Genomic DNA, 288,358 nt, shown 5'->3' with positions numbered 1-288,358 from the left:
GTAACTTTACATTGCCCCTTAAGAAACCTGTGCTAGGTGTTTCCTTGACATGGATTTTGCTTAGCTTCCAGTAAAGATTAATGTTCTCATATCTGTTAGGAAACAAGAGTTTGCACATCCATAGACTTGAACCATTCCTATTAGAGCATTAGTAATATTGGATTATCCAGGTGAAGAATCATCGAGGTGACAAGTTGTGAATGTATGGGACACAGATGGGACACAGGTGTGCATTCTGTAAAATCGTAATGAATACAACTATACAGTGTAATTACTTTCATAACAAATTATCCATTTTTTATCAGATCCGTTGTTCACATCCTTCGGTGAAATTCAGATTTATTTCTGAATGTTTTTCAACCAAAGACTCAAATGTATGCCGTACATTTGAGTCTTTTACATTTACCTGAACAAAATATATTTTTTAAGAGAAAGAGCTTGTTTTATTGACAATATGCAGTGGGAATAGACAAGGTGTACAGCAGTACTTGATGAACAGCTCAAAGAATTGTTACATGAGTCTCCAAGCATAAAAACACAAACGTATTTCAATAACTAGCTTCTGCTACTGCTGTAAGGACAAAGTGGGCTATTAAATCCAACCAAGAGAGAAGGGAATAGATATCAATGTCTTAAATTTGCCAAGTGAAAGATATTAGCACTGTTTGTAATGTTTGACACAATTCATCCTACCATTAACAGTTAAGTTAATTTGGCAGTCTTCGAAAAAGGCAGAAATTTGAAATGTCTGAAGGCTGACATTTCAAAGAGCACATGTGAATTTAATTGACAAAGATATGTACTGGACTGAGCTGCCATGTAATTCACTGATTGGTGAATGGCACATTTTTGTTTTGAATAGTACATTGCGCATGGGGATGATGAAGAATAAATGCTTTGCAATAATAATATCTTGCAATAATGTGCCATTTATTTGAAAAAAAATAAAAAGTCTTTATATTTGTAAAATACTAATTAAGGTACTGTACCTGTACATACTGGTTTAAAAAATATTATTTGTTAAAGGTTAACTCTTCTGTAATTTTTTAAATGTTCAAATTTAGTAACTAATAGCTAGCCTTAAGTATTGTGTATTTTCTCTAAGGAGATTTTATACATGGGGTGCACTGTAGTGCAGCGATTAACATTGTAGCCATGAGTTCAATTCTAGACCTGGGGTGCTATCTACATGTACTTTATCTCCCCATGTTTGTGTGGGTTGTGTCCTTTGGTTGCTCTGATTTTCTCCCACTGTCCAAAGACATACTGGTAAGCTAATTGACTTCTGGAAGAATTGGCCCTCTTGTGAATGCGTGTCTGTGTCTGTGCCTGTGTGTGTGTCCTGTGATGAACTGGAGTGCTGTTCTGGGGGGAACTCTCCTTGTGCCCGTTGCTTGCTGAGGTAGGGTTCGGCTTCCCCACAGCACTGAATCAGAAGTAGTTAGAAAATGAATGGATAGGTGTATTCTACTAGATAAACAACTGAATAGCCTCAATTTGTTTTTTTCAGAGGATTTGTAGTTAACATCAGTTTAATGCATGCATACCTTAAGGTAATTCAATCGAGCAGATAGAAAAAGTGAGATAGTGTTCCTAAAAAGAATGTACTGTATATAGTGTATAAATGTCCTTCCAAATGTGAAAGGATTTTAAACAACCCTATTTTGTATAACAATGTTAATTTAACATGTTGCATTCACACTGTCAGTCCAAATATACATTTTTTCCTCTTCCGTGCTTTTCAGATGAGCCCGGAGTATCATTAAGCTCCAGCAGCCAACTGCTTGTGCTTCGGAAACTGTTAAGCATGTAAGTTTGACAGCTCCATATGTCTCTGCTGCTCACTCAACTATTAAAAAATATGTTGCTTTGACAGGTCAAGAAAAAACAAAAGCACCTTATGAGTTGTTTGACTTCCGTTCAGTCCCTACTTTCTACCTGTCTCACCTAGAACAACGTCAGCAGCTTAAGCCCTGAAGAATCATCTATCAGCTTATAAGCAACGTTTTCTTCCAATGACAAGTGTTTATTCTCCCAGAAGGCAATAAGAACATCCCTGCACTTTCTCTGTCAAGGTACTCATCAATAGACCATCCATCCATTTCAAACCGCTTCTTCTAATTCGGGTTTGTGAGGAAGCCAGAACCCATCTCAGCAAGCAACTGGCACAAAGCAGGGATACACCCTGGATGGGATGACAGCACATCGCAGGGCATGCAGAGACACACACACAAACTCACACCTAGGGACATTGTTTCCAGAAGTCAATTAACCAACCAGCATGTCTTTGGACTTTGGGATGCAACCTGAGAATTCAGAGAAAACCCACTCAAATACAGGGAGAACCTACAAATTCCATGCAGAGAGCACCCAAGCTCTTGAATTGAACCCAGGGCCCCACCTCTGTAAGGCAGCAATGCTAATCAGTGCTAATCAGTGCCATCTGGTCCCCATTAAATGTTTCTCTGAATGTTTTTCCTTCTATTGCTTCATTATCAATCCACTGCTCATTCAGTCTAGAGGTGTGGCAAGATAAGCTATCCTGGAATCACAGGGGCTCAACTAACTGCTACAGCCCTGAAGGCTTTTCCTCTTCAACTGGTATTAAGGTAAAATTCTTTGATAAATAAGAGGTTTTAATAAAAAAAAACACAATAGTCATAATACACGTTTCCTTTCATTAATGTTTCTTTGTTTTACAACTTCAATAAAGTGTATGAAAAGGGATACACACATGTAAGGTAAATAAAACATGTCAACCCATGGAGCTCCAGACTTCAAGACCATCGGAAGATTCCATGACAGGCCATTTTGAACCTCTATCTTTTTAAAATCCTACCATTGTAAGAGAAGAGAAGATTTGAAGAACAAATCAGTGACATTTTAAGCAGAACAGCAATACTGTTGACCTGCTGCTACTCAAAGAAAGGCAGGTTCGTGCTGTCTTCTTCAACAGTACAGAACTGTCCACTCTTACAGAGAAGAAAATATCAACCTTGAGTGGGAGCCCAGAGGGAATGAGGACACAGCATTTCACAATTTCAACTTAGCAGACCAAATAGCGGTTTGAATGTAAGAAAGCTTACTAATGAGCAGAGGACATTCAGCCTATCTAACCCATTTTTAATTGATCCCCAGCCTTATATTAAAGTAAGGCAAGGTAATGGTTTCATCAATGTGGCTGAGTAGGTTTTTTCATATTCCAGCAACCCAAACATTGTTACAGTGAATATTTCAAACCTTTCAACATTGGTTTGTCAGGTCCTAAATAGCTTTGATGTTAATTATACTTTGATTCAGTGGTTAGAACAGAATGGATGCTGGACAAAGTTTAACATCTAGCTGTGAACAAAATTTGGACGGTAGAAAATAATTTGAACATGCATTTGGAAATTTTCTTTGCAAAAGTGAGACTTACTTAAAGACACCATAAAGAAAGTTTTTCTGGTTAATATGTTCAAAATGTATTATGAAATATATATTATTGCCAGTTCAATCCATCTCAGAAAACACAATAATGAAAAACCTGATAAATGTTATTGAACTTGCCTGCTGGTATACTACAGAACAACCTAAGAAAGCCACAGAGCATATAAAATACTCTCAAACTCCTGAGACCTAGACAGTGTTTGCAATAAATTAACTTCATACTTTCAACCAAGAAACATCACTTTCATTTTGCCTCATTTGAAAATGTATTGTTGCTTCCATGGTAGATTAAATTCATGCTTTTTTTTTCTTTGTATTTATCAGCTAGCTCCAGGGAAGGAAACCTACAGTGCTTGCATTTAAAAAATTGCCTTTTCCCAAGTTTGCAATAAATTGCAAAAATGTAGGTAAAAGCCAAAATAATTTATTTATTATGTGATACCAGAAGCCCTACAATAGAAGGGTTTCAAAGAACCAAAGCTGCCGGCCCCTAACTTGAAGTTGCTTTGCTAAAAATTGTTAAGTATGCTGATTGCTTTGCAGGCATACAAAACAGCATGGAGTAACAAATTAGTGACACAAGGATAACTAAGGGGGAAAGCTATAAATTTACTTTTTAAACCATTTCTTACCTAAAATGCAATATTACCCTCTATCTCCAGGCTTACATTACATAAATGAAATAATATATAGAAACATAAGAAGAGTGATGAATGAGAGGAGGCAACTGAGTCATCACATTTCATAACAACTAGTATATATAATTGATCAAAGACAGATATTGAAGCTCCTTCCAATGCTGGGATTTCAGTTAAGAGCAGCTGTTCCAACATATTATATTAACTCTTAATATTGTTCAATCACAGTGATCCAGGAAACGGCACTGTCTATAACTAACTTTAAGTGTGCAAAAAGGTGGAATGGAACTTTCTCACCCACTTTGGACAGATATAATTCATTTCTCTCATTATTCCTCCTTTCACCCTCTAACCTCACCTTCTGCTGGCTAATTGATGGTTTCTTGATTTCCTTCCTCAGTGTCCTTCTCATCCACCTCATTTGAACCTCTTACGGTAGAACTAATATACTGATGGAAAAAATAAACACAATATTTTCTGGAATTAGAATACTATAGTTATAGCTTATGTACTTTCACAAAAAGCCCTCTGATTTAAGCCCTCTGACCAGCAATACAGGTAAACCAAGGTAAATTTTATGATTGCTTTGATCACAGAATTTGAAACCCTCTCACGCCTTAAAGCTGGAAATGTTAACATTAGCCAGGTGTTATTCATTGCATCATTATCCTTATTGTATCACTTCGTAGGGAATTGGCTTAACCAGCTTGGTTAATTGTTAGACTCTTGGCCACAATATGAAGAAGCTCAACCACCAAAAAAAAACAAGTGAACCCCAAACACACCAATGGAGAAACAGAGATTTAAAGAGCATACAGTCTGGTTTTATTCATCCCTCCATGTCACCTGTGTGCACTGGGGTTTTTTTTGTTAAGAAGAAGGATGGCTCCTTATGCCCCTGCATTGACTACAGAGACCTTAATAAAATCACTATTAAGAACCGCTACCCCCTGCCTCTTATACCAGCAGCCTTAGAATCTCTACGCGGTGTCTCCATTTTTACTAAATTGGATCTCAGGGGGGCTTTGATTCGGATTCAAAAGGGCGATGAATGGAAGACTGCTGTTATGACCACCCATGGGCACTACGAGCATCTTGTGATACCCTTTGGGCTTGTCAATGCTCCATCTGTCTTCCAGGCATTTATGAATGACATCTTCAGGGACCTCATCCACAGATCTGTTTTGGTCTACTTAGATGACATCCTAATTTTGTCCTCTTATATTCAGGATCATATAGCACACGTCCGTGAGGTTCTCTCTCGTCTCATTCAAACTAATCTCTATGCTAAGCTGGAAAAAATGCTCCTTTCAGGTGCCCAAGATCCATTTCTTCAGCTATGTCATCTCTTCCGGGGGTGTAGAGAGAGATCCATCTAAGGTCTCTGCAATTTAGGACTGGCCTGCTCCTCATAATCTTAAGCAGATTCGACACTTTCTTGGCCAACTTCTACAGGTGTTTTATCAGGAACTTCAGCTCCATCGCAGCTTCCATTACTGCCCTTACCTGCAAGGGTTCTAACATTGGCAGATAGACCCCAGAGGCCAATTAGGTTTTTCTTAGACTTAAACATCTCTTTACCACAGCCCCCTTGTTGCATCACCCGGATCCCTCTCTCCTGTTTGTAGTGGAAGTTGACGCATCTGCATACGGAGTTGGAGCTGTCCACTCTCAACGCCATGGTGAGAAAAATCTTCCTCATCCCTGTGCTTTCTTTTCTAGGTAACTATCCCCTGCCGAGGTCAACTACGATGTGGGTAATAAAGAGCTCCTAGCCATTAAATTGGCCCTAGAGGAGTGGAGACACTGGCTTGAGGGAGCTCAACACCCCTTTGTGATTATTACTGACCATAAGAATCTAGCCTATATCCAGTCTTGCCTCAACCCTAAACAGGCAAGGTGGGCCCTGTTCTTTTCCAGATTCGAATTTCCTCATCACTTACACACCTGGCTCGAAGAACCTGAAGGCCGATGCCCTCTCCTGCCTGCACGACCCTTGTCAAGATTCCCGAATCCATCGTCCCTCCTAACAAGATCCTCGCTGTTGCCCAGACCTCCATCGATCATCAGGTCAGACGTGCCCTCACCAATACAACCATTCCCCCACGATGTCCATCAGATAGGCTTGTTGTCCCCAATTCGTTGCGTTCCTCCATCCTGCAATGGGGGCACGATTCCCACTCAGCAGGCCACCCTGATTGCAAACGAACCCTGGACCTTATCGGCCGAGAGTTCTGGTGGCCCTCTATGAAACAGGACATCCCTGGTTATGTCCGGGCATGCCCTGTGTTCACTAGGTCCAAGACCCCACGATGTAAGAGGACCGGTCTCCTCCACCCCCTCCCCATTCCGGATCGCGCCTGGCCCCATTTGTCTTTGGATTTCATTACTGACCTTCCCAAGAGTGGTGATAACACCACCACCATGGTTGTGATAGATCAGTTCTCTAAGGTGGCACATTTCATCCCCCTACCTGCTTTACCCTCGGCCAATGTAATGGCAGACCTATTTGTCCAGCACATCTTCCGCCTCCATTGTATACCTAGGGATATTGTTTCCAACAGATTTCCAGATTCTGGAAGGCCTTTTGCAAGGCCTTTCGGCTTGATGGATTCTCCACCTGTCGTATGGATCGGTCTGGTTTGGCTGGTACAAAAAAAGGCGGTGGTGTATGTCTTATGGTAAATAACTCTTGGTCTTTGGATGTGAAAGTTTTGAAGTGATTTTGGCCTCCAGACATGGAATATCTGACTGTAAAATCCCATTCTTTCTATCTACAGAGAGAATTTTCATCTGTTACTACGTCTGCGGTGTCAATTCCACCCCAAGCAAACGAAAAAAGGCAATATCTTAACAAATTAGAAATACAAGCAGCCTCTTCAGATATGTGCCAATTGTGGCAGGATATCAGATAATAACAAAACCTAAAACTAAGTGTTACATCCACTGTTACCAATTTCTCTCTGAGCTGAATTACATTCGGTTTGATAATGGAATCACGGAACCACCGGCTCCAGTGTTCCCAGCAGCTGATGATACAGCTGTGCCTGTCACTGAAGTCAGGGCAACTTTAAGACAGGCGAACATACTGAAGGCAATGACCACACGACGGCATTCCTGAGCAAGTCTTGTGCAGACCATTGGTTTTATGGATATTTTTAATCTTTCACTTTTACAATCTTCAAGTCCAAGATTTTAAGAAAATCACCATGATACCAGTGCCAAAGAATAATACTGCAACCTATTTTAATGATTACAGGCCAGTAGTGCTCACACCTACCATAATGAAAAGCTTGAGAAGGCATATTAACACAAAAGGAGTTCAAGTATTGTAGAAAGAAGAAATGATCAGTTGACACCCCAGGTAGGGTTAGAGTTAGCATCCACACACTACTTTGACAATTTTTAAGCTCAGGACTGGATTTTGGGTGGTTTTTACCTCGTATCTGAAATTGTTTTTTTCCTAAACTCCAAAGGGCATGGATCTCAAGGTGCACCAAATGGCACTTCTATGCAAAAACCGAGTCGGTCGGATCAAAAGTTGTAACCTAGCATTATTGAATCTCATTCAAATGCAAGGGCTTCTATCAGTGGTCTTGATTGTTTCCCACTCATGCTTTTTGGTTTTGGGAACATATCAAAATTCTATGCCCAGAGACATTCAGATATCAAAGCAGAAATGCTCAGTTGATACCCGAGGTAGGGTTAGGGTTAGCATACATACACTACTTAGACAATTTTTAAGCACAGTCCTGGATTTTGGGTCCCAAGACAAGCTTAGGACAGGTGGTTGTTACCTCGTATCTGATTTTTTTTTTTCAGAAACTCCAAGGGGCATGGATCTCAAGGTGCAGCAAATGGCACTTATATCCAAAAACCGAGTCGGTCAGAAAAAAAGTTGTATCCTAGCATTATTGAATCTCATTCAAATGCAAGGGCTTCTATCAGTGGTCTTGATTGTTTCCCACTCATTCTTTTTGGTTTTGGGAACATGTCAAAATCCTATGCCCAGAGAAGTTCAGATATCAAAGCAGAAATGCTCAGTTGTCACCCAAGGTAGGGTTAGGGTTAGCATAAAGACACTACTTAGACAATTTTTAAGCAACGTCTTGGATTTTGGGTCCTAAAACAATGTTAGGACAAGTGATTCTTACCTTGTATCTGAATTTTTTTTTTCCTAAACTCCCAGGGGCACAGATCTCACGTTGCACCGCACGGCAGTTGTGTCTCATAACTGAGTCGGTCGAATAAAAGTTGTAACCTAGCATTATTGATTCTCATTCAAATGCAAGGGCTTCTCTCAGTGGTCTTGATTGTTTCCCACTCGTTCTTTTTGGTTTGGGGAAAATGTCAAAATCCTATGCCCAGAGACGTTCAGATATCAAAGCAGAAATGCTCAGTTGACACCCGAGATAGGGTTAGGGTTAGCATACACACACTACTTAGACAATTTTTAAGTTCAGTCCCAGATTTTGGGTCCTAAGACAAGGTTAGGACAAGTAGTTTTTGCCTCCTATCTGAATTTTTTTTTTCTGAAACTCCAAGGGGCATGGATCTCAAGGTGCATCACACTGCACTTATATCCAAAAACTGAATCAGTCAGATCAAAAGATGTAACCTAGTATTATTGAATCTCATTTAAATGCAAGGGCTTCTATCAGTGGTCTTGGTTGTTTCCCACTCATTCTTTTTGTATTGGGGAACATGTCAAAATCCTATGCCCAGAGACTTTCGGATATCAAAGCAGAAATGCTCAGTTGACACCCGAGGTAGGGTTAGGGTTAGCATACACACACTACTTACACAATTTTTAAGCAAAGTCCTGGATTTTGGGTCCCAAGACAAGTTTAGGACAGGTGGTTGTTACCTCGTATCTGATTTTTTTTTTTCAGAAACTCCAAGGGGCATGGATCTCAAGGTGCACCAAATGGCACTTATATCCAAAAACCGAGTCGGTCAGAAAAAAAGTTGTATCCTAGCATTATTGAATCTCATTCAAATGCAAGGGCTTCTATCAGTGGTCTTGATTGTTTCCCACTCATTCTTTTTGGTTTTGGGAACATGTCAAAATCCTATGCCCAGAGAAGTTCAGATATCAAAGCAGAAATGCTCAGTTGTCACCCAAGGTAGGGTTAGGGTTAGCATAAAGACACTACTTAGACAATTTTTAAGCAACGTCTTGGATTTTGGGTCCTAAAACAATGTTAGGACAAGTGATTCTTACCTTGTATCTGAATTTTTTTTTTCCTAAACTCCCAGGGGCACAGATCTCACGTTGCACCGCACGGCAGTTGTGTCTCATAACTGAGTCGGTCGAATAAAAGTTGTAACCTAGCATTATTGATTCTCATTCAAATGCAAGGGCTTCTCTCAGTGGTCTTGATTGTTTCCCACTCGTTCTTTTTGGTTTGGGGAAAATGTCAAAATCCTATGCCCAGAGACGTTCAGATATCAAAGCAGAAATGCTCAGTTGACACCCGAGATAGGGTTAGGGTTAGCATACACACACTACTTAGACAATTTTTAAGTTCAGTCCCAGATTTTGGGTCCTAAGACAAGGTTAGGACAAGTAGTTTTTGCCTCCTATCTGAATTTTTTTTTTCTGAAACTCCAAGGGGCATGAATCTCAAGGTGCATCACACTGCACTTATATCCAAAAACTGAATCAGTCAGATCAAAAGATGTAACCTAGTATTATTGAATCTCATTTAAATGCAAGGGCTTCTATCAGTGGTCTTGGTTGTTTCCCACTCATTCTTTTTGTATTGGGGAACATGTCAAAATCCTATGCCCAGAGACTTTCGGATATCAAAGCAGAAATGCTCAGTTGACACCCGAGGTAGGGTTAGGGTTAGCATACACACACTACTTACACAATTTTTAAGCAAAGTCCTGGATTTTGGGTCCCAACACAAGTTTAGGACAAGTGGTTTTTACCTCGTATCTGAATTTTTTTTTCCCCTAAACTCCAAGGGGCATGGATCTCAAGGTGCACCAAATGGCACTTCTATGCAAAAACCGAGTCGGTCGGATCAAAAGTTGTAACCTAGCATTATTGAATCTCATTCAAATGCAAGGGCTTCTATCAGTGGTCTTGATTGTTTCCCACTCATGCTTTTTGGTTTTGGGAACATATCAAAATTCTATGCCCAGAGACATTCAGATATCAAAGCAGAAATGCTCAGTTGATACCCGAGGTAGGGTTAGGGTTAGCATACATACACTACTTAGACAATTTTTAAGCACAGTCCTGGATTTTGGGTCCCAAGACAAGCTTAGGACAGGTGGTTGTTACCTCGTATCTGATTTTTTTTTTTCAGAAACTCCAAGGGGCATGGATCTCAAGGTGCACCAAATGGCACTTATATCCAAAAACCGAGTCGGTCAGAAAAAAAGTTGTATCCTAGCATTATTGAATCTCATTCAAATGCAAGGGCTTCTATCAGTGGTCTTGATTGTTTCCCACTCATTCTTTTTGGTTTTGGGAACATGTCAAAATCCTATGCCCAGAGAAGTTCAGATATCAAAGCAGAAATGCTCAGTTGTCACCCAAGGTAGGGTTAGGGTTAGCATAAAGACACTACTTAGACAATTTTTAAGCAACGTCTTGGATTTTGGGTCCTAAAACAATGTTAGGACAAGTGATTCTTACCTTGTATCTGAATTTTTTTTTTCCTAAACTCCCAGGGGCACAGATCTCACGTTGCACCGCACGGCAGTTGTGTCTCATAACTGAGTCGGTCGAATAAAAGTTGTAACCTAGCATTATTGATTCTCATTCAAATGCAAGGGCTTCTCTCAGTGGTCTTGATTGTTTCCCACTCGTTCTTTTTGGTTTGGGGAAAATGTCGAAATCCTATGCCCAGAGACGTTCAGATATCAAAGCAGAAATGCTCAGTTGACACCCGAGATAGGGTTAGGGTTAGCATACACACACTACTTAGACAATTTTTAAGTTCAGTCCCAGATTTTGGGTCCTAAGACAAGGTTAGGACAAGTAGTTTTTGCCTCCTATCTGAATTTTTTTTTTCTGAAACTCCAAGGGGCATGAATCTCAAGGTGCATCACACTGCACTTATATCCAAAAACTGAATCAGTCAGATCAAAAGATGTAACCTAGTATTATTGAATCTCATTTAAATGCAAGGGCTTCTATCAGTGGTCTTGGTTGTTTCCCACTCATTCTTTTTGTATTGGGGAACATGTCAAAATCCTATGCCCAGAGACTTTCGGATATCAAAGCAGAAATGCTCAGTTGACACCCGAGGTAGGGTTAGGGTTAGCATACACACACTACTTACACAATTTTTAAGCAAAGTCCTGGATTTTGGGTCCCAAGACAAGTTTAGGACAAGTGGTTTTTACCTCGTATCTGAATTTTTTTTTCCCCTAAACTCCAAAGGGCATGGATCTCAAGGTGCACCAAATGGCACTTATATCCAAAAACCGAGTCTGTCGGATCAAAAGTTGTAACCTAGCAATATTGAATCTCATTCAAATACAAAGGCTTCTATCAGTGGTCTAGATTGTTTCCCACTCATTCTTTTTGGTTTGGGGAACATATCAAAATCCGATGCCCAGAGAAGTTCAGATATCAAAGCAGAAATGCTCAGTTGACACCCGAGGTAGGGTTAGGGTTAGCATACACACACTACTTAGACAATTTTTAAGATCATTCCTGGATTTTGGGTACGTGTCAAAATACTATGCCGGGAGAAGTTGAGATATACTGTACGTAGCTGCATCAATGTGTTGCCTGCAATGGAGCAAGTAAAGGTTTATTCCATAATGAAAAGAGAAGAAATGAAATAGGTTTTCGGCTGTGGAGCCTTCAACCGAAGAATAAACTTTTCCTTATTCCCTTGCACCCTAACAAGGCTCCACAGCCTAAATGTTTTTCTTTTCTTCTCTCTTCAGCATGGAACCTCAACTTGTTCCATATTAACACAATGGTACCTGAGTGGTAAGACCCCATGCAGTTTGCATAGTGTAGTAACAGGTCAACTGTCAATGTTATTTCCCTGGCTCTTCACACTGCCCTTGCTTTTTTGGTGATAAAGACACATATGTCAGAATGCTATTCATTGCTAATAGCTCTGCCTTTAATGTAGTTGATGTAGTTCCATCCAGACCTATTAGCAAGCTTAACAATCTGGGTATCTGCACCTCTTTATGCTGCTGGATTCTGGATTTCCTGACCGGACACCACAGACTGTGAGGGTCGATTGAAAGCCTTCTTCCACACTGACCATTAATATCCTTGTAAACCCACAATTGTGTGGCCACACACACTTGCAACTCTATCTATAAATCTATTAATATACTGTATATATAAATATGCTGATGATACTACCATCATTGTCCAAATCACCACTAATGATGAGATGGCCTATAGGGATGAGGTCAATAACCTGGTTGAGTGGGACCTTGACAATAATCTCTCCCTCAATGTCAGGAAAACCAAAGATCTGTCACAGGAGCCGAATCCAACTCCAGTGGAATGCATTGGTAAAGACCGTATGCAAGACGGTATAATCAGACAGACAGGGGGCGGTGACTGAAGTGATCCGGTGCATGGGGGGAGCGCAGGCAAGTTAGTCCAAAGGAGGTCCAATAGGGTTGCCAGGTCACAGTCCAGAATCCAAGAAGCCAGGAGATCCATCCAAGATGAACAATTAAAAACATGGGAAGAGGGAACTGGTATCAGGAACATGGAGGATTAAAAGCATAATGGGGCTAGGCGCTCTGAGCCCTGGACCTAGAGATCAGGATGCCATGCTCAAATCTATGTCCTCGGGCCACTCCTGGTAGTGGTAGGCGGGCTTCCAAGCATCTGTCTTCCAAAGCTGAGCCCAGAACCACGGAGACAACAAACTTATATAATAAGAGCGGAACAAGGGACAGGTGCACGTAAAGAAAGTAAATAATACAAGAAACTTGGGAGCACCCTCTAGAGGAGAGATGATGACCGTGACAGGATCTGGTTGTCAATTTTAGAAAGCAGGGTGGGAACCACACCCCTATTCACATCAATGGGATAGTTGTAGAGATGGTTAGCAGCTTCCGGGTTATCTTCATTACTAATGATTGAACATGGTCCCAAGAAAGCGCAACAGCGCCTGTACTTCCTAAGACAGTTGAAGAAATCTATGTCTTAGCTATGTCTTATATGTCCCCAGATCCTCACTAACTTTTACAGATGCACTACAGAAAGCACACTGACAGGTTGCGTCACAGTGTGGTATGGCAACTGCAGTATTGCTGACCGCAAAGCCCTACGGCGGGTGGTGAAAACTGCCCAGTCCATCATTGCGGTTGCCCTCCCATCCATACAGGACATTTATGACAGACGGTGCTTGAGGAAACCTCTAAGCATCATCAAAGACCCCACACACCCCAGCTACAGACTGTATGACCCTCTACCATCTGGATAACGGTACCAGAGCATCCGGGCCCGGACTACCAGACTCAGAGACAGTGTCTACCCCCACATTATCAAACTATTAAACTCCCAGCCTATCTCAAATTTGATCTGAACCTCACAGTACCTACTTTCTTACCAAAAACTCAAACACACATTGAAATCTACCTCTACCTCACATGTCAAAAAGCTCACTCCCCATAATTGTCTATCCTTTATTTCATCACATCTGATGTTGTTTTGCACATTACCTGTTACCTTTTGTTGTTTTGCACACTGCCTGTTGTCTCTGTCTTTCTTTTATTATACAATTGTATTGTTGTTTTTTTGTACTACTTATCGTCTGAGAGCTACTGTAGCTAAATAGCATTTCATTATACCATATACCTGTATATGAGTATAATGACAATAAACCGAACTTGACTTGAACTTGACTTGACTTGAGCATGTAACTGGAGCAAAAAAAATCCCGAACAGCACCTTTTTATAGGTGCGCTATTGGAAGTATGGTCACGTGGTATTACAATGTGGTTTGGCTGCAGGTCATTGTCTGACCGGAAGGTGATATGGGGTCAACCCAGTCCATTATTGGAGTACAACCCCCCTTTATCTTGGACATTTTTACAACTCACTGTCTTGGGATGGCTGGATGTATTGTTAAGGATTACCAATCATCCTGGTTTCTCACTTTTCTCTCCCCTTCCCCGTAGTAAGCGCTATAGGAACATAAAGGCCCGAACCTCAGATTACTGGACTCTAGCAGTGACTCACACCGATGTGTTTTTTTTTCTTCTCACACTGCTTGTCTGTCTTTTATTTATTAAGTTGTATGTTATTTAACTTGCTGTTGTTGCTGCTACTGTTCGGTGTTTATGTTTTGGTGATTCCTTAATGTTGGAACACACATGCAAATAATTATTTCATTGCACTTGTGCATATGACAAATAGACTGAACTGAACTGATTTTAAATTCTGATTTCTGAACACAACAAATTAAAGTTATGAGCTTAATCATTACCAGTGGAAAAATAATAGAAAGATAAAACAAAAAAACAATATAACATTACATTTTGTTATCTACCCTGGGAATATAGTGTTCTGCAAAAGTATTCTGACCATTCCAATGGTTTCCCATTTTGTGAAATTACTAAATGATGCCTACACTATTTTTTTTTAATTAGGGAAAGCCTAAACTACACAGTGTCTGGGTGCCTTCAACTTCCTAGTGATGGACTTTCAATGTGCTCTAAGAAAGTCTTTTAAATGTTTAACACCTTTCTTCTGATCTGTGGCTTAATACATTTGTATCCCTGCATTAAAGCAAGTCTTCATGACTGAATCTTTGCTTGAAGTTTACTACTGATTATGTGACTGAGTGTAATGATTTTGAAATTATGTGAACCACTATTATTGCACACAGAAAGATGATGATAATAATTAATACTTGCTTACACTTATATAGCACTTTTCTGGACACTCCACTCAAAGCGCTTTACAGGTAATGGGGACTGCCCTCCACCACCACTGTGCAGCACCCACCTGGATGATGCGACGGCAGCCATGGTGCGCCAGAACACTATCAGTGGGGAGGAGAGCAGAGTAATGTAGCCATCAGCTATCAGTGGGGAGGAGAGCAGAGTAATGTAGCCAATTCATAGAGGGGGACTATTAGGAGGCCATGATTGGTAAGGGCCAATGGGAAATTTGGCCAGGACACTGGGGTTACACCCCTACTCTTTTCGAGGATTTTTAATGACCACAGAGAGTCAGGACCTCGGTTTTACATCTCATCCGAAGGATGGCGCCTGTTTACAGTATAGTGTCCCCGTCACTATACTGGGGCATTAGGACCCACATGGACCGCAGGGTGAGCACCCCCTGCTGACCCCACTAACACCTCTTCCAGCAGCAACCTTAGTTTTTCCCAGGAGGTCTCCCATCCAGGTACTGACCAGGCTCACACCTGCTTAGCTTCAGTGGGTTACCAGTTGTGAGTTGCAGGGTTCTGGTGGTATGGCTGCTGGATAGATGCCACTCAACTAAATGTGTGACTTGTTACAATAATTTTGTGCACTTAAAATTCAATTAGGTTTGCTACATTGGGCTTGAATACTTTTTTTCTTTCATATTAGTTATTTCCAGTACTTCTTTCTTTTTATTATTTGCCTTGGTATAGGCTATGCATATAACAAACATTACTTCCTACTACTGCAAGTTTTAAAAAACAAAATGTAAAAGATTTTTTATTCTTTTTTATTCTGAATACATGTTGTATTCACAGCTGAAGACATATTCATTAATGGAAGCATTATTGAAACTTTGAAACCAATAATACATTCATCTTGGAGTAAGTATATCAAGTGTTTATTATTATAGTATGGTGTAATTCATGAATATTTGGAATGTCATATCAATGCAGCCATGTGAAATAAACAGAGAATAAATTTTTCATGCATAGCCCTCAAATAAACACATGCCATTAATACAAGTGTTTTGATTGTGTTAGGCTATTTTGGATTGTTTAATATTTACAGTATCTCATTCAGCCTGAGTTCACAAAGTTCCTTCCTTCATTCTTTGAGCTCAGTGTTTGGAATAGAGTTTGAATTTTGAATTATTTCCAATGTTGGTTCAATACTCAATTCATCTCAACAAGCCAAAAGATTTCGTGAGTCAAATGAATGAATCACCGTGGGACACATGAGTTGAGTCGTTTGATTAAAAAAGGATGAATCACTCAGGAACTGTACTTCTGTTTGCCAGCATGATCTTAAATGGAGCTATTATTTCCTAAACTGTTGTGCAGCTTTTTACAGTTTGGTCGCGGAACATCCAAGGTTACGACCCACACAAACAGCTTAGAGGGAACACAGGACAAAATAAACATGAAATAAGAGGAAAATGGGAGGCAAAGGTTTAAACAGATTCTATTTAAAGCACAGACTAAGTTTATCCCAGACGTTAGTAAACAAAAATATATATATATAACAGTAACTCAAATGGTTCAGCAAATCAGTTAGGAAAAATTAAAGGGAAAAGAAGTACTTAATAAAATTAATGAAGATAACAGGAAATGTCATAGTTTTACCATGATAGTCTTCATCAATCAATTGCAGTCTTTATGTAAAAATCCAATAAGATAACCAATACTGTGTCTCTTGAACCAAAATGATGCATGAATTTAACAAATGAATAATTAAAGTTATATGGCATGTGAAAAAGTACTTTTTTAAAAATAGAAACAGTGTTTTTATTAGCTCAATTAAGGAAATAATTAGAAATATGTGTTTATATAATTCTATAGATCCTGGGGGTTGAGCTTAGAAGGCCCCACCCTATATTAAGATCAAGAAAGTTGTGGGTTTGATCTTCACAATACAGGCAAGGGGAAACAAGTCATGCCACGATGTAAGGATATCACTAAGGATCTCAGAAAAAGAGTTATTGATTACCATCAGCCCAGAAAGGGTTATAAACCCTTTTTTTAAGGATTCTGAGGTCCACTAATCCACTGTCAGACATATTCTACAAATGCAGAGACTTTAAGACCATGGTCATTTTGTCCAGGAGCATTTGTCACACCAAAAACAAATTCGAAAATCATCAAGGAAGTTACAAAGAACACAAGAGCGACATCCCAGAAACTCCAGGCCACTCTCATCTTGGCTAATGTGATTGTTCATGACTCAACTATCTGAAAACTACTGAACAACAATGGTGCTGCTCTCCAAAAAAAAAAACATTTCCGCCCTTCTGAATTTTGCCAAAGAGCACAAAGATGATCCACAAGGCTTCTGGAACAATGTTTTCTGGACAGATGATTCAAAGCTCTTTGGACTCAATGAGAAATCTAATCTTTGGTGAAAACCAAACAATGCTTTCGAACAGAAGAACCTCATGCCAACCATCAAGAATGGTGGAGGGAATGTGATAGTTTTGGGCTGGTTTACTGCCTCAGGACCTGGACGGCTTGTCATCTGGCACCATCCTTCAGATGAGACATAAAACCGAGGTCCTGACTCTCTGTGGTCATTAAAAATCCCAGGGCATTTCTCGCAAAGAGTAGTGATGTAACCCCTGCATCCTGGCCAAATTTCCCATTGGCCCATACCAATCATGGCCTCCTAATAATCCCCATCTATAAATTGGCTTCATCACTCTGCTCTCCTCTACCACTGATAGCTAATCTGTAGTCAGTGTTCTGGCGCAATATGGCTGCCTTCGCATCATCCAGGTGGATGCTGCATATTGGTCGTGGTGGAGTGGAGCCCCATTACCTATAAAGTGCTTTGAGTGGAGTATCCAGAAAACGCTATATAAGTGTAAGCAATTGTTGTTGTTGTTGTTGTTGTTGTTGTTGTTGTTGTTGTTGTTGTTGTTGTTGTTGTTGTTGTTGTTGTTGTTGTTGTATAGTATAGTAGTCAAGTCTGTAGGTGATGCCAAATTACGAAGATGAGCAAACACTGAAGAAACAGCCAATTAAATTAAAAAAGATTTAGCTAAAATTCAAGACAGGACAGAGATGGCTGTTTTTGCAACAAGTTGGTCGCAAAAACAAACTATAAAGAAAACATATTTCTTTCATAAGAAAACAACGAGATACATTCCAGGACTAATGTGAATGTCCCACACTGACAGGCTGAATGAACTAAACTTTTTTAGTCTTGAATAAAGTAGACTAAGACGGGGTCTTATACAAGTATCAACATTCTCACAGACACATTGGGCAAAGTCAACCAAGACTTCTTCAAAATAAAGACTGAAACACAAAACAGAGGACACAAGTAGAAACTACATGGAAGTGCATTTAAAACAGAGAACAGGATAAATTGTTGTGGGAGTATGGATCAAGCTAGGCTAGGCATGTTGCTGAAGCCAATTTCCTGGCTTTTTGCATGAAATGGCTGGATAACGTGCAAGGATTAATCATCTATTTATCTACTAACTAACAAATGGGTAAGATGCACCGAAAAGCCGACTTGTTTTGTAACCTTTTTGTGTTCTTATTATATACATAGACATATGTATATGATATATATACTTATCTCTTATCTTATCTTATATGTGTATACATAATATACATATACATCATGTACAGTATATGGAATAAAAGTATCATGGATATTCCATCATCAACAGAAACAATTTTTACCTGGTTCTGTTTCATCACTGTCTTTTTAAGGTTTTATTGTGCGATGACTGCAGGAGAAAGGAATATATGGAAGAAACAGCCATCTCTCTGCCTTTCGGCGCATCGCATATAGTACATGTCATCTCATAAATCTGAACAAAACGAAAATTGAACTCCTAGACCTTTTCTACCCGCTGCTTTCTCTGAAGCAACCTATTGACTGAATGCCAACCAGACAGGAATGCATTCATTAATCTCTTAGTCCATAGAATCATTCAATTATTCCCAGCAGACAGACTCAATTTGAGCTTGGAGGTTTACTTCATGGCTTACAGCAAGCTAAAAACAAAACATAAGAAATCCACGTGGACCAAAAGTTAATTCTATTTGTATGAATCTCATAATGCACCTAGAACTCTTCATATAAAGAAGGGGACTTACCGGTGAAATACCCATTCATAATAGCAAAAACTGAACCAAGAAACGGCAACTTGTTCTGCCCTACGTTACATAAAAAGATATGGTTATGAAGTAAATCTACAAACAATGGGTAACACCTGGCAAATCTCAGCATTTCCAACTTCAAAGTAAAGGGTTTGCTGAGATGCAGGGTCCCAGTTTCAGTGATCAACGCAATTGTAAAGTTTACCTTGTTTACCTTGGTTAATTAAGTTCTGGATAAATGGTTAGGTGTCAATCAAAAGTCCAGGAAAAGGGCAAAAAACAGGGAGCCATAAGGGAGAAAAAGAGGAAGAGAAAAAGAAAGGGAGACACCTATAGGGGAGAGGAAGAGGAAAAAAGAAGACAACCGGCAAAAGAAGAAGGAAAGTGAGAGCAACTTGTCCCAGACACCCTGAAAGATCAGATTGGAAATAAGTATCTGGACTTCATTAAGAGAGCTTGCTATTCTGTGATTTGGGGAACTCTGATTTTCTGTGTAAAGAATCACTTGGTTAAAAACAACCTCTTTTAGTTAGTTAGTGAGTTCATTTTAGAAAAGCGAGATAGGTTACCACTAATTTTGCAGCATCCGGGGGTTGCAGAGAGAGTGATTTAACTGAAGGTTGTACTGTATTTAGTTTAGAAGGAAATTGTCTCTTCTTTTAGCTTTTGTAGGTGTTACATAAGAGTTTAAATGCTTAGTAGCTGTCTGGGATTTTTCTGGGTGGTTAGGATGTTAGGCCTCTGGGATGCCTTGTACTGTGAGTAGTGTAACTTTTGTGATTTATCCAGTGTGCTTGAATTATTACTCTCTTCACCAATGCTATGACAGAGAACAAAGAACTCATGCACATCAAATTATACCAATCACTCAGGTATAATCTTGGCAAAACCTTTAGGAGTTAGAGGGTGTGATTATTTCATTTACTTATTGATTAATTCACTCAGTCATTCCTGATATTTATATTTTCATAATCCCTATTTGCAACAGTATGTATAAAATAGACTTAAATAGACTTAACACACCCAAAGAAGGCCCCACAGGTGAAATGCTGTGTTTCCTTTCGTCTCTTTTCAGCATGGAATACACCTTTACTTGTTCCTTTGCAGCCTATGCAAGCTGATGTAGTACCTACTTGAACTAAAATAGACTTAATCCAGTAATACTAATATTAATATGAATACTAACAAAATTTATTTTATAAAACACCTTTAAAGGTTGCATCTCAAAGTGCTTTTCAGTAGGTGTAAAAAAAGTTTAAACAAAAGAAAAAACTAACAAAAAGAAAACAAAAGAAAAACTACAAAATAAACATACTGTATAAGAGGTGCAGCAGAAGATACATGATCAGAAAATGGTTAGAAATAGAGCAGACAGACACAGAGACTAAAGAAAAGCCTTTCTGAAAATAAAGGTTTTGAGTCTAGATTTAAATGCACTCAGGGTAGGTGATTGACTGTTTTGGTGCACCTGGTTCTACTCTTAATTGAGATAGTAGAACTTACTATTTCACACAAAGATATTTAACGCTGGCTGATTTTTGTTAAATAATGGGAAATTTGATTTTTTGTGTGTTATTTGTCAAATGAAGTTAGTTTTATCTAGTGTTAGGACTTGGTGAGGACTAAGTGAAGGTCAAATATGTTTGAATATGTGGGCCTTGTGTTCAATGGTCCCAGGGTGCTATATGTATGGAGTTTGTATGTTCTCCCTGTGTTTGTGTGGGTTTCCTCCAGGTCCTCTGTTTTCCATCCATAGTCCAAAAACAAAGTGAGAAGCTAAATGGCTTTCTAGTAACACAAGGTTTTCCAGTTTTCCTTTAACGGGTAGAATATCAAAACAGTTTAGAAACAGAAAATGTGAATATCTGATAGAATTTAAGCAAGAATGAAAGAGTGAACTTAAATCTCTTTCAAAATACAAGGCATAGCGAGGAACCTTTTAGATTAATAGAACTGATAAGGTTACATGTTTATTTCTTCTGACTAGAATGCAAATCCCAAAAGGTCAACTAAATTAGTCTTGCTAAAAACTACTGAATATCTTATTTTTGATCAAAAGCCTATTTCGATTACCACATCATTCTGTAACATAAAAAACAGCAAATGGAAAAATAAAGCTGTAAATTGCTGTTATAAATACCTCAGTAACATGCATTTAGCTTTTTAAACGCATACTAGAATGTATATTTTTCTAACTGTAGCTGAATATAATCTAGAGAAAACTAACAAATATACATCACATATTTCAATTTTAAAAGGTAAATTTTAGAACTTTAGGAATTGTAATCAAAATAATGTGTCACCACAATACATAATTAGACAAATATTGCTGATGTTTTGACAGGATCAAAAATATGCCTGTTTTTTAAAGAACTTCTTCCTTAATATTTCCCTGCCTCTACAGAATACACAGAATATGCTTTTTTATTTAAATCAAGGAATGTGTCCGCTAATAATATAATATTTGGAACATTGTGCACAATTCTGGTCACCAGCAAAAATGTATTACTACTCTTGAATCAGAAGGCAGAGAAGAGCAGCAAGAATCATTTTCAGGTTTAAGAGTGAATACAACAAGGGGATTTGATTCAGTATTCAGAATCCTTACAAAATCAGAATAAACAGAACCTTCAAAATTTCTTCAGAATCAACAGTGAAAAACAAACCCAAAAACACAAGTGGAAACTATTTGGAAGAGAATTTAAAAACTGAGAATACCAGGGGTTTGTAACACAAAAACAGGAAATCTAGCCATGTTGAAGCTAATATTCTGGCGTCTTTCAAGAAACAGCTGAATGGGATCTTCAGATCAACTACATACTAAAAATACTTAACATTAGTTTTTGCCTCTGTGACAATATTCTTTTCTCTCTCCCTCCGGGCAATTCTAATGTATTCTTCAGCTGCACCTGTCAATTCGCATCATCCTCTTCCGTCTTTAAATTGTGGGCCCTTTCACACAGTCCGCATTGCGCTCTCTTCTGATTTCATCTTATATAACAGGTAAAAGCCTCTTGCTACGACTGTATGTGGATTGCATGATGACTCAGAGGGCTTGTCTTGTTTGATGGTGGCCAAGTATGAGGTGGTTTTTTCTTCCTCCAGCTTTTTAATTTCTCTCTGTCTCTCATTTCCGGGCCTGGTCCACACCCCAAAAGTCATCATACCCCTGCTGTGCTAATATATCTACAGTACATCCGATATATCTGCCCTAACTCTGTGGATGAGCAGCTGTAGGGAACCAACCAGTAACATGGGCTACCACTGGGCTTATTAAATAAGAGGATTCATGCTCCTAAATAAAAGGAGGATACATTTTAATCCATTTTTGATATCTTTTCCAGGAGTCTATTTTAAAACTCTTTCTACATTTAGGTACTTTCTACATTTATGACAACATTGGTCATGTCTGCTTTTATGAACCCAATGAATAAAGAAAAATAAATCTTTAACTTTCTTTGAAATTTGTGTTAAATGCATATCAAAGATTGCTCTGCTTGTCTTCAGACAGAATTATCCTGTGAAGAAAAAAAGCGATAGAAAAAGAAGCAAAATAGTCCAATGGGATCTATAAAAATGAGCAATGTGTTTGCTTATGCTTGTAATTCAGTTTTTCGATCTCATCTCTGCCAAAAGTCACAAAATGAGATTCTCTCTGACAGAAAGCATTTTTTATCAGGGTGCTTCTTTAGGAATTAAACTATGAAAGCTGTCGCCAGTGTGAGTCACTCAATGAATATTAGTGTCTTGTGTATCATCAGGAAAGTGCAGTGTTATTTGTAACAGCAGTCTAATTTAGCAATGATAAATAATCTACCTTGTTATTCTGTGAGCCAGTCAGAAAAATGTATTTATTAAAATAGGTGGACTACTGGGACTGCACAGGCACTCGTAAAATAAAATCTAAGCCTCATTTATTTTATTCTGTCTTCCACTTCGATGCATAGTGTCATGAGAGTCTGCTCATGTCTGCGCCTAAATGATAGGCACTAAAACAGTGAAGCACAGCCTCAGATACCTTTTGGCAGCTCCAAAGTTCAAATCACGTAGGCTTAATCATGAATCATTGGACCCAATTCCCACAACCTCATGTCAGTTATTTTCTGAAATTCTTATTTTAACATTTTTTTTTCTAAAACTACGTCTTACTGGAGATTCAGAAATACAAACAGTATCATGGGAATTTTAAAGCACATTTTATGTCAAATGCATACTTTTTAGATTATACCAGTGCCTTAATTTATTAATCCCCTACCATCAAGTACATTTTTCAGTAATTACACATTTAGAGACATTCATCAACACCAAGAAATATGGATAAACACATTTTCATATTTTTAAAGTGAGAACTTTACAATATATGGCTAATTGGTGAATAACTGAGAATGTAATTAACCATCTGTAAAACCTATAAGTAATTTAAGAACAGAAAAAAACACTTTTTGCCCATCTAGCTCATTTCATTAGTAGTAGCTAATTGATCAGTGGATCTCAGCCAATCCTTTTGTGGAAGAAGTCTGGGTATCAGCTTCAACAGCAAGACAACTATAGAGGAACAGCTGAAGAGCATGCTTAATCTTCAAACTGCAATTAACTTCAGTTCATGAAATGGGTCTCTCTGTGTTTGCACGGCTTTTCTCCAGATACTACAGTTTACCCCCAACTACCGAAGACATCCTGGTTATGTTAATTGGAGTCTCTAAACTGCCTTTGAGTTGCCGTAACAAATCCCAGGATTAAGATGATGGATAGATGGACATATTAAATATAAATGGCCCTTTTCCTTGCAACACTCAACTATCCTCACTCAGTATAGAAAATTACAGCTATGTAAATGTAGCACAGCTTGGGTAATATTTTAAGACGGTGTACTTCCCACACAAAAGGATTTTTTTACATATCTTTCTTTATATAATGTTGTTTCAAAGAGCACTTTGACAAAAAGTGGAGATGCTTACAGTTTCAGACAAGGTAATTTATCACTATCACTAAGTGTAAAAAGGAAAGTCAACAGTTAAAATTCTGCCATAAATGTTCTGACACGTGATAAGCATGTTATTGTCTCAGAATGTTTTTAGAGTTGAATTCTGTCCAACTACTCTATGAATCATCCCTTATGTCAAAATCATATGTACTGCAATATTTTTCATTAAATCGGGTTAATCTCATTGGTGTGAATTGCCTTCATGCCTTTGTCGACCACATGGTGAACACCTGTAGACTTTAATTAAGTCTGGGAACTCTGTCATAGCCTCAATGTTCAACTGTACAATCTGTGGAATAGAATGAAAAATAGAAAAATGTTCACTGCCTTTCTGTTACACTAAGATCCTAACTAACAACCACAGGGAAGATAAAAAAAAAACCTCATTGCTTGCTGAGTGCCTTTCGTTTTCTTAAAGTACCAAATTACTATTTAATCAATATCATAAAATGAAGAACTAGACATGTTCACCTTCCCTTTAATGTAACTAAGTATTTCACTTCCCTGCATTATTTTTTCACAAATATCAAATAAACAACTCTGCAATTATATGTAGATTGTAGTGGTACTGTTGGGAAGGCATTCCTTCCCAACACCGCCCTTCCCTGTGAATAGCAGGGACTTTAGCCGCCAGGCTGACAGGAGATTTCCCTTCAGCTCAGCTGGCTGGGTCCCTGTTGAGTGATGCCGGAGGCCCGGGTTTGAGTCCCTAGACGTGGGGGACTGACCTAAGGCAGCAGCCATGAGGGTCCATACCCACATGAACCAGAGAGCGCTACAGTACGTTATGATGTTACCATTTTGTAAAATGTGAGCATCATATTCTTGTGTATAAGTTATTTATTGTGTGTTCTTCAAAGTTGGTTAATTGAATATTTTCAAGTTATATCATTAATTTATTTTATTGTTCCAAGTAGTAAAATAAGGTTGTGTTGGGAGCTGATAATAATAGTATCTGCGTAATTGTGCAATGTTTTGTCATTTTCATAATCATATTAACTGATCATCCTTCTTTTTTATGAAATAACCCTGACCAGTCATGAAAAACGTCTTTAATGTTTTAAATTCAAAACTTGTCAAGAAACATATACTCTCACCCTTTGGGTGGAAGCATGAAATAAATCACAGGTCTCACTCATGTTTTATGATGAAATGGTTGTCCTTCCTGGTGTTTTAGACCAGTCTTTTGGGAAAGAGGTATCTGATAACCAGCTATGATTTATTCCTCACTGAAGCAATTTTGCTGAAGATATTGAATTCCCCTTGCATTATCCCCTGTCCCTGCCACAAGGAAAAGGTGAATGTAAAGCCCATGCCAGTGCCACAGCAGCTCTGCAGACCAGAATTCAGTCTGGTTAAGCATTATGTGGACAGGAGGCTTCTGCTAAAAGAATACACTAATATCGGGAGACTTTTTGAAAGACAGTACATCTCAATCATGTACAGTATGTGTTTCTTTAGACTTACATCAGTGACTTTCAGCACATAGTGACATGTTGGTTAGGGCTACTGGCTCTCGGCTTTGGGTTCTGGGTTTGACTGCTGCCTGTGCCTCTTTATGTCGATTCTGTCTGGGTTTTCCCAGTTGGACTAGTGCGCTCAACCTGCTTCCACTTGTTTGACTTTTCTAAATTGTCCATTTCTCCATGGTCCTGGGATGACTGCTGTCCTTTCAAGGCTGAGAGCAGCCATGTGCCCTCACTCCTGCCTGCCACACTATGTTCCTGGTTGTCGCTACCTTTACATACAGCTTTCCAATAATGTCTGAATGGAGTATCAGAAAACATGCATGTTGTTATGAAAATAAATTTGAATAGTATATAGATGTAAAAAATAACAAATAACAAATGTGAAAGCTAAAGAACTACATATGCAAAATAAAAACATAGTGATAGACGTTTATGCATATTAAATACAGTGGATTGGGGAAAACCTGGGGAGATCTCCTCTGCGCTTCCTTATGAACCAGTAATAAGGGACTAAGAGCTAAGAAAGTCCCCAGGGCAATTCCAGGTTCATGGTAAGAATTATTTTGCCTAACACAATTAATCCAATTTTTAACTCATTTTTTTAATTGTACAGAATAAAATTAACACATTATTGAATAATTCTAACAGGTAATGAACATGCTCGATTATGGCAGAATAGTTTTTAGGTATAATACTTTTTGCTCTGGAGTAAAATCAATGTTATTGTAATTTTAAGAGTTGAAATGTGCAAATCTATTAATAGACACTGCAGATATGCAAAAGTATTCTGAAATATAGTTTATGAACTTTAGGCTCTATCGGGTGACAGAAAGGGGAACACATTATGCAGAGCTGGAAACAATGATTTGAGATATCCTGTCGTGTAAATCATCTAACACATGGAGGATAATGTGCCACCTGCTGTTGCATCTTGCATTACAATAAATGGGCACGCCCCAGGTGTTCCTTTTTAATTGAAGAAGATTATGGGCTACTTTCTTTGTGTAAACACATTCAAAAGCTCTGGAATAAGCTGTTTCAGTTTTGCAAGTTACTGTTTTAGGAAGTAAAATTAAGGATGGAAACAAGCTAAGTGAGCGGAACTATAACACAGAGAGATTAAATCAGCTTCTTTTCATGACCATGTGCTTCAGCTGACAGATGCAAAATAACAAACTTGTATTTTAGACAGAACTAAAAGTCCCACCAGCACCTGTCACCTGGATCACAAAGGTACTTTTATTTGGGAAACGCCCTTCAGGGGGATGCTGGTGGATACAGCAGCAAACACTGGGAAATAAAATTACTGCTGCAAAAAGAAAAGAAGTGAAGTAAAACAACAGGAACAATGAAAACAAACAAATGTAATTCGATGGAAAATTTCCCTATGGAAAATTATGAGGAAAGCTCTATGACAGGGGGTCTCTAACTCTGTTCCGGGAGAATTCCAATCAAGTAAGCCACCCTATATCACCTGTTTCTAAAGACTGGAAATAATTGCAAGCTATTGATTAATTCCAGAAGATACCTGATTGTTGACAGCTGATGGATATCCAGATCTTTTTTCCAAACGATCTCTTGATTGTTTTGGGTGGTTTGGTATCATTGTGGTTTTAGTCTGATAGCTCTTCTTTGCTGGGTTTGATTTGTAGTTGGGGGCATTTTTGTACAAACATCTTTCAAACATCATAAAGTTTAATGGAATTGATTCTGGCTACATGAAACAAGCAAACATACTGTAGTTCATGTATGAGTATTGTGCCAAATATCCACAAAAAATTCAATTCCTAGGGTGTGAAGATACTAGATGGGCTATACTCACCACTTGAAGAAACTCTTTCTTCCACACTCAATCTTCAATCATCCACTCCGTGCGAATACATCAACAGGACTTGGCAGAGGGGGCTGAATCTCTTTAATATGCTCTTTAATATACTGCCATCTTGTGGATTAACCTGCACAAAACAATGAGTTACATTTGAGAAGAGTTTACACATCTACCCCCCCATGGCCCTGCTGAACCTGGAACTGAGCCCAGAGAAGAGCCCCTCATTCACGTGTTCCTGAAGCTCACCGACTCAAACCAGCCTCAGGACAGCACAGCTAAAACAACACAAATGTTTAGTTTGTGTTGTTTTATTATTGAATTATTTTGTTTAAAATTGTTTGTATTGGAAACCAACTTTATACCTTTCTATATTTTCTTTTTTGAATATTTTTGACTATATTTTTCTGAAATATAGTCACAAGTATCACGTAACTGCTGTATAATGCATGCTTATTAACAGAATCAGTGTACAATACACACATGATTTTGCATTATACTCATCTACATGAAAATCAAATGAAAGATGACAGAAAGTGGACACAGGTCAGGCAGTTCATCTGCTTTATCCGGGAAGGAACAACTCTCAAAAGGAAGAATGGTGCGTAATCACAATTAATTGCAATCAAATTTTACTTTCAATTCCAGACGATCTGAAAGGCTTTGTAACATAACAGCTTAACTATCTTCTACCAGTGAGGTACAGAACCACGAGAATGCCACATGGCAGCCATTGTACACCAGTCTGTGAGAAAGTGTTTTCACAAGTGGAATCCAGGGGGGAACTTATGTTGACCAGATTCTACAAACCCAGAGTGTGTTTAAGCCAGGACACTCTTACTTACAATCACTGTCTCATTCCCAAGTCATGATACTACCATTTAATTTTGTGTCTAATGGGAGTCCAGACAGAAGCATGCCATTTACCAGTTCACAGTTCTTACAACACTAGTGTAAATGGTTAATAATAATAAAATAATAATAATAATAATAATAATAATAATAATAATAATGATTATGATATTTTATAGCTATGCTATGTTTTATAGCTATATGCACTATAGCTAGTGCGTATATCAAGGTCAGGGGGACATGAGCTACTATGACATTCTCCTTGCTAAATCCAAGTTTGATATTAGTACTGTGTGCTTGCTCTCACATCTGTGAAAACAAATAGTCTAGAACCACAAGCACTTAGCCATTATGCTATTTTTGATTTGCCTTTTCTCACATACAGTACATTCTAGAAAGGGAGAGTGACATCTCAATTATTAAACTCAACTTGCATCTACTGAACAGCTTGAACCCTTTCAGATGGGGCTTAGAAAATGACACTGTTTTAGTTTTTACTGAAGCACTTTGTGTTAAGGGGGTAAATGATGTGTTCAGTTGTGCTACCTGACTTTAAATGCAGGTTTTGAAACCGTCAAACACTGTATCCTAGCGAACCACATGGAATATTATCTATGGATTGTTATGCCCGGGTGAGCTGGAGCTCGTAGCCCTCTGTCTCCATGGTAACCAGACACATTTGCAAACGGAGTCGAACTCCTCCTTGTGCCGTGATGACTTGTTCAGGGCAGCTGTCCAAGCCACCAGCCCCAACTTAACAGGTAATCATCTCATTAGCTGTAAGGGACATTTAAACCCTTACAGTATCTGCCTGCCAGTGCTCTGTCATTGAGCTTCCTTCCGTGCCAGTTAAGCACTCTCAGCACAACTAGCCTGCCCAGAGAACCTGCCAGATTCATCCTGTCTTTCTGATCCAGATTCAGATACGCGCTACCAGATGACTCCCCATTTGTCACCTCCGGCGACTCCAGCTCAGCATTATACCAGACCAGCAACAATGTGCAGTATCCAGGCCCTCTCTTGGCCAAGCAGCTCGCCTGTCCTCTTCAGCTGCACTGTGCCTTCACTGTCTGTTGAGCCTGGCCGCACAGCACATTCCCCATTTGGCAATCTCCACAGCGACCTTCACTATTCTGCAGTCTCTGTCATCCTACACAGTGACTCCCTCAGCGCTTGCCTCTTGCCTTCACTGAGACTAAACACTTGGATTCCTAAACCTGTCCAACAGATTCAGCTTTTTCACCTCGTCGCGGCTCTGTAATACGGATCACTTGGAGTTCCTATTGTGAGAAGCCAGTTCATTAATCCCGTCTCTTAAATCTTTAATCCTTAAATCCTTAAATCTGAAGGTGTTCCACTTGCCCAATGTGCTCCACACGGTTCTGTGCTAAGACCTTTAATATTGACATGTTGCCTCTTGTTCAGATAATACAACTATGATCTTGGGCGTGGCCGCTGTGTTGATGACATCAGATACTACTACAACAGTTTCTGCAGTTTACAACTATCTGTCTGATATTAAGGTACATTGACAATAATGAGGTTATAGGATACCAACATCCAGGTTATACAGGTTAGAGGCTACCAATACCAGCTTTGAAAATGGCTGCCTTAATTCCTTTTGTTGATGCTGCTGAAATAAAAGGTTTGATGATACTTAAAGACCTTGGTGTTACTTTTGACCCTGTCCTTTCATTTGAAGTTCATCTTACCTCCTGCCTTCTGTGAACTGTCCTTGCTCTCTATGAAGTTTACAGTGGACTACATGATTCTTCTGCTCATTTATAAGACACTAAATAGTCTAGCTGATCATATTAAGGATTCAATGCATGAGTGTAGTTCATCTCTTAGCATTAGATCTGCTGATTCTGGGCTTCTTACTGTGCTGAAAGCCAGGTTCAAAGACAATGGGTGTTAGAGCCTTCTCATATGGAGCACCATGTCTGAGCACTAACATTGATAGATACAGAACTCTTTGGAGTAGTACTATCTTCTCTTTCTACTGTCTAATGTGTCTTTCCCTAACAACGGCAACTGCTATCCTGAATATATGTAGTTTGTAACAGTTTTAAGGGAATTAAAATAATTCATTATTCATTAGGTATAAAGTGGACCTTCTGTTCTGCATATCAAATAAAGAAAACCCCTTGTATACATGTAGTCCTGCATTTCACATTATCAAGTGTACCATCAAATATCCTTAACTCTGGTGAGGAATAGGTGGACAGAGAAAGGACCAAGATGACATGTGAAGTCTAAAGGAAAATAGTATGCTTATCTATACAGTACCCTTCAGTATGAAGTAAAACCCTGTCCTGCCATTGTGCTTTTCTTCGTCTTCTAGATTTGTTGCAGACGATGGTGTTTGTAAAACAGTTTTCTTGCATTTTATTTAGTGCAGTTAAAATAATAATCAGATAAGATGTAATATATACAATAAAAGAAGATAAGTAAGATACAGAACAAACTATCTTCACTCACATAGACACTCATTTGGATTTTGTTGTTTTTTTAGTCCTGTTGGCTTGTATCCTGTCAAAGGAACGTGTATACCCTATGAAAAGAGTTCTGCCAATTCGAATTCACCATGTATTGTGCCGTCAGTGCTGGGGTACAGCTAGATTTGTAGGCATGAAGTCATGTACCATCTGTCTTGCAGTTTCACGAAAAATTATTGTCATAATGAAAATGTCCTCAGGAGACAAGCATCCATTCCTGCAGACCTCAATGATGCGGCACAACATAAAGATTAAATCCCTTAATGGCTTGTGCCAGATGATAATAAACTTGATCATTTTCAGAGTCTTGGTACTGTAAGGATGAATACAGCATCAGTGAAATGGATGCATTTATGGTTTTCTAAATTTATTTTTTTTTAAAGTCAGATCCCATTTCTAAATTCAGATGGAGGCATTCTGCATATTTAATTCTCACAGGTCTCTTATTTTGTATGAACCCCTAAGAATGCAGTACAGAAAAGCTTTTCTTCAAGCAATCAAAAACTAATCTGGGAAAGTAATGTGTTTTTTAATTATATTATTGTTTCTGATATGATATTCTTTTTCCTAGGAGGGAGGGGTGATTTCTGCTTTTTTATGAGTTATGAATCACAAGATATATCTATCCATTGAGTACTCTTTTATAAAGCTCTCCTTTGGTGGCAAAAACGATCTTAAACCACTTTCCAAACACAGGTCATAATAGAACATAAACCTATACACTACAACAGTAAGATATAACATTAAGTTTCAAACGGATTAGTAAAAATTAGAACAAAATAGTGAAACGTTTTCCCATTAGGGCTCTGTTAGTAAAGATCCACTGGAGTTCTTGATTAATAACAAATGCCAGTGAACTGGTGAGATGATCAGAGTGTCTCCAGCTAGCCCTGCCACAGTGACTCCTGAACCTTGCTGGGAAGCTCCAAAGTTTCCAGCTTTCAATCCTCTAATTAGCCTATCACCCTCCATCAAGGCACAGTTGAGCTCACAGTGTGTGCGATGTGGAGACAACTCAACAATGGGCATGTCAGTAAGAGAAGAAGGGACCCAACACGCCCTTCAAGTGCAGACCGACCTGGGTTGTACACAGCAGTCATTCTGCCCAAGCAGCTGGACTACACAGTAGATCAATCGAGAAGTGATATAAATTGTTGTCGTGACAATTAGGTGCTTTCAGTCAGACTTAGACCTTAGCACCCAGCTCTTGGTCTCTCTTCACTAGCCATAGCATGGCGTAATGCTCATGATTCAGTCCATGAGGTTTACACGTCTCTTAATTTTCCCAGGACTGCCCATCTGTCTGCAGCAGTTTGGACACTTCGGTATGATTTTCTCTATTGTCTAAACTGTTGCTCTCTCATCTGTGCACAGATTACATTACATTACATGGAATATTATACACTACCACCCCTCCTGTCAGCCCTGGCGCAGTAATCCTTCCCTGTTTCTTTAGCACAGGACCTGGCAAGTTACTATGCAACCTGCCATTCAGGACTGTAACACTTCAGTACAGCATTTTCTATGCCTTCTTAAGTTACTTCATAGCTTGCTTAGTCCCATAGGTCTGTTAGCCAGCACACGACTCGTCTCAGATGAACCACTACAAGGCCCTAACTCTCTCGATTTCACAGACAATCCTCCACAACAAACACCAGCCTCCTTTGACAAGGCTTTAGAGACATGGCATTGCTGGCCACCAGGGGGTGTCTAGGAGCTTTTAGATCACGAGTTTACAGATCACATTCTGTCATTAACAAAATGCCACATATTCTAAATGGGTCAAAATAAAAGCTTAGGGGAACTTGTCATATGCAATATATCATGAATTAAACTTGTTAATCTGGAAAGGTTTACCAATAAACTTAATATAACTAAATATTTGATATAGCACCTTTAAAAGCAATAATCACAATGCTCAATGTAGCTTGGCAGGGATTACTGAATATATTGCTTTAAGAAAAACATAAAAAGGCACTGGACTCATCTGTTGTTCAGATCTGTAAGAGATTAAATGTGTTTAGTTTTTAGTGTTTTATTGTAAACATATAGCATACAGTATGTTTACTGCAAGGGATGCAAGTATTAAACATTTCTTTCTCTTTCTCTAATTTAAGAACTTTTGAATTGAATTTCATGTGGAAACAAGTGAATGCCCTGTAGAAGAAGGAGCAAAGTTCTCCAGCAGCTTGAGGCTTAGAATTACCATCTGACACAAAGTCAGAATGGCTTTTGGGTAACTTTTTGAAAGCTGGAATAACTAGGAGGAGTTTTTTTTTTTACTTTCCATCATACAAAAAGAAACAGAATTCGATGTGCAAGCTTTAGAACTACAGCCACTAAAGTTCATATCTGTAGTACAACGGTACAGAAGTTGACTCCTGAGTACTGTCTTAAGACGTGCAAGAGATTTTGACTAAATCCTACACATTTAAACCTTAACTTTTTAACCACCTGCAAAAAGGCTGATTTAATGCTGTGAATTGTTGTTCAGATATTTAAGTACTGATTTGTTTTAAGTGGTTTAATCAAATGTGAGACAAATATTCCGTTTTGAATTTTCTTTGCTTTTAGTTGCTTTGCTTTAACCACTATTGTGGTTAACTGTGACAAAATAAAAGTGTTAAAACATGTTGAAATAGAAGTAGAGTTGTAACTGTAAAACCTTGTTCAGAAATAGATGCCTTTATAGATCCAAATACTGGTATAGCAAGTTTTATAGATTATTAGAGATTGGTGCAGGCAGTAGGCCAAATTTCAGCTAAACATTTGATTTATACTCCTCCATTAGATAGATAACACTTTATTGATCCCAAAGTGAAATTGATGACAGACATGTCAGGTTTGTTATTTAATCACCTGCTCCTTTAATCCCTTTCCTAAATTTGGTGAGGCACTCCTCCACAGGCTGTCAGCTACTGCCTTAATAAATTGTTTATATCAAAGTAGGTTTGTGATTAATATCTTGCCACCATAGTCTGAAAACTTAGAAAAACCAGCCAGCATTATCGTCAAGTACACAAAGATAAATTGCGTTTTAATTGCCTCCAGTTCTATCAACTTATTCTGTAAAAGTCCTGCCAAAGTCCACATTGTTATGCCACCTCATTATGCCTTAGTAGGACCTACAGGAAGGAGATCATTAAAAAATCCAGTTCCCATAGTGGTATAACCTATCCGTCAACATAGGTAGGAAAACTAGATAATTCTGTGATGAGAAAATCATCTTGAAACAGCTTGTTCTTTGTCTTTGCAGTGATTAATAAAAACACGTTTAACATCTCTGCCCTGGAAGTTGGTTTAATTGCTTTGCTTAACTGAGGTTTCAAAAAAGTTTAACATACATTACCAAACCTTGCATGAAGCTGTGACCTTTTGCCAACAGGAAAGGTTTGGACTGTGCAAGTCTTCTCCTGCCATTTCCACACTGCAGACCCTACAGCAGATTTAGTACCAAATGGCGGAATAATGGCATATGGCCCATCTGGCTCATTGGGTAACAGTAAATTGAGCAGAGGATCTCATCCAGCTGTTTCTTGAAAGGAGACAGCGTTTTACATTTTACAACATAGTTGAGTACAGTATCTCACTCCATACTACCACATCCCTTTATGTAAAGAACTGCCTCCTATTCTCTTCCAGATACAGTGAAAAGTGTTATTGGGACAAATTACACTTCACTGTCATTGCTGCTGTGCACTAATGGAATCTGTATTTCAGTTTAAAAGATCACTATGGGGCAAATGTACAGACTTTCTGTCATAATCCATTGATGGATGTAAGCACAGATTTAAGATGAACACACATGCTGGGCGAGAGAGAGTCAGCACAGGGAAACTGCAGGCAGAGTGGTGACACAGGTAGAGCAATGGTCATCATTCAGGTAGAGGATGATGCAGGCAAACACTGTCCAGGGTCTGTGGTCCGGGACCAAGGAAGACACTAGCAAAGCACAAAGTGAATGTCCAGAGACTAGATCAAAGCAAGACAGGGTCCAAATCAAGATAAACACCACAGAGAGCAACCAGCACAGCCAGTGATCAGAGATGTGGTCGAGAACAAAGCAAGGTCAGGAATCCAAATAAGCACAAGACAGGAGACACAGAAATTACAGATTCGAAGGTCTCCAAGCAAAATTCATAAAGCAGACTCAATCACAAAGCTTAACTCTACCCAAAACCTTGAGTGTTGGTCGAACTGACCTGAAAATGAACACGCATATATTACACACTTAAGTATTCTGCACTACCAGATGCAGAAATGGATGTAAATTGCCTGCAGGCGATACAGATTTCTTGTGAGAGGAACAGGTGAGTAGAGGTGGGGCCAGCTACTATGGCAAACCCCAGCTCTCGCCACAGCATTCCAGCAGGAATGAGCCTGACAATTTTATCTTCTGTTACAGGGTATTATTATTTGGAGACATGTTTAGCACACGTTAGAACAATGTCATTTGTTGTGTTCATTTCCCCCATTTCAGGTGAGCATAAGTATTGGGACAAACATCTGACAGGTGTTTCTGATTGCTCAGGCATTGTATGTTGCACTAATTGTGAAAACATAAAAGAGCTGCGAATGTGCAGCCTTGCACTTTACATTTTGGGCCTGCCTCTTGAGTGAGGAGGTATAAAGGAAGATAAAGACAATCTCCTGTGAGCAGAGGTGAAAGTATCTCATTATCACAAGGGCTACACTTCTTATTAGCTCTAAAAACAGAAAGGCCAGATTAGAAACTGAAAATAAGTACAACGGTGGAGGTAACGTCTTGGCTTGGGCGTGCACGACTGCCTCTAGAACCGTCTCACTGGCCTTTATCGATAATGTAACTGATGATGGCAGCAGAATGTATTCTGAAGGGTACAGAAATATCTTGTACGACCAGTTCCAAAAAATAGCTCCAAACTTGATGAGCAGCAATTCACCCTGCAGCAAGATAATGACCCAAAACAAACTTATCAAAGGAGTTCATCAGGAGGAAGAAGTGGAAACTGGACAAGCCAGTCTCCTGATATTGAGTGTGCATTTTACTTGTGGAAGACTAAACTAAGTCAGAAAAACAGAAAAAGGCAACAACTGAAAGTGGTCCAGAGCATCACAAATTAATATACTGTATTAATTGTCTGGTGATATCAGTGAGTCACAGACATGAAGCAGTCATTGCATGTAAGGGGTACAATATATAACCAAATACTACATTTACACTAGTTCATTTTTTTAAGTCAATTTGTCATGATTCTCCTGAAAGTGGCGGGAATTGACAGAACATTTTTGGTTCTATCATGGCTTAACATGTATGCATATAAATATACAAAAATAAAACCTTCTGGTACCTTCGCCTCTAATTTAACTTTTGATCTGAAATACAAATTCTACTAGTACACTGCAAAAATGACCAATTTCACTTCACTGTCCCAACAGAAATACTTTTCACTGTAGCTGCCACTCATGTCCCCCCACTTAATCAGCTCACAACATTGCCCAGGCTCAAGCCTCTGACACCTGCACTGTAGGTCCCACCCTAACTCCTTGTGAGCAGCCTGCTGGTTAAAACCTTCAGGAATTTCACCAATTCTTATTTTTTGGCTCCCAAAAGAACCTCCCTGCTGTGAAGAAAAACTAATCCAACAAAATCACCATCCACAATTTAAACTTTGTTTTAAGAATGTAAGAAAGTTTACTTAAAAGGGGAGGCCACATTAAACATGCTGGTTAAAAAATCAATAGGGGACCCAAAATATTTTTATTGTAGAGGGCCTGTAATAACTCCCATTTGGAAAAAAATTAATCTGTCCCCATTTAAAAAACCCTGTCTACTTTGATACAATAAAGAAGTTGACTAAGATTATGCTCTTAATTCCACGGAACAATCTTATCTACTCGTAATGGTGGTAGGTGGAGGGCTCTCAGGAAAAGGACAATTCTTCCCACCTGTTTTTGGAATTCACTAACTTGTACCAGTCACTTGATATCAGAACAGCAAAATTTAGGGTGCCACGGTACTCTGTTCTCTTCTGGTCAGATCTTTTCTGCAAACATCTCTTCGTCCTGCAAAGAGTCATTTAATCTTCTCTGTATAATAATTTGTGTACTTCATAATTTATTGATTTCTGCATTACAGTAAAACTACTAGGCACAGGAAGACTTTTTAGAGATTCACCTTCTTAAGATCAAGATATGCCCTGGCATCTTTACAGATTTCTTTTAAACAAACTGTGGTTTTTTAACAAAACTTGACTTGAGCTTAAAACAATTCTTGCTTTGTGGACATCCTATATGTGCTTTTTTGAACAATTGCACTTAAAAGATTTAATGTAAAATATTCTTTGAATACTTCATATTCTGCATTTTCACTGCCTGGTGTTTGAAAAGGATATTCAGTTCATATACAGGATTTTTCAAGACACAAACCCCATCTCCTTCCAAGAAAGAAAGCAATAAACTCACACTCCCTTAACAGACTAAAGAAATTCACTTATCTGAAATACTCTTTCCTACCCTACACTTGACAGCATTCTCTGTACCTGGCAATGGGGAAAAAATAAAATAAAAATATTTAGAAGCAAAATAAGAAACATTACAAGAAAAGGTAGGCGGCACAGTGGCACTTTGGTCAGTATTTCTGCCTCGCAGTGCGGAGGCCCTGCGTTCAGTTCTGGACCTAGGGTGCTGTCTCCATGGAGATATGGACATGTGGCTTCCTCCCACAGTCCAGCACAGTCCACTCCTGGTGCGAGTGTGTGCCTTGTGATGGGACTGGCATCCCATCCAGGGTGTATCCCGCCTTGCGCCCAATGCTTCCCAAGATAGGCTCCAAGCCACAGTTAACCTGAATTGGATAAGTGGTTATTAAAAATAATGAGACGATGAAAAGAAAAGGCTCGACACCACAGCAGGATACATAGAATGCTTGCATTGGCCGGTTTCTGCAGAGGTCTTGCAATAGAAGAAAACAGAAACAATGAACAATCAACATGGATTTCAAGATGCTGAAAGACTGGAAAGATGGGGAGGGGTAAAATGACCTTTTGGAAGGAATCTTCCGGGAACAGACACTTTAATTGTTGACGCAATTCTGCTCTCTGATCATTCCAAGGGTCACTTTTCAGAGGTAATTACCTGTGTTTCTTAATCACAAAAACATGCTTTAAAATGAAAACAACATGCATAAGAAGAACATCCACACTTAGAGACTGCTAGAAACCTATCAATATTGTATACAATGCCTTATTTTACCTGTCAGGATCCCCAAATGACTTAACCTGATTAGCAAACATGATGTGTTTGTTGATACAACAGTGAAGCAAACAGTAGATAAACAAACTACAGTCCATCTAGTTGTCTGTACACCGTTGTCACTTGATTTAATGAACACATACATTTTCTAAATGGCTGTATAATTAGATCTGTGGCATCTGCACTAGACATCACAAGGCCACATTCTATGATGTATTTGGCCATTTCAGAAAGCACTCAATAGCTTTCTCAATAGAAATAGAAATAGCAGGGATGTTCACATTTATGATGTTCAACATGTCTGAATCATTCACAATTGCACACAACAAAAAAAATTTTGGGAAAATTATTAATCGTTTGGGATCCTGCAAGTTAACACAGGTGTATATTATTATATTAATAGGTTTGTAACAACCCTTTGAATGATGGAATAGGCAGGTTACAATAAGGAGGAGCCTTTCAAAGAAGCCTTATTCAGAATGTGTGCATCTTCACCATCTCATATCCTTGCTACCTTCTAAAAGGTGGAAGGCATAGTGAAGGCCTTATCTAACACTGTGATGACCAAAGTATTTGTCACTGCTGTGAAGATTAATTCACAGTAAAGTGATAAAACATGACAAAATCCATCATTTATATAAAATTATAGCCATCATTTGCTCGTGACCCCCTTAGCATCTTCACAACTCTGGCTATCGAAAGACTCTTCAGATGTTCAGTCACTGTCATCAGGGCCACAACCTGGCTTCAGAAAAAAATGTTTAAATTGATCTTCCACAACCCCACAACCAACTGGGGTGAGGCCAAGCGTTCCTTATGGTTGCACTGAAAAGTGACGTTTGAGGAAAGAAAAGGCTTCACAGTTGCCAAATACAATACATAAACGAAAATGCAAAGAAAACAAACTAGACCCCTGTATTGCACTACCTGAATCCGGTTCACAAATTAATAAAAAACAGATAAAAGTTCTTCACATGATATGGGAACTATTTCATCAATTGAATAAAACTCTAACGGCCCGAGTGTCTTTTCTGGTCATATCTGAAGCACCAGGCCAGCTGCCGATATATTGTCCCCTCCCCCGGCGGTCTGGTAGACCTCCGTGCAGACCAGCACCGGCGCCACGCAGATCTCGTAGTCCGCCTCGTCCCAGCAGGACACAGGCTTGGTCTCCTGGAAGGGCATCCTCTGGCTGCCTTCCTTCCGGCTGATGGAGAACGAGTCGTCCATGATGAGCTTGGCCTTGCTGGGGTTGATGTCGGGGGAGCCGCATACGTGGCGGTTGGCGGTGAGCGAGGCCTTGGCCGTGGCGGACATGGTGTTCTTCCAGGAGGAGCCCTTGGTGACGATGATGGCCTGGAAGGCCAGTGTGTGCACGTGCAGCCGGGTGAGCGCACGCCCCCTGCCCTGCCGGGAGTGCCGGGCATTCACCAGCCGGTACAGCTCCCTCATCTGGTCCAGCACCGTGGCCACGCGGGGGTTGGGGTCCGAGAGCACGGTGACGTTGCCCCCCTTCATCAGGCTCAGCAGGTTGGGCAGCTCCTGCTCGTTCATGCCCAGAGAGTCCGCGTAGGGCAGCACCCTGTCCAGCAGCTCCTCCAGCAATCCCTTGTCCACGAAGGAGGCCATCTCGAAGTGGACGCCCGTCCCGAGGTCGGCCGACTCCATCAGCCTCTGTAGCCGCTGGAGCCTGGCTTCCCGCTCTCCTGTCAAGAGAGAGGCACATCCTTGTCACACCGAGGCAGGACACTAAAAATGTTAAGGATAGCTAATGACCAAAAACTCGATACACACTAAATCTGAAAAAAGCAGATGCTCTAAAGCTGCGATTGTTGCTTTTTTGGAATTTATCAGCTACACCTTGTGCTTCTTGGTGTCCATCGATGTGCGCAGGTCCTGAAACATGGAAAATAAGGTACTTCTACGGCTCACATGGAGTACTAAAATGATCAAACCAAACCCCCAATTACGCACGTATGTCCATTTACTGCCAGCAATTTATAGAACAATTATCCTGCTGTATCCTGTCCACAGTTCCTTCTCATGGAGACTGGAAACATGGCCTTAATCCAGCAACCCCACCAGGTCAAAAACCCATCCTAACACATTACTGCTGCTATTTTGAGGGAGATGACTCCTTGCAGGGTTATTTGTTCATTAGGGTGATCATATCTCTTACTGAAATTAAGAGATAAGGTAAACCTGTTTTTGTTTGTGAAGTTGTCATGGAAATGTGACTCATTCATCATTAGTTTGGTCCCATTTCAAATTTATAACTGGCGAATTACAGGCTCCTGGAAGCAGATAAATTAGACACACTCACATATGTGGAGTGCTAATTATGTCAGTCAAGACAAACTTTCAACATATAAAACATAGGAACAAACTAATGTAAACTATCCAGTTTTTAGCTTAATAAAAAGATTTACCTAGCTCGCTATAAAAATATCCATAAGAGCAACATTTCCAACACAATATTCAGAACAACTCCGGAACTTGTAGTGTAATTTAGATGAATGCTGTGGTGGCCACAGTCCATAAGACAGGCTGAAGATCAGTTATTGTCTGGAAATGTGGAGGTAAACAGCATCCGCATTTCAGTATAATGTGAACAAGAGTCTGTGATCAGCCACGTTCTCCAGCCCTCTAGCCTCAGAGAGAGAGTGGGTCAACAGGAACACTTATGATTCAAGTAAGAAATAAAAAAGCTACAAAAAAGTACATTTTAGGATGTATAGTTAAAAGTGAGGAACTGCAACCAAGGGATGTTATGTTAAAATAAAAATAAACTCCACCTACTATACAATTCTATAGTCACAATACAGTGGGGAATCAGTTCAGAGAAGAACCACTAAACATATTACTAGTTTCAAAGAAATGCCCTACACTGACAGGCAAAAAGGAGTTTTTGTCATTGGGCTTCTTTAAACCTGACTGTGATATAAAAACCAGAGGGCAACACTACAAGGAAATACATTTAAAACTGAGAACAGGAGGCACGTTTTTAGACAAAGAATTGTGGAAGTGTCAAACAAGCTATCTAGTCACGTTGCTGAAGTTGATATCCTGGCTTCTATCAAAGAATGGATAAGATGCTCAGATCAATTAGCTATTAAAATAAAATAATGACATGGATGTATCAAATAACACCCTCTTGTTGCTTATGGTTTTGATGTTTCTGGACTGAAAGAGAATTTTGAACAGTCCCAGGCACCAAAAGTAAAGCAAAGACCATCAAACAATCAATAAAGATGGTTTAATGATGAAATGCCTAGTAAGGACTTCTAAATCAAAGTTGACTTGATGTGCCTTGATTTGTTGCACTTTCATCTGTGGACTAAAAATGACAAAAAAACAACATTAAACATGTATAGAATTGTACCTATTCTCATCCCTTTTCTGTTCTCTATATGACTGGCTTTGTAGTCAGATCTGAAGATTAAAATCTATCTATTCTGTCTGATTTTGATGTGCTCTGCCAAACTCGGTCTTGAAAGCGGACACTGTTGAAACACTAGCAGCTTAGATAAGCAATAGCTCAGCTGACTTTAAAAATCAGTGGCTTCACTGGTTTTCTTTCAAGCCAAGCTGACAGAGCACATCAGTGTAACAATCTGTATATCAAGAACTACCAGACTGGGTTTGTTCCCATGAAGTGCTTGTAGACGCGTCATTTATTTCTAAGTCATCAACGCTGCCAGGAACACTTCTTAACACTCTTGAAGTGCTTGTGAAACTTAACAGATAGAATACAAGTAGCATTCACTTGTTTTCTGTTACATAGAATTAGATAAACAAAGATATTTCAGATACAATATAAAAGCAATTGGACATATTATATATTAAACTGAAACTACAATGACAAACCTTATAGCTCACTGACATTAAACTAACATGCCTCCGCTGAAGTTACTGAAAATGAGGGTCTTTATAAGAAGTGTAAGAGTAAAAGTTATAAAGCTTTTGAAAGACTTTCAAAACAAAGTTGACTAATTTGATCATACTGATGAAACTATTCTCGTGTTTTTCGCTCAGCTTTTTCAGCTTACTTTGGCTGTGAATGCAGCCTCCAATGATATGCGGCCAGTTTATGGCTCCAGGCAGACCGATACTTCATATAACCTCAAAAGGGAAACTATTCTTTAAACTGCCCGTTAGTCGCAATAAAGCTTCTTTTTTCTTGAGTGCATGTGGGATTTATTTGCAGCAAATGGTTTTGTGTGAAAAAGAACAACAACAAGCCTCCAAGTTTAGAAGACTGAATAGTGCCAACCTTGAGAGGAGCTAATTTAACAACATTCCACCCATCTTTAGAACAATTAGAAATGTACATTTTCTTTCTTATTGAACTGCAAATGTCCCACAAATAAAAAGTGTGTGCAACATATAGTTCTGCAGTGTTTTTGCCAGGAGTCTCGTCTAAGAGTTTTGTCTAAATAAAATGTATTTGGGTGAAATTAAATAATGCTTTTTAATAGCCATTTTAAAAGACTCACAGCAGCAAAACCTAAATCCTAAAAAAAAGTGAAGTCTCTAAGACAGGGGTGTAAGCAGTTAACTTCTCCAACGGCTGCAGTCTTGCTTGTTGAGAAAAATGGGCTGACATCTGATGTTGATAAAGCTTATAGTGTCCCTGGTTTCCCATGACCCAGTGTAACAAGACAGTATGTGCACTGGTTTAAAAAACACGTCATAAAATCATGGACACCTTCAAGTATGAGCGGCAGAGAACTTTCATGCAGCCAGTCATCTACATAATCTGTGAATCATTACTCTTCCCTTAGTGGTTTAGCATAATTCAAATTAATACATCATAATCACAGAAATATATCTATTACTTTACTTCCAGTTAAACAGCCTTGTTGAACAACAGCAATGAAATAACTACAAGGTCCTCTCATCATATACTGAGCACAGAATTAAAAAAATTAAAGCTAAGACTCTCTCAGGGTTACACAGAGAGAGGCCTTTTTTGCTAGACAGAAAAGCAAACCTGACAGGAAATCATATCAGACTAAATAAGACCCAACACCAGTCCTAACTCCCTGACCTAGTTTATGTTGCAAATATTTTGAAAGCAAAGGCTTCCATACAGATGTGGCTCATGTGTTAATTTAGCAAATACCATCTCAGCATGCGCAGGGCCATGTACGAACATGCTGGACAGGTTGGACACTTATGATTAAGGCTGACCTCAGTGACTTTGAAAGAGGGGAGATTGTTGGGCTGCAGTGGTGCCAAAGGTGATGTCAGCATAGAAATCCAAGACAAAGACATCATCAATAAAGGACAACAGGTGAAAGTCCCCAGTCGAGGATCAGGATATCCCTTAAGTCATTCAAAGAACAAGGCAGAATAGGCGAGCAACTGCAGATCTTCCACTTTCTAACCTTTTCATCCGACAGGATCGTAGGGCAGCCAAAGCCGGAGCTAGGCAAACAATGAGTACAAGGCAGGATAACCCTGGATGGGATGTCAGTCCATCTCAGGGCACACACAAATACAAACATACATGCACGCAATCGCATGTCTTTGGACTGTGGGAGGAAGCCCATGAGAACATGGGAAGAACAAACAAAATCCACACTGATAGCACCACAGGTCCATAATCGAACCCAGCGCTCCAGAGCTGCGAGGCAGCAATGCTAACCACTTTGCCACTGTACTGCCCCCAACTGCAGATCAGTCGATTGGAAATTTAAACCTGGGGTGCAAACAAGCAGGTTAATGCCAGCAGCCATATCACCCTGCAACTCACAACTGGCAACCCACTGAAGCTAAGCAGGTGTGAGCCTGGTCAGTACCTGGATGGGAGACCTCCTGGGAAAAACTAAGGTTGCTGCTGGAAGAGGTGTTAGTGGGGCCAGCAGGGGGCGCTCACCCTGCGGTCCATGTGGGTCCTAATGCCCCAGTATAGTGATGGGGACACTATACTGTAAACAGGCGCCGTCTTTCGGATGAGATGTAAAACCGAGGTCCTGACTCTCTGTGGTCATTAAAAATCCAAGGGCGTTTCTCGAAAAGAGTAGGGGTGTAACCCCAGCGTCCTGGCCAAATTTCCCATTGGCCCTTACCAATCATGGCCTCCTAATAATCCCCATCTATGAATTGGCTTCATTACTCTGCTCTCCTCCCCACTGATAGCTGATGTGTGGTGAGCGTTCTGGCGCACTATGGCTGCCGTCGGTGGTGGAGGGGAGTCCTTATTACCTGTAAAAGAGCTTTGAGTGGAGTGTCCAGAAAAGCGCTATATAAGTGTAATAATTATTATTATTATTAATCAAAAATGATACTCTGAGAACTCCACAGAGCAGGATGCGTCAGGCTGCACAAACTGCTCATTACACCAGGCAGTGCCCGTTTGCAAGTCCAGTGATGCAAAGATCACAGGTAATTGACTACCAAGCTGTTAAGAAGGGTGATATGCATATCCTTTACCAGATGCTGGTATACTCTAAGCCATGGTGCCAGGCTATGCTTGCTACACATGGTGGCCCAGTAACCTATTAAGTGAATTTACATTGCATTCCCATTTTCTATCTACTACCTGAATGTCTCCAATTTTAAAACAGTCAAATCAACAATATCAACTCATTATGAAATCTCATCTGATTGAAATATGTTAAGTTTGCTGACACTTTCAATATCTACAAATCTATTTCTGACTTTGTGGTTGGAGGGAAAAAAAAAGTTAATGTGGTCAACTTTAAATTTGAAAAGGAACAGTAAAGGTGTGTGTGCCTGAGCACATCAGAACTCAAAATGGACAATGAATGCCAAGGAAAAGAAATCTTTACTCTCACAAAAATCTGCTCTCCTACAACCCAACACCAACAACCACCACGAGTCCCTCTTTATCCCAAACACACTCAATTATCTCCATGTGACAACGTGGCTCCCAGCCCTCCACCAATGCACCTCGTGAGACTGACAAACACCACAGAGGTCTTAAGAGTCTGTAGTGGCACGCAAGGTGTCATCACCACCCTCATGACAGCTGGCCTGCCACAAGGTGGTTATAAGACGTTCATCTGAATTTCATATACGTAGCTCAAATGATAAAAATATGACAGAATCTGACAATCTACACCTGCGTATTATATCATTAGTGAGAATCGAAAGCAATGAAAATGTCATAAATGAAGCAGACCTGAAGATTTTTTCTGGACATTGCATTCCAAACAGTGATTATGGCAAACACAAAGAGTGGCAACATGCTTGTTAAAGGGGCCACATAAACCTGTCAAAGAAATATTACATAGCTTTACTATGTTCTTCAGAAATCTGTTTTTGGGAGGGCAGATTTTAAAAGATTTATAAATGTAATCTTGTGCCTGTTATTTGAGGCCACAAACAGATGCTTTTCCTGGAAGAACCAAGCACAGACAGACACAGGATGTGTCTGTTTGTTCAAAGATCAAGCAAATACAAGAGAAAGAAAGCAAACAATTCTATTTCAGTCTATTTAGTTGTGTGTACAGATACAGTTTTTTGTTGTTGCTTGCTTTCTTTATTGAGAATGAACATTTCTATAAATGGCTGCAGATGGTTGCATCTGTGCTAGAGGTAACTGGGTTGTGTTCTTGAACACAGTTTAGGCCTATTAGGAAAAACCAAATTACGGGCCTGCAGGCTCCAAAATGACAACAGCGAGTCAACATTTAGAAATATCTTTCAAAACTCCCTTGTGGAATGCAAAATAAAGGGAAATAAGCAAATTTGGGATCTTTTTACATAGGAAAAGGTATGTAATATTGTGCTGACAGGTGTACATGTACAAGTATATTTACAGTACTTAAAACCACTTGTGTTAATAAATAACCTCAACAGGTGACGGCGCTTGTCAAGTTAAAATTCATTCCAAATGTCCTGTTTCTTTTAGTATCAGTGAATGATCTTCACAGGCTGAAACAGTCCACTCCATTAGCATGCAGTGATGTGAAGAGCTATAAGCCTTCTGTGAACAGGTACTGACAAGTGCAGTTAAATAATATGTAAAAGTTGATATTCAATGAAAGTTAAGAAAGAAAAATAATATTTCAGTCTTCTTCAGCCTCCAGTCAAATTCCTTGTCCACTTTTCTAATGGAATGAACCTTTGTGTGCTCTCCTGCTGCTCACACCTTTGACACAGCTCCAGATTTTAACCTCTTAAGCACCAACCTCATGTAAGACAAATACTGTCATCATGCATCTGGGTAAAATTATACTGAATTACACTCGTGTGTCACTAGGTCACTCCTCTTCCTGTTACACTGCCACCAAACACTGTGACTATAACTAACATTATTCGGAATGTTTCTCAGGTAAGCTTTTAAGTTTTTTTTAAAGTAACCTGGAAAGCTGTCAACCCTGCTAGGTCAGGTTTAAAATCTCGCTCGAGGTTTCCTTGGGCTCTACAGTCTCTTTGTACTTTACATTTTCTTTTCATGGCTGCATATTTCAACACAGTAGTATTGTTTTCCTACATCTTTGAACACACAATCACCCAATCTGCAGGAAGGTCTGGGAACTTAGGAAGCAACACGTTTCAAACTGGTCTTGTGTGTGGCAGGAGTGACAGTGCCTCCTACTTTAGCTTTCCCAAATGCTGAGTGTCACAGCGTAGACGTTAAGGGAAGAAGTTCTAAAAACCCAACAAGCACAAATGAGCAAACATCTATGAGAAACAATGTGATGACCCTATAAATCAGGGGTTGTTACTGCACACCTCTGTGATTCCACACATGGTATTACTTACAAGAAAATCACGGCTGACTGATAGGGATGTTTCAGAGGTTCAACATCGGTAACTGCATTAAAACAGTGTTCATATTTGAAGCCATGCACAAACTCAGCTGTGAAGAAAACTCCATGCCCTCGTCGAAAAACCCAAGCAACACCTGATCACGCCAGGGGTTCCTGTTTAGTATCTTAAGCAAGCAGTCAGAGCTGCACAACAACAAAAACACATGCGTTGGAGGTAAAAACATTGCTTAGGACAAAGCAATGTGAGAAAAAAAACCCTCACCGAGGCGAAGGGCATCAGGTACAAAAGTCTTATTTCTGAGGAAAAAAACAGGAAACCGTAATGACAAACTGGTCGAGGGATGTGTGTTACATAAAGAAGGCTCAGGAAGGAGAAAGCTGGTTCTGCTACTTACCTTTCTGAAATGGGAAGTTATCCATCATCTGAAGGCCACCCAGCACCAGCAGGTCTGGTGTGAATCTCTGGAGCTGCTCCTCAAAGTCCTCCATGGAGTCCAGAAGAGGATTGTGATTGTCACTATGGATAATGTACCTGAAAAACAAACATTTAAGAAGGTGGGCACAGAGCAAATAATTATTCAGTGAACCCCAGCTTGTGCCTTTGTTTTTAGCCTGAGCTGGGGTACAACATACTAAAGACACAGGGCTATGGTGCCTAAGACTGACAGGCTGAAAGGACAGAATGTTTTAGTTTTTGAAATGAAAAAAAAGACTTGATTCAAGTACTCAAAATCCTCAAATCCTTCTTTCAAGAATCGGCTGGATTCAAACCTTTGCTCAGTTTGCTACTAGCAACCAAACGGGCTTGATGGTCCAAAAGCCATCTTCCATGTTTGTAACCTTTCTTGTGTTCTTAAAAATTATGACAACAACCTGCAACAGTGGACTTAAGAAATCATAATTGCCAATTATTTAACTTGGAACTGCCAAAGCTCCATCAATAAGCATTTACAGCTACGACTCCTCTACGACACAGGGAGAATAAAGACCTGCAGCTGTGGACCTTTCAGAACAGTTCAAGCTGTGATCTCACCAGTGCCTTACTTAAAAGTCAGATAGCACCTGCTGGAAATGGGCAGCACACTTCCCTCGTATGTTCCCATTTCTCATCACTGCACCAAAAATTGAGGGAGTCAAATAAAGTCAAAGCCCACTGAACTGCAAATGAAAGTTGGCTAATTGTGCCACACCACCTGAGGAATCATGATCACTACTAACATGACACTCAAACTGCTTATCTTGGAAGCTGAGCAAGCTCTACCAGTGTAGCCACTTAGGAGCCTAAAACAAGAATTCTATAGAGATGAGTTCTGGGTTCAAATACTCACAAAAAAGAACAGATATTTTTCAGCATTTGAGGATTTATAATGTCAGGAAAGAGGCGAAAGAGACAAATTTCTTGCTCGATCTAGGTGATTTAGACATCGGAAATAAAAGGAAAAAAATGGCAAACCTATTTGCTCTCCTAGAGGTATACTGTCCCCATTTAGCTCCAGATGGATACTCCAGAATCAAGTGGATGTCAGGTTCCTCCAATGTCTTACCTGCCACTAGAAGAGAAACAATGCAATTTAGGTTACGGTACATAAATCAAGAGTCATTAAAAACAAAACAGATGCTATGTGCTCTAACACTTAAATGTTGGATTTTTAATGCCTCTCACCAGCCTAGAACATTTTTATGTTCAATGAGAAAAAACAAAAGTAGATCTGTTTGAGATTAATAGTTAAAGTTACTTAACGACTGGTCCAGAGATATCAGGGTTCTCGATGCTTAAGAAAGTTGGGCACCTAAAGCTCTAAACAGACCACACTGCTGCATGCTGTATCTCCTATAACTGCCACTTCACAGAGCATGGAGTTCAGAAAGAGGCGCCTTTAGAATTGGGCGGAGGGGTGGCACTGTGGCTAAGGATCTGGGCCTGTGGCTGAAAGGTTACTGGTTTAAATCCCGCGACCGGCAGAGGACTCCTACTCCGTTGGGTCCCTGAGCAAGGCCCTTAACCCCAGCTGCTCCAGGGGTGCCATATAAATGGCTGACCCTGCGCTCTGACCCCAAGCTTCTCTCTCCCTGTCTGTGTGCCTGTGTGTCTCATGGAGAGCAAGCTGGGGTATGAAAAGACAAAATTCCTAAAACAACAAATTGTATATGGCTAAAAAAGTGATCTTATCTTATCTAATCATCTTGCAGTCATGTACCTTTTTCTGTTGCCTCTGAGGTAGCTAATGGGGTCACTGTAAATTTCAAGTGACATGACAAAGACATTGTCTCTGGACATAAATGGGAACCTGTTATATGTGGAGGAAGGACATCTGTGAACTCTGGGCTGAAGCTGCCCCCCAGGAGAACTTCGCTGCCCTCGTTGGCGAGTCTGGTCGCCATGACGGCGGCGTTCCCTCCAACTGCCCAGCGGTTCCCCGGAAGTTCCCTGGAGGCTTCCACAAGCTCACTGAACAGAGTTTCATTGACCACAAACCGCCTGAAACAAACAACACACAGGGAGGCAAGAAAAAAGAGCTCGTCATTTCAAAAACAAAATCGTAACCAGAAGAGTTGTGGGAGTAGGAAATGAGCCATCCAGCCACGAAGCCATGGGGTTGTTGAAGGCTCTGTTCAAGAAAAAGTCTTCGATTAATTAACTACCAACAACCAAAGGGGCTGGATGGGCCTAATGGATTCCTCTCCTTTGTACCCTTTCTTAGCTTAGTACTATTTTAGGAAGCTAATCTCTTTAGCCTTTCTGATACTCACACCTGCCAGGGCTGGGTTGGCCGGAGCAATCTGATTAAGCTTCTTCTTCACAAATGGAACAGAAATACCAACACTGAAGGCTTGATGACAATTACAGACTTCATATAGCACCTAACCTCCCAAAGGATCCCAAAGCACATTACACAAGGGTGTAGATGTACTTCATCCACAGAGCAGGGCCACGGAGCAGAAAATGTTCTTCTTGAGACCTTAGGTCCACTAATTAACAGATCCTTGAATCTCAATGCAATAGGGTAAAATAGCCTAATCTATTGTATAAATCAATCATACTTTAAATTAGAAAACTTGTAGAGTAGAGACCTCTAAGCCATCTGAGGTCAAAAAGCACACCACAGGATAGACAGCAAACCAGACTAACCAGATGTTAGCACATCCAGACTGGAAAGTTGAAGCTGAAATTAAGAACTACATACATACAGTAGCAAAGTGGAGGCCATTAACAGATGTTTAAAATGTCTACCTGCACATGAAGTAAAAAAGCTGAATATTTTGGTAGTATCTTAAAGGCTGGAATTAAAGTAAATCATATCCACATCTTTTCATTAGAAAATGAAAAATGCAAATTCAATTCTTTGCATAACAAAGATATTGGTGGCTTTTAACAGAACCAGGAAGTTTGGTGATCTCAGCGTCTCGCAGAAGCTGTTTTACCATTGTATGGTAACTGCATCTTTAACAGCATATTGACGGGCTCTTTTCAAACAGATTTACTAGAAACTACGGTATTGTAGGGTCGCACAAAATCCCAGAACAGCAAAGTGAACTTTTGAAATATGTTTATTTCAAAAAGGGCCCTTTGGTAAGGATATCAGGCACAGATACAAATGTATCTTCACTTACTGTGCTCTAAATCCAGCCAATCTCAGAAGCCTTCTATAATATGAGTACAAACTCTTGTTACCACACGTTAAGATACAGACATAACCTATATATCCACACAATGTAAAACAGTGAACATACCAGTCACAGAATCAGAATATACATTCTGCTGACCAGCTGTCTGAGAAAATCACAAAGTTAGCTGAACTGCTAAACTGGTTCCAGTATGGGACTGAGGGTATGTGACAAATAGAGGGTAAAAAGCAACAACAGAGGAAGTGAAAGAGTGGGGTAGGGAACAGGGTGCACTCAGCTGGGTTCTTGAGATATGAGGATGGTCAATGGAAAACAACTGTTTATCTTAATAGCGTTTTGTGATGCAAATAAGGTGTAGATAAGCAGCTATTCCTGTTGCGGAATTTTGAGAATTGTTGGTGAACCAGGGGAGTCTGTAACTGGGATTCACCCACTCTGTAGAGTGGATGCCTCTGGCTCTGCTGAACTCCTTCTCTCAAGTCTCTGCTTTCTGGTTTGGTTTTTAACAGGTGCTAGGTGCATTTACTCGTTCCATTCTCCTCTGTCCGTGTAATTTCCCTAGAATTGAGCATGTATTCAAATATCTCCTCTCAGTCCTAGGTGGCACTGTACTCATCCAATGGATTTGTACTGTATTTGTGCTTTTAGTTTCACATCACTGAGCCAATCAGATGTTCCTAAACAAAGTTGCAGGTTCACCAAAAGAGACAGGATGAGAGAAAGATAGAAAGCAAAGGCAGACAGTTGTAGAAGTGAGTAACTATAGGTGCATAAATAACATTTTTGAGAGAATCTACAATTGATTTACTAGTTAGTTATAACCCAGTTGATATAACCCAGAACCTATCCTGGAAGCATAGGGCACAAGGTAGGTTTTTCTGCTGTTTACTGGGTTAATGTTTTTTCATATTATGAATGTTTTATCACTGTTCATAAGTTACAACTGACTAACAGAAGCCTTACATATAACCATAACAACACACCAGGCCTCAAAACATGACAAGGTTCTACAACCAGAAGTAACACTATGTGGTTCTGGAATCAGACAAAGGCTGAGTGTGCTCTAGTGACACTCCAACACAACCTCAACTTCTTGCTTTCTACATGTACCCAGCCAACTTTTTCTGTTGCCATGTCATTAATACTCTTTTATAAGCCTTACAGGAATGTGTTCCATTAAATTTAACTACTGGAATTAAATTCAGCTAAAAAACCTTACGGTTTTGCTCAAATATGGGAATTTACAGATATAATATTCAGGGTGCAGCCAGATTTGGTGTGTAAAGAGCCAGTTAAGGTGGTGTCTCTTTCCTGGGTCTCTCAAAAGAATTCATTCAATATAGCATCTGACAGGTTTCAGGAGATCTTGTTTCTGATGTCTGGCAGCATGACAGTGAGCACAGAGCAGCCTGTCTGAGGTGTTTACTTTGCCCGGGTTCAAACCCAGGGAGTGGCCACCTGTTATTTCACTGACAAAACCAGGAAATGCCATTTATTCTCCTGCAACTTTACCTATTGACCCATTACAACATACACATAATACATCTAAAAATAAACACAAATTAAATAACATCTACCTATCCATTTTCTAACAGTCTTATCCAATTCAGGGTCACTGGAGAGCCTGAGCCTATCCCAGCAAGCAATGGGCACAAGGCAGGTCACACACACCATCACAGGGCACACACAGACACAAACACACTCACACCAGGGCTAATTTTACCTGAAACCAATAAACCTACCAGTATGTCTTTGTACTGTGGGAGGAAACCAGAGCCCCTGGTTGAAACCCAAATGAACACAGGAAGAACATACAAACACCATGCAGATAGCACCCCAGGAACTGAACTCAGAACCCCAGCGCTGCTAGGCAGTAATGATAACCACTACACCACCGTGTAGTGTAGAATTAATTACATAATTCAAAATATAACAAACATTACATTAATGATGACTATCACAATATTTATGCAAAGAGTATATAAAATATAGTTCGCTAAAATTGACATTAGATATGGGTTGATTTCTCATGATACAATAAAACAAGCAACTACTATTTATAAAAGATAAGAGATACGATAAGATCACTTTATTTGCCATATATAATTTCTTGCATTAGGAATTTGTCTTTTCGCATACCCCAGCTTACTTTCCATGAGACACACAGGCACATAGACAGGGAGAGAGAAGCTTGGGGTCAGAGCGCAGGGTCAGCCATTTTTTTGGCACCCCTGGAGCAGCTGGGGTTAAGGGCCTTACTCAGGGGCCCAACGGAGTAGAATTCCTCGGTTGGCCAAGGGATTTGTACCGGCAACCTTTCAGGTTCTAAATCTGCGAGCATTTCAGAATGCTCCCCTTTTTAAAATTAATTTCACCATCTGTCCTAGAAATGTGGACTTTGGGAAAAACAAAAACTTGCTAAGGCACCTATCAAGCAATCTGTTGGTTTGATTTAGGAAAAACTGTAAGTAAAGAGCTTACTGAATGGGAACCTCTGCTCTTTACTGTGTAGCGTAGCTACAGTTAGCTGTGAAATTATGGCAGAAGTTCATAATATAAATCGTGCTATTATGCAAGTCATCCTGGATACATTTCCCAACTACATCAATTAATAGTAACTGCCACTGCATTGTAAAAACAGTGTTTTTAGACAGTTTCCAGTGTCACTCAAAGCAAAGATTGACCTTATTCTCTGGACTGGTATATTTGCACAAATTGCGTAAGACTTTAAAACAGTCAGGAAAAACAGAGAAATTACATTTATGATTTGGGTATTAGGAAGACTTTTTAAGTATAAAGTAGAAAAATAAAAGCTGTAGACCACCACCAGCGCCATCTAAAAAACACATTTTACTTACTCTGAGGCGGCACCAGGAGGGAAGAAATATGAAAAGCTCCGAGATAACTGCTCCACATTCTCAATGAAGTTATAATGAAGAGGAGTGCTGCTGGGCTGGATTCCCACTTTGTTTAGCAATGCGACGCCGTCCACAATGATATCCACACACCCTCCAAAACCTAAAAGACAAGGCAATCTTCATGTCAAAGTGAAACAAACTCCCTTGGATCTGGACAGAACTGGCTAGATGAGAAGCACCATTATTTACTAGAACCTAAATGAGCACAACCTCCATTTGCAACCATCTGCATGTGCACCCCAAAGAAGCAGACACTCTATTAGCAAAGAAGTTTCATTTTAATTAGATCTGTTTAGAATTGTTTTTCATTATCAAACTCTGCAAGTAAGGATATTAAAATGCTCATGAGAAAATCCACACATTATTTTTCTCATTTGAAATGCAAAAGCAAGGACATCTACAAGGAAAAAAAAAAACAAGCAGCTTCAGTAGAGACTACTTCTGGTTAATCATTTGTCTCTACCCTTTACACCAAATTCCTAGGCTAACAATGCAATTGTTAAAAATTGTTAAAACTTTAATTTGTGGATATTCAAAATCAAAGCTGAATCCAGCAAATTACTCCAAAGGAACGTGTAACTGAATGTGTGTGGTATTTTATAACAGCATCTGGCTGACATGTTTCTTCATATACTGTAGGATGCTCTTGAGAGACGCAAAAGATCCCATTGAAGTTGGTTCACTGCCTTCCAATTAAGGTTGTAACAGAACAAAGTTTTTTTTTAATAAGTGAAAAAATATGAAGTACAAAGTACAATTAGCAAGTCTTATTGAGATACACAAGTATTTAATAAGTAGCAAAACACATGAACTTCAAACATACTGCTGCTGGACAGTATTTACAGTATACACCTGGAGACCGGTCTCAGTCTCCCTCTACAGAGGATGTGGGCTTATAACCTTTTAAACAGGAGTGAAGACTAAAAATGACTACGATTTTTCCCCCTCAAACTCCATTTTAACTACTATAAAGAATTTTTCATTTTAAATACCTTGGCTAAAGAAAACTTCTGATATATGGGATCTCTATGATTCAATTTCATTTATCAAATAAAACCATTCTTTGCTCTGTACATTTGGCAAACACAATGTGTGTTCTTTTTTGGAACTGAATATTATACCAACCCTGTGGAAAAGCTTAACTAAAAGTCACCTTGAGGGACCACTGGTTGACATTTACCTTAGAAAAATTTGCACTTTGAATAGCAAATTTAAGTAAACGTTTGCAAACTAGCAGGTCGTAACCACTGAACTACTATAGCTGCCTGTACCTCTCTCTTAGAAAGCTTTTGCTGCAACCCCTTTATACATAAGAAATGTACTAAGTAAAAATATCCTTACAAAACTCATTTGCAATGAAGTACAATGATACACTGAAATCAGCAACTTGTGCATATCAATTGATCAAAGTCAAACTGCATAGTTTTGTTTTGGAATTTGATTACATTTTACATCCTCTTCTCGCCTCTACGTGTACTATATCCATTACTCTGCAAAAAAAAAAGTTTGCATTTTTTAGCACACCAAGAGTAATGATAATAAAAATTGTATTATTTTATTTTATCAGCAGAACACTTGTAAATAACTGTATACGTCTCTTCAAATGCTTCTGGAATGTTTAAACAATTATCTAGGAGTTAAAAAAGCAGAACATTCATAATAATGAGTGGTAGTTTTAGATTGCTGGTATTGACTTACATCAATTTAAAGCTCATACCCAATAAGAACAACTTGTAAAGTAGCAAAGAACTTAGTCTGAGTCATAGCTATAAAGGCTAATGATCAATATCTCAATAATAAGTAATACTAATGATGCTTCACTCCATTAAAGGTCAACAAGAGATTCATTTATTTTAAAACTTTCAAAATCATGAACAAGATATTTCTGGAGTTTTAAAGTTAATTTCTTTTAAAATATTTATTGTGCTATAACGATGCATTTATAAATTATATCATTTTTTTGTATTCATGTGATCAAAAGCTAATTGAATATTACAATTATCACCTTTGATAATTTGCATTTTAGTTTTGCAAATATTTGCATTTCATTTCCAACTATTTTAATCAGGTACTACATATTTATCAGGACTGATCATTACTTCAAAATTTGGCACACATGACAACTATGGTGTAGAAACACAGAAGACCATCAATACAACACATTTAGCTGAAAAACAAATGGTAAATTAAGTATTTAATTCTGTTCTGAAGCTCTGAAAAATACTCATACCCACCACCACAGGACGTTTTGTTTTGGTTCCAAATATAAATAACTGAAATTACTTTTCTAAGCACTTTTAAATATCAAAAGAAACTGTTTTGTTTTCAGGGTACTTCCTGTATGGCAAAAAACAAATACTTGCCTTTTTTCTTAAGCACAAAGAGTCTCTTTTGTGATGCAAGACCTCTGAAGAAGTCATTTGCCATGTTTATTTTGTTCTGTTAATCCCATTTTGCAGCTTTTTGAGATAGGTAGTTTTAACAGCCTCCTTTGTAGGTGTGCTCATTCATAATTTCAAGTTAATCTTTCCCCTGAAGGCCATTAAATGTGTCCCTCCACTATATTTCTTCAGGTGTTGGAACAGGATTGACCTGTTAGTTATATATACTGTATATACAGATTTCGAAAGGCATGCAAACAACCAAACCTCTTAAGGGCAAATGCTTGGTCAAAAGTCTGATTAAGGGCAAATATATGTTCTATGTACAGATATTAATGTGGACATTAGGAAAACTGGAAACACACATGTAAGTGTCAGACTGTGACCTACAACTGTGAATTGCCTAGTGCAGTGTTCCTTTTTCCAGTTTCAGAATTACAGTATCAGAGCATTCTTCAAGGGAATACGAAAATGCATGAAGCAGAACATTCCCTTTTAAGTCCTTCTAGCTGGAATCAGTTTGAATGAAATTAGTAAAAATGTGAGAAAGGATAAAATTCCTTTAAAACAATTCTCTGGGGCAAGTATAGGTTACTCAAATTAGCAAACCCGTTCTCCAAAAGTTCACAATGCATTATTGGTCCAGCAGTAGTACATGACATGACCCCTTGATTGTTACACCTGGTTGCACCAGGATGCAGTAAAAAAAGGGACTTTTTAAAACAAAACCTTTGCAGCAAGAAAAGGGGAAGAATTAAGACCTAGTATTTAACTGCTCACACGCGTTGATTTAAATTACTGAAAGATAATGTTATATGTGTTTTAATTGTCAAAAAACTTGTCAAACAATGATGATACGCGATAACATTTTTTTTAAAATATCATCAGGCCAGGTAAATCGATTTTAGACACAAATTCAGTATTCCAGTTACTCATCGTCTTTACTTCTTCCACACAGTTCGCTCGCACGGACATAATTTCCTTCGTGTATTATCGCTTTAGAAAGCATGCCTTCAAACTTCTATAACGCTGAATCGGTTTATACTTTAAATTGTAGTTATTAACAATGTTAATAACATTACAGAATGGACAGAGTCCGCTTACCTATTGCCACTCTGGGTCTTCGGATGTTATCAATGCCCACTTTGCTTTCAGCTCTCAGAAGCGACGATAAAACAGTGTCGAGCCTCTCGTCCAGCGTGTCCTGTACGGGCGATCGGTACCAGAAAGCTAAAAGGACTACAGTCAATGACACAATTGTGCCAAATTTCACTACTGAAAGGCTGCTGCCTGTGTCAGTCGCCATTGTGAACACGAGTGCGGCAGACTCGCAACACAAACCGACGAAAAAGTAGCACCACACCGATCAAACACTCAAGGACCCAGGGGGAGTGACAACAAAGCGGAAGTAGATTTGAACAGTCGTATCAATATCCTACAGACTGCAGTTTGCGTAAAAAATATAAAGGTATGGAAAATGTTTGTAGGTTAGGAAATCCAAATTATAACTCGTCATAAACCAATTACCTATCTAGATCTTAACGATTCAGTTATTCTCACATTCGGTTAATATTTTACCTTTGTGACTAACGCAACAGCAAGCTCTTATTATTTGTTTTTTTATATATATATAATTAAGTCCAACACTTAGCTACGTCTAAAATTTTACGACATTTTATTATAGTTCAATTATTTATTTAAGTGCGTTTAATGAATACGCTTTTAATTAAAACGTACTATATTTAATTTACTATATTTCAAGTCAAAACGCAATTTAACCAGGAACTGTCGCCTTATTGCCCGGCTGCTCCATTGAATGGTAAGCGCAATGAGGTCTTGTCCGGCCTCTAGGCTAGATTGACGCAATGAGAGGGTTTTGCCAGCTCAGTCACACATTTGTGTGTTTGTGCTTCCTACGTTGTGCGTCAAGCGATAAAATATGTCACGAAAGAAACGTTTTTAAAGAATATAATGTTTGTCAAAAAGATCATTATCGATGAGTTATGTAAATCCTTCTTATTCAAAGCTAGGTCAATAGCGACCTCTGCACAAGATATTGGTAGATGTGTACTAGTCTATCACGAATTGGTGCCGGAATACGAATGGCCAAAACCACTCATTATCCACGTATTTAATGAGCACGTAGTCCGAACCTCAGTCCAACGTCTCATCTACAGTATAAACCATACCGGAACAATGGGTTGGAAATTCTGGTCTAGAGGAAAGAGTGCCGCCCCTGGCCAGATCTAACTCTCCATTTTCTAACCGTTTCTTCCAGTTCAGGGTCGCGGGGGAGCCAGAGCCGATCCTGGCAAACAATACACCCTGAATGAGATGCCAGTCCATCACAGGGCACACAGAGGCACAAACACTTAACATTTTTAATAATCATTTTGTTCCATGAATTAACTCTACTTTGTCTTACTACAGTATATAAAGTACTTTATCTTTACTCAGCATGTTTTACCATGTTTTCAGTCTGTTACTGTTGCTTTGCATTTACAATGGTTTACCACAGTAAAACCTAGAGTAATTATCACGATATCACTAAAACACTTAAATCAACCCTTGGTCTACAGCAAATTAATAAAATAATAGGGCCACAGCAATATCTCTCTATTCACCGCCTTCGCTAATCTGAGTCGATCTGAGATCTGGGAAAATCTGCTGGATTCTCGTCTTGGGTAACTGGAATTGTGCATCACGAATATACAGAATTACGATACATAGATCTATCTCTGAAATATACACAAATGAGCAGGTGTAATACATTTTTTAATACGATGTTAGTTCTTTAATAATAATACATTTACAGGTTTCTGAATTTCTTCCTAGAACAGCAGATATTTTCAAAATATAAATCACGCCCAATAAAATTTATCAAATGGTTTCACTCTGGTGTGTGAATATGATGTACAAAACAGTACTGATTAAATTTTCATGTAAATACTGTATATTGTATTGCATTCCATTTTAATATGCTGATACTTCATTCTTATAACCATTGTGTGCTGCCCTCATGTGGCGACTTCACAGCACGTCTTGTTCGTCATTCTTTCTAGAATAATCCACTGTACATTTCAAGCATTCATTTACACCCCTGTAAGAATTTATTTTGAATCCATTTTCCAGTTTCAGTAATTAACAGCTTCCCAACAAAGTGTAGATCAAAAGCATAATTTCCTAGTCTTGAAAATGCTGATAATATTGATAATAAAATAGCATTTCCTTGCCACATGCATACTACTGTGTTAATAAGAAAAACCTTGAGAATCATTCAGAAAAGGAGCTAGGTAAGATTAAGGCGCTGATCCACACTTGTTTAATTAAATTAAATAACTTTTTTGGAAGGCAGAACAGTTATGTCTACAGTGCTTATACCGAGCACAGTTGGGGATTAATACATTGTAAGCCATAATTTTTAACATAATATATGGAGATTCACTTCTGGCCACATAGATCAACATTTTCTGAGTTCTACCTGAGCTCTTAATGTTATAATCCAAATAGTTGTTGACTTCACAGCAACTGTTCTAGGTGTGTATGGATCGCTCTGTAACACAACAGTGGTGTTAAAACTTTTAAATTAAAAAAGATCAGTATGTGGGTTCTGAAGATGTGATATTTTGAGCATGTTCACAGTTCTACCTGGCTTGCACAGAACACGGTGTTGTGGTACTAGGACACTATTGCCAAGACAATGCAGATGTATTTTTATTCAGTTTCATTGTGAAAGTTTTTAGTGATCTGTGTAGTTTTTAAGATCAGGCAGATTAACCTACCTGTGACAACAAAAGCACTTTAGTGCAACAGTTTGCTATGTGATTCTCAAGTAACAAATGCAACTCTTTTATCTCTGATGACAGACATTTACCTTTCCACTTTATGATGAACAGTTTCATTGATCTGGAAATGTGCAAATATTTTGATTAAAAGATGATTTACTGCTCCAACCATTTCTTAGATTACAGCAGTCTCCAAATACTAGGAATAAACCATATTAGAAGTATGCAAGAATTTGGGGTTCTGAATAATCTTGTTTGGTGTTCACTTTCAAAATGCTATCTTTCCATAAGTAGTTTAGGCTTCCTGCTAACTTCACTTCTCACAAAACAAGAATCAGCACACTTGAGAAGTGTCAAAATAACGTGATCAGTTAACGCTGGTTCCTATTCATAATTTACTTCCATTTAAGAGGTTACATTGTATAACAGGCATCAAAAAGGTAACCCAACTGAGCTACACAGTCCTAGACCCAAAGAGGTCAACTTCCCCAATGGGTCTTTAAAAATAGCTCCTGTAAGGGAAGCATTATTCTAGTACAGTGCATTTGTCTATTATAGCGATGAATTTCTAGTGTTAAAACTATTTTGCAGACTTCTCATTTCCCTCAGTAGGTAAGGAGTTATGTTTAAAATGCCTCAGCCTATTTGGAAAAGTTCACTCTGCTTGCAAATACTTCAAGGAAGTCAGTTAGCAGATACGACAATCTGTTTAATCATATAGGAAGCCTTCTTCATTAGAAATATTAAGCAAGTTAATTAACACCTAGATATAAGTAATTGCAAGCTTTATAATGGATAATGATAAACAGTATACAGCACTAAATCTGAGTTCAGGCAGATTCGTCAAGGAATGCAAGAATCATTTTATGCTTAGCTTTTACAACTTATTGGAGATTAAAAATGGCAGCCATATCTTTTAATGAAAGCAAAAAGGTAAGCATATCATAGTGAAAATCAGGAGATGGTTTCGTGTTGAAATGACTTCATGAATCTTCAAAATGTCCTTTTTAAACAGATGAGCACTATGAAGTCCAGTCTACAGAAAGATTGCAATGGAGGCCCTTCTCAAACACATGGCTACTAACCACCAAATCTGTTTATTTAACGTAGTTTATAGATCCTTTCATATGTGTAAAATAAATAAAATTATTTGGTCAGCTTATTTTTTTAATTTGTCATAGTAAAATACAAAACATAGCAAGGTATATAAAAAAAATCGGTCTATTTTACAAAATTAGAACAGTTCCCCAGTACGATAAGTAGTAACACCTGACCAAATACTTCAACTGTGTACATCCACAAACACTAACACAAGCAAACTTTACCTGAAATAAGCTGTAAATTTTACAGCGCATGCCATATTCTTTACAAAACATTTCAAATCAAGATATAAAGCATTTACTTTAGAAATCACTTTACATTTTTAAATTAGAAAAGGGAAAGTTATTTTTTGCATCAGGTCTCTTTGTGAATGCTACAACGGAAAAGTTTTCAGTTTAGCCAGGCATTGCAGAATGAGAGCACAATTGATGTTGAAAGCCATACAAGATTTTTAAAAAGCAGGAAAAATAGATCGGGAACCCTTTACAACTTGTTAAAATAGACTTTTCCCACATTCCAAAAATATTAATTAGCTCAGTATTTAATGTTTGCATCAAGAAACCAGTTTTGGAGAACTCGGGGAGAAAAAGTCGAAGCTTTTCTGTTTCCAAAAAGCAAATCAACTTTCACTTTGCTACAGTGACTCACAGGGGTTCACAGAAAAAGTGTACAAAAATATGCAATTAAGTATTGCACAGAAATTATCCCCAAGATCTCAATTGTATTGGAGGGGGAAAATAAAGTCTTAAAACAGCCCTGAAGAACTGCAGCGCACAATGAGAAAATGTTCAAAAATATCCTTAAAAGGATAGATTAATGTACAAAAGTCTCAAGACGACTTAATATTTTTTCATAAAAACTCATGTTAAGATGAACAGTTTAGAATGAAAGGTGGATTTCCAACTTCTGCATTCTAGTTTTGAGTTAGTTGAAAGATTCATGTGCACCCAAGGTCATCTTTCTTCAAACGGAAAGATCTTATCTTCCACGTTTAATCTTAAACTTAATCTATATGCAGGTTTGGCACACAGGCCACATGGTGAGAAGTAGTACTTCTGGCATTACTATAGAAAAAGCTTAATAACTGTAAAACTAAAATTATATCCCTATGAAGTTTTATAATTTGTAGGGTGTCTTTCATTCTGCTACCACACCTGTAAACTATTCAATCAAAAGTAAGAATTTTAAAATACCCATACACTTCCATACTCTAAAATTAATATGCAATGCATAAATCATTCTATAGTCCTAATGTGGTAACCAAAGTCTTGTTAGTTGCAAAAGGGATCATGATATCCACAAACAGCTCAGCTGGATGTTAATGCTTTGAGAATTGTGTGTGAATGGGGTTGGTTAAGTCGTGCAATTTTTCCCAAAGAAAGTCCACTCTGGAAAGTGAACTCACAAAAAGCACTGATGCAATTTCACTATTTGAAAAGAGTAAAAAAATTACTTCAGTAGCCCAGATTTAAAAAAAATCTCCCAAAAGGAACCATTTTATATCTAACCTACACTTCTCAAAACACTTGTGTGCCTTATTCTGTGGTAGAAATGGTATACCTTCAACTTAAAATATTTACAGAGCACAACAGACACCAATTAGTGTCCTAAATAGCTAGTCTTTAAAGTGTGACTATACTGGAGGGATTGGTAGTACTTGAACTTTAACACTGAAATCTTCCTTTTTGCACAAAGCTAGAGGTGAAAGACTGCTTTCCACCCAATCTCTTTGACTTCCCAAAGTTACTGGTTCTTGGGAAGTAAACTGGTAAAGAGATGACCTCAAAACATTACAGAAGTTGCATATTTTTCTGCCCACATGAAGTGTAATAGAATTTATGCGTCAGGGCAGAATTTCTGCAACAAAAGGCTTTCCAGTGTTTTTCAAAGGTCATTTTACACCTTTGAAATAAATTATGAAAAACACACATAAACAATACAAGTAAAAAAAGCAAAGAACCCATTTATTGTAAACCTAAGTTTAGCTTTTACATGTTGAATTATCATTTTTACCAACAAATGAAGCCTTTTTAAAAAAAACACACAACTTTTAACCGTCACAGCTTCACTTATTAGTTTAGAAACTTTTGTTGCTGCGGGACTACTGGTACAATAACTCACATAATGTCTACATGCTTCTAAAAGGAGTGTTTTTCCTCCCAATTGTGTGAAAGTTTAACACTAGAATAAGGACAACTGGTACTATGCAAAAAACACAAAAGTCAATTTACTTCTTAGTAAAAATCACATTTTACAGATAAAATGCAGAACCCTGAATTACGGAAACATCCCATCCTGCACAATGCTTGAGGTTCCTGACATTAACATTAAAGCATGGGAATTTAAAAAAAAATGTACAAAAATAAAAGTAAAATTAACCCATAAAGCTTCTAAGAGAACCCGCAGGCACTTTTCCTCAGATGTGGAATGTTTTTTTTTGTGTTTTTTAAATTTTTCTTTTCTTTTAAAAGTGTGACTAAAAAAACAAAAAGGGTAGATTTGTGAAGGTTTGCAGAGCAAGATGTCTGTGCATCACCAGTCCATTATCCCAGCTCAGTAATATCCTCCTGGGTGATACTGCTGGCTCCAGGGCTTCTGATTCCAGAACTGTGAAAGACAAAATCACCAGGATTAAACTGCAGTTACAACAGACAAGCTGCCACTAATCACAGTTCCTCAAAACAACCCGAGTGCAAGTTGCAGTGTCTGAAAGTTTAAGAAAAACTATCAGTAAGTAATTTATGAAAAGAGACCTAAACCACTTGGATTTCATTTTTTCCATTTGGGCTAGAACCACACAACAGAGGAAGCATGAGGCAGTTAAACAATCGGTATCTAGCTCATTATAGGACCTTTCAATTATAAACTCTGCATTTTGGAAGACCCAAAGATCAGAGAAATGCTTACCCCTTGCTGCCAGCTCTGGTTGAAGGCCTGAGCCTTGTTCATCCCGAAACTGCCGTTCTTGAAGCCACGGTTATTGTTTCCGCCTCTGCCCCGGAATTTCTGCAACCAAAACAAAGCAGGTTATGACCTGAAATAACGCACGGGGGGGGAAAGAGGGATGTGCACTTCAATTGTCACATTGTTAAGGACCTAGCAGAGGAAATATAATTTTATAAAGGCACACAAACCTGGAAAGGTTTACCCAGAACTGGATATTTAACACCTACATTTGGAATATTTTGGTATGATTTTTAACAGTCAGAAATGAAGGCTATAAGCTTTCCAAAAGCTGAAGGCAGGACGTCTTTACAATGGGCAATTGCTGTTCCTACTGAATCATCAGGTATTACTGCGGAATAGTGACAATTGTCACACTACCCCTTTATGGGATTTATCTTGAAGTCATCAGCAGGTTCTGATCTTAAACTACAAAGTTTCAAAAGCAAAGACCACCACCCAACAGATTTAGTCCTCCATCACACTTAGTGTAATATACTGCAGTGGGCACCAATCTTCCAATAGTTAAATCACACCAGTACACTTGTGTTCAATGAAAGATTCCACTACATCCTATTAAAAGAGCAGTACTAAAAATTCCCATAATCAAGTACTTATCTAAAGTAGTTTAGAGAATACATCATGCATCATTTTTAAGTTGCCTTTCTACTAAGGGGTACAGCCACAATGCATTGATTAGCAATGCTTCTTCTGGGACCAGTGTTGGCTTTCAGGTGAATGACTGCCATAAAAAAAACGTATGTGAAAATGGCATTGAGATGCTGTAACTCATGAACATCCTACCATCCATCCCTATAAAATCACCACAAAGCCTTTCAAGGCCTTTCCTAGAAAACTCTACCTGGTTGAAGTTCCCCCGGTTTGCTCCGCCACCACGGTTGAGGCTGCCCCTGTTCATCGAGCCTCCCCGGGCCATATTGCCCCTGCCTGGTCCTCCCCTGGGAGCCCCTCCCCGGTTGGGCATCCCTCCACCCCGGTTGAAGTTCCCTCGGTTAGAAAAGCCCCCTCTGAAAGCCGGGGGTGGAAGGAAGCCTCGGGGGGGTCTGTTAAATCCACCACGGGGTCCCGGTCCTACAGAACAAGTAAAAGTTACCAAGTTGCCTCCACATTACTTCACTCTGAAGTGGAAGCAGGGGTATTCACTCTGAATTACATGCGGTATATTTTTATACAATCGTGCAGTCATACTCGCCTCCTCTGAAATTGCCCCGGTTCTGAAACCCTCCACGGCCTCCTCGCTGCCCCTGTCCACCACCCCTGTTGAACTGGTTCTTCCCACCCCTCCCTCGGTTGCCCTTTTTGGGGGCTGCTCCTCCTTGATTTGGCTTCTTCTCGGGTGGAAGCACAGTCTTGCTCTCTTCCTTGTACTGCTCCAGGAGCTTTGCAGCTTCCTCCTTCTGAAGTTCAACGTATGTCACCTCGTCAAAGCACTCGCCCTCCTCAGGCAATGCGAAGATTCCTGAGCAGAAAAGGTCAAGGAGAGACCATTCAACTTCACAGCACACAACTTTTCACTAAAAGTGTATATTTAAGCAAAGTGTGAAGTACAAAAAAATTGACATATCAAAAACAATTATCCAGGATTGTGATGGGGAAAGGGGGCTTATCTTTTCTTGAAAGGAAGACACGGTATCATCTTCAGGGAAGCTAGTTCCATACTCCCACAACAATGTGCTAAAAAGGGCATAGTCTTTGCAGTTTCAGCCAATATGACCAAACATAAGTGCAAAACTGAATTGCTAAGTAAGGGATTTGTCTGAAAAGTATAAGTTGAACAAACAACTCCAAATTACTTTTCACCCATACCACATCCTACAGAAGCTGAGACTTACAAGTGCACATACCTTTCATTTTCAGGATTGCGTGCTCAGGTAAGTCTTTGCCATCTGTTTCTGCCTTCTTCTGCGTCCTCTGCTTGTAATCCTCATCTGATGGGCAGACCACTACTGCCTTGCGCTGGAAACCAGCAAACAGGCACATTTTCCTCCTCTGAGCTGGAGCAGACACATTAGTCTAGGTTCAAAGAAAACAAAAAGATTGTTAAATCTACAGCACACAGGGCATTAATCCTGCTCATTGCAGTAAAAATTCCAGATTATGCAAGTACCCCCATACATACCTGATCCAGAATGTAGTTACGCTTCTTACGGGCAGCAATCTCAATGAATTTGCCCAGAAACAAGGGGGCGCGTTGAGAAATGGCAGTCAGTTTTCCAGTGTCCTTCATCTGTCGCTTAAGGCTTGCAATCTGCAAACACAAGGCAGATTTACAAATGTACCAAGAACAAAGATAGGATATGACTGTGCTTAGAGCATCTTAATCAAAATATAAGCAACTGGTAATGGCTATATAATGTAGAACATTCAGACTTTCACTCTGACTACAATGGGTAAAAAGTGCTATGACATTTCTCCTACTCAGTCATACCATCATTTTCTCCAGAATTGTATTGGTCCCCAGGATGTTGTATTTCCCAGGATTCTCTTCTATATGTTTCATAACCCAAGTGGTCTTTCCTGCTCCTGGAAGGCCAACCATCACGATGACCTGAGGAGGAAAAGGTTAAAAAATATTCAAGCATACAGGCAGGTAAGACAACACTTCATCAGCCCCTGCTGTTCTCAGCCGAACCAAAAACTACATGTAAATGGTTAAATAGTGACAATTTAATGGTATAATTGGAAAGAAATTAAAAAGGACAACAGAACTTACCATAAATGTGAAAAATGACTTTAAAGCCTCTTATATGGAATTACTACTATGCCATATTTCTTTACATTAGTTTTACTTCAAACTAGTCAATAATTCCAAAACATTAATATTAAGTTTTATTCCAATGGGAATGCAAGTTAAAAGACGTTCCCATGATAATTTTTTATTATAGCAATTATAGCTTAAGAAGTAAAACTTATGTAAACCAGCTAATTTCTTCATAAACAGAACATAATGGAATTCGTTTGTATTAATTTGTTACCACAAACTGCCCAATATCCCCAATTAGCAAAAATATAGAACAATGACTCAATATCAGTTAGGTACTGTTCATTTTTCCACAACAGTGGGAAAAGTTAAATTTCACCTCTTTGTATTCAACATGAGGAAAAGGGAGACAAAAGGATATGCATGGCAAGAGCATTATTTTGGACCCTCCCCACCCAAAGATTGTTCTATTCAAATCCTAGGAATGTCAATTCAAAGTGCAGGAAAAGAAAAAGACTTAAAATACAAACACAAACTTCAAGGACTCATAAACTGAGCCATCCTCATGCGTTTAAGCAAAAAAAAAAACATGCAGGTCGCCTATTCAGACGTTTGTGCACAAGGAGACCCACCTCGCAATCCTTTTTCGTCTCAGGCCCTTTCGGCCCTCGGACCCGGTCTTCAACGGGTATCTGCTGGAGGAAGGTGTACCCCTCCGGAACAGGGAAATAGGGTGTATCCCTCTGGCCAAAGTTGAACTCCACAGCACAGTTATGACAGAGCACGTGGGGGAACAGGGCTATGTCAGCCAGAGCTTCTTTGCCGACTTTAAAAGCAACTCCAAGGTCTTGGCCATTTTTAGAATAGGACAGCTCCACCTCCTCACCTTCAAAATTCTGATAAACACCAAAAGTTCTTGTGTTAGAGATGGCATTGACAATGAAATTCACAAGGCACACGGGCAAAAATCATTTCAAAGCTATGCTATTCTGAAAAGCAAAACCAGACCACCCTGCCCGATATGGAAATATGGAAAGGGTATGGTAGCAGTTTCACCAAATTTCAAACTGCACAGAAATAGACATTTCCAGTATACTGTAATTTTTAGTACATGAGTTTTTTAGGGATGCAGGACACCACTACTAGAAGAAAACAGACCACAGAACACCTTTCAAGCAAATACCTATATTTTGGTGAAAAACCAAATAGAAATGTTGGGATCAAACATCTTAGAAAAAGTTACATTTAAATGGTCTTAAGATGCATAAACCAAGGCTAACATTACATTTCTCATTTTATGGCAAGAGAAGAAAATTATGAAGACTTACTATGAAGCATCCAATTACATCATTCTCATCATAGGCCTCTCCATAGTCTCCCGTCACACAGTTAGTGGTTTTCTTCCCTTTGACTGAATAGGCAAAGGACAGCTCCTCTTCCCCTAAAATTCAAGTGAATTCACCCTTATTTCCTTTAAATCCTTTACAATGAAAGCTATGTAAGGTATACAAGTGTATAGGTTCTGCTTATCTGCACCCATAGGAAGGCGTGTGAACAGGGCCAATTTAAAATCTACTGTGGTTTAAACTGGTGGATCAGTACACTGCATGCTTAAGGAGACTTTTAAGCAACATCTGTCAGGTGACTGATATTACATGTCATTCGAAGTGAACACCTACCAAGAAGCAGATTCCCATTTGCCAAAGACCAGCCAACCTGCACTTCATGGATCTCAATGCCTTTGCTCGAAACATGCTTCACTGGGATCTTCTCAATAATCTACAACAAAGTTTTGTATGTAAAGTTTTGCCCGCTTTGTAACTGTTTTGTATGTACATATTCCTGGCTTTTACATGACATTTGTTATATTAAAATTAATCACTAGACCATACTATACTTAACATCTCTTAAAACACTTATTGTAGTTTTAAAACAGGTAATGCTGTCAAGTTTACCATTTTTATAAATTGTATCAGAATAAACTTCTAGTTCTATTTTGTCGCAATCCAGTACTTTAAGATATTAACAGTGATGAAAAGGATGTTTTGATTAAATCAAGAAAGTCAAATGACTCAAATACGTATACAAATTCTGATCCATTCAGCATATACTAAGTTGTTGAATATCTTAAATAAGTGAATAAAAGGTATAAGAAACTCAAGATGCTTCCGCACAATTTCATGTTCTATACAGGCCAGCCTAAACCCAGTGAATATCAAATAATGCAGGAACTTAGGCCTTTCATTTAAAAAAGACGAAAACAGGAGAGAATTCAAGATATGCACCTTCATTTCAAAGCAGGCCTTTCCTTTTGCAACTCCATAAGAAGCTCTTCCACCAGCCCAGAGATAGGCAAAACTCTCCATAGTCAAAGAGGAAGCACTGTAACGATCCCTGGAGATTTTGAAGTGAAGATCACTGTTGTCTAAAACAAAGAAAATTCACATTAAACATTGAGACCAATATTTGGTTATAAAACAAATCATTCATTTTATGTTTGACAACTGAAATATTAACTTTAAATGCATCTGCATAAAACCTAACTACTAGAAAAATGAGAACCAGTCTCAACCTAGAAATACCCAACAGTGTGGTTAAGCATTCACTAAAACAAATGGACTAAAGGGAAACTTATCACCACTAATAAAAACCTTCACTTTACAAAACATTACAAAGTACAGGACAAACCTCAATTCACAAAGACTACATAAGCAACAAGCTGTATAAATATTTCACCTAATTAAAATTTAAGTTACATGAAATGGTCTCTAAGATGACCGTGTAAAGCGATACCCATTTACTCTTAGAGGTTTCCTAAAAGATTTCAGAGGTATCAGCTGCCGAGTCGTGTTGCTGAAGCCGACACCCAGGGTTCTCTCAAGAAAAAGCTAGATGAGATCTTTGGATGCATTAGCTATTGAAAACTGAAATGAGCTAAAGGATCTTTACATCCCTTCTCCTTTTTAACACTTGCATTCCTTCTTTTAAAAAAGGAAACATTGGTAACAGCCACCACATAGCTTTAGCTTGGCTGGAAAACATTAAAACAATACCTAGAACCTAAAAATAATTTTAAAAGACAGCTGCAATTTCAATATTATTTACCAATGCAATTAACTGGACAAATAGCACTTCCCCTGTCACGCATAACCTAAGAGTGCATAAAACTAGCTTATATATTTGTGTCGATGTTTAAATATTGGCAAACATTTGAAACCTTGAATTCTTTTAAATATCACTACCTGCTTTCCTAGCACTTGCAGGTTCTCTCCAGAAACCAAGCAAAGCTGCTCAGATTTCCCCTATGAAGGTAAAAACCACTGGTGTCCACCAGACAAAGCCAGAATAACCTCCTCAGGCTAGCAACAACTACCAACGTGGTGCCAAAAACAGCATGAAGGAGTGCATACTTTAAAAGAAAGTCTTAGAGCTAAAATCAAATCTCTTCCAGTCCCCCCACCACTGTTGGTTTGAACACAAACCCGGAGCTTTACAGCATATTACACATCAATGCGAGACAACTTCAGCAGCCAATGTTGAATAACCCTCCCGTTTCTAGCTGGCAGATTTTGCTCGTTGAATGCACAGTAAGAAAAATAAGATTTAGCCTCCAAGTCATCTAATAAGTTATTATTCAGTTGTGTGTTAGGGTGTTCTTATAATGCTCACTGAAGTCAGTCTGATATGTTAGTTAAGATAGTTTAATAGTTAAGATTTGTAACAATCTTGAACTTATCTTCACATATGAAGGAGGTATGTTTTTTGTATCTTCATTCCATTGGGCTTTAAAACACTACTGAAAAACAATTTCTTGGTAAATTTAGCCTAACACGACACTACTACCATTGAATACTTACGAGTATCAAGACAAACAGTTGTGTCATCAAATTCTTCATCTTCCTCCTCAAGAGGTGGCTGGGGTGACTTAGCCCTGTAAAACAAGACACATCCAGCCTAATTTTCTCCATTCACAGTATAGTCGTTGGATCCCGGGTGTGAAAGATGCATCTTACCTCAAAATGTTTAAATAAGAGTATTCCATTTATATTTTCAGCAAAGACCATACCAAACAGCTAAATACTTAAAAATAAAAACTAAATGACTGAAATTGGAAGAGCTTTACTCACAAGCGCTATGCATAGACTGCTCTATGCAGTCTTGACATCTAAATACCTAGTGTCTGTATAATTGGTAATGTTAGCATTTTCACCAATTACATATGAAAAATGCATTTTAGACCTCTAATAGCCCCATTGTGAGACAGGTAAACATTCTAAAACACTACAAAATTCTGATGTGCATGCTTCTCAATCAGGCATTGCATAAATGAGAATATAAATGAGTATAAAAATACTCAACATGGCTTGCTTTTCATGCCACAGTTAAAATCTCTTGTGATCTGAAATTAAAATTAACCCCAATTTTAAAGAAACAGACACATTTATCAAATGGGATAGAAATACAAAATGAATTACCCTACCTTTGAATTACTGACCCCTACATTAAGACAGTTAAATGAAGATGTTTTAAGACGTAGGCTTCCACATCGCAAAGAACACGAAGGATTAAAACGAAGACAGCCACATAATTAAATGCATGTTTAAGAAAAGTTGATTGTTAGTTCCGCACTTCCACAAACATGCGCCCATCAAAGAAAAGCAAAGACGTTCTGGTTAAGCAACCTAATCTGCACCAAAGACGACAAAATCGACATTTCGAGTTTAAAAAAACTTCTCAAATTTGTAAACGATCGAAACGTCTCATCCCCATTCCTCTTTAAAGCGACAAATTCAATTTCTAACGATGCGCAGGAATTGGACGGTGACGCTGAAACTGTAATGAACTGCGTTCTCGAAAGGGGTTGCATGTCAAAACTCAAGGTCCGTCAGAAATGCCTAGATGAAAAGCATGGATAAGCGCGCCATTTTAGTCGCCTGCATCCTCAAGAACAGATCGATATTCTTAAAGCAAAAAATAAACCCTTCGCTCCCCACTACTTAATCTGCAGATGACTCTCAATGTAAGTGAAACTGTTTAGATAAGACTATTACCCCCCAAATACACTAACCGAAGACCCAAAGGGCAGACGTCCTTCTAGCAGAAACCCTACATTATGCGAGCTGAGCCCCCGCCCCCACCCTGCCCAGCTGCTCTGGTCTCCTCGGCTTTTCTTTGTTACCCCTTTTACAGAGGAGACCCAGGGGCATCCGTGAATCCGTGAGCCATTCACATACGCGGTGGCACTTCAGATTTAGCGAAGGCCACCATGGTCCTTACCGGCTGTATTTGCTTTCTTCGATAAATTCAAAGTAGCCCCTTCCATGTTCTTCACGGCGTCTCTTTACACCCTTCTTATTCTTCTGTTCACCTTTCTTGTCTTTATCAGCGTCTCCTTTGAAAAATAAAACACAACATGAAGAGGGATACCTCAGCGTTTGAGCCGAATTGTTAAATGGCGGCCACAAACTGCTGCATGTTTTTGTTAAGACTACAGCGCGTTTGGTCTTTTTTTGTGACAGAGAAGACCAAAATTGTAAAGACATTTTTTTTCCAAGCTTTATGAACATTCCTCCTCCCCCCCACACCATCGTTGCTTTCCATGCCGGTCAGTGTACACGGCATTTACTACAAACAACGCATTTCAAGTTTACTTTCTCCCAGGAAATATTTGCAAATTGAGACCTTTCACGCCGTTAAAAGCTCCAGCCTAGTTTTCCCAATAAATAAACCCGATTCCCACTTCAGACTGCGTCTGAAATACGTGGGCAATAAGCGCTGTACACGTTGATAAAATCGGATTTTAACCTTTCCTGGCATTTTTCAAAACCGCTACTGCCCACTAACCGTTCAAAGGCCCAGATTTAAAAATAAAAAAAAAATCAGTCCGGCGGGAATATGACGCCTCAAACCAGTCTAAATCTCTCAAACAAATCGTCCAAAACAACAAAAAAAAAAGCCTCCGAAAACTTACAGCCGACAAAACAAAAACGAAAGTACAGTTAAGTCCTGCCACTACAGGAAGGCACGGAACGGAAGGACTAGGCCCGACACGGCTTGAGCAATGTCAGATTGAAGCGCACACGACAGGCAACCGCGGGGAAGAGAGCTGGAGGAGCATCGAGACGTCGCGGGGGGACACAGCTAAAGCCGAGACAGATACACATCCGCAGGCCCGGCCCGTCGCCCACAGAACAATGGAGGCGAGGCGAGTCGCCGCCGCCTCCGACCAGGGCCACCATTTCATCTCGCCTGGCAGCACCATGTGGATCTTTGTCTGGAAAGCGCCAACAAAACCACAAATAGCACCACGCGTCATTCGCGTCTGACCTCCAAAACGCGTTTGCAGAAAAAGAAAAAAAAAACGAACGCCCAAACTGCGCCTTCATGTCCGAAAACAAGGCCCCTATCGAAGCACGTCTAACAATTGTTTGGCCCGTATTGTTAAGTAACAGCCATCAATTGCGCCTTCTGCTCCGACCGGCAGGGCTGGCGTAAACACGTGATGTTTCGGGTCTTAGTTAAGATGGGGACTAACCTTCAGCGGGCTGCGATCCTGGTGCCCCATCCTCCTCTTCGAATTTGTCCATTTCTATCCCGGCATCTTCATCATCCTCGGATTTATCCATTTCGACTCCCGCGTCTTCCTCCTCTTCCTCCCCCATCTCATCATCCTGCCCGCCGACATCTGCGCCCCCGCCCGGAGCAGCAGGAGCAGCAGCAGCAGCTGTGGCGGTGGCGGCGGCGGTGGTGGTGGTTTCGGCTTCGGCTTCAGCTTCGACTTCTGCTGCGTCCGCTTCGCCCCCGTCTTCCTCCTCCTCGGCCTCCATGCTCTCACCGGCCAGATCGTCCTCCAGCTCGTCGCCCATCTCATCGAAGCCGCCCGCCCCATCCGATCCCCCCTCGGCCCCGTTCTCCTCGCCTCCGGGCCCGGTGAAAGCGCCACCGGCTTTGGCCTCCTCGTCGAGTGCGGCCTGCAGCCGGTCCATCAGCTCGGCCTTCAGCCCCTTGTCAGAGAGCCGGCGCTTTTTCAGCTCGTCCTTCAATTCGTTTACCTTTAGCTTCTTTACGTTGATTGCACTCATTTTTCCCGTTGGATTTCCGCTCGAAGCTCGGGGATATACAAATATTTTTTTTAAAAGAAAGCCCTGTAGACAAAGTGATACAGAGAAAGCAAAGCCGCCTAGAATTTCTACTGCGCCAAACAACGCTCGTCCCTCTCTGTGCGTCTCTCCCACTGGCAGCTGCGCGGCTATCTAGCGCCAGTTGTACGTAATACACTCTTACCGTATTCATGCGAAAGGAGGGAGAAATTGGGCGGTGACTACCGTAATTAGCCGACAACGGCGACGACAGTTTCATTTGGTACAGTGTTATGCCTGCATATTTTTAGCTTTTGTTAGAAATGTATTAAAAGTTAAGAAACAAATCTGTTGTGCTTAGTAAAACAGCAAACCAGAGTTTATTAGCGTTTTAATTCTGAGGCTTTTCTAATATCAGTGCATGGTCCAGTAAGAATGCACGATCGTGTGCAAAGTGATCCAAGATAAAAAGCCGAAAGTATTTTAAATTCTACATTTTTTTTGCAGAGCTAAAGCCGAGATATTAGGAAAGTGCGATTGTTCCTTGATGTTTCTGTGAAGCACAGCATTTTCTAAGCGAATTTCACCAAGGGCCACATGTATTTCGCAATGTACAGAAAAGAAAGAAATAGTGCAATGTTGTAGCTATGCAATATAAAGTTACTAAATTAAAAAAAAAACACGAGAAGGCCATTTGCGCGTGTTATTCTGCATAATGCAGCCTAATTGTTTCGGAGGAATAAGCAGTGCTCCCCCAATCCTCCGCTTGTCTGCATTTTAGTGGTCCATATATACTTCATCAGATGAGGTAAAGAAACATTGTCAAATTATGTTGACAGATAACAACGTGCTTACAAGAAGATGATATTTTCTATTATTTTCACTCACATACATAACATGGTGGTTAGCAGTACTGCTTCGTTACTCCAAGGTTCTGAGTTGAATTCCATTTGGGAGCATCTGTCTGTGTGGAGTTTGCATGGTTCCTCTGTGTGCACTTGGAGTTTTGCAGAGTGTTCTTGTTTCCTCCCACCTTCCACCATTCAGGTTGGGTTTCTTTGGCTGCACTGAATTATCTCTGTACAGGGACTGGGCTCAAGGGGATTTCATACTTGAGAGGTTTGTTCTTAGTATTGCCAATGGGCTTTTAGAGAAACACAGACAACCAAACACTTCATCAACTTCAGGGTTGTGTGTGGGGGGGGGGCTGGAGCCCATCCTGACAAGCAACAGGGAAAGGTAGGGTACACCCTGGACTGGACAGAAGTCAATTATAGGATGAATCATAGATACAAACAAACACACACTTACAACAACAGAGTCCATTCTCCCTGAAGCCAATTAACCTCCCAGTATGTCTTTGGACTGTGGGATGAAACTGGAGAACTTAAAGGAAACTCATTTGAACACAGGGAGAACATACAAACTCCACACAGATAGCACCCAAGGAACTGAACCAATGGCCCCAGCACCACCTCAACACACTATACAACTGTTTCACTCCAAACATTGAATAATGGAATACTACCATGAACATTTTCATATGAAAGTGTACAGACATTATACAGTATTTGCTAACATATCCAAATCCCTTCAAAGTCAACTAAAAGAAGTTTAGTTACTGAAGTGAAAAACGTCTTGAGTAGAACAGAAAAGTATTTGATTTACACAATGTGTGGGTTAGTGTTGCACATTTCATTAAACTAGAATGCAAATTTATCAGAAACTTTAATGTTTGTGTAGTTTCTGTTTGATGCATTCAAAGAGACAAACCAATACTGGTAACTGGAAACTGGTAAATTTTCACAACAGACAAGTGTTTATGTAACATTTCAAGTATAAATAAGTATTAGAAAATCAATATATTGCCACACAAGGCAGCTTAAAATATGAATTAAAAAGTATTTGTGAATTTTGTCCTACAGTTGTCATTCAATATTCCATATTCTAACAACATAAGCCCAAATGTACATCCAAAAACGATTTAACTGAATTTATGAATGTATCTTAAAATATCAATTGCTAACATATTTAAATAAGTGATTATTTTATTTACATAGTTCAATTAATTTGTCCTCATAAATTTGAACAGCAGACATGTTTTCTTTCGAAGAAATATACTGTTTAGAATTAATTTCCTTTACTAAAACGTCGCGTTGGAAATGATAAATACCTTTGTTGGTATCATTGTTTAAATTTCTCATTTTTGAAGAAATCAGTTGTGCACCATATTTACATTCGTATTGATACATTATTTTAACTTTCAGTAGAACGTATTTAGATACATAACCTGGAAAACTTTTTTTATTGTTATTGCAGATGCCAATGTACCGTACAGTTTACTAATTGCATAGAGCATGTTTTAAGGATCCAAAAGTAAAGTTGCTACAACTGAATTCTTGAGGGGAGTTGGGATAGCATTAGGTCTCCTAGCAACTGGAAGAGCAGTGAAACATGGCGGAAGACAAGGATACCGCAGGTATTGTAGCACCACCACCGATCTTTAGTGTTTTGTTATAAAATACTTTCAAGCATGTAGCATGTTTGACCTTCTCCGAAAAATACATTTTTGATTAATTTTATAAATGTACAAATAAGTGTCTGCGAAAGACATGATAACGTAGGTCATGTAAATTCACATAAACGTTACCTGCAAACTTCACTAAGTAAAATCTTGTTTAGTAGTGTACTTATTTTTACTAAGCAAACCGTACTGAGTACTGTACCTATTTTAGGTATTTATTTATTTTAGGCACATTAGAAGGAACGTAAAAACGATTATGTTTTATCGTCTACCCCACACTCAACTTTCAAACTGTTGAGGGTCTATCAGTAGAAAGCAGTAGCAATAATTAGTCACATGTACAGTGTTGTTAATTTAATAGAAAGTTCGATTAGGTTCTATTTCGCGATGAAATGAGATGAACAACCAGCCATATGATTAAACCATATGATTACAGACATAAATCTTACGATTCCTTCAGTCGTTTTGCTTTTTGACTACTGTAGTCTGCATTGTTTAAACAAAAGTAGTTTATTATTTAAAATTACTCCTCTTCATATAACTGTAGTCATTTTGGTATGTATTATTGGACTTTGAAGGTTCTGTACTGCAGGTAGAACTGAAGACTACTTCAAATTAAAGCTTGTTGGCACATTTTATTTTTGCCTTTTAGACGCAATACTTGCTGCTGTTCAGAAAAAGATCAGCGGCGCTTTTGACGTGTTTGACCACGAGTCCAACAAGACGGTGGATGTGAGGTTTGGGCAACAAATAAACGATGCATTTTGCGAATTGCTTTTCTAATTTTTCAATGGAAAGAACCCATAGATCTCAGAGCGACAAAGGCAGATACAACATAGGTTTTATCTTTAAACGTTATGTTTACGTTTAGTTAAACGTGATGAATATTTGTTATAAAACAAAGTATTTTGTAATGACAAATGGGTATCGCCACACCAAGCTTTTTCCAAAGCAGGGGGTTACAGAGCTTCAGCCTTTCGGGGAAGTTCGCTCTAACATAAATTTAGTCTGTTTTATTAAATAATGTTATGAAACAGTCAGCCTGCTCGTGGGAATAGAACAGGCTTTAAACCACATACATCTTTTGCTGTTAGTTAACATTTTTGGTGCATATAAATTTCATTAACAAGCAAATGATTTGAGCTTTTTTTTTACATAAAGCTTTCACATACAGTATGCACATTTGTAAGAGGTGGGGGACATACCGTATCTATGATGGAAATGTCACAAAGCACGGGAGCGTTTTAGGTGCAGTATTCAACGCTCAATCGATTTTAACTAGACGTAAATAAATCGGTATCAACGTACTGTAGTACCTCACTTGTTACTCACCTGCGCTTTTCAACCAATGGGTGATTTAACACCGGCAAGGTTGTTAATTTATATAGTATAAGGATACGTTTTCAGTATCGTTATCACTCGTAATTATACACATTGTGACATTTTGTTTGATGTCATTTTAAATGAAATATGTTGGTGTTCATTTTATAAGAATAATTGAACAGGTACAGTATACTTCATTGCATTGGTGTATGATACATTTTAATCAGAATGCAGGTAGTAAAATCGCAATGTATCCTGTTTTTTGTAGTAAATATAATTCAGAGATTTGTAATATTTTGTTTACGTAGAGCAGATGTAGAGGTTTAAACAGATCTAATGTTTTTCATGAATTAATTCAGCATAATCTAAATGCAATATAATTTTAAAATGAGTGTTTTTGGAAACCTCATATGTTAACCAGTACTTAACCAATCTTGTGTGAAATTCTTATTCAAAATGCTTTGGAGAACACCCATTTTGTGTAACAAAACTAACAAATAATGTGTGTTAGTATTTAATATTTTCTTAAAATATTGTTTCTTTAAAAATAAATGTATTGTCTGCTTTGCATCCATTGCACATTTTAAATTATTCCATTGTTTTTGAAATTATACTGAGTTTTTTATATGTATGAACAGTAGGGCAATTCAGAAGTGATCTTGCAACCACTGTTACATTATGTCTTCCCACTGCTGGTATTGGTTAGTAAAGATAAAACAATTATTTTCACTCACATACACAGCATGGTGGTTAGCAGTACTGCTTTGTTGCTCCAAGGTTCTGAGTTGAATTTAATTTGGGAGCATCTGTCTGTGTGGAGTTTGCATGGTTCCTCCGTGTGCACTTTTTTGCAGAGTGTTCTGGTTTCCTCCCACCTTCCACCGTTCAGGTTGGGTTTCTCTGTCTGCACTATCTTGCAACTCCTGTTACAGTACAGTATGTCTTTCCACTGTTTGTGTTGGTTAGTAAAGATAAAACAACACATTTCCCCGCATATTGTAACATCCAAGCACTTAATAGCTGAATTGTTTCGATAACTAAAGTTCATTAAAACTTAGCAGTCATGCATATACTGTATGATTTAGCCGCAGGCTGTTTCCATAGAATGACGCCTCATGGGTTTGGTGCCTTCTCCATTTGAAGGCTGTATAGAAGTGATTCCCTTGCTGATTCTATTTTTTTTTTAGAATAACAGACAGTATGTTTCACATTTTTATGGTTCTGCATTCCTTTCTCGTGCATTTGCACTCTGCAGTTTCGTAGCCTCTGTTCGATTCTTGCAGTCTTATGTGCATGTCTCTGTTATTCCTTATAAAGGGAGGTTGGTACGATTATACGCTCACTTGGCTGCTTTCCTACAGAAGGGGAACTGCATGATATAATAGCAGAAGTAAGACGGTTTTCATGTTATTCAACAGTTTATCCCATTAACTATCAAGATGCTCCAGATAAATTGGAATTTTCACCACAACCTAAAGTAATGCCTGATCAGAGACATAAAAAACACTGTTAAAAAACTGCTACATTTTATGAATAGACGTAACTGTTGTAATAGTTAATGGTCTTTGTATTTCATTTTTACCCTTGGTCTCTATGTACACTATTCACACAGTGAAGAATCTTTAGTTTTATTATGCTTGTTGGATATTCTTATATTAAAATGTCATATAATTCTATTATGCTATTGCCTAAACCTTGTATTTATTACTGGTATGCCTGAAATATGCATTTTTCTTAGTATTCAGACATTAATTTCCCTTATTCATTACCATGTTGTTTTTTATCCAGATTTAATTTCCTTTTTTAGAAAACTCAGAAAACTTTAAAAGATATTCTGGAAGTATAAGGACAACATGCAGAAATTCATTAACTCATAAGTCACAAAATAGTCTCATGTCCATAGCTCTAACAACTATAACAAAGCAGGTCTTCAGTGAAAACAAAAGCAAGTAAAAAAAGCACTGACAAACAGTCTTAACATCTTCCTTGGTTCATAGAACCTGCTTACGTAACTAAAGCATCCATGATCCCTTAATTTTAAAGATTGCCTTCCACCCCTTCAGTCGTGAGTGACTAGAATAGACTGGGAATATAAAGTCTTTTATATTTTCTATAGGTAGAGGAGGAAGAACCTACAGGATACATTCGGTTTGAGAAATTCCTGCCAACGATGACAAAAGTGCTAATGGAGCGGAGGTGAGCAAATATATGGTTGTTGTTTGTCACGTTTTGCTAGATTGTTTTCCCTTGTTATGCAATACTGCCTTTCTATTTGCTTTTTAAAATTGGATATAGTAATATGGAATTGGATGTGGGTAATAATTGTATGAGATTTGTATGGGGGTAATTCATAAAACAGTAACAACATGTTCACAACCTCTCTTGGAGTCCCAGGAGCAGGTTTAAAGAGATGCTTCTACAGCGGGGCTCCTGAAGATTTTGCACAGATTTGCTTCCTTGTTGTCATCTTTGGAAGTCTTTTCAGGAGCTGCTCATTTCACAAAACAGCAAAAGAAGTATTATACAGAACACATACTCAAATGAAAGGCATAAGGGGTGAAACAATAGCAGTTTATACACCCAGAATGAGCCGATGCCTGAAGTTCACCATACAAATTATTGGAAGCTTTGTCCAGTTTTCTATGGGATTGGGTGGGGTCCTTTCAGTTAAAAGATCTTGGCAGGGCATCCAGGCAACTGTGTGGTGCATACTGTAGGTGTCGACTTCTTTGATGCTCCTGTTTTCAAGCACCCAGAAAAAAATGCTTTTTTAGGATGCTCAGATACAGTACTCATGCACCACACTAGGGTATCCACAGTGTTACAGTATTAAACCAATTATAATTGTATAAACATAAAGGGATGTTTTGTCCACTAGATCAGGTTGTGTGTCAGGTTACCACTAGGTTGCTTTGGGGTGGCTTTGGGAAAAAGACACCTATTAAGGTAAATGAAGCACAACTGGTATAGCTGAATAATTGGCATCCAGAAAGAGTGAGAGTCGAGAGAAGAGCAGAAGGAAAAACAGACTCCTTTAGCAGAAAGACTCCTTTAGCAGATCTTGCTTCTTGGTTGTTTGAAAAGGCAGCATCCTCTGGAATCTGATGTAGTCAGTTTAGGGATCCACCTAGTGGTGATAGACCAGCACAGGAGCATCTCTGGTGGACTCTCTCAGCAACTAGTGGGATGCAAATGTTATGGACAGGCCAAGCCCACTTTATTGTAGTCAGAATCCAGAGGAAGGATTAAGGCTTAACCTAAAGCGCTATCTGCTCAAGTGATCGCATTCTTGTTTTCTGGGGACTGTCATTTTACACACACTTGATCTTGATGATGAGAGCACCAGAAGGAGTTCCCAGTAGCAGCGGCTGAGCTCTGTAACAGTCTTGTGGCAGCAAAGCATTCTTGTTGACAGTACAGCTTAGACTATACTGAGGGACATCATAAGTGGTGGACAGGCGTTTGCCAGGTTCAGTGGAGTTGAAGTGTGCTGTCGAGAAGCAGGCCTGACCAGCTGATCCAGGGCTTATGGGAGGCGTTAGCAACTGAAGGAGAAGGGCAGTGCCTGGCAAGGCAGCAGCATATCATTTCCCTACAGATAAGATCATTTAGGTAGCAGAGCTGGAGCTTTGGGCACTTATGGATAGGGATGAAGTATGATGGGGAGTTGTGAATAGCATGAAATTGGGAATACAAATAATGGAGAGTTGAGGGTGCAAAGGAATAGTGACTTTGTGACTAGATTAAGTTTCTTTTAAGAAATAATGATTAGTGAAGTGTTGAAATGACTATGATTGGGCACCAAAGTGTAAACCTGTTTGAAAACTCCAGTGCCTAAAAAGAAGTGAATGATGAGTATAATGAGTGGGTCAAAACCTAAGAGAAGAAAACAGAAACAGAAGACCATGCAGACTTCCCTGAGAGGGGACCATTGAAAGATCTTAGAATCCCTAAGGGATTCTGCCCATGAGGTTTAATGATAGACCACTAAAAACACACTACATTAAGGTGACACATTTGCAGGGCTGCGATTATTGTTAATGTGCCATCTATTAAGTAGTTACATTGGGTCAAAGGCAGTTTGATTCGTTTAGTAATTCAGTAAGTCATTCAATTGACATCACAATTCACTTAATTGATTTAAAAGACTTTGTTCACCTGATTCATTTGAATCAAATATTTCTGTAGACAGGAGACTGGGGCAGTGAATTCACCTACACCGCTAGGGAATTGCTTCAATATATATAAATACTGGGCACAAAATATAAATATAGGCACAACCGTTACATACTGTAGTACACAGCATGCATTTATATAGGGTTTTGCATTTTTTACAACATCAACCTTAAAAATGCAATAGGCAGTCATTTTCTATACTAGTGCCAATTTCACTAAATTTACTCATTGCCCTCTAAATAAGGAATGTTTAAAACCATTATTAAGATGAATTATATTAATATATCTGTAATTATATACAATATATGTAATTATATGTAATTTCTATACATAAATACTGAATTTTACAAAACATTTTAGCAGAATTTAAAGTGTTACAAAAGCAAAGAGAGCAAAAAGCAAAAAAATAGGTTCCGAATCCAGAATCCTGGCTGTAAAATATAAAGTGATGGGAAGAATTAAGTATGAGTGGTTATCAGACATTTGCATTCCCTCGATCATTGCTGTGCTGTGCATAAAGTTAAACATTTTTCAGCTTTAGGATTTTGTCATTTTACCTAATGTACAAAGTTAAGTGGGCTATTATCATAAATACGTAATAGCATCTTCATTTGACAGATTAGTACTCTTAAGGTAACAATGCATAATACTGAGCGATTTTGTGACATTGGGAAAGAGTAGTAAGCTTTTACATGTAAAGAAATGGGAATAAAGTTAAAATAATGATAATTAAAGTATGTTTTGAATAGATGATTATGAATTAGTATTGAATAGTATAATTTGTATCTAGTATAACTGAATAGTAATTAATTTGAATAGTATATTTCTCCATTGAACCACCTCAATGTTACGGCACATTATTGCCAGTGGCATAAACAAAGTCACAGAGTCATCAGGTGGAAACTCTACCCTGCTATTTTCATTTGGAGCTGAAAATAATCTCAGTTTTTTAGGTGGTACAGTATATGCGCCTGACTCCAGAGCATTGCAACCAGAGCACTCCGTGTAAAAAAGAGATGACCTTAAATGTACTTTAAAAAAATGGAAACAGACAAATTGATGAAAGATTTGACAGAACCCAGTGGGAGGTGCACTTTAATTAGTGTTGCCTGTGGAAAAAATAATTTTGGGTTATTACACAGAAGTGAGTACTATCACAAAATATCACAATACAGTATACAGTATGTAAGTAAATCTATGGTAAAGTTATTTAAGAAGTTTCCTTCCTGTGAATTTAGATAGAAAACAAAACTTTGGACTACTAGAATTGGTGGATCACTTTTTTATTTGATTTTCATGTCTTAGATTTAACTTATTGAAAAATAGTCTGTCTAGGTTTCCACTGGGCACATCTCTTTAGGGTCGCCAGGTGACATTGACAAATTCGAAAACAGCGGTAACACTGTAATTTCTTGAAAGTAAGCATTTTAAGCTGGGGTTCCCACCCTTCCTTTGCACACAAGTATTTGTTTTTGTAAACAGCTTGGCATTAGAAAGGTGATCAACAGGTTATATTTCCTAAAAACAGTAAGCATAAGAAATGATAGTATCTCTAAACAGTAAACATAGTGTCAAATAACAATGTTGAATTTGCAACATTGTTAGTTGTGTGTCTGTTTTTGTTAAAACAAACACTCTAAATATATTTGTAATAAATTAATTTTCCTTATTCTTAAATTGGGTAATTTTAAATTTTCCCCTGATGTTCCAAATACCCAGTGTCAGACATCTGGTTGCATTTGAAATTGAATACCCCCTTATAGTGCTGCAGCCATCAAATAATAAAATCATCAAATTGCATATTTTTAGACAACTCACAATTAAAAAAAATTATCTTTTCTATTTTTGCATTGAATAAGGTCAATAATATAATTTCTATATGAAAAGGAAGCTCTGTATATGTAGCTCTTTTAATAAAAATCCTGTTACTGTAAGACATTTTGAATGTCCATATGGCTTGGACACTTGCTAGCTGATTTCTGATAATATGCCAAACAGTGTAATTGCCAAAGAGCATCACATTGTTTATTAGAAAATAATATTACTTCCTGTGACAATAAAGCTTATTTTTTTATCTTTAATGTGCTTTAAAATCAGATTACACCATATACGGTTCTTCAATAACTTGATTACATTAAAAAATAACCATACATAAATCAATACATATTTATTGTTCTATCATCCCAGTATGTGCACCTTTCTTGTAGCTGTATTAAAACAGTTTTAAAAGGTTGGATAATTTTAGCCAAACAAATTGCTAAAATTTGTTTTGTCAGCCTCATGACCAATAAGGTAAGTAATATCTCTGTACCATACATATGGTACAGAGATACACTGAGAAGTAGTACATTAACATATATGTATATTATACAATATTATAATTGTAAAAATAATCATTTTTACATTAATATGGCATGGTATTATTTCATCCCAAAGGCTCCCAAAGAGATTATACCACTGAATTTACCACTGAATTGCAGCATCCACCTGGTGATATATTACAGCCATTACGCATATGCAGACCCCACTACACAGCAGATCAGGTTGAGAAGTGAGAAATTGCCGGCTGAGGCACCGGTGAATTAAGGGGGAACTTAAATCAGTCTGAAGGAATTCACTTTCAACAGCACAATATCTCTTATCACTGTACTGGATGGTTCCAGAGGGAAGAATGTCACCTAGTCAACCACCAGCACCATTTACAGCATCAACCTGGTTTTCCTTGAAGGTGTCCCATTACAGTACTGACCAGGCCAAGCGTGGCTTAGCTTCTGAGATCTGATCAAATAATAATAATAATAATAATTAATAATTGCTTACACTTATATAGCACTTTTCTGGACACTCCACTCAAAGCGCTTTACAGGTAATGGGGACTCCCCTCCACCACCACCAATGTGCAGCATCCACCTGGATGATGCGACAGCAGCCATAGTGCACCAGAACGCTCACCACACATCAGCTATCAGTGGGGAGAAGAGCAGAGTAATGTAGCCAATTCATAGAGGGGGATTATTAGGAGGCCATGATTGGTAAGGGCCAATGGGAAATTTGGCCAGGACGCCAGGGTTACACCCCTACTCTTTTCGAGAAACACCCTGGGATTTTTAATGACCACATAGAGTCAGGACCTCGGTTTTACGTCTCATCCGAAAGGACGGCACCTGTTTACAGTATAGTGTCCCCGTCAGTATACTGGGGCATTAGGACCCACATGGACTGCAGGGTGAGCACCCCCTGCTGGCCCCACTAACGCCTCTTCCAGCAGCTAGGTGGTAGTGCTGCTATCCATGATGTATACTGATACACAATTAAAATGTTTTGCATCAGTACCTCAATGGGAACACATTTTATTTTAACTAATTTAATATATTTAATTAAATACGTACATTTTTAATGTATTTTAATGAAGTGGGATGTATTTTTCCTTGAGACAACAGAATACTGAGCTCAAGTCAAATTTATTCATAGAAACACTAGTTGCTCATAATTTGGAATTTCGGTTTAGTTCAGGATACCAAAATTAGATGATTAAAAATCTGTCTAAACAGCTATCCAGAAAGACGTGATATTAATTAACTCAAGAACAGAGAGTGAGGCATATACCACTTGAGTAATGAATATCCCCTGGTTGCTGTTGGCATGAGTGAAGGCAATCTGTCAGTGAGAGAAGTTGCCGAGAGAGCGAGTTAAGCTACTTCAACAGTTGTGACAACTATAGTGGGGAGATGGTTTCTGGTGGCTGGTAAACCAGTAAAAAATCATGGAGATTGTACCCATGAGTGTAAATATGCCCCCCATTGTTTTGTTAAGCCCAACTATAACCCTTCTCCCCCCACCCCTTCCAAATATGTGGATGGTGTCATCAGCATTTGTTTACAGACTAGCGCTGAAAAACCAGGTCTGGACTACATCCTGGAAAACAGAGAGTCCTGACCTGGAACAATTGCCCTGGACTGTTATATCTGATACACCTGTGCAATTGTTTTCAATCAGCAGTGGCTACAGCAGGATCCGTTCCAAGAAGAAATAACCCACACTGCAGCAAAAAAAAATTATTGCTCGCCATCTGTGTGAAAATTATCAGCATGCGTGGAGGCTGTTCGGGAGAAATGTTGACAGCAGAGTGATAAAATCACTGTATTCTATGAGCTAGAGAACAGATTTGGTGTTGGTGTGTTTTATTCACTGTAGAATGCCATTTTGCCCTTGACAGACATGAAAGAAGGCAAATAACGTGTGGAGATGTCTTAGTGAGTGCTATGTTGACTGTTGTGCAGCTCACGTCAACTGGTGGGGAGGTGGAAGTGTGATGAGAAGGAAGGAAATCATCTTTAACACAAAAATGCCTTTGGTTCAGATTGAAGCTGATCTAATGTAACAGCTCAGTGACAGCCAGGTTAACAAAGTCCTTGAGCCAATAATTTTTGTATAAAATAAACTGGAAGTGTTGAGATTCCAGCATGATAGTACAGGGCAACACAGTACTGTGGCTACAATGGCACAGCTGCAATAAAACAATGATGAGGATTTGTTTGCCAGTGCAACCAATGGAAACAACTGTGACCAGCCATTACTCGCCACGTGGCTGAAGGCTATACAGGAAAATGGCACAACATACTATATCAAGGCAGTCTGTTCAGAGGCTTATCATGTCTGTGTTATCAGTGCACCCAGCGTTAGGTCAATGCTCAGAGAGGTACTGACACTAGATTTGAAATGTTTTCAATATGACAATACACTGCAGTGTTCACACTGAAGACTTATTAGGATTATTTCATGGGTTTTTTCATGTTTGATGTGATAGTGTTTAATATCAGCTGTATGTTAAATATATTTAATTAAAACAGCTACACCTGTGTGTTGTATTGCTTTTGTACATCAGTATATGTTAGCTGTCCACACTTAATAATGGAATATAGTAGTCTGTTTTAAGATAAAACAACCCAATACAGTACACTATAAACTTTTGATAAAAGTGTCTGTCAGAAAATAAGTTTTCCACCATGCTCCAGTGATAGTTTAACACCAGGCAATTTTTCAAATTCAGTGTTAATCTTAATAATATTTACTTTAAATTGATATTTTTGAATAATTAACATGAAGTAGCACTGTGTCCATCCAACCATGTTCAGTACATGTTTTATCCTTAGAGGGTCACTGTGGGCTGGAGCACAACACAGCAGGCACCAGACTTAACTACACCCAGGATCAGGCACCAGTCCATCTGGTACCACTAGTCTTGGGCTCACACATATGCATTCACTTACATACACTCATGTGAGAGGCATAAGCACAGGTACACAGGAGACCATTTGGCCTGTCTGGCTATTTCGTTTTTTCAATTGATAGGAGGTTCCTCCATTCTCCCACAAATAGAAACAATGAATTGCTGAGCTTTTCAGAGACTGCAGTTAACCAAGACAGTATGACAGCATGCTGTGGGTGGACACTGGAGCACCAAAATATAACGCACGATGACACAGGGAGAACTTGCAAACTGGTGGCAGACTGAGCCAGGTCTGAGTGAAATCTGGAGCTGTGCAAAGGGATATTCTGCAACACTGTTAGAATAACAATGCAGTGTAGTTAGAATAAGCTACTGGTCTACATGGTGTATATTTAGGGACTGATTTTAAGCATATTCATTTTATTAGTATTAATTACTAATTTTCTTAATGTTACTTTGGAGGCACAGTAAACATTTAATTTTGTATATTGATACTCCCTGTGTCTTTTCTCATGGCATTTAACCTCGGTTAACAGTATTTGAAATTGTAGTCCCACAGATGTGTCATCTATACCGAAAATCTTGTGTACTGTATGTTCAGGAAAATGGGCTCCAGTAATTTGTAACGTAGTGTGCAAGTTGGTGCTTTACACACCTATATGTCTTACACACATCTGAAAGTACAGAACTATCTACGAACAGGCAACAGTCCAATTCAATTCTATCAAGTTGTGAAGTATTTAGTCAAATAAAATTTGGTTCAAAACCTAAAATTGGATAGAATGGAAAATGAGGACATCCGACAAGCCACAAAAGAGGTGCAACACCCTTTTCTGTTTCTTTTCCTAGGAATTCCCAGAACTTGTTGGAATGGTTTGCCAGGAAAAACGCACTCTTGAAAGTGGGCTCTTGGACAAAAACCCATTGTTATGCGTCTACTGTTAAAGCCTCCGTTTCTTCCTTTTCTGGCTACTTTTGTCACTTCAGTTTCTAGAATTAAAGATTTCTTGAAAGTTAAAATGTGCTAGTTTTTAAGCACTTTTGGAAATAAATGAAGGAGGAGCAGTACATCTATCAGGTTTATTTATTTGGATAAATAAACAATTACTTCTATAAATATGCATTCAGGTGAATGGTAAGAGAAAGTATGTTACCCTTTTGACGAAGAATCTTCTAATTAGTTTAATGTTTAATTTACCATGTTTAAAAGTTCCTTTTGCTTTATAGATAAAAACAGCACAGCATCTCTGTGGAAAAACAAGAAACGTTTTTAAGCCACCTTCAACCAACACCCTTTTGTGAAAACTGATTGGAGGCTGGGGTGGCACGGTGGTGCTGTTGTTAGCACTGGGACCCAGGGTCAGTTCCTGGGGTTTCCTTCAGCTGCACCAGTTTCTTCTCACAGTCCAAAGACATACTGGTGGGTTAATTGGCTTCTGGGAAAATTGGCCATGGTGTGAGTTTGTGCGTGTCTGTGAATGCTTTGCAAATGACTGGTATCCCGGCCAGGGTCAGGTATCCTTGCTCCTGTTGCCTGCAGGATAGGCTGTGGCTCTATCGTGAGCCCATATTTTGATAAAGCAGTTAGAAAATGGATGGATGGAGATTGGAGGTTGTCTCTGGAATTTCCAGCATGTTTACTGAAGGAAAAGCCACAATGAAATGGTGACAACCCTTAATGTATCTGAATGTACCTGTTACTTATGGAAAATAACTTTCAAGGTGTACTTTTTACTCACAACAGTTAATACAAGAGTTAAAATGTATTTTTTTAGAATATAAAACTAAAACCAGGAAAAGGTGTATTTTTACAATGTGGTAATATTCCATTACTCTGATTGAGCCATCTCCATACATACTGGTTTATTCAGAAACTTTTGTGTTTATGTTTGATAAAGTAAGAAAGGAAAATCAGAGAGCTTGAGATATTGTTTTTAAAAGAAAATCCTTGCATAGTACAAATTATTACACAGCATATACCTCTAAATGTCTTAACTAATTTTGAATATGCTTTTTGCAGATTCATTTTTAGAACTTAGAACAAATTATAGGTCAGAAACAAATTAAATTATGTTTTTTTTCATAACATATCATGCTCACTATAACCTGATTATAGATAAATATTACTGACAATAATGGTCCGTCCATTGACTTAATAAGTTAGTTCCTTAGACAGTAGATAGGTTGAGGTGTTGTTGACATTTGTTCCTTGAGGCTTTAAATGAGTTTTAAGTTATAATGATCACTGACAGTTATCATGCTTAATTAAGTGTTTAATATAATAGGATTATTTTTATATTATCATTATATTTACATAGTTTTTCTTAATATAATGTAATATTCTTGTCACAGAAAATGAGAACAAATTCCGTATTAGCTATTTCTTCAGACTGATTTGCTATGAGTACTATATATTATTAAAACAAATGAGAAATATAAGCAACATCCATCATTCTTTATAATCTGCAGGTACAGACCTATTTCTGAAGATACTCTCCTGCGAGCTTTCGAGGTAGGTATACATTCTCTTGGGAATACTTCATTTGAGTGAATTATGTATCTTTACCTTATGGTGACATGGTGAGCACAGCTGCCTCACAGCTGGGTTCCAGCTGGGATCCTGGGTTCCATTCTAAACTGGGATAACTTTATTCAGTATTATATTATTATAATTAGTTGAAATTATTAAAAAATTAGGCTTTGCTACATTCAAAACATCAATAGTGAATTATATGTGAAGGGTGAATATTTGTTAATAGGATGATTTGTTCTTTACCACTATAAAAGCATGCAATGCACACAGTGTTTTGATTTAAGTATTCTCAGTGACATTCTATTGCTTAATATTCTCCTTTGTCAGATATAATCTGAACACAGTAACAAAATATAATTTTTACTATTTCTTTTACCCTCTGGACAAAGACTTAACTGCCTCTGTTAAGGCATGATTTCCCATTAGTGGATTATATTCACATACCACAAAATGAAATCAGAATTGGTTGATGTTGCCAATGTAAAATTTTCTTTGATATAGATTTTGACTTGTTTGTTTATGTTTTCCCCTTAGGTTTTAGATCATGATAGAAAAGGATACCTTGATCCTGAAGAACTCACAAAATTCATGTCTGAAGAAGGTAATTTTGCTTATATGAAGCCTTATTGTTCTTAACTTTACCTGTGAAAACTTACTACAGTCAAAGCCACTTAGATTTCCAAATGGCTAAAACGTATTCTTTTGCCACCTTGTGGTTATTGTGCTCCACAACACCTCTTTAAATATTTTGTTTGTGGTTTATTACGGGTTTTTGTTTTGTAGATGTTACTTTTAATTGTAATTCAACCACAGAACCAAACTGGATTCAAAAAATGATTTAAGACGAATGACCTTTTTAAAGTAACACGGGGGTGATTGAAGGTTTCTTTCTATTTGACACCAGCTTGAATGTTTTGAGACCGGATTTCGTGATTAGGATTTGTTTGCAATTTTACATGTGTGTGAAAGGTTGAGTTATTAAAACATTGTAATTAGTTGTGTAAGCTGCATGGAATCGCATGAAACCACAAAGGGTTGTACGCATATCAAGCTAAGCAGTCATGTTGTCAAAGCCAATACCTTGAATTATTTCAGGAAATGGCTAGATCAATTAGCTACTAATTAACAAATAGACAAATGGTCCAAATAGCATCTGGTTTATGTTTGACTATTCATTCTGAAGAAGTCTATTGGGCAGATTTCATCAGTACCTTTGAATATTTTGAGTACTATAGGCAAGTCCACTTGTAATCATCTCTGTTCTCTGTTGAGGTCTTCAGCCTTTTGATTTTGTTCTGAAGCTTCAGAACAGGTTCATTAGAGAGTTCATTAGAGTAAAGAAAAGCAGAGTTATTAGCTACTTCAAGTGTTTTGCTAATGATTTTAACTAGTGTGAGGACTGACTTCTATGCAATGCTGAGTACCAGTCACAAGTTTTATATAGTCTCAATCATAAATCACAGTATACAGTATGTACTATATCAATTGAGTAAAAATTGGATGGTTCTTGTAACCCTAGCCCTAGATTGGCCTGAAAAGCATGCTCTTTTAAATATCAATTTTAACAGAATTTTTGCATGAATTTGTATATTTAAGGCTCATATTTTGTGGTTTGAGAGATATTTTCAAATCTAATATATGTAGGCCTTTCAGAGAAAGATTATCTCAGTTTAAACCCCAGCTAGGGTTAGGGTTAGAATACCCACAGTAAGTTTCCCACAGGACATTTATTGACCTTATGGCTTTACTTTGGGGCAAAAGTGAACTTCTTGAAGAGTGATACTTTTCACTCATGACAATGTTTTTTCTTTTTTGGATATATTTGGCTGTTTATATTGTACTACACATTTTAACAATGGCATTCCAAAAGTGAGTCAAATTAAAAGTGTTAAGAAAACTCATTTCATTATGTAAACTCTCTCTTTTTAGTCATTTCAAGTGGAAACAGAAGTATAATCGGAGTCAAAATTGAATGGTACACCTGAAGAAGGCTCCAAAGCCGAAACGTTCATTTTCTCTCTTCTCTTTTCAGCATGGAATAAACCTATTACTTGTTCCTTTGCAGACTACGCATGCTGACGCAGCTACCCACTTTAACCCTAGACTAGCCTGAAAAGCAGGCTCGAGTACTGTACAAACAGGGAGTTTATGCATGCATCTCTCTCTGTACTTTCTCAGTCCATCAGCAGACTCCTTCACAATAACTCATTCATGAGCTCAGTCATATAGCAGTCCTACACTAGGATTACTGCGACCTTACTGCAAGGATTACTTGCTTCTAAATCAGACTGGAGAAGAAAGGTCTGTCTGTTTTTAGGTCTTCCCTAAATGATGCCTAGCAGATGCTGTTCACAAGCCTGTAGATGAACAGTCAGCCCTACTACAAACGCTCAAAACGTTGTCCTGCTGCCTACATATAATGAAGTGCTTTTGTTTACCATCAGAATAACAAGCAACATAAACAAGATGAACCATCTACTGTATGTAGGTGCTAAACTATCATAAACATATTAGAGACTCATTGTAAAGATTAACAGACTCTTACAGCAAAACAGAATGAGATAGTAGGAACAGTGTTTTGTAGGTTTAGAGGGCTGTTAAACCAGGCTACCAGCAGACGCTGATATCTTTTACAAACCCTAAGTATGTACAATAGTTCTACTAAGAACTACTGTATATATTTATGTATATCTACCACTGTGAGGCACTATGGAGCTTTTGAAATGATGAATGACTGTATACAGTGGGAATATTGGATGGACATGTCTCCACTTACTTGTTATCCCTATGTGTTACTGTGCATGACTCTTACCAGTAAAGCGAAGTCTTTAAAAATTGTAAATCCAAAGTGAGTGGATGTACTGTATAATAAAAATAATTGGTGATTCCCTATTTGACCATGCCTTAGAGGTAAGTGGTTAGTCTGTAGCATTTTGCCATGAATAACATTTATGACATTTTAAAATATTTTCCTTATGTGTATACAAATGTTAGACATTTCTATATATATATTTTTTAGTTGTCTATGATTAAGCAAATCCAGGAACTCTCTTTGTGCAGGTCTTTGTAGAGCTGTCTGTAATTGTAATTGTCAAACAATATCTTGGTTGTCAAAAAAACATCATTATGGGTTATGATCTGTAATTTTCTAACAATGGCTCAGAAGTTGCTGAGGCTATAGAGCTTGTTTTTTTTACCAACACACACCTCTTGACAGGAGTGTGTAAGAACCCATATGCTCTGTGACATGCTTTCACTGATTGGAGAATATCTCTTTTCAATGTCAATGAAAGTTATCACACTCTGTCAATGATGTCAACCTTTTCTGAACAGAAAACATTTGCAAGAATTATCTAAAACTACTTCATTGGAAGACAGAGAGTGCTATTAATAAAACATTTACCAGCACACCGCATTTTTCCACCTGTTTTTTTTCATTGATAAGCAAACAAGGTTTTTATTCATTATTTGAATGTTTTATTCTTCGTACATGACATACAGTAATCAGAGAAAATACGCATGCATTTATCTATCCAGTAACTTTAACAGCGGAGCTGACAGAAGAATTGAACTGTTCTATCATTGTTGCTTAAAATTCCAAACTGCTTTTCTTAAACTTCATACAGTAACTTCTTTGCTTAATATCCTGTGAATAAAACAGAGCTTTGTTTTAATGTAATTATAAAAAATAATGTAATTTGTGTCTTATTTTCTCTTAATTGCATAATCATGGGTTGAATACAAACATTTAAATTTTTTAGATACATTTGATGAAAGAATTTGGTGAATTGTGAAGTATGATAAACACTTTTCAAAGCAAAACTGTAGAAGAATGAGATGAAAAAAAATCCCAAAATGACATTTAATGATATTAATTTATTTAATATGGAACATCATTCTCTAACCTCATGCTAACTTCATGCTGCATGCTACGTCAGGTAACGTAACCTAGGAATGCACACTTTTAACTTATTAAACGGTTTCTTTAAACAGTTTAATATTTTAAAGTATCTGCCTTGTTTCTTCAATACTCCATACAAACATAAGAACTTAAGAAGGTTTGCAGTTTAGACCTGTTGGTGATGGAATCACCTTCAATAATATGGTTGGTTAGCTTGTCCCATACCCCCATAACACTGTGTGCAAGGAATTTCTTAGTTTTAAATTAACTTTTTCGTGGTTTCCATTTGTGTTCAATCATGATTCTAAATAAACTTGAGTAGTAAAGAATTAACTTTGTCAATGCTTTTAAGGATCTTGAATACTTGAATTAGATCCTCTTGTAGTCTGTCTGTTCAGGACTAGTAACATGCAGTTTTTTAGCTTGTGATGATAGCATATTACTCTGAACAGGTAATGTACCTGGCTGCTCTTTTTTGGACTGATTTTAGAGAACAGCTTCTCTTTGTATCATGCTGACCAGAAATAATCACAATATTCTAAATTAGGTCTTACTAGTGCATTGTACAATTATAACCTGAGATTGATTTACATTCTACACTTGTATCTCTATATCATATTTCTATTTTTATTTATTATTGCTTCCCCACAGTGTGTAGAACACTGAAATGATATGTCCAAATAAATGCCAGAGTTGTTTTAAATAGGTTCTCCAAGGTCTTTTTCTTATTTTGAAGGTGGGTCTGATAAGGGGGTTCATTTTAAAGTTAAGGACAACCAAATGGTAAAGCTATCACACAGCCAAAGGCTGTGTTCAATTATGCATTGTAGCAGCGGTGACGTTTGCCTCTTCTTTTTTCCAGGAGAGCCATTCACACAGGAGGAAATGGAGGAGATGCTTTCTGCTGCTGTTGATCCAGACAAAAATGTGATTTTTTACAAAGACTTTGTGGGAATGATGACCATAGAAGACAACTGAAGATTTAAAGTTTTAAAACTAGTTTTATGACATACATGACAGATATAACATTTTTATGAGACCTAGAATGGCACAGAACATTTCAGTTCTTACTAACCTGAATAAAAGCCTTATTCTGCCTTGCTCTGAACACAGTTTCTTGCTTGATTCATGTTGTATTGTTTGTGCTTTTGTGTCATTAATTCATATTTCATATTCACAACACCCTACTATATTTCTAATATAAAACTTTTGTCTTCAACAGTGAGCTGAAATTCAATAGTCAATATGCAACCTCCTGAAAGTAGGAGGTGAAAGAGCTGAAAACAGCCAAATAGGTCAAATGAATTCTATTATTGAGTCAAGTAAAGGTTTGTTTGTGTAGCTTAGAGTTTCCCTTGAGCAAAACGCAACTGGTGTATGGTCCTCTAGATACTCCTGATACAAAGGCCGTAGTCATTTGATGATAAATTTCATTATGGGAGTGAACCTCAAGAATAACATACTGAAAATCCCTAATTAATTGGAATTTGTCTTTCTTCAGATTTAATTTTATAATACCATAATCTTCACACTTCAAGTATGACATATACAGTATGTTTCTCTCTGTGTTTCCATTTTTGTTGTGCCTAAAATTCTAGATAGCTGTTAAGATAACTATATCCCGTGCCTCCTGTTTTCTGTTTTGAATGCTTTTCTCCATTGTTAACTTGTTTTCTGTTGATTCTGAAGTAGTCGAATATGTTGATTCTGTCAATGGTTTTGAAGATTTTGAATACATGAATCAGGTCCCACCTTAGTCTTCTATATTCAATTAATTTAGCCTGTCAATGGTGAATGTTCTGTAAGCCCAGTAATGTAGCTGGTGCTACACAACTTTCACATAGTTTCTCTCTATATATACTGTATCATACTGTGTCTGTCAGATTGTCTGACTTCAAAGAACTGCAATTGAAAACCTGATTTGTGCCACTAGGATTTCAGACTACTTATTAAAAATATACAGAAATATTGGATATTGATTAAAGAAACTTAAAAAATACAAAAACATGTACAGTATTCATTTAGTAATAAGTGGAATGAGTTATTTCTTCTTCTATTGTTCATTCACTTTTGAAAGTTCAATCAATAAGACCATCTTAGATAACCACCACAATTCATTCTACAATTCATTCAAAACAGTGCTACTGGATGTGTGTTTGAGCAGAGTGACAGTGCAACCTGCCTAATGGTTTCTGTGTCGTATTTGACAAAAATTTCTCCCTGTTCATTCCCTTGTCATCTGAGTGCTCCGAGAACATGAATTATATCCCATATTGATTAACATCAACGCTCGTTTTGTCTCTGCAGTATAACTCTGTGAATTAAATGACTGAATACTCAAGAGTACAGACACTAATGAAAAATGTGTTTTACTCACTGAAATGATTCATTTAAAAAGGCACTAATCATTTGGGAAATGCGTATTGTGTTGCAGAGTGAAAGGTACGATTGGTTATTCCACATTTGGTGGCCATACAATAAAAATAATTGATGGTTCCAAATTTAAAACATGGTGAAATGACGCGGGGCTTTCTGTTTTCCCGTAATGTACTCCAAACAGTTACACAAGCATCAGGACTAAAGCTTAGCAGACACCAGTCTGTATTAAAGGAGCCTGCTGAAATGTGATTATCTTGGGAAGATTAAATTGAGTTGCTTCTTGCCTGCCTTGCCCAGCCGTTTTCTAGGGAGGATGAAATTGGGTTTTAATAGCTACAATTTAATTTGAAGTCTGCGAACGAGCTGGAGTCTCTGCTTTTCTCACAGGGTTAGGTATTAGTAATAAACACACAGTATAGTCCGTAAAGACAATGTAAAGTATGATCCCCACTGCAACTGTAATTAAATTCCACTTGTACTAGATTAATATTTATCTGTTTGTTGTAAAGACATGGAGATATAGGGAAGGACTTAAAAAACACAAAAAACATTTTTTGGCGTTTTGCTTTTTGATGAATGGCAAGAATAATTTTGTATTATTGTTGTTGTCCATTACACCTTTGAGTATTTTTACACTTTTTCACTAAATTCAGAAGTGGGTAATAATAATGGGTAACAATCTGTAATCCAATGTTTCTATCAACAATAAACCCCATTTGAACCACAGGTATAACGGCAGAAATGTGACCTAAAATATATCATATATAGAAATCTGCTTTCCACTTCCGTTTAAACACATGCATTTGAAAGTTATCACTTCAACTAGTCCAGGAAAGTGCATATACCTGAAGAAGTGCTCACACCTGAAAAAGGCTTCACAACTTTGTGTTTCCTTTCTTTTCACCATGGAATAAACCGTTACCTGTTCCTTATGTCTTTTATAGCCTAATAAGAGCAACTGATTGAGTTTCACTTCTTGAGAAAGTGTTAGTTTGAGCCTGGTCAGCACCTGAATATCTGAATATGGTAAATTAACCAGTAACCAGCTGAAATTAAATGCACAGTATCTTCATTGATAAGCTGAAGTAAAAAATGTCTTTGTTTTGTGGTTCTTTAAAAGACTTTTATTGTTGCCACCATGACTAATATTTTCCATTAGATACACGGGTAACATGTGACTGACTTTATCAAATCGGGTAACAGGGGAGGCTTTACTGTATATGAAAAAGGACAGGAACATGAATGCACCAGCCACTCTTCTTGCTTGGAAGAAGAAAACTAAACAGTTGCATTGCAACTAGGTACTGTATGAAAAAGTAATGCAGTTCGTAACACAAATTTGTATCAGCTGGTTGCTCGGTTTGTCTCAGAATCTCAAATAAGTCATGCACAAGGGTCAGGGAAAACCAAAACTGAAAACACAATGATTTATGATTCAGTTCTCTTGAAAAAGTCAGTAAACGGTGAACATCTTCTTCAGCAGTTAGTGCTGACTTTTGGAATGTTGGTAGAGCTGCTACAGGACTATTTTATCCTATTAACAGCACTTGATTACCCTGGTGATATCTTTAAAAGATAATTATTTTGCCTTCCGGCGATGATGAATTATCATTCATTGAGCATTTACCACAAATTAACCCCCTTACTCTCTGCTGTAATTATGGAGGTTTTTTAATTTCAGATTCAATGTATTATACTGCATTCCATCTTTAAGCTGTGTACTGGAATGCAGCTGTTAATAGGATTCTCATCAATCAACCAAACTCCAGGTTCTACTTACTCCACATACGGTATCCCTTTTTAGTCTCTGTTTTGTCCTTAGTGAGTCCCAGTGGCAATTTAGAGACACCGATTAACATACACAGTGTGTCCTTGGATGGTGGGAAGAAACAGGAACAGTAACCCTCACAAAAACCTAGACAATATACTGGGCTGGAATCGAACACGGGGTGACTGTTAACCTGGCTTCCCTACAGTCTTCCTTGCACTGCTCTTTTTTCAGAAGCTGCTTTCCCAGAGTATTTACCTGAACATCATACTTTGGAGATGTTAGTGAAAACTTACAGGCTTAGGCACGGGTGGCACGAGCATCCTTAACATAAGGATTATACAACTGTGACAGAGCACCCAGCACAAAATAGAAGTGACACAGATATCTGGGGACACATTTGTATTTTTTTATATCAGCTAACACTAATGTCAGGAGTGTATATCATGGATACACTAGACCATAGTTCTGTATATACTGTACTGTAAGCATCACACTGTTTTTTGATTAGTGGGAAAAACCGCATACATTTGACACTAACTTATTTGGACTATGAACTATGTCCACTGTGAACACGTACAGCAGTATTTATTCTCAGTCAGCCAAGTTAAGCATCTGCAGGAATGGTTGTTGCAGGAATAGTTACAATGCCAATCTAAGCAGAACCAACAACAGTGAATTACATGGAACACAAGCAATAGGATAGGAGACAAGCGATAAATGCGGATGTTCATATCAGATAATGGAAACTGCTCTTTTTCTATTAAACATGGTCACCGATTACATTATGTTGGCAATCTTTAAAGTTGAATCCCCTGTCATTTATAAAGTTGGATCACTGCTAGAGCCTGTGAGCTGAGTTGCACTGCTTTGACACACTTGTTTTCATTTCACTATATATTGCCACTCACTATACTGGAGGAGTAATGAATATCTCACTAACATTTGCACAAGCTCGCAGTGTTCCAGTGGTTATGCTTGTGTGAAAAGCAGAAAGCAGAAGTTACTGGCTTTGCATGCAACCATAACCACCATACTGAAGCCTACGCAACCCTGTGATGGTGGATCAGTGCACTTATACCTGGACTGTAGGGGCCATCTGCACTCTGAATAAGCCATTTTTGGAGCCCCAGAAATGGCTTTTCTAAGGATTTTGGTGAATTATTTGCTTTTAGAAAATAAAATAGCTACAGTATAGCCTGGATCGAGTTTGGATGATAATTATATTTTACCTTTTATCTCAAGCACACCCAAGGCCAGTTTTCTCAGGTGTGCTATTTTCTTAGGTGTGCATGTTTGTGTCTGCGTCTGTGTGTCTTCCCTGCGATGGACTGGTGTCCTGTCTAGGGTGTATCCTCCCTTGTGCCCATTGCTGTCACTCGTTGCCCGCACCTGCTCCCTGTTCCAACGCCCTTTCAGTTCTCCTTAAAAACCAGGCACTCACTTTATTCGCGGCTCTGCTTTGATTCCCGTATCGTGCGAGCCCGGGACCTGGAAGCGCCTGGTCCCAATAAGGCCTTGCCTCCGTTTGGATTCCCCCTTGGATTTTCTCCTGGATTGTTTGCCTCGGCCACACCTCCCCCGAACACCAGCGCACGAAGGACACGCCTCCTGTTTTCATCCCCGTTTCCTGCATGACTTTTCCCCCCGTGTTTCTTCACTTTTCCCTGGATCGTGTCGTCCACATAGGGTCCGGAAAGAACTGTTCGTTACAGTTGTTTGCCGGGATAAGCTCCAGCTCCCCTGTAACATTGTATAGGAAGTGGTTAGAAAATATATGGGTGGATATTATAAACCATGATTACACCGCAGATTTCCTTTTTTGCATAGTTCACACAGGAAGGTCAACTATTTTGTTTTTGACAGTAAATCGAATGTCCTTTCGTCATTTCTTTGGGTTATTAATCCTGCACATTCTCAGACTCACGCTCCCTCTTACATCCCCCTTCCTGACTGCTGGTAGTGAAAAACAGCTTTTCTAGACAAATACACAGCTTTAACACTCTTTAGCTCAGGGGTATATACAAAACTTAGAGAATGAAATTAAAGATCCCACATACAGTATCTGGAAAAGGCTAAACATTATAATTACATTTCTAAAAGCTGTTTCATACAGGTTTTTACAGGTTTTTACTCTAAATCTATTCACCTGTAGCACCCACGCACCCGTAATAAATAGTTTTGTAGGGTGCAGTTGGTTTTGCAGAATAGGAGAGTGCTTAGTCATTAAGGTTCACTTAACCAATGAAAATGAAAAGTCAGATTCAGTGTTTCTTCAATGCCCAGATCATAGAGAGCTCGGTGCGGAGGACTTCAGCACTTTGCAGCACCTGAAGTCATGGAATGACATGAAATTTCTAGACATGCAATAGAACGCAGGTTGTGGCTTTGGATGTAAGAACAGCAGTGAAAGTATGAGGTTGTCTGAATAGACCAACTAGGTTGAGCTAGGAAACCTACCTGAAGCAAGAAAATGAAGATTTCATTATGAAAAATCTTCCATTTTCTCTCCTTTTTAGGTTTTCTCAAAACATTCCTTGCCTGCTTCAGACTGGGGTATTGAATGGGCTGCTGGGAGCCTTCAAAAAATGTGTATTTTTAGGCTGGAAATTTATTGATTGTACAACAAAGCTAGGACACCATGGACATACTGTACAAGTCATTTGTGAGAGGATGTCATGGAAAGAGGATGAAATCAAACAAATCTGATAATGTTCAAAGCACCTGCTGCGGTAGGGGACAGTAATGCAGTCATTTCGGCAGACACTCCTGATGTGCAGATTCCACTGTTTAACAGCAGGGGGAGCTGCTCCACTGCGCAAGAGAAAAAAGACATTTACTGTGGCAGTCTGATTTTTATAGAAGTTTTCTTAAAAGGTATCTTTTCCACTGTTGTACCAGTCCTTAATGAGACATTGCAATGTTTTCGATAATCTAATTCTAGTGTCTCTTTGGGTTTCAGTATTGCAGTGTAACGAATATTCGGATTTTACGCTAAATTTACGATTTATTCTCAAAAATAGATCATTTTTACCAAATTGTTTGCTTCAACCAATTAATATACACCAGAATACTAATTATAATCGTTTTATAGACAGGTGCTATAAAATAACTGTGATATTCTTTGTTTTACTTAACTATCATTCCTTAACATTTACTTTCATACTAGCTAATGGTTTATCGTGCAAACTAACTGAACTTCAGCGTTGCAAACGATGCTGTATGTCAGTAAATTCTAAATAATATTGAACACCGTGGTTAACCTTATACAAGGCCAAAGTAAGTGCTGTAAACAAGACGAAGCTATAAATGGCTTACAAATATTTGTTTCCTGTATGATTTGAGGTTTTTCTTTTTCGTGTTCATATAAAGACGTACTATATCATTTATTTGACACGCTAGCGGGGCGATCAAATAAAGGGATTTTCTACCATTCTACCATCTTCGTTAATCGTTCTCATTTCATTTCCTTCTGTCAACTCTCAAAAATGAACATATCACCACGAAGCAGAAAATTGAAGTACAAAGCCCCTCTGCTCTGGTTTTACAGCACGTAAATCTCAACCCTCAGCTACAGCGTTCGCAAAATCGAGAAGCGCCCAGAGGTTTATATAGGGAGAATTTGACTCCGGCGTGTCACTCATTGAATATGAAGACTTCTACTGGCTGACACGGAATGGCAGGTCCCGCCCACGGGCAGTTCCTGCAGTTTTAGGGGTTCTTGCAAGAGACTTGCAAAGCCTCCTGAAAGTAACAAGTTACAGAGCGCAGGGGACGCTGCCAGCTGGAAGAGTTTGCGCCGCAGACTGGCTGCCCGCAACAGCGCTCTGTCGCAGCACACCTTCAGTGTTTGGCGAATGGGGATTTAATTTGGGCAGGGATCTTTCATTCTACGATGTGGGTCACTGATGCACGTCTGGAATTCAAAGTCAACGGAGGCGACAAATAAAGGGATCTGATATAGCAATGGAAATGCTGTGAACTCTCTCATTTGTTGGAGGTGGAATTTAACTTTGCTGTTTTTTTATTGGGGAGTGTTGTTGGATACAGATTTTTCACCGCATTTCTTCATGATTCTGCGCTGAACGGAGGATTCGAGGTTCACTGATATCTATTAACTGGATGTTAAAGGGAAAGAAAGAAGAACACCTCTAACCTTCAACATGACATCTGTAGCTGGAAATAAAGACAGGTCGTCTTCTGTGGCAACCAGAAACCGCAAATATGGGGTATGTTTGACACTCTAATGTGCATAATAATTCGTTTCTGAATGTTAAGCCGAGCATGTAATTAGAAAGCAGCATCTATCCCATTTGCACGCATATATGTACTCCATAGGAATTTTATAGGAATTCCAAAAGAAGAATTTACATTACGAAACAGGTACATTCGGCATACCTTTTATTCTAATTGATGAGCACGTATTACGAACACCGTGAGCCATCGTTTATAAGCTCTACTTTAAGAGCAGTCTTATTTTAAATGTTCTGAAAGTGAAAAAGCCCGTTTCGTTTGCAATTAGGTTCTAAAATTGTAAGCCACACACGTGGTGCATTTTTGGTTGCATAGTGTTTATTGTGTACATTCATCGTGTTTACCGAATTTGTTTCTGGATGTGTTGTGTTCCATTTTCATATTGACTCATTTTTAGTTTGTAGTGGGCTGCTGAAATTAGTAGATAGTCGTACTTAATAAGCGTTTATATTTTGTATTTTCTTGGTCTTTAAAGTAATATGTGCTGTATTCTTTACAGATGACAGATGCTTGCTCCCCGACAAAATCCGCGTCCTTTTCTCCGGAGACCTGGTACAGAAAAGCCTACGAGGAGTCCCGGACCGGCAGCCGCCCCACCCCCGAGGGAGCTGGGTCTGTCCCCGGTTCCTCCGGAACCCCGTCTCCGGGATCCGGCACTTCTTCCCCGGGATCCTTCTCCGGCTCCCCCGGCCCAACGTCTCCGGGAATCGGGACAGGCTCACCTGGATCACTTGGCGGATCTCCCGGCTTCGGGACTGGATCTCCAGGATCCGGCAGCGGGAGCTCTCCCGGCTCGGATCGCGGAATCTGGTGTGAGAACTGTAACGCCAGGCTGGTGGAGCTAAAAAGACAGGCGCTGAAATTACTCATCCCGGGACCCTTTTCGAGCAAGGTAAGCAACATTGAAATAAATTGCACAACTTTTTATTGTAAATTGGAATCTTTTCCCCCCACATTTTGGAATATAAGGTCATTATAATGAATGGACTGCATTTTTGGTATTAGATTTAAACTGTATTAACTCCTTTCTCACACTTTTCATTGACAGACATCGGTATTTTGTTCCATGAAAAGTCTGTCATCTGTCCTTGAAATCTCAACGGGAGTTTTTTTTTTCAATTTGTGCCCTAGTGGGTGTAAGACTTTAAAGGACCATCACCGGTTTTGCTGTATAATATCCAACTCTCCAGTACCTTTACATTTTCAAGTTGGATTTGCCGTATCTAAAGGATTTTGTGAACTCTTAGACTACGCGCCCATGTGATTTCGTTGCAATTTACATATATGCTGCGTAGAGGTTTGGCAAAATCTTGCGGTTATTACACATTTATCGCACTCTGTACAGAAAACCAACCGCATCACTCGGCGCCGTCAGTGAGGAGCAGAGATTTATTGATATTGGAAAGAGCAAATCGCCCAGGTGCTGTCAGGCTGTCATATTTCCAGAGCTAGATCAAACCACTCTCAAGTATTGGGAGCGAGAGGCTGTTGAAAAACAGACTGTACGTGTAAATAATTACGACGGCCGCGCAAATCGCGTTGGATTTCGCTACATAATTCCTTCGGTTCGATCAATAGTAAATAAGGTTTATATAACATTTATGGTGTCTTACTAACACAGTGTTTACAAATAGCCGTTTAAATTAAGGGTGCCATTTGTCCGCTGAGACACTAGCACCAGGATAGAAAATTGCTGCTTAAAATCTGCGATTCGAAGTTTTTTTATAAAGCGTACTGATTTATATTGTTATTAAGATTCATCCATAACTATTCAACATATCCATGCTCGAAAGCTTTATAGTGATTTTAAATGTATGAAATGTTTGAATTTTCAGATTTGAAATCTGAAATACTTTATGTTCAAAACTCTGCATTGCATACCAGCTGCAAAAATAGGATTATCATTTAAATGAATCTCACGTGCCTTGCTTTCAGCGGGCCTTTTAACGCTACAGTTTAATAATCCGTCATTAGAAATTAATATATTTTAAATTAATTTATTCCATGCGAAATATTATGGCTCATATAAATACCCCCCAAAATCTTAAAATGCTGCTTTATGCGATACATTCAGAAAACACTATTCGGAATCTGTCGAATTAAATTTTAACATTCATTTCATGTGTTAGCTGCTAGTTTTTTATTGTTTGTTAAATAACTTTAGCAACTTATCTATTTCCCTCATATATCTCCACTGGAAAATGTTCCTTATATAATATAAAAGGCAAATATGCCTGGATGGCTAATATTGTTTTGACAGACTTTAATGTGGGATTCTGTGACTGTTTAATAATAATAAGAATTGTACTTCACGCCCGCTGTCAAGATTTAACATTATAGAATAATGATTTATATTAAACGTGTCTTAACTAATGCTGTATTTGTACAGACTGCGTGCGTCGAGGGTATCATTTTCACAGTGGGAAGAAAAAGATTTTTTTCAGTGTATTGGAGATTATCAGGATTTGCCATTTTCGGTATATTGCCAGGAATCGTGCCTTGCTGACAAACGTAGCCCAGGGCGTGAAGTTAATTGGTAACAAATGAGATCATTCAGAGCGCGCTTCTCGGAGAACTGTTTTAGCGAAGTCTGACCACGAAATCTGTTACAGGACTTTGCTGTGATAAAAAAAGGACAAAGCGGCGTTAGGGGGAGCGAACTGACTGCACTGCTGGAATGCCATTGTAGGATAGTCAGTGCATTCCCCATTGTTCTGCCTCACAAACTCTGCCTTGCGTTTGCTTTCCTCGCTTGTTTAACCTTATTAATCTGGTAACCAACGCACGGGCGTCGCGTGTTGTAGTGACTGGGCTGTGAAAATGTCAGAGAAGGCCGGCGGATCAGATGTGGGTTAAAGCCACAGAGAATCGACGCTTGATTGCTTCCTTCTTTATTTATGTTCGTAAAGATTTCTTTATTTTTTAAAACGGATTTTTGTTACCACGATATTCATTGTGCTGTTCCTTGAATACACGTTTACTTTCATAGATTATTATTATAAATAAATGAATAAGTAAAACGCACTGTAAAATAATACGTGATGTAGTTTACGAAGAAGATAATGAGATGGTAAGTAGTAGTATGCAGTTTAAGGTGGAAGTATCTCCACGTCAATTTGATGGACTGATTGCAAGACTGGTGACAGGCAAAGTGATGAGATTAATTGCAGTGGTCAGAAAAGATTCTTAGAAAATTCACTTTCAAAATGGTATATGTCCTACTATAGCTTAAGTATTTTTTCAAAAGCATCGTTTTTAAAAATTCTGTTGTTTCCTGCACAATTTCAGTTATTGCCTTGCCTAAAACGATGTGTTAGTTTTCAATAAGCACAGCCACTTTCTTTTAACATCTCTGAAAATGCATATATTTCAGGAGGTGGCATATCCTGACAAATCTCGGAAGCAGAGCAGGGCTAGGCTTGTTCAATGCCCAGTGAATTAAAAATGAACAAAAATTAAGGTGCTACTGAACGAGGTGGACCAGTGGACCAGTAGGGGGCACTCTTCTTTGCAGAGTGGAGAATGCAAGTGTGGTAGCTGGGGTTACTGTGGTAGCTGGGGTTACTGTGGTGTCGGTAGTAGTGGCTGTATTAGGAAATGTTCAGCCAAGCATCTATCCACAGTATGCAATGTATAGCAACCCAGCCTCCTCTTTAATTTCAATTTATCTCCATTCAGTTTTGTCTGCCCAAATTCATTAAAAGTGTTCTTGACCGTAATTTGGTGCCATGTCTTAGAGTGGGTTTTCTTTGGGATGGTTCAGCTAAGATCCCTGTTATCCCGTTGTGCGATATGCTTCATCTTTTCTTTGCTAATCCAAATAATTGTGCACTGTAATGCCTTGCGGTGTTGTGATTTGAACAGCACAGAAAAGTAAACTGTTTCCCATTTATGTATTCATTTAAAAACAATGCTGGCTGATAACTGAATGATTCATGGCCCTGTGAAAATGTATGGTCCCTAGTACTGGTGCCTCATATAATCAGAGCTTAAAGAAACAGAATTTGCTATTGTACGTGAATGCTGGTATTGCATCTTGTGCTAAGACTGCATTGTTCTCAGCTCTAGGATGCAGGCAAGCCATTTGTCATTTAGAGATGCACAGCCACTGAAGTTGTGTGACCTTGAGCACTAGAAATAGTGTGCACAGGGTCTGAGAGACAAGATTTATTGTCCTTCTTTGAGATACACGTTTTTTATGAACACTGTTTTACTTGAAGTGTATTTAAAGCTGTTCTTACAATTCAGGATCCCATGCAGTAATTTTTTACCCATCCTACTTTCAACAGTGGATCCAAAGAAGATAGTATATATTTTTAAACATTTGTGTGTCATTTATACATATTAAATGTTAATATGAATATATGAAATATTCAAACAGTGAATAAGTAAAATGTTAAAATGCAGTAAAGATTGTGACTGAGAGTGAATATATGATTAGCAGTAAAAAGAGAGTTAAGGAATGTTATACCGTATAAAGGTTTGTGCTTAAGGCGGGGTTCTCATTTTTGTAGTCTATGGAGGCTGTTAAAAGTTGGGCTGTTTTGTGTTCCTTAAAACCCATGTCTTACAAAATGTTCCATACATTTTTCCAATCCACTCAATAATTTTAAGCTGTCAACAAAAACATTTTTGCATCCTAAACATAACCTTTATTTGTAGCATGAACAGTCAAAAGTAAAACACTGTAATTCAATGTTTTTTTTTTTTGTTTAGGAAAGAACTAGGAATTTGCAAATTAATTTTTTGTTATAATATTTTAATAGTAAACGCTAGTGAAAAGAGTTCCGTACATCACAGTTAGAAATCAAATAGGATTCCCGTGGTTTTGGTTGTTTTTTTATTTAATTTAAATGTTGAGATGGCATAAAATATGCGTAGTAGCATGTTGCACTTATTTTAAGTGGTTCTTTTTAATTGCATGTCTGTCTGGACAGTACCCAATGTGACCAGAGAGGGAGAAAAAACATGACCACAACAGCTGAGAGGAAATGACACTGAATGGTATTGTCATGAAGCAGAAACACTGGAAATAAGTCAGTTTCACATTTTTGATTATGTATTTCTTTACCTTCACACCTTTGACATTTAAAATTTAGGGAGCATGGATAATACCAACCAGTAGACATAAAAAACATAAGCTAACCACAGGGCTTACATACAACAATTTTGGGGTTGTATCACTGATAAAGACTTTCTTACAGCTTCTGGATTGAGGATTAATGTGTTTACATCTGTAGGAAATCTATGTAAGTGGGAAAGGATAGAATATTGTTTGATTAATAAACTTTGGGTACTTGGAAATTTACAGTTGTTTAAAGACACATGCTTTCTATTTTTATAGTTGTCTCTTCATATTGTAATAGATATGGAATAATATATTACAAAGTCTATCAATATAAGGCTACGGTACAGAACGTTTACTATAATTTTCTCAGGAAAAGTAATACCTTAAAATAAGCCCTTATGCGTAATGGTGAAGGCAGCTTTCCTGGCTTTCTGGCCATTTGTGTGCTTTTCATGTCTCGGCTCACAGCCGCAGACCCTGTGACCGCACACAGGGGACAAAGAGGAAGTGAAGCCAGACTCTTCTGACCCGCCCACCTTAGATCCACAGTTCCTGATTGGTGGAGAGGTGCCCCTCCCTGACTGCACTGGTAGCCTGTAACAGTACACGAGAGCTAAGTGTGCCCTTGTCGACTAATCCCACTGTATAACTGGTAGTGCTCAGTCAGTTATGTGCTGCAGCATCGGGAATCCCAGTAACAGTTGGACAGTGACATGATCCAGACTCAAACCCATGACCACTGACCCAACCTGCGTGCAGAGTGTAAGTGTAGTCTTTACCTGTTAAGTTACTTGGGAGGCCCTTTGCTGACGTGTTTTAAGGATAATTATGTGCCACATATTCAGCACAGGATTTTTCGTTGTGGTAAAAAGGTAATATTTAAGAAATTGGCAGTATCTAAAATTTTTTTATTGTGTTTGAAGAGAAAAGACGTAATTCTTCGAAGTAACAAGATTATTGGATTTGCAGCATGACCAAAGTGGTGTGCTACGACTTTCCTAAAATAACACATTGAGCTGAAGATGACTTATTTGAAAATATTATTTAAAATTTTCTCCTTTCTCCCTCTAATTTGAAATTGCTATTTTTCAATCAACTAATTTCTCTGCTGCTGTTCTGGATTATACCGTACCTGCTGTTCATTATTCACGTAGATGTCACAGAGGGGCGTGGCCACATGACAGGCTGAGATAACCTTCATGTGTAAAGCTCAGATAATAGCTCGTTTGTGGAATCTCATCACTGAGGTCATCTTGTGGCATAGCCCGGACTTAAACTGGGTAATACCTGGTCTGTGAAGCTCAGATTGAGCTCTGAGTGAGGTGCCAGGTTTATGGTATTAAAATCACCCCAAAATCTGCATTTGTATTTAAAGATATGTTATACAACATTATGTCTACATAATGTAAGAATCTACATTTTTTATTGCATCCCAACTTTTGACTTCCAGTAGAATATATTGCCAGTGTTAAATTAAATACCAGCACTGAGACAAAAAGAACTGTAAGCTACATGTTGCATAGGCAGGCTTGTTCCACCGGGCTGGAATGTCTTATTCTGTGAGGCTGGTTTAATGCTCTTCTTGTGGCTACTCAAACATATAGAGGAGTAGCTTTGAGTAAATGTCTCCCTCACAACAGCTTGTGGGAAGATAGCTCTGCTGTTCCATGTGTCTCCAAGGCATGATCAAAACAAGATGGAGTGTCAGCTTTTTTATTTGGCTGTGATTTGTGCAGTTATACCAACAGAAGACAATCTTAACCTTTCTTCTCGTGCTATAGTCTGTTTTTTGTTTTTATCATAGGTCCTTTAAAAACAATGTAAATAACCTGAAGTGTTGCATCATTAACCTTTTTTGATGCTTTCTACTATATTAGCCAAACATGATTATCCTTACATTAATATTCCAGGGAGTCTGCAGTTAAAACCACTGCAATATTATGTTTAATTTTAACATTAAAATGTTTAATCTCCACCCTCATAACTAACACAGTGAATTTATTAGGTTTGTCAAAGAAAAGATTATCTCTTACAGTTTTTCTGGTCTAGTCTTTGAGTTATACTTTAAGATAAAAGTTTCCTTTGCAAGTACCTTCAAAGTGTCTGCTGAACAGATAATTCACCTGTTCATAATATAGGGAATGGAGGTAATTATAGACTCAAACTCTACGTGTCTGCTTCACGAAACATGTGCTTCTGAGGATTCATGATTTGGATCTATAATTGTTTTTTTAAGACTAGATTGGAAAGCCTTTCAAATTATGCAAATTGCGACCTTCAGATTCCCAGTGTAATTTTTCGCCAGGTCTGGGAAATAAGGACTGCATGCAAAAAATGATTAGAAGCCCATTAAATGCTAAAAAACATTGGTGAACTTACTGGAACATTACTGCTCTATCTCTCAGGCAGCCAGTTTTCAGCTGCGTGCTTCAGGTTTCTCAATTAGCTAAAATGTTTAAATGTGACTTACATAGAGATAAGTAAGGGATGAAACAAAGAGACCAGATCTACACTGGACACTGACTATATTTTCAGAGCTTTAAGGTTTTCTTCAGTATTATTAAACATTCAAACACTCGCCCAATGCGAGCACTGTAAAGAGAGCAATAGCTTATTTTGAGAACAGGCCATTTTTAAGAGATATGCAGGCTCCCAGCTTTCTCTAAGACGTTTGATGAACAGATGTTTCTTCCCTCTGCCTTGAAGTTGTTGAAGTAACACTGCTTTTTTTTCTTCTTCTTTGATGCTGAGTCAATGCTATGGCTCAAGTTTCAGGCATTATGTTAGCCTACACACCTTTTATTGCAGGTCATGGCAGCTATTGAAAGGGAACTGGTAATTAAAATAGAACTGAGCTGAAAGGGTCAGGCAAGCAAACCCAGGAGGAAGGCATGGGGCAGGGAGAAGGTGTTAGTGATGCTCTTTATGGAGGCACTTTAGCTAGAGGGCAGTAAATAAAAGACAAAAAAAAGTAAAATACTATTTAAGCCACTGGGTCTCTTTCTGCTTCCAGTTCCTGAGCAAGTTATTTTAGTACTATGAGGATGTGGCTGTTTATAGCTGCTACTGGCCGCTGAGCCAGATCTCCTAGCAACCATCTCTGAGTGTGTACGGGCCTAGTGGGTGCTAGGACTTGGTGGGTGCAGGGGAGCGAGCCCTTGTTGGTCTGGGAAAGGAGTTTAACGTTTTCTAATGTGGAGTTGGGAGAACAACACATACAAATTGGACTGTAACACTGAAGAGAATCTGTGAGTTAGGGAAACAATTTCCAGATAAGAAAAAAAAGTGTGCTTGCCAATCTGAAGGTTAAAAGCAGATGCAATATTGTAGACTCTTTTGTACTATGGGGAGTGATAACATTGTGATTAATAGGAACTCAGATTTCCACTGCCAGGATCAACTCTGAATTTTATTCTTGGCCACCTGGTTAGTCCTGAAATTTGTTTATCAGTTCAGACTCAAGTCAGCTCCAATGTGTAAATTGTGAGCACTGCGGTCATTTACACCACATGTGTAAGTACAAGAGGGTTAATGTGGTGAGCTGTGTCAGTATTTGACTACAAAGAAGCAAGTAGATGTTAATTCCATGGTTAAAAGTTCAAAGAAGTTCACCTTTTAAGAATTTGAAACCACCTTTTTTTCATATTAAGAAAACAGGAATGCATGTCTGCTACTTATAGCTTAAACAGTCATATTGGTACCAACACATATGAATCTGACTGAATATCTCACTTTATCAGTACAGCACAGAGCAAAGTAAACAATCAACATAAAACAGAGACTGTTTTTTTAGTCACACTCCTGATGGTACTTAATAATTTTTAATATCCTAATAAAGATTTTACATTTTATTTCTTGACCCCTATCAGAAACTCCAGGTTAAGGAGAAAGTCTATGTAAAGTATTTATCATATCCAAAATGGTGGCTTGATGTTTCTTTTTGTTTCATTCGTGTCTATATATCCCCCACCCGCCTGTATCATGGGCAGGACACCAAGACTAGAGAAAATAAGCTTTTTTTCTTGAAGTTTTATTGAGTGGCAAATGGAAATCTATGTGTTATAGAATGATATTTGAGGCCCTCTTCCACAGTTTTCTTTATCGTGATAGTGGTGATCATTTTCTGTTATTTTATATAGCCGGTGAAAATCGAAAGAACACTGTCAATCTGCGACAGGATGTGAGGCTCAGTGAGTTCAGGTTTGGCCTCTTGTGCTATCTCTGACAGAACTGTCTCTTTGTATTTCCACAAGGTGTCACTGTGTGGCCTATGGGGTATTTTCTTCATTTTGTGCTTTGAACTTCAACTCAGGGAGGCCCTGTGTTGTTGAAATGATATCAGATGCTTCAATCACATTGTCGGAACAGTTTCAAAGACTGCTCTGTTCAGAAACAATGAGACCCATCTTGTAGTTACTGTGAGCTAAAGTGAAAAAAGAGTTGCTAGTTTTGTCTTAGGAGGAACAAATCTTAAGGCCTTTTTTTGATTGCTGTTGAACATGATAAAATGTTATATCACACACAGATGATTTTGTTGAAGCTGTGGAAAAAGAAAATTGTCTTAAATTTTATGATAGCTACTGTAAACTTTAATCCCCATTTGTTTTGTGTTAGATTTAAACAGAAGACAACATTACCCAGCATTACAAGCAAGACTCAATAAATAATTGGAAGCTTCTGTTTGGTTTGGACGTTAAAACTCTCATCCCAGATGAGAGGCTGACCTCTGAATTCAAGAGAGGACTTCTTGGAATCTAGGTTGTTTCCCACTATGACTGGGAGTCTACAAAGTGTTACACAAAACTGTTGGATTAGAATCAATTGGCAATCATTGGTGTGTCATGCAAGAGTGGTAGATACCTGAGCACATGTAGAATTAGGCCTTCTCACTATGAGCATCTAGTTGGGTTAATAAAAGATTGTGTACAGAGATCGTCCGTACTAAAATGATTTATCTTGACATAGAGATGTCAGATGTCAAGAAAGGCTGGGTATGATCACTGCTGGGATGGGAAATGTGTGAGAAAAAACAGATTGTTGCTGTATGTGTTGTTGATGGTCCAGTAGATGTCTTCCCTCTGAAGACATTCCAAAATTATACCCCAGTACAGTGATTAGGGCCACTGTAAGAGCTGCTGTCCTTTGGCTAAGATGTTAAAGCAACCATCTACACTGCTTCATCATTAAAGATTCCATGGCACTGTCCATTAGACTAGGGGCATTATCTCCAGTGTCCTGGCTCAATTCCATTCTGGGGCTGCATAATGTTCTCCCTACAGTTTGGCCATAATTCATGAATTTTCTCACTTCCCCACTGATGCTGCTGTGTAGTGGAAAATAGCTTCTGCACAGGTGGGCACCATACTTTAATGGTGGATGAAATGCGTCACCCCAATGCATGTCCAGCTCTTTGGGATCCTTATTATTATATTTATTAACACAGGCAGCTAAGTAAAGTAAAATGTGAGAAGTGAACAAAATACTTTAGAGCTTCAGATGTGTAAACATTATGATTAAAATAAAATGGATTCCAACCATGCAAATGAGCTGTCTAATCAAGGTGAGTACAAACAGATGTCTAACCTGTACCAATGACACTTTACAATGAACTAATTTTACTTATTTCACTTCACTATGTGTTCTCCAGGGGCTGGATAACAGGGGGCTGCACCTCTGTAGTGTTTGAAGTGGATCTCCTCCTCTATGTGAAGCAGCTTGGTGTCCTTCTGTCTGAACACTGATATATAAATGCAATTAATTATTATAAGTATTAGAATGCTACTACAACAAATCATCAAGTGTCAAAAGTGACAAGTACAAACATATGTATATGGTGACTGTGGTAGTGTGTTATCAAAGTGGTTTAATTTGACTTTACAGTAAGTGCTTCTGTCTCTGTACCCTCAGATAGATACTGAATTTCAAGCCACATCTTATACAGTCATGTCGCAAAATCAACCATGAAGACCAAGGAGCTTTCAGAATAAATCAGGGATAAAGTGTTTGAGAGGGACAGATCAGGTGCAGGTTACTTGTCCTTTTGAGTACATTGATGTTAGTCAAGAAGTGGAGTGTGCATCGTGTTACCCAGACACTGCCCTGATCAGGTCATGTTTCCAAACCTAAAAGATAGGAAGTACAAAAAATTGGTTAGAGTGCCGCATAAAGCATTTGCAAAGTTCTGTGTCTCGGATGGGAGTTCATACATATTACATATACATAATACATAATTGCTGCCAAAGGTGCTTACACCACGTTCTGCGGCACGAAACTGAATACATATGCAAACAGTACATTTCACTTCTTTGCAAGTTGTGCTGACCTCCTTCACATATAACTGTATTCAGTTTCATAATTTTAAGTTTTAAAAAACTGTACATTTCTTGTAATGCATCAAAATATGATACCATTGGCAAGGAGTAAATACTTTTCAGGACACTATATCTGTATTAAACAAGGCAGGGAAGAAAATAGAGTTTGTTGGCAGTGTTCTGGCTGAACGATTGTTGTCACTGTTTTAATTCCACCAGTAATACTGCTCCACAGTGTAATTGATATGTTCTGTGGACAGTCATTTATGTGACATAGATCTTCGTTGAGCCTGCAGAGAAAAGTCAAGAGAGCACAAATTCCTGCTGTCGCTTCCAATCTTGGAAAGAAAAATGTGGAATGGTGTCAATTACCCTTGTGTTTCACCTGTAATAAGATGGATATTGACAATCAGTGAAGCACAAATATGACTGAAATGCAGAATGGCTAAAATGCTGAGTCCACATACAGTCATCTTTGACCGTACAGCTCAGAATTTGAAGTTACATTGCAGGGCTATGAAATTTCAATAGCTCATCCATTAGGAGACAGTGTTGTAAGCTGGACAAAATCTAAAAATAATAATGTTCAAAATAAAAAAACACCTGGCAAGACAGACAACAAAGGCAGTGTTACAAGTAGTTGAAAGAGGTGGCTGTGTCAGCATGTTTAGGCTGCTAAGGAACAAGTAAAGGTTTATTCCATGCTGAAAAGACAAGAAAAGAAACGCAATGTTCCGACTGTGGAGCCTTCTTCGGGTGTTACAAGTTTGCAATTACATAAAAGGTTTGGACTTGGCCTAGTTCAGGGCAGCAGTGTACAATGGTAGTTAAGGTTCAAATCCTGGGTGAGATGCTGCTATTACACCCCTTAGTAAGATACATCACTGATTTCTTCAGTAAATAACCCTCTTCAGAAAAGATGGTTGTCAGTGTAAATGAGAATTTGCTGTCAGTTGACTTTTGCTGAAATAAAGTGCCAATTTGATATCCCTCTTTTTCCTAGTTTGTTCAAGGTTTATATTTTGATAGTTTATAAAACAGTATTATATGGCTTTTAATGAATTAAATGTAATACAAGCATTTTTTTCTTTTATAGCCTTTGTGTGTTTTTACAGATGTTTTGATTAATATTCATATTTCATAGCTTACATCAAATGATGCAAGACTTTTCAAATTGCTATTATATAACAGTCAAAATACAATTTGTGACATTTGACAAAGTACAAATGACTTCAATGAATGCAGAAATTTCCATTATTGGATGCAAATTAAGTTTTGAATTGCAGAATTGCCATATGAAAAATTGTTGTATCCATTCCTACTAAACATTGTGTGATTTTCTGAGGATAGATAGACTCACATATAATCCAACACAAGGAGTTATATCAGTAGCATGCAGTTAAAGCATTCATTGCAAATCCATATTATTTTCCTGAAAATAAAGTATAAGAACCTGAAAGCATAAGAAATGTTACAAACAAGGTTCAAACAAGAAACTGTTTCATCCAGTTTCATGAAGAAAAAGCATGATCATGATGTGGCTCAATGCTTCTCAAGAGAAGAATTGAGGTTGCCCGTTCCTGTGAAATAGACTGAATACTAATTGCACATCTCTAGCAAATTAAACACATAATAATAAAGCCCTCTTCTTATCAAACTGTAGAAAAATGTTCTTTTTATTAATTGCCTGTATGTGTCAGTATCATTAAATCAGTTAATGAGCTGTGGATCAGTCTAAAAACTACATTATATCAAATATTATCTAAAATGTTAGCCCATTAACAAAACATCATTAATAGTAACTAGAATTAATTAATACAGTCAGTATAAGTGTATTTGCAATGTTTAGATGGATTTAGCTTCTTACATCTTATGGTGAAGGAATTATTGGTGCACCCTTATTACCTGGTCCTCAGGTGACTGTTAAAGATTTTTACTTTGGGTCACAATAATTTGAGATTTGCTATAAAATCTTTGGTGCAAATGATTTGGTGAACCACACTCAGAATATCAGTAAACGTTCACTCTTTGAGCTTAGAGGCAATCAGTCATGATAAAAAGATGTAGTCTTGAAGCATTCCTTCTATGAGTGTTTCTGAAATAAAAGAAAAAAAGAAAACCAAAAAGACGTTGTTCCACAAAAAGGGCGCCCTCATTTTGAGGAACCTGTGCACTTTGCTCCGGATATTGAAGCAAGAAGTTTTATGTTTGTGCTGCCTTTGATCTTAGCCATGTGGAAATGGGGCGGGGGAGCTGCTTAACAAGGGCAATTAAATGAGCAAACGTCTGGTGCAGAACGGTGGAACAGCCATGCGCAAAGCGATACGGATGCTTGGAGAAGCGTGGTGAGGCCCTGCTGATGAAGGTTTGATGGGTTTTGGTGCAAGTGGTTTGACATGTTGATTAATGGCTTCCGCAAAGCTTCAGAGGCTCACAGAGACACAAGGCTGGTTGATTGCTTGTGCGCTACCATCCCCCCCCCCCCGGCTCTACACACACCCCTTCCACTTGACACACACCTCTTCCTCTTATAATTTTCATCAGGGTTATTAAGCGTGCTTCTAATTTCTTTAGTTAAATGAAGCTTTCAGATGTCATAAGCAGGGTTTTCATTGATTGAACAGTAAACAAGACCCAATCCTAGCAACAGTACAGTCCTGTAATTACTTTCTGATCAGTGCTTCATAACAGACAACATACCTTTCAGCACCTGCCTGCAGATCATAATCCAAAGATGATAGTGATAATTGAAATTATTATCCATCCTCAATTAACCAGTTTTCAGTTTCTGAAGCTCTCTTAACCTTCTGCCTGAAGACTGGCACGCTGTGGGGTTTTATCTATCCCTCCATTTTCTAATTGTTTTATCCAGAACGAGTTGCAGCCAGAGTTTATCCTGGCAAGCAACTGACACAAGGCGGGATACACCTTGGATGGGATACCAGTCCATCACAGGACACACACACTAACACCAGGGTCAATTTTACAGAAATCAATTAACCTACCAGTAGGTCTTTGGACTGTGGGAGGAAATACTAACCCCAGCACTAACCATTGCTAACCACTGTGCCACTGCACTTCCCGGTTCCTTGACGATGGCCCACATTTATAAACACTCTCTAAGTTAAAACCTGGTCTTCATTCGTTTCTGTTGATCTTTCTCTGCTTGATTGATGGTTAGAAATTTTGCTATCTGTGAGAGGCTGAAATACTTAAACCTTTCTAGTCTTCAACAAAGATTATGAGGTGGCAAGATCCAAGTACAGCATTGAGAATCTTCAAAGTCATTGCCAAACGTGGACCTACTGTAGAAGACTTCTTCTCTCAGCTCTTTATAGAATGCTCAGTGAAACAAGAAACAAATTACACAAGTGGTCACTACGTGCAAGTGCATTTTCAGCCAAGAACAGGAAGTACTTCTTTGCCAGGAGAGTCAGGAAAGTATGTTAACAAGTGACCCAGCCATGCTGTCAGCCTCCTCTGGTCTGTAACCCTTCTTATTTTCTAAAAAAATGGATGCCTTTTGTGAGGACTGGGCCTGATTTCATACACTGAAGTGTTGTAAATGTTCAGGAAAGCTTTTTCAAAACAGAAGCAACTAAACATGAAAGTTCCAGGTCATTATTTCTTCAAGAAATGATTCAATGAGACAAATAGAAACAATGCAAAAGTTGTTCTGATTTCCTTTTTAATTGAGCCCTGTTCATATCAGATCCTTGAACATCTCAAAGGAGGGGTATTGTGAATGATAGAAGCAGGCGGTATGGGAGGGCTGCTAGCAGTTCAAAGGGTTTTTTGAATATTTCCTGTTTTAAAAAGTTTGGGATGATAAAATTATGCATTGAAACATTTTTAAACGTGAAGCAGACTTACCTGCTTTTCTCCTTGTGTTCCATCTGCATACTACTTTCCGTAGCAATCAGAAACGTCTTGCAGAGATGTTTTGTGCAGTGGACACTGTTCAGTTTATGTGCCTGGTCAGCTGTGTGCTTGTAATTAGCCTAGACATTCATCTGGCTAGGACCTATCCTGGGATCTCTAAGCAGAGAATATGGGACAGCTTCTGGATAGGCTGCTGGTGTACAGGTTACATTGCATGACCCCCAGCAATGCTGTTGCAAAGTGGACTGGAACAATTTATAATAAAGTACAAGGGCACAAAAGTCCATTACCACTCCTCCCCCCTTCTCGTGGACTTTGTCATAAAGAAGAGTCTGTCCTATTCCTATCTCAAGAAATGCTTCCACTGTTTAACTGTGGAAAACACAATTGGTAACTTCACACTTTTAATTCAGGATATTGAGATGCTGCGGAATTCGTTTAATCTTAATACAGTAAAATGTATCGATGTCATAGAGTACGTTGGGAACATTAGGGCTCCAACTGAAATGGTCGCAAATGCGAGAAAAAATAAGATTTTAATAACAATAATTTAAAATCTATGTGTTTATATTGTGTATATGTCGATATGTGGTGGTCAAAATTAATTAATTAGTAAATTAATTACTTAATTATGTCTTTAGATTGAACGCCTTTACGTCTCTTCATCACAGCACACGGCAGTGCCTGCTGGTTAAAAGGTAGCAGACTAAGAAGCTACGCACTAGATCACATGCTAGCTGGTCTCCTAACGATGACGAAACGTAAAATTACAGACTTTTAAAAAGAGTTTGATACATCTCCCAGTGGATCCTCAAAATACATCCAGCGAAGTTTATGTGATCATGGACGACAGTGCATCTGAACAACTGTCTTTATCGAGCGATTTAACCTAATGATGTATTGCGACTTTTGTTCTAAAGCCGGTCAGGAAGTTGCAGGGAAAACTGAGTTTTTCAAAAGGATGAATCATTAAAAAAAAAAAAGAAACGGTAAAAAACATGCAGAGTCAGAAGCATAAAAATGCTCGTGATTGTGTAATTTCGAAGTGTGCCCCAAGACAGACACCTTTAGCCCGGGCTGTCTCTAGCGCCTATGAAAAAACAGCCGAAAAAGACTTTAAAGAACTGAAATGAAGTTTAATGCTACCTACATGATCGCACGCGAGGAATTACCGTCCACAAAATATGCCTCCCATATCTTGCTAATTAAAAAGAACGGAATGGATGTATCAAAGACGTTCTGTATAATAACGACACCGCGTGTGCTGAGTTTTATTAGGTGCACTGCAGACGAACTTAAAGCGCAAACTCAGTGGGGCTGCAAAGGCTCATCAAAGGCCAGTTTGCAGACATGTCCTACAGTAGTTTGTGGGAGGTCATCTTGACAAAAGAGCCTTACTGCACAGATTTCAAGAATGTTTTGCAATTAGTTCAGATAAATGCTTGTGCTACCCATATCAGCTGCATAGTGTGAAAAAGGCTTTTCTGCACAGAACAGAATAAAAGCAAAAGTACACAATTCACTTAATATCTCAACATTGGAGTATTTAATCAGTATCAGCTCAGAAGGCCCTTCACTTGAGCAGTTTGATCCTGAGCCCTGTGTGAGGTGCTGGCTCAACCCAAGGAGGCCTTGGTTTACAGGATGGCCAAGAGACACCGATATTTTGATGGTCAGTGACACTGGCTCAGAATCAGATGAGTAGACACTCAATTTGTGACTGTATATAGGTTTAATGTTATAACAAAAAGAGTACATAGTTTGAACAACAGCCCAATCAGCTGTCAGAGGTCAGGCACAATAGAGGAGGACAGACCTACAGGCACAGAACAGAGAATGCAGTAAGTCGTTATGTTAATATGAACTATTTTGATTCTGTAATTTGGCGACTAAAAAGTCATTTGGCTCCTAAATGTTTCATTTAGGGATTCTCATGGAGAAGGAGATTCCAAGGGATGCAGGGATTCTCATCTTGCAGTTAAAATATCAAATAAATATCTGATACTGTCCTTTCCCTCAGAAAATTCTACCCTTATAAACGGCAGTAAATATGAACTATGGAACATAGCTAATTTTGGTTGTAAAAAATAATTTCATTTTTAAATATGAGCACATTTATTTATTTGAGACAATTTCTACAGATGTACCTCTGTACACAATCCAAGGATTCTTCCAAAATGAAAGGCTATGATTCCTCAAGTGTGGGCACACAAGTGTTGTTTTAAGGTCAGTTAAACAGCAAGCCTTCAAGAAATATTTAATGTGGCCGGAATTACTAGTTAAGACAGTTTAAGCACCAAAATGGGTGATGCAGAATTAGTTGTGCCACAAGCAATGATGAATTAGACTATGCTCTTCTCTTCTCCAGTGAAACTGGCCCTGGTTCCTTATTAAGTTTCCTCTGATAATGAGGGAAAGATATCCTGCTGTTTCTACTGCTAATGTATGTTTTCTATCACTGAAAGTAAAGTTTAATTAGGGAACAAAAAAGATTTTTATTGGATTTTAAAAACATAAAGCATTGCTCCTTGTTATACAGACATACCACTGTTTGGTGATTTGATTGAAGAATCTGAGGTAGAAGGTTAACAACTTTTTATAGGGTTTTAAGAAAATAAGATAATAATGAGTGCAAACTGCAGTTAATGTTTGGTAGATGTTGGTAGAATGTTACACAGATGTTGTATTTGGAGTAGCACATCTGTAAGCTATAACTAGTATAACAAAAATCAGTATTTGCTGTACTCACATTAGGAAGTGAACTTATGATTTCCTTTGTCTTTCCTCTCTGGGTCATGTAGAGACATATTTAAGAGCTCATTTTCTAATTGTAATCACGAAACCAACTAAAACTTCTATCATCCAATGACATGATGGCAAACTGTGTTTGAGAATCTCTAATCTCTGAAGCCATAGGATGTTAAAATAATTCTGTAATTGTATTATACAGTGTATAAAGTCAGATTTTACAGCTCTTTAAGCTGACTCCCACCTGCAGCTCACTTCTGCTGTGCTTTTTTGTTTCAAGAGGTGATTTATTGCCTTTGATACCTTTCCCTCTTCTAGCCTTCAACACAGTGAAACCTGAAGATAAAAGTGCTACTAAAACTCATCCCTGCCTCCTTAGACTTTATTAAGGTCTGAAACTTTGACGAAAACCCTTAATTAAATGACAAAGTAGATTTTAAATGTATGATGGATTGTAAAACAAAAGCCTGGGCAGATTGCACATTCGTTTAGTGTAATGGGCCACATTTGCATAAATAAACTAAACATATGGCTCATCTTATAACACCTTGCTGGTAGATTGTCTGTTTAGTTAAGCTAAGAAGAACAGATTCCTTGTACAGAATATAATTTTTTCAGTGACGTATAGTATATCACCTATTGGCAACTCTATTGATGGGTGTGTAGAATGGAGAATAATTTTGCAGCTCTGAGTTATGTGTAGCTTAACTCTTTGGTGTATTGCACTCACAGTGGGAGTTGGGCTGAAAGCCTGAATGACTTTGAAATGTGGTAATAAGCTGGGAAACGGAGAAACAGAAACCCTCCAACTGTATTTTCATCTTTGAGGAAATGAAGGAAGACATCCTGGTGAATGTCTTTGTTTCTTCCAGGACAGGAACCTGAAGTCAGCTGTCACACGCAGCTTTTATTTACATATAATTACTGATGCAATGAAGGCATTTCCTGTGTGTTATCTGGACTTGTTGACAGATTCTGTCAGGTTGTCTTGGGCCTGTCAGCTAATACACCATAGCACGCATTGTTGTTACTTGACCAATAAAGCCGCAGTCTTCTAACAGACTTCTTTTTTGTTGTTAAGAACTTTTCTCTTCTTTCGTCCTTTCTGACTCTTATCTCCATCTGTGTACCTGTTGTTCCCTGCAGGGCTTCTTGCAAATGGACTCTTGAAACACAAGAAGGCAGTGTTCAGAAGATAACCTATCTTTGCTTCCCTGTTCCTAATATTGAAACTACTTCCTTCATTGTGGTTAATGAAAATGTCCATCTAAAACCAGTGTCTTAATTACCTGGTGAGCGTTGCCCAAAATAGGTAATACTCTTTACTCTCTTTCCCATAAGGTGGTGGTTAAAAAAATTCAACAAATGAATCAAGCACAAAGCCCCAAATCCCCATTGGTCTCCTTTTCAATCATGAAGACATTCAAACCAAGTCTCAAGGTATTCCATCAAAACGGTAGCTCTTGTTTGCTCAATTAAATGATATGAAAGTGTCTTTCCTTATTTGGAGCATTAGCGATTGAATTTAAACCAGTCCTTTATCGAAGCCAATAGAGGACAAGCTGGCAAGTAGTGGCAGCAGGCAGGCACCCAAGGGCCTGTTACTAGTACTTCCATGCAGATGGGGGCAGTGGGATTCAGCTGATTGACTTTTTACTTCTCTGAGCTATTTGTTGTTTGCTCAATCATAAACCATTCGTTCGGTGTGGCTTTGCCAGGTACTGAGAAAATACACCAACACAGTGGGTCATTTAGCTCCTACAAAACACAGTTATGTCCTTCCATTTCAGAATCCAACCCACCCTGTTCCCCCAGATGTGAAAACACAAGGGTCTTATGTTGAATCTGAGTGCCTTAGTGACTTAATACCTCCAGACAGCTCAAACTTCCTGCAGCATTCAAGCAACCTGACCCTCTCCCGAGGATGTGGTCACCTGGCCAGGAGAGCCTATTAATTTTCAACAGGTCCTGACGAACGAAGCCAGCTGGATGGCTTTTAATGTCAGGTTTGCATTTGATAAGGTTTTCTGGCCCCAGGGCTCTGATAATGTACAAGCCACAGCTTTTCTTATGTCAGGAAAGAATGGCGGAATACCCTGGCCCAGGGTCCTGCTAGGCAGGGGGACCTTGTCTCTGGAACGTAAAGGCCATCAGAGTTGGTTTCAACATATCACTGCAATTCTAAAATCAGATTTTATTACACAATACCATTACACATATTGACATATACCACTAGACAAGACAAGCAATAACAGTGATTTAAGTTTTATTTCTTCACTGTGACATCTATGAGCCATGTACAAGTAGCTGTGAGACATGCACGTCTTGAACAAACATACCTGGCGAGAACAACTTGTGAAACAAAGTGCAGGCATGCCTCACAGCCACAGTTTATAAATGGAAGTCATGTTGTTGCTCTTCTAGTATACTGGCAGAGGGGCAAAAAAATATTGAAATTAGAATTAGCTATGTTTGGTTCAGTAACCTGCTGACCTGGATTTGAAAAAATCTTTATTTTAAACTCCTTTAAATGTATTAATCTTTGGTAAATTTGCTGCTGATTGCAGTGTTCATGAAAAAATAAAATGTAATCTAACTTTCATCATAATTCTTGACAGGGAACTCTTTAATAAATGCTATTAGTATTGATGCTATGCCTATAGTGTGTGTGGTGGGTTCATAACTGATGTTCCTGGTGGAAGTACATTTAGAAATAGACTTTATGTTTAGCATTGGTGGAAGTAGTGGCATTGGTGGTAATGGAAAGTTTAGACAACATTTAGCCATAAGCCCAACAACAACCAACAGTTCCAACCTCCACTTCCACACAAATTGTTTACTTTTCTCATTTGTAACCACCACAGCAGACTGCTCCTACTGTGTGTTTGTACAGACCTTCTGGGAGCATCTAGGATTTTGTGGGCATCAGGATAGTGAGAAAAAGAAGAATGATCAAAAGTATTCAACATTAATTTTACATTATACATTTTCTGAAATGTAATCCTATGCATATTAAATCGCTGAAAAATTGAGGACTCATTAGCACGTAAGAACAATTTTCTTTAAGCCTGCTGAAGAGAAAAAGGGGGAGTTAAGAATTATGTCTTTTTTATTGACTTTTGCATTATATTACCACTTGCTGTTTGAACACTGACTAAAAGAGATGTGATAGACTGAATTGAAGCAGTAGACAGCTGGAGCTAGTCTTACAGTGGTGGGCTGATAATGTGTTAATGTTGTGCACATCTGTTTTATCTGTAAATGAGTGTGGAAGGGGTTTCGTCCCTAAGTCTTCAGGCTTTAAGCAGAGACCAGACAGAGTGGTAAGCAGTCATGTGTCAGACACAGAATGCTGTCACGGGTTTTGCAAGAAGGAGTAGGACTGCAACTCTCCTTGAAGAGGGAAGAGAAATTGATTTTCTCTTTGCTTCATACAAGGATTCTCTCACATCTGCAGGCTAAGCCTTAACCCTATCCCCTGTCTTTTGTTTATAAGGTTTTCTGAGAAAGGCAGTCTGGCAGCAGTGTTTTAAGAACACAGCTTTTCCCCATTGATCGTCAGTTTTAGGCCTTGACTGCGTGTCTCAGTGCTGCTATTTTGAAGGCCTTCTTTGATGTGATTCCACACTTTGGTTCTGTGTAATGATTGCATAGTTGGATCAATGGGGCTTTATCAGATCAAAGCGCCCAGCAAAGTCAAGCCCTTTTGTGTGTGTGTTGATCTGAGCCCCTCAGCCTCCTCCCTGACACATACATTTCATACCCCTGCTGCCAGCTCTCGCAAACCCATGGCTGAAGTTTGTGTTTGCTGTAGATGGGTTGCTCTTTTAAACAGCGTGGCTTGTAATGATCAGTGGAGATTAATTATGGCCCATTGATTTTGCAAGTAAGGTTGTGCAGCTGTCTTAGAAGGGGCTTAGAATGCCTAAATGGGGCACAGCACAAAATAATGTGTGAGGTTGCGTGACTGCTTTTCTTTTTTACTTTTTATACACCACACTAGTGTTTTATTTGTCATTTTGAACAGTGATTAATGTATGTTTTACAAAAAGGGACAGACAGACAATCTCATTTATAAGTTCAGTATCTTGAAATGGCTGCCATGTGTCACCCAGGTGGATGTTGCACTTCAGCAGTGGATGAACTGGGGCTTTCTATATATGAAGCATTCTGGGAATTGGCTGATGAAATGTAATATACAGTACGTTCAGTCCTCAGTTATGTTCCAAAGCCCCATTCACAGCAACAATTTTTCCTATAAAAAAGAGTGTAATTAGCAGGAGTTCAATATATACTGTACATTTATAAACAAAAACATTTTAACCTATAACATAGCATGTCTCACATACCACTCATGAATTGCTTGGAAAAGCAGTGCATCATCCACACGTTCATTTGCTTTTTAATGTTCATAAATGCTCATGGATTTCTCTTAAATACGGCTGAGTCTAAGAGGAATTCACCTTTGGTTATGATTCTGTTCCCACTTGACCAAATCATTTTCCATATCTCAATAACACCACTTCTTAGTTTGATAATTATTGTTGACTGCACAGGTGTGAGAGCTTTTCATTGTTTCAAAATTCTTTGTCTTTTATAATTCTTCTGATAGTAGAATCAATAAGTCCAAGAGCACTTCTTGTGCGAGATGGTGTTTGACTTTTTTCTCACCCTTTTATAATCTCCACTTTAACTTCAAAAGTTATTGTCCATCTTTTCTTATGATTTGATGGTCTTTGTTGCTTTTCCTTCCCTCTGCAGTTTTTATGGGCTATTAACAGTCAAAATAAAAATGAAAGCACAGAGTTTAAGTTGGAGATAGATGTGAACAAATATTCCGATCGTATTTACTATTCCACTATGTGAAAGACTTTTTCTTCTCCCATTATTCATGGGAAACTAGCTTCATGATGATTGAATGTACAGATGTTCATATCTCGAGTTATAATTCAGAATTAGTCTGTTGATTCTGGCCTTATTTATTTTCAAATACAGAAGAAAGTTGTCTATTCTGAGACAGAACTTAGAATTTTGTCCTAGCAAGTGCAATAAGTGTTTTTTAAGGTTTGTGCTTTGATTTTTCTTAGGGTTTGCATTTTTGAAATATTTCTTTTAAATTTACTATAATCATTTTAGGCAAATAGGGCATCAATTCAAGTTTTGTTGATTTTATGACATCTTTACCCTCATTTATAACGTCCTTATAACGTTGATTATAACCTCCTAGGCTGATTGTATCCAAGTTGTTTTTGTTGTCATGGAGGATTTGTTTAGAGTTAATTAACTAACTGGACCCACTAGACATGCTTTTTAATGAAATGCCAAGCACACAAGATGAATCAAACACTTTGAGAAGGGGCTGGTCGTCTTCAAATCATACTCCTGTGATTACAGCATGATTCATTTATGACAGTGTCACACACAGCTGCATGCTACTTGAAGTCCTGGCTGGACTACCACTTACTTAGTCTGTGACATGACAGAATAACGTTTTACTCCTTTTCTCTGTTAAAACATGCATGCAACAATCTTGAAGTCACATTCATAACTGAAACTACAATTGATCCCGCCTGCAGCCTTTATATAACTTGCTCCCTTTTCCTTATGCATGTCTTGAACCTTGCCTTAAAAATAGCAACACTAACAACACCAAAACATTATAATGAAAAACAGATTTGCACATGCTTTAAAGTGATAATTAATCAGAGGAAACTTGAAGAGAACTCCAGTTTTGTGTCTGGTTGAATACAGGACTGTCAGCCAGGTGTGGAGATGATGCACAGAGCTGATCTCTATTTAACTTTTAACACCTAACAGCTGGGCTTGGGAATAAGTGGTCAGCACTATGTATTAAAACCACAGGGGCAAGACACCATGGGCCGCACTGCTGGAGGGCAGAGATATCCATGGTGTTATAACTGGAATGCCTCTATGGGTCTTATTACACGGTGTGCCAATGCAGCCAAGGAAGATCATAGAGGGGGAAGGGCTCTTCTGATATGGGCTGCCCATTCTTTTGCATTGGCTCTAAATCCTGCTAAACCTGCTTACCTCTAAATGAGGCTAATGAGAATGAAGAGAGTTTCAGGTCCATCACCACGGGGTACTTTTTGCAGGAGTAAACCCCCTTTTGTGAAACATAATGTTTCTCTGTTCAATAACTGTGATTGGGAGAATAGGCTGGTAACCTGCTGTGACAGGGAATGCTAATTAAATAATTATGGAAATCATCCAGATAGTGTAGGAGACTGGGGAGGGGCAGGGAGGGGGAACCTTACATACAGAGCTACACATTAATCTGTTTACTTTTGTGTTTTAAACATTTTAAAATTATTTTTATTTATTTGTATTAAACCTGCTATAACACAGAACACATCAGTGCAGTTTGGTCATCAGGACATCAGGAAGGCTTCAAATGATGAAAGGCCTTTTAACACATTATATTCATATCCACCTTTTTCTATGAACCAGGGGTCTCAGACTCCAGGAGGACCTAGTATCTTCTGATTCTTCTTCCAAACTGAGCTCTCAGCTTCATGGTTGCTCTTATGTAATTAACTGTGTATTTGTAATACTTCACTCCAGATTATGAGTGTTTTTTTAAGTATCTTCAACTTTAATGAAGTGACTTGTTGGAGTAATAAATGGTAAAAGACCTTAAGTAAAATTGTTTTATATTCCATCTATAGTATGCCTAGCTGATAAAATAATCATGTCAGTTGTTTAATTGACTGTTCAAGTTGAAATATAAACCTACTTGAAGAAACGTGGGCCTCTAGGAAATCATTTTGAGACTCTTGTTCAAGGTGCAGAGATGGGGACAATTTGGAGTGGCCTCTCAAACCTAACTTGTATGTATTTGTGATTGGAAGGAAATTGGAGTGCTAGTGAAACCCATATGATAAGAGAACATGCAAACTCCGCATAGATAAGCACTCAGAGCAGCCTTCAAATTCAGGCCCCTTCAAACAACAGGCAGTAGTATTAACTACCTTGTAGTTTTTATTTTTTCTCACTTCTAATTAATTTGCGTGCACAAAAATTACAAAAGACCATGGTAAGTCATTATGGTTTAGTAATAAGTGATATTTTTCTGTTCCTGTTTGTTTAGTTCTCTGACATTGATAGTGGCTTAAATCAGTATTTTTGCTCATGTACATACAAATCGTATCTTTACAGTATATGCTTCTCTTTTAGAAGTCACACAATTGTCTCCTTTTTGTCTATACAACATTTAGAGTTACAAGGATTCCTAGCCTGCTGTTAAAAGTTCTCTTTACTGTAGCTCTTAAGTATGTTCTGTTAGGAGAAGAAAGGAGTAGGTCACAGTGCTCAGCCAGTTGTGTGTCACTGATCCTTGGGGAGTGCTAGTCACAGTCAGCTAGAGACATGACACACACTCACACTTTCAATCATACAGTAGGTGCTCAACCCAAACTTTACTGATTGAGCAACACTGGAGACCTGTATATTTTCACCTGCTGAACAAACACTTATTGGATTTTCTGTCTTGTTCACATTTAAGTCTTTGGGAAAGTAAGTCAAGTGTAATATAAACTATTATATTTACTTTTCTTGTGTGTATTAGTGCAACCAAGGGTGTATAAAATACAGGTCTTTTTGTGTGCATAAGCTTAGTCAGTGCGATATAAAATAAGAGTGAAACAGAGGCTGACATTTAAGGATGAGTGTTCAGAGTGAGAGTCTGTAAAAAAGAACACAAAGAACAAATACATAGTTGTATAGATACAGTATAATGCATATAAGGAATGAACACAACTTTGTAATTATTCCATTCTTCAGTTGATAAGGTGGATGGGAGGTATTAGTACAAGCAGACTGTTTTCAATGATCCCTCCTGTGTTTTTAGTGAAATGTCCAAATTTCCAGAAGTTTGGCCTCTATTACTGACATGCAAGAAGTGTGACCTAAAGGAAGAGAATCCTTTATTCTGTGTAGGATTTAGATGCTTAAGAGGTTTTGTACTGTATTTTTCTCTTACCCTTTATAAACACTCTTGAGTTCAGTGCTAGGATGTTTGTTATCATTTTGGGAAATAAATAATACATCTATAGTGTTTGTTTGGCGCTCATGATTTAAGACAAATCCAAATCAAGACTTGATTTCTTTGAGTTTTGGAGTATGGTATTGTGTGATAGTGTTGGGGAATGAAATGGGAAAAAAAACTGTTTTAACTCTGTGGACAGCTTAAACAATGTATGAATAACTGAAAGACTGGATGCTTCTCAGGCTGTACAATAATGCATTCAGTATTCATTACTCTTTGTTTTTAATTGTATGTTTGCTTATAGGAATTGCTTGTATATGCCCTTCTGGAGTGTGCAATTGTTGATTCATATTAATATGACTACATGCCTTGTTTATTTTAACAAATGCCAATAAAGACTCCCAACCTGGCCTGCCTTTTAACCGACAGGCACAGAAAATCCGTTCCCTTTGGCAAGATGCCTGTTAATATTGTAACAACATTGCATGGACTGGGGCTTTATTATATCTTACCCCCTTGGGACACTTGTTTTTGCTTGTTCTGTAGAAATAAGCTTAACCTACTGGGAACACCTTTTACAAGAGCTTTGTGGGAACATATCTCAGACCCGAAGGCAGGTAGAAACAGGGATAGTTTTTTTTCCCTAGTTTGTTAAAGTGCATCTGAACTTATTTCTGCAGAGGACTGTCTTCCTCAGGGACCCTTAGCTCCCCTGTAGTACTGCTCTGCTTGGCTGCTCGCAGTAAGCTGGAAGTGTTGTCAGTCTTTGCTGTTTCGTTGCTTCAGGCTGAGTGTTTCAGTTTGCTGTTTGTAGCTGGCAGCCGGGTGGCCTGTGGCTAAGTGAAATTAGTTGTCCCTCAGGGCTAGAGCTGATGTGAATTTAACCCTTCACCCTGTGAAAACTATAGTATATAATGAAAGTGACACACACTGCCCCCATCACAATAATAGCTCTTTACAGCTGTAGAAAAGCTAGGTGCTGTATATTTAGATTTATCGGCTTGTTTTGTTGTTATTAGAATTTCACATAATGCTAAACTGAAAGATATAGTCACCGTCACCTATCTGATACACAACTGAGAATAAAATATAAAATCAGAGTAAAAACATTGTTTTAGCAAACTATATTAAAAATGTAGATACGCTTTGAATATGATAAAAGAATTAGTAGATATCGGTGATTAAGCACATTAAAAATACAAATAAAAATGAGATAAAAACATTCATTTCTAGCTTTCACATACCCTTTTCCTGATGGATTGAATTTAAAATAAATCACAAGACATCAATTCATTTCCTAAAATTATAAATTATTCAATGGTGACATTTAAAAAAAACTGCAACGTTCATTCCAGGGTAATCCCGAGGGGACAGAAATATTGCATTACTGGTGCTTTGGGCAGATTGATAGCTGCTGTTCAGTGTAGACATCTTTGTGCACAATGAATGCTACCTTTTACCTCTGGCCGGTGGTAAAAAAAGGTTAATGAGCTAATCTCACTTTAAAAAAGGCCAGGCAGCTAATCCTTTCTAAATCGCAACAATCAAAAGCTAACCTGCCAGGGAGGGAGGTCATAGAATATCTACCGTAAAAAAAACTAAATTCTCTTCATTTCTGTGGAAGTAAGCTACACTGAAACAGGATTCAAAATTTAAAAACTTGAGACCTCTGGACCTGAGAAGCTGTCAGGTCTGGCAGAGCAGAGGGTCTCACATGACTGGCTGCTTCAGTCAGGCCTTCACACTCTTATCCTCATGGAAAAGTCTCAGGGACTGCAAACAAACTAACCAGAATCCTCTAGGACTAGTAGAACAGCCAAAACATACATTATGCGTTCATCAAATCAGCAGTTCAAAAAAGCAATTGTTGTTCTGATTCCTAAAATACCTACCACGTTAAGACACGAATCAATGTAAACATCGGAAAGTAATAAGTGAACTTAAAATGAATGATAAGATTTTTTAAAATAAGAAAAAAAATTAAATGGACTGAAAAACATAATTAAAAACAAATATATAAGCCATTGACCAAAATGATCCTTGACGAGGAGTGTCTCACAAGCAACTAAAATCCTTCAAAATCCAACCTAAACAGAGCCCCCAGAGTATTGTCTATAATATAACCAATCCATCTATCCACTTGCTTACTGCTTTGTCCAGTACAGGAACATTGGGGAGCTGGAGGCTATCCTGGCAAGCAATGGGCACGAGGCAAGGATACACCCTGAATGGGATACCAGTCCATGGAAGATCTCGTAAATCAAAGGGATTTTCTGACACAGATAGATAGTCAGAAACCGACTACCACCATAAGCAGACTTTTCTTCAAAAAGTTTTTGTTCATTTTGGTGATTTACCAGTTTTAAGTCTTAATATAAGTAACCACTTCTGAATTCTACATGTACAAAGCAATAAAATGTAATCTGGATGCCCCTTTCATCTACTTTTTGCTGTTTTATTGGAGTGGATGAGTAAATCTCGTTGCTTTGAGATGTGTTTGAAACAAGGTTTAAAGGTCAAATTTATCTGCCTGGGCTGTTTTATTATGAATATTTGCTCTCACTGATCTCTACTGGGGTTATGTACAGTATATGGCACTTGTAACACCACTACCTTCAGTTGGCTTATGGGTACTATCCCTTAATTTGATATCATTTAAGGTTTTCATTTTGCACCCTGATTTGATATACAATAATTTTACAAAACACATCCCCAAACACACACATATTCCAAAAATCTTTCCCATGCTTACAAAGGAAATCCCTGCAAGTTTATTAGAAGAAATTATTAACAGGATACTTCACAATGTTTTTTCCCGTTTCCAGGTGTGCACAGGTATATCTATGAAAGGTCAATTGCTTTATCAGAAATGTTCTTTTTAGTCTGACTACAAACGCCAGGGTCAGAGATTTGACCCTTTGCAAGCGACGTCTGATGAAATCTGGGAAGGCGAGGAGAAAGTGAGTTTCTGTATATAACCAAGGGTTTGGGATTCTTGAGGTCATGCATGATAGATCATGAAGTCTACCGTGTCAGTATTTTGAGCAGCTGGACTGTACAACAGCTGTGACAGAAAGAGGAGTGGATATATAGGATAGTTGGCCTGCTGATGAAAAAGAAGAAAAGCAAAACAGAAATCTGAGGTGTTGTTTTCTTTTTCAGGGTTTGAAATGCGGATGATTTCTTGACAGCATGACTTCAAGCATGTGATGTGCACAAAGGCTGTGAGCTGCACATGGGATTATATTAAAAGCAGCCAGAACTAGATGATGGGCAGCTGACAAGAAAATATTGTTTTTATTCACAAAGCTAATTTGAAACTTAATAAGAAGTTTGTTGTCAACTATTTTTCTTTTAGCATTTTACATAAGATGGTCACATTGATGCTTTCCCTTTTTAAAATCCTGCTGCTGTTTTCCAATAAGTCTAACCATGTTATTCTAAACAAAACAAAATTCTGTTTGAGAAATTATGTTTCGAGTGGTTTTTGGATTGTGTAATGCCCCAGACAGGCTAATGGTGACCCACATCGGGTGAACCGTTACTTGAATCCACTAACAGCACCAGTTAGGGAAGAAAAGATCAGAAAGGTAGACAGACATCTGTTCAATATGTATCTACTGGAAACAAGATTATTTATATTCCAAAGGGGTAGACTGGATGCAAGTTATGTCAATTATCTTAGCTCTCAATAAATACTCTATATAACAAATAGGAGTTCCACTTTCATTCTTTTGATTAATGGTTATTGTGTGACTGATGTAGGGACATCAGACATGTTCAGATCATCATTCATCAGTAGTGTTTTATATAGGAAAGAAGATGGATAAGTTCAGTGGCTCAGCTCAGTTTTTTTATGTCCCTTGAAAAGACAGAGGAGAAAAGCTCTTTTTCAAACAGTGTGCACTTATAAAAGTCATTATTTTTCCATCCTGGCTAAAGACATAATAAGGATGGCTACAACACTGAAACACAGCTCTAGTGAAAAAAAAAAGAGTTAATGAAGACTTTGGTCTTCTCTGTGGAAATCTGTTACATCACAATGGCTAGTGATCAAATGGGAGGGAGGGAATGAGTAAGTGGTCTGTAAAAATAAAGCTGAATTTTCTTTGCCTTTACAGATTCTTTGTATAATAACTTTGAAAGCCCTTTTCACTGCAGGCTGTTTGTCAAAGCCAGTTTAATAGCATTTGCAACCAGAACTTTCTGTACTCGATGATGTGATTTATCAAAATTGTATTCTGCAAATTCTTTTTCTGAAGAGAAAAGGTACAGTACATATTTCTTCTGAATTATTTCCCCTTCTCTTGTCTTGGCAGTTTTAGGAAAATAAAGAACAGTTCCAAACAAAAGGAGGTCATGTGGCCCATTTAGTCCTGACGTGGTAAATGTAGCCTGACAGCCTGTCAGCAATCGATCCTGTGCACCACTCTCCAAACTGCTTTGCCTCTCACATTTTACAGAGGTCCACAACGATGGGCTTCTTCTAGTGTCTTTGTTTTCTGTAATCGTTAGAGCGCGCCACCTCTCCCCACCTCCAGGAAGTAGAGTATTTGTGTGAACGCCTGTATATAAAATAAATACCCTGGTTTGCCCTGTGCTAGTGAAACTACAGCCAGTTTGTCTCCAAGTCGTGTTTCAGTTTACATTCCTTTGCTGTACCCCTCAATTACAAATTTACTCGTATTTGTTCGGTTCCTCTCAATTCTTATTCATTATAACAATATTTGATCGTTCCACCCACGTACAACAGACTTACAGTATGTTCTTGCACTGTTCACTACACTTATTTACTATATCTTTACATTTTCACATCGTGTCAGTACTTTCCATATTTGAGCCATATTGACATACCAGACTAGTGTTTCCTGCCTTATATGGTGTTTAATGGACGGGAGAGTGCGTGACACTCCCACTACAGAGATTATCCCATGAGGTCCAGTTATTCAACTGGTTGGACTGGAGCTACTGGGTGAAGCACCAGTGTCTGCAACAGGGACCTCAGCCCACAATCCCCCAGTTACGAGTCCAGAGACTTACCTACTACACTATGCTTCCCCGTAACTTTTCCTAGAGTAAAATAATAATTTTTGGAATAACAGTAAACAGATCTACTTTTGTTGTGACGTGTGAATTAGTGGGAAATGGAAAATGATTTAGATCTTCTGAGCAGAAAGACAGGGTATCATTTTTCAGTAAGTCCGATTTCTTCAATTCCTGTATCTTTTAGTAGCTGAAATCTCTGAGTTAGGTTTTTTTTTACAGATTTAGAACTGTACCTTTAAAAGGCCTGGGAAGTAATATTTATCCCATAATTGGTTGGTTTGACATAGCAAATCATTACTTTTTAACCTATTAAACAATATTTACACAGAGCTGTATGGTAATGCCCGTATATCATAAAATACACATTGAAGGTTTTGATTGTTTGGTCCTACAATAATAGTTTTATTTAGACTGCTGGAGATAGGTGACAGTTAAAAGAAGTTACAGGTCAGAAGTCCTCGGGGTGGATGAGCTGTGAGATTTTAGACAAAGTTACAATAGACATTTAAATAGACAAGAGTTTTAATGTGAAATGACGATTGCAGTCAGGTTTCCATTCATCTCGGAAATGACAAGTGATTCAGCGTGACACTGTCGAAATTAAACCTCAGCTGTCATATTTTGCCGATCTCCTCAGCTGTTGTGTGCCTCCTGCACCTAAGGTATGTTTTTTCAGAATTTCTAAAGGTAGGTGGTTGGTTTCAGGCTGCTGATGTGTGGAGCTTTGCCAGGACACGCTGCAGCTGTGAGGCGGATAAATATTTACACTTGTCTGTCCATTCCTCTGCTGGAGCCTGGGCCTTCCAGCTGCACAGACAACAGGCACTGACCGCTGATGGGACAGTGTCTCTGGTTTGTGGGTGTGATAAGACAAACACATGATAAACTTCTAACCTACAGAAAGTCCACAAGATGAAGTTCAAGACTGCAAGTGAGGGAGGGCTAAGTAATCATATTCCATTATCATCCCTCGGTTCATTATCCATTTTAAAGAATATCTATATGCCAAGTGAAAAGTGTCTCATTAGATGGAATTCTAATTCACATTGGACAATGGGTTTAATTAGAAAAAATCTAAACTATGAGGCTGTTGATTTGCCATTTGAGGTTTCAAAGGTCTTTATTGCTTTGTGCTGATGAGCTTATTATATTTTCATAGCCCTAGAAATAACAGAAATCAGAAAGCACATGCAGGTCAGCTAAAGCAATGTTAAGTGCTTCAGAATAACTTTTTTTTTGTAGGAAAAGTAAATGTATTTTAAATCTGTATGTCAAAACTAAGAGATCATTTGATAAAATCTATCATAGCACTGTTGCATCATTTGTGCTGTATTTATAATTTTGTCAACAAAAGAGGGAATAGAACTAGATAGTACAAAGTCATGGCTGTTTTTGTGGTGTTATTTGTCCCTTACAACAAAATGGTTTTGTGCAGTATTTCTGGAGACATTTTTATAAATAAGCTTTGATTTTTAAATGAGCATCTTGCATTATGCATGTAGTTATTTCCTTGATCAGCAGCCACCCTTATACACGGCAATTTATAATTTATAATAATTTATAATTCTAATCTAATTACAGTACAATCACTTGGAAAGAAATTAAATTAATAAAATTACAATAAAGGATTAATAACGTTAACTGGAAAAGCAGCACATTTTTATACAGATAGTGTTGCTACATGGTAGTAAGTCAAACACCGTTATGGTATATATTCAGTTTTTGCAGTAAAAGGATGCAATTGTTAAGTTACATTCCTGGTTTGGGAAATTTAAACATTGGTGCCATGCAGCGTAAAAGCTCTTGAGGGATGTCATGGTGACATAAAAAATCACAGATGCTCTCTAACATGAGTCTTGAGCAGGTGTTCGAAAGATGTTCGGGGATTGAGCACCTCTGATATCTGTGAGTAGTTCATCCCACCCATAAGGAGTGAGGGTGGAGAAGGAAGAAGCTGGAGAAGGAAGTCTGGCTGAAGAGGAAGAGGGGAGAGCATGAGAAAGGGTATGGGGGGGCATTGTCCTGATTGGAGAAATGGGTTAGCATGAGGAAAGAAAGGAAGAGATAAGACAAGGCAAGCTAGAGAATTAGGGGGGAAGCTGGAGTGAACCAATGACATTGGCAGGGAGGCCAGCCAAGAGGGACATTACCAGGGTTTGGACTAGGAGTTGTATGTACTAGTTGATAATAATGTGGCTTGTGCAAAATGTACTGGAGAAGAAACAGGGCAGCCTTTCCTGTTAGAGAAGAAATGAGGTGGGAGCAGGAGAGAGAGGGGTCAAGAGGTTACCTAGGTTTTAGGCAGCGGAGGAGGAGCATATCTGTCTGTATGCAGTGTGTATCTGTGTGTGGCAGGGCTATATGAGCAAAGCATTACATAAAGGAACTGTGCATTTCAAGAATCACTGTGTCTGGTCACCATTGAAAATGTTAGGTAAACATGGATGCAAGCATAGATTTATTTGGTAAAAATATAAACAATGTGGTGGTTAGTGATGTTGAGCTCTAGGGCTGAGTTTTAATTCTGAGCTGGGGTTCTTTTTTATGTGGAGTTTTTATGTCCGTTATGTTATGTTTGTTCAAATATTTAAAACATTCTGTGCCTCAGAAATAGCAGAATCCTTCCAGAATTGATGGTGAAATCATCAATATTCTTTTCAGTTTGTCTCAGGTCTTCTAAATTTAGTATTTGTCTTCAAAGTAATGGAAAAAAAGTTGTTGACATTGCTGGTGCTCTCATTTCTAGATGCTCAGCTACTAAAAATAGCAGGTTGGTTTTCAAAGCTTTTTCTCCATTACAATTTACTGCAGATATTCTGAAAGCAACAGATGATGGCGCTGTTAAGAATAATTTTGTCGGATTTTTAAACAGACCTGTAGCTGGAGAAAACAAAAAAGTGGAATCAATTTGGCTTAGGAGAAAAGTGCTTTGTTTTGTTTGTTTTTCAGTATTTACTGAAAAAAAACCAATACAGTGGTGATAAAGACAGAGCAATTACTCATACGGTTGACTTCAGCCTGCTAGGATTTAGGGACGTCCACCTATGCAGATGATAAAATCAGGAACCCCCTGTGATATACCAAAGTATAGCAGAGCTGATAGGAATAGTGGAGGCTTGCTAACGTGATGAGCTCTGGGATAGAATGGAATGAAGATAGATATTTTTACTCCAGGGAGCCAGTGACTGGTGGGAATTTCAGTTTCTCTCAATCCATTGTTTCCTACTGCATTTTATACCTGTTTTAGGCTGAACTAGTTTAGTATTTTTAGTATCATCCTTTAGTAATTTGTTCCACTTCTATCGTATGCAAGCGAATGAGCACAAAACAATTAAGCGAATTCCGGGGAGATTCTGGGAGAGGAGGGGTCACCGGGCATCATGCTGCTGCTGGTGACACAGGGCCTGGGTCTGCAGCAGGGGGGCAGGGTGTATGAGTAGTCGATTCTCCTGCATTTTGTAGGTCTTGAGCAGAGACAAACTGAGCCCAATAGCGGGTGCACTTCTGTTACAGCCCCGTTTCATATTTGGCAGTTTGTTTAATTCCAAGGTGGTTGCCAAGAGACGATAGGTGCTATTTGTTCTCCTTTTAGGAAGGATATGATTTTCTGAAATGGCATGTTTTGTTTTTCACTGGTACAGACATTTTCCATATGAGCCCGTTTCAGTAAAAAAAAATCATATTTATTGTTGGCATGACTGTAATGCTTTATTTGTAATTTGGGTAAATCGTAAATTTATTCAGTACATGCTAAGCATAAATGTTTTAGACTGGGAAATACCATACACTGATACTGTAAATCTCTGATACAGTCTTTTTGAGTCTGATTTCTGAAATATGGCAGGGATGTGTGATATTTGGTACAGCTTGCAAGAAGGAGCACAGATGCTCAATGGAAATTACACCATTCACCCACCTTGCTGCAGGGGATTTTGTGAGAAGTAGTAAATGAAGTTTATCTTTTGGCAGTTGCGGTCCCTAAAATGATTTGGCTAGGAAATCAGTTAAACTTGATTAATCAGTTTATTTATTTTAGATTTCTTGTCCAGTGGTTTGATTTTGGAGGAGAACTCCAGGCCGATTTTTGAACTGTCTTTAGGTCACTTTGAGTGTCTTGGCAGTTACCTGCCAGATTCTCTGTTTCTCCCAGAGCCTTTCCTTGTTATAAAATGTGTGTTTGAAATGAAGGGCTTGTCAGGACTTGTTTTGGAATAATTGGTATCACATATTGTACAAACTTTACTTTGTAAAGACCAGCTACAGAGTACACCTACTTACAGCTTCAGTTTATGAGATAGCGTAGCGAGCATTGATATACTGTACATTACCTTTTAATTGAACTCTGTATGTCTTTAGAATGCATGGATGCATCTAAATAGAAGAATTAATTTGTTTTTTGTTTTCTCCCCTTGACTCAGATTGAATAGCAGTTACAAGTTACAGGTTTTGGTAGTTCTGTAAAAATACATTTGGTTTTATTGGTATAATGAAAAAAGTAAAACTGTAGTTCTCCTAGAACAGTTTGGATTGACCGTAGGAGGAGTGATTAACTTTGGCAGTTATAAATGAGCTTTTATCTAAAGAAGCTTAAAGAGAAAACAAAGATGAGTGAGATAATTAAATGAAAGAAAGGCTTAACTTGCTTTTTTTGTTAGATTTTGTCAAAAGAAACCTTGTTTGGGGTACATGTTTTTTTCCCCTTGAGAAAAAAATGGTTACTGAAATCAAAAGCAAAAATAATTGTAGTAGGATACTGCCACAGTCAGATACATTGCATAACCTTTTGATACCTCTGTATGACATACAGTACATTGCTCTGTTCAGTGCTATTATGATTATAGTTTAACATTTCGAGAATTGTTTTAAGCATTATACATTATCCAATCCATAACTCATTTTTCTTTGTGCCATGATAGTGTAGCTCAGTAGACTGCTGGAGCACGCAGGTGACCTAGTAACATCCACAGGTTTCACACAACCAAAACCTAGTAGGAATCTAAGGACACTATAGCATTCCTTAGCAATGCCTGGCATTCACTGCTTGATTTGCATTTTCCTTTGATTTTGATCATCCTGGCTCATATGACATTCACTTTCCTTGTGTAACAACAAATCCTACTTAGTATGATAATTGTATGTGGTTCTTTTTTTCTATATCAAAGCATGATTTCATCCTGCCAAAAGAATGTACTGATAGCATTGACATTTTAAAATCTGGTTGAAATAAAATTTTGAAAGAGAGTTTTTCTCTTAATATCGATAACGTTTATATTATATACATAAATATATATATATCCATTTTTTACCCGCTTATTATCCAATACAGGGTCAAGAGGGAACTGGAACCTATCCCAGTAAGCAATGAGTGCAAGCAGGATACACCCTGAATGGGACACCAGCCCTTCACAGGTCACACACAGAGAGAGACATGCACACTCACACCATGGGCAATTTTTCCAGAAGCCAATTAACCAACCAATATGTCTCTGGACTATGGGAGAGCACAAGAGTACCCGAAGGAAACACACACAAACACATACAAGAGAATGTACCAACTCCACACAGATAGCACCCCAGCAATCGAACCAGGGGTACCTAGCTCTGTAAGACCTCATTGTTAACTACTGCTCCACTGTGCCACCTGTAAGTAAATGTAAATAATAATATTCTGTTTAAAATGTAATTAATTTAACAGAATACTTATCAGATTGTTTAACTTGATGTTTAACATTAAATGCTTTATTCATATGTTATTACATTATGCATTTTTAGATTTTAAACTGAATGGTTTTTATGTGGCTGATGGCAACAGTCACTTTGACCTTGTGAGATCCAATATTTAATTCTGCCATGGCAGTTCTGGCTCTGCATAACAGTGGCACAGGAGCCGTCACAGGAAGTGACATCAGTCACCCCTTGGAATTCTCCCACTGGCAGGAGGTCTGGTCTTTGAGCAAAGCAGACTTCACAGCTGTCTGTAAAGCTGTCTGTAAATACTTCTTAAAATGGAATTGTCTGGGGGTGGCTGTGCTTGAATCCCATAAGGTTCAGACCTGCACACTTCACATATATACTAAAGAACTGTCTTGTAGTTTTCTTCTGTTTTTTTGTGTGCAATTTTACATGCATGGTACTGCAAAAGTGCTGCATCCTCTGATGTAGTCTGAGATGCAGAGCCCTTTCATATTAAAGTGATAACTTATGTATCACAGTACAGATCACAAAACAGAGCAAATCCAGCAGAGTCCTGGAACCTGATCTCATGTGTTGTGCAGACCCTAATTCAGGAAACTGAATGAAAGGCCACAGTTATACCACAACAAAAGCCCATATACAGAGAAACCTGGAACCCCCACTGTGAACTAAATGGTCATTCTGGTCTGGCAGGGCTGTTTTTCTTAATTAAGTGCTTTTTCAAATAATTTTTCACATATTATTCGATTTTGTTGCTCATTAGTGAATCTGTACTCTGCAGTATCTGTTTCTTTTGGTACTGTTTGAAACTGTTATGAGACTGTTATCTCATTACTGTAGTGATGACAAAACACTGCCCAGATTAATGAAGAAGATGATAGAGTTGAAAAAAAATTAAAAGGCCTTCTAGCCTTCATTAAGTTGACATATAAACCACTTCCTTGAACACTTTTTCATCACAGTAAGAAGCTAGCAATATCAATGGTCAAATGCAAACAATTAAAGAGCTGATGTTGTAATAAAAATAGGAAATCAGTTAACTCCAGCATTATCTGTGTTGAGATTGCGTACACTGTTCCTGTGGTAACTTTTGTCAAATAAGTGTCAAAAAAGAGTTTAAATCTTTTTTCCCATATAAATCTTTTATATAAATTCTGGTTTAGCCACACAGCAGTGTCCCTTGTTTTTCTGAATTCCAGCTTCGAAAGGCTCCGTTTTTTCTCTGACTACAGTTCCTCCCCCCTGCAGTTCTAATTAGCGATCAGTTGTGCGTTGTAACTGGGGCGAGAGTGACCTTGAGATACGCACCAGACGAAGAAAGAAATCGGATGGCGAGAGGCCTTTGCCAGACTGGGGTCACCTTTGTTGCTGAGCTCAGGTTGCCTGGAAGATGGATTGCTCCTGTAAGAGAAGTCATTTATCACTGCCAGAGGATTAGTGAGAGCTGAGAAACCAAGGCCAGAAACCCTCCTTGCAAACTCTATTACCTGCTGGGATTAGCAGAAAAAAATACAAGCCCCTCTGTTTAGACCACTATCAAACACTGCTATTGTAATAGCAGGTAACTTGGAGACAAACACCTCAAGCACCTTCAAGCCTATGAGTATCTAACAAGGAAAGAGAAAGGCCTGCATATTGTTCTCTTTTTCCAGCACTTTCTGTTGGGGTGGTTTCATGTTGCTGTAGTAGGAGTGATTGGTTTAAAGAGATAACCTCACACTACCTTCCACAGAAGCACAGTCTTGCAATGGGTTGCCTTGCCGTGTACTGTACTATAACAAAAAAGGCAACATTTGTGTGATGTTTTTGTCAAGCGAATGTCTAAGTAATCAACCTTTAAGTAAACATTTGAAGAAAAAAAGAAAAAAGGTATTTTATTGGCTGCACATTGTGATTCACAAAGTGACTTAGATCTGGAAACTAAACCTCAAAGGTTTAAGGAAAAACCCAGGATTCTGTGCATGTACAGTACATTTTAAAATAGCCTGTTATTCAAACTTCGTAGAAATAGCTCTCAGTCACATGTTAGGCAAAGGAGATTTTTCTTTACTATGTTTTAAATGAAGCAATACGATTAGAGTATGATTAAATAAAAATCTTTACTGACATGATTCAAGAGGATGTATTTATGCCGACTCTCCCTGCTACCACAGACATTGCTTATATAGTATTATGAGTTTTAAATGCACTCTTCAATACTGATGACTAAATTCAATTAGTTTGCGTAGGATTCAATCCCTGATTTAAAACCTTGGTGCTTAGATGCCTTAGGCTACATAACTATTCATTATCATACATATAACTCCTCAGCTTGTAATTGACCTCATATTATAGCATGTTGATGCCAAGAACACAGTAAACAGCATGAATGGGATAACTGCAGGAAAATGAGGCTTCATATTAATATACTGACAGCTTTTAATGTCTGCTGTGTATCAACCTAACCCTTAAAAATTACCTTATTAATATAAATAGCCTTTTTAATTATTTAATTATACTTTGTTCAAAAACAAATGTATTTCCTTAGCAAAAAAAACAAGACTTAAATTTCCTTCTTAGGCTGATAAGCTATTTTAATGTGTTGGTTTATTTTTGTTTTCTTTTCCAAAAAAGTAATTGTAGTTTGTCCTACTGCACCTCAGAAACCTTGTTTGTCTTTTGTATAAAAAAATAGTTTGGGCAATAGGACCATTTTGTTTGTGCAAAATTACCTACACTTTCTTGTATTTATATAGTTCTATTCATCCCACAGGATGCCAAGAATTTTACATGTAGGAAGAGACCCTCAGCCGCAGTGCAGCACCTGTCTGATGCACAGCAGCTGTTATGCTCCAACAGAAACACTACGCAGTAGGTCAGGTGGAGAAGTGACAGGGAAAAGGAGGAATGTTATGGATACCTTGTTGTTCAAGCTCGAAGCGCAATTTAGTCAGAACTCTAGGGTTAACACCCTTACTCTTTTTGTAAATGCTATGAGAACTTTATTGACCAAGCAATCAGGATTCCCATCTAAATATCTCATTTGCAGGACAGCAGCTCCTACAACACAGTCCACATTTACTACACTGGGGCATGATATGAGATGGAGGTTTTCAAGCAATGCTTGAGAAGAAACAGTACAGAAAGTCTCAGAACTATAATAAGGTAACAGTCTTGTGAAACAAAGTCTGTAAAGCAGACCTTTTAAAAAATCTTAAGACGTATGTTCATCCGTTTATTTTTTCCCAGAGCAAGACAGTAGCTGAGCGTCTGAATTCCTCAGATTTGTAAGAAATTGTTTAAAATTCTAAGATGAAGGGCACTGCAACAGTGAAATTGCATTCCTAAAGAAATAATGCTTTCTGGGAATAGCTTAAAAAATCCTAAATACTGGGAGAGACAAGGGGCTGAAATCTACAGGATCAGACACTGTGGGAGTGACCTTTAATTCCAACGCCCACTTTAATCTTGATTCCAAATGACATTGCTAGTTTTCTGGAGCCAGCTGCCTGCTGCTGCCCTCTTTACTACTGCCCTCTGATGGGTTTCATTGAAGACATCATTGCTTAGGGCTTCAGAGAGCTCAGACATTCAGTGAAAGAGCTTCAGGCTCAGAGGTGAGATGTGGTTTTCAGCACCTGACGCCTAATCCTTTTTTTCATTTCAACCAGCAAACCAACAAATCTGCCAAATCTTAAAGCAAAGGAAGCTCTCCTGGAGTTTGTAAAGAAAAACGTGTACTGGTACCAGGAACCACTCTTTCTGCTTTAGCAAATTGCACTCCCAGTTTGGGGCCTCCTGTGTTCGCTGCCGTAACCTTTGTGCTCACATGGGGAGAACGTTGGGCTTCTGTGGCCCTTTTCAGAGCTCTTTCCCGTTTTAAAGGTGGCAATCCTCACAGTGTTTACAGGGCAATTAGCAATGCTTAGGAACACAGCAAACAAGCAGGCAGTCAGACAGTCCCATGGGCTGTTCTTACTTAACAACCCATATATACCCAGGCCTGAACTTGGTGACACTTGGCCAACTGTACACCCTTCATTTGGAATCCTGGTTTATTTTGGCTGATTAAGCACCAGGCTCAAACTAGTGATGGCTGGTGTCCTTCATACTGTAGATTTCAGCCTGCTCTCTGAATTGCTGCTGCAATTTAGTTTGAGCTCTATTAAGGGACTCAAAGGTTGGTACAGATTTGATACCAATATGCAATTACATACTGTGAAAAAGCAATGAGGAAAGAACTATCTCTGACACGAAGAATTCAGTTTTTTCCTTTTCTGCTTTATATCTGTGTATTCTTATCGAATTAGTGGTATTTGCAGAATGCCAGCGTGGTATAGTTTAGATTTGACTTACTGTATAAAATAAAAAACAAGATTTGACTTTAATGATGCACCCAGAATGTGTAGAGAAATGCCTCCAGAGGCCAAACCTTTCTTCCCCTCAAAAAACAAATTCCAGTCATCTTCATTTGTAAAAAAACATTGTGCCATAGTTTCACATAGTGCCCTGCTTGACATGTGTCTGGGACTAACTGGTGTTCATTTTGGTTAGCAACATATAAAAAGGAGCAGTATGGTGTTGCAGTGGTTGGCATTTGGCACCCAGGATTCAATGGAGTGAGTTTGCACTTTGTTCTCTTCACTTGTAGGGTTCCTCTGGGTTCTCTGGTTTCCTCCCACAGTCCATATTGGTAGTTTATTGGCTTTTGGGAAAAATGGCCCTGGTGTGAGCGTGTGCGTGTTTCCCAAAATGTGACCGGTGTCCCGTCCGGGTTGTATCCCCCGTTGCATCCATTGCTTGCTGGGTTAGTCTCTGACTTCTCCTTTCCACCTTGCCTGGGAATAAAGCAGTTTAGAAAATGGTTGGTTGGATGTATAATGAACTAAAATCACGTTTGGAATTTTGATTCTGTCCTGTGTACATAGCTGTCCATCTCTCAGCTGCTTTGAGGCTAATCTTAGGAAATGGCTAAAAAACTAAGACTAATAATACTCTTTTTTAAAAATTAAACATTAAAATATAAAAACTATATATATAGTTTTATAAAATATATTAAACAGGGTAAGCCTAGAATCAGATAGAAATAATGCTTATTTTATGTAGCATTGCTGACAAAATGTAGTATTTGTATAAAACTGCATACATAAAATAATGTTGTCAGCTTAAACAGCCCCCCTGTTTTAGTTTGAATAAGTATTGGTTTTGTTAGTAATAATTAACATTTACAGTTCTTTTATAATTTAGGGTTTCATGGATGTGTTTTATATCTACTGTATACAGTTACAATTTCTTCTTAAAAGCTGAGGTGAATGTGAGTCTCTACCAAAACAACAAAAAGCCTAACTAAAATTGGGTGGAGAGACAAAATACTTTTGAAATACAGTGTTAACATACCTCATTTATAGATATTTGTGTCAACACCAGTCAATTATTGTTTTCAGATGTCACATATATTCCATCCCTTTCATTTATGATGATTACTCTGCTCTCAACTTTTTGCCTCAGTGCTGTGTAATGACATTGTCTCCCTTTTATTTACATTGTACAAGAGCCCTTAGGAATACAGAGTCATGATACACACAATTAACAGTACGTACAACCACGTACCACGTAAAGAGATCAGCATTGTAAAATGTAAAAAGCATCCAGCCAGCCTGCACTGTTAATTCTACAGATAGTTTACAGAGGTCAGCAGTTCATCTGCATAACATAACTTTTAAACATCAAGTGGAAAAGTATATCATTTTTATGATGAAATACAACAAAACAGTAAAAAATCAGAGTTTTGCATTAGTAGAAGGAATGGAAGTAGCCTTCAGGCAATGCAAGCCTACCATCAGACTGAAGGTAAGCTGTAGGTTTAGCTGTTAGCTCATGTCCATATTGGCAATGGTCTTTTATAGAATTTTCACTCATTTTTAGTGCTGGTTACACAGTAAGGTTCAATTTCTTTTTTAGGGTTATAAGTGTCTGTATTAAGCGAACGTGCTGTGAACAGTGCACTCAGGAGGTTTAATGAGACCTGTACAAGCTTGGTATGGATGATGAATTGCAAATTATACAATACTGCAACAGCATAATATTGCTTTTAGTAGCTAATATTAAAAATCTTTTAACTTCAGTATTTCAAAGAAACATTCTCTATGCATCTTGCTGACTGGGATGTTGATGTTCTGTATCAAGAAGTGAATATTTGTGTCAGGCCACTCAATGTTAATAGTACAGAAGTTTTACATTCTTAATTTACATTGTGTGATGCGTGTTTGCACTGTTTGGGTTTCAGGCATTCAGGCCAGCAGAAAAATAGTTCAATAAAATAACAGATGCTTTATTTAGACATCAAATTCTGCAATTTTTCAAACAATTTCAGAGTTATTTAAGCATTTTAATCACACCTTAGTAGCCCTTTAACTTAATCTGCCAACCACAACATGTTGGGAGTGCTTAAAGCAAACTCAGGAATACAGTGTCAAGCTTGTCTCAGGCAAATTCCAAAATGTAAAAGCTTAAGATGGAGGCATGTACTGGGTCCTTTAAAGAACAGTGACGGCTTGTTGTTGGCCCATCGCTGCATGTGGACCGGCTGGAGCCGAGGGGCTACGTCTAGGATAAGGGCTCTTTCTGCATTTAGAGTTTTTCCCTAAAATGCAGACCCAGGGGGCTCTACAACAGAGCCTCCAACTTCATAGTGACAGGCCATAGGAAGAGTAGGAGGCAGCCAGTGTAGGAATGCTCCCCCTTCTAGGTCACAGAGTTCCATTAGAGGAGTAATCAAGCCCTGAAGCAGGCTATCAATCATACCTTGCAATCGGTAGAACCACGCATTCGCGCCATCACCATCTTGGGCCACTGTGTTATTGCAAGAGGGAGAAAAACAACAAAACAGGTAATCGGACAAATAAATGAATGAATGCCAGGTGTACGAGTGAATACGATCAGGTCTCATAGCTTAGCAGCTCTCATTCCGGAACACATGCCTCTTTATTCACTGCATAGATTGACAACTGTTAGTCTCCTGTCTATTGAGGTTATCTATTGTGCAGTGCCTTGAAATGAAGAGACCTGGAGGATTCAATATGTTGCACACATCACTTAGAGGCAGATATGAGCCCTCCTTTTATTTATTTGTAACATGACTTTTAGCACTATGTGGACTGCTTGAAGAGGAGGAAGGTATTTCAGACATACTTTCAGGAATTCTGTGTCTAAACAATTAGCAGCTGGACACAATAACTTTTAAAAGGTTTTACCTAGAAAGCAAAATGTTTTTCAGTTATTAAGATACAAATCTGTGCCTTCTCCATCAATTTTTTTATTTTAGATTACACATTTACACATTTTAATTGTAGCACTCTCTGGAGGCTGTTAGAAACTGAGGACCAATTTAGAGACTGTTGTGTATTTCTTTGTCCCTCACAAATCAGCCAAAGTGAAATGTTTTTATATTATATTTTTAGTTCTCTAAATTAGGATGAAAATTAAGCTTTTGTTTATGAATTTAATAAAATAGTAATATATTTACATAATTATGGAATTACTTTTTGTGGAAAAAATATTTTTGAATCATTGGAACATACAAAAACATTGGGATAATAGTCAGTGTGGAATGGCTTATTATGAAGAATCTTCTCTTCTGAATCTTACTACATCCTATGATTATTGTAAATGCTGTTTGGGATTGAAATAGGCTTTGAAGTCACATCCATCTGGGCATCGAACTGAAACATAAGTATTGTGTTTGTCAGAATTCAGTTATGTTTTTCAACATCAGTACAAAATGCCAAAGTTTGCTTCTTAATCAAATCTGATTCACACAAGGTGGGGGATTGAAAAGTTTCCCTACACAAAAATAGATTCATGAACTGCGAAATAAAGAAATAGCCAGGAAAACACAGCATATCCTATTAGGACATGGAGGCGAAAGAAGTGAAAGGAAGTGGTTTGAATTCTCTCTACAGTTACGGCTGAAAAAAATAAACGAAAAAATAATTGCCTTCAGAAATATCCGCAGTTGTGTGCCCTAATTAAGCAGCGTATTGAACAGGAAGGGGACCTGAGAACCCCCAGATGAACTGTCAAAATGTAGCTAGCAGAAATATTTCCAGCGAGGGCTGCTGCTATCTAACAAAGCAGGAGTGTTCATTGTGGTTTGGCCCAGCGCCCACACCAGAGCATGTTTACTGCAAAAATTAAGGTATCATACTATACTCACACCTTTTTGGGAGATCTGTGGTTTCGCTAACTGAGTGATGAAGTCCAAGCAGGCAGAGTGATATACTGTAAGCAGTCTGGTAGAAGCAGTAGCACCTGATGTACAAAAGTGTCAACAGCTCAAACTGCAAACACTTAGCTCAGTTGTTCAGATCTGTTCATCTATACATTTTCTGAGGTCATAATTAACTAAACAGAATTAAACACACCTTAACTTAGGTGTGGTGTGAAGTGAGCTGGGTAAAACTACTGGCATCAATAATAAGTACAGTATAATCAATAATAAGAACATTAATCAACAGCGACAAGAGCAATAAAAGCATTTATTCACAAACTCAAATATGTTCTTACTGAAGCTTTTAGAAAATTAAATGTGTTCTGTTTGGGGGTGTCCTTGCTGAAGTAGACAGGCACATTTTCCCATTTAGACTTTAAAAAAAGTAATTATTTGGTAACCGCTCAAGTGGAATTAAGGTGCCCAATTAAGAAACCTAATGGAACAATTCTATGTACAGCAGATCCAGTTGGTTAAGCAAAGAATAATGCTTTCTTTAATAAAAAGATTAAAACTTTTTCAACTTATTGAGCTGCTTACAGATTGACTCATGAAATAAAATACTACACGGTCTTCTGGATTGAGTATTGGTGTTTTATTATTTGTGGAAGAGGTCAATATGGAGAAGAGGAAACAGATGATGAAGGTAGCGAAATCTGGAAATATTGTTAAATTACAAATGAAGTTTGACTTTTTGTATTCATGTTTAAGTTTTAGCATTAAAACTATATCTTAGTCATACTGCAGATCCTTCAGATTAAGGTAGATCTCAAATCCTTAATTTTACAACGAATAAATAACATTTATGTACAAAAAACTTCTTTCCAAACTAAAAGCCAACTCTACCTTCCAAATTCATGTTCCTTCCTAATCCATATGTTCCTGTAAATATGCATGTACATATCTATATGCATATTTGTTCAAAAATAAACATATTAACATAATTAATGTTCATTTTTGTTCTGAACTTCAAATGTCCTGTCGTCAAATGGCAGTCCTACCCTCTGTGGCAGTAGGCATTTTCAGTTTAGATTTTCTGTGCTTACCTCTTATGGATCTTATAAAGCAACACACCCTCAAATATATTTTCTGTATTTAAATATACAGTTTATAAAGTTAATTAAAGAATAGTTAATGTATATCAAAATGGATGTGAAAATAAATCTAGTTTATAACTTAATAGCTTGTGTGAATTAATATGTTTTAGAAGTAATCTATAGAAAGTTTAAAAAGCATGCTTTTTAGCGTTTCCTTGAAAATGAAATGACGGTTTCCTCAGGCAAAAGGTAGGGGGTGCTGAGTGTTTCAGTACAGCACTGCCAGTGCTGCCAGCCTGTATTTTTCAGTAGGAAGCCTTTTAAAAATTTAATATAAATATAATTTCTTGATTCAGAAAAGAGGCTTGTAGCAAAATGTCTTTTGTTCCTTTGTTTGTTTTTTGAGTGGTTGTATATGTATGTGAAAACTAAACTGCCAGTTAGCCACATGTGGAGAACAAATCATATTCCTCAGTACAATAAACATAGATGGCGCTGAGTGAAAGGCAGAATATTATACAAAGAACAAATGATTTTGGTAAATGGCATATTGTACTGTACATTTATAGTCATGCTATTTCCAATATTTGTAAGAAAATTAGATTATTTTTTTAAGTTACCAAGACTGCGTGCCATTCAATTTGAACATGTCTGGCAACCAGCAGACTGCATTGTAGCTATAAGGGAAGTCCACTTGCTGCTATATCAAGCTGTCAATAAACAGAATAATCAATCCTTGAATGGATGTCATCACCAAGAGATTTAGGGTTGATGGATTCTTGTCCTTTTTAATAGGCAAACATCCAATTTTTATTTAGAAATGCTGTGTAGCTGCTGTTCCTTGTATTATCTTTTAGTTTGTTTTGGAAATAGTCACATCAAGAATTTAAAAATCAGAGTGTCTGTTACAGGAAAGTTCTGTAGTATAAGACCGAATGCTCAACTTTTAGAATAAGATTGGTCCGCCTATCTGAGGAGTAACTAAGAGTAATGATAACTCTTTCTTTGCAAAGCTTATTGTAAGTATTTGCAGTGTTTTATTGGACACACAATTGGTTACCCAGGAGAAGACATTCACTCCATGTGATCTGTCATGTTTTATATTTGTGTACACCAGAGAAGACATATTGACGCCTAGGTTTAATAACATAGTGAAAAGACTAATGACCAATATTAAAAAATGGACATATTCTATTTGAAGAGGTTATGTAAGTGTATGTGTGCATTTTTCATTGTTTTTTATATTATTATTATTAAACAATAGTTTTTGAGAAAATAACTAAACAGTAGTTCCTTTTAGGTTCATGTGCTATATTACCAACAAAGGTCCACATAGAGCACATTGGTGGGGAATGCAGAATAATTTAGTTGTTATGTTTAGTAAATAACTAGCAAAGAAGCTGAATGAAGGTATTATGGAATGATTATGGAACTAGCATTACAAGACAGCTGGATTGAATGTTGGTAAGATGGTAGTGAAACAGGTTATTCCAAGCCCTTATTAGCCCACTCTGTTTTTGATCTGATATCAAATTCATTTGGATATGTATTTTGTTGTCTTTTCCTCTTGCAGAAACATAGATGGTATAGAAATCTGTTTCTTGTCAACATATTTTTATGAAACCCCAATGCTATTTGTTCTCCTAAACAAGGCCTAAATGCTTTTTAATGCGGCCAAAACCTGTTTGGAGTTAACCTTTTGCATAAATAAGCAGGCTTAGAGGGGCGATTTATATGATTATGTAGGCCCACATCTGTGACTCAGGCTTGCGTGAAATTTGGAGATACATATCTGGAATGGGTCGTATAAACCCAGATCATATCCTGGAAGCACAAGATCCCAGGTGCGAGTGTGCTCTGCACGAGATGTCAGCCCATTGCACGGCACACACACACTCATACACACACAGATGATCTAGGAACACCAGGAAACCTAGCCAGCATGTTGTTGGACCACCCCGCAAAAACCCATGTGAACACAAAGAGAACATGCAGACTTCACACACACTACGCCCCAGGTTAGACCCAAGAGCTGTGAGGAAACAGTGCTTTTAAAAATATAGAGTATGCAGGAGATGTTAATGAAATCCAGATGAAAGTGAGAAAAAACATTATTTTTTAATATAATTTTCCACAAGCTGATACACTCTGCTCTATTTCTATAACACGTTTTTCTAAAAATTAATAATGTGATTAGCTTCTCTATTTCATTTTAAGGCCTTAAGATTTCCATCTGTCTTTAAACATAGTATTACATTATCGTTTCGATAATAATGAACTCTTCATGTGTACTTTTTTGTATGAATTCAAACTGGTGTCTCAGATTAAGAATGGGCACCTCATGAATAACACCTTTCTCCTGTTTAAATAATTGAATTTGTGAATTTAGCTGCCTTCATTGCATACAGTCTATACGATTATACACACCATGCCCATATTAATAAAACCATCTTGTGCACTAATATCCTGAGATCCTGTAAGTTAGGATGCCCAATGAGTGGTTGTTTTAATCCTGCCATTCATAATTTGTCTTCTGTGTTTAATTAAGGAAACCAACATGCCCATGGAGCACCACCTGTCAGTTTTTGTGTTGATTTTCCTGAATGTTTCACAAGCCTTTTTAAAATGAAATTCACATTGGAGGATTCATAACTTTTTTGTAATCTATTCATATTGAGGACAATTTGTGACATCTATGCTTTTATGTTATTGTTTCTTAGCAGTAGTTCTAAAATTTGATTTAAAGAGCTGTAAATCATTTTCAATTTCTATTTAACCATAAACCCCCCCTCTCAGACTGTACCAAACATCACTCAGTAAATGAACAGCTGTTGACTCACAGCATTGAGACACATCAATACATGTCAGTGTCTGACTAGTGTGTGGGAGACCTAACGTTGTGTGTGAAAACGCATAGCAATGCAAAGGAGAATACTGCAGGACTTCAGTTTCTTTGTTGGCTTTGCTCTGCGGGACTGACTTAAATGTCACAAGTTACCTCCTCAGGAAACCAGCTGTAACTTATTAGAAGATAATAAACTGGCCTCTCTGCATTCTAGGAGAGTAGTTCCATTTCCTGATTTAAAGTCTACTTACTGCCCAGAACTCTAATTTCCTATTCTATTCTCCTTTAGGGAACCAATAGTGCTGTTGGCCAAGCGTGGATTTATGTAGTTTTTCTGGCAATGCGTCTTGAAGAGATTGCAGTTGGCAGCAGAGACCAGAGAGATTGGGATCTCAATTTATAGCGACTGCCGGAAGCAGGGGTGCAGATTTTGCGGAGAGCTGCTCTCAAGCCTGCTCTCCATGCAGCGGCATTGAACAGAGTTGGGTTGAGTTTTGTGTGTGTTTTGTGCATTTCCAATAGAGTGTGTTGGAAACGTCTCACACAACTAAAACAGGGCTTAAACAAAATCCTGCTGAATATTACAGAAAGTGACATGATCTTGTGTTATTTTCTAGATAGATGTAGGTCATTCCTTCTGTTTTAATGGGCCATGCATTTTCTGCCACATTCATCCAGAACAAAAATTGAACATGCGTAGGGCATCTTCATTCCTCCATCCATCTTTGATTTATTTATAATTTATTGGCAAAGAGGGAATGTGGGTAAAATGGTCTCAAATTTAAGCTGAGCTCAGCTGACTAAATCATTTTAAATACAGCTTGGGCTTCTTGTGCTGCAGTCGTCATAAACTAGACTTTTACTGCTATGGCGGTGAAATGTCACACTCATATTATCAGGAAACACTATCCATTTTCGTAGACATGGTTCAAATGGAAGAAAACATTTTAAAAGCTTCCACTTTAAGAATATATTTAGAATTGTTTCTGCTAAAAAAGTCAGGTAAAGTAGAACCTGAAGATCAGTCGCTCTAAACAGAAACATAAGCATGGTTTGGCAAACAGTACATCTCCTGGATTGACTTCTTAGTGTTAGAGAAAATTAATTAAACATACAGTATATGCTAAGGATTATGAGTGCTGATGAAAGAAAAGTTATTTTTATTTTAAGAAAAAAAATGTGTTACAGAACTGAGAAGAATACATAGCATTTTTTATGATTAGTCTAGATTAATTATTAGATCTGGTTAGTGTGCAGGGTCATTGCTTTCATACCAGTATTGGCACTCGTTCAGCTTTTGTTCTTTAGTGAGTTCTGTCACAAAGAACTATTGGAAATTTGAGTTCTAATTTAAAGTGTAAAGTTATTTATTTGCAGTGAGATACAAAAAAAAACTATTAAATGAAAATTTCTCTGGGGAAAATGACACATCCCAGAAGTAAAATCTCAACGTAAACTAAATGTAGACTACAACTTGAAAAAGCAACCAGGACCTGCTTCCTTAAAACAAAGCTAGAAAAATGTAGAAAGCAGGCTGGCATGGGAAAAAAGTTAATGCTCACTTAACGCTCTATTAGAAAACTATGCAAAAACATGCAGACAAATAGTTAATATAGCCTTCTGCCACTGATTATTTGTCTCAAGAATTCAGATGTCCATATGACACAGTACAAGTCACTTTTAAGACTTATAGAAAGGTCCGCTATAAAATTCCAAATTGTGTGCATTCCATAGAGACGTTGACTTCTTAACTAAAGGCGTCTTTTCTCATTTTTAAAGACTGTCCAGATGGGGACCATTTCTTTTAAAGAATTTCGTTTAATTATTTTATATACCTTGGCATTAAGTTATTTATGGTCCTCAGAACAGATGAGAATTGGGTCTAAGCTTTCACTGACGACACATTCAGATACCTGACATGCCCAGACATCACGCTGAGATGTCAGTGTGGTAAATATGAGAGGATATGACCTGGTGACCTCTCAGACTTTGGAGACAGGTGTGCTTGTCTAGTGAGTCACTGAAAAATGTTGGAAAGATGTGTGCTTGTGTGTAAATCAGCAACCTGGGCTCTGAAAAGATGCAGATTTCAGAGCAGAAGGAAGAGGAAAAAATTTGATTTGAGAGAGAAGTCCTTACTATACCCTCAGGGTGTAGGGTAAGAAATTGCAAGTGAACTTGCAGGTGTGAATTATTCCCACTTCCTCTAAAAGTAATGTTTCTCCTCTTGCTGTGAGGTAGCTCCCTGTGGAATTTCTGTCAGAGTACCATCTGGTATTGGACTGCAGTTACCCAATGTCCTACAGAGGAGGTGAGAATTAGAATAAAAATTTGTGTTAATGCCAGTCAAAAGCAGTCGTACTGCTCAGGACACTCATCTGAATTTGTCATATCACTAAGTCAGCTTCTGACCTGTTCCATTCATCAGGGCAAATTGTGTTGATGTCTAGCGAAGTTTGCTAGAGTGGTCTTAGTTAACCTCACCTTGCTGTTTCCAAAGCTATTTGTAATTTTTTGCATTGTATTCTAGTGTTCAGTGGTGTGAGAATAAGACTTCATATTTTAAGTTGTAAAATTGGTTGGGAAATGGTAAAAAATATACTGTAGTTTAATTCAGCCTTCAAGGTATCAATTAGTTTTTAACAGCTAATTAAGTGAACACTTAATATGGAAAAGAACTGGTGTTGTATGAGTTCTTGCTTCTTGCTTGGTTTTTGCCAGGTCTCCAGCACTCTGATTATATGAATGTATCATCTCGATGGATGATGCATTGACTTCTAGCCTGGTCCATGTGCATTATATCGACATAGAAGAAAACTAGGGATCGTCTTTGCCAGTGTTGGGAATGATAGGATTTTATTAAGGAAGGGTTGACTGGGAGGTTCTTGATTCCTTGGGTGTCTGCTGGAATGGTTGGAATGCCTGCTGGCTGATTCTTTCCTTTGTGTGAGACTTGGACAGAAGTGCGCTAGTGTGTCTGTGGAGCACCACTACAGTACATAATTTTATTAGAATGCTGTTTGATATTGATAAGTCATAAAAAGGAAAACATCTTATATTCTAAATTTATAAAACAGAGAAATAATGTATAAATAACTTGCAGCTAACAGTCTGTACATCTGGGTTTAGCGAATTTAATGGAAGCTACTTATCTTTCAGTCTTCACATTGCACTTTATCAGTCAGTCAGAGGGAATAAGTATTGACAGACACTTGAGTGGAATTTTAAGCTGCAGCCATTTAGATGAAAGATTCGCTATGCAACCAATTAATCTGATTATAATTTAGAAATGAGCAGTATATATTTTTTCACTCAGGCTACATGTGAAATACGTTTACACATTTTTACACATTCTTTTACACAGAAAAGGACAATAAATACATATATTTCAGGGTAATTTGTTTACATTTAGTAGGGATTTCCAGACAACAACGCATAATTTTGTGGCTGAAGTGGAAAATGGACAACAGTCTTTTAAGCAATATAGTTTTTATTTATTAGTATGGTTCCAAAACAAATAGTCCTTTGTTCTTCTTTGTTTACTAGAAGAATTCTCCATCTGCACTGTAAGTCCAGCATGACATTTTAGTTTGCATACAAGATTTTGTCTGCTTAGCACGCTACATCTGGGTTGACATAATTAATCAACTAGCCTTTACAAAAGCCTATTGATACCTGCCAGTTTGAAGGCACGTTGAATGCCTTTAGAAGGGTTTGGCTTGGTTTTTGCTGACCTTGAGTCTCTGAGATGATTCTTCCTCACTCAATTTACAAAAAAAAAGTATGAATGGGCTTTGTGCCAAGGTAGAAAAGCATGTCTTTACACCTTGAGGGCACAGTGTTTAAGTTAAGTTTAAGCTCCAGCAAATGAAGAAATGATTTTTACCATCTCACTTTACTAATGTTTGGAAAAGAAAATGACACAGCCTCAGTCCCACAGCCAATTAACAAAAAATACTGAGGTGTGCTTTTTGAACGATTAGATTGCATCTCTGCTTTAAACCCATCCCTAGAGGATACGTGCTACTTGAATTTATCCTAAAGGATTGATTTTAGTATCAGGGATACACCAGTCATATCTTGAAGGGATGGTACCTATGTTTTTAAGAGTCACAAGCACTAAATAGAAGTCAGCACTTTTCATCTCCATGAAGAGCTCTTGAGCATTAACAGTGAAAACAGTGACCTCCTTTAGAGAACGTTAGTCTTCCTTATATCATTTTGTAATCATTTCATTTTTTATATTATTATAATGCTTTGGCTGTTCTTTGAAAAAAAAAAGGTCAGTTTGCTCCTTCTTTCAATCCACACGATAAAGCTTTGGATGTTTTGCTTTCTTGCAACATATCAGCATGGAATGTAATTACAGAGCTAAGAGGCGTTTTCTTTGTTGTTAATTTTTTTTATCTGTTCCATATGTAGGAACTGGTAAAATTAGTATTACAGCATCTTTTCTTACTTAGTCTTTTTAGCCTTACATTGAATTTGGACCAAGTCTAGATAGAAGTCACAGAATCCCATACAAACTTCATAGTTGCCCTGTTTGATCAGTTCCACAGAAGCTGGTAAAAAAGCAGACAGATCTGTTCCAGAGTAACTACAGTCTTTGGCAAATTTGCCCACCCTTTCAGAATGTGTATTGGACTAATTTGCCTTCGGAAGAAAAATGCCTTCAGAACCACAGCTTTATAATATACAGTATTTATATTCAGCATAGGTGGCCAACAGAATTGCCTTTTTTCAAATATTGTTAACATAGATAGTTAGATAACATAGATAACTTAATCACGGAAAATGTGAAAAAAGTACAGTACATGGACTCATGATTTTGGTAGGAAATGTGGAATACAGTCAAACTCGAAGCATTGCAAAGTAAGTGTAACATTATGAACTCTCAGCACGTTATCAGAGCATTACCAGTCCTGGCAGAATTGACACTTAGAACTGTCAAGTCTCTGGGTGCTGTGGGATGCTGTCACTCTTCCTGTGTTGCTGCATACCTTGTCCCTACATACCATACTGTATATTCTCCCAGAATCCAGAGAATAAGCTGGCCGCAACAAGACCTAGACATTTATTGCTTGAAGTTGTGCCATTGCAGTTCCAGCAGTACTGTATGTGGTTTTTTATTGACTTGCTGGAAAACTGACTTCTGGATTGGCTTGCAAGAACAGAAAGTCATTGACCCAAGGGCCATGTCAGTGTATTGCTGAACAGGTATGTTGCCCTCAGTTTGCAGGAAGTTGTTCTTGTATTAAAGGAGCTTCCTCTCCACATTATCACACTTCCACTGTCCCAGTGATTACTGTGGACACTTACTAATGCATCTCCATGCATGCTGTTTTCTGACAGGTCTGTCAAGGCCAAAATGGCATTAGTCAGTGAACAGAACACTCCCACCACTCTCTCTGCTGCTACTTCAGATGGCTTCTGTCCCACAGCAGATGGTGATTTAGTCTCTTTGCTGTGAGAATAATGTTTTCCCTGAATGGCCTCTGAGCATGCAGATCATTGCCATGCTGATGGGGAGCTACAATCATGCCGTGGATGTGTAGGCTATTTTGTTGTGGAATCAGAGCTGTAGCCACTGAAATTTGAATACAGTTTACTCATTGGATCTCACAGATGTGATGTTGCTCGGTCAGTGCAGTGGCTCTGGCCTCTCTGCCTTCCATAACATTGCCTTTCCATCACAGAACCACTTTCCTTGTTTCTCTGGACTAGTCTGCTGATTTATGAAGCAGAAGATCTCATTCTCCATGTACAGGCTGTCTTCACGCTGAAGGCAACATGGTACTATTTTAAGTGTGCAGTGTGGCCATATCTTATACTGTTTGTGCATTATGTAAAGTCATATCATGATTGGTCATTTATGCAACTACTTAATCAACTATGTTTTACAATTTTAACTTTAGACAAATACCAAACATGTAGAACTTGATGGTTTAATGAAATAAGGTGGCTTGAGTTTGGTATTTTGTTAGCCCAAGGAACAACTCGGCTCAATCACCAAAGCTTCTGATCATTATTTAAAATGTGTCTAACATTATGCATATAGTCAATGAGAGGCTGATGGATTGCATGTGAACATTATGAGAAGTACAAGTGGTAGGTTGAATAAAATGTAAAATTAGGACCTTTCTGATGTGTTCTGGGATCCTCCTGTCTCTTTGGCTCTGTTAAGATGGACAATATATACCATTACTATTACTATACATTCATAAAACTTGTAAACTGTTTTATGAATGTATAGTAATAGTAATGGTATATATTATATGGTGTATAATGGTATATATAATATTAATGGTATATATTAGGTTTTCTATTACATTCATGTTTACTTATCAATATTTACTTGAATTTAAATTGACAAAAATATTATTTCATTTGTTATCTGCCCCATTATTCAAACCTTTTTATTATTTTTAGGGCTTAGCTGTGGTGTCATGGAATTTTATTGTGGGGTTTTGTAGAAGGATGTGCAGAATATGAGCAGTTTTGCATTGAGGGTAGGATATTGTAGTCCTATTACATATAAAAATATTGACTTTCCAAATCCTTGGATTTTTATTCACATATTGGTATCACATAAAAACTTCTAAATTACAAGAAAAAATCAGACTGGGATGCTGTGTAGGATGACTTTTAAACACATATAATGAGATATAACACATACCACAAACAGCTAAAAGCTTAGTTAACAAGATGTAACATGACATTCAATAATGATTTGTAATTAGAATTTAAAACCTTCAAACAATCAGCAAATGCATTTTTGAAAATAAAAATGTTTTATTCAACAACCTAATGCGGCTTTGATATATAATTGAAAAACTATTTGCCTAAACTTCTCTGTACAAATGATAGTGGGCTGGTGTTGTGTGTAAAATTAAATAGACCTCTTTTTGCAAAGCTGGTTTTTAGTACAGAATGAAATTAGATTGTGCTACCAGCTCACCATGGTGGGGGGTAATGAACACTTTTGAAAACAAACTAATGAAAACATTTCTCTGGAGCACCTAACTAGCACAGTGTCTATTATTGCTTTGGCATAGATGTAATATATGTGTTCTGATGACTCAGTGACCTATGCTCACATTATGACCAAAAATCACATGTAAAATTTAAATACAGTCCTTCACTTGACTGAACTCTTCTCCTTCCAGCGAAGGAGAGCTCTCAAGCTAGTGTTTGTTGTGCCAGTGCTCTGCTACCTGAGGGCCAGGTCTGAGTGCTGTGAGTAATCCTAGCTGCTTCGCACGCCTCTTTGGGTATAGCAGTCCTGTAAGTGTTCATGTTCAAGGACTGGATCCAAAGCAGAGGATTGCAATCATCAGGATTGGATCACTGAAACAGAGCCTTATAATAATAATAATAAACTTTATTTTATATAGCGCCTTTAAAGGTGGCTTCTCAAAGCGCTTTACAGGATGACAATAACAATAAATAAGAAGACTACAACAATAAATAAGAAAATTTCACAAGACAGGACACAATTATAATTACAACAATACAACAATAACAATAGAGGAGACCGTGGAAGATGGTATTAAGAAGAGCAGAGGGGTGAAGAATGGAACCAGTTAAGTAAAGGCTTTTCTGAAAAGGAGGGTTTTGAGTCTGGATTTGAAGGAGTTTAGAGAAGGTGACTCTCTAATATCCTTGGGCAAGGAGTTCCAGAGCTTGGGGGCATAGCAGGAGAAGGCCCTGTCGCCCATACAATGTAGACGGGCTTGGGGGACAGTAAGGAGGGCAGAATTTGAAGAGCGGAGGTTGCGAGGTGGGGAGTAGGGCCATAAAAGTTCAGACAGGTATTGAGGTGCCAAGCCATGTAAAGCCTTGTAGGTGAGCATGAGGATTTTAAAGTCTACGCGGAATTTGACCGGAAGCCAGTGCAAGGACTTCATTTTTAAACAAAAATCGTTGGTTAAGGGAAGTACAGGGTTTTTCATCAATTGCATATTTATAGTTTTAATTAGATCAAATGAATTTCTGAAGACGTTGTGTGTTTTGTTTTTCATTGTCTTGCAAAGAAGCCTCTAGTGGTGCTTCCTTATAAATATAAGATGCCTTGAACTTACTGTTTGTGTCCTGTGAAGGAGAAAATTCCTAAAACCTCCTGAAAGGTTTTTACTCAAGTGCATTCGCATGGCAGGTAGAAAATGTATAGCATGCTGCACATGATATGTCACACATTATTAGTTAGAATGAAAACAGTATCAAATTTTACATAACCTTTGGTCAAATAAAGCTTGTAATAACTGTCTACATATCTGTTGGTGAATCCTTGCACTTATCTATCACTTATGATGAAGAGTGAGCTGTTAAGGAAGTATAGTTTTCCATCTGGCTTAGTAAACTGGGATATCATAAAGTCATGCATTAAACTTGGTTTGAGCTGTCACAGATCAGAGTGGTCAGGCACACAGAACAGAGATGTAGAAGTGATGAGAGATATATCTAACATAAAGCCCTGTCATTGTGGGTTTGGGTCTTAAGTATAGGTGCTGTATTTTAAAGGTTTAAAAGTGATTATCATGTCAATGTGAAGGGCGATTCTTGTTTAAGGATGCAAAAATGTGGGCTGTGGTTTTGTTGCCTTGGCTTTCTGTAAAGAGCTGTGAAGAATTCTGCACATTGTGCTGTTATGGAGGAAAATGTTTTCCATTAATTCCTTAACAAGAAAAATATTATTCCTTAAACCCAATGAACCTTTGCTGCTTCAACCTTTCCAAGACTTCAGGATTGAAAACATGGGATTCTTTTACCCTTGCCTTCTCTCTTTTCAGCTTAAACACTGATTTGTAACAACAGATCCCTAAGTCTGACATGAGCAGCACATTGACTTTATTACTCTCTTGGCAGGAATGAAATTGGATTAAAATACAAGCAAAACAAGAGTGTTTCATTACTTGCTACGCGGGTGACACTGCATCTGTAATAGACTTTGGATCTTATCAAAGGAGGCTTTTGAGTTCCTCTCTACAAATGGCTTGTACCATTCTTAATTGGATATTGCGAGCAGGGGTTTGTCTTTGCTTCCTTTTACTTTTCAAAACCAAAGCCAAGAGAGGTAAGATACCTCTATAATTTGCAATTGATGTAATCTTAGCCTGTTGCATTTATTCCTCCTGGATTATTGTTCGTTATTTTTTATTGTTTAATATTGTGATTCCTAACCTTATGGAACATTTTTTTGCTGCAAGTTTTATGTGGTGAATGCCAGAGTCCACATTGGCCTTGATCTGATCTGCATTCAAGTCACAGAGGAGGAATCAGATTTTCCCCATCTCTGCCTCTTATTTTTTATCACACACCGTGAGCAAATAGGGGACATAGTACATTTAAAATTGCTGCCAGGATTTAATTTCCTGCCAAAGGGATCTCAGCTGGAATAAGCGTGCAGGGCCTCTCTGCAGGATTGCCTGGTTTCACTCTGGAGGAGGGAAAAAGAACTGACCTCCAATCTTTAGGGGATTATTTTCTGACTGTAGGCAATACTGTGCATGTTTATTTGGCTATTTCTGCCTGCCTTCTGATCTCTTGCAGTGCTGCTGGATGATTGGCGCTTCGTTTATGCCCATGTCACGGGTCTGCTAATGCTGGCCACAGTGGCTGAAACCAAATAAATGTTCCTGGTCTGGGATACACTGGAAGGGCTGTGCACCTTATCAATGGGGGCTTTTAACTGCTCCAATGCACATAGCATATAGCCATACCTAATGAGCTTTAGTCTTTGAGCTGGTGATTGTTGTACTAAAAGACTCCTATGAGGCTGTGGTTTGTTGATCTGGGATAATTGTCAAGGAAAAGAGGTCATGCTGATGTGCGTATATGAGAACACTTTCTTATAAATGAAGCAGGTCTTTTCATGCCAGAAATGCAGGTAATGTTTCTAAATATTGGTTACTTGTGAATACAGTTAGCTGCTGTATTTATATACAATATAAAATGTATTAAAGAGTACAAGAAGATATAGAGGCTTTGACCACAGCAGGTATTCTGCAGTTAAGGTTTTTGAAGAAAATCCTAACATACAGTATACAAGTGGATCGGTAACATTATATTGTAATGCATGGTAAAAACGTTATGTGCAGATTTTGCCAAATAGCACAACTGGTTTTGCAGAAATAAAAACATTGGTGACATAAATCTTATTCTAAGTATACAAAGATTTTTCCAGTGGGTGCATCGCTCTGCATTTGTTCCTACATGTGTTAGCTTATAGGGCTGGCAGATATGTCAGTTTGCTTGAAAAGGTGTCTTTGAGCAGAGCTTCTTTCCATGACTGATCAGGAGATCTAGAATAATGTAAATTATTCTGTTTTAATGAGTATAGTAACACCCTTTATTTACAGCTATAAACAAAAAAGATCATGATATAACATTATATGAATTAGTATTATACACAACAATAGATATACAAAAGACATCAAACACATTTGGCAAAACTAGTGCTGAGACAGTAACAGAAAGGTATAATTTGAATATTATGAGTAAAATAGATATTAATATCTAGGACCCATAATTATTATTATTCGCTGTAGGAATGTACAGGTACATCTCTTCATTTTGTCCAAGAATGTGTGAAAATCCTAAGTGATTACCATAATAATTCAATATTTATTTGCCTGATGATTCTACCCAAAGTACTATATATTTCTGTACATTAGAGCATTTTATTGCAGTGCTTGAACCCACAACCTTATAGTTATACAGTACGTTTAGAGCCCTAACTACTACCCTATAACAAAGCCCATGTGTAGTGTGCTATTATAATCATAGCATACAGTAAAGGGTTTTTCAGTTTATTGTCTGAAAATGATGTCTGAAAAAGATGTCTGAAAAAAAGAAATATTGTATTTGTGAGCTATAGACTCTAGTTTCTGTTGTTCTTTGGAAAAATAATTATGAGTTACAAATAAGAAGAGACCATTAGCTAATTAATTAATCCAAGAATCTCACCCATCTGTTTCTTGAAGAGGCCAAGGTATTGACTTCAACAGCAGCTGGGTAACGTGGTCCTGAATGCCGCAAACCATTGTCTAAAAAAGTACCAAAAATTGTCAAGACAGAAATTGAAAATGAAACTGAACATACGTACAGTATGTGCCATTTATTTTCAGGAAAGGGTAGAAAAATGCATGTGAGTTACCCAAATGACTTCCTTTCTGACGGAAAGCAGCGGGTGGGCAAGGTATGGGTATACATGTATACCCATACACCCGTACACCTTTGGCTCAACGTCTGCAACGGAAATGGAAAGTGCAATATGAATCAGGCAACAAAGCACATATATACAGAACATGAGCAATGCTTTTTGAAAAATTTAGCCTTTGGGGTTCATTATGAAAGGTATTGTCAAGTCACAGTTCTAGGTACTGTATATTACAATGTTTTGCAGTGCAACAGTAAAAAAGCTGATAATATACCGTACTCTATGAAATATAAAAGGAGCAAAAGTTGCTAATTGTAAAATCAATAAATATTTTTTTAATCACAGGTGACTGTGGTGGCAAACCACTGTCAGCACTGTATCACTGCCAGCAGTGCAAAAATAAAAATCTCATAAAAACATTGCTGATATGTTTATCCCAGAATATAATCCCTGTTAATGTCCAGCAGAACGAAAATGTAGGACAATTTTGCCAGCACAGAAACCACACAATTTTGCAAGGCTTTGCTCTGTTTCTCTGTCCAGCTCCTGACAAAGATTTACAGTTTCTCTCTAACAAACAAAATCAAAATTTGACAAAATCCTCTTTCTCCTCACAACAACCTAAACTAACTCAGTCCAATGGATCTGTATCTATTTACAGAAAAAATTAAAATAACTCCCATATTTCATGATATTACTTCCTTAACACCACAACATATAGATATTAAATTATCAGTGATGCAAGTTGTGGAATAAAGGAACAATATTTTTTTTCCCATTGACAACAGGCTTAATAAAGCTGAATAAAAGAAATGGTACAAAAGAGAGGAGGTCATTTGGCACATCTAGGTACATCTAGCAGTATTTTCCATGCCGGTAAAATCCATTAACCATAATTATTTTCTGAATCCCCTCAATGCATGTAAATTAAGAAAAAGGGTGTTTTGACATTATTGCATGAAGTCACAATAGTGCCTTTCTGGTACACCCTGTTTATGAATCCTAAAAAAGGCACACTGACCTAGTAAAACCCTTTACTTCCATAGTAAAACATGGTTAAACCAGTGGTAGGTTTTATGAATAACCACTTTTATGCTCAAAAATCAAAGCTAAAGTAAACAGGCATGTAAGATGTGTTTTAACAAGGTCAAAAGAAAAGCACAGAATGTGTTTCTTTACCATAGAATTTTAGTTATGAAAAACAGATGGCTATACATTAATGATTTAACTGACTTATAGGAAAGAATTGTTATCCATTGTCCATATACATACTGTATATGAACAAGTGTCTGTAATGAACATTAAATGTACAGTAAAAACTTGTACCATAAAAAATGTACCATAAAAAAACAATTACAAAATAATAAACCAATTAATAACGAATTAAAAAATATTAAAATGAAAGAACAGAATGCACTACATTAAATAATTTACTGTAACACTTAAACGAATAGAATGTAATAAAAACTTAGTTTTACCCAAGGAATAATGTACTATAAAACAGTAATGGACATTGAGTGTGCAATGACTTTTACTGAAAACTGAAAACTGCCAAGGTTTTTTTTTCCTCTATTTTATATTACACACAAAATATGCATGAGGAACACACCAGATTTAACCTTCATTATATGTTCCAGTTACTGACTGAAATTAACACTCTTGTCTCACAGCCATACATACAGTATTCCCCTCAAACCTCACATCCTCACACCGGATATCCTGAAGTAGCAGACTCAGTGGACTTGAATCTATTCTTACTGGGTGGTCTAGAGGTTATTCTGTAGTTTTCAATGCCTGTTGATTCCTAGTCAAAATTATTGTATAACAAATGTCATATATTTATGTATGTAAGTAAGGGCAGCAAGGCAACAACATATGACCAATCAATTATTTTTTATTCTCACAGTATATACTGTAGCACCTTCCAATCCAGAGCATTGTCAAGGCACTTGACTAATACACATGTAGCAAAAAAAGTGTAGTTAAAAAAGTAAAAAATTAAACGTGTAAAATTACAAGAATTGAAGGGCGTCGAAAACAATGTTTTGAAGTGAGATTTAAAAGAATGTGTAGAGGATACGTTTTTAACATGGTCAGGAATAGTGTTCCAGGGATGAGGAGCTATCACTGAAAAGGCTTCGTCCCCCAAAATGTGATATACTGTACATCGATGTACATGGAACACTGAGGAGCTCAGAGCCAGTGGAACAAAGTGACATGAGGAGATAGTAACTCTTGACAAAGCTATGACAAATATACAGGTATAAAAAAGCTCAGTAGCTGTCAACCATTTTAAAGTCCCATAAACTGAATGACCAAAATATTGGTTAGCAGGCTGTCATGCCAGTCTACCCAAGTGACTCATTGACTGATCAAGCAACATTCAAACTTGATGAAACACTGGAAAGGTTCAAAGGATACCACACTTTACTGCAGTGTTATGCTGATATTAATGTAGTGAAAAATGTGAGTAACTGAGATTCTACAACATCTGATAAAGACGGGTCTGTTTGGAAATACCAGATTCAATAGACATAAATAAGGGGAAATTATCTGTCAAGTTCATTGGTATGATAGACATTTAGTTTAAAAAAAGACTTTAGAAAAGACTTATTATTTATACAAAAACACTGTAAACATTTTTTTCATTTTGTTTGTTTTAATTTGGATGAAGAGAAGTGGAAACAAGATTAAAAAAATCATTACCCTTGTGACTTTCCTGTCTGTAGTTTTTCAACTATTTATCAAGCTGTGCCTTTGGGTACAGCAGGCTGGGATTAACAGATTCTCTAACACTCCTCTTTAAACAGAACGAAGTGCTGTAAAAACACTCTTTATCTTGTGGGTAAACCCTGTATGTTGGGTAAATATTGTCTGTAACTGTAGTTCCACAGGGCAAAGCAAAGGCTTGTAATCTGGAGAAGGCAGTGCAGCCCATTCATTTACTACATGCTTTCTTATTTTGCTTTAGTTGGTCAAGCATACTGCGGTCTATGGCAAGAGATGTGGATTAGACTGTGATCTCTAGCAGGCAGTGGTCACAGTACATTGCTAAAGGTATCGGAACACTAATATAAAACATGTCTGAACTTGCGTTGTTCATATTTCTGAACTTTGTTTCTTATCTAAACGAGTAAGGGAATTTTAACTGCGTATTTGTGTTTTCATTACACTTTTTTGCAAGATGCATATAAAACTTTTCTTCAATCATTAATATGTTATCTAGGATGGTTAAGTCAAGGTTTAAGATTGTGGTGTTTATGTGGTATCTGTGTAGCATTACTTGTGGTATTTACAGTATATACATTAGGTAAAAGTTGTAGTCTTTATTTCTTGCTGCAGTATGTTCCACTCTAAATCATACTGGCCTGGAGGCACTGTTCACTCAATTATGTAGTACAGACCTCCCCTCCAGTATCTGTTTTCTATATACTGTAAATATTGGGTAGATGCTTAACATTAACATGTCTTAATTTTAAAACTTTGACTTTCTCTTTGGTTGCCCTGTCTGCTTATGTTAACAGCTTGGCAAAATCTGAGTATTTAATCACTTTCATAAAATATAAAGAGGTGTTTTGCTCGAGCATGTTTGAAAGGATCTGTTTCACCTGAGTATATACATGTAAAAACAAACATCTCCTTAAAACCACAACATGAAAAAAGCATGCAGGGGCCTCCATTAGCCCTCATTGTAGAAAAAAAACCTACAATTTTTGTTTCTGGAAATTAATACATATAAATGCCTGGTTAGACAACAAGCTGGTGCCATGAGTTGTTCTCTGTTTTGTTTCTCGTGCTCATTGATAACAGGTCAAATGTATAAGTCACATCCAGCATTGATAACAGGTCAAATGTATAAGTCACATCCAGCATAATATGGTCCTTTATAGTGTACTGATATGTGTCTAAAGAATCATATGAAGTTTAATTCCACACTGAGAAAGAATGTGCCATTTGTATGGACACTCTTTTTTACTTACAGCTTACTTACTCCTTTGTTCTCCTGAGATTCATATCCCTGCTACCTTCCTCTCTTTTCCTCACGCCTGAAGAAGACACATCAGCTAAGATGTTGTGTTTCTTTTTCTTTTCACTATAGTATTGCCCTTTACTTGTTCCTCTGCACACCTAGATTTAGAAGATGACATTATGTGTTGTGAAGACATGTCTAGATATATTACAGTCACAATGCAATAGTTGATGTTCTCTTATACTTTTGGCCTGGAAGGGCAGAGTATGTGAGAAGTGTGGTTTTCCCCTATCTGTCTTACTCTTGCACCTCTTCAGGTTAAAGGAACACAACCAATTGACAAAGCTGTTTTCCCAGGGAGAAGGTTTCATGAAACAATCCTTGTGTTTCATTTGTGTTTCATGGAGTGTTCAATTTACAATACATCCAGGATTTTAGGCTTTCATTCTTCATTAAGACATTTCTCAGACAGCCTGGCAACAGTAAAATCTCACTTTGGTCCTAAACAATTCCTGCTTCCCACAGTATGATAATGGGGAATCGTTTGTTTGGCATTTTCCCCCTTTGTTTTTGATGAAGTAATGAATAGCAAGCTCACAGGTGGAGAATAACTGTTTCTCTTTCCTTAAGCAGGATTTAGATCTTGCAAACTACAAAAAAATGATAATTTTCTTAAATCTAATAGTTGTATTTGTTTGCTTCCTAAGAAAATAAATATCTGTTCTGTCTGGGATTTGCAAAAGAGAAAGGTTTTCACAAACAAGAATGGAAAGAGGGGATTTTGACTCAGACTATAACTGATCCTGTAGTAATCCCAACACTGTGAAGACCTCTCAGTTTGCATGCCACAGTTTAACTGATACAGACAGGCATAGCATGACGACTTCAGCATTTATCCCCTTAAATCAAACTGGCAGCTAGTTGTCTGTGTCAGATACCTTTTATCTGAAAAGTGTAAGGGTCTCATTTTTTTTCTTGTCAGAGGTGACCTTATATTACCTGAACTCTTTCTCTTATCCACAGATAATGTTTTCTAAAAGCACAAAACTTGAGGGTTAAGACTCTCTGTTGCATTGTTTCTGCATCATTGTTTTTGGGTAGATATATGATCAAATCTAAGCTGTTTCTTTTTGATACTAGTCTAACATTATACCTAATTCACAGTGCTACACATCTGGGTTGCTCTTAAATACGAAATAAAGGAATCAGGAAATTCATTGGATTCATTCGGTATATGAATTATGCATTAGAGTTATGCATATTCAATGATGAGTTAGGAATTTTGAATTATGAACTATTATGTTTTTTTTATTCCCGATAATATGAATTGAGAAAATAATTAACATGAAAACTGCCAACATATAGAAGTAAAAATGAATTAATAATGTTGGCTTATCTATAGATTTCACTTTCCCCAATGGAAGAAAAAAAGGGGTACACAAAGAAACAAAGAAAAGGGGTACACACATATTGCACATATTGTTAAAAGTTAAAAGTAATGAATCAGTTGACTATTTACTTTACATTGGGATTAAAGGGTTCTTTAAGATTTCAGGGAGTTAATGTGCTACAGTAGCCACAGTTTGAGATCTGACCTTTGGCCCCTACAGTCTGAACCCAGTAGGCAATCTCACATGGAAGACTGTTAATTGATCGAGCAAAAGCAGCTGCAAAGAGAATTAAGTTTAAAATTTTTCTAGCCACCTCCTTACTAGTATCCCCTTAGGATGCAACTTTGTAGTGGGAGACTTTAAATTGTACTCAGCTACAATACACAAGTAATGTAGAAGTTGAGGTCATACAGCATTGAAAATGCTTAACATAAAAAAATCTGGACACTTTAGCCAAAATGTTTCTGTTTTAGTGGGCTGTACAGTACATTATCTAGCATAAGTGACCATTCTGGGCTTTGTGTTAATCAGTCCTTTTTTTATTTAACTTGTTTTTCATTTTTCTGGTGTATTGCTGAAGAGTCACATTATCCAAAGAATGCTGTAAGGGTTTATAGTACTGATTTATCTTTTGTACCAGTAATTAATTCTTCTTATTCACTCTGAGAACCAGATTTATTTGAAAATCTTCCAAGGAAAATATTTTTATAGACCACTTTGAAGAGATACGAATCTTTAGTAATGTAGTTGATGATATAAAAGTAATATACTGACTCACAGTCAATTCTCTAAACTGTCTCATTCAGTTTGTCAGTCTGTAAATAAAATTTAAAAGGTACAGATCGATTAAAAGATAAAGCATTAATTTCAAGATACAGAAAAGGAAACTGGATAGCCAAGAAAAAAAAGAGTTTTTGAACTTGCCCAGATGTTTTTTAAATGCGCTTCTGAAGAAACAGCTGTTGTGTGACATTCACCGGTTTATGCTAATTAATCTTTTAAATTTATGTGTTGTGTGATCCACAAAATCTGTATCAGCCATGTTAAGAGCAGTGCAGATTTGTGTTGTTAGAATCATTGGAGAAACCATCTCTTGAGGATTCCTTGAACAAACCTGTTGATAGAAAACCATCATGTGAATGCATGATAAAAGCTGCCTGTGACTGACAGTAACACGAGGTCCAAATAGCACTTGTGACACGTGAAAAGTATTGTATAAACCTTTTAAAAACATAAGCCAATATTAAAGAACAATGCAAGTCGCTGGATTGAGAGTACAGAGGTGTTGCTGCTTTTACAACTACTTTCTTAGAGAAGAACTGGGACAAGAAATTATCTTCTAAAATGATAAGTAAGGATTAAAGGATGCCTGTGCCTGTGTAGCTTGGATGGCATTTTATGACATAAAATAAGTGCGATGGTGCAAAGATATGAAACATGTAGTGTAAACCATTTGTGTATGTCATAACAAATGAAAATGAAGAGACAATGTTCCTCAGGGGAAAAAAGAAATCCATTTTGTGTTTGTGAATCACGGTTGGGTGGTGGGCCTTTAACAACTCAGTAGTAACATCACCTGGCTTTGGATACTCCAATGCAGGTTCTGAACTCTGCTGCAGACACAGTGGAACTTCACTTTGAGCTAGATAGCTTGTCTCTGTCACCTAGATACATAGATATAAAACAATTATAGAATGACAATAAATGGTGTTTACAATCTGTCGTTTATTTCAGTTAAAATACTCTGAAGAGTGTGTGTAGGTGAAAGTGGAAAGGTTTAATGCGCTCTTGAGGTACCAGAGCAGTATTTTCCTCCACATAAATAAAGATAAAGATTGAGTAATATAAGGCAGTAGTCTTTAATGGGAAAGGCATGGGACATTTAATATGGAGCGTGAGGGTTTTATTACTGTTTTTATGGCCTGGGCCTTATCTGGGGTTGGCTGTGGTTATATTAGAGTACATGGCTAGAAGGAATGTTTAGCCGGGTAGAGGAAATCACCGTAGAAACTGGAGTGACCCACCTGCTCGTGACACACCTCCTGCTGGAGTGCAGCACAGTGCAACACTCAGCCAGCAGTTCATTAAGTCAGCATGCAAAACACAGACCCAGAACTGAGAAGCGTGACTGCAAGCAGTAACCCCCCTTGACCCATGTCTGTATTGCTGTACGTGAGCTAGTAAATGTTCAATAGCCACTTGGTTTAGAGCTCAATGATTCCTATTCATTGCATTATTTTCAACCTGGATCTGATACACAAAAACAAATCCAATGCCATTATGTTTTGCTTTGCATTCTCACCAAGGTTGGGTAAGTATTGATTCATTTGAGTTTAATTAATTTATGCTGTTTTGTGTTCCTCATCTTAGGGCAATGTGTTAAAGAAACAGACAACCACCAGCTGTTTCTAATGTCTTTTTTTTAACAGGGGTCTGTAATATCTTACTTTTTGGAAACTCTTCTATATACAAAGGCTGACCAAAGGGAGTTATTGTGCAGATGTTTTCTTTAGCTTTGGGGGTAATTTAATTATTCTTCTCTCGTAAGTTACAGTAATTTTGTTTTAAGAGCTTAATCTGACTGAATGTTCCAGGTCTTTTATTCCATCAGAAATTTCCTGGAGCTATTAATAAAAGATGAAAAGTTTGTAAGTTTGTACTATTCTGTGCCGAGATCTTGGAAACATTAGAGGCTTAAGAAGGACATTTAGCTAATACTTCTGTAAGCATAGTTATCTCTATACATGTTAATGTGCCAAGATTTTTTCTAAATGGTGTTTTTATGGGCTGGGTCACCTTAGCTTATTCTTTAAGCACTTTGCCATTCCTGTCGTATAACTAAGGATGAAACAGTATATGATATGAGTGAGGTTATGACAGGGGCTATTGATTGTTCATCAGATGGATCTACGGGATCTAGCCTCTTTGCATAAAATACTTTGTGCTCTATCAGGCCTGAAATAATTCTCTGCCTAAAAAGAAGATGGATGAATTGGGTGAATAACATGGGCCCATTTATTGCTTTATTGCTATTTGCATTTTGCTTAACATGGATGAGTTATGGCTGCCATGCAGCTGGGCTGGTGTGTCAGGCTCCCATCAGCTGTGATCGGTTTCTGGAGCGAAATTAGAAAGCATACAGGTTCCAGTGTCAGTCAGTCAGATGGCCTATCCTGGGACCAGTGTTAATTCAGTCAGCAGTTTCTTATTCAGTCATAGTCTTAGTCAAGTTGACTTAAATATATATCAGATATAGTTGCATTAAGTTTGCACTTTTAATTTAGTGTAGTTGACTAGAAATAAAATGTGTCAAGGTTTTTATTTAATTATTTTTTAGTTTTTGGAATATGAAGGAAATTAAGCTTACTCCTCTTTCTGTTAAATTTAAGACTTTTTTAATTGAATAGCCTTTAAATCCATGTAACTGTGTGGCAACTTTTGTTTACCAAGTGAGGCAAGTACAGTAGCAAGTGTGTAAAACTGGTTAAAAACTTTTAACTTGTAATCTTAAGAACATGTAAAAACCATTAACGAAGCTTCATTCAAAACACTGACAAAAATCATGAAACAAAAATAGAATTTATTTAGAATAGAAGGATTTATTTCACTCTTCAATGGTATGTGCTGAATTGCAATACTGGGCTGTTTCCTTTGGTCTCCCAAAGTACAGCAGAAAGACCAAAGAAAACAGTCCACTTACCACTCACAGCTGATCCCACAAGTATATACAAACACTTGTACATTTTGTGCGTAAAGAGATTGATGGCAACAATGCTGGAGTGAACCGTGGGTTGTGTTTCTTTATAACTCAGCTGTCCCCTGCTGTTTTGTCCTGCTTTTCTCTAATGAAAGGTACTACAGTAAGTGTGCCAGTGTAAGATCGACCTTGTCTCTGCTAACCTGCTGCCACCTGACCTCAAACCTCTCACACTATCTTATTAAATCACTGCAAGCTCTCTGCTTTATAGCAAACCACTGAGAGGTTCTAATGCCCAAGAACAGCGATTAATGAGATTCTCAACAGTGCCTAGTGCCTAGTAATGTCTTGAAATGGTTAGCAGCAGACATCATGACATCACGCAGTACTTAATTAAAAGCACACTTTTGATTATGGTTCTAAATCAAAGGCTGAGCATTCTCGCTAGTTTATGGCCTGTGTGGTTTTGCCGTAATGGCAGACTGCACAGTGCCTGAACAAAAAGGCTTTTTTACTTATGCCCTGGGTTTTGTATTAAAAGGGTTGGCCTGTTCTCACTCTGCATTCATGCCTGCTGTTAGGTGATAGATCTAAGTTAAGAATTCTCTATTTTCTCGTTGTGGTACCATGCAATTCTAGTCCTTCCATTCACTTGCGGTCCAGTTTTTATTTGATTCGGTATGGCTTCCTATAATTTTATCATAGCTCTGTACGTTTCACCATGCTTCTCCCTTGCTTTTGCTTTGATACCCCACACTTTCCTTTTCCATGGTTTAACTTTGTGCATGTCTAGAGGGGTTTCTGCAAGAGTTTGCTCTAAACTTTTTTGCCTCACAGATATATTTTGTTGTCTGAAACGAAGACATGGCAGGAAACATTGGTGCACTCATTGTTTACTTAAACATTGATGAATTTGTTTGGTATGAGTTTTATTTTAAATTGGGATTTTTTCTCTTTTGGAATTACCTCATTATATGTACTTAGTAAGGATCACCAATAAAATTACATAAAAATGTTAAGCACCATTTCTAGTTGTGGTATGATTTCAGCATAGTAAAATCCGTTGATTGTCATCAGTTTAACAAAATGGGCAACTGCCTTTTCAACACAGGAGAAAGTATTTTTAAAGACTGAAAATATTAAATGTTATAAACTGTAACCTAACACCTTTGTTTATTGATTTTTCTGTGACAGATCCAGCTTACTTAGTAACCAGCTGTTAATAGCTGCTGTTTTCAGTGATCTAGACTGTTCAAGTAAGCTGCTAGAAAATAAATTCAAACAAAATAAACAGTAACAGTAATTCAAGTATTGCTAGGTCCATAGCAACGATTTCTTATGGGTTATGGCTTGTTTCTGCGATTAAGAGATGCTGCACCTAAATTTCACGGTATTTGTCAAATATTCCAAAAGCCTGCAGCATATGCCAGACCACCTAATGACTCTTTTATGTCTAGTTCCTGAAGAAGTTTGACAGGTTTTCCCGCCTTTGTAAATATAAATATTTGTTTCACAGAAGGCTTTGGTTGAACTAAATCAGGTTCCAGTGTGATTCCATGGCACTGTTAGTTTAACCACAGTGACACTGAAATTGACACTTTCCAGCATCTCAGCAGAGGCAGCTGAATGTAAGAGAAGCAAATCTGTTTTCTTTTCTATATTTTTCAGCAACAAATTCATTTTAAATGAAGAATGATGGGTTGATTGCTGTGGTGATTACAAATATGATTACATATGTGATTACATATGTTGGTTTAGTCAAGGGCAATTATCTGAGTTTTTCCACTGTCCAGAAGGTCTTTGTTTTTTTTATGTTCTCTGGGTGCCATCTGTAATCCATCATTTGATTCTTTATCTCTCTTCAGGTTATGCACAAGATGCACAGATTTGACTTTGGCACTGTGGGTTGTAACCTTGATGATTTGCATGTTAAATGGTTCCTTAGTACTGTATAAAGAATTTACGCTTTTACAGTTTTGGAAGTGACTAACCAATGTGCCTGTGGGTTTTTAATTTGGTGCTTGTTGTAGTTGTTTGGCTATCTTCTTGTTCAGGAGCAAGTAAAGGTTTATTCCAGACTGAAAAGAGATGCATTGAAGAAGGTTCCACAGCCGAAACGTTGTGTTTCTTTTCTTTTTTTTCAGTATGGAATAAACCTTTACTTGTTCGTTTGCAGCCTACACATGCTGACATTTGCTGAATTTGGTTCACTATCAGAAATATTATTTCCTCAATTCAGGCTCCTTGTGCTAGGATGAAATGTACTTGCTTGTGGGTAAAACTCCAAAAATATCTTGCTCTCATTTTGTCAGTCTGTCATTTTCTCTTATCCTGCCCAGTCTGTTCTATTGATCTCTCTGAGTTGTTACCTACTGTGTGGCTTCAAGGAGTTGTAGCAGTATTTTTGTATATTAATTAAAGGGCCTCACTCAGTCTGTGGCATAATGTTACTTTTACAGATTACTGACATGTCGATCCATAATATCAGAGAGCCACCTACTACTGGTAAGTGCCACGGCAATTCAAAGCCTATCCCTGAAGAATAGTGTGCAAGGCATCAAAAGAGAGGATGCCAGTTCATTGTGTTGCATACACACAGGAAAAAAATGAGATGCAAATAGCATACGCAGCATGACTTTGGGACAGAGAGAACATAGGGACTCCACACAAAAGGTGCCCAGGACCCAACACCTATGTGGCAGCAATGCTAAGTGTCCACCATACTGCCCTGTTAGTTAATCGGGTCTGAAATTTCAAAGCAATTCAACAATTAAAGACCTAAATGCATGGCTTGCAGGGAACCCTATATAGAATAGCCTGTTCAGCTGAATCTGTGTGTATTTGGTAGGAAACCAGAAACTCTGGATAAAAACAATGTGAACAGCTAACACAAGCAAACTCCACACCGACATGCAGGTTCAGAATGGTATCCTGAACCTGAATAATTGCTGTGCCATCAGACCAACTTATTTGTACTATACATCTTTCTAATTATATAAATGATATGAAAGTATTATTAGCCATTTATCCCCCTGGATAAAGAGATGATGTAATGAATAGCTAAACAGAAGCTAAATGCTGTTATTTACTGTAACAGTGGAATAAAAGAAACCTCTTTATTATTGCATGTGATACAATAATAGCAGCAATAACAACAGCAATAATCTACATTTGGGTAACGCAGATCTCTTACAGTCCACCCCCTTCTGGTCTGCCCCCCACTCTTGGCAAAACAGTCCTTCTCTCTATCCACTGGGCTGGCATCCTGTGGGGTAGTGCCTGTCTACTCTCTCCGGTTTAATTCTTAGAAACTGACATGAAAGGTGCTGTTCTTCAACAGCAAGATCAATAGCACAGTAGATGCATTTTACATATGCAAGCAGGCGTGAACAGGATTGCAATTGCATGGTTGGCAAATCATGATAACTGTACCAGCAATTTCTAATGTTAATCGTGTATACTGGCTAAAACTCAAAGCAGATGTGCTAAGTATAACATTCAGCGGATGTGTGGAAAGCAAGACCCAGGCAAAAGTGGCTACTTGTAGCACTTAAGCTAAAGCAGGAACAAATCCTTCCAAACTATTGCCAGCTTTTATCCCAGCACAAGAGTAGGTAACTAGCAGTAATCTGTGCTGTGCATGATGACATTGAAATTGTTTTTCCTGTCTTCACTGAAGAATTTCCTGCAGCTGAAGGCAGACAGGTCTCATAGATCAGGAATCATTTTATTATTTTTTCTCTTTAACTTCTGTCATCCACATAAAAGAAAACACACACACTTTCACAGCATGGCAATTTTCTCTATTTGTTTGTGAACAGTTCTATGAACATATAATACAGGTGCGACTTTGTGACTGATTTTTTAAAAATTTTAAAATCACTTTTTAAGTTGAAAAGACTACAAGAGCAGACAAGTAAAAAGGAACACCATCAACCAGAGTTTTCCCAGACCAACATCATCAGTTGATTTCTTTGCAGTCTAATTAAAAGATGGATAAAGGAGCACTGCGTTTGTATTCTTCCCAATCACTTGTCCAGAGATATCGGATATAGTAGCCCACACTGCTTGCCTCTTTTGGGATTTCAGATATGTCATGGTTTAAATTAATTTAAACATAACAAAAAACAATCTAAAGGTTTTACATCATTAAGCTCCATTTGACAAAATGTGGCAATTGCCCAGTTACCTTGTAGATCTGAGTATCTTTAATGCGGCACAACTGCATAATATAATACCACCCTTCCTGCACTGTTTTACTTGTTATGACATTTTATGTCAAGCTATGGGTAGGTATTTCCAACTCTTGTCCTCATTTTGGCTCTCTTGTTCTTCTGAATATAACCTTGCAAAACATACCCTGGATATCTGTTCATACACTCCAGTGCTTTGTAATTTGCCTCCCTCACAGGCCATGATGATGCATTCAGACAGCAGGTTCTATCCCAAATTCCCAGTCCTGTGATCATCAAAGAGCACATTTATATGCATGGTACTGTAACAGGATAATATGATTTCAAGAAGAGAATGGTTGTGCAGGTCACAGTTCATGGTTAGTCAATCAGTCTGAAAAGCCGAAAATGGCTGTGTTAGAAAGAAAGCTGAGATTTACAATGACAGCAGGAATGTGTGGTTTTAATTAGAGTAGGCCCCCTTTGCCTTGGAAAAATCCTTAATTACCTGGATTTATGCCCTGCACCGTTACCCCCTTTGCAGGAAAAGCTCATCACGCAAGGAAAGCTCAGGATGCTGGCATTTGGCCCTCTTTGTCTAATTACATACCAACTGGGCACTTTGGTGCCACTCAACATTAATTCTCCAGCAATAAATGAAACACAATGCAAAGTTCCCACCACACAGCCTTCAACGCTGTAATCTAAAACTACTGAGGCAGTCCACATTTTGTATCATGCAGTGCCTCTCTGAGGTCCTGTGTCCAATTAGCACAAATGAAATATTTGTAGTACATTTACATTCTCTTACTGTTTTGACTAATTTTGTTGGCATTTTATAATTTCCTAACTCATATTTAGCTGCTTTTTACCGCAATGACTACTTAAAGGTAAATGAATTGCTTTTGGACTTTTTTGTAAAATCAAACAGAATTCTATGAAGAGAGAATTCACCCAAAACTAGGATTTCTCAGAGTTCTGATCAGAAAGAGTCTGTTTTCGTTTTTTTTCCCAAGGGTGTACAGAATCTGTTTTGGTCTTAGTGACAAGAGATGAGTGCCATTCAAACAATATTGTCATTCTTTCACTATGGATCTGTTTTCAACTGGTGTTCTGAGCAGATCACGGTTTTATCTTAAGGCTTTGATGTTTTTGAAAGACATCACCGTTACAAGTCTTAGACCCAAGCAGGCTTCAAACCTGTTCTTTCATTAGTTTCTTTGTGCCATTTGCATTTCCCCCTTGGTGGGTTTCCATCTTGGTAAATAGGTTTTTCATTCAAAAGTCATCGTTAGCTGTTTTGTGACGCATAAGGCAGATTTGAGAATTTAAGGAAGATTGGCAATACTACACACCAAATATTTTTATTGCCCTTTAAAAATAAATGACACCAAACAAGGAAAGTAACCTAATTAATTCTGTTTATTACTGTTGTTTGTACTCCACTATAAACTCATTTTGTTAAATGAAATGGAGTGAAAAGGTTGTTTACTTTTAAATGTAGGCTTTAGTACTTGATATACTGAATGCTTTGGGGGGGGGGGGGTATTTTTGTTGAAACTGTTGTAAAGTATTTTAAATCTTGAATTCCTTTCAATGGCTTATTCTGGTCTGTTTTAGCAGGGATAAGTTGAAAGGAGTCTTGCCCTTCAGCTCAAAAAGTTCAAATAGTTACCAGCACAAATGTGTGGTTAGTTGTTGTTTTCTAATTAGTATGTCTTAAGATCAATTTAATGTAAAGTATTTGTAAAGTGAAAGCACTAACCATCTTATCTTTATGCAAACTAAGTATCTTTTTCTTTCCTTTTTTAGATTTTTATTTATAATGAAGGAATATTGAATAATGAAGGCATGCAGTTCTGTTTTACCTTGAGAGCTGAACACCCTCTGCTATATTTCTTATGTTTTTTGTTGTTTTCCCTAGACATCAGTCACTAAAATATTTTTGGGGGCATAAGCATATAGTTATCCTCTAGTTGGATTTTAATTATGTGTTCTCTCTCTCTCTCTCTCTCTCTCTCTCTCTCTCTCTCTCTCTCTCTCTCTGAAACAGTTGTACAAAACATTTGAATATAGCCCTGTTGAGAACCAGAGTGCTTTTCCGAGGAAGCTCCGGGAATTCCAGATTGCTTGATGCACACTTTTTGGATGACAAAAAGAAACATAACATCTATGTTTCTGGCTGCTGTTTATGCACATAACCAGGAGGGCTGTGATTTCTGAGGGGTTGTCTGGGTTTCTGGCCTTTGGAGTTCTGCAGAATAGTTGTTATTTGAAACTCATGTAGGTCCAGGTAGGAAGCACAGGGCACATGCACACGCGAACAGGGCGATTTAACTCCCGCCATTCACAGATAAGCTGTTTAGAGGAAAAAAGGCCTCCTCAAGCTGCCAAGCGGACAACATTCAGGTTCAACAGAGGTGGCCCTGGCTGGAGTTGAACCGGGCTGTAAAGCTGCAATTCCAAAAGCCTAACTGGTAACCACTGAGACACTCAACTGTTATTTTCAATCTTTATTTTTCATTTTATTCATTTTATCTATACAACTTGACACCTGAAAATTCTTCTGTTTCAGCATAAGATGCTTAAAAAGGAAAAAAGTGGAGTAAAATGTTAAGGATACTGCGTACAAGGAGAACAGAAGCAATTCAGATTCATTGGCGTTTTTAGATATTCCATACAGTATGTCTAATTTCTTTCTTTATAAGCTTTTCACTGTGCAAAATATTGACAGAGCTACAGTGTGGGCATTAAGGTTGGTCAGATTTGACAATTGCTTTGCCGTAAACATCTAATCAGTTGCCATTGCAAAGACCAAGAAACTAGCAGCTCTAAATTAACAGACCTTCTCGTGCAGAGGAGTCTCTCCTGACTTGACCAGGGGCTAATTGTTTCTACAGAAGGCAGGCAAATTAAAGGACTGACATTTCATTATTTTTCTCCAAAAAACTTTAAAATTAGTTGAATCCCTGAAGATGCTGGTTAGTCAAAGCCAGAGTGAAAACTGCAGAGATTTATAAATCAATTAAGGCCATCGTGTCTTTCATGTTTTTTTAGACAGAGAAAGCTGAATGCATGAATGCTTTATCAAGATGGATTACAATTAACAGCTGTATATTTTTCCCTGCTCCTCTCTCCACATGATGTCCCCTACCAGGTTGTAAAGAAAAGCTCATTTTTGTTACTTGGAACAATATTTTCTGAAGTTTATTATCATGGATGAGTACCAGGTCTTTAATTTAATGATTTATTTGCATCATTTTCTACAAATTAAGTCCCTCCAGGGTGCTAGTTATTCAGGCTAGCATCAAAGTAAAAAAGGCTGGACTAAAAACACTTTCCTTGTACTTTGTTCATATATTGTTTTTTGATTTTGAGTGTTACATGGATGATTCAGATAATTTAAAAATAGAAAGTACTTTGTTTGTTAGGTTACCAGTGCTGGTCTTTTATCGGGTCTTCTTTTCCAGGTTTCGTCTTTACTGTTAGTGTACATCATTTTAAAAAAAAGAGTCCAGAAAAGTTAGTTTGTTTTTATGCGTTAAATGTCCACAGTTTATTAGTTAGAATCAGAAAATGGTATATTGATATATGGAAGAAGATAAAAGCTAGAACCTCGGAAAAGGTGTTATTTTAAGAATCAGCTCTAAAGAATAAGCTTGGAGGTCCCACAACGAGACCACAAAATGCACATTTGTGGAAATATTTCGTATTTCCTTCATGGAAAAAGTCCTCAAACAGCACTGGAGTTATGTGCATGGACTGAAACCACCACTTTAATAGTCCCCATTCTTCCCTCTCCCTCGCAGGACCCGTCGTTCTCGGCTCTCATCCACGACAAGCTCCAAGTCCCCAACACCACCCGGAAGGCGTGGAATGAGAAGGACAACCGCTGCGACATTTGCGCCACCCACCTGAACCAGCTGAAGCAAGAGGCCATCCAGATGGTGCTGACTCTCGAGCAGGCGGCCTCCCTCGAGCAGAGCGACGTGTCCCCGGGCTCCCCTCCTCTCTCCAGCATCCCTTCTCTGGTGGGCTCGCGCAACATCAGTGGCCTGCAGGGGCCCCGTGACTGGTCCTACCTCCCGGCGGCCTACAGCACTCCAGGCTACACCGGCTTCCTACCTGGCAAGCACTCCAGCAAGCCCAACAGCCTGGGCATCGGCACTGGGCTGGAGAAGAAGAACGGCTCTCCGGGGCACGCTGGAAAACCTGGGGCGCAGATGCCCACAAGCCCCAGCAATGGCAATATTCTGAGCTCCGTGGCCATCCAGGCACACCAGTACCTGGAAGGCACCTGGTCCCTGTCGAGAGCCAATGGAGTAACCCTCTACCCCTACCAAGTGAGTCTGCCGTTGACTGCTTTATTAAGACTTGAGGTCTGGTCTGCTTTCTTCTGTCGAATCGACCTGTGCCTTTCTGCTTTTTAAAAATTAAATCAGTTTAAGCTTGTCCCACACTTTTAAGTTCTAAAAATGGTGCACTGTATAGTTTAACCTAGGAAAGGGCTTCTCTGCTCTTGGGTTCTGGTGATGAGCGTAGTTAAAGAGGGAGATTGACGGAAAGCACATTTATTTTTTATTTCAAGACCTGAAATAAATATGAGCCTTTAAAATGCCAACTGATGGTATAACTCAAGTCAATTGAAAATAAATAGACCTAGTCTTTCCAGACACAGTAGCATTCATCATGCAGCATGGATGAAAATTTTCTACATGGTCCAAGATTGTATTAGTGACGAATTGGATAGAAAACTGTCTCCTGTTTCTTATAGTAGACGCCGAAGGCCCGTGCAAATCCCCTTACTTTCTTAACAGGCCAAGGCCAGTTTTGTCCATTCAATAACTGGGAGGAGTTGATTTGCTCCATTAACTTTCTACTAGTCTGTTTGCTAAAGCCAGAAGCAATCTGCAATTGAAGCCACTGTTTGTTTTTTTCTTTCTGACATCGGCATCTTGGAAGATAACACATAAGATTGATATCCTTGGATTTTGTGTGCAAGGATGTTGGAACGGGTAAAACGTGACTGTTTTACTTGTGATATCAAGTAAATAAAATAAGGGGTTCATTTAATTAAGGGTATTTATAAAATTATGATAAAAACGTTTTGGAAGTGAATAAAAAGTATTCCATCTATCCATCTTCAGGGGAGCTGGTGCCTATCCTGGCAGGCAACAGGTGGAAAGCAGATATACCCTGGATGGGGTGCCAGTCCATTGAAGGGCACACACAGATGCAAACACATACCCTCATGCCAGGGCCAAAATTTCCAGAATCTGATTAACCAAGGTCTGCCTTTGGACTGTGGAAGGAAACTGGAGCACCCAGAATAAACCTAGGTTTGTACAGGAGAATGTACAAACTCTGTACCCCAGGAATTGAACCCAGGGCCCCAGTGGTGCAAACCAGAAATGCTAGCCACTGTGCCACCGTGTCTTCCTGAGTAAAAAGTATTTTGTATATATAATTGTTTGCTTTTTATTTCTGTATGCAACACATATTTAAATAGCTAACTGTGTAAATGTCGATCATTTACCAAATATAGCTGAAATAATTTATAAATTCACCACAGCATTGCACCCCTTTATCGAATCTTCCTGTTCTGCAAGATGAAAAATGAATTTATATCGATATAGTTTTTTTTTCTTATAAATGACAGAAGCCCCTTTAGGTGTCTTCCTTTTTGTCTAACCACCCAGGAGCCTGCATTGCCTGGACTTGGAGAAGTCTTGGTTAATTAAACATGTTTAAATCTGAGTCTTGTACTCACTTTCCAAAGCAACAGAAAGAAACAAAGGTATGACATACAAACTGACATGTCTTTCAAGCAGTCTTCTGTCTCTGTTTTTCAATTTAATTTTACACACGCACGCATAGTTTTACTGGGTTATTAAGACAATTAATGAACCCTCTGAGGAGAAGCAGTTCCCGCTTGTGATTATGTTTGTACTTTGTCTGAAGCAAGGTCATTTTGCTCCTTTCCTGTTTCAGATTAAACCAAAAAGGTGGGTGAAAATGAAAACTACCTCAAGCAATGTGAGGGTACAATGAACTCTTCTAAAAGCAATTTTAGTTAGAGTGGAGCGGTGAATTTATTTTTATAACAGGATCTTGCAGTATCTGTGGAGAAAAATCAATCTGTGAAGTTCCCTCAATGATGAATTCCTTCTGAAGACTTATAAAGCTTTTTCATACGAGTGAGGTTGATAGCGGGGGATGATGGAAAGACTGAAGCGCCAACCCAAGCTGGAGGCACTCGCCCAAAGACATGTTGTTGACTGCCGATTTGTTAAAATAATGCACCAATAGGGTTCACTGTCGTCATTCTAATTTTCTAACTGGAAACTAAGTGGGGGTACATTTAGGCCCAAGAGGCCCTTTTTTGACACAACATGTAAGCATGGAACAAGCCACCCAGTCATGTTGTTGAAGCTGATACACTGGCTTCCTTCAGGAAATAACTGTGGATATGATCCTTGGATCAATAAGCTTTTAATTACTAAAAAGCCTAGATGGGCTGAGTAGCCTGATCTCATTTGTCACCTTTCTTATGTGGCTTACACCCCTCAGCTTCATGTAAATAAAATAAAGCTACATGTTAAGTTACATTAAAAGTTTACTAGAGCTGTCAGAACATCTATGCCATACTTGCCCTCTTTGCACAAGTGTTACCTTTAAATAAGTGTTTTTATGTGAAACCAGTTTTGAGGAGGAAAGGAAGTCTTTTAATGTCATTAATTTTGAATCATCAATGCTTTTTAAACCTCGGCTTAATAGCACTTGATAATATTGGCTCCCGTGACACCACTTATCTTGAGAAGCCCGAAAAATAAAAGAATTGGATAATGAGAAGCAGGATGTCTGTATGTAGGAAACCAAATCAGATGATGACCGTTACGAAGTTTGAACAAAACTAAAAAAATCTCCAATTCAGTTTGACAGAGGCCTTTACCTTGCCTGCCATCCAGGACTGTAGCTAATAAAGCTGGGATGTCTAGATTAAATGTGCACTCAGAAAATATCCAGTAATCTCTTACATTACTGAAAATACACTTATTGGGGTTGATAACAGTAAAAGCAAATTTTGATAGATATAGATGTTTTAGCCTTTGGGCACTACAAATTAGCAAGTAGCAGTCTAATTGTTTTATCTGATTGAGCAAAGAAAATCAGTTTAGAGTCATTTAGGTTTGGAGGTTTTTTTATCTTATTGCTGCAGTTTTACTTTGTGATAACGAATACAATCATCTCTTTAGAGTCTTTTAAAAAAAAAGCATAAATTTGCTGTTGGCTCTTAATCCACCCACACAAGAAAGCAGGTTACAGAACTTTAAAGCTTCAGAATAAGTGATGATTGAAAAAGATCTATGTCACTCTTCAAAATCAGGGAAAAGCAATTCACTGGGATATATATATTTTTTTCCAGTATCCCTTGTGTTGTTTTACAAGTCTCTGATTGACTGAAAAGATTTCATGTTAAGACTGTTGGCTAAGAGTTAGCCAAGAGTTTGGCCAAAGGTTTTAGCCATGCTAAGAGTTTGACATACTATAGAAACAAATATGCACACATCTCCTTTTACAGCTAGGGAATGTAAGATGAAAGATGCTATCTATGTGTTTATTATGTGTTGTTTTTTGAAGATAAATGTAAATCTCCAAGCACTGCTCAAATTCTGTCTACCAGTTCTATATTTGGACTTGACACCTTTTGCAAGAAACTAGCAGTAAGGCATCGTGTTGGTTTTTGCACTGTAGACCACATACCAGTTTGTGTTTTGTTTTCAGATCAGTCAGGAACATGGCGTCCAAGTTTCCTGTTTGTTTTTAACCATGTGATTCACTGATTTTGAACTCTGTCCATTGCTTTACAAAAACAGAACTAAAAGCAAAAGTGCTTCACCTCCAGGTGTAATTGCAGTTATCTGAACATAAGCAATAGATCTCGGTGATGAAGAACACTGCCCTCTGGTGTTGTCAGCATAAACACTGGGAAGGTGCTGTTTCCATACATTACAAAGAAAACGTTTTTCTCTATCGGCACAGAGCATAAACTGCAAGTGTTCTCTGACACAGTACACCTTATGTTTAAACTGGGGCTTTTAAGCGGTTGACCTAGCTTAATTTATTTAGTTAAGTTTGGTTTTGGACAATAGTACTACTGTATTGTTTTTTCCTTTTTTAAACACTTAACATCTGCATCTTCCTGCAATTGAGTTCTTGATTTTTGAATGATGGGCAGGGCAGCAAACAGGGTGACAACTGCATTGCAGTTTTATCAGTTTCAGTCTTTTAGAGCAATCTCTTAAATACCCCAAACACTAAGATCTGTATTTTCTAGGTTTAGTTACCTCATAATAGTTACTTTGTGTAGGCATGTGTGGAGTTGGAATAATATTAACATTTAGTGCTTCATTGGTGCCATGAATATTAATACCTGCAGCTTTTGCAACCTAAAATGAAACCTCATTCCAAGAATGGGAAATGTATTTGCCTCCTTGAAGTAGAAGCTACGGTATGTAGCTGGGATTCAGAATAACAGTGAATATGTCATTACTGAGATCAGCTAGATATATCTAAGAATAGATTTGTTGAAGTGGACAGTGACATGTTGTTTTTTTGCTATGGTGTGGATTTTAAAGAAAGTAAGCCTTTTTAATAAATATAATTTTTTAAAGTACAGTACATGGAAAGGCATGTCTTTTAACAAGTGTGAGGCATGAAAGTAAATCATTATGCTCTAATGGGTGTGCTTATTTACTATGGGAGTAACCTTCATGTACTGTTTTGCCTCTAAGGCGAAGTGATAGAAACTGATATTTGTTTAATGCATTAGAGTAAAGAACTGACCATGAAGGTGTCCTCACTTAGATAAAGAGATAAACTAAGGTACTCAATACAGAAGCAAGACCACAATAAAGGCCCGTCCTAAACTGCCTAATAAAACTCCCTTCAGTATCTCTGCTCACCAAGTGAGTACCCTATATAGCAGTGCCATTTCTGGGGTGGGACATTTGTCATTGTTCTCCGCAAGACATACTCAGGATTTACAGTTTAATATTAGCAAAAGATCATAACATAAAAGAGCATAACATGTGAAAGTCACATTTGTACCACTTTAAATGCAGTGGTTTAGATGCAGCATTCATACCACATGAAAAAGAGAATGAAGGAACAACTAGTACATACAGGAAAGGGATGTTGACTGGTCCATCAGGCAGAATAGCTGCATATTTCCATGTCTTAGAGTAACTGGACACTAACTGGACAAATGGTCTTGAAATAAACCCAGTGCATGAACTGGAAATTTGTACTAATGGAAATGGAAAAATGGGTACAGTATATCAGGTGTCCAGTGGCTTAGAGTATTTTGCCATTGTTGGTGCACATTGTTGGAGGACTCAGGTCTGGGAGAGGCCTGAATGAAGGTGATGTCTATGCCCTGATACAAACAGAATCAGGGTCTTTCTGACAGGTAATTCCTCGGGATGCCATCAGATGACTGATTAGAAATGGTGTGCTGGGAATGTATTAATGCAATAGACAGACATACTGTACAAGGCACACTTAGATAGTTTGGGTTTAGAATTTGTAGACCTTTCACAGTATGTTTCTAAAATAGTCTTACGAATTACAATTATATCTATATTCCTGCTTATGTTCAGGATATGATTCTCAATGAAGACCTTAAAGTATGTAACTGGGTAGCTCTGATATCCATTCCATAAACAAAAATATATTCTAATAATTCTAATAATGGAACAACTGAAATATAATGACAGTCATAAACAGTTTATTTTTAAAACTCATTCTCGTGAGTCTGGAGTGTATTCTGTTCATAGCAGTCATGTAATTTAATAAAAGAATGAAACATGCACAGAACTTAATAATGCTACAGTTTTTATATACAGTACTGTAGCATCTTTGAAAGCAATGTCAAAGTAATTTGCATACAAACATCTTAGAATCCTTACAGAAATTAAGACTGAATCAAAATGTCTAAGATTTTGATAAAAATCGTGAAAAAATCTTCCTAACATTAAGTTTTAAATTAGATTAAAAGCTCACAATGTTGCTGAATCTTTGATTTCTTTCAAAATCAGGTTCCAGAGATTTGGGGCAACAGAGCACTGTTACCAACAGGGTGCAGATCACAGCCTAGACACAAAGAAAACCAGAATCAGACACACAAAGATCATGTAAGAAGAGTAAAGAAATGACATATAGGCTAGATCCTGTGGTACCAATCTGTGTCGATAACATAGGATGCAGCCTATCCATATTTCTCAGATGCTAAAATAATATATTTACAATATACTGCAACATGGCTCAAAAGTCAATCCAGGGCCAAAGATCACCCCTCCTTTCTTCATTTTGGATCAAACTCCATGCACAGTGGTGTCAAATGACGAGGTTACAGCATTGGTTTTATGTAACCAATAGGATGGACCCAATAATATGACTTCCGTTTCAATGATTTTGTCAATCCAAGATTTTATGTCAGACATATAATCAGAACAGTCTACCTCTGTGTCAGGTTTTATCTGAATATAGAATTGAGTGTCATTTGAATAGAAATAATAATTCAGACCATATCAATAATATATTTTACTAATGAGAAGCATGTAAATACTAAATACCAGAGGACCCATTTAATAAATACATTTAGAGAAAACAGAAGGAATGCAGTCTTTTAAAAGCTTAAATTTTAAATGCTGAAATTATAACTATACTGGTAAAAAATAATAACATTTTATTAGTTTTTTTTTTAACCCAAATGTGTTTACCCATAATATTGACAGTGGATATTTTTATAATACCAGTGGAAACACTAATAAACAATTTATCATGTTTAGTAAATCTCTCTTATCTTCAGGGTATCAAATAATAAAACCTGGTAGGATTTAATCATGGCTGGAGGACTGGAATTGTGGAAGGGTTTGTGCTATTATTACTTGCCTAACGCCGGTATATTTTATGTGAACCAAGGGAACGTCTGTGTTCCAATCGCTTGCTTCCAAAACTGTATGGTTGGTAACACCTTCTGTGTTTGGGAAGCCTAAATTAAGAGGCAGAGTTCCAGTGACGTGTTCAGCCCACTAGCATGTTTTAATCAGAAAAACAGTGGGAGATATCCAAGAATAGCATTGAGTTAATATTCAGGCACAGTGTGACTTTTTAAAGGAACAACATTTCTTTAAAAGAGGTGAGCATGACTTATATGAGACTAAGCTTTGAGAAAAGTAGCACTTTAGCCATACGGTCTAAAGTGTAAAGTGAAATTGTGGTTTATAGAACAAGTGAGGAAAAATATTTACAATGACAATGACATTGACAAGAGCAATGTCATCCAAAGTCATTGATGAGGTTCGCAGTACAGAAATGTAGACAATAATTTTCTAAAATAGCTGTTTCGGTCTGCCCTGACTTTAGGAAGCAGAACTATAATCTGTGGTTTTGTCCGAGCATGATTGTTTTCCTGACCTAAATATAAATTAAGATGTTTAGATGACATTAGCTAACCATTCAAGCTATGCCATTTGCAATTATGTAAGTTTTTATTTTTTTAATTTTACCAAAGGGGAAAAAATAGACCAGGAGCTCCTGAAGCTTTTACAGTTTGACTACTGCAAACACTGAATATCGAAGAATTTGGAAAGTAGTTGGATTGTAGTTTTCTACAACAATGGCCTTTTTACCTATCTTTTTTTTGTCTGTGTTTAGTATTAGAAAAATAAACTCAACTGAACTTATCTTTACTTCAGTTTCAATTGCTGCTGAAAATGAGTTTCCACATGACAAAATGAAAGGCTGTAAAGTGTGGCTGCTGTGTGATCTGAGTTCAATCCAGGACTTTTGTGTTTACAAGAGGTCTCCTTTTTTGTTCTGAAGAGATATAATCATATCCCAAACAAAAATTCTATTGTGCTGATTATAAAAATTAATATTTGATTTTTAGTCTATAGTGGTACTCTTTATTTGGAAATTTGAAGAACAAAACATGCCAAACAATTTTAATTTATTTAAAGCAGGTACTGTACATTTTATTTAAATATTTTACTTCTAAAATATGCTGTTTCATTAACTGAATTTTAACTTGAATTTGAATGTGAACTTTCAGATTGTGAATTTTGAAGAACTTAACCTTATGTGGTGTTTTGGAAATCATATTAGTTATTAGTCTCAACAAATAGGCAAATTTCTTTTTGAAACACAAATTAATCATATTCAGTTCTTTGGTTAGAGGTTAAAATGCCTGTGAAAGGTTTACATTAATTCCAGGATCACTAACAAATGGTTTTATGAGGATGTGGTTACCCTAAGTTCCAAATGCCCTGTTCTTAAAAAAGGGTCTAAAATGATTAATGTACTGTATGTTAATTTAAAGATGTCAGTTTTTCAGCGTGGTTTATAGTTAAACAGATTATTCTTAGGCTTTGTTGACTTTATAAAGGGCATTTTTGCACGAACCCTGGTTCCACTGATTGGCAGTTGTGGGTGTCTGCAGGATGTTTGCTTGTTAAAGGGGACACACCCACAGAACAATTAGAAAGAATCTCCCCTGATTATTCCATTGATGCACAAAGTCCCATCCTGCCTGTTTGTAAATGGTAGTTTTCAAGTAAGTCTCTATCACCCTTAAATCTAAACAGGTCCTCTGTGCCTTTTCTGGTTTTCATTGCTGTTTACTTTGGACAGGCAGTGTTTTTGCTGAGGGGGGTACTTTAAGGGCCAGGAAGCTGTTAAACATTGGGTTGGAAAGTCTTCAAATAGAGTGACAATTATCTCTGATGGAGGACTTTGTTATGAAAACAATTTGGAAGCCACACACGGAGAGTTTCTCTTCTTTATAGACCCCCTAGTACCCTTTAGATTGTGCACAGAGTGTTTTCCTATGAAATCATTTACAGTCCAGGCTAAAGAATTTGCCACCTTGAAACCTGCAGTGAGGTATCAAGTCTCATCTCTTAAAATAACACAAGCCTAAACATAAACTACACCATTGTTTAGTTACAAATGGTAAAGTTGGTTTAACCAAAAAGTTATGCATTTGCTAGATGTTCTTACAATAACAGCATATAGAATTTCAGAATAGGAAAAGTATATAACATATTCAACAAGAATTAACTTTCCATACAGATATATCTGATCACCACAGCATCTGATCCAAAGCATTATGTAAAATACAGTCCAAACATTTTTTCTCTCCAGTGTTCAGTTTGTCAGCATATGAACTGTTCCTTTCTAAGTAGGATAAAGAAAGTTGTATTTGTTGTGTTTTGAGAATGACCTTGGTTGTGATAGATTGGGGTCTCATCCAGACAGAGAGTAATTATACACATTCAGTCCCCCATTGAGAAATGTGCTTGTAGGATAGGCTATTGCAGCCTATTGCCATCCCTCACCAGGGTAATTAGGTTTCTAATAATGGATGAGAATTAGTTTGATTGAAGCTCAGTTTAAATAAAAGGGGAACCATCACTGGAGAATGTGTTTCTGCAGAATGTATTTCTCCGATATTGTTGAAAAGTCACAATTTGGCTTTTTTTAGGTGCAGTGATTTCTTTTCTGTGTTCCTTGACTTCAGAACTTGGTTGGAGAGAATAGTCATGTGAGAGGACCATGCTTCCTTGGAAGGAAACGGGGGCTACAGGGAGACACATGTAAAGGCTGTCATCATCAGGGTGCTCCTGACTTAATTAAGATGGATGAATGCGCTGTTAATTCAAAACAAAGGAGATTCATTTGGCTTGTGAAGATATTTGCTAGATGGTTAATTTTAATGCAGCGGAGCTCTCCTAGATGATTTAGCACTCGTGTCACTGAAGTTCCAGGCCTTGGCGTAGCAAATCAACCACCCAGCACAGCTGGACCTGTCAGAATGCTGTTTGGAAACACAGGGGTATTGCACTGAACCCGGAATACCGCTGAGTTATCTAGGAATAGCAGTTAATGTTCATCTACATCTATTTTTTGGGACATTGCCATTAATATACAGTATGCCGAGCTTCAAAAGGAGCTTATGTTTCAAACAAATTCACAAAAGATACCAGGAAAAACTTTTTTGTTGCAAACACACTGACATTTTATTGAACAGCAGTAATGTAGCTCTACTCGTTCTGCTGACTTTCGACATTTAAAGGTGGAACAACAGGGCTCCGTTGTGAAAGTCACAGGTCACAAGTGGTGGCCACTGCTGGAACAAATATAAGCTGTTCATCGGTAACACACAATTTGCACCAGGTTGCAGATGCTGTCATGTGGGATTTTGTCCCATTCCTTTCCTAGACCCTGGGTATGCACGTGCTTGTCCACCGGATCGTCCCAGATCATCCCACAAAACATCAAAGGAGTAGGAGTCTGGCAAATAGGGCATGTATAAAGGTATATACTGTATTATAATGCCCTGTTTGGTTTTATTGGAACATTCCATGGTTTGCGTGTTTAAAGTATATATTGATTGTATATTGAGTTCATAACTGTATCAAGTTATCATAAAACGACAATCTGTTTTCCATTTACATTGTATTGGACAGACATAACAAGTGAATTCATTATACTAATAAACATTTGTAATCAACAGGTTCGATTAGCAGGGAGTCTGATGTGAAAGTATCACATTAATTGAATGTGAGCACCATGGGAGGTACTGTAGTACAAAGCATAACTGTTGCATTCTCATCTCATGGGAAAGCACGATTACAGAAGCAAGCAGCATGTGGGTGTGTGTTGTCCTGCTGGGATGTTGTCATGTCGGGGTGAGCCTTCAGGGAGGGCAGCAGCTCAGGTCCCAGGACTTCATTCCTGCAGCTCCATGTAGTCTGGTTGCCATCAATCACTTCATGTGGCACTCCTGCCTAAACCGTCACATCTGGAACTCCCCATTGATTGGGCTGTTGTGCATCTGCACCACAGTCGCTTACCTTCATCAGGGTGGGCAGCGCCGCTGGGGGTCTCTTCTTTTTCTTGATTTTCACTGGACTTGACATCCAGCAGGATAAATCACCTCAGCACCAGTGCCCAATCTCTCTCATTAATGAAGTGACATACTGTGTGGCTTATGCATTTGGTTGTCTCTCTGTCAGTTATGAACAGAACCAATAAAGAACATTTAATCAAAATCCAAAATACACATTCTCTATTATTCTGGAAAAAACACACTCATAAATTGAGTGATATGTTTCTTTTGATATTCAGTATACATACATATTCATTGCCTAATGCAAGCAATTAACATGTTTTCATTTCCTGCCTGGCTGATTTACTGTCCCTGACAAATCTCTCCCTTAGAGTTCACTGCCAAGAGACCCAGTGCCAAGGAAACTGGTTACTGACACCGATTTCAAAAGAGGTGTTATTTTAGCTCAGACTTAACCACTATTTTCTGTCATGTTTTGCTGTCATTAACAACTTATAAGACGCCTCACTCTAGCCAGGACACCTACCTGATCAACTGATGTGTGTAGACCAGGAAACAGGCTGTATAGGGGATGTGCAATACAATTTGAGGAGTTGCAGTGTGGCTGTGAAAAAGCTCATTGCTCGTTACTTGAACTGACGCTGAAATGGCTAGTCAAAAGTGGATGTCAGGGGAGCCTTAAAAAATGGAGGGCTGTGTGACAGAGATGGTTCGAGAAAGAGCTTCATGCCTCAACTGTCTTTAAGAGGCTGCGCAAGTGATTCAATTAAAATTCGATGTCTCCTTTTCATTCTGTACATTTCATTCAGATGGCAGATGCCTTTCTGGGTGCTGTGCTCGTCTAATTGGCACTGTTGCATTGATGGATGCCCCCCCGGCATGTAGGGCTCAGGTTGGGGTCTCTGAATGCTGAAAATGGGGTGCTATGCTCCTAAGTCACATTCCCCCCTAAACCCTTCAGCCCCATTTGAGTTGTATTTATGTCTTTTCTAGCCTTATTGAATTCTTCTCAAGTTCCGAGGATTTTTTTCCAAGTCCGATATTGTCGATAATCAACTCTAGCAGTTTTATGTGCCAGAATCCCGGTTGTATTTGGGAACATTTAAAAATGTTGTATGTGAAACTATGATGTTAAAACATAAAATGACCTGAAGTTAGATATAACTCTGAATAACATTAGTTGCTTTGTTTTATTGTAGGTTTTTTTTTCACTGATCCATTAAGAATACAGGAAAAACTATTGTATAATTTAAGTGTTTTTAGCAGGTTCTCTCTGGAAGAGATGTATTTTCTACTTTAATTATGTTAGTGATTTGTTTAAAAGACATAATTTATGCAATGCACAAATTATTTTCAAGGTTTATTTACAGCATATACCTTCCCTGTTCCATGTCTTGCCATTATTAAAAAAAGATGTATAATTAAAATAACCTCTAACTAGTTGGAACTGTAGACTGAAAGACTGTAATTACTGACTCAAAGTCTTTTATCCTACAGGTTAATGTAATACAAAATTGCCTGATTTCCTGAACCTTTTGCTTGCAGCAGACATCTATCGACACTGAAACCCTTTTTTGGCACAAAGAAATGGTGTCACCCAACATATCGTCTAATCTATATACCTCAATGACTACAGTAGGTGCTAGGACGCCCATTCTTTTTGTGCTTTTAAAAGGTCATTTCCCTCATTTGCAAGAAAATGGGTGTCCCCTCAGTGGGAGGGAAGCCTGTTCTTTGTGTCTTTATGCACATTACATTTTTCAGTGCTCATTACCTCCACCTGAGGCTGACAGCTGGGCTTAGCACACCTTTTTTATTATTGTAAAGATCCGCTAACAGCCACATTCATTAGCCACAGCAGGAGACTGGATATCATCAGTTATATCAGCTGCTCCTTCAAAAAGGCTTGTGTGCACTTTGCCACATTCGGTTTGGTCTAGGAGCAAACCGTATGACTGTAGGTCTATCTTCAATATAGTAGGTAGCTTTGAGTTGAAGTACCATTGCATGTTTGTAAAATCTGATAAAATGATACGGTAGTTCTTATCGGACAGAGAGAATGCACAGGAAATGCAGAGTAAACAGTTTATTCTCCTGTGGGTCCCATTAAATTAACAGTTATCTAAACACTACTTTGGGTGGGAGACAGACATTCTGTTACAGCCTTCTATAATATGTGTTTCATTGTGATCCTTCCACATTAAGAGAATCTACCTATTGGTAGATGGCATTTAAATCTGCAAACATAAGGCACTTGGTATTTACAAAGAGGTTTTATGGTTATATGGAACAAGATATCAAGTAATGTTATTGACGTTTATACCCCAACGTCTTTCAAGAAATGACTGGAACAAATAGCTACCAATTCAAAATTATAGTTTTATTCTCTCTTTTGTAAATTGTATTGTGATCTTAGAAGGTTGTGTTATCCATTATGGTCTGGAACTGTTCCACTCCTTCGTGGAATATGAAAATATCAATGCAATATAACATTTAATTTCACTATGGCTTCCATTTGTCTTGGTGCTTTGGCACAGTAGGTTTTACCTTCTGGGACGCAGAAGATAGCATGATCGTATAAATCAAAGTCTTTGAGAAGTTGAAATGGAAATGACAGGAATCCATTGGAGTTCTAAGTGGTAGTTTTCTCCTGTCATTGACTGCTTGAGGGGAAACAGGGGCCCACCCCTACACTGCATCAAATGAGGCAAGTGGTCATAAAGACATTTCCCTTTTCTGCTCTCTGCAGCTGTGTGCCCCTGGGGACAGCACTGAAAACGAGCCTCGAAATCTCAACAGGCCTTCCTACGATATGAATTTTAAATAAGCTTTGAGAAAGCAACGTGTAGATTTTGGCACACCTACAGTTGTGGCCTACCATAGCAGCAAAGAGTGCTCAAGCAGGCCTTAGTACTTTCCTCCCTTAGTGTGCTCCTAAACACTCCCCCATTCTTTGCCATGCCTGTATTTCTTTGCAACCTACAGTATGCTGCTGCTCAGAAAAGATAGCTATTTATTGGGGCAGTGATGAAACCCCAGATTAAAAGGAAGAGGTAATGGAATTGGTGCATGTGATATTTGTCAACTATTAGCATTCTCGTCTTGTGGACCAGAACTGGCAGCCATTAAAGCAGTGCATCCTTGACCCTGGGCTTCTCTTGAGAGATAAAATATGCCAGAGAGTGGTTACAGCTGAAACTGTCAAAATCCCTTAGACACTTCCACCCAGTTATTTGTTTTCTCTTTAGTGGATTTTTTTTTGTCTTTCCCAAGAGCTTATTTTGTTCAAACATAGCCAGGTGTCGCAGGTTTAGTCATGCTGGGAAGCAATTGCTGTGCTAGACGTCAGTTGTGTATCCTCTGGGAGCTCCATTTGGGAGCGTGTGGTACTGCTGAAAAATATGTCTCCCTGATATTCGTTGTTTGTTTTCTTTCAGCTTATGTCATCTGATGACTGCTTATGGTAAATTCTATGTGTGATGTCGTCCCTGTTGATAAGCAGATACTTTTAGGGGCACACATGCCACACCTAGTTCTCTTGATAAGTTGAAGTTTGCATTTTAGAAACAGGACTATGGTGGATTAAAACTTTAGATGGAAACTGGATGAATCCTAACTTTTTAAAGAAAAATGCTAGAGAAAAATCTTTATGCTGTACTTCATTTCTTTTACAGAACTTCTTGTTTCAAGTCCTAGATATTGTCTCTCGGAAGAGGACACCATTCTTTCCTGTGTAGGATCTCTGATCTCTGCTGATTGATTAATACCAGAAGGACACTGGAACTTTCTTTTCCATACACACATACACAACAATGCAAGACACAGATTCACTGGAGCTCACACTGGCACAAGGGGCATGAAATTGAAATCGGCTCAGAGGAGACTGATGCAGCTTGTCTCACAAAGGGGTATGAGTTCAGGCCGCAGGCCAACTCGTATGGCTCAGTTTTAGCTTTCTATCTTTTTTACATTTTGCCTGAAACCTGCTTTCCATTAAAAATGTTCGGGAGCTTGTGAAAGAAGATTGCCCTCTGTTTCTTTCTCATCTTTCTCATTTCGTCTTTATTTGGTTTTAGGAGAAGGAGGTAAAGCAGCCTTCATAGAATAGGCTGTGCCAGAGATTAATGCCCTGGGATTTAGAGCCTTTCACAATAGGTGTTCTGGGATTAATGCCATTTAAGGTCAGAAAAAAAATGTTTAGTGTTCCTAACTAGTGGCGCCCGACAGATATTAGTCTGCTGTACAAAGTCACAACACACGCTCTGGTAGAATGAATCATTCTGAAATGGTGTCTTGATTTATTGATTGTTCTTAATTGATTTATAAACATGTAAAAAGTCTGGGGCCGCCCCATTCTGTCATATGAACTAGTAAAGTCAAATAATCAAAAGAATGAAGAATAAAATATCATGAAAAGTGATAACATAATAACAATTTAAAGGGTAGCTTATTGAGAATGATCTATTTTGGTCTGGCCTGCCATTTTTAAGGGGGCTGTTTTATAAACGTAGGGGATGCTCATTGTTTCTTTCCAGTGTTCTGGTATGTAAAGTTTCAGCATCAACACAATGACTGCCTCACAGATTTGCGTTGCTGTTGTTTGCAGATTTCTCAGCTGATGACTGAGACCTGCCGGGAAGGCCTGACAGAAGCTGCCCTGAACCGCTATAATGCAGACAGGCCTTCACTCTACAGCTTTTCAGGCTCCCAGAACACCTTTGTTTCCAGCGTTCCATCCAGCGGAACGTCCGCCGCTGCATCCTTCTTTGCCAGGTAGGACCCAGCTTTCCTAATATACCAGGGAGGTCTGCTTCAGGGACCTTCCCCAAAAAGCCAAAATGCCTTTGCAATCTTTAGATGTCTGAGCTACAGTTGTGGGCTCAAATCCCACTATAGCCACCATATTTGAGGCAGTGACTGGTGCCTTTGTTTTCAAACACCTATTAAAGAGAATAACCAAAATAAAAATGGGGCATTGGGCTTAATTGGACAATTGGCACCCTGAGGGAGTGAGATAACTCAGTAGAGAGAGGAGCGACTGGCCACTAAAAGGCAAAAAATGTGAGGTGACACACCAAATAAGACTGCGAGTTATGGTTCATGTGACGACAACATCATGTGTATGGGATAAAGTCTACTTTTTATTGCTCTGCACATTTCTTTTGTGTTACCAGTCAATTTTGTTTTGCTCTGTAGCAATGTCAGCTAGCAAGAGACAGTGGGATTGCAGGGGAAAATGTTTCCCTATTTAAATATAGTTTGCTAAAATTAACAGCAAAATATTTTGAGTTAAAACATTTGGAGCAAAGTTTTTTTTTGGCTTTAAACTTATTTCCAACAGTTATCTAAAAGGGATGTGCTGTATTACATATCGCCCATGCCCATAGTATGAAGTGAATCTCAAATGCTGGTATTCCTTGAGTAACAAGGATCAGGATGCTGCTATAGGAACAGTGTTATGTGTGCCCCCGCACCCTCCCCAATCTGGGCAGTGTAGGGCTCTTTCACACCAGCTAACTACAAATACTGTGGATAGTATTGCATACTCAAATTTGTAGTTTTTTGTACTGTGATTTTGGTGTCTTTCATAATGTCATCTTTTGAGACAGTGTTTTCTTAAAAACTCCAAGACAGGATGGGTCACATGACATTAATGATAAGGCTGAGAATGCAGATTGTGACAATATCAGAATAAAATGAACTGACTTTTCAGGGCCAAACACTTAAATACTTAAAATGTGGCAGTAGTCAAAAGTCATGCTTGGTCTACAGCAGTTAAAAGCAAGGTGGTGGTTGCATTACGTTTACTAGAAACTTTAACAAGTGTGATGTATTGATGAAAAAATGCCTGTATTTCCATTATTTCTAACTATAAAAGAATAAAAGCTTTTGTACTGCTTGCAGTCTGCACTTCAAAGACCATATTAAAGTGCCTTCATACTATTCCATTCTTGAGATTGACCACAAATCTTGTTATCCAGGTTTGCTTCTTGCACATAAGAAATCACACATTCTGTTTTTTTTTTCACTTTTTAAAATCATTCAAATACCCCCATGTTTCTAAGGAGAATGTCTCATTCTCAGCATGGAAGGTCTGAGCATTCTTCCTCTTTGCTTAATACTTTGTCCACTCATTACAGTTATGGATACACAGAGAGGCTAATAGATTACAATTTCAAATTGGCTCTGATGAAACAAAGTATACTCAGAGCACCGAGGTTCTGTATTCGACAGTTATTTCCATATTTTCAGTCTAAAATATCTCTTCACTTCATTTATCATTTCACATCCCATGGTGGTCATTAGCGTTGAATGTTGTTGAATTGCCGTGCCTTAAAAGAAAACAATTTAGTGCATCAAGCAGAACCCAGAAAGCAGAATATACAAATTATGGATTCATTAATATTTTGGGTTAATTGCTCTATCATCTTGTTTAATGAATTGCTGGAGCACTTCAATTTACAACTAACCGGTTGTTTTCGTTTTGAAGAAATAAAAACACACATCACCGTAACCGTTATTTTTAGAGATCTCAGTAATGAAGCATTTGGATTTTAAGAGTATTCTTACATTTATTTTTAATACTTAATATGTTGTCCTGCCTTGAGCTCTATGCTAACGGGTTATATTCTGTGTCCCTATGACCTTTACCCGGAATTAATGGCTTTGTGATGAAAGATGACTGTTAAATATTTAATTACTTCACCCTGTGTTATGCAGAGGTTGTAAAACTGTATCATAAAAATACTGCAGCAGAATTTCAATGCTCTCCACAGAAAAAAAAACAATTTAGTTGATGCCTTTATCCAAAGTAACTTATATTCCTACTCATTTATAATTCTGGGCATTTTACTAGAGCGGTGTACCTTGCTCAAGGGCACAACAGCTGTATTTTAACCAAGATTTGAACCCACAAACTTTTAGTTAGCAGCTTAATGTCCCAATCCTCTACACCACACAAGTGCTTTATTGAATTGAGGCTGAAGCAGCACCAGCTGTAATTTTGAGACCTTGAGCCACATCGTTACAGCAGGACCAGGAGGAAAGGTTCTGACAGTGTTCCTGTTTTGAATAAACTATCTGTAATCTCACCTTTGAACGTTTCCCCTTTTTAGCACAAAGGTGATATTTATACAGTGTAGAAGAAATTTGAACCTTTGTTCGTAAAGAATTCTTGATTCTTTGAAATTTAGCAATTCTTGATTGCTAAATTTGGTTTAACAAAAGCTACAGAAAAGATCTACAGTGTAACAATATAAAACCGAGGTTAAATTGCAATGCTGTTGTGACATGGCTTATTTTGGCACTAAGCTTGTTACAGAACATGAAAGAGGAACATAAATGTTACAAATGAAGGAGGTCATTCTAACCATTTAGCCTGTTTGGTAGTTAATAGCTAATTGAAGGATCTTATTTAACTCTTTCTTGAAAGAAGCCAGGGTATCAGCTTCAGCAACATGGCTGTTTTCATCCACAACATTCTGTGTGAAGAAGAGCTTCCTCTTTTTGGCTTGAAATGCACTTTGATATAGTTTTCACTTGTGTCCTGTGGTTCGTGTTTCACTGTTCATTCTGAAAACATGCACTGGGTTCATTAGGTAACTTCTAATTTCTACTGGAGGGGTTCCTTTGACATACTGTGGTGTAAGTCTCTCCTTGGGGCATGGTACTGTGTGGCTGTGAAGCCAGGGGTGCCTGTGAGCTGCTGTGATCAAATTCTGGTTGGGCCAGTGCTGCATTTGCTGTGTTGGGAATGTGAAATTATTTATTTTATTGCCATAGTTGGTAATACTAGTTCCATCAAATTATCAATATGTACCACGAACACAAATATTTGACTAGATATGGTCTTTGTATTGCAACTTTGATGCAGGCTTGACAAATTAAACTATTTTGTGTATCTCTTTGTTGTTTTTGCCGTTTCTTTGTCATAGATAGGAGAAATACTAATCTTTTAAGACAAGAATCCTTTAATCTTTCTTCATTTTTACTGGACCCTCAAAAATAATCAGTGTTCTGTATATTAAATGTACAGTACGTACACTATAGCCTTCATTTTCAAAAAGCGTAGGCACGTTGCAGCCACCCGAAGGCTGTTTGTCTGAGCCTGGAGTTATAAGTTATGTTGTGGCAGGGAATTGAACGGGCGAGTGTGATGGGCCCTGGGGCTCATACTCAGCTCTTCTAAACTGAGGATTATAAATCAGCTTCAGAGACAGAGCACAGCCACCCGCTATAGACCTGAGATGGATCCCAGTCTGAAGTCGATGAATGTGGTCATATTGATTACTATTACATGCTAGGCATTGTCACCTGGAGGGATGCAGAAAAGAATTAGACCACTATAAATCACAGAGATTATCTTTCTGCTTCTAAGAATGAGATAGAGGTTCAGGAGCTATGGTCTGCAGAATATCCAGTGATCCAATACTGGATACTGATCCTAATTGTAGATGATGTCTGAACATGCAAATGTTAAGAACTAAATTCTGAGGCATAAAACCTGTCTTACAACATTCTCTAAACACACTGCTTAGACCTTCACAAATGAAGAGTGCAGCTATTTTAGATTTTACTTACTGTTATTGAATGAGATATTTATTATTCCATGAATATCTCTATTTCATTTTATATAACACTCTTTCATGGTGAGACCTTTTAAAAATATTTCAGTAGATATGCACAAAGGTAATACAGACTGCACAAGTAATAAATACAATTAAACTGTGTAACTGTGTAGTTTTAAATTTGTAACAGTTTACAAAATAATTAACAGAAGCTGAAAATAGATTTGCAAACAATGTCTCAATACATTTTAAAAATATGGCCTATGAGAAGTTTTCAGGTCTCACATTGATACCAGTTAAGTCAATCATTTGTGGGCAAGCCAGGGAGATCTTATTTGTTTTCATCTTAAATTAGGAGAAGGAATTGATCTACCAGAGTCATTAAATAAGGAGCTGCCATTAATCTCAGTATTCACCGTGAAGCTGTAAGTAAACAAAAAGGTTATGCTTTGAGATCGGTGTCTTCTAGATTCCCTATATAGCAGCTTGGGCTGTAATTTAACAATGAAAATCAACAGTCAAGTTTTCAGAAACTGTGGCCTGAGCACCAAAGAACACAACAAGTCTGATATCTTCAAAGATTAATTGTTCTACTTATACATATATTTTAGCAACTGAGTTCTATTTTAACCCGATTTGTTTTGTCAAAAGGCTGGCTAGTATAATGTGGTACCCATTTTCCAGAGTGGTAGAAGACACTCAGCTTTCACTGGAGAATGTTGTGTAGTTATGCCAAGGTCATTTCATGATATCTGTCTGCAGACAATGACTGAGGAGCCAGCTTTAAAAATCAATCAAGAAAAAGTCCTAAATTAAGTCCTCAAATTAACAATGAATAAATTTTGCTCTCTTACTTAGTCAGCTGGAGACATCAGAAAACACCTTTGCAAATCCTTGTCTAAATCCATACAATATGTTTTGTCAGGACTTACAGGCATGACATTCATTCTCAAAGTATTCGGCTTCATAGGATTTTTATAATTCCACTTTAGTATTATAACTGTAGGCAGAATTGCGTTGCGTAAGTGGTTAGTGAGGAACATGACTACAATTACTGTGTGACAGTTCCACTATAATCCAAATTTAGCCAACATTTTCCTGTTGCATGTAAAGAGATAAGCCGAATTATGTGCAGAAAGTGCAGATGAAAAAGGTCTTCTGGATTTAAACATAACCTTTCATCTTCTTTCTTGCAAGTCTGACTCTTGTCTTTTCTGGTGTTATATCCTTTCAGGTTTTTTGTCAAATGAAGGGAGAAGGAGAGGGAATGGGTTGGTAAAAAAACTTAGTTCCTTTGTGTGCTGAGTAACTCTACAACTCAATTAGATTAATTTAAATGCCTGAGAATGCAATTAAATAAAATATTTTAAAATGTTTTAAACAAAGGGATGTTCTGTTTTATGGACTACTGATCACGTTTGTTTCATTTATTCAGTATAATTACAGGGCGCATGCAAATTAAACAATTTAAACTGTAAACATTTTTATCACAATCTAAATCTAAGGATTTGATGGATTGTACTGCAGAGTATAAATAAAAGGCTAAACAAGAAAGGGAAGTTTTTATTAAATTAAAAAACCATTTGTTTCAGAATGTTTCAGAGAAAACTCATTCAGGGGTTTAGATAAAAAAAGTCTGTTATACTGTTATACTGTATACTGTCACACATATCACCTGAATCCCAACATGGCCATATGACACCTTTTTCGCATTTAAAGCAATCTGTCAGTATCCCTCTAGGATCCTAGTTCTTTCATGTTGCTCTCTTCTAGACTACTGTTCTCTTGGCTCTACTCATACAACTCACTAAATGTTCTCAGCATCTCTTCACTCTCTGTATTCACATCTGTAATTCTACTGAATAAATGAAACAAACGTGATCAGTAGTCCATAAAACAGAACATCCCTTTGTTTAAAACATTTACATGGCTTGGCACCTCAATACCTGTCTGAACTTTTATCGCCCTACTCCCCACCTCGCAACCTCCGCTCTTCAAATTCTGCCCTCCTTACTGTCCCCCAAGCCCGTCTACATTGTATGGGCGACAGGGCCTTCTCCTGCTATGCTCCCAAGCTCTGGAACTCCTTGCCCAAGGATATTAGAGAGTCACCTTCTCTAAACTCCTTCAAATCCAGACTCAAAACCCTCCTTTTCAGAAAAGCCTTTACTTAACTGGTTCCATTCTTCACCCCTCTGCTCTTCTTAATACCATCTTCCACGGTCTCCTCTATTGTTATTGTTGTATTGTTGTAATTATAATTGTGTCCTGTCTTGTGAAATTTTCTTATTTATTGTTGTAGTCTTCTTATTTATTGTTATTGTCATCCTGTAAAGCGCTTTGAGAAGCCACCTTTAAAGGCGCTATATAAAATAAAGTTTATTATTATTATCTGCACATGCTCACCATACTTGATAGATTTCCATACTTGTTCTTCACTCTCTATCTTCATTAATCACAAGGCACTGGAGTATTCAACTTGATTAACTCTGTCTTGCCCAGTCCTTCACGTGCACTACATTAATTACTTCAGCTCAACTCTTCATCCTCACATTTCAACAAGCACCAAACTTTACTAACAATCACTAATGTTTCAGATCACTAACTTTATAGACTGATCCTGTTTGGCCAGTGATACTTCTTTATAACAAGCATTTGTGCCCCTGACACTGTATTGCTGTTTATGTTCTCTCACTCATACCATGTCTGAGACTGCCTATCTGTTTTCTGATTTTAACGCACAGGGAGTACTCAGGACTCAACCTGTGCTTATCTACACACCTCTCTCTTTGCTGTGGGAAGAGGGTACACTGCTAATTTGCCAGGTGATACCCCTATCCTCCAGGTGTAAAAGCGTCAAGTCAGCCCTGATTCAGCTGACCTGTGTTTCTCCCTTACATTTCATTCTCCTTGAGCCTGGGAAGCAAACTACCAGACAGCTTACCTATCCATATCTGTATACCTGGCTCTCAATACAGCCTAAGCTGTACTGTATTTTCTGAAGCCTTCCTTGATTGCTATCACGACCTGTAAACCAATCCAAAATCCATTTCTAGCAAAAGCTGTCCCCTGGAGGTCTCATTTAGCTAGTTTGGAAACTCTTTTCATCCCCACTCGGTTTACAAGCCTCTTAATTAGCCCAGAGGAGTGGCTAATTCCATTTGGAGCCTACCCTCACAGCCTCTCTCCCTCACGTGGAATCACACTCCTTCTGAGTGCTAATTATTCATTCAGACTAGATGTGCCACATTCTGCAGATTTTCCAATTACTGGAAGGCAACCATCTTTCACTACCATACAGTCCTGTGTAATATTTATTGGGAACATTCCAATGTTTTTATTGTTTTACTGAATGTATAATGACCTTATAACTGCAACACATTCAAGTTATCAGGAGAATGACGTTCTCTTTTTCACTTATCTTTTATTGACCAGACATGACATAAGTAAATTCATTACACTGATAAACATTGTAATCAGCTCACTCTCAACTCACAACAAGGCCATTGTTTTTAATGAGCAGCCACAGGAGGTGGAATGTTGTTCGATCAAGATAAGCCTGCAGGAAGGGCAGCTAGTGAGCCTCCAGGACTTGATCAGCGTAGCTCCATGCAGTCGACTTACCATCAATCACTACAAGCTGATTCTAGCAAGAACTAGACTTTGGTGGTCATTCCACTGCACTTGGACCTTCCCATTGATCGGTCTGTTGTACACAACAATTATCGTTCTGGACATCTGCACCACACGTGCTGACATCCATCATCAGGGTGATCTACACAAAACCTCTTACTTAAAACAACTAGGTTCCACTGTAGTGAGGTGACTTAGTCCAGGCTCCAATAAAGTTCTCCTGATAAGAGAGTTACATTGGTGAATTTTTGTGGTATTCCTTCTTACATTTTACCAGGCGTTACAGGCCCGAGGATCTAACACTTTAAGTAATTTTAGGGAAACAATTATCATTTTGAATGTATCATAAACATGACCATCATGAATAATATCAATGTACGATCAGCTGGTCAAAATGATACCAGAAAGTTTTTAAAATATCCAATGTCTATATACATTATTATAATAATATATGTTAAAATATCTTTGTACTGTATATCTTAATATAATATAAAGTTTCTTTTCATGTTAGTACACAGTGATATTAAATCATCATAAATGAAAATCCTGTAGAATTGTCAAAATATGCCGACTATAGAGGTCTTTAATGGTAAATGCCTCAGGTTAGAGAGCAGATTGAGACCAGTGGGTGAGATACCAGTAGTCTGAATCTGAGCTATGTTGCTAACTGACTGCCATTGGATTATGTTAAGTGGAGAACTGGCAAGGAGCCACATAGGCTGACTGTTGCTGATGCTGGGCAAGTCTGAGGTTGGCTAGGTTTTCTACAGCTTGCTGTGCAACACTGGCCCCCATGGCTGGCCGGCTGCTTGTCAGCTTGCAATGCTGCCTGTGAGAGCTGTGTGCACCATCTGTCTGGCACCTTAGCTCTGCTCTGAGCATGCAGTATCGAAAGAAGCAGATTGCATGAGATTGCACGGTGTTTTGGAGGACAAATGTGTTTTGTCTTGCTTTCTGGTGCAAGTGTTCTGGTTCGTGAGACGAGTTAATTTAATAAGTAATGATTCCAAATTTTGCGTGCCCAGAAATAAAAATGTTTTCCAATTGCAAGCTGAGAAAAAGTAGTATATAGTAGTATATATAAAAGACAAATAACTATAAATTTTGATTAAGCACCTTTATACAGTTTTCTAAATTTTATTGATGTCTGTAGTATGTCGTTCTTGCAATTGACATGTCATGTCCAGTACAGTACATGTAACCAAAGGAACTGAGCATTGCACTGAGGTAGTATCCGAAAAGCTTTATATTTCAAAAACGTGATGCCAACAAAAGACACTTCTAAGTGTGGTTCAAGTTCTAAATTAATGTTAGAGTAAGGCTCAAATAAATGATTGATCTTCTATCCACTTTCAATAATTACTTAGTCCAGTACAGGATCATGATGAGACAGTATTTCTTGTCCATTGCAGGGCACAAAACAATAAGGAGACAATTTAGAGATGCTAGTTAACCTGGCCAGCATATCTTTGCACTGTGGCAGAAAACTGAAATATTGAAGTAGATCTCACACAGAAGGCCAGAATCAAAAACGCAATTCAAGAGCTGCAAGGCAGCAAAGTTAAACCCCATGCTGCCATATTGTCCAGAACAAATCCTGTGTTGTTCTTTTAAATCACAAATGAGACTTTCTTTTTTTTTAAAATAAATTGAAATTTGTTTCAGACTCTTTGAAACCTGTAATACCTTACCTAACATCTGATTTTTTAGTTTAAGAATATAAAAAGTTTAAAATGAGACGCCATTTGGCCAATCTAGCTTGTTTGCTTTTTAGTAGTAAATTTGCCTAGGGCTCTCATCCAGCCATGTCTTGAAGTCCTCCAAACTTGTTTGCGTTAAAATCTCTCTTCCTTGTAACCTTTATGTTCTTATTTTTTTAATGTAAAGAATTGTGTTTTGTTCCCAGTTTTAAATGCACTCATCTTTAGTTTCCACTTATTCACCTTTGGTTTGTGTTACGTCATTTATTCCCTGTTGATTTTGAGAAAGGTCAGTACCAGTACTTTTACTGTAGTTGATTTTCCAGTGTGAGCAACTCTGACCTGTTTGTTTAAAGCTCAATGGTGATGATGAGTACAGTATAGCAGTGATTAATGCATGCCATGTTTCAATGTACTGAACTGTATGTATTTTCTACGCTCTTCGTTGCAATAAATTTCAACTGCTGCACATTTTAGATAAAGGACACCAGTCATCTGTTCTTCTGCTGCTCATAAATCCCCAGGTAACAAGACGGCTTCCTATACACCTGGAACAAATTCCTGTGATCCCAGCTGAAACAAAGAGGATTTACTCTGAATTCACTCACAAGAATTCTCTCCTTTCTCCATTTTCCTAGTCAGAGCTTCTGTAAAGATTTATCACTACTGTAATAGTGCCGACTGAACCTCACTTGTTTTATAGCTGAGATGTCTTGACCTGATAGTGCAGATACATTTAATTTAAAGCATAAACCTGTCTAGGTGTTTGCCTGCTGCTTCCACTGTATGTTTGTCTTTTTCTAAACACCAAAAGATGAAAAAATGTAATTAAAAGGAAAATAAGAAAAAATGTTAATTTGAAGACATGATCTCATTGCTAAGTCAGGTTTGAATGTTTCTAAAGACCTTATTTAGTAAAAAGGCACAGCCTGCTGGTTTGTAAAGTTGTAAGTAGTTGTAAGCACTGCTGATGTAAATATGGTGGTAGTCACCGTAAATTGCTATCATACAGTGTACTTTAGAACATGTAACACTTTTAAGTGCACTTAGAAGCTGCATGTATACATTGATTTACATATCCTTTAACTGATCACTTTTGGTGCAGGTAAAATAGTTAAAGATGATATGGTGAGAAAATGTGTACAATTGAAAATGAATTTAATTATTGCCTTTTAATTCTTTCAGGAACACATGCCAGCTTTCCTGAATAACATACAGTAATCGTAGGCAGATTTATTACAGTGTAATACTGGTAATGTATTAGAAATGTATCCAACCTTTTCTAGTTATGAAGCACACAGATTGCAGTGAGACCATACCAACATTATTAAGTGGATTTTAAGTTGTTTTTAAGAGCTTACTTACAGTACTTAAAAGCAAAATTCAGTACAAGAATAATTTGTTTCTGAACAGCTGAGTAAGATAATACTGCAAGTGTACCTCGATCATGTATGAAACGTTCTGCACATACTTTAGAAAATATTTTAAAATGCCAAAGTTGGGACATTTTATTAATTAGTTAACATATGGGGAAATAAAAGTGTTAAAATAGTATTTTGGTCAGGCTGGGACCGTCTTTATTGTCCTCCCTTGTGCTAGCATTCCCGGAGTGTTTCAGTTGTAGGATGGGACCTACTTTACCTAACTTGACCTCTTGTGGTAACTATTGTGCACCAGCAGCCTCACTACACAACCAATCAGGTGTAGAGTCAAGAAATTGCTTCAGCATTTGAATTAATGTTGTACTTTAAGTAGGACACAATTCAGCCATGACACTGTGTTTAACTCTCCTAACTCTGCTCATCTCTAATGATCATGTAGTCTGGTCCTCTCCTTAGAAAAGTGTAATTTCATGTTCTGAAACAGAACCCACATCCTCTCTGCATGAAGTGTTGCATTATATTAATACAGAAAACCAGGACCTCCACATATACATGCACTTTTACCTTCTCTTTTTAGAATTATTGATTATGATTTAGTGGAGGTAAATGTAAAGAGTAACAAAGAGCTTTGTGGTAGTTACATTGTCACTATTGTTTTTTTCAGCGACTCTTTTAATGTAGACTGTGATTTGTATTAGACCAATAATACAGTGTTCGCATTTTGTAGCAGGGAAAGCTCCATGGGATTCTTGTTTGAAGACATCTGTTGTGTAAATGCTTGAGATTCTGTTGGTACACATGAAAGGGCCTGTCTGTTGATCTTCATGAAAGCAGCTGACTTGGCTATATTTACAAATTTCTTCTTACAGTATTAACGGTCATTCAAAGACATACCTCCCAGGGGGTCACTAATGCATGTTTACTGTATGTGTCCTTACCTCAAAGTAAATTTCACTGCTGGAGCCTTTATTCAGAGTATAGTACTTAGCGTTCCTCCCTCCCATTTGTGCTTACTGGATTGAAATAGTTTCACACTGAAGCAGATCATGTTACACGGTGCATTTTAATGCTGTCATAGATGTGGATCATTCCTTGGATTTCACTGTCTCCAAGCCATGTCTATTCATTTTTCTCAAAGCCATTTCCTGTTGACTTGTTTCCGTTCTCCAGTTTTCAAAGTGTTAATGCAGTCTTTCTCAGGCCGTCTTCTCACAGCATTCCCCCTGCCTCTGTTTTGTTTTTCTGGTTGTCTGTTTAAAGATAGAAAAAGCTAAACAAACACAGCATACCTGTATGTCTGTCCTTGATTTTCATCTGAGTATTAATTCTATTCCATGGAGCTGGTAAGAAATACTTGTTGGAGTGCAGTTTTTAAAAGTTTATTATATGGCTCTGGATGCCAGAAGACACCCTGTGATGCATAACAATTTGTTGCCTTTCCATTTATTAAAGGAATCCCCAGGTACTGTAATGCAAAAACCACACACATTTCTACAACCCATACAACTACATTATTAAATACAAATATTTATGAGGAGAAATTCTTGAATCTCTAAATTTAGAATATGTTGTAAATTTCTTTTAGACCTTTTTAACTGTAAAAACTATAGCAATGACAGAACTACCTCTGGGTATCCCTATACATTGCAAACTCCGAACTGCGAACTACTCTGAAAAAAAGATTAGTTTTTTCCTTAAGGAATAATATGATTTTAATGAAATGAAGAAGAAACTAAATGCTCGGTAGTCCTACTTTCCTGACTAGTAGTGACTCTGGTGTGACTTGCACAGTTGCTACTCAATTCTGTAAAATGCATGAAAAGACTTTTTAACTTTGGAGAGAAACTCTTGGTTATTTTAAAAACAAATTGCACAAGCTTGGTTCAACTCTTAATCTGAGCTCTAAGGAATCAGTTCTTATCCTGACTCCGCACAGCTCCACAGTCTCCACACAGTGGGCAGTGCACTTTTTCCTGTGTAGAGTACTATACCACAACATGTGTGGAAGTCATGGCTTGTGGTCCTCCCGATCTGTTCCATTCCACAGTTTTGCTACAACCATCTGCTATTTTTAAGGTATATGTTAAAATATAACAATATATTGGATACATAAAGGGATACAAAAATGTACAGTAATTAGAGGGGGTCAGAAGCTGAGTAGTTGAGACTCTGAGCCTTATAAACTACGATTGTCTACATTTTAATAGTTTGGTTAAAAACCTGTTTTCAGTGCTTTGCTTAAAATAATAATAATAATAATAATAATAATAATAATAATAATAATAATAATAATGGGAAATGCAGCATAAGAACCATTTTGTCCTCCATATATTTTTAAATGTATTATTTTCAATAATTATGAGGATTATTTGTAGAAGTCAGTCAATTATTGGGATTATTTTACAGTATGTGTTATCAGTCAAGACTGGGTTTAAATCCCCACTTAATGAATTTGGACTATCTGGCAAGACTAGCACAGGAACAACGAGGAAACCCTTTTGGTGGGTTGATCCCAACTTTGATGCCTTTTTTATCGCTATTTTCAAATAAGGAATTGTTTGCCCGATGGTTGGATAAAAAGTCACAACATGAGGGCAGACTGTGTGCAGCCAGTGTTTGATACTGCGGGCTTATTACTTTCATCAGAGACTCTCAGTGATACCTGACACACAATGGGGGATTTTGCATGTTGAATCCTCTACTGCAGATTAGCAGGGAGCTCCAGTTAAGGTGAGGAGAGGAAACGGAGGAGATTTCATTGTACTACATTGGACCGTAGTAGAACAAAAATCTTTCTCTCATGAGTTCACTCTTTGAAACACTACATTTCCTTAATGACATTCATCTAAGTTTGTATACAAGTTAAGATACATTCACTTGTGTGGGATTTCTTTTTTTCTTATAAGTGTCAGGTTGCAGCGTTACTTCCTCTCCTACCTTTTGGTCCTGGATATTAAAAGATTCTTTTCCCCTCTTTCGAACAGAATTAGATGACTCTGAGAGATGTCTGTGCAACATATCATCTTAGTTTTCTGCTAGACTACTTCCCTGAAGGTGTAACAGGAAAAAGAGTGGGGAATGCAGCTGTTTCACAAGTAGCACTTTTCCCTTAAAGGATGGTTGATCCATACAGTATTATTAATTGGAAACAATTCTAATTTCGTTGTAATCATGTGGGCCCTGAAGCAGAACTCCACCAACGGGGCACCCGGCATCCTCCAAACAATGCAGCTGACCTTTCCTACTCGTCTCCTCCAAATGATAGATGGAATGACGGAACAGCTGGGACTATTTTTGTCAAGAGCGAGAGTTTTCATTAGTGGTGGTCTCCCTCGAAATATGTCATTGCCAAAGAGCACACATGATTTATTTCAGAAAGATTTTCCCCGAGGGTCGCGCACTGTCATTTTGACTGCAGGAATTTGAAATGGAGGTTGTTGGAGGCTGGGATGTGGCAGGGGGGCTTGGGCGTATAGGGTAAAATAAATACTTTTCAACTTCATTACTCTACAGTATATAATGGATATTGATTAGTTTACAGTTCCTGTATATGAAGCTCTTCATTGAATAGATTTTGTCTTTCAATTCAATGAAGAAGGCAGGTCCTCTTTTCACATGCTGTTGTACTCTTAGAATTAATTTACTAAGAAAGAATAGGGAAAACTCTTGAGGTCATGTGCAGTATTTGGGAATAAGGGACAAAAAAATACCCTTTGTCCTGTTTATTAAAAGATTTTCAATGTTCTTTCACATTTGTGACAGAATAAAATGACCTTTAGAGATGCCTGTGCAAGATATAATGTTGGAATGTGTCTGAAGAGAAGAGCAACCTGTGATGCTTGAATTTTAAAACTACAATTATTATAGTGTAGTATGATAATTAAAACTGCCATATTGATGTTCAGTTTACTTTATTTATGTTAGAAGTAAGGAACAGTGCTATGGATATCAATTACAATGCAATGTAGTTTATTTAGAAGGTAAACAATAATCTAGTTTTTAATTCCGAATTATCTTATGAAGGAAGATGCTTTTTAAAATGTTGCTACTGAAACACATAATAATGCACAGAAGCGTCTAAGGGTTAACACTGTAGATTCTTTTTAAAGAAGATGTTTAAGAAATGGGTTCTCAGACATTTGCCATTTCATCCACATCATAATAGAAGAATTTGTAACCCTGAACCACTAAGTGCATCATTTCACTAAAGATAATGATGATCAATAATTTGATGCATTTGTGGATGTTTAGTTGAGTATTTAAATCTAGTACAATTTGGTTTAAGCAGTGCTGCCTTGCAGCACTGGGTCCCTGAGTTCAGTTCTGGACCTGCTTGAAGTCTGTATGTTCTCAATGTGTTCATATGGGATTCCTCTGGGTGCTCCGGTCTCCTCTCACAGTCCAAAGCCATACCGGTAGGTTTATTGGCTTCTGGGTAGATTGACCCTGGTGTGAGTGTCTGTGTTTGTGGCATCCCATCCAGGTTGTAACCTATCTTACACTCCTGTTGCTTGCTGGGACAGTTCTCTGGCTCCCTTGCGACCCTGTATTTGATGAAGAGGTTATAATATGGACGGATGGAGTTTTGGTTTAGTACACCTGGCGAAGGGCCAGTCCCGTGGCCATCAGAAGAGGACATTGGGACTCCCGTGTGGAGTGAGAGGTGACCAAGGGGCAGCTACACTGGAGCCACTGCTCCAGAGGAGGAGGAGGGATGCTTGCCGTGGATTTGTGAATGATATATATGCTGTATAGTTTTGAGAAATGACATCAGGAATGATTATGATTTAGAACAGCTGGGCCAAAAGTGGCTTGGTTGTCGTCATCCCTACCAAGCCACTGTACCAGGTTTTGCTGTATTTTGCACTAAGATTTGTTGAGCCATTATGCTGTGAAAATTTATTTTATGTGTGGCTTGCTTTTAACTGGGCTGAAGCATCTCCTGTATGAAATGGACCTAGCTTTGAAAGTGTTTTTTTTTTTTAATCAATGTAGAGGTTATGTAGGGGTAATGCAAAGTTACTGAAGTGGCAAAAGATGTCCCATATCTTTCAGAATATGAAAAAGTGTTGAGTCTTGTAAATTCTGAATCTGGTGTTGTGTGAGATTTTGCCACATTGCATTTGTTGTGGAACATATTTTTACAGTATACAGTATGTACTGTATTTGGATACCATATATGCATGCATGACTAAGTGGTCTGAGTGAGTTTAAATAGTGATGTCACCTCCCTCTATAAAACTCTGCAGTGGTCAAGGACCCAATCTTTTGGCATGTCAGGGTTGTCTGCTTTCTAGGTACAGCAAGTGTTGTTTTGTGAGCAACCGAGATTGAATCCTGGCAAGAGCGGAGAGAATGTAATAATCAAATCTGGCCTGACGATATCATTTCTCGGTCTACACTTTAAATCAGCGTAGGATCACAAATTTAAGCAGAAGTCTAGAGAAGATGATACAAATCCTCAAGGTCATGGACAAAGTCAGCCTGGCACATTTTTTTAGAATGTGCCATGAAGCATGAACCAGAGGACTCAAGCTGAAACTACCTGAAGTGCATTTGATATGCCCAGTAACGGGAGGCATATCTTTACCCAGACGGTTGTGAGATCATGCAATTATATACCCAGCCATGCTGTTGAAGCTGGTACCCTGGCTTTGTTCAGGAAACATCTAGATGAGATCCTTGGGTCAATTACTGTACTCACCAACAACCAAACGGGACAGATGGGCCGAATGGCTTCTACTCATTTGTAACATTATATTCTTGGTCTGAGAGTGAGGGTTAATAATTCCACCTAAATTAGGTGTATATGGGACAGGTTTTCAACATTGCAGCAGACAACTGATTGCCCTTATGTCTGAAACTGCTGGTTCTTTATGGTAAATTTAAGACCTTTCAAGAGCAGGTTTCTGTTCGGAATTATACATTGCTTTTGTCTGCGACACTGATTTTGAGCTTTTGATTCAGTGTGCAGTATAATTAAATGTCAATGGAGTGAAAATATGCCTCGTAATGTACTTTGACACTTCAACTGCTTGCCGGCCAGAGCAGGAAGAGAATTGAAATTACTGGCATAATTTTCTGCCAGCAAACTGCAGTACTTAGAGGATATTCATCTGTGCTGTTGTAGGGGGACCATATTAACTGGAAAACAGACTTTCAGTACAATCTATACACACCTGACTCCCCTAATCTTTAATCTTGGCATAGTTAAGTTCGTTTTTTAAAGTGTTATCATACCGAATGGCTGTGAAGAGTTGGGAGTTCTCTCTCAAAAATATATTTATATGGAATATTATTCATTAAATAAGATATGATCTTACATTGAGCTGCACAGCATGGATATTCATTTTCTGCTTAGTTGTTAAACTGGTAACCTGTGGATACTTAAATGCAACACAAATTCAATGTCATTCTACTCTTTCACAGTGTGAGCATTAGGTTATTTACAGAGGTTGGGGTATATTTTCAGTACATTAGTAAATACTGTACAAAAGGAGTTACAATCCCATCCATGAAAAAGAAAACACATATGAGATACTACACTTGAAATTCTGAATTTAATTTTGTATGTTTAAGTGGTTTAGAAACCTACATTAAACCTTTTCGATTTTTCCATAAATTCAAGTCTGAAACAACAAAGTGGAGGGAGTATGTCTGTGATCCAGGGCCTCCAGCTGCTGCAATCTTCAGACCCAATTTAAAATAATGCACTCTGACATGCTGGGGTTACAAAGGGGCTCCTCAAATTGTTGTGTTCAGCCTGAAAGCAAACCTATCTAATTACTGCTGGATCCTATTTTCTGATCTGTCAGAGAAGCAATGGAGCCCCAACATAAGAGAGTAAAGTCATTATGCAGATCAGATTGAGGAGACAGTAGTCATGGTGGTTTCTGGAGTGGTGTGACAGGGATGGGTCTTTCTTGCCGTTTAATCTTTCCTATAGTCATCTGGTCCCAAGACTCTTGTGTTCACCCTTTATGATATTTGTTACCATATGGCAACCAAATTTCTTTGCTGGACCTTTTTGTAAATACTGACGTTATGCTATATACATTTCTTTGGCTTTCCCAGAGACTAAAGGGGACGCATCTCTGATTTCTGAAAAAGCAGGTGGGAGTAGTTTGTTTAAGTATGTTGCATCCATCCTCTTTCTAACTGAATCAAGTAGAGGTTCTTGGGAGAGCTGGAGACTATCCTAGCAAGTAATGGGTGCATGGCAGGATATACCCTGGACAGGATGCCAGTCCATCATAGGGCACACACAGACATCCCTGCCAGTAGGTCTTTGGTCTGTAGGAGGAAACAGGAGCACCAAGAGGAAACCCATGCAAACATGGGGGATACAAACTCCACACAAAGAGGCAGCAATGCTAACCACTGAGCCACTGTGTCATAACTGGGTTACATAATACTATAAATGTTGTTGTTTTTTAAAACAATTACAAGACTCATTGTTTTCTCATGGGAGTGTCCTTTGGGACTTAATATAAATGACAACTTAGCACTGATTTTAAGATGTGTACACAAGAAAACCAAAACAGATTTAAAAACATTGATGGGTGTTGGCACCAAAACATTTTAGGTCATTCACCCATTAGTGAATCGGAGAGGTTATGCATGGGTGGCTAAAAAAACTACATCATTTCAATGGCATTCCTTCCCAGCTCTGTTAATTATGTTTAAATAACTGTTGTGCCTCTGTACAGTAATATGCAGGCTATATCTGTATGTTTTTATGCTTATAGGGGCTTATGTCATTGTACCACAAATGTCTGTGACAACACTCCTGCCATTACAGTGGATAATGCCTATTGGACCCAGCACTTTTTCTTTGGTATGGTCTTCTAGAGGTTGCTAGAAAAAGCCACATATTTTGCTGTTTTTGTTGCTTTATTTTCAAACAGATTAAAATATTTGTATTGTGGTGAGGTAAGACCATCTTCTGATAAAATGTCACAACTTTGGCATTTCGTTTTCCAGCTCAACTCCAGGGCAGTAGGTATTGGATAATATTGGGCAGTATGACTTCATTCCAGAACAATGGAAATCTCCTGCAGTTGCAGGTAGCGTTATCCACAGCACAAAACAGAATGTGCTGTACATGAGATTATTTTGGGCTCATTTGCATTCAAACTGCACAGGCAAAAAGTGTCATTCAAAATGTCTATTTTTTTTCTTAGCACAGGAATAACGTAGGAGTGAGTCATCTGCATAAATGTGGTGCTTTTTATCTGAATTCATAGAAGACAGCGCACTAAGGATTTCACAAAAACTGCATTTCACTGTCCTAAGAGAAATAAAAATGGCTTAATAAATTTGAGGAATAGTGCTATTAATTCGTCTGAGAATTTACAGTTGTTACCTGCTAAAGCATTCTGTTGCCTGCATTACAAGGCAAGGCTTTCTCCTTCAGATGGGAATAACTCTCCCCAGCTACAAGCCTTTGTATGAACAGGTGTTCACGTCTGAGTACTTCAGCGTGAGCTTGGGGACTGGTTTTTGTTCCTGTTTGAAAACCATCGTAAAATGCGTTGTTTGTTAACAGCCTCTTCTAAAGCTGCCTGCCTCCTTTCAGAACTCTCTCAGACTCTGAACATCACTCACAGCACAGTCAAGCTGCAGGGTGGCCCCAAAAGAGAACTTGGGAGTACATATTTGGAGGTTAATAAAAGGGAACTGTCACAACTGAGATCATTTATATGCATTGATGAAAGTACAGAGAATGAATGGGATGCACTCTTATAACAGATCCTTCTTTCCCATTTTTTCTCCTCCAAGCATTGTGCCGTAAGTCTTATGGCAATGAACATACTGCAGTGTATGTGTTATAGTGAGAGAGCTGAAGATGGTTTTTATTGTGTAACTTTTAGTCAATGCAAGTGCCTAAGTATTGTAATAATGTTCAAAAGGTATATTAATATTAGTCTTTCACATTTGTGAAAAAAACAGTAAATTCCATGGTACCGTATGTAATAAAAATGAAAATCATTATCTTTGAACGTGTTTCTAGCAAAGTCTCCTTAAAACTGCGTGACTTTATTTGGTCTAAAACAGATATCATTTGATGCATCTCCAATCATGTTCCAATCATGTAGACTATCCCCTCTAAGAGGGATTGACTATAATTTACTCCAGTGGAGTGGCTACAGTACATTAATCTCATTATCAAGAGCCCCAGCCTCTGTTATTGGATATCAGTCTGTTGCTACTGTACTTTCACTTCCACAAGCCATAGCAAACCGTAAGTGAAATATTTCTACTCAGACACCTAGAATACTACTGTGACTATTGGTATTAACAGTCAGTTTTGCACCCTAATGTGGAAATCTGGATGAAACACCTGCAAAATATCTGGCAAAAAATGGAATTTAGAGAGCAGAGAATGAAAGTGAAAAAGAGAGTGTGTTATGAAAATGATTCAGAAAGAGCTGTGAGTATATTTGCGAGGTTGTCAGTCTGGGAAATATTGAGTCTATTTGAAATCTGCGGGGTCGTACAATGGTTTGGGGTTGTGCATTATTTTAGAGAAAAACATTGCTTCATGATCAGAAGATTTGCATTTGATTCAGTATATACCTGTGATTACATGTTAATCCATTATGCCTTTATAGATTACTGAAACTCAGATTTGGGATTTAAAAAAAAACTATTGAAAAATAAGTAGAAAAATTACTATGAAACCTTTTCATAATTTTTCTGTGTGTTCCACCAAAGATAGTGACTATTTTAAGTGTCCTGGTAAATTCATTTAAATAGGCCCTGTAAAACCTATTGTATTTTACATAACAAATAGACTGATTTATCATTTTCATTTTATTAATAAAGCAGCAATTAAGAAAGCAGTGACAGAACATGTCTATGGTAATAGTATGTGCTATTTGTTGCAATTATTTCTAGTTAAAAATGTTTTTGAAAATAATTGAATGAAAAGCTGTTTCACAGAGGCTGCAGAAACAATGTGGCCACAATGGTCAAAATTATAAAAACGGTTACGCTTACAGGGCTTTCTTCCACCTAGAAACAATTCATTTTAGTAAGTACTGTAGGTTACACAAAATAAGCCACTTTGTTGAAGCACAGGTATTTAATAATACCATTTTAGTTGAATTGACACTAATTAAAACAAGTTGTACAGGTTTCAGTCCTACTCAGAAACCAATGATGGTATCAACTCTCTGATGATATTAAGACTTAGGTCTGGAAGAGGATGTACAGTTAAAACTGTAGCCTTTACTCCAGTGTATCTGAAAGAGCAACACTGTGTTGTTTTTTGCAACAAATGATATACTGCAGGTGACAGTAGGGAGCTACAGCCAGCCCCATTCTTGCACAGTAACTCACAGGGAGTCTTTTTATTCAGCGAAAGCTTCCCTGAGCTCTTTGGCTGGAAAGATATTAATAAAGAGTGATATTGAAATTAGTACTCACTCACAGCTACAAGCCAGAGTCCCGTAAGCATGCCCATCTTCTTTTACTTCAGGTTTTCTTCCTTTCGCCAAGGCAAATGAACACATTAGACTCAGAGTTCTTCAGCTCGAGTCTTCAAGGGCACTAATCCAGCAATTGTTACAGGTCTCTTCGAAAGCCCTAGATGATTTCCAGACTGGGAAAAGAGTTTCATTGTTCCAATTAGGAAGACAGCTCAATCGGATTAACATGAAAATAAGTTAAATAAAAACATATGGGAACAAGTAAAGGTTTATTCCATGCAGAATAGAGGAGAAAGGGAACAACGTTTCTGCTTTGGAGCCTTTTTCGGGTGTTGTGTTTCTTTTCTTCTCTTTTCAGCACGGAATAAACCTTTACTTGATCCTTTGCAGCCTTTGATACTGACACAACTACCTACTTGAACTATAAAAACATAAGACTCCTTAGCCCTCATGGAGCATGGCTGTATGTGGCTGTATGCCTATTAGGAATTAATAAGTATTTTCTAATGTGATGGAGTAACCCCTCTATCCATGCCAAATCCCAGTATTTCATCACGCAGCTATAGCACTGGGTTGTGAATTTGCTGTGTTTATAGCATCCCTTAATGCAGCTGTCAGTCTTTGAAGTTCTGCGATGAAGCATTTTGGCTTGATAAATAGGGCAGTGTTTGGTCAGGTTTGGATACAGTATTATTGTTTTTTAAGGGCATACTATACTAATCAGAGCATTTTAGTTAGAATTTTAAATATTGAAACATTTCACTATGGATATAGTGGATATCTTTTACTATGGATATAAGCCATTACTGGTTTAAAACCTCATCATAAAAAATTTCATCATAAATTTCTTAGGACCTAGAAAATCGTTGAACTAAAAATTCCAAGTGCTTAGCCAGTAATTAAAATAGTAAATCTTTTTGTTTAAAAAAATGTGAAGGCCTGACACACATATATATATATACAGTTTTTCTCCCTCTCTCACTCCTTGAATTGTGAAATAGCTGACAATTTTTCCTTGCAACAATATGTATTGATAGATAGGATATGACTCATAAAGTATTTATGAGCTGTGTGAAAGCACTGAAGTAAGACGGAGTTCCTGAGACCATGCTGAAATTTATCAGACGTGACACTAGCAGCTTCCAGACTCTATAGATGACTGGGCACTGAGGCCATTCCCACAGGCTTTCTTGCAATTCTGTCCCCACACCGCATCCCCCTTGCAGCAAAGTTGAGGGACAATAAGTCTTCATTTACTCTTCCCGATAAACAGGCTTGCTGAAGTACAGAGCATGGGCTTTAAGGGTCACTAGTTGACAAGGAAGGGTGATCTAGTGGCTATGATCAGGCAGCAAGAGAGGTTAATTCAAGTCTTGTCTAATGGCACAATTAAACCATCACCTACAAATATAACACTTTTGCAGCTGAACTGAATTACTGACCTTATGTACTTCTGGATGTTGAGAGTTTTAATTGGTTTTCAGTGGATTTTTAAAGCCAACTTGCACAAGTTGAGGTGTTGGAGCACCTAATTCATTCATCTCTAAAGCTGAAAAAAATGTTTCATATTTCATGTCATGTTCTAACACAGTCCATATTCACTGAAAAATATTTTTTTTCTTAAATAAATTCATATTCCATAATGTTAGGGGGGGTAAACATTATATATAAAATGGCTAGGAATTTCAGTACAAAGGGCTGATGTTTGAATAAGTCTTAAAAAGCAGGTTAGTGTGCCACCACAGATCCTGGGAATCAGGATCTGTGTGGTCACTCTTCTAATTGTTGCTACACCCCACTATCAGAACCATTAATTATTTCACATGCTTCGAGCTCCAAAGAGCTCTGCTGGAGAGTTAGCACAGGCAGGAGGGGGAGTGAGTCTTGCGGTTCTGGAATCAGTCCAAACAAGAGCATTCAAATACAGTACTTTCCCAGGCTTACATAAATGTCCTACACTGACAGGCTAACAGATGCATCCTTTTATTCTTGAGTAGAGAGGACAACAAGGGAACCTGCATGTACAGATATTGAAAGTCTTTGATCCAGTACGTCCATGGGAGTGCAACATGAACCAAGAACCAGACGACACCAAAGGAAATGCATTTAAAATTGAGAACACAAAACAGAGTTTTGTGTGCCAACACCAAGCCTGGTTGTACTGTTAAAATGGTTGAAATAGTTTAGTTCATAAAACTACTTTTCTTGCATTGCTACTGTATGTTTACAGACTTTACTGAAAGCTTGCAGGCACCCAGCACTGTGTGATAAACTGAAGAGACCCTGGCTAGCTCCTGGTCTCACTTGCACTTGACAAGTTGTGTACTACTTCACAGGGAGTAGCTTGATTATTACATTTACATCTATCCTTTTAACAGTCTCTTTTATTCAAAGTGATATATAATTACATCCAACTGCATGCAACAGAAGGTAAAATAATAATAAAACCACAAAACAAGTAAGTGCAGAATTAATTAAGTGCTAAGATGCTGCATATTGCTGAGGAGTTTCAGCACTGCTTGACAGACAGGATTTAGTAAAATAAGGGCATAGTGAGTAAATGGGATTTAGTGACAAGCTGTGTTCCCCCTAAGCTGTGTGTATGTGTGCCCATGCAGTAACCTTGGAGGAAAACATTCTGGGCTCTTCGATAATCCAGGAAGTAACAGCTCTACTTGAACCACAAATCACATTGGAAAACTGAACTGTGCAGTTCGCAAACAATCCATTCCTTTTGAACAGGTCATTTCAGTAAATCAAATTACCCAGGTAACGAGTCCTCGGATGTATCCTTCATTAAGATTCACTAAATCACGTGGCTCAGTGAGAGTAATCGCACATCATGCTTAGCCTGGCAATGCAATAAATGATTCAGATTCACTCCCGGGGCTCAGAGGATGAAGAGAGGAACTTGGGCACTGGAGTCGAATGTGGTACAGTGAACATTGAGCAGTTGTACACTCCAAATCTTATAAAAACACACTGCTGATTTGATTTCACTGGATATAGCCCTGTAGGGTTGCACTAGGGTTATTGAATCTGATGAGGGTTGTTAGAAGGATGTTAGAAGGATGAAGAGGGGAGAATCATGGTTTTAGGAAGTTGAACACTATGTGGACAGCAGCTTTCTGTATGAGCTGGAGCAAGCCAGTATGTACATGTAGGGGTTTCTGCTAGAGGCAACATGTAGTAGTCCAAGCATGAGATGACTAGTGTCTTCTCATGAATTGAGTAGGTGGTCAGTAATGGGCGAATCTTCTCGATACAGAAAGAATCTGCAAGAGCGAGTCACAGATGACGTGTAAGGTGTTACATGAGGTTGTTATTAATAACAACACCAAGGCTCTTGGCAGTCTTGATGGGGTTCATTTTAGCTTTGCCCAGGTCAGTAGAGAGTTCTCACAATTACTGTAAGTGAAGGCCTGGCCAGGATCTGGATTAGATCAGAGTGAGAGAGACTCAGCTGAAGATGGTGGTCGGTTATCCAGGAGAAGATGTCTGTGATATGGGAGGAGACCTGTGTATCAAAGGGTGTGAAAGACAGATTTGACAGTGGACACATGGGTTAGGGTTAGGGTTAGTGTTAGTTCATCAGTATAAAAATGAAACAAGAAGCCATGTGAGGGTATGATGGACCCACAAGAGCTGGTGTACAGAAAAGAGAGAGTCAGGACACAGCTCTTTAGGACCCCTGTGATGCAGAACTCATATCTCTCCGTAACACTTGGTAGGACCTTTGTGAAAAGTAGGATGTTCAACAGCTCAGGGCAGTGCCAGCAGTGTTGAGGAGGATCTGGTGGTTCACAGTGTGTAAAGACTTAAGGATTTGTGACTAACAGACTGTTATACACTTGGGCACTGCTGCTCAGGGGGCATTTCTCCCATTGGGCACAGCCTCTTAAGTATGTTTCACCAGTTGGACACTGTTTCTTAGGGGGCACTTCACCAATTGGGCACTGCTGCTTAGGGGGGCTTCACTAGCTGGGTGCTGCTTCTTCGGGAATCCCAGTCACAGTAAACTAATGGGAGTCTATGGTCAAACCAGCAAAGCCTGGCCAGTACAGCTCAAACTGCACTTTGTGCAAACAGCTTTGTTGGCCAGTTTGGGAATGAAGAACTGATGAGGCACAGTGATTTTTCATCTTGCAAAAGAAAGTTTTGGAAAGTATTTGTTTTTGATTGGCTATGTTTTTTACTGCTTTTCTTTAGTTCCTTCTGTTCACTTGCTGCATTTGCTGCTCTTGATCGAGAAAAGAAAAACCAATCTCAGTGTGACAATATAAAAAAATGCTTACACTGTCCACCAGGATTTCTTAATCAGCCCACAGAGAAATTTCTGGCATGTTGTATGGAGCTAAATATTTCAAAATGTTTATTTGCATACAGTTTTGCTGAATCTTTTTAAAATACACTAATTAACATTATGTAGAAATCTGAATGTTATAAGGCATAATAGTATTAGGTTGAGAACGATTTGCAGGCATTTCTCTATTAACATCCATTATATATGAGAGGCATTAAAAACACAACAAATGAGCATTGGAACCAACAGAATTTGTTATGCTTTTGCCGCTTCTTAGTATATACAGTATATCCAACTGCAAACCCGATAAGCTTAATTTATTTCTTTAATTATTCAGAACCTCTTTATCACAGCAGGAAATTTGTATTCATAATATTGCTGCAGTCCCCTGATTTTTTAATAGTCTATTTGTTAGTTTATTATTTATTTACTTTAGTGAAGAAAAGTTAAAAGAAAAAAAATTTACACAGTTGAATTTTTTTTTTCTTTTCAGTATCTCCATTGGTTAGACTTGTGTATTTTCTTAATGTAAGAGCGGAATGCTGAAACAAAGAGATATCGACACAGACTCTTGTCTAGGAATGTGTGAGTAGTTAATTTTCTTAAGTCACAGATGGTCATTCTTTACTGAATACTCTCCTTACTAGAGGCCAAGCTCACTTAACTGCCTGCTCTGCTGGTCTGCTGATTTACTTCTGTTAATACCCATCTCCCTAAGTGCAGCCTTACACACTCCCTCAGTTATTCCTGTACATTCATCTGGGATTTATGCGAAGACGAACGGCAAACTGTGCCTGCACCACCAAATACCCCAGCACTGCCCCAGTTTCATTGCAGGGGAGCAAACTACCTCATAAGTGGCCCCTGGCCAATCTTCCCAGGTGTTGAACTGGTGCCCATCTGCTCTGTTGCCCATTGTGTGGATGGTTAAATGCTATTGTATTCTCTCTGGCACAAACCAAAAGACGGGGGGTTCCATTTTAAAGCCATTAGGTATATTAATTTAGACATAAAAGCATAATACAAAATCTAGCATGTTTATGAATCAAGACATCAGTCAGAGACTGCCTCAGCATTTAGTTATTTTTTGGCTGCCTTCCTTGGGTTGCTTTATAGGCTGATTGCCCAACCAATGCAAATGAAGCACATGCCTGCATTGAGCCTGCCACCCTTACAGTATTATTGATAACAAAAACATGCTGTATCAGAACAGTATGTCAACACATTCACACCGAACTGTCGGAGGAGGTCCACTAATGACAGAAAGTTGGGCACAGTGAGAGAATTTGTGTTTGCAAGTGGAAATTTTTGTTTGTCTCCCGGGGGGTCCACAGCATTGACTGTGGGAGAACACAGAGCAGTATTTGCAGCTATGGTGGAGAACACCTGGACACCAAGCAGGTCAAGAAAACTACTTGGGGTTAAAATGCAAGCATACAGTATATGCAGGATAGCGAAGAGGTGCTGGCCACGTTGTTCTGTGTCTGTTATAAGTATTTTTTTTACAGAAAAACAAAAGGCTATAACTGAATACGTCACATGCAAAACTCGGGAGCTCAAGACTAAGAAAAAGTGGGCTAATTAAGCAGGTTTTGAAGAGAAGACATCTGACAGTGCAGACACATTTCTTGCATTCTCAAAACATATCCTACTATTAGTGTTTTTTTAAACTCTCCCGTGAGACTGCTTCTTTGGACATAACATCGAGATTTTTTTCTTTAGAAAATCAGCAGACTGGTGAGTTAGAATAGAAAAACATCATTTGTGAACTGCAATAACACATAACCGGGTGCACAGCAGTTGTACAATTACCACAGTGTGTTATTTCAGTGTGAAATTTAAGTACGGTGCATTCTGAAGGATATTCGACTTGACCAAATGAAACACCAAAGCATCTGTCATTGAACCACTTACCTCATGCTTTCCTAAAATAAAACACTCTAACATACTTACGTCATAAAGATATTTTAGTGCTTTTATTAAAATAGTTAAAAGCCAAAGTCAGAAATTAGCTGTAGCCTATTAGCACAAATATTTAGTGATTCACACACTGCTCCCCTCAGAGACACAAAGTCTTGCATCAGATCATGTGAGGCCAGTCGAGAGAGCATCACAGTGCTGGGTGAAAGCATATTGTAGCTTTCAAAGAAAGAAAAAGGCTGCTCAGTTAATGATAGTGAAAAAAATTAAGCATTTCCAAGATTATTGACAAGGGATGGAAGACCATGTAAATGAGATCTTGTGATGGGTTGTCCATGAAATCAGATTTATTCCGCATGAGGTGATACTGTGCTCTTTTAAGATTATGTTGCAGTCGGATGACATAAAACACAGACATTAAAAATGATATAACTACACAGTATGTATTATTAACTGCATGAATTTGTAACATGTTTCCCCAAGAGAGAAACTAATTGAACTGAGCTCTGGGATCCCTCTCTGTGCTGTGCCTTCTTACGTTCTGGCTCATCTCTTATGGTTAGGTGCCAGTTTTTTTTCTCTCAACCACCAGCTCCCGAAATGCATTAACTTTATACATCCTACCAGCAAATGGTTTAGTCTTTCTTAAAAGGCTGCCAGAATCTGCTTAGGATCCCGTCAGAAGAAGCACCGCCTTGAGCCGCATTGATGTACCCGGAAAATGCTGCTGTTAACAAAACATCAGCAGGTGCCAAGTAGCTAATGGTGTCACCAGCTTGTTCCTGTAATGCGTCCTCAATAAGAATAATGAGGGTCTCTTCTGCAGTGTGGCACAGCTTCGTTTTTTTTTGCCTGTGCAGGAATGGGTTAACGAAGATCCTGCAAGTAGTCTAAAGTGAGAGAGAGGGAGATTGGTGCAGTCCCTTTGGTGGAGCAAACACCGATATCTGCTGAGTTTTTGAGGTTGAAGCGGTGTGCTGTCTCTCAGCTGCTGCAGGTGGAAGGCAGCTGCAGCAGGTATGCGAGTCTTGAGTGAAGTCACGCTGCGTGATATTCGGCTGTCGGATGCTGTTGCCACAGAACAGGTTCGTCCCTGCTAACGTAACCAGGAAGGATAAAAAAAAAGATATGAGCGGGTCCACTGGGATATTTTAAAACTGTTTGGCTTCCATGAGGCAACCTGTGGAGATGGGAGCTTCTCTGGAAACACAGGCTCAAAACTTGCAACCTGCTGATCTCTGTGCAGGACATCATTAGGGCTCTGCACTAGGATTTCAGGAGGTGATGGACAGGAGACTAATGTAAGTAATCAGCCTCTGCCTTAATCTGTATTTTATCTATTTTTCACAAAGCTTATTTTTTCTTTTATTCTATGGCCAGTATTACCTGGCGGGTATAGAGGAAGAGGTAATTAGTCTTTATCCCTTTTCTGCCTTTAAATACAAGAATGGGAGGAATGTGTTGGGTACTTGCTGCAAGGTAGCTTTTCTCTGTTTTGGAGCATCATACAGTGTTCCAATACAACAGAGGAATCATTTCAGCAAAGTAACAGAATTGCAGTTGGAATAACTAAAAATATTTTCTTGCCTCAGATTGATGTCTGAATGCATAAATGGCTATTTTCAGACTGACCCAGTGGTACCTCTACTTGATTAGTGCAATAAGGAGTATTTATTTCACATATAAAGGAGAATATTTCTAGAAGCAGCAACTGAAGTCCTGCAGCAAACATGAAAAAATAGCATAAAACTGCTCTGAAATGCCTTCTGCTTGAATAATGAGGGTGAAAACAAATTGTCAGCACAAAACACTGGGGAATTCTTTGATCTGGAGAAGACAGCCTGCTCGGGTTTCTATAGTTAATATCATATTTATTACTTCAATTTGAAATCCACAACTTTGTAGCAAAGTTGTGTTTAACAGTCACAATGTTTGAGTTTCTTTTCTAATAAGAAATAAATGGGATACATGTAAAATGTAGTGTCACTAGTCTGAAAATATCACCAGGCCTTAGAGACACACAAAAAACTTAAAACTTTAACCCAAACTGAAAAACAAAGAAATGCCCTTTTTTCATAAATTAATACAATTTTTAATAAGTATAACAGCAAATAAATGAATCCAGAAATATTTTGGGGTTTTATGATGAATCAATTTCTTCACTGCTACCGTTTTAAAACTTTATACACACACACATATCTGTAAAAACAGCAGTGTCTAAACTTTGCAGTGTTGTGCACAGATTAAGGTTTCTGGTGCTGCACATAGATAAAGAAGCCTTGAGCCTCCTCACAGATTAACCTGATGGCTAGTAGTGTAATTGGGAGTACTGATATGAGAAGTGTATATCTCTAGCATGGGGACTGGAAACACTCTTATCACCTTTGGGGAGTTGAGTGTTTTTCACAATGTTTTTAAAGCACTCTACTAAAAACTAGTCCTTCGAAAAGCTTTTTCTGCATTATTTTTCACCAATAGCAAGTTATTTCTCAAGGCAGTCAACATCTGATTGTAGTTTTCCTTTTGTTTGTGTGGTTTCCTTACAGAATGGAAGCATTTTCTGTGAAGAATTCCATGCAAAGTTCAGTGAGCTACTTTCGATCACTGATTTATTCAGTGGCTATCCCTTGAGGTCAAAGATGATTGTCTTCCATGAACCCAAAAATGACTGATACCCATTTTGGGATCTACATACTCTCTGGCATGTTGGGCAAATGTTGTCTCAGGAGATATCTGGTCATGTATGGTGAAATCAAGGTACTTTCAAGGATAGTAGAAAGTGTCATGTTAGTCACTCTTTTTCTATATATGACCCTAAGAAGCTATTTCAGTTCTTCAAGTCCCTGTAACTTAAATTTATGATAGTATCTCTGAAATATTTTAATAAATAAAGTGTGGTTATTAATATCTTTTGTGGTGTCTCCACATTGCTATGAAAACAGTTAGCAACTCAATAAATTTGTCAAACCAAATTTAGTAGTGTACAAGCACTACATGTATAGGTGTATCTTAGAACTGAACATAGGAAGAGCTTTGTTTTTTAGTCTTGCTCAGGAAAGTAAATGGTAAATCAAGAATAACAAGCATAACTCAATATTAAACTATAATTAACTTATGTAATTAAATGATATTGGACCAGTAGTCCATAAATTGGTAAAATAAGCCCACTGATTTTATATTCCATATGGGAAATATATGCTGTAAACTATCCCATCTACAGGAGGTGGTAGGGGTATCTCACTTGGCTAGTTTTGTTTTGTCAATGTTTTTTTCTGAACCACTGGTCTATGGACAAATTCCATAGGGAGAGAGGACATGATACAAATTGGGGCATTTTAAAATATAGGCTACTTAATATGTACAGTTGAAAGACATTTGATTGATTCTATGTGGCAGTGATTAATGCATTAGACCACTTAATTTTCCGTTAATGCGGAGGGGTTTGTTCTTGATGATCATACTCTTTCTTTCAGACAATAGAAAAGTAACTCAAAGTCCCAGTTCTATGTACTGTAGTCTCCTGGGTCTTTGGTTGATCTTGCACCAGCAGCATTATTTACCCATATCTCACTCTTGATTTATTCTGCTTGAGGAGCCCAATGGAATCGATACATATACCCCCAGACCAATTGAGTTGGTCTAATCCCTGATTGTGCAGTGGCTCTCCAGATGTCTCAGATGGGCCTGTGGTATGCCTGTAAGTGACCACTCAAGGGTTGCTGTGATAAGGTCACTCTATTAAGATGAGCACTGGACAAATCAATATATTATGGAAGTCAATTGAACTGCACTTGATCTAGGGCTCCCTGGTAGAGTGCCTCGGTTTAGATTAATTTAACTCATTTCTTCCATGTGGTCTTAATTTAAATGCTAAAGTACTCTATATTGTCTGCAACAAGCACTTAGTTGTCATACAGGCCTAATTTTTCTAAGATGTCTGTGATTCATTTTTTCATCTGAAAGTAGAATTTGTCTCTTATTAATGACCCTTGCATGATCCCAGTTGGCACTGTGAGGCTGCTAATGTTTCATCCAAGGTGATATGAAAATATAGAAATAAAGATATTACAATGGCAGTTATTAGGGAGACTCTCAAAATCGTTGTACAGATTGTGAACCAAAATATAATTTGCATTGAGGTCTAAAGCACTCTTGCACAAATAAGAAAAGTGACATGCCTATGTACTGTACGTCTAAGAATATTTTACCCAGATATTCTGTGTTTTCATACACATAGTACATTTGTGCCTAAATGCCAAAATGTATATTTCATAGATGTACTGCATGAACTATCTAGTCATATACAGTACTTTCTTCTGTGTGGTGCACATGAGATTACATTTAGGGATTACCCTGTGATGTTGACAGAGCAATGAAAGCTGTTTAAAAAGCATTAGATCTGTAAAATGAAGAGAAGCTGTAGAACAATTTCTTTTTTCAGCTGTTACACTTTTAAACAAATCCATAGGTACTGCATTGCGCAGGAGATTTAGGATTTCCTCTTAAAAAAAACAAGCAATGCTGTAAGTTAAGAACTGCAGGGTAAAACTCTATGTGCATTGCAGGAATGTAGTGAACTGTGAAAGTGCATAGGGAAGCTTTGTTCTTTTCTCTGTTATTGGCAGCAGTGTGGCTTAGTGGATAGGGCTTCAGTCTCGGGGGTCATGGGAGCAAAGCCTGGGTGGGGTGGGTTGCTGCAGTTCTCACCTTGAGCAAGGTGCTTCACTAAGATTGCTTCAGCAGATAAAATGGGGATGGATTCTATTATAAGCCACATTAAGGAAGTTATTGCACAGCATATACTGGATTGGAAGGTGGTACATCAATACTGTACAGCAACTATACTGTATACTCACATGCAATATACAGTATGACATTTTTCCAGGTGCCAGCAGCATTGGAAGATACTGAGACAATATCATGTAGGATCTTATGAGGCATGTCACAAAAAGACTATTTTTTATTTTTTCAGAGCTAACAATTCTGATTCATTAATAGTACAATGCTTTATTTCCAGTTGGCATAGTTTGCCACATCTTAGCATTGGTGGAAGTGATGCAGATTAGCTAAATAGCTACATTTTCAGGAGAAGTGGGGCTAGATTACAAGACTCAACACATTTCTATTAGGACAGTTCAAGTACTCAGACATAGATACCTATTACAAACTGCTCATGGGGTTTTGAGAGCTGAAGGCAAATATAAAAATATGACCCAAATGGAAAACTAATATCAATGAATCTGTGATTTAGAGCTCAAGTGGAGCAAAGACCAGAAGAGACAGTGGTCTTTAAAGACCACGGCAGGGAATCAACGGTTTCAGCTAATTGGTGTCTGTAATTGGAGTCCTTGAAATGGACTGGTGTTCCACTCAGAGTGTATCCTGCCTTGAATTCAGAATCGGACTAAGTGGTTAATGAAAATGAATGGATTTTTGTATTTTAATAAAAAAAAGTAGTGTAAATGTATATTTATCCACAGAAATCCACTTTTTTAATATATATGTCGTTACTTTTTTTCTATGGAAAAAATAATTTTATATGGATGCATCGAATATTTTAAATTATTAATGTATTTGGTATTCATTTTCATTTTGCCCAGAAGTCATGTATTCTTGAGGAAATTAATTTATGTTCCTGAAATGAAACAGCAAGCTAATTATAAAAGCAAGATCTTTCTGAAACTTCTGTACGTCAGTAAAATTACTTTCTCTACTATATCACTCCACTAGGTAACATTAGAGATTTGAGATATTCACGCAAAACGTTAACCCCTTGTTTCAGACTGCCAGCTCCAGCACATCGCCTCTACCATTTTCACCTGTAGTTATTAAAAAACAGTCCTCCTGTGATTCAATTAAACTCTCTAGATGTGTAACCCTTTCTTCACTCATATTAGTCTAAGAATAACTGCCTGATTTTGTTTAGAGTAGCACCTAAAGTAGTAGTTTCAACTGAAATGTTCAAATAGCTCTTCAACAGAAGGGCTCGTCTGTTTTTAAGCACTATTTAGTCGAGCCGTGGACACTCAGGAAGAGTACAGGCGACAATAGATTGTGATTGCCCTTTATACAGTACATGTCTATAGTACTAAGGTCGTGTGTCTTCCGGCTTAAAATAGCTTTGTAACAGATTGAGTGATTTCCCATTCCAACTGCCTGAAATAATGGATAATGCACTAGAATAATTACATGTTTACTTCCCTTTTGTGCTGTTATTGTTAAAAGGTTCCCTCCTTTCCTAATTTACTGATTGTTACTCTTTGTTTTTCACACCACAATAGACACACTATCTGCAGTAAGAGTGTCCTATGATAATGTATTGTAGATTGTTTTAATGCATTCACTTATTTGCTTTTTTGTATGTTGAGATATGTATCCTGCCTGAGAAAGAATATTTAATTCATTTTTAAATGGTATTCTTGCAAAGTTCTGCATACTGAAATCATTTAAAGCAATGAGTCCAGAAATAAATGCTGTTTAAAAGCAAGATACTGCATACCAGCCAAGGCTTGTGGTACATTAATGGCTCAAGCCCTGCAGATGTTTTAGAAAGAATAAAAGAAATAGGTAATTCTGATTTAATAACCTCTCACGCATTTGCTTTGTGGGACTATAAATGGTTAGTAAAATGAAAGATTTAAATGATTAAACTAGTAAAATAATTTATATGGAAAGTTTCTCTGAGACACAAATTAAAGCTAATGTCTGCCTGAAACAATTCCTGTACAATCTTTTCTAGCCTTTGGGCTCAAATCTAGATCAGGGTACAAATGAAACAGCTCTGGGAATCTGTGTTTATACCCCGGTGGAGGCTGGTTCATAATCAGCTTGTGCTGTTCTTCTCCGTTCTTCATCGTTATCTCATTCTTGGAGATTCCTGTGGTGTCTCAGTGCTAACTGTCTCTGCCATTCAGGTTTCTTAATCTTGCACCCTTTGACAGGGGGAAGTGCTCTAGAGACTCAATTTAAAACTATCTTCTTACTGTACCTCAGAAGCTACTGGTGAACTTACTACGTTTTCATGCTTCATTTGACAGGAAACCTTTGTGTTACTTCACAGAAGATCTTTACCATATGATTGCCTGCACACAAGCAGATATATCACCCCACTCTTTCCCAGGGAAATCAATTTGCAGATTATTTTTCTGACATCATTGCAATCAAAAAGTTCATATTGTTAGATGGCTTGTGCTGAGGTCCGCTAAATCCTTACTTAAAATGTTAAGGAAAACATCAAAGTAGAAAAAGTTAAAATTACAGGTACCTAATTATAGGTGACTATAATAGTGAGCCATTAGATTTTAATGTAGTAAAGTATTGTACCAACTGTACTGTGTGAACTTTCAGTTTTGAAATGTTATGTTATTTGACGAGTCGACTGTATTTTCCTCTTTTTTCCTGCTTTTTACAATTTAACCCTCTAAAAAAGTATTTACTTGCCATTATTAATGTACAGGTTTTTCTTGAGATTCAAACATAATTCCACTGGTTTTCTTACAGCAGGCTGCTGTACAGGAGTGCAGCAAATTTCTAATTAAAAACAGACAAGTGCACAAATTTCCATAGTGATGGTACCATAAATAAAGCCTTCTCTTTTTTCCCATCTCCCAGAGCTGCCCAGAAGCTGAATTTGTCCTCGAAGAAAAAGAAGCAGCATCGTCCTTCCCCCTCCTATGTGTGCGACCCCCCTCTTTTCCCCACCAACTTCAGTGGCATCCTGCAGATCTCCCCCCCGCCGGCCCCCCCTTGCCTGCTTCGAGCCGTGAACAAAGTCAAGGACAACCCAGGACTGGGAAAGGTAGGCCATTCTGCTGGTCCACAAGGCTGCTGGCTCTCTCTGCTGCTCCGTGCAATCTGTTCTCTGCTGTCTCTGCCAGGGAGCCTCCAATACAGATGAGCCTGGCACTCGTTTTTGGATTGCACGGAGTCGGTCACCTGTAATTTAAGGGGCTTTTCCTGCTCAATGACAGTGTTGAACAGAACATTTAGTAGAAACGCGAGTTAGGTTTTTCTCCACATGAATCTTCTGTCCAGATGAAACTGATACAGAATAACAAAAGAGTTATGACCATGTAGGCTGGTCTCATCAGAACTGACCTGGTCAGTACCAGGATGGGAGCCCTATAATTAAAGCTAGGATGGATGGCATTGATTTAGAACAGGTGGGGCTTGTCAAATCATATTGTTAGAGATAATTGAACAAGAAACAAAAGTGATAAATTAATACATTTATGGCATCTGGTATGGTGTGTTTTTTAAATTTAGGTAAACTATTAGCTTTAGATTTGTATTTTAATAGAAATTTCGGCCAAATTTTAATACACAACATTTCGGCCGTGGAGCCTTCTTCAGGTGTGAGAGAGACAGGGCAGTAGGCAGTAGGCAGTTTGCGTTCTCTTTCTTCTTTTGTGTTCTTTCTTCTTTTTTTCAGCATGGAATAAACCTATTACTTGTTTATTTACACAAAATGTTGTGGAAATCTGGATCAAGCTACCCACATGGATTAATTAGTCACAAGCACCCTAATGATATTGATGGACTAATTCACCACACATAATTTGTAAACTTTCTTACATTTGCACATAAAGATATCAGAACTATGTCACTAATCAATCAGAAACATGGAAATCCTATGCTGGTCTTGGAGGGCCAGTGTGTCTGTACTGTAGGTTGTCTCTTCAAAACACTGCTTTTAAAGATCCCTTTGAGAAAGCTTTAAAATGTTCCCTTTAATGAGTAATGAGCTGATTTGGGTTGTTAAAAGAAGAGGGGGAGAGAAATACAGAAAGAAATGTGTAGGCAAATCATCTCTTCAGGACCAGAATTGGAGACCCTTGATCTAAATTGTTAAAATCAATCTTGAAACTCTCCTGATCTCTTGATCTTGTTTTTGTTAACATTATTAACGTACAGCACAGTATGTACTCTGTACCTTTTAAAACCTTGATCACTTTCTCCTGGTAAAAATACATTTTTACATTGTGCATGGAACCATCTTTATTAGCAAAATATGTTTTGGAAAACTGACAGGACTTTGTCAGACATAATGTAATTTTATGCAAATGTGTTCTATTTTTGTCAAGTTTTTATAATGCATTGAAATAAGTTAGACAGCTTAGAAATAAGGTACCTGTTTATTATCATTCTTACTGCAACTCAAACCCATTTTTTCTCAAATTTTAATTTACTTTGCATGGCTTGTCACACAATATATATTCTTAGTGTTAACAAGAGTAAATAAGTGAAATGCAGTTAACCTACACTAGCTATAAAGCATTCATTAAATCTTAATTAGCATGAATTAAGGCTAATGCGAATGCAGTTGCTCTCCAGTCTGGAGCTCATCCTGATTTCTGTGGAATTAAGTGAAATTAATTAAGTGCATGAATGTAGGAGCATGAGTTCTCCAGGATGGAATGATATTGTATGTCTAAACAAGGTTAACCTTAGCAATTTCAGTGCCTGTTTATAAAGCTGCATACAATAGTGTTATTATGGTAAATGTCCTTGATTCCTCAATAATACAACAGCAGCATATGCAGTGAAGTCTGTTAGAGTCCAAAGAGTCTAGAGCCACAACTATTACTTTCTATTGCCCCCTACATGTATAGTGGTAAAGATCCCAGAGCCATAACTAATACTATGAGCTCTCAAAATGTTTGGGCGTGCATTAGTACATAAGTTATTGAACACAGGATAATCTCACATTTTTCTCTGTCTTGTACAAAAAATACAAAAAATAATGTCACACAATCTAATTTGTTGATCACTTGTCAACAGTTAAGTTGGCAAATCTATAATAAGAAGCTTTACAAATGAAAGGGGGCCCTTTGGCGCTTCTAGCCCATTTGGTAGTCGTAATTGATGCAAGGGTCACATCCAACTGTTTCTTGAAATTCAGTTGTTAGGTCAAATTGTAACAATGACAAAGCAAGTTGATTAATATAAATGGATAGCAGGCCTAATACTTTGGCTTTAACTTGATTTAACTAGGAGTTGATCCTAACCAGAGGGTTAGGATCAGGGTTGGCATTAGGGTTAGGGCTACTGTGAATAGAGTTAACACTTTCTAGACAGAATGAATGAAAACATACAGCTGAACCTCTCAAATTCAAACAAATTTCAGCTGCGTATGTGGCGTGTAGCTTTTTGGGGTTCAGGGGCTCATGGTCTGACTCCGCACCAGTTGGACGCCAACTGAAGGAGGGGTAAATAGAGTAGTAATCTAGTCCTGAGCACTTGGGATAGTGTTCAGATGAACAAGAATGTCTAGATTTGGTGCAGACTGACGCTGTCTGCTTGTACCTATGGGGTAGAGAGGGAGAAACGGGGGCACTTGCAGAGATGACTAAAGCAAAGATTGGGCAGAGGGGAGGGACAAAACAACATATATAGACTGGGACAGAAGGTGGCTTAGACTCTTGGTCTGAAACAGAGAGAAAAAGACAAAAGGAGAAGGAGCAGAATGAGTACAATTAAGGAGAGAATGAAAGGAAAAAGGGAAGACACTTATTTGAAGAGTCTGAAAAGCTTGTCAACATCATGAGAACTCAGAAGAAATGCACATTAAGTATGGCTGTAACAGAGCTGCTTGTTTTTTTTGTGGAGGTTTGATGTTTAAGAGACAAGACAGTGACTCTGGTCCTCGTTTATAAGATACACTGTATGAATACAATGAAGTTAAGACCCCAGCAGCGCCAAAAGAGAAATGTGTCCTTATGTGTCGAAATCAAATGCCAGCTGCTAGAAAGATGCACATACTGTAGCAACATATTCAGCCAGGGAGCCTTTATATGTACAGTACATTAGAGAAGCACAAGTGCAAAATAAGAGATTGATCGCCACCTGAATTTCTGTTCAATAGCATCATGAAGCGAAGGATTGGCTTCACCAACCTGGGTGGGTAGCTCATTTCATATTTCCACAACCCTCTGGGTAAAATGGTGCCTTCTGTTCTTGCTTTTAAAATCAGTTTACATAGTTTCCACTTGTGCCTCCTGGCTCGTGTTTCACTCTTTGTTCTGGAGAAATCCACTGGGTTGGCTTTGTGAATGCCTCTGAGAATTTTGAATACTTGTATCACTCAATGATACAATGTGATTTTATGTTTTAGTTAAATGTCATTAACAGGGTGCCTCATATTTCATGCTGGAGGAGCAAATGACTTTCACTTTTACCCAAATGCATTTGACTATATTTTGCAAGCTGCAAATGACAAGGACCCAAAATGTAAGGAGTTATTACTGTTGTTAATTGTAATTTTTTCATTTATGACCAAGTAATTTGACCAAGTAATTTTTATTTTTTTTGTCAATGTTTTGAAAATTTTGCTTTTTATCTAGTTCACCTTTCAGAGGTCTTAAAAAATAGCTATTATCTGTTTAAATTAAAAGCATGTGTTTCTAGTGATAAATAGAGGTGAAAGATTTTTTTTGCTCCTTTACTTTGACTTTTGGTTTTATGTACTAGCTTGTTTTTTTTCTTTTGTTCTTTACTCTGTTACTTGTGTGATTTATGTATTTAACCTACCTGATAAGTGTAAACTGAGGTGAAAACACTAAATCAGAAATTATTGTGTGGAATTACAGTAGGCAAGGAGAAGGTGTGCATCATCATAATAGTCTGAGCTGTCTGCAGAGAAAGAGCTCAGTCAATACTGACCTAATCTTTCACTTCTTTCAAAGAATCATTAATGGCCTCCATTTTCATATGGAGTGACCTGGAGGTCAGTGCTGTGGTACTGCTCTGGGCTGTGATTTGTCGTCTTTTCCATTATCCAGCTGTGCCAGATGTAATGAGTTCTCCATTGGTGGGGGAACACAGGAGAGACATGTGCATTATTGATCACACATGCAATGGCATTTTATGTTGCTTTACTGCTCTGCAATGTGCTTGGAAGTGAGCTCATAGATGCAAGACGAATGTTCTATGATGAAAGAATGGAGCTGATATCAATTTACTTTAAAATATTACAAATTATTCTAAAAATCCCTGTTTCACCAGGACTATGTTCCATAGTGTTTTCTCTGAAAAACCAAGTGGTATTAGAAAGTGAGCTGGTAATACATTGTGTATACAGTATATACACTGTGTAGTATACTCTTAAGCGTGACATTATTTAGCTCTATTTTGTAAATGTCGAAAAACCACCAGTGCAGTTTTTTGTAGAGACAATGTAATTTCCCTTCACCCATGGGTCCTGCTATCTGTTCTGTGTAATTTTATGCCAAGACACGTTCTTTTGTAAAGCCTGCCTCCAGAGATATAATGTTGTTTTTTTTCTTTTTAGGGAAAAAAAGAATCTCACCTCTGGTTTTAACCTTTCAAATGCTATCAGCATTTTAGAAAAGCGCAAAGGTATTTTTTGGCTGGAGATCAGAAAGATTGGGCTCTGAAAGCTGCCCGCACAGATGGCAGAAATATGCTAACTTATTGATAACAACATGTGCAGATATGATGGGCTTTAGATTAGGCAGCCTTTTTAAAGGCTTGACACCACATATCAGCTCAAACGAGGAAACAAGATCACGAGAGACGTTCGTTTAGCATGCAGTTTGTATCACAAGGTTTACTTTCCAAGGGACGAGCCTGTTTATCAAAAGAGATATTTAGGATTATTTTAGCAGGCGTCATGGTGGCGCAGTGGTTAGCGCTGCTGTCAGTCTTCCTGGGGTGCTATCTGTGTGGAGTCTGAATGTTCTTCCCGTGTTTGTGTGGATTTATACTGGGTGCTCCAGTCTCCTCCCACAGTACAAAAATATACTGGTAGCTTAATTGGCTTCTGTAGGAAATTGGCCCTGGTGTGAGTGCGTACGTGTCTGTGCTTGTGTCTATGTGCACCCTGTGATGGACTGGCATCCCCATCAGGGTTTATCCCATCTTGTACCCGTTGCTTGTCAGGTTACACTCCGGCCCCCTCCACTACCCTGTACTGGATCAGCGGATCTGAAAATGGATGGACATTAATGGATGCACAATACTGTATTGAACTACTGTATATACACTTTCCATTAAAAACAATTTTGGAGGAGTGCACTGACTAGATAGTCAATTTAAGAAAGATTGCTTCATTGAACATGCATTGTACATGAAACAAAAATCATCATTATAGTCTTACTAAAATAAATATCCTTCCTAAAATAAATGCACACAGTACTGCTGCTGCTACCATTTAATAAACTGTGTCCAACTGTTGCACTGCAGGCGTATTTTAGTCACAGGAAAACTGTTGTATGTTGCAAATAAGAAAAAATTGCCACAGCTTTTCTTTCAAGTTTGAAGCAATTATCATATTAGGAAAATCAGTAGCATGTCTGTTGTTTTGCGTGCTACATTATTTTAGGCCTCCTCCTGAGCCTGGAAAAAAATCACTTTTAGCTGATACTTGTCTTCAGCAGCCCATCTGTTAGCCAGCATGTAGCAGATTCATTTCAGCCTTGCTGTTTGCATTTTACTTCATCTCCAAGAAAAAATAAACTCAGCTGACAAGACAGGCTGTTTGTTTAGAAAAGGCAAATTCCATTCCCTGCTTTTCAGTTTCCTTGTGCCTGCATGGAGTCTGAACCTCCTCTCCGATTGAGTTTTTTTAAACCTTGATTTATCACCCTGTGCTTGACTATGCAGTGGCAAGTTGGCAAGTTCAAAATGGCGGTTGACCACGAATATAAGACAGAACCTGTAAATGTGAAATATCCCCGAAGATATGACAACATCATGTTGACATTAAACAATCATATTAGAAAACGGAAAGACAAACTGAAAGGACATCTTGCAGTGAACAGTTTAAATGTCATTCCAATAAGGTGTAGGTTACGAATTTATGATGGGAAGAGCTTGAGACTAAAAAATATGTCCTTCTATATTTCTGGAGATTATGTTTGACTCCCAGTTCTCTGTACTTTAGAACTGCCAATTGCACTGTTCCCTGTAAAACAAATAAAAAATAATAAAAAAGGTGGCAGCAAGCAATATTCTTTTTGGTTAATAAAAACGTAATCATATAATTCCCTGATGGGAGGATGGTAGTATCTGAATCCAAACACATCTGCCAGGTCTCAGCAAGAAAGAAATCCACAACAGAAATAAAGTTTTTGTTAATATACTGATATTTATTATGTCATATAATCTAAACATTTTTATTTGTTAAAAGAGACTTTAATGATTTATTCTCTTGTTATCTCTCTTGTTTTTTCATATTTTTTATATTATCCTTCTTCATCTCTGCCAATGAGGGAGTGTGTTATTTCGTGCTGTGTGTATTGCAAATCCACCAAGTATAAAAATACATTTTTGATGAAGAAGCAAATCAGCAGTAATAATTACTGTTTGCTTGATTTAGTTGTGAGGGTTTGATTTTGAAACTCCTACATAAATTCATCCATCCACTTTCTAAGCACTTCTTCCAATTCAGGGTCACAGGGGGAGCCTATCCTGGCAAGCAATAGGTGCAAGGCAGGGTACGCCCTGGACAGGATGCCAATCCATCAGAGTTTACTGAAATCTAAAACATTAAATTAGGTAGAATAATACATTGCAAACTTGCTGAAGTTCAGACTTATTACAGATGGAATATTTCATCATGAGGGCTTCCTTTTGAATTTAATTACATCTTTTGTTAGTCTGCTGTGGATGACATCAGATATAAAAAAGCGGCATTTCAAATCAACGTCCACAGTACTGTTATGATGTCCAGAGAATGTCTGCTGCTAACTGGAAGGGGTTTCTTAACATCGGGGTTATGGATGTACGTCTGCCTAACACCTTGTCCAGAGCACATTTACAGCTCTTTCTTCACTGAACACTCACACTCAGTGCTGGAGTGTTGCTGGAAGGGGTGAAGTGGGGTTATCGCAGTTCTGTGACCTTTGAGGTAGTAAGCTGCATATTAACTCATCAACACAGATTCTGACAGTGTGGGTATCATGGAGTTAAGCACAAGCATTTTCTGACGGCCGGGGATAAGATCCTTCCAGCCTGTAGCCGTATTTGTCTGTGAAGCAAGATGTGAAAAACACACAAAATCTCAGTTCCAAATTGGGTGGGTATAACAAAAAATAACAATTTTTGCAATTCTTAATGTATTAAAAGTGTAGAACATGAGACATCGACTGACTCCTTCTCAACACTTTACCTGCAGAGCCATTTACCATTTTGACAAGTTGGAAGCAACTGGGGGAGCAGCAGTTTGTTGCTGGACAAAAAAAAATTAAGGGTATTCTGGCCACATAATGCCAGTCCTACTGCTGTGGCACACAGTCACTTAATATGTTGTGGCATGTGGTATCCTAGTTACAGCTGACCCATCAATGTTAGGATGTTAGCTCTTATTGGCATGATTGAGTAACCATAACACCTGACAAAAACCCATGTGAACACAGGTAGTACATACAAACTCCATGCAGTAGCACCCCATGTCTGAAACTAAACCTAGGGCCCTAGCGCTGCAAGACAGCAATGCTAACCACTGTGTCACTATGCCACCCATGTTAATACCAGTTTCACATTTACGCTCACTAGTTTATTTCTATGATACAGTGGCACATATTTTGTGTATAACAGAGTTGCATTTTTTTGTCAGAAGAAAGTGGACAGGAGATGTACAAATTAATGATTTTGGAGAGCTCTGGCTCTTCCTCCTGTAACCTTAGAATATTAGAACTGCAGCGTCTTCTCTTTCGATAATCCGCTGGTTGGTTTAAAATTTACTTCACCATTAATGCACCCAACAAGCCTTTTAGTCTTCAGTAATGGATGTACAATAACTTCCCTTACAGTGCCGGGGAGGTTGCTTACAAAACGATAGGTGTGAAGTGTAGAAATACATCTTTATTAAAGTTACAGAATACATTTTCTTCAGTAATACGATTTAATTTGTAGGCATTTCAGATGGCAAAACATCTTGGAAAGCGGCAACATTGTAGAAATTGGTGGTGTTAAATGCTCAGTTTTGTGTTAATATTTTTTTTTCCCTGAAAAAAAATGTCTTGCTTACCAAGCTTTGTGTGAACTCTTTCTATGAACCCAGCTCAAGGTTAGCACATCACTGTGCCTTTCGACTACAGTGCATCTCTCCTCACTCTTAATTACTCTAGGCTCTAACACATTTCTTTTTTAACTTTCATTCAGCAATATAGAAGGACTGTCTATTTCTGACAGTTAAATCAATCACCTGGATTGGACAGATAAGAATAACGACCTTGAAATCAAGGTTTAAGCCAAATCAATTTTTAATAGCTCCACCCAAGAAAAATAAGTATTTCATATTTTTTGTCACTTCTGCAGTTGCTGTTCTGAGGTTCTGGGGTGTAATTATGAATGGGTTATAAATGAGCCAATTATTGACAGGGATCACTACTGTGAAACACCACTTGGGCACATCTTTTCTACTACTGAGTGCCACGATAGCAGTAAAACTTTGAAGATGTGCACTTTTCTTACCAAATATTGTGCATAGCAGCAGCAACTATACTTAATATTTTTTTTATTTGAATTTCATTAAATTTTGCATAAAACATTCTTGGAATGGGGAACTGCAGTCCCAGTTACTCGGGATGGTTATTAAATCTAAGAAAGAAAGAAATGAATTAATGCTATCGCAACATTTTACAAATTAAGCACAAAATAGTGAATTTAGTGAAAGTACCATATAGTCACCATGTTGTTGTAAATATTATTATTATGAATAAATATTATTATTCTTGCCACAGGCGAGAGTGAGAATTGGTGCAAATTATGACATGAAGTGGCCCTTCCTGTTCAGTAGTCACTGTAATGACTAATAGGATGTACAGGCGAATAAGTGCAGGTAGTGCAGCAGACATTTCACTGTTGGAATGTTCCAACATGATCTGGATGCAGAGTTAACAAGTAAGTTGTATTTCCCAGAAAAACTGTCTAGAGCAAAATTTCTATTGGATTAAAAGAGATGTACAGTATTCACAAGTCTGCTCGTTTACAATGTAATAGGGCAGCTTCAAGTCACTGGAAGTCTGGTTGCCTCGTTCTGAATCGCAATATGGGGCTGTGCGTACCTGGAAATTTAGTCTGTTTTGTTAGGCATATTGGAGGATTTACACATTATTGTAAGCATTTTGCTTTAAATTCCAATAGGTTTGACATGAAGAGCACTCCATGCAGAATTAAACAGCACTGCCATTGTGCTATCCCACAGATGTACCTTCACATTTGTCTCTTGCATGTAGTCCCCAGCCTCTTATGATATTAATGCAATACTATCTGCTAAGCAAATTGTCCTTTTTTATGAATGAGCCTGTTAATATTTGAAAATATTATCTACACATGCTTTGGTCAGTTTGTCAGTGATGTGGAACTTTTGAAATGCAGCCTATAAATACCTGCTTGTGAGACAGGTTATACAGTATATCAAAATGCTTGAGTTGAAAGGATCCAGTGGTCCAATTCCATTGGAATACAAGCATTGTGGAACTGACCTCAGCCAGACCTTGTCTTGAATAGTATTGTAATGGATTTACCTTTTTGCTGAGAGTCTCAGGAGCGGGGGAAGCAGGAGGCAAACTGCAATAGTACTCGTCACTGAGGGTCTTATAGGGGAACTGGCGTCGCTGATCACAGAAGGAGCATTTGAGCTTCAACATTGTCAACCCCCTTTTTATTGCGGAAAGAGTGGGAGAGGTGAGCATGGGGGTGAGACATCAGAGTGGCCGTACCAGCAGTCCAATTCCCAAGGTGGAACACCACTGTATTTAGTAGATCACAGCTGGGATCCAGAGAAATTTCAGTCAGTCCATTTCAAAGGAACTAGAAGAGACTAAGTATAGGATTCTAAGTGGTTTCCCCTCTCCTTTGCATGCGCTATGATGTGATTTCAAAGGCCTTGGTTTTTACCAGTCTCTGTCTTCTGCACCCCACGGCAGATTAGGAATAATGTGCGCAGGTCTAGAAGGCCTGAAATAGTAACACTTTAGATTAGGGGCTGCCAATGACATTTGAAAATGGAAGGTATACAGTATACGGAGTATCAAAAGAAACATTATCAGATGTTTCAAAGAAACATTATCAAGAAAATGAAATGTCTTTTGGCGAAGCAGATGCACCGGTATGTTATCAAATAGAAATGACGTGCATAATTCCTAATACTTTTTAACATTTATCAAAACCAGGATTAATCAACAGGGGGCCAGCTGTGAAAGTCTCAGGCTGTTAGCATGTGTGGCCACTATTAGAAGCCACACAAGCTGTATATCAGAGACAAGTCCTTTGTACAAGGTTTCAGGTACTGTCTTGTAGAATTCTGTTTCATTCTTTACACACACACATGTGCTTGTTCTCTAGTCTCAGAGCCAAGGACATCTCAAGTCATCCCATTTTATCCTGCCAATCTGCAATGGGGCTCAACGAGGGCTATCCACAGCTTAACTGAGCATAGCTGTCACCTTCTTATCTTCCAAGAAACCCATTGTACAGCAGCAGGAGGACGTGCTTTGTCCTGCTAGAAAGTTGTCATAATGGGGATGGGCTTGCAGGAAGGACAGTATGTCAGATTTCAGGACTTGATTCTAGTAACAGGAAAAAAGTAACAGCAGGAAAAGATGAGTGAAAAGAGAGTTTTTTATTTGACCTAAACAAGGTGTGTCCTCTCAATTTTCTCAGAAAAGTCGGGTGATTAGTGCTTGTGCAACACTCACCTGAGTGCATCATAAATGGTCAATCGAGAATGATCAGTTAATCAAAACAATACCAAAAATATTTAATCAATGTCCAGAATCCCTATGTTAATAATGCCATCTTCTTCACCCAAAAGAAAAAATAACTGTGTAACTGTGTAAGAAAAAGTACTGTGAATTCCAAAAAAGTATTACATTTTCTAGTATTAGTGTATTAGTGTAGATAAGGTTTATTTCTTCCAGGAAGAGGCACATGATTTATGTGAACTAATTTTCTTGAGCCCTGCTGCTATAATGTATTATATATATATATTGTACCTCAAGCTTGTTCCATTTTTCCAGAGGCTTTTCTTTTGTTTCATTGTTTTAAAGTATTTATAAATCCTGGAACATTAAATAAAATTATTACTTAGCCAAAGGATTGCATTTGATGACTCACAAAGGCCTCAGTAATGCATGGATAATGTCTAAATTCTATATTTTTTGCTGTTTTGCAGTGGAAAAGTGTTTTTTAATTAAAAACGCAAAAAAGAAGCAAAGGCTCATTTGATAATAGCAGTTTTGTCACATCTCATTCTTAAAAACATGTGGAACATTCTAAATAGAATGTACTAATTAAAAAGAATGGCTATATTTGGGTTTTTTTCTGGTTCCAATGTTTTAAAAAGTATTGTGTGAAAAATACATAGAACAGAAATGATTTTATAGCTAATGCTATGAGTCTTGAAATACTGTATGAAGAAGTACTAAGAGGAAACATTCAGAGAAAAATGTCCCACACCTCAGAGGCATTGCTGTAGGTGCGATACAGTATATCCTTCATATTATCTGAATAGCATATTGAATACTCACAATGACCAGTTTTCTCCAGTCAATTAATAATCAATAATGGCTTCACTGTCTTTTTTATATAATGAAAATGTTTTCAAATGTTTATTTGACCAGAAAAATTAAACTAGCAAGAATAAAATCTTGCTATGCAACATATGTAAGATAAGGGATCCATCTGACATGTACAGTATACAGTACATATGAGATAACATTAGAGAATAATCAAGATAATAATGATTGGTCAGATGCACCAGATGTGAAAGTGCGCCTGTTTTATGAGTTGGACGCCTGTGTCACAAATGAGTCGAAAGTGTTGGGTGACAATATGATGATATTTGCAACGCTTTCAGAACTGTGCACTTTGCACAATCATTTTTGAGGCTATGCCCTCGATGACTAATAAAGTCTGCATGGTGTTCCTGTAAGAAATCACAATGAACAGGCGGCCAGCATTTGCAACACTTGAAGTGTCACACTTTAATTTCAACAGATCTTATATAAATAGTACATTGCATCGCACCCTCATTAACATTTCCTCAGAGCACAGAGATGGAAATGTTTGCTTTGGGCATTGCAACAGAACATTGTGATGTGCTTGCACATCAACTGGCCCTGCTTCTTACATCTGACCCTTAAGGATTATTAGCTTTCTTTTTTTTCTGCTGCTGGATAATGAGTATTTTGTGAGCTTCAGCTAAAAAATAAACTTGAATGTAATTGCTCTTGAGATGCTAAACAGCTGCATCAGTACAGGATGTACCACCTAACAAAAACACAAAAGTCGCACTCACTAAAGACAAAAAAACTAAAAATGAAGTATTTAAAAAAGGACTAAGTGTTACAAAGTTCACTTAAAAATTGAATCACGATAATTTTTTAATAATATTTTAACACTCAATATTTTACCATTGAAATAATTAAATATTAACACATAAATGTTATTGTTTTTTAACTGAAAAGGGAAAAATGTATTCATCCAATCAAAACAAAGAGAAATGTAAATAAATTCTGAAGTCATTACTACTGAGACCTCTATAACAATGAAAACCCTGTTATGGACAGGAATGGTTTCCAAACTTACTCAGAATCAGTCAATCAGTCATTCAATCAAATTTATTTATCAAATGCAAAATAATACAGCATGCATCAGTAATTGCTGGCAATGAAATGTCTTTTCTCCAAACTCATTTGGGGGGGGGGGGGATAAAAATCACAAAATTAAAGTTACAAAATAATAGTAACAATAGAAATTGAATAAGATAAACTCAGACAAAACTCAAGATAAATAGAGCTTCTAGTCAGGATACTCTCAATAGTGCACCTGTAGAAGTTGGCCTGGATATGTGATGACATGCCGAACTTCTTTAGCCTGCAGAGAAAGAATAGGCGCTGCCGTGCTGTTTTGACCATGATGTTGGTGTGGTGGGTGCAGGTTAAGTCCTCTGTGATGTTAACTCCAAGGAACTTAAAACTGCTGACCCTCTCCAATGCAGTCCCATTGATATAAATAGGTATGTGAAAATAGAAATCTTTGCGTTTGAAAACAGGAGATAATAGTGACAAGCCAATGCTGATCTGAAGTGTTGTCAGGAATGCTTTTCTAATATATGCCAAACTCACGTCTTTTATTTCTGCAGTCTGTTCTTTTTAATAGAGCACTTGAGTATTCATGAAGAGAGATGGCCGGGTGTTCATACACTAAATGCAGCACAGAGTTGTCAAGGAAGTTGCTTTTGAAAAAAGCTGTCAGTTTTTTTCTTCCTTTCTGCATTGTTGTCATAAAGCATCAACTGAGAATCAGACTTTGGGGAGGAGGCCCCCTATAGTAATGTTCACCTGTTCTTTAAAATGTTTGGGTATTTGCTATTTCCACTAAAATATTGCCTTACATCTATGGTAGTAGCATATTATACAACTAAAAGGTTTTCATTGCTATAGACTTGTAGTGCACTAAAGGAGTTCACAGAAACCCCACATTAATTAACTAGGAATAACCAAACCCACTAATTAGGTGCACTGAAAAAATGTAGTTGGAAAAATGTAGAAACAATTGATTATTTTAGTCATAGTAGATTTTTCTTAACCCACTGGCCATAGAACAAAGAAGCAAGAACCCCCATATACTGTAAAGTAAAGAGGGACCAAGAGGTAGCTGTAAAGGTACAGATGGAGTGGAGAATTAATGCAAAAGATGAATCCAAAAGAGTGAAGGGGCTTACATATAGTATTTATATTTTCTTTTTACTTGAGGAAATGACATTGGGAATGGTTATGATTTAGGATAGCTGAGGCTGATTGAACTTGGCTGCTGTCACCCCTTCCAAACATTGTTTGTAAACTCTACTTATTGATGGCAGCCTGACTTCACACTACTACACTGATCAAATACTGGGACTTCACTCGCTTCCCTTCCTGTGCAGTCATCTTTATGTCACCATGTCCTGCTGACCTCGTACAGCTCGTGTAACAGTGGGTTTCTTGAAAGATGAGAATGCGACTGTTATGCCTTGGATATCCTTGAACACTGGTGAAAACTGAACAGAATACTACAAAACAACACCTGCATCCTGGTTATGTGTCTGTCACCAGCATGTATGACTTTCATAGTAGACTCAGTGCAGATCAACCCTATTGATTAACATTGCTGATCAGCATAAAGAATCAACTGATTGTGTCAGTTGGATATAATGCTGGTACATCTGCCAGAAAAAAATGTAATCTTTCTGGTAGCTTTGTGAATTTGTTATAAGTGATAATTTTCTGTTGATACTCAGTTAATATTTTGGTACTGATGTAATATTATTAAAAATGAACTGCAGGCAAAGCAGTTGTAACCCGGGAGTACATATGCAGCACGGTGGTGCAGCTGTTAACGTTACTGAGTCGCAGCGCTGGGACCTGGGCTGCTATCGGCATGGGGTTTGTACTGTATGTTCTCCCCATGTTTATGTGGGTTTCCTCCCACAGTCTAAAACCTGTTACAGTTAGCCAGGTAGGTTAACTGGCTTCTGGGAAAATTGTCCCTGGTGTGAGTGCGTGCCCACTATGGACTGGTGTTCTGTACAGGATGTACAGTATCCTGTTTTGCACCCATTGTTTGCTGGGATAGGCCCCGACTCCTCCACAATCCTGTATTGGATAAAGCGTTTAGAAAATGAATAGATGGATGAGTGTAGATTATTGAACAATGTGCAAGACAAGACCATGATAATCTGTTGACTATGCAAGAGGTCTCTACGATTTTTTCTCTGAATAAAATAGGTCTTCTGCTTGTCTTTGTTGTGCACTGTTATAATTTCTGAAGACTGTGCTGTCTTGCAAAGCTGTTTTGATTTTGTTTACATGTGCTATGTTATGGTTAATAAATGGTGAATAACATGTCAAGAGGTCCATTTAATTAAAGACATACAGTAGGTCTCTTGTAACTATGTGCATCATTGCAGCACATTTACACTTTATTATTAAGTGTTTATTATGAAGCACAGTGAATTTCCTATAAAGTAGCCTCTATCTTACAGGCACAATCTCTGGATCCCCTAGGTGCCATATGTAATTAAGTCTCACTAAAATTATATGGACAAATCAGTGCGGGTAAAGGCACACAGAATTGTTTGTCACAATTATCTGGGAGTCTTGAGTCTTGTTTAGATTGTTTAACATTGGCACTGGGATTTTATTTTATTTCATAGTTACTAAACTGCAAATGTAGAATCTGCAAATTTGTAAAGACTGTAAGGCTGCATCTGCTAAGTACGTGATGTACTGTACTGTATATAATGTAACTTGATGTCTGGGACAGTGGGCCAAAGCTCAATATTTGCATTAGATACCTGTAAATGGGGAAGCTCTAAACAAGAAAGGTGCTATTCAAAGGTGAACAACGAAAAATACTTAACCCTTCACACACACAAATGTCTAAGGTCATGGTATATTGAAGAAGGCTTCTGGTTCCTCAGTTACTGGAGGCTTTTCTATGATAATGGCTATTTGTTGAGATTCAATGGATTGCATATTAATAAGAATGGTACTGATGGTCTTGAGGCAAAGACCTACAGAGAAATTTAGAACCATTTAAGATTTAAGACAGTGGGAGAATCCCAAAACATCTGCAAGAGAAGTACATTGGAACTAGATGGAAAAAAACAAGGACAAATAAAAACATCAAAATGTTTATACAGTATCTAAATGTCATGTCTGTAAGGATCAAAATGCAACATATGGACTATTTAATTAACATACAATTATGTTGGCTTTGAAATGGCATAAGCATGGCCAACAGAGATCAGTGGTGAGGAATAAAGCTTTAATGGCTACACAGCATTCTGGAGAAATAGGAAGATGTAAGAGGTAGAGGTGTAGCACTATACTGTACATTAAAAAGTGCATTCAGTGTAAACGTAACCTACAGTAGATACTTCAAGGTACAGTATATCGATATATAATATATACAGGTTAGACGTATTAAAATATTCACAGGACGAAGAATTAGGAATGTGCTGTGGAAAATAAAATTCAGATATTAGTTGTTATGTACTGTAGTCTTATATGATCATGGATATACTGTAAAAGTAAAGGAAGAAATGGTTTGTATGGGAGGTTTTAGCTTTTCTCATATAGATTTGGAAGAACAAAAAGAAAGGCTAGCAGCTGGAACTGGCAAACATGGCTAACAATTGCTTCTTAACTAAGTTAAGAAGCACCCTCTAGTAGGAATGACTGTAGTGATCTTGTTTTTTCAGTCATGTTAAACAGGTGAGATAACCAGTAGGGAACTGTGATCATAGAATGGTGTCTTTTAAAGTATACTTTGAAAATGTATATGTAGTACCCAGTGGTTTACAACTTCAGGAAAGCAGACCATGAACAAATGAATGTTGAGAGAAGTCAAAGATGCTAAGCTCACATTATTGAATCCTCTTATATACACATCCAGAAGGTCCCAAAACATTTGCCAGGCTTTTATTTATAGATTTCACATCAACCTTTAACACCATTGAACCACACTTATTAGTGGAGAGATTACACTCAAGTTCTAAATGGATTTTAATATTCTGGGCAGGATCCTAGACATTTTGACCAACAGCTCACAAAGAGTGAGGGTAAATTGTTTTATATTAGAGCAGCTTTGCTCTTCCACCATTCTTTGTACAGACAGCTCTAGAACCCTTTTTCAGGACTCACACATCATTACATTTTTTGATGACTCTGTCATTGTCAGTCTCCTCCAAGATGTAGACATTGATCATTGAATGGTATAACAACTCCCTCCTTCAGCTTAATGTGTTGAAAAGCAAAGACATGGTCATTGTTTATAGAAACCAACCAAATGTTGCAAAGCCAACAGTCCTTGAGAGCAAGAGATTGAAATAGCCAATCACTGATGACCCAGTGTGTGAAAATTACTTAAGATGCTTACTTGATATTCTCATATAATGCATATGTTTCTTATTTGTTAATGGGTTTATGTTATGTTAAATATATTGTGTATTTTGTTATGCCTTTTTTCTGCCCGCAAAACAAATTTCCCCATTTAGACAATAAAGGAATTAAGTTTGGTTTAGTGGAATAGAAGGGCTATGGAAACATTGAATGGCATAATTAGTGCCACAGGGGTCTGTTTTAGGGCCATTGTTTTCCTTGATTTATACAAATGTTCTAGATTCTTTGATAGACAGTCAGTAAACTGGCAAATTACACAAAAATTAAAAAATTGCAAACAATGCAGCTGGAAAGTAAATTCAAAAAGGCCTAGACAACATTCAAGATTGGGAAAATGTCTGTAAGAAGAGTGTAGACAAGTAGAGTTTCAGATGCAGGTATTAAAAATGCATACTATAGATAAAAGAAGGTAAAAAACCCAGAAAGCTCCCTGTTGCTTCATCCCTTACACTACTCCATGCACAGGCCTGACTACAAAACTGGCCTTTAGTGAATGATTGAGCAATGATTAGAGTTCAGCAGCTATGGAATGATCCATATCGGTATCCTTAATACCTCTGTTATACTGTATGTTACAGTATACAACATTTAAAGACTGACTTTTTCTTTCTATCTGCTTTATAGAACAAATAGTTCTATAAATAGTTCTATAGTATATAAAAAGCAATACTTAAGTAACAATTGTACATTAATAACCGACATTAACTGTCATTGTAAAGATTTTAAAGAGCTATTTTTACCATGTTCATGGAAGCTCTTTTTGTTTTTTCTCAGTTAAAATCAGAATTTAGATTACTATTGCAATTTAGATTACTATTGCCTGATCTACTTTGCTTTGCAATGAAGCCCAGCAGTGTTATTTTATCGTTTGAGGAGTAAATCTGGAAGTAGACGAGTTGGAGCTAACATGAGTCTTTCCTGCTGCATGTACTAGATAGAGGAAAAGGGATAATGTTTAATTTTGAGGACCTTCTTGAGATTTCATAGGTAAGAAGATTCTATGCTGGCATAGCTAGAGCTTTTCAGGAGGTCAAATGTAAGTGCAGCATCTGCGACAGAGAGCTGGTGAAGTGAAAATGAACGTCCCGAGCTCCCCTGATTGCCATATTCAGAGAATAATTTACTCTGGAGCTGACAGACTTCTGCATGTCAGAGAATGATTTAGAGTGATGGCGGAGAGAAATCAAAATGAGATATGACCCATTACAGGGAAAATTAGCTTTTTCAAAGGACAGAGGTTTTCAAGCAATCGACATTGAAGGTGTACTACTGTATATTGCTCTAATGTGGTTTGCATGTAGGATCAGTAGTATTTATTAAATGCCACTTTCCTTGTTCAAATTCTAAACATTAAATATAAAATAAAAAATACTGTTAATAATTAGCATAATTAACATTGATTTTGATCTTATAGAATTTCATAAGATAGCAAACAAAAAAATAACGTTCTGGATAAATTCCAATAAAATACTGTTTTTCAGTATTTCAGCTTGTGGACTACATTACAGTATATTAATAGCCAATCTGATACCCGTTACTGTCATTTTACTTATATTATAATAATAACAATGCATCATTTATTTGTATTCTCAGTGTTAGACAATGGAAAATGTTTTTTTGTATACAGCTCCATATCTAAATAAATTCATACATTTAAAGGGTCATAAAAGATTTGTTATAGTTTTATGTGAAATATTGTATTTAAGACTGTAGTACTATTTTATTATTATTGTGTGATTTTGTATGCTCTAACAATTTTAAAATAAAAATTGTAGTATATTACAAATACTACATTTGAATATATTTTATATTTTTATATCTTGATCTTGTTACAGTATATGTCTTGTATGTCGGTGAACAAAAAAAAAGCCATACAAAATATACTGTATATGAATGTTTTCTCTTTTTCTGATTTGTTATTGTATTCTGTTTTAACAGTAGCAAATGGTCAATCTATTCCTACGTGCATCTCCATTGAACTCCCACTGCCTACCCTCTTTTTGCCAATCAGTGGCTAATGTCCCCCTGGAAAGTACTTTGATTGATGAGCCACAGCACTATTAACAACAGGAATAAATAAGCCCAAAGTCTTATGCGTGAAGAACTGGAAAAACAGAGTGACTACGGAATAAAAATGATTACCATGATGTAAAGTGTGACATGACCCTATCTTAAATATACTGGCTGGCGTGCAGGGCTTTTATGAGGTCAGGTCTATGTGTCTACCGCCTTTCAATTCTCTTAACAGGCTCATTTCCCCAGCACTTTTGAGATGCCACCACACAGACACATCACAAAATGAATTACTTTTGAAGTTTTCTAGGTGTTATCTCTGATTCAGCTGTTGGCGCAGCTATCCTTGCTATCTATTTGGAAAACGTTGAAATTCTGGACCACAGAATGAAATCCTACTCACCACCTGCAAAAACTAAATTTTGAGTCTTTTGTTCTGTCACATAAAAATAAATCTTAAAAAGTATTAAATTGTGCTTTACGTCCTGGGAAAACATACTATTCCTTCAGGGCTGTAGTGTGTTTTTAGTACTGTTAATTTGGGTCTCAGCAACATTTATATGTAGCATCACCAATAAAACAAAGTTACCAATAAGGCTCATTTATGTTAAATGGGTGCATGAAAGTGCTACACTGACCTGCTGTATCTACTGTATGATGCAAAAAGGAAAACTTGCTCAGTTTCTATTGCATTTTTCATACAGTATATTTGTTATTTTCATAAAACAAAAAACAATAATTCATCCTGGTGTAAAATATATTAGCCTGAAGCCCTTTTTTGACGCAAGGACCATACATATAGTTAAATACCTCCATTTGCCTGTTAGAAAAAGAAAAATCTCCATTCGCCTGTTATCTGCTTTACTAGTGCCAGGCTCTCTAAGTGAAAGCAAAGGCAAAATACAGTACAATAGCTGCAAATCTCAAACATAAAACAGTCTGCACAGCAATCTACATGCAGAAAGAAGCCTCCTGGTGATATTTGTTAAAGGAGAAAATGGTCTTTATTCCATTAGCTAGCTCTAAATTGAATAGTGAGCCTGTCAAGTGTGAGATGGGGCTACATCGGCTGACTTGTTGGATAGCAGTTGGGTTTTTCAAAGATTTGTGGGAGAGTGAATTGATTGTGCTTGGCATATGAGGCAGACTGTGGAAAATGGTGGTAGTGATCGTGGAGGCAAAGAGGCGTGGAATTATGAGGGATGAAATTAGTAACTGTGTTCCTGCGGTCACAGAACAGTGAATTTATTAGCAGAATATTTCAGGGCAAAATTGTCATGTTAAACATTTTTTAGCTTGCCACTCTTTCTGAAATAATTATTTTATTCAATAGATTGCGAAAACATTATTTTTCTTCTCCTCTTCTCCTTTTTTGATGTCTTGTAGCAATATTCCACGGGAATTATTTTTCCTCAAAAAGTAGTTATGCTATGTTTATGATACAGTTGTGATGAATTGAAGACTTTACTCAATTACAGTCTTGAATTGGGACACTTCAACAGCTTCTCTTGAATATAGTTACAATAAAACAAAATGTGACTGCCCCAAACTAATACAATTAAAGATTATCATATACTATATTGCATCTGATACAATCAGATATGATGTCATGAACCTGATCATGGTGTCCCAGAGCTCACATGTCTCTGACATAGACTGTGGAAATGAAGCTGATCTGTCACATGGTGAGAATCTCATATGCAATGATTTGTGAGATTCTCACAATATTCCAAAAATAACTTTTGTATTGAAACCAATGAAAGTACAGGCACACAACTTGCAGAACTTTACATCATGTCCAAGATTTAGAATTGTTTCTGACAGGTAAGTCAATCGGATAGCTTGGTTGTAATATTGGATATATCAAAGTACTTTAAAATCAAAATTTAAAATTAAAATTAGAATTCTAAACAAAGTGTAGATAGGTTCATGATTATAAAGGAGCATAAATAGGAAACCCTGTGTATCAAAACATGTCCTTATCTGTGACCTTTAATCTCCACTAAAAGTCAAATGCAAAAGGTCAAATTCAAGACATGTAAATGTGTGGGAAAACATGAGCACATCATTCCCATAGTGAAAATACTAGGGGGAAATGTGTTGGCAGAGTGATTAAAATTCACATAAGATCTGAAAGACACTGGACCATTTTGGCAATCCGAACCATTGAAAGATGTCTTTGTGCTAGAAAGAATTCCGTGGGTGTTTTAGGTACTTTGATCTCTCAATCAATTGTAATAAAAAACAGATGTTCACACCCAATATTTTCTACTTTCAATGAGTGATAGGAAAACATGTTTCGTATCAGGATATTTAGGATGATTTGTATCTCCTAATGCAATATTTGTAATTTAAACTACAAATACAGTTCTTTGGGGGAACATGTCCCTGGACTGCTGTAGGTGTTGAGTGTTTCCATTTCCATTTCCAGCTCTGGTTGTAACTGTTTAGGTGGTACAAATAGAAATTACTATGGAATGCAAAATAGTAACTATTATATGCTCTGGTAAAAAAAAAAAACTTTTGATTACCTCTCTTAAAGATCAAATCATGTAATTTCTTCTTCCAGACTGTACATAGGTTCTCAGTGATTATGAATAGACATATAGGAAAGCATTACCATGGGTCACTAAGGGAAATGAACTCTATCTAAAAAGTCCTTGTCCAGAACCTCTGACTTTTCCTAAAGGTCAAAATCTCATCTTAGCTCACATTGAAACCCATAAATTGACTGTGCTCTGTAAAGTAGTCTCAGCCCGTAAATAACCTTGCTTGTCCAATCTCATCTGTCCTTAAGGTAAATATCGGACCTCTTTTAGCTCCTTAGACACTACAGATAGGGTCACTATTATGGAACAAATCAAATAAGTCATATATTCTCTATAGAAAATCAGTCTTTAAAAGGGGCTATGTTCAATTGGTCACTATTGGTTACTTCTTGTATCTATTATTTAAGAGGAAGAATTATAGATGTAGTACATAGAAAGGGTTTGTTTTGAAACCTGTTTTTACAACATTAGGAGCAGCTACACTTCAGAAATCTGCTCAGGTTCTTATTGTGTAATCATTTTTTGACTATTGCCTTTTTTATAATAAGTATGTAATCACCTCTGTGCACACATTCTTCTTCATCCTCTTAAAAAATCAATTAGATATCACCACTTAAATTCATCTTCCCAATCACATATATCAGTGGAAATGTGTAGTGTGCCTGAAAAGACATGCCATTAAGAAGATTGGAAGGCTTAGTTTCTTCGATCAGTGGTTTAACAGTGCAGACCATATTACTCTAAGTAATATCTCTCTTAAATAATTAAACACCAATAAATGCAACTGGAATGGTAGATCGATACGAACAAGGCTGATAAACCTCTAATGTTGAGAAATATCTGTTTCTCCATGATGCAGAGTTTTTACAACTGAGAAGAATAAGAATGAAGATAGTGTGGATGTATTAGGTCAAGGTAAACCTCATCTTGGTAGTTTTCACAGTATGTTATTATTATTTATTTTTACCGTAAACATGGTTCACACTCATTTCACACATCCACAGGTATTACTCCTTTAATGAAATTTTAATATGAAGAGGTTAGAGTATCATATTTATGCTACTCTTTGATCAGTGTAGAGATTGTTAGTAATCAAAAGCAACCCCCATTTTAATTACTGATGGGTGTCAACCTACTGTATATTACACACATACATTATTGGTTGATTGATCGTAATACTTTAAAAGGTCCATTAAGTCATGTTTAACAATGAAGGCTCTTTTCAGTGTTACTTGACAAATGAATTTTGTATCTTGCTGTATTAAAACATCAGAGAAAAGAATTAATAATGTTTATTAAGGTGGTGTACAAGGACTGACATTGTTGTAAGTCTGTGACTAATTATTGGGTCTGCACTAAGAATTTCTGGCAGTGAGTGTGAGTGGCCTTGTTAATCTCTAACTGGTATCTTCTAAGCAGTTTAATTACAAGGGATTTGTGTGCATGCAGGCCAAGAATAAAAGAATAATGGTACACAGGAAGTGAGGCATGAAAAGCCAATTTCCTCCCTTAAAATTTGGCATTTGATTTATCTCATCTAATTAGGCGTATACTGTTTAATTCCAAAGGCTGCCAAAACTGTGACAAAAACTTGAGTAATTAATAGCCCAGAAATCCATGTTGCCCTCCCAAAAGGCCATTTCTGGGAGGAAACATGTCCCAGCCTTGCCTGAATATGACAGAGCTGAATATGACAGAGCAATTGTTTCCACATCGCTCTTCTTTCTCCTTAGTAAGTGCACGATGCTAACTTCTTAGTTGTCCATACAGAGCTCTGCACTGAATGGCAATGGGGTTCATGTGTTAATGGTAAACCTAAAAGGGTATGCATCAGGACTAAAATCTTTTTTTATGATAAAAGTGTTGGTTTTCTACTGTAAATTCTTGGTTTTCTGTTATACCTCTATTTAAGCAAATAGCTTATTTTATTTATATGGAATTTTATTGAATTGATGGTTTCGAAGCCTTTGATTTACATTAGTTAAGACAAGCCAGTTTGTGTTGATTGGAAATCACCATTTCCAAATATGTTTTTGGAGTTGCATAAATCAACTTAATGTAGTTAAGTATTTTCTGAGAAAAACAAAAGCAGGCGTACAGGTCATCTTGACTCCAGTTGAGAACTATTCCTTTGTTTCTGGGTGAAACTGCTGGACAGTCTTTGAGGACATCTAGCCACTGTTCTAGAAACTTCAGAATGGCATTCAAAGATTTTTATTTCAGTGCCAAATCTTCTTCAATCTATCTAACTTGGCTAGTGAAAAACATACTATACATGTTCATTTAATTTCTTCGTATATATTGGCTTTCAGTATATTCCTGCCTTGGGAAATTTTGCAATCCAGGAAAGGTGGTGCAGGCTTCATTCTAGTGCAGAACATCTTGAAAAATACTCTGTTACAAAGTGCACTAAATCATTTGGGTTTTATTCAGCTCATCCAAACAACTGCAATCATGCTGTAAATTATGTGAGAAGTAAATCTGCTTGTTCGTGTCACTGTGCTAGGCTTCTTTAACTACTGATTTTTGAAAACCAGGCATATTTATTATAATCCCAGCATTTTTTGACAGACCTGTCTTAATCCCATGGCAGGATTTAATACAAGATTCTAGCGGCAAATGATGTGTGCTCTCCATGTTTAATTTCCTTTATGTTAAATCCTTGCTTTGTTAAAAGAAAAAAGACAATAACTTGAAAGGAGAAACTTTGGTAAAGCAGATTACTTCTAAATTCTGTTAGCACATTTTTGAACAAATGAAGAAAACCTTGTTGAAGTTGCAAATGTAAACAACGGTGGAGACATGAAAAGCTCTGCCGCCATATTCTGATGTTTAGTTCGAGGTCTGCAGCATTGCTGGTACAGTAATTATTTTTAAAAGGCTTTCAAAAAGTTTATCTTAATGAAAAAAGACTGCCCATTCACCATGATATGCTTTAGGAGTCTGTGGGTTGTCAAACATGTCTTGTCTGTCTCTAATTAGCATGTCAATGGCTAATATGCTTTTCAAGTGAAACCCAGTTGCTATCGATGGATGTTTTAAAGGTGACTCAGTGGGGAACATTAACAACCCGCAATCTGTCCTTCAGGTGAAAGTCATGCTGCGTGTCTGCCCCCTCTCTCCGGGAGATACATCGGAGTCCAGCTCCTTCTTGAAGGTTGATCCTCGCAAGAAGCAGATCACTCTGTTTGACCCAGCTTCCAACGGCCCTCAGAAATCCACCCAGAAACGAGGCAGTCAGGTGCCACCAAAGATGTTTGCCTTTGATGCTGCCTTCCCGCATGATGCCTCACAGGTAGTTCTGATTTCTAATTGACAATCTACGGCTGACTGAGCCAAGTGAATTTTAATCATACATTATACGTAAGTTAGTGCTACAGTACTGTAGCTCTTGCAATACAAAAGTTCTTGAACAGCAGAATTCTTACTTGAGTGCTGTCAGGAGATTGATTCTGTGATTTGTTTTTGTTTTGTTACTATTTTATGAAATGTCTTAAATCAGACTAATAATTAACTTCACTGCTCAATTGTGAAGAGATTTCTTTTAAAATGTATCTTAATAAACATATGAATACAAATTATGATAAAAAAGTTAATAAAATAATTAAATGTTTTCAGAAAACATCGATCAGGACACATCTTCCTCCCAGAGGTCCGCAATAGATGCATTCTATTAAAATAGCAAGAGATACAGTACTGTAAATAATGAGAAGCAAATTTACATGTATCAAAATTGCAATTTCTTTTTGATAAAATCTTAGGATTGAAATATTGCCTTAAAGTATTCTTTTAGTTTATTGATATGTATTTAGAATTAAATTAAGCCATGTTGACCTAAACAGTGAAGAAAAGTCTTCTAAATGTGAGGAATGAAATGTGAGGTAGAAATAAATGTGGGTCTAACTTTCTCCAAAGCTGCAGTTGCTGAGGAGTTAGAAGTATATTGCTGCAGTCCTTTTTTTTTTCCGAGCTGCCAGCGTCCCATGTCTTGTCAATATCAAAATGTTTTCTGTGTCAATTTCCTCCTTCCTCTGAGGTCTCTGTTTTCTGTGGTTGTGTATCACAATAACCCTCTCCTTTGCTTCCCGACAGGCTGAAGTATGTGCTGGCACTGTGGCGGAAGTTATCCAGTCAGTGGTGAATGGGGCTGACGGCTGTGTGTTCTGCTTTGGCCATGCCAAGCTGGGTTAGTACAAGCGCTCTTCCATTCCCGTTAATGAGCAAGTCTTCAGTACTAAGCGTCCCCAGACCTCTGCTGCTTGTTTATACTTTTGGGTCAGACTGTCAAGGCACAGATCACCTTTGGCCATATTAATAAGAAAGCTGGAAGTTGTGTCATAAATTCCAAAGGATTAGTGTCACTTCAAAGCAATTCCCTCAAAGCATTCTGGAGAGTGTCTGGATTTTTTAAATCACCCTTTAGAACTATCCCTTTTTTATTTAACAATTTAAATTGAAGTCAGGACCCGAATTGCTGATATTTTCTGATAGAAGTATCTCTTTTTTGTAGATTGGTTTCAGGGTATTTTGTTTTTTTTCTGTGATTCACAATTCTCTTTTACAGTGTATCTGGTCTGGTATTTGGGTATAAGAAAAATCACCCTTCCAAATCATTCATTGTTTTTTTAGAGTCAAGATCATTGGATAAATGAATTAGACATTTTTGGTAATTCATCGACACTGGTGCACTTACAGTATGTTTAGTTTGGATTGTAAAACATGGATTGCCCGGAAAAGTGTTTTGAGTTAACAAGGTTTTCATCTTTATTGCAGTCAGTACATTTTTCTAGAGTTTTATATGCTAACTTTCAGAAAGATCAGAAAGACCACTTTTCAGAAAGCAGCCTTTTTGCTTAAAAATAAGTAATTTAACTGCAGAGTCTTTAGGTTTAGAGAATATTGTTATATGTGATGAACTATCCAGGGCGTATCCTGACTAGTGGCCGTTGCTTGCTGGGTTAGGCTCTGGCCCCTCTGTGACCCTGTATTGAATAAAGCAGTTAGAAAATGGATAGATGAATATTGTGATACTGTATCTTCGACTTCTAAAAACAAAGGCTAGGAGCACACTACAGTGAAATGTACACCATTTCTTTTTACATGAATAATAGATACACTGTAATTTTTCAGTAGTTAATAGAAAATGAGTGTGGGTGGACTTGTTCAGTTAGGGTTTTTGGGTTTCACCTAAAGGTATTTTTTAGTAAAAACATGTCTTTGTTAACTTTGTTGCCTCATAATTGTTATCTTGTTGATGCAAAAGAACCGACACACATTCATTTAGTCTGCTTATTTTATCCACCATCTTTGAATAAAAAATACATGCTTTGTCAGAATGCAATAATGAAATGTAAGAACTTAAAGTCTGATTCATTAAACCGCAAACGCTGAGTTCTGTACACCAACAAAATCAATAAATTATAAGGACAAAGAGTAACACCAAATGGATGTCTGAACAAAATAAAAAGTCGTAATTTAATCTTGTGGTTCGTCCACATTACATCATCTGGAAGCTTTGATTGAATTATTGCTTTGTTGTTGTGCACACAGTCTTCCATTAAAGTATATTCATTATTTTAAATGGTTCTATTTAGAATAATGGTGGTTTCCCTAACCGATGGCACTACAGGTGAAGAGGAATTTCTCTTTGAGTGAGACATACCTTAGGGTGACAAGATCACACCAAGGATGTAATAATACTTTAAGTAGGGACAAAGAGGCAAAGAGGATTTTACAGGCCCTATGAAAGAGCCTCATTGTCTTCTGTTATGATTTTATTTTGCAGAAATTGTATCAGTCAGGCTATACATTCGGCTGAACTCATGCTAGTAAAAAGCTGGACAGTGCAAGACCAGTTTTATTCTTGAAGCTCATGCCTGCACACAATCCTAGCATGGTGTGCTTTTGCATTATAAAACCAGTACTGGTCATCTGACTAGCAAGAAAAAACAGGAGAACATCTGACAGGAAAGGAAATAAAATATTTTGTCACTGTATCACTGAGAAATAAGCTTGCTCTTAATATGCACCAAAAGCTTTAAGACTTCTTGTTTCCTTCCTGATCACCTCTTCACCACCCATCTTACTGGCTTAAACTTCTCAACAAATAGTATAGAGCTTACTACACCAATTGCATGCAGAACATAATTTTAGTTATTTACTTCTAGTTTATTTGGCAGATGATTTTATAAGATATAATTTTTACATGTTCTTATTCTCTTTCATATCTCCTGCTTACCAACTCCTGCTAACCAACTACTGGAAGAGTTGCATCTGAATAAGAATTATTGTTTCCTTGATTACAGTTGGTTAGATACCATTAGGCCCTGGATATTTTTTTTATCTTGAGTTCTTCTACTACCTGAAACATTGCATCTTCTTCTGTACTAAAACTGTCCAAAACAACTTTGTCTTTCCACTGCCTGAGGTATATTTGTAACTTCCTGCTTAGCGAATACCTGAGTGGAACACTCTTTAAGCATCAACCATTTCCATTTCACTGTCTAGAAATGTTCATTATTATTATTTTCTGAAGTTCTTTGCTGTTATAGTACTGAAGTAATATGTATTACTGTTTTACCATTGGAATATCTATTTAAATTTCTCTCTTGGCCTTTCTAACATATCTTTTAACATGTACTTGGCAATTTATCATAGTCTTTTTCGTTAAGTGGTCCTGGTGTTTTTTTAATCATTTAATAAAACACTTTTATTATTAAAGATTATTTTCCCTTATTGATTTGTTGAACCATTGGGATACTGTTTTTCTAGCTTTTGATACATGCATTTTTGGGATAAAGTAATAACAGTAAAATATGTTTAAACTGTTATCATACTGTACTTTTTCCATGAATTTCATATCTATCCAGTTTTACTTATTTTAAAGTGTGTTATTGTGTCAAAGTCTACGTTCTGGATGTTGTAAATGTTTGCCTTGGATTCATCCTGTCCAGTTTCAAAATATACTTCAAAGCACACCATATTATGATCACAGCTCCCAAATGGGTCTTTCAACTCTGTCTCATCCTGTGTTTTTTGTTTGAAAAGACAAGATCTATACAAGCATTTCCTCTTGTACGTGCTCTGGGTGAGAAAGCTGTCATTAACCATAACTACCATTCAGTTTCTGCTGCTGAAATTCTTACAGGCTTTTCTCAGTCCATGATGGGAAAGTGAGGTCTTCTGTAAAAACCACTTTTTTTCATTATAAAGTATTTAATTAACATCTACATTTGTTGGTCTATAGCATACTGTACTCATAATACTTTTTTTTAAAATTAATCTGACCCACATAGATTCAGGGACTCTTGATTTCTATAGTATAACTTTCTGAATTTGTCTCTCTGAATCATTGTGTATCCCCTAATTTTCATTTTGTCTTTAATATTCTCAGTTAGCTAGGTTTTTGTGCTTTCAGTAGTATCATAAATACCTGCTAACTTGGTAGCTTTTATTTCATACTTCCAGAGTTAGATACTGTGTAATTTAGGTATTTATACAGCTGGGTACGGGGCATTTTAGGTGAAGGGCTTTGCTCAAAACAAAGGGATTTCAACCTACAACCTTCCAATTATAATTCCATTACCTTAACTATTGCTGGGCACATTGCTGCCCAGAACTTTTACTAGTTCTATCAAAGGCAAAATGGAATTCATCATCAGTGAATTAACCCATGCTAACAGAAGATGACAATTCCATCACTCAGCTGTTAATGTGTTACCCCTGAACGTCCTCCAAACATAGATCATTTTAATGCAGATGCCAGATTACAGTTATTCTGCTGATGCACTGCTTATTTATTCCTGGTGTTTTTTGTGCCATTGACAATGGCGTTTTATAAATTCCCATGACTTTAGCTCGGTAGTTTGCTATACAGTACCAGTGAAAAGTGCTACTCAGTCAGATAAACCTATCACTAAAGTGTAAAAACATTATTATGTGTTTTTTACAGGATAATGTGAAACGTAAACTTTTGCACTTAAAAAAATATGCTCAAGTGTCAGAAGATGTAATATATTTAGAAAACATTGTTATAATTCTTACAGCTTACAATGCCTACTGATCAGCAAGAAGCAAGAAATCATCGGTTTCAGTGATGGAGCTAGTGCTTTTGTTTCCTTCCTTCTCTCCCGTGGCCAATTACGCACGTTATCCACATCTTGAAGGAGGGGCTTTCCTACTTCCTACTTTTCCTACCTTCTAGACCAGTGGTTCTCAAACTGTGGTACGCATACCTTCAGTGGTAGGGGAGCACCCCCAGGTGGTATGCCAGATGACCCTGGAAATTTGTTGTGTGCACTGAAAAATTAGGAATTAAAAATTTTATAATAAAATTTTTTGTAAATTTTTCATCTGTGATTTACGTAATCAGTTTCAGAAAGCTTGAGACAGGTTTTCATATTTTCTATTTTAATAAAATTAGTTTATGTGTCAAAATCTAGCCTACGTACTTAGCTACGCCAATACAACGCTCGCTAATACTTGAGTGTTCATAATCCTCTTGAGCTTTCAGAGACACAGCGTAGTGCCACAACCGCCAACACAAGTGATCGAAAATGAATACCTCACAAAAATCAAGTATTATGTCATGGGTGAAAGGAATAGACACCAAGAGTACTGACGGCAGCTCCGATAGATCACACCCGATGAGAATGAGGAGGATTATACGTCGGCCACTAGGCTTTTACCATATTTGAACATAAAAAAAGAGGACACCCTGAGGAACTTTCTTATTGCCTTGTCTGGGAAGGGAGTCTGGATGGAGAGGGTTTTCAAAATATCCCATGTTTTCTGTTCATTGGTAAAATAATTGTGATGATGTTTTACTGTGAAGTCCCCTCTGCTGCAACAACAGTATCCCCTGTTTTAATGCCAGATTTTGATAAATAATCTGTTAATTTGGTTGATGAACTCTCTCCTTGAATTGCCTTTTTGTGTTTGAGTCACCATGAGCTTGCAAGTCAAGAACACCTTTATTTGAAACGGAGACAAAAGTACCAGGCTTACACACCAAACATTCAGCTTCCCAGTCTTTTTTGCCAGTTCGAAAACATGGACATTTATTTTTTAGTTCTGCTGTGAATTTACACTTTCGCTTTGACATTGTGTTTTTAGAGTAGGAAAATTAGAAACAAAATAGTTAAAGGAATCTACTGTAGCTGATAAGATATACTGTACAAGATGTGAAGAAGATATGCTTATTTTTACTCACATTTTGCATATAGTCTTTCTTCTTTGTCCCTTTCACAAGGCCTAGACTATTTTTTCTTCTATTTTATATTCTAGACCTTCCATTTTGCTTGGGCAAGTGTTGAATACCCCAGTTTTTGTTGGTTGGAATACCATGATATGTGTTGGGCTGTTGTTGTAATTCTTTAAATGTCTATTCCTGCATGGATGGATTCATCTTATGGTTTTTGGTACAAATAAAACACTAATTTAAAAAAAACAAGCAACATAAAAGAGAGATTTAAAACTAGTGCTGTAAATGTCACATTATAACATTTTATCTAATAACTTTAACACTATGTTTAGAATATGTTAACAATGTAAAATACACAGAGGATTTTAAATAAATGGACATAAATGTTATTTAGCCTTATTGCTATGAGAGAATTAGTACAGAAAATGGCTTTGTATGTATTTATCAAAGATGGTGATAGGGTGGTGTAGGACAAGGGGTGAAGATTACTGAATGAGTGACTAGTATAAATGACAGGTTTAAGAACTTGCTAGAACTTTAATTGATTATTCCCAGTGATGTACTGTACATGTTTATGGTTTTATGGTTTAGTGTTTGTCAATACAATAAAAGTTGGATTTTATAGAGCACACTTCCTATTGAAGCATCCCAGGGCACTTGTTAAAGATTTAAATGGAAAACTCATGAGCAAATGTCACTCTGTGATTAGACTAGATTTTAGAGCTATCCAAGGGACTGAATTTGATTATGCTGTTAAAATTCAATAGTAAATTCAATGGCACATAATCCGGGATTGAACTAGGCAGAATTGAAGAGATAGTGCTCAGCCCGTCTGCAGATATAAAAACATATATTTTTTCAACATGGAATATGAAATAAAACATTACTATTACTAAGATGTGAGATCTAAGTACAGATCTAAAGCATAAAAAAGACATTTCTCATTATGTATGCAATCTCAGTAGTGAACGGTATTAATAGGATACTGTAACATCCTTATTCAAATTCCCTCATGGTCAGATCCTCAATAGTCACCGTCCTCAGGGTTTCATAGGCCTCAGACCTCTCAGTAATCTTAGTGTGGAAAATTGTTAAATTCATTCAATGAAGCAAATAATTTGTTCAGTGGCCTAATTAGGAGTTGGAGTAGAACAAAATACAGAAAGTCCATACAGCCCTTGTCAGCGGAGGTTCAACACCTTTATCCCATTATTATGTGGGAATTCATTAGTCTTGTAATTACCAAATATGACTGCAGATGTACATTTAATGCATCTTTACACTATATTGAGAAACAGAGATGTCAATCAAAAGTTGACTATTCATTTTTATTACCCCTTCCCCTTACACTACCTTCTTTTAAGGAGGTGATGGTGATTTAGAAACGCTTCCTTTTAGTAGGTCTTATAAAAAATAAACTAGAAATTCAGTGCTCCATGCATCCTTATTGAATATCGTCACCCTGCTTCCACCTGCAATGTGGCTCTAAACTGCTTCCATTTCTCTGCCTGACAGGAAAGTCATATACCATGATTGGAAAAGATGACTCCATGCAAAACCTTGGAATAATCCCCTGCGCGATATCCTGGCTCTTCAAGTTGATAAACGAGAGGAAGGAGAAGACGGGAGCCCGCTTCTCGGTGCGTGTCTCTGCAGTCGAGGTCTGGGGAAAGGATGAGAACCTGAAGGACCTGCTGTCAGAAGTGGCCACAGGCAGTCTGCAAGACGGCCAGTCTCCTGGAGTGTACCTCTGCGAGGACCCCATCTGTGGAATGCAGGTGAAACAATCAGAAAACTGCCTCAGATATCAAGATACCATTTGATATTCACAGATTCAACATGCCATAGGATAATGTTACAGTATATCTCAGAATCTCCACAGTTAGATTAAGTGTTGTATTCAGAGTTCTTTTTTGTTTATATAGCTATACTTCTTCATAATATTGATCATTAACTGGACACTTGAAAAAGAGCCACAAACTAAAAAATGACACTCTGTGCCATTTCTGTTTGTTGTAAAACAGTTGATGATTTAGTGCTGAATGTTTATTTCCATTTGTTCTTGGAACAGACTGCTTTGGAGGAGTGTACTGTGCATCTTTGAAGCTGTTTGGTAGTCCCACAGGGGGAAGGCTGCAAAGAGGAAGCATACGAGCTTTCTCCCATAAAGCAAGAGCTGTAAAATATTCATAAAATGTAGAAAATGTAGATTAAATAAAGGAAACAAGTTAATATTCCCAGTTTAGCCCCTCGTGGGTATTAACATTTAAATACAGGAATAACAGGCAAAGTCAAAAGAGTAGATAGCGTACTCCACACACATTAAGTCTTAGTGTAATGTTAGTGCAGCAATGATGTGAGCTCTCAAAATAACATTTACTCTGTTATTGTAATTTTTGCCAAAGCAGATCTTTAAATAATACCAGGACTAGGTTCTGGTTCTGCTTAAACTCAAGGCTTGAAATATATTTTTAAGCATATTCAACTTAAAGCATATACAGTAGGTTTACTTAAATGTTTAAAAAGGAATTCGCTTTTATCAAATAGTAACGTCAATGGCAATGTTGATTTGATTAGTCTTGGACAAAACAGTCGTGTTTCTAGTATCCTCCTGAAAATATTTCTAATCCTCTCTAAAACTAATAGCAGAAGCTTTCAGTTATTCAATATTTATCCCACTTTAGAATTTCAGATTCAGTGCCTTGGGTTGTCAGTTGGGGAAAGAGAAATGTCTTTTTAAGCAATAAATACAATCTTTTCAAAATATTTTATTATTATTATTAATATATAGTGCTTTTTTTGGACACTCCACTCAAAGCATATTAGAGGTAATGGGGACTCCCCTCCACCACCACCAATGTGCAGCATCCACCTGGATGATGCGACGGTAGCCATAGTGGGCCAGAACGCTCACCACACATCAGCTATCAGTGTGGAGGAGAACAGAGTGATAAAGCCAGTTTATAGATGGGGATTATTAGGAGCCCATGATTGATAAAGGTCAATGAGAAAATTGGCCAGGATGCCAGGGTAACACTCCTCCTCTTTTCGAGAAACACCCTGGGATTTTTAATGACCACAGAGAGTCAGGACCTCGGTTTTACCTCTCATCCAAAGGACAGCGCCTTTTTAAAGTATAGTGTCCCCGTCACTATACTGGGGCATTAGGACCCACATGGACTGCAGGGTGAGCGCCCCCTGCTGGCCCCACTAACACCTCTTCCAGCAGCAACCTTAGTTTTTCCCAGGAGGTCTCTCATCCAGATAGTGACCAGGTTCACACCTGCTTAGCTTCAGTGGGCTGCCAGTTGTGAATAGGGTTAAGCCTGTAAACCTATTCTTTATGCCAATCCTCCCCATGAAAGTGGTTGCAAAACAGTCTGCTCGGAGAAGAAATATCTGATGAACCTAAGTTATCTATTTTTTATCCAATCTTTGCGGCCAGAGTTACAGAGATCACAGTCTGCATAAGAAATGAATACATTTCCGTGTCACCGTAATACAGTACGTGCACACAAGCCCTGTGACACACGCGACCCCTGATCTTGTGAATGCTTCCCACCCTCCCATCTAGCTGCAGAACCAAAGCGAGTTACGGGCGCCAACTGCCGAGAAAGCCGCCTTCTTCTTGGATGCGGCCATCGCCTCCCGACACAGCAGCAAGCCGGACTGTGACGAGGACGAGCACCGCAACTCCCACATGCTGTTCACTCTGCACATCTACCAGTACCGCATGGAGAAGAGCGGCAAGGGCGGCAGTAAGTCCGGCAGCGCCGTCTTGCGTCCGGCGAGCTCCCAGTCTTTCATGGCAGCAAGTGTTCTGCAAGATGGGAGTGGGTTCTCTGGACTCTCTAAAGTGAACAACTTCTAAGAGGGAGCAATCAGCTCTGATCAGCGTAGAGCAGTCATTTTCAGTCCAGCCCATATGGACTGCCCATAGTTGACTGACCTGATTATAAATTTAATGCACACATTAGTCATATTTTTGAATGAATTAGCTGCTGATTTATATAAATTTATAATTCCTAAGGGACTGTAGACCAGTATGGCTTTTTGATCACTTATTTCTTGTGTTAGCCTGTTTGATTCTGGTTAGCATGTACTGTACCACATATAGTGCATACTGTATATTCGTCCTTTCACTGTGCTCTATGGGATTGGGGTGCATAAATTCCATTTACACAGTGCTTTTTCTTTTTTAAAACTTGTGAAGTGTAGCCTTGTCACATCTTGGCACTGTAGCTGTAACACAATCTTGCAACAAAGAGCACGAACCATTTCCCTTATCATAAAATAGCCCATGCTTAATACTGTGGCATCTGGCTTTGATACAGGGGCCTCACAGAAACTGAAAATAAAACCTGCTGTTTACATTTTGCCATTTGGAGTCATAATTAAAATTTTTCAGGAATGAAGTACATATAATTTATGTAAAAACACTTTCACGTCCAAAGAGCTCACACATTGAAGCAAACAACTAGGACACTGGTTTTGCTTCTTACTGTAATAAAGCAATCCAAGAGGTGGTTATCTAAAAACTAGTCAAGAATCTGCAAAGATATAATATCATTACAGTCGACGTATGGATGCAAAATGTGTAGGTGTCATTATAGTCTTTGGATTCTAAGCAGTCATCTAAAATGAAAAAGTGAGCTCAGACCCAAGTTTAATAAATTATGAAAGTTCTGAACACATCACACATATAAAATATATTTTACCTTTTTGAGTCCAAGGAAATTTATGATTTTGTCCTCAGTGGTGAGATGTAAAATTGGATGATACAAATTCTACTGGAATATCTTGTACTCCTGGTTTTCTACATACAAACTTTGTATCAGATGGATATATGTCAGGGTCTGAACTTCAGAATTGTGTTTGTCTTTCAGAAAATCTAGGCTTTCTTTCGCTTTTTATTCCCTTGCAATCCATAAAACCAGTAAACTTTCTGAAAATTTAGACGCCTGAGGAACACAAGGGCAACAGTAGACCTGGATTGTTTTTCCTCTCAAGCTGTGTCATAGTGCTCTGGGAGTGAATAGAGGGATATGTGATTTCTGTGTCAGTAAAAAATACATTGAAATGACAAAATGACCTTCAAGCTAACAAGCAAAGATGGGTAAAAAAAAGCTTTGGCAGTGGGCTATGATAAAAGCTGAGTTTTCTATTGAAGTTGACTCCGATTACAACAGTGAAGCCTGACAGAAGTGATAAGAGCAAGATGTTCTGGCAAAAACCTCTTCTCCATTTTTATGAGTGGTTATGCTGAGGCCTAAGCAGTGCATCTGTGGGTTCAAAATTCTTTGAATGACATGAATTGATTATCCAACTTAAATACTTATGAGATCAGGCTTGAGGGTAATTGCAGGTTGTTTGGGCAGGAAGTATGTTCTCTAGTTCTCTGTGTTCTGCTAAGGTTGAAGCCATCAGTAAGCATTTAAGTCATCTGAGGCTTAGCATTGGAGAAAAAACCATGTTTGTTCAAAGATGTAGAAGTACTGTATCATTATCTTTCAAGTTAACTAAGAGTGACCCAAAGAGTCAGACCCCTCTCTCCCTCTCTCTTGTGCTAGTGTCTGGGGGGCGAAGCCGGCTGCATCTCATCGACCTGGGCAGCTGTGTGAAAGTACTCAGCAAGAACAGGGACAGCAGCTCTGGACTCTGTCTGTCACTCTCTGCTCTGGGGAATGTCATCCTCGCTCTTGTCAATGGCAGCAAGCACATTCCCTACAAGTAAGCTTTTTTTATTACGTCTAGCATTTGACTGACTGAGCTGTGGTGAAAAAAGGACATCACAATTTGATTTGAGTATGAAGTATAAAGTCTTCGTAGATGTCTGTTTTCTTGCTGATATGGGTTTAAAACTCTTTAAATTGCTTTAAATTGAGGCATTACCTGCTTTTTAAGCAACCACATACTGTAGTGGCATCATTTTCAAGATACACTTTGTCAGTGGACCTTCGTTAGCATACCTGCACTGGCAGCAGGAATCTTTTTTTGTCTTAGTAAAACTAGAATGAGCATGAGGACTGGATGTTGGATTAGCAGTTTCTGTTGCAAAAGATGTTAAAGAACCTCAAGTCACAGCGCTAAAGAAAGATGGCTTGGCATGAAATAATTGATAGCTGGATTCACTAAAGTCTGTTTTCTAATGTACCAGATCCTCTCCCGACCTCCTGGGCATTTTAATTTAAAAGTACTGAATTTACATTGCAAAACACAGCGTCAGTTTAAGCAGGAATTGTAAACACTCCAGAGAGCTCAACTGTAATTAGAGTTTCAGGCCATATAGATGAACTGTAATATTATGGGATGATAACTTAAATGTGGAACATAAATTCTCTGCAGAAGTCACTGATCCTCTGTTTCATGTAATTAGAATTAAATAGCTGCAATCTCAGCCTTTTTTTAGAAAAAAAATAGATCATATACATGCCTATATCGTACGATGTTGTACCAGGCATTTTGGTCTGCTTTTAAAACAATTAGTGATACTTATGAAGAAAAATCCAATTATTTATGCTTTAAATTTGTCCACAAGCGATTTCAGGCTTATTAAATGAATAATAATCATGCTTCCATCAAGTTAAGCTGTACCTCATATACTGAAAGCCTCAACACAAGGTTAAAATTCACTAGTTTAACTTTTTCCCATAAAATGAAATATGAAAATGAAATGTAAAATGAAAATCCCGAAAAATGTTACATAGTGAGCGTTTGCCAACAGCTATTCATGAAAAAAATATTACTACAGTACATACAATTTACAGGAAATGTACTGTAAGACTTCTGATGGATTACTGTATAATGAGCATATTTTGCACTGACCACAATGTCTTGTTTTAAGAGGCCATTAGACTGAGAAATGAATAAGGATAATAACTTGATTCAGGACTAACGAGCCATTCTGCACACACAAGACAAGGGACGGTGGGATTCCCCTAATTCAAGGCCAACCGTTTTCATTAAAGGTGATACATGGTAATACACAAAACAATTTAGTTCACTATCATAAGTAGTGGTTATATAAGAGTCTGTCTCTCTTTCTTTTCCTTTTTGTCAGTTATGTTTATAAAAGTCTAGTGTTGTAGTGAGACTAAACTGGTAGTTTGAGATTCCGAAATGTGAATTTGATAGCTTGCTAAACACCACACAACCAAATGTGGTAACTATTTTTTGGATAGAAGAAAGAATATATGTGGCTGGAAATGAGCTTGCAATGCTATTTCTCAAATATTTTCTATTGGGATAATGTATAGGGTTTATACCTTTACTTTATCAGGTTACAGTGTATTATGTTATAGTTAAACCTTTATTAAAATTACTTAGAGACTGTGATCATTGCAGACAATTGTTATTACTGAAGCTCCATGTAACACTAAATATTAACAGACTTGACAGAACAGACAATAAAGTGTTAAGCCTTGTGTGCATCATAGATCTGAAGTGAAGGAGAAAGGGTAGGTGTTGCAGTCTTCTGTTCATAGTGTAAGTGTACTTAACCATATAAGGTGAGAGGACACAAAAACGGATAACTTATCAACAGAATTAAATATGTACAGTTTCTGGTAGTGCAGTAGTTTTTAATAAGGAAGTCAAGGGCTATTCAAGATCCCCGAGTATTTTTTTAATAAAAAAGACAGCGCCATAAATGATTTGATTAAATGCCATGTTGATAAGCAACAATCAATAACTTTCTAATGTCATTTTTATGATCTAGAATGCAAATTATAAAATTATGTAATAGTCTAATAATTAATCATCTCAGTAAAAAATAGAATTTCAGATAATATTTTTGAAAAAATAATTGAATGTCATACTATCCTGAATGTGTGTATGAAATTTCAAGTTAACATGAAGGTAAAAATGGAAATTAAAGAGTGAATTAATTAAATGATACAGCAGAAAATAAGAATGACTCTGCTGACTATTGTACTGTGATTGAGACACAATCCTATTCATATAGCCTATCTTTAATCATAACTAAAGTACTACAGTATATGCACTGTATGGAGGTAAACTGGAAACATGGAAGACAGTTGTATCTTTTCTGGTTTGGTGCTTTAGAGTGAGTTTATTGTTACATATAACCCTTGAGAGCAGGTATAGGAATCTAAACTTTATTTTTGAAAATTAATCTCTTAAGGTTCAGTTCTACCCACAAAGCAAATGGAGGTAATCCATCATCCAAGCCCATGTTTACCAAGAGCAGTTCATTGCCTCATTAGCAATTATAAGGATACAAGGATTTATTCTGAAAAGCATGACACATCAAAAGTTTGCTTTCCTGATTATCTTGTTCTGGGTCCTTTCACACGCTCACACAGGACAAAAAAGAAGATACATCCAATTATAGATGATTGAAAATCCTAGATAATTGCCCACCTTAGGCGTTTCTATCAATTCAAGAATACAGATAAACATTTTAGTTTTAATTGTCTGTGTTTTCCAGAAATATGGGGAAGCAGGATTCACTCTATTGCACGCTGTAAAGTAACGTGAAAAAATTTACAAATTTAAAAATAAATCAGAAATAAAAATATACATTATAACATACGTAAATTGGTTTCAAGGGTAAAGCCTGTGATGTAGTCCATTAATTAAGCTCGTTAATGTACTTTTGAGGAATGCATGGAGTCCAAAAGTGAGAGGTATGGATGTAAGGTTAGGTTTTCTTGTAACAGTGCTAAATTTGTGAACCATTTGTTCTGAGGCTCCTGTTCACTGCAACCATTATGTGTTCTCCTCATACACAACAAGCTGACATTGAATACTAGGGTTTACAGAATAAACTGTGCACTTTGATCTAGACACTTACAGTAGGTCAAAGGACCAGGTCGATATATTCCGCGTTGATATAAAATTCCAGGTTGATTCATTAAAGAGATGAAAAAGTTATTACTACAGTAAATCATGTGACGCAGTATTTGTGTAGTCTTTTTCTCAGCAGTATGATGTATCATAAGAGTTTTAGGTTTTTGATCAGAAAATACAGGAACTGGTAAAAAGTTAAATTTTCTAAATTAAGAATATTTTTTAATACTGACCAGACTTGGAATCCCCAGGTGTATGTTTTTCATGTCTCGGCTCACAGCTATGAACTCCATGACCGCCCATCAGGGAGAATGAGGAAGTGTAGGCAGACTGCTCTGCCCGGCCAGCCTTTCAGCCACTGGTCTAATAACGCATCACAGGCAGCAAAGCCCTGATTGGAGGAGAAGTGTATCCCTCACTGACAGCACTGCCTGCTCGCAAGTGCCTGGGTGGCCACAGAGGTCACTCTTCCTGAGAGCCAGGAGAGCCCTGACTGACTAATCTCGCCCTGCCCTTGTCTCTTGGGGAATCCTAGTCACAGCACATGCTCGAACCCATGATCATAGAGCTCCGCTTGTGCTTAGTCAAGTGCCCTTACTACTAGAGCAGCTGAGGAGCCTGTTATGCACTTTTTAAAATAATTTTTCCTCCAGTTTAAATGTAAATTTTCTGTCTGAAAAGGGTGAATTTGTCAAGGCCTTTAAGAGAAAGTAAGACCTGCAGCACAACCTGCTTGGACAACTAATATAAAGCAAAACCCCCTTTTTAGGAGAGGATAATCCAGATCTATTTAAATAATAATAACTTTTAGTTATACTTTCTTTTGAAAGTGCTTTTATTGCTTCTTAATAGGACACATGGCTCAGTGGTAGTTCAGATCTTATACTCTCACAAAGGCAATGTCTGTGAATAGAACAAAATCTGTAGTGCTTATAGATGCATCTTTCCAGATCCATGATCTTAATCGGCGATGAATTTTATCACATGAACTTACCCAGTTGCAGAAAGCTGTATAACAGTGATATGTAGTGCCTGAAACAGAAATGCATATTTCAAGACTGGCCTGAGCTACCACTCCTGTAGGCTGTAACATTTTTAAAATTAGAATTGCTAACAGCGTGAGCAAATGAGAATATAAAACTGAAAAACAAGAAACCCTGTGAGCGTGTAAATGATAGAAACCTACTGCACTTAGTTGCCTTAGTCTAGACTAGAAAGGGTACATTTACTGTACATAGTCTCCAATGCTTAGGGGAACGAAATTGCATTTGCTGTCAAGGATATTAAATTAAAATTAGTGAGCACTACCTCATTGGCATTGTGTCCAGAAATAGAACTGTGTTGTCATCGTTGTAACAGTGTGCACTGCGGGCACTGAAATGCATCTCTTTTTTTTTCTCTGTGCAGGGACAGCAAACTCACCATGCTACTCCGTGAGTCACTGGGGAACATGAACTGCCGAACCACCATGATTGCACATATCTCTGCAGCTCCTAGCAACTTCGCAGAGACGCTGTCCACCATCCAGATTGCATCCCGTGTTTTGAGGATGAAGAAGAAGAAAACTAAAGTAAGTGTCTTAAGGAGAAGTATGCCCAGATTAGTGTTACAATGTTTTTGTTGGCTTTCTCTTAGAAGAAAAGACGTAATGTTCTCAAATATGCACATCAACCCCAAAATGAGTGTCATGCATTACTGTATGTTTTGGATATAGTTTACAAAATCAGTTTTCCGACATTGGTTGACCCAAAATATTTTAATTTTGCACACCTGGATTTGGACATTTCCAGCAGAAAGAAGAACATATTGGGCTGCCTTCACACTTTTGAGACTTTTGTCCATATCATTTCCTTTGCAGTGTGAAGAGTTCACTAAATATTAGTTTAGTGATCATGGTAAAAACATAAAACAATTGTCTTGTCAAATGTGCAACATTTTATGCATGAACCTGCTGCGCACATATGCTTTTGGAATATTTAATAATTTAAGTTGATATTCTCACATAATGAAGATCTCTTAGTTACATAAGGCTTTTGAAATCAGATAAAATGTGCGTAACACTTTAGCGTGTTTTCTGTCTTTAAAGCAGTACACTTCAAGTTCTTCTGGCGGCGAAAGTTCTTGTGAAGAAGGAAGAATGCGCCGCCCCACCCAGCTGAGACCCTTCCATTCCAGAAATGTGGTTGACCCAGAACTTCCTCTGCTGCACCTTTCCAGTGATCCAGATTACTCTTCAAGCAGTGAACAGTCCTGTGATACTGTCATCTATGTGGGTCCCAATGGCTCCGCATTGTCTGACAAGGAACTGACCGACAATGAAGGACCTCCAGACTTTGTGCCCATCATTCCATCATTACAGAAAATCAAGATAGAGCCAGGGAAGCTACAACAGCTGGTGCAGGAGGAAAGTGCCGACACTGGCAAACACGAGAAGGACTGCCTGAAGTGCAACACATTTGCTGAGCTTCAGGAGAGGTTGGAGTGCATTGATGGTAGTGAGGAGGTTACTAAATTTCCCTTTGAAGAGGTTCCTGCAAATCCAGGGCCCAAGTATGAATCATTGCTGACACAAGGACCTGAAATAAAAACGGCTTCTGAGTCTCATTTGTCTGAAAAAGTGTCTAACGGACAGCAACAGCAACAATTAAAGGAGGCTCTTCAGAATGCCATTGTTCCTCACACTGAGAGTATTCTCACAGCTTTGCCAAGCATTTCTACATTTTCTTTAAGCAGGAGTGTCACAGGGAGTAGCAATATACAGGCTGGTTCTTTGCAGAATGCCCAAAATTCCACTCTATATAGTAGCAAGGAGTCCCTCAATACTACCAGCTCTGGCGAAGCAAAACCGCGTCCCATGGGATCTCCCAGATTGGGTATCGCCAGCTTAACCAAAACCTCAGACTATAAGCCACCTTCTTCTCCATCCCAGCGCTGCAAGGTTTATACTCAGAAAGGCGTTTTGCCTTGTTCAACCCCCCTATTATCACAGAGTGTGAACAAGGACAATGGAAAGTCCTCCACTGAATCTTTGCTGCAACCTGAAGTCAGAACATCACCTGTGGGAATGAGCCCACAGGTCATGAAGAAGTCCTCTTCTTCCACTAGTGTTGGATCCACTGAGACCTCACCAGAAGACCTTACTCAGCAGTCAGTGGTGAATAGGAAGGAGGTGAAAAGCACAACGACAGTGACAGTGCAGCAGCCTCTTGAGCTAAATGGAGAGGATGAGCTGGTGTTCACATTGGTGGAAGAATTAACCATCAGTGGCGTGATGGAAAATGGACGGCCTACCAGCATTATCAGCTTTAACAGTGACTGTTCTGTCCAGGCCCTGGCTTCTGGCTCTCGTCCAGTCAGCATAATTAGCAGCATCAGTGAAGATCTGGAGTGCTACTCCACCGCTGCAGCTTGCACCACGGCTACAATTTCAGAGGTTAGCATTACCAAGTTCCTGCCGGTCCCCAAAAGGGATGTAGAAGCCTTGACATCCAGTAGCCGCTGTTCTTCCATCAGCTCTTGGCTCAGTGAAATGAGCACTGGTAGTGATGGAGAGCAGTCTTGCCACAGCTTTGTTGCCCAACAGTCCTATGGACAAGGAGAGGCTATGGCAGATCCCCATCTAACTGACCTGTCAGAAGTTGTACATAATGATGTACATGATGATTCTCTTCAGCATCGGAATGGGGGAGATGAAAGTCTGCTTGAGAAAGTTAATGAGAAGAGCCTGTCTAACAAGGTATCTCCTCTTAAAAACTGTAAGGTATCAACCATGGGCAAAACAGCCATCACCATTTCTAATGTGCCCACTTTAGTCTCAGACAGCTATATACCCATCAAGGCAAATATAACTGTTCATCCATGCATTGCAGTGAAACCAGGATCTCTGCAGGATTCGAATCAAGAATGTTCTGCTTTAAAGTCCCTTCAGATTAAAGAAACCAAAGCACCAGCTGTTTCTGTGTCCAGTGATATCAAATTTGATGATCCCTGGCTGAAAAGAGAAGATAATGATGAGCCCAAAGCTAAAGATGTTATTTCTGAAGCAAAATTGGAAAAAAGGGCCTCAGATCCAATGAGAAACTGGAACTCTGCTGATAGGTTCAGTTCAAGTAGTGGGGAAGTCGCCAATTCCCCAGTGTACTGTGACAACCTAAAGAGAGTTGTCGACGGGTGTGAGGTGGCTTTATCTGCTTCTGAGAGCCACAGTCCTGTTTATTCAGCTGAGGTGCTTAAGACAGGGAGTCTGCCTAGGGGATGGCATCGCTTGAACAAGCAAGATGATCCTGAAGAGTCCTGCCTTCGTTTCATGGGTGGGGACTGTAATGGCATAGGGGCTACGACTTCAACTCCTTGCAGCCCAAGAGCCACACTTGAAAGGAGGGGAATGTCAGCAAAGCAATGCATTCTTTCCAGGCCTAAAGGAATCCCACCGCTGCCTCCTGTTAGAAAATCCAGTCTGGACCAGAGAAATAGAGCAAGCCCCCAGCATGGGACTGGCAGTAATCAAACAGTAAACCAGACACTTACTTTCATAGGAAGCACTCCTGATGACCTGGGAAGCAACGGAAAACTGAAAGGTCCAAATGTAGAAAGCAGCAGTAGGCTCTTCAGTGCAAAGTTAGAGCAGTTAGCCAACAGGACCAATTCTCTTGGAAGGTCCCACGCTGGGCATTATGACTGCTTGTCTTTAGAAAGGGCTGAAAGCCTGACTTCAGTTGGTTCCAAGACTAGTCTGGGAAGAGACAGTACCATGCCTAGGACAGGCCGGAGCCTCAGCCGTGGCTCTGTGTCTTCACCCACAGGTTCGAATGGGAACAACAGTACACCTCAGTCTCCCAAGTCAACACAGTCGAAGATTTCGGCAGTCAGCAAACTTCTCCTTGCCAGCCCCAAAGCTAGAAGCTTGTCCGCTTCCAGCACCAAAACACTGAGCTTCTCCACCAAGTCACTCCCTCAGTCTGTGAATAGGAGTTCCAGCTTACCTCCAAATGGGAAGAACCAGATTTCCTGGTCCACGCAGTCCCTGAGCAGGAACCGTGGCTCAGGGCTAGCTTCCAAACTGCCCTTGAGAGCTGTCAATGGACGAATCTCTGAACTGCTCCAAGGGAGCAGTGGCTCACGATCTGGGCATGCCCGGGGGGCCTCAGACTCTGACGAAAGAGCAGTGCCTGGAGATGAGAAGCCTGTCGTTCAGACACTGCCTTCACCCTACAGCAAGATTACTGCTCCCCGCAAGCCCCACCGCTGCAGCAGTGGCCATGGGAGTGACAACAGCAGCGTCCTGAGTGGAGAACTACCTCCTGCCATGGGGAAAACAGCTCTGTTCTATCACAGCGGGGGCAGCAGTGGCTATGAGAGCATGATTCGAGACAGTGAGGCAACAGGAAGCGCCTCATCCGCCCAGGACTCCATGAGTGAGAACAGTAGCTCTGTTAGCGGCCGAAGGAGTCTCAAAAATCCAAAGAAACGGAACAATACAGGTAAGCCCCCTCATTGTTTAGTTTATTGACCTCCACATGTAAAGTGAATGGTCCGTGAGACAGCTATACAGTATAACCTGGTAAATATTCACCTTTGCCTTTTACAGCAAACGAAATGCTATGGTGAAGATGATTTCTTGAGGGTAGGGAAATGGTACTACTTCCATTTTGGTAAATGACAGATTCGTGTTCTAATAATATCTCTTCAGTTCTGATAAAACGCTGTCAAAAAAGGACAACAAAACCACATGGTCTCTGTACCATAACATACGATTTTAATTTTTAAAGTAATCTTAAAATGAAGCCATTTGTTTAGCGTAGAATTAAATTTGAAAGATCTGAGTAAGATTAACAATAACCCCTAACTCATGCTCATTCACTATGAGGGAGAAGCAGCATGGCTAGAATGAATGAACATTGATGATAACGTTTTACAGCAGAGCCAATCACAGACTGTCTTGGGCTATTTACAGTAGTATTATGTATTACTAAATAATCCTTATTAGTTTTACTATTTACAGTAGTGATAATAATAAGAAGAACAGTTGACAAAAAAGAACAGTAATTTCATTGTGTAGAATGACAAAATAGAAAGAGGGAGCTTGTCATGGGGTGGCACAGGATGTCACTTATCTTTTTTCAGAAAATACTAAAACTTTTAAAGTTCACTTAGTATGCTTATGTGTCTGCAATTTGTTGGAAAGAAGGTTTGACCACGTGCAACATGATCCTGGACAGTCCTCACCGAGGACGGTTCCCTTCTCTCTGTACTGCGTTCTGTGCAGTCATGTACAATGTTGCAGAAATTAATTACATGTATGTGATTATTTTCTAGAATGCTTCACCTTCGTTCAATTTCTTTTGTCATCTGAGGTATAAATAAACCACTAATGTCACGCCGTGCAATTAAATGCATTTCATTTCTCAACTGGTTTATAAGGTGTTGGGCCAAGATAGAACAAGAACAATACACATCATAGTGAGCTTGTATTCATCATGTGTACTGTCTAATTTAGTGAGCTACAAATTAAAAAAAAACAAAGGATTCTTGATAGGCAGGATTTTCTTTTTAATTACTTGGACATGAGAAGTGCAAAGAGCTTGGAGTGATAGATCAAATCAGTAGTGATAAAGGATGGTGCACCAATTTACAAGTCATTAATTATAATGAAAAAAATACTGCTGGTGATATTCACCCACAGAATAATGATTAAAGCAGTGCCATTTCATTATACTTTCTGGATGTCTTATGCATTTCTCATAAGCTAAGCTCCAGCATTGATTTTGCAAGCGTTAACTGTCAGTGCAAAGCAGGTATATATTTTTTGTTGTTTACAATTGAGAAAAATAGCTAACAAAGTATCACAAATTAATTAAAAATAATCAACATAACTTGAAACATTACCAATCAAACATAAATGTTAAGTAAATGAAAGTTTCTATGAGTACAGTAATATGACTAGAATATTGTGATTTTATACGGTATCTACAAAGGTTTTCTGATGGGGATTGTTAGTAATCTTGAGTGCTTTACCTTGATTTTGCAACATGGAGGCCATATTATTACATTTATTTGACATTATGAACAAAAGCTCCGCATAGCAGTGTATTATGCAGTACATATTCTTAATTTTACTACTATTTTTGGTGTAAATCACTAAAATGATATACATTTGTTCCCATTGCAAATGGGCATTTTATACTGTACAAGTGACTTTAGACAAACACTCCCAAGGTATATCAGGGAATACAGTATGTAGATTCAACACTCTGGAGTTGAATCTACAGTTTTGCCCTAACCACCACTCCACACAGCTGACTAATAATAACAGTAGTAGACAAGAAACGACCTTCAGGTAGGAGTGATCGTAAGTCACAGACATAGGGTACTTGCTGTTGCAGTTGAAGAGTAAATTACTCTTTCAGTTGTAAAGCTCTTGTCAACATCTTCATTTACATTTTGGAAAAACTAAATAATAAAAAAGCAATAATCCAGCACGTCTCTCAAACACGGTGGCGGAGTCCAATACAATGTGGTAGAATGAAAAGTACAATGTTTTTGTTGTCATCAGCTGACAACTGTTGTCAGTTGAAGGTGGGCACTTCTTAAATGGCAATCTTGATCAGAAATGAGAAAGAGTCTGGTATAGTACGTCTTATAGCACAGTGTCCCCAGCCACATTGTTTTGTGAAATTCTGGTCCACATATACAGATCCTCTAATAGCACGGCAGTATCCTGATTTCCCACTGGGATGTCTCCAATTCCAATACTGACCAGGCCCAGCCTTGCTTATCTTCTTCAGTCTGACATGATCAGGCTACAGGGTGGTAAAGTATGTTAATAGTTGTACCCAAAACACTAAGTATTATACTATGATAATGTTATTATCAATAAAGTGTTTACAAAGGCTCCAAGGCAGTTAGAACAACCAAAAGAACAGCAAAATTTAGCTGAAACCAAAGATGAACTGTATTTACTGTAGGAGTTCATACAGAAAATATGTTTTTTTTTACTAAGACATATTAGAGTGAGGTTGAACCCACCCAAAACAAAATGCCCTAAAATCTTCTGTGTAAGTAAAATCAAGGGACCACATTAAATGCTGATAAGCTTTGCTCCTGATTTTGATACCTGTTCCAGTACAGAGGTAACAAAGATTATGACATGCCTGCTGTTGAGGCAGCTGCCTTTTGACATACTGTACCGTGAGTTCCAGTCACTTTCAGGAGAGTGAGCATTAATGAGAAGTGATATCTCTCTCACTGCTGGCACTGCAAATTCGAGGACACTCTATCAAACACCAGTGGCACTTGGCTAGCTGTGTGACTCTTTTTTATTCCAATCTCCCAGCCACAGGCAGCTAATGACAGATCCACATACTGTAGTCCACATTTGAGTTGGTGTTGCATATAGCTTAAAGGGCTCAACGTAGTGCTCAGTGCAAGTGATCCAAATACCTCATTTTTGATCAGGGAGAGAGTGGAGTACTCTCTGTTGACTAGGCAAATTGAAAATGTACAACTTAAGCCCCCATTTTACATAAAAAGCAAAAGGCATGAAAAAGTGGAATATTAGTCCATCACTGTCGGTATTGTGTAACAACAGGATTGGAATTATGTTCTCAATCCCTTAGACCTTCTTAATAAGCAAATTTTGCTCATGACTTGTTTTGGGTACCACCTTTCTCCCAATCTGCAACAATTATATTGATTCCCACTAAAGCAAGAACATTAAATTGTAGTAAATGCAATGAAAGTGGGCATAATAATCACATTTTGAATGTTTGTTTTTCAGTACAAGCTGGGGGCCAAGTTGAATAAGCTTGTGGCTAGAGAGAAAGCTGGAAATTATTTAATCAGTTGAATAGAGTGTCTCTGGCTTTGAGAATGATAGATGTTGACGGATATTAGTTAGATGGATACGAAACAGGATAAGAAAAAGGTACTAAATGAATTTGCTGAGAATTACAGACGTCTAGATAATTATACTTGTTCTTTTGGCCAGCAACTACACAGGCCATTAAATGACTCACATCCCTGTGTTTTCAATCAAATAATAAATTGCTATGGCTACTAATTTGCATGCAAATATATACCATTCATAAATTACTCAGAAGAGGGCCTGTTAATATGTGTCATGGCCTGATAAGACCTCTGAATATGTTTCGTTTATCTCCTTGGCACTAGTAACTAACCTCCTCTACTGCTTCTTTACAGTATGTATGTTCACAAACAGCATTCTTGAATGCTTTTAGACCCAGAAAATAGAACACCTGGGAGAAGTTAATAAAGGGTTCTTGGAAGTTTGACATATCTTCTTAATATGTTACACAGGACTTTGTGGAAATAATTTTCCCCAATCTTATTTTAAAAATCACATTTCAGGTATTTTATTTTTTTAATTTCAGTTCATATGTCAAGCATAATGTAGCCTTTAATTTGTGTGGTGTTGTTAAGATCACCTAGGAAACACTTTTCAACTTGTTTTAAAAACCATGTGTTAATATATTGTTTCTTCAGGTTTGCAACACACTTGTTAATAAAATGTGATCATTTCTCACCCAGAAATCAAATAATAAAACAAATGAAAATGTTTGATTTAAAACACATTTCAGAGTTACAGTATTTCTGTATGCATTCAATTGTGATGTAGAACTAGATTTCAGTTCAAAACTCTATATTTCAATACAAATTAATGCTGACACACAACAAAATTATATCCTTGCGCTCAACACTGTAAAGCTGAGGTGAACAGAAACAGAAATTTGTAGTGATTATCAACATTTGTATATATGAGTATTACTAGATGTGTGAAAATATCATCACAGGGAAAGCAACCCTTGAGAAAAATACATTGTGTGTACAAAAGTACCACACAAGGCAAATTACCCTACTTGCAGTAGATATAATCTGGACAGCGGCATCCTTTAAAACTAAAAATGCCCAAACTATTGGTTTGTGGCCTGTTTTCTTCCCACATGGAGTTTTTGTCACTTTGGAACAATATGCTCATAAATAAAAATAAAATATGAGAGCATGGACAGTCCTTACAAAAACAAAAATAATTTGTGTGTGTTTACCGCTATCAGTGTTCAGAAACAAAATTGGAAACACAGAGATACAGCAATTGACCAAAAACAGTCATTGTAAGTACAGTACTGTAGCTGTAAATGAAGTTAATTTTTTTCACCAGGAATATTTGTTTCATATTGTATTTTCATTCCATGTTGAGTTTTCTTTTGCTGGAATGTAGAATAATAGTAATTGCGATAAAAAAGACAAGAAGGGGATGTCTTGAATTCTTTGAGGTAATGCACCATTGCACTTCTTTAGAAACAACACTCACGAGGGTGCAAAAAGTGGAAACTGCAGTAAAATGCCTTTAAGACCAAAAACAGGAGGCATCTCTTCACACAAATGATTGTACAGTATGAATTTGAAACAAGCTGCCCTTCTGTGCTGTCAAAGCTGATACCCCTGGCTTCTTTTAAGAAACAGCTGCATGAGTTCCTCAGATCATTTAACTACTATAAATGAAACAAACTCAATGGGCCTAATCACAAATGGCCTCCTCTCCTTCACAGATGTAAGTCTGTAGGAACAGAATGAAGACCCCGAAAGATAGGAATACAAATTTGGTTGTGTGTGTGTGTGTTCGCAGTAAGGCTAGTAAGGCTGATGAGGTTTTTCTGGGGTCGGCAGGGTCCCAGAGACGTCGTCTGATTCCTGCCCTGACTCTGGACACCTCGTCTCCAGTTGGGAAGCCCACTCCCAGCCCTGGCCTGCGCTGGGTGGATGGGCCACTGCGGCCTGCACAGAGAGGGATGGCCGAGCCATTCGAGATCAAAGTGTATGAAATAGACGATGTGGAGCGCCTGCAGAGGAGAAGAGGGGCAGGCAGCAGGGTAAGGAACGTGGTCAGGGGACACTCGTCCATATTCCAGTTCATACTATCCTGAAGGTGATGTGCATGAGGAGTGAATTTGATTCCAGTCATTGATAATAGGAAGACATGTTGCTCTGTACTTTCATACACATTGTAGGAATCACAAAATAAAAGAGTTGTTATTTTTATGAAAGACTTTTATGAAACTCACCCTAATGCATTATAAAACATGAAGTTTATACTGTGCTAATATGAAACATCTTATGCACCTATATTGTATGATATTCAGTTAAACATCTGCTAGTATTGAATTTACATTATTAGAGTATAATGCAGTATATACAGTAGATAGTTGAAAAGATCCTGTTTGTGTTTATACTGTATGTGCATATCATTTTCTAAAAACTATTCATTCAAACTTTAGGTTTCATTAGATATCATTAAAACTCACGATGAATGCTAGTGAAATGTAATAATAATAATAATAATAATAATAATAATAATAATAATAATAATATCTGAGTAGATAACTACCATACTTTTTATGTTACATGCGGGTAATTCAAAATATCCTAATTAAACAACCATTTAATTTGTGTTTTTGTTAAATAAAATACATACTCTTTGACCCTATATCTGGAATTTTTTATTTTAAATAAGATCCATGCAAAATAGTAGTAGGTGTTTTTATTTTCATGTCAATAGATATTAGATTAATAGATATTAGCCAAATATACTATTGTTTGCAACATGTTTCCATATGGTGAGGTTTATAAAGATTAACATCCATTGGAGTAATTAATGTTAGAATTTGTGATTAAAAAAACTGAACTCAAAAGCTTTTACACATTTTTTCCTAGAGCATTAGTTGAACATGTATTGCTCATTAAATATTTAGCAATCATAATTGCTTTGAAGGAGTGGCACAATGGCATAGTTGTTAGCATTGCTGCCTCACAGTGCTGTGGCCCTGGATTCAATTCTGGACCTAGGGCACTATGGTCGCTCTGGAGTTAAAATGTTCTCCCTGTGTTCACATTGGTTTCCTCCAACAGTCCAAAAACATACTGGTAGGTTAATCATCTTCTGGGAAAATCGGCCTTGGTCTGAGTGTGTGCGTGTTTTTCTCTGTGTGTGCCCTGTGATGGACTGGCGCCCTGTCCAGGGTCTACCCTGTCCTGCACCAGTTGCTTGCCATGATAGTCTCTCGCTTATCCACGAACCCATACTGGGATGAAGCAGTTAGGAAATGGGTAGATATAATTCTTTTGAATCACTAATTCTTCTTGTCTAAATATATTGTGCAAATAATCCTTGAAATTAGTTTGTCCCTTTAGTAGAAAAAAGACATATTTATAGTAGCTTGAACCATGAGTAATCTCATAACCAACTGCACTTATAGTCATCTGCCTAAAAGCCACCCTTGATATTTGTTTCATTTGTGCTCTTGAAAACAAATAATAAAATCTCTACATGGGGTAGTCTGCTCTATCAAGATTCAGAAACCGTGTCTGGAGGTCTGGCACAGCTAAGTGCAATTTTTTTATTATTTCTTGAAACAGCTTGCTTTAGTATAAGACCTGGCATGCTTGCTAATGGTCTCACACTTTTAATGTTCCTTGCTGCTAGGAGGTGGTCTACTTCAGTGCCAAACTGAAAATTCTGGAGCATCGACAGCAGCGCATTTCTGAAGTTCGTGCCAAGTACGACTGGCTGAAAAAAGAACTGGAGGTGACCAAACAGCATTTAATGCTGGAGCCTGAAAAATGGACTAGTGAATGTAAGTGACATCAGACGTGTCCTTCTTATGTCCGTACATGTGTACATTTATATTTTTATTGTATTGTATTTGACATTTTGCATCCAAAAGGGTTCCAAAGCACTTAAAATATAGGATATATACAGTATGTTTACTCCAGCTACCGTTGAAGTGCACAAAGGGCTTTGGTACCATAATGTGCCTTTAGCCCTACTACACAGAATATCAAAACTGAGAAATTGCTTCTTCCTTCTGAATTAAATTTCAGTTTTAGGTAGGCCAAATTGCGCAAGCAATTTTTGGAAATGTGAAACCATTGCACAAAATGCCACAGGACCAAGCAGTCAGTACCTCTGTTTAACATCTCACCCAAAGAATGACAGCTCTTGCTGTCCCATTCATCGTTCTGGAACATTGGTTGTGGAAAGTCTGGCCAACAGGAAAGAGTGCCACTTACTGGTCCACCAGTACCTCTTATACCAGAAACCTTGTTTTCCTTACAGGTCTCCCATGCCAGTACTGACCAGGCCCAGCCTTGTTTAGGTTTTGAGATCTGTTTTTCTCTTTACTTAATCATGTAGAATTCTGATTTTGTCTGGTAAAGGCAAGGAATTTTCATTTACAGCAATTATATGAACACCGATTTGAGCATCAGGGCATTTACTTGGAGTACAAGAGCAATCTCCTGGTCTCCAGATCCCTAAGCTCTAGTTCATGCTAATGCCAATCTACAGTAGGAATATCAGGTTTGAAAGTGGTTACACTGCTGTCAAAATGAGAATCATACAGACCCTTTACAGAGTATTAAGACCCATACTTTTCAGATGTAGCAGTACAGTAATTCCCCCAATTTACTTGATTTATGGTTATGTTGCATTAACGTTGTATAATAAAATTTTGTTCTTTAATATTGATTTTTTACTTACAACCTACTGTATTATACATAATATTTATTTGCATAACTCATTAACAAATTAAATAGACTGTTCAAAATTTAAATTAATTTTTTGTTAGTATTATAGCATCTTTAGCTTCGAGGTACCAAAAATACTTTCAATTAAAATAATCCAAGTTTTAAAGAGTTTTTTGAGTTTTATGCCTAGCTTTGAATCTCAAGGCAAGACTTTTATTCATTACTTTTAAAGTGGTATGGTAAAGTGGTAGAAGATAAATAATCACAATACATAAGAAATGTAAAAGGGATTTGTGTTTCTTTTATCAAAGGAGATAAAAAAGTAGTTTTATTCTCACATTTATTTAAAACACTGAATGGACACTGATGTAAATTCTAGGTATGGTGTGATACACTTCAATAACCTAACATATGCTATCCTCAGACCTACATCAGGATTTGGTCGTGCTTTCGAACCGCTATGTCATATTTTATTTTTTTGTTGTGACAGTTGACCTGCAGCAGACGTTCGAGGTGGACTCTCTGGAGTACCTAGAGGCCTTGGAGTTTGTCACCGAGCGGCTCGAGAGCCGAGTCAACTTCTGCAAGGCCCACCTCATGATGATCACCTGCTTCGATATCACTTCCAGGCGGCGATAGAGGAGACCTGACACCCTGAGAGCGAGGACTGAATGAAACCATTGGATGTTGTTCGTGGAATGTGTATGGGAAAGTGTATGTTTCCTGTTGGGACCGGCAGAAAAACAAACATACAGAAATACTGTAAGAAAGGGTGTATCGGGGAACGGGGCCACATGTAAGGATTGTTGAGATTTGAGGATGTAATCTCTTTTGAGACCAAAAGAGCACTTTTTGAGAAAAAATTTGAAACTACGGTTGTGTGTATATACAGTTTGCTCTCTTCAAAGGAGCTGACAGATTGCGAACAGAAACTTGCCAAGCAAAGAAAGAGGAAAAAGACAAGAAAAAAAAGGACTACAAGTGCCTTGCCAAGACTTCAATATCCAAACATTTTTCCCGTATTTGTGTACAGATGGTGCTAGCTTAACTAGATGAAACAAGAAAAAAAATACAGCTTGTTATACTTGGTGTTTTATCCTTCTGACTCGCTGTTTATCAGTACTTTGTATTTGTATTGTTATATACTAGTTGGGAAGCGGCATATTATGAACTGTCTCTTTTTGTTGTTTTTTTTTACTTTTTTATTTCTAATGTACTGTTAGACCACTCCGAGTTGATGTTAAAAAAAGGTTTTATACTCTCTGTAATCAATTTTTCAGTTCCTTTTGCTGGTTTCGCACGTTTGCCAATATTTGTCACAGAAACAGAGGAGAAGGAGAAGATGAAAAGATGAATAGCTACAACCATGATGGATGGGTGGTAAAGCAGACTGAAACGAAGAGCCATTGCTTGGTATACTATAATGTTTCATGCTGTAGCTCTGTAGTATTTGTAGCATTTGGCCCTAACTGTCTAACATCTGGAACGTTGTTCCCCTTACTCCCATTCTTAAGTTTAGGCTTTCAAGCCAGTTTTCAGATCAATATTTTGCTTTTGAGCAAATGATTCTTGGAAGAAAAAGATTTTAAAGCTTGAAAGTGAAGTGCAGTGAAATGCATCTGTAAAAATAAACTGTTCGGTTTAAAGCAAATATGAAACGCTGTAAACGTCAGGCCCATGAGTACGAACTTCAGGCCTTTATTCTGTAGCCATGAGGAGCTACAGTAGATGCCAAGATTGTACTATTGGAAGTATTGCACAGATTCTACAGTTTTCTTGGAAGAATTTCACAGCACATCATAGCCGTGTTATATGTTCTTGCCAGGCTATGTACGTCCTAATCAATGTATTAATGGACAAAACGTAGCAAGGTCTGATGTAAAAATCATCAAGTATTTTTTTGGGGGGTTTTCTGTGTATGGAAAAACGGACACATCAGAAGGAACTGAAATGTTTTTTTTAATGGTTTCATTTTTAAAAAATAGCTTTATAAGAAAACATTGACTCTGTGTGATCAACAGCAACACACACTTTTTATTAATATTTGTTAATATATGGTGCTTGAATGAGGCGTTTTCAGCTCTAAATGTTTATATATACAGTAGCTTGTTTTCTATTCTGAATTTGGCCCATATGCTTTACCACCCTTGTCACCTTTTCACATTTAACAGCTGGAGCTGCTGTGACTAACACACCCTACCCTTCCCATAGTAATGTATGAAGGATATAATTTATTTGTAAACTCAGGATGCTTGTTTTATGGAGTTGCTTGTATTTTATAATTTATTTACACATTATGGTTTGCAAAGTGCTATGCATTAAAAACTGTACAGTTGCTGAACCCATTTCATATATATAAATATATATAAAATATATATAAATATATTATTTTTTTCCGCAAAAGCACCTGCCACTGAATTGTATTGGAAGGATTGGTGCATAAGGCTGATACGAACGAGTGATGACTGGCATTCAAACAATCTCAATTATAATGTGTGCAATGTGTTTGTTTCTTGTTTTTTTTATGCAGACATCATGCATCCTTGCAGTAAAGTGAGATCATAAAATATAATGCAGTGTTATATGCAGTACACAGTGGAGAGAATGTTGTTTTCGGAGACTTTTGTCTGTTCACAAGTGGTTGTTAGAACAGGTGTGTTTTTTTTCATGTCAAAGTGAAGCTACATGTTTTTATTTTGTCTTGAGGAGAAACTTATATAAAATCCGACTGATCTCCAAGAACTAAACTTAAATAAACAAGGCCATGCTAACTTCGCGTTGTGTTGTGGATACCAGAGGAGAGAAGTATTGTCATTATAATCCAAGGAGATTCTTCAAAAATAGCAAAGGTGGATTTTTTGGGGGGTTGGGGGTAGAGGGGGCAACTGTTATTGAGTCTCATTGAAGCTGCTTCTCACACACTGACACCTGTGGTATCCCAAGTAATTCACAGTGCAGATGCAACAAATTACTTGATTGAAAAAAAATAAGTCTGTTGACAAATACAATAGTTGGAATGAGGAAATCTCTCTGGCGATTAAATATGTTGAACCCCTTAATCTGAGAGGCTGTGTTACTAAATGGACCTCTAATCATATGAGATAATATCCTTATGTCTCAGATACCAATGGATAAAACAGCTTATTTGCTAACGTCCTCCCTGATACATATACAGTATAACTGCCATTAAGTACAGTAAATCCAACATATACAGTACAGGAGTTTTTTTAAGAAAGATGTAGTGGAATAGAGTGTTAATTTTTTTTAAACCTGAGGTCAGTTTCCTTTTTTAAATCATTGGTATCTCTGATAGTCAGGGTCAGTAGCAGAGAGACTGCTGAATAAAGGACAGAAAATGTCAAGGGACTCTAGGTAATACGCTTGCCTTCATTAAAAAAATCGTTTATCCATTTCTCCAAAGTAGCATTATAGTCTTCACTTGTATGGCTAAAATCTATGTAGAATACTCTTGTGAATAAACCATGAATTTTACATTTACATTTCATTACGCGATTATGAATGAGCAAGCAATGTGTTCATATTCTGATAATGTTGCTTTGACCTGATAAGCTCTAACAGAAAATGAGTAAAATCTCAAATGGAATGCAAAATAGTTTTTTTAGGTACAGGTCACATACTGTATATCACTGTCATTGTATTCTTCCCGGTATCTAGAAGGTTACATCTTCAACACCTTAAGATCCTCATCACTCCACGACCTGTTATTCCCATTAATAACAGTTTGGGCACTTTTATACCCAAAGGGTCGTGGGAATTTAAACAAGCTACGCAGCCATGTTGTTGAAGCCAATACCCTGGCTTCTTTCAGGAAATGGCTGGAAGAGATCCGTAGATTAATTAACTACCAACTACCAAACAGGTTGGATGGGCTGAATGGCCTCCTCTCATTTGTAAACTTTTTTGTTCATATTTTCTTACCACATGCCAGTATGGTGCATTGCTGTTGCCAGCCTTCAGATCTTTGTTCAGAAATGTGTATGATGAACATGTCAATTTATGAAGCCTGTTTCTGTGAATAAACAGTATATTTTTCATCCATTTTCACTGCATCTCTTGGTTATGAATGAGTAGCTAAGGTGCGCACATTTTCTTTGAATTTTTTCAGGCCGTCTGATTGTGCAGTATTCATTATGACAGAAAGAAAAGCATCACAAGCTTCTTTCCTGCTTAAAATGTGGTTTTGCAGGAATATTTTCTTTTGTATTCAAGATGCATGCAAAAATGAAAATGTTGTCCCACATTTATTTAGCTACTCTTTTCTGTTTCAATGAGCTGATCTTATTAAACCTTTTAAATTGTGCCATCTAGTGTTCCTGGTTTTCACTCACTAATGTGCATTGTTTTGTGTGTTCATTTGGTTTGAATTACAATTGCCACTCCTCCCCAGAATGAGTTTTGGAAATTATTTAAGACAGTATTGTTAAGTTACATTAACCAACCAACCGCAGTGTGCCATCATATATGGTATGGTTTCCAGTCTCCTTCTGATTTTGATTTGGTTTAAATTTTGGAGAAGCTTTCTGGAAAGTTCCCTCTTGTCATGGCTTTGTATACATCACTGCAAGAAATAACAGAGGACAGCAAAGACTGCAGGTAAACGTGAAAGCATAAGAGTGAAGGGAGCACGTTTTGTCAGTGTACTGGGACTGACCACCAACCAGGATTCAAGACCTGCGTGTGTAGTGTTTTTAAATTCTTATGGTAAATTCATTTTGAGCATCCGACGCTGGTCCTATTTATTCTCTCAATACCACTTTGAGAGGGATGAGCGTGCACCAGTGCCTCAAGAGGATTTAAATGTTCAGACCACTGATAGCGTACATATCTACACTACAGTTCAACTACAGTACCACACGACCCAGAAATTGATCAACAGTAACTTGAACAGTTGGGCATCAAATGAGGACCTGTTCTTCATGATGCTGTGTCCATAATCGTAAAATCATGCTGCAGATTTACTCCTCAAATGCCATAAAATAATATGAATTAAAAAACTTTAACAATTGAATGGTAGCTGGTGCTCTTCAAACACAGGTATCCATGTCAATGAGATAGACCGTTCAGTGGCAGAAGTTAGCTATGAAGCTAGCCTAAAAATGAAATTGAAGATGTACTGTGAGCTATTGTTAATCCCACCTGTTATGCTGGTTTAATAGTGGTTCACCTTTTCACAGTCCTTAAACAGTATTTAAGGCAGCAGAGGGATTATTTAATATTGTCATATAAAGTACTATAGCAGCCATGTGTGAAGAAAGGGGGAGAAGATTGTGGTCCTGTAACCATGAGCTATTAGTCAATTTATTAAAACAGGAAAAGTAAAATATTTAATTACTGTCCAGACACTTTGACACACAATGCATTTAACTTTCAAGACACCAGCTTTTATTTTGTACATTTGTTCTTTTGGATCTTAATACTGAAAAATGTAAAAGAGTTGCTTTTTCTCATATTTTCTTTTCTTATACTCACCTATTGTACATACTGCTATGTTGAAATTCATTTCCTAGCACGTACAAACTGAAAACCCTTAGATCACATTCTCTTCCAACAGTTGCAAATAGCTGGTGTTCTGCTAGATTCAATAGATTTAGTCTGGCATTTCACTAATCCCAGCAGTTAATTTCCAATTATAAATGCACAGGTTATAAAATACTGTACACATTATCACTTACACATTCATCCATTATCAGGAAGTTCCTAAGGACCAGAGAAACTGCTTGAAAACACTGTGCCTCAGGCAGGCCTACACACTGCATGGCACGCCAGTCCATCACAGGACACACACAATTTAAACACACTGATTAACCCAGCTAGCAAGAATTTGCAAGATGGGAGGGAACTGGAGTCCTTGAGAAAATCCACAT

At 37.9% G+C, this 288,358-nt stretch overlaps 4 protein-coding genes and 1 long non-coding RNA gene across 9 annotated transcripts; 2 read left to right on the top strand and 3 right to left on the bottom strand.

The window, feature by feature from the left end:
• Nucleotides 1-37,586: 37,586 nt before the first annotated feature.
• adpgk2 (ADP-dependent glucokinase 2) lies at nucleotides 37,587-57,042 on the bottom strand. The gene is made up of 6 exons (XM_088626181.1): nucleotides 56,702-57,042; nucleotides 53,157-53,316; nucleotides 48,960-49,150; nucleotides 48,125-48,221; nucleotides 47,067-47,203; nucleotides 37,587-39,630 (listed from the first exon to the last, which is right to left on the bottom strand). Exons 1-6 carry the CDS (start codon nucleotides 56,901-56,903, stop codon nucleotides 38,960-38,962), a joined length of 1,458 nt encoding a protein of 485 aa, XP_088482307.1. The 5' UTR covers nucleotides 56,904-57,042; the 3' UTR covers nucleotides 37,587-38,959.
• Nucleotides 57,043-62,426: 5,384 nt separating this feature from the next.
• On the bottom strand, nucleotides 62,427-73,399 carry hnrnpua (heterogeneous nuclear ribonucleoprotein Ua). The gene is made up of 14 exons (XM_088626178.1): nucleotides 72,684-73,399; nucleotides 71,426-71,540; nucleotides 70,006-70,079; nucleotides 68,434-68,573; nucleotides 67,828-67,927; nucleotides 67,477-67,589; nucleotides 66,781-67,044; nucleotides 65,876-65,995; nucleotides 65,567-65,695; nucleotides 65,292-65,460; nucleotides 64,640-64,906; nucleotides 64,289-64,518; nucleotides 63,391-63,489; nucleotides 62,427-63,090 (listed from the first exon to the last, which is right to left on the bottom strand). Exons 1-14 carry the CDS (start codon nucleotides 73,228-73,230, stop codon nucleotides 63,037-63,039), a joined length of 2,421 nt encoding a protein of 806 aa, XP_088482304.1. The 5' UTR covers nucleotides 73,231-73,399; the 3' UTR covers nucleotides 62,427-63,036.
• Nucleotides 73,400-75,295: 1,896 nt separating this feature from the next.
• Nucleotides 75,296-94,022, top strand: drc8 (dynein regulatory complex subunit 8). Of its 2 annotated transcripts, XM_088626179.1 has the most exons (7): nucleotides 75,479-75,706; nucleotides 76,404-76,488; nucleotides 78,392-78,464; nucleotides 79,191-79,270; nucleotides 88,950-88,992; nucleotides 89,548-89,614; nucleotides 93,777-94,022. In XM_088626179.1, the coding sequence occupies exons 1-7, from the start codon at nucleotides 75,682-75,684 to the stop codon at nucleotides 93,890-93,892; spliced, it is 489 nt and encodes a 162-aa protein (XP_088482305.1). In that variant the 5' UTR covers nucleotides 75,479-75,681; the 3' UTR covers nucleotides 93,893-94,022. The 2 variants fall into 2 exon arrangements, with proteins under 2 accessions (XP_088482306.1, XP_088482305.1); XM_088626180.1 differs by lacking the exon at nucleotides 78,392-78,464 and having other exon boundaries at nucleotides 75,296-75,706; nucleotides 76,404-76,483.
• Nucleotides 94,023-100,789: 6,767 nt separating this feature from the next.
• On the top strand, nucleotides 100,790-286,794 carry kif26ba (kinesin family member 26Ba). 3 transcript variants are annotated; one of them, XM_088626176.1, is made up of 15 exons: nucleotides 100,790-101,290; nucleotides 101,815-102,207; nucleotides 178,400-178,933; nucleotides 194,114-194,280; nucleotides 229,057-229,243; nucleotides 254,010-254,216; nucleotides 255,014-255,107; nucleotides 261,639-261,901; nucleotides 263,698-263,881; nucleotides 265,694-265,853; nucleotides 270,342-270,504; nucleotides 271,024-274,414; nucleotides 279,618-279,820; nucleotides 281,431-281,581; nucleotides 282,964-286,794. In XM_088626176.1, exons 1-15 carry the CDS (start codon nucleotides 101,225-101,227, stop codon nucleotides 283,110-283,112), a joined length of 6,312 nt encoding a protein of 2,103 aa, XP_088482302.1. In that variant the 5' UTR covers nucleotides 100,790-101,224; the 3' UTR covers nucleotides 283,113-286,794. The 3 variants fall into 3 exon arrangements, with proteins under 3 accessions (XP_088482302.1, XP_088482301.1, XP_088482303.1); XM_088626175.1 differs by having other exon boundaries at nucleotides 271,021-274,414; XM_088626177.1 differs by lacking the exons at nucleotides 100,790-101,290; nucleotides 101,815-102,207 and adding an exon at nucleotides 168,882-169,032 and having other exon boundaries at nucleotides 271,021-274,414.
• Nucleotides 255,773-269,310, bottom strand: LOC148675142 (uncharacterized). 2 transcript variants are annotated; one of them, XR_015935452.1, is made up of 3 exons: nucleotides 269,168-269,310; nucleotides 261,652-261,888; nucleotides 255,773-255,903 (listed from the first exon to the last, which is right to left on the bottom strand). It is a non-coding gene; the product is annotated as an uncharacterized LOC148675142 (long non-coding RNA). The 2 variants fall into 2 exon arrangements; XR_015935451.1 differs by lacking the exon at nucleotides 255,773-255,903 and having other exon boundaries at nucleotides 261,434-261,888.
• Nucleotides 286,795-288,358: the final 1,564 nt, after the last annotated feature.

This window comes from Lepisosteus platostomus, chromosome 3 (assembly GCF_059453375.1).
Source record: "Lepisosteus platostomus isolate fLepPlt1 chromosome 3, fLepPlt1.hap1, whole genome shotgun sequence".
Lineage (NCBI taxonomy): Eukaryota > Metazoa > Chordata > Actinopteri > Semionotiformes > Lepisosteidae > Lepisosteus > Lepisosteus platostomus.
Note: the sequence above shows the minus strand (reverse complement) of the source record. Positions and strands in the feature narration are given on the sequence as shown.

Bases quoted from the DNA above. Each gene is read 5' to 3' on its own strand.
- hnrnpua (XM_088626178.1), bottom strand. From the start codon at position 73,230: ATGAGTGCAATCAACGTAAAGAAGCTAAAGGTAAACGAATTGAAGGAC. The intron at 68,574-70,005 runs GTAAGTATTCAA...TCTTTGTTTTAG, and splicing joins AACTGTTTGTCTTGATACTC to ACAACAGTGATCTTCACTTC. The intron at 67,045-67,476 runs GTAAGTCTTCAT...GGTGTTTATCAG, and splicing joins ATGTAATTGGATGCTTCATA to AATTTTGAAGGTGAGGAGGT.
- drc8 (XM_088626179.1), top strand. From the start codon at position 75,682: ATGGCGGAAGACAAGGATACCGCAG. The intron at 75,707-76,403 runs GTATTGTAGCAC...TTTGCCTTTTAG, and splicing joins GGAAGACAAGGATACCGCAG to ACGCAATACTTGCTGCTGTT. The intron at 78,465-79,190 runs GTAAGACGGTTT...TATTTTCTATAG, and splicing joins TGCATGATATAATAGCAGAA to GTAGAGGAGGAAGAACCTAC.
- kif26ba (XM_088626175.1), top strand. From the start codon at position 101,225: ATGACATCTGTAGCTGGAAATAAAGACAGGTCGTCTTCTGTGGCAACC. The intron at 194,281-229,056 runs GTAGGACCCAGC...CCCATCTCCCAG, and splicing joins GCTGCATCCTTCTTTGCCAG to AGCTGCCCAGAAGCTGAATT. The intron at 265,854-270,341 runs GTAAGCTTTTTT...TTCTCTGTGCAG, and splicing joins AGCAAGCACATTCCCTACAA to GGACAGCAAACTCACCATGC.
- adpgk2 (XM_088626181.1), bottom strand. From the start codon at position 56,903: ATGGCGACTGACACAGGCAGCAGCCTTTCAGTAGTGAAATTTGGCACA. The intron at 49,151-53,156 runs GTAAGTAAAATG...TGTTTGTTTCAG, and splicing joins CCTCCTGGTGCCGCCTCAGA to GCGGTTTGTGGTCAATGAAA. The intron at 47,204-48,124 runs GTTTGCCATTTT...TTTGTTTTTCAG, and splicing joins ACCTCTAGGAGAGCAAATAG to GTACATTATCCATAGTGACA.